The following is a 287497-nucleotide window of genomic DNA, read 5'->3' on the forward strand; positions in this document are numbered from 1 at the left end:
TGTATCTTCAAAAAAGATAAATTAGCAACAACAATTGTGATGCATTGTTCATATACTGACTCATCGAGCCTTTCCATCCACTCATTATGCAGTAATTTATCCATACAGTTTTAGTTTCAATCCAGTTCATTCAGTCCAGCCCCCGAACCTACACAGATCTTCTATTTTCCCATAAACTCAATCATCCATTTAACAGACAACTGCCTCCTGATTAAAGAGCAGGCTCATAGAAACAGAAACTAAGTGGGAAAGAAAATGGTCGCAGACGTTGCATCAAATCGTATCATCACGCCAAATTACCCACGAGTCTCTGCTCATTTTTCTCCCGTTGTGTCCAATCTGTCCGTCTGGCTCCAATGCTCCGCTGGGCAGTGCTGATAGGCCTGACAGGTTTCTGGATCCTCCTCGGATAACTGGGCCAAAAAAAGAGAGAGAAAATGGATCTGGAGGGGACAGGAAGGCGCTGACACACTAAAAACTCTTAAATCCCTGTTTGGATTTGTGGCAGTTTACAAACAGGGACGAGTAACACTAAGTATAGCTGGAAGGAGGAAAGAGAAAGTGTGAAGAAGTCCGCTGGATAAACTAAATCTAAACACTCTAACTAGGTCATATGGATGGATGTCCTGAGTTTGGTTTATTAAATGTTTTTTCAGGCCCCTCAACAGAATGTGACACCATAACTCACACTGATAACATCTGCACTGTAGGAGTACAAAACACACACTGGATTCCATGGTAAAGTGTAAAAACCTGCTAAGATAATCACTAATCTTCTTTATTGAGTGGTTTTGGTACCTAAACCAAGTAAATATCTGGCAAAACAAACTTCAAGCGCTCGTCTGTTTGACGCTGCTATTCTTTAAAAGCTTTCCTTCAGGTTGTTTTGTATGGATGTTCTAAAGGGAACAAACAAAAAGCTGACATGAACATTTTGGTTTATGGTTTGTTTCCATTTATATATTTTTATTTTAGCTCCGAAATGGTGGATTAAGCAAAGCTGATTGTTTTTAAAAGATCTTTTTGTCATAACCGTCTGCAGAACATCACTGATGACCTTTGTGGCAGTAGGAAAAAAGACATGGTCATTTTGGACACGAGGATGTGCTGCTTTCTGACGGGGAAACTTTGGACTTTCCAACCAAACAATCTGAAACAGGCCTCAGGTTGTGTCTTTTAGATGATTTGGTGTAAGGCCAGCTTTTTTCTCTCATTTTCTTCTTCTTACTTCTCCTTTCTCAGTCCTCCTCTTCCATCTTGTATTCCCCTCCTGTCTTTCCCTGCCTAAGGCCATATGTGCTACGCAGTTGTTCCAGCCATCAGTTTGTTTCATAAACCTCCACTTCTTCACTCTGCTTTCCTCCCCTCCCTGCTTGCGGCCATGCAGCTGAGAATTAAGAAGCGTGATGACCTCCCACCTCAACTCACTGATCATCACAAGGCAAACATGCACCGAAACACAGAAAGACAACCACAAGGGACAAAGGTTTGGATCTGTCTGAACGAATGTTCCGTCGCATGAGTGAGCTATGTGCAGTTGATTTGGGGTTATCAAATTGTATGCTGGTTATGTCCATCAATGCTTTTACATGTTGAAACATCAGAGTCTGTGTAGATGGTGGATCCGAAGGAGGCAGCCTCTGAAAAAGGACATTGTGTTACTGAAAGGTCTTGAAAGCTTGAGTCTGATTACATTTATCAGCAATGTCAGTAAGTACTGGAAGGATTTAATTCTTCCACTGTTACCTTCTTCAACGACATGTGTTGCTGCCATCAGAATCAAAATGTCACTTTTTGTCTGTCTGCTTTGTTCTACTGTGAATAAAATACGAGTTTCCATGATTTACAGATCTTTGACTTCTATTTTTTATTTACACTTTACACACCAACCCAACATTCTGGAAGTGAGGTTGTGCCTTCAGCACATGTTGCTGAGAGTCTTCAGTGCAATAAAGAGTATAAACTCAACGCAGAAGTGCCTTTATGTGTTTTCCTTTCAAAAGCCATCCAGTAAAACTAAACAACCGATGACTTTGTGGGCTATACAGCATATTTTAATTCACAGCATGAAATATTCATTCCAATTAGTAAATTTTGGTCACTCTAAATGTAAGAAGTAGGATTACATAAGGTTTGCCCATTGGCTAACAACTTGTGGTTGACAATTAATTTCCAGATGAGTTGTATCCATTCCTTGGTTTTGAGAAAAGCCTCAGCTTGAAACTTTATATCAGGACTTCAAAGCTGTTTGGTGTCACAGTCTGTCTTTTACACTGAGCTTTTTAAACAGGGACAATTTCATAGTTAAGCCCAAACCATTTACTGCCTACACCAAACCAATTAGGTTTTATCTATACTAGAAACAGATGAAATTAATAAGAGGATAAAAATCAGTTGCTGTGACAATGTGCTGAGCAGTGATTCGCTGGCAGTGCCAGTCCTTCCGACCTCGAGCTGTGGACTGTTTTTAAAAGTGGGTCACGTTGTGTACCTGACATGTATCAGGAGCTATAAAAACAGGTGTAGGGTCATAAAACTGTGGTTCAACTTCACTAAAACTGAAAAAATGTGATCAAAGCAGGAGAAAAAGTTATTTAAATGTATTCATGATGACAATAAACAGGCTGTTTGATCGTTCACAGTCGATGTTAATTGTTAATTTCAGTTTGTAGAATGCCATTTACCTCATCAGTTCTTCTTTCTATATAAAATGAGTTAGCATGCCTTTGGCTCTTCCTCCCTCAGGAGTGTGATAAGCAGCGTCTCTTCCCGACAGTCAGTTTGAATTTACTGATTAGCCTTCAGCTAACCTGTGGACGACAGGATCCACCGGCTCATGTCCGTCTGGATTAGGGTCCTCTGTTAATTCACCTTGTTGCTCCTGGCAAAATACCAAGTCTGGAGAAAAGACAGACAGAAGGAAACAAGAGGGAAAAAAACAGCATCTGCAGAAAGAACAACTTCCAGGAATGAAGAAAAGCAAAATGTCTAAAAACAGAAGTACTTTCTCTCTATGGTCATTTTCTTCTTCCTTGGTGTGTTCGGTTTCGTCTCCTCGCAGTCGTTCATCATCCTCAGGTACATTTCAGGCTGACGGGGAGGTTAACGTCTGGCGTGTTGAGTGCTCAGCTTGAGTCGCTACATTCACACAGCAGTTGCAGCTATCTTTAGGTAATTTTAGCGTGACACTCCAAACTGCAGCGTAAACAGTTTTTAAGCATAACATGAGGAGTCAGAATAAAACTTACTGACCCAAAGAAATGCTGTGATGTATATGAATTAGCAAACATTTACTTCTCTTTGAAACACGGCTACTAGCAATGCTTTTTAGCAGTTAGTTTCTTATAATGGACATTTTACTTTACAACATGTAACCCAATGAAACTTTAACATTTGGAGGGAACAAACAAAATCAAACAGTCTCAGCAGTTTGTAAAATACCCGCAACATTTAATGTTTTCAACTAACTATATTTTTACTTTTCTCGTTTTTTTCCCTGTTTCTGGGTCCAGGCTGCTCCTGCAATGGATGAGGCACATAGTCTATTGACCCCCCAAGACCCAAGCAGCCACAGGAAACAAACACTGATTATTACATGGCGTTTATTTATGAAGTACTGAGGGAAAACAACAGAACAGGAGCATCAACACTTCAGCGTCAGCCGAGGCCAAAATGATAAACAGCACAAAGCTAAGCTATGATGCCCGCACTTATAACCCCATGGAGAGAAAAAAGAAGCAAAACAAAGACAGAGTCTGACCTCCTTGTCCTATCCAAAAACAGGAGAAAACGATGGGTTAAAAGTAACAACAGCTCACCCCTACCCACTCCACTTTCTCAACTATTAGAAAGAACCTCAGCTGGCAGCGTCTAGTTTACGAAAATTAAAACAGCCATTTTTAAAATCGGGCAATGGGGGAAATGGCTACAAAAAAACAACCCTGTGTTACCAGAGTCTAAGGAAATGCCACAGTCCAAGCAGCAGGTATACTCTTGCTTTGACGTCCTTCTTTGTAGTAGTGTTCATGGCCCATATTAATTATGTTGCGGGACAAGCAGACCCTTTGCTATAATGAGAGCATGAAAACAAGGTTGTAACTGAAAATCAGTCAATTTACCCGACCCAACCAACCCCTTCAAAATATGAAACTGGTGGTGTACTGGGGGGTTCCATTTCTGACTCGTCAGGCTTCAAAAACAGAAAGTTCAGATTTACTGAAGTCTTGAAGTTTTTCAATGAGAAAAAAATTCCATAAACTTTTCCAGCTCATGTGTCTTGCCTCGTGGCGCAATGGTAGCGCATCTGATTTCAGCTCAGAAGGTTGTGTGTTCAACTCATGCCAAGGTCAAAATGAGTGCCTTCAACTTCCAAGTCGAAGCTGAAGGCACTGTTCTGTTACTACACATTGTTGAGTTGACAATTGAAGAAGGTTTTTTTTGTTCAAGAACAACTTTATCTATTTCCAAAACTCCCTAAACTTTTTTTGGCTACCAACTGGACCTTGTGACAAAATTGTGTGATCTGTTTTCTCATCACATCTGGGTCAATGAATTTCTGGGGTTGTTTGTTTAGGAAACATGTTGGACAGAACTATGGAGCCAGCAGAGTGGTAAAATAAATGCTGCACATTCCTCTCCAGAGCCACCTCCTCCAACCTCCACCTTTTGCTGGGGGACACTGAGGTGTTCTCACACCAGCTGAGAGGCATAGCCTCTCCACTGGGTCCTTGGTCTCCCAGTTTGACATACCCAAAACACTTAGCTTCATGTTGACCAGTGAGGAGGTCTTGGTATCCGCTGGCTTATTTTTGGCTGGCCTTGTGGTGTCTTTTGGTAGTCCTAGTTCTGTTGACCGGTCAAATTAGTCCTTTTACAGGCCTGCATTTAACAACTTGTGTAGAGAGGAAAAGAAGGTGTGCAAGTGGGACCTTGTGGTGCAATGGAAGCGCATCTGATTCCAGCTGAGAGGGTTGCATGTTCACCTCATGTCGAGGTCACCCGAAAGCTTCCTCAGTTTCAGCATTCAAGGTGAATCTGGGGGTGCATTCCTATAAATTAATACACAGAAACTATGTCTTTCAGAAAACATGCCAAAGATTTAAAATGTATTCATGTTGGTTGAATTAATGACTGGAAATGCTAATTTTCTCTGTTCAAGAAGAAGCACTCCTTTATCTATTTCAAAGAGGTTCAAATGTCTTTTTCTTTAAATGAAAACAACCAAGAAGAATGTTTGAATATTTACATGAATAAGTTCACAATGTGTGTGTGTGTGTGTGTGTGTGTGTGTGTGTGTGTGTGTTTGGCAGGTAGCACACTAGTTATCAGGTCTGTCCAGCTGCTTCATGCTCTCTAAGCACTTTACCAGTCGACACAACACTCCCAGGAAAAATAAAAGACATCACTCACGCTCACATCCGTCTTCAGTTTTGCTGTGTACCAGAAGCATTCACGTTTCTGTCCTTTCTGCTTTTACTCTCGGTTGTAGAGGTTCGACTTTCTGTAAAAAACATCAAAGTCACTGTTAGCCAGGCTTTATTTAAAGTAGAACAGTCTGTAAAGCTGCCTCTCACCATGTAACACTGACATATACCCCCATGACCCAGACGTGTGGACGGATGGACAGACAGATGGCAAAGTTAACCATGCAAGTTTGATCAAAGCTGAGATTCAAGGATCTTCTTATAGTCTGTGACTTTTCACATTTTGAATATTGTTTCCTTAAAAATGTCATTAAAACTCATTCTTATTTCATCACTATAACATTTAAGAAAACAATCTTTTTTCCCCTGATTTACCTTCATGAGCTGCAGCACATAATTTCCTCTGGATTCAATGAAGTGGTCTGATTATTATTCTGATTTCAGTGCCTCTCCTCCCCACAGATCTGAGCCTACATACGTCAAGTCAGCGCCTTCCCTGTCTGTAGATGCTAGATGGAGGAAACCTTGAACGGAGAGCACAAAGCAAAGGGGGTACAGCCTTTCACAGGACCTGGTTATGCAACAGGTTATCCTCCCTTCATGCCTTAAATCGTAACGATTGTGCTGTGACATCCCTCATAATTACAGAAAAATTTACTGCTGCAATACAAGCATCTGAAAATGTCTAAAAAAAGGAATTCTATCTATTATTTGACCTTTTCTATCAACCTCATAAAAAACAAATGCCTGGAGCATGTGTGTTCTTGTGTATTTAGAATTTCTCAGGCTCCAGTCGTGCGATGAAGTGACGTATTATCATCCAGTGACTTATCATTTACTTTGGAGGGCAAAAGGCAGATGACAAGCCGAGTATGTGGAGACAGCGTGCTGTTAGAAAACAAAAAAAGGACAAATATTTCACTCATCAGCAACTCTCTGTTCCACGTTCAGCTGGGACTGCTCTCAGCCATCAACACATTTTTTGTGAGGACGTGCAGTGACTTCGTTCTAACCTGCAACCAAATTTAAAAGGAAAAAAACTTTGAAAGCTCGTGTTAAAGTATTTGAGTCTAAAACTCAAACTGGTGCTCACAAAGATAGAAATACTCACTGCCACACATGCTTCCATCTTTCCAGCCTGTATTAATCCTGGAAGCTTCCCCTTACCGTGACCCAGAAATTTACCGATGTACCTTATGGGAACTTAATTTTTGTCCCCCGAAGGAAGATGAGTCCCCAAGTTGGGAGTGTGGGGAAGATATTTGTCCTCCCAATATGAGTAATACAAGTACACACATGCACAGGCACACAAACTGAGTCCTGAAGGAGATTTAGCTGTGACTCCAGATGATTCAGACAGATTTAGGGAATTGGAGAAAACAGATGGTGTGTGTGTGTGTGTGTGTGTGTGTGTGTGTGTGTGTGTGTGTGTGTGTGTGTGTGTGTGACTGGTTCCAGATTGGCTAAACTGGAGGACAGGAGGAAAAAGAAAAATGTATATTTCGGAAGCTAAAGTCTGAAAAAACATTCCACTGGTTGAGTAAAACTGAAGTGGGCGGGGCCACACTCTGTGCATCTCTGCCGCCTCCTTATCACAACAGCGTTGGGACATCGACAGCACCCTCCGAAGCTGTCAGCGCAGAAGAACAAACATCTGCAGTTCTTCTGATGTCCACTTGATGTCGGTCTGCACGGACTCCAGTATCAAAGCAGAAATAAACACGTTTACAGTCAGAACTTCAGAACAACAACGTCAGCCATCCGGATACTGGTGTGAGAGGTGTACCCCGTGTTGACCATCCTAGAAGTCCAGGCTCCAGTGTTGGTAATTAGCGTGTATCTGTGTGCGAGTCTTTGAGGTTCCCACAGTCCATGATGCTAATCCAGCTTCTACACTTCTGATGTCTCACAGAGGGAAAGAAATCAGAAACATCTGAGGTGAGAACCACGGATGGTTTAAAGAAATGCATTAAGGTTGGGTCAGATAAACTTCTCCCAATATGAGAAGTCTTTCATGGCTTCAGCTAACGTCCCCCTCTGTGGTGACCAGCTGAGGTCGTCTCTGTGTTGGCCGGAAACAGGAAACACGCTGCGTCTCATGACCCTACGAGGTGTTGTCACTTCACAGCACAACATATGTGGAAGATCAGCAACCTCGGACTCAGCCAGGTGGTGAAAAGGATCTTATTACTCTGTGTTTGTGTGAGTGTTGACTTCCACGCGGAGAATCTTTCCACTTTCCAACATGCTGTACTCCCCTGCCTCGCTCTCTCCCTCCCTCTCTGCAGTCCCCCGTGTGTGTTGTTGGTGTGTTTTTGTTCCCAGAGCACATTCGCTTTCTGCATCATTCAACAGCCCTCCAACCATCTACCACACACGCACAGAGACACGGACACAAACGCCAATGCGGATGCATTTCTTTCTTTTTCATTTTAATTTCAGTTCACGCACACACAGACACGCAGTTTGAATATTTAAACCAAGAGGATCTACTCCGTCTCACTGAGTCAGTCGGATGATGTCATTTTTGTTTTGTTAGCGTAACAACCGTTTTAAATCATGCAAACTCTTGTTGCTCTGTTTTTGGTCTCCACCGACGCCTGAGGGAAATATTTCAGGGATTTTCTCCAAAAGCAGTTGCTGAAAAAGAGTCTTTGACAGTGAACCACAACCCATGGGCTGTCTCTCTGGACTCGATACATTTATTGGACTTTACTCATTAAAAAACATCTGAACCTGATTTCAATTGAAGTTAAATGAAAGTGTTGTTCTTTCTCTCACGGTGAGCCTCAGGCTTTGTCATCATTGTCAGATCTCATGCTGAGTATCAACCGTGGTTTCACATGTTTCAGTTGCATTCATTACCTGCTTTATTTTGGTATATTGTGCATTTCCTGTTCTTCTTCCTGCATCTGTACTTTATTGATTTTTGCCTCTGAGTTTCAGTGTGGTACTGTCATAGGATGCCGCTGTGTAATTTTCCACAGACAGCTATAAGTGGTATTCTTCCAAAGGGGAAGCACCGAGGAGCCACAACAGCTCACAGTCCACATAAAGGGGGTCACTGGCTCTCTGTTGGAGCTCCAGACCTCCTCCCACATTAACATAAGCTGTGTGGCAGGAGCTTCATCGTGGCTGTCCACAGCACATTCAGTAGGTGTAGCACATAGATGGTGCTTCATGGTACTTGTGTACTGTGTGCATGTGATTTTCCCTCGGCCGTCTGTCAGGCTGTTGCATGTCCTAATCTTGCTGTTTGTCTAAATTGATTTCAGTGAAAGGTGTTGCATCAGGACAGCAGTGCTGCAGGAGCACGTCACTGTTTTGTTTTCCTTCCATTCTCTGGTTCAGGCTGTGAGTGAGCTCTGCAGTGACATCCTGAGGCATCTCAGGGAGAACCACCTGAACCGTGCCGCCTTCCATCATGTTTTCATGAACATGAGACAGAATTTTTAACAGCAAAGTGATAAAAACTTACTGGGAAAGCACTGCACGTGTTGTGCTTTATGAAATAGTGATGGATTTGTGGTGTTTGTCGGGTAGGTCACAGGTAAACAACCAACTCTGCAATTCTACCAAGTCAGCTGTTTTTACACTGCTCCTGCTCCTTCTGTGGCCTTTAAGTGCTCATATCTGCTTTTCCTTATTTTCTGTCATATCTTTGCTCTTACAGCAGAGGACGCTCGTCCTAAACATTGATTGATTGATTGATTGATTGATTGATTGATTGATTGATTGATTGATTGATTGATAGAACTGAGGCCTGGGATAAGGTACAGAAGGATTATTTTGAGCAGTAAATCGTACAACTCCACTCTGTTAGAGTCTGAGGATATAAAGGAGCAGAATGGCTTCACATTTTGCTTTTGCTTTAGATTTTGACTTTGTTAACTACTAGAAGACTAGAGGAAATATTAGTTACATTAATGGAAACAAAAACACACTCCCTATATTTATTTATTTATTTTTCTTTCCTTTTTCTTTTTCCTTATGTATTTTTTATTTATTTTGTTTGTTGTTTCCTGTTTTGCTTCTTCTTCTTTCATTCTTATTGTATGGATATTTTAGTTGTTTAAATATGGAAAAAAAAAAGAAAAAAATATATGTACTGACAGATAGCTGAAGTTGATGGTATTGTATAGTGATTCTAAAATGTCAATAAAAAAAAATAAAAAAGAATGGCTTCACTTTAACACGTCTGTGGTCCTGTGGGTGTTTTAAGAGCTCTTTACAAGCTATAGTTCCCTTCATGCTCATGAAAGATGTCAACTCTTTATGTTCTATAGGTGAAAGTCCTGCACTAAACAAAAGCAGACAAACCCAGTGAGTGCATGCAGTTAGTTAAATGCATCTTTATTTATTTCATCTATCACCTAAGTTACCTGCAGTTTGCAGCTTGGCCTTCTGCAGGTTGTGGTGTTTCTGCACCGTTCACGTTATCAGGCCGAGACGTCATCTCACCTTAAGGCTCCAAAACCTGCACAGGTCCTGACGAGACAGAGGTAGCTTGGGTGCACCTGAAACTGCAAAGTGTTTACAGAGTTTTGTTTTAATTTATGCAACCAACAAAAGAGTATGACAGGACAGAAGAAGGAAGTTTAAAGGTAAGAGGAGGTAAGGAACAACAGACGAGGGAAAGCGAGAGGATATCACGGAAGAAGAAGAAGCAACAAGGGGAAAATTTGTAGAAAAAGGACAAGGAGGGTTTTGTTGGGGTTTGCATGGAGGAATTAAGCCTCAGTGCTTATGTAAGACGCCTCCACAAGACAGAAGGACTTACATAACAGGAGAGGAAACAGGAGGATCACAGTGAAACTGTCTTGTAAAGGCTAGAAAACACTGCTAACTGTCCACCTGTGGCTGAAGAGCAGCTTGTAGTCCTGACAGTTCAGGGGCTGACCTGCTGGTAAGCATCATTTAAGGGGGTCTCCTGGGAACTACTGGCCCTCCAAAACTTTATATTCTGCCTACACTCGGATATTCTGAACCAATAATTCAGACATTTTTTGTTTTACAGTTTCAGTTTTTTAAAATGAGTGAATAACTGTGAGTCATTAGAGGCGCCACAGAACCATCAGGTACTTTGCAGCATCCAACATTCTGACTTTTCTCATCAAACAACACTTCAAGTCAGTAACTTCCTGACAACCACCACAACTGGCTTCTTCACAAGGACGTTTCTGTTGATGTTTAACAGAGCGACAGGGTGCCTTAACTGACCAAGCATGCACATATTTTCTGCATTTGATTGGTTCAGAATATCCGAGTGTAGGCAGAATATAACGTTTTGGAGGGCCAGTAGTTCCCAGGAGACCTCCTTAAACGATGCTTACCAGCAGGTCAGCGTCTGAACTGTCAGGGCTACAAGCTGCTCTTCAGCCACAGGTGGACAGTTGGCAGTGTTTTGGTTTCATTCATTCATCAATTTTGAGGACAATCTCATGAGCACCCATTTTTTCACCTCCATTTGAACTGAAGCAAATATCTGTACAACAGTATTAACAGGAAGTGGAGTGGCCCCCAAAGACACAGACAAGCTCTGGCTTCTGGTCCTCTAGTTCTGACTTTGGAATAAATTCTATAAAACGTCTTCTTTCCTTCACCTGTAAAAAGGAGGAGTAAAGTACCATAAACCATCAGAATGCACATTTCTGAATTCTACACTTGCACACGAACGAGTCTTTTACAGATTAACTGAAAGACTGGTCTGAAACCAGAGCGTCAGTTCAAAGGTTGCTGCCAGGAAAATGACAAATGTGACTTTGAACCCATTAGTTTATCATTGTGTGTAAGTGGTTTAGATTCAGAGGAGTAACAGGTCTTATGAACTGTGGACAGATGGATGGATGGACACCTCACCATGACATAACCTCATCAGACCTTAGGTCAAATGAGGTAAAAAGGAAAAAACATCCATAATAAGAGGTCATTTATCTGCACTTGTGGAGCTGGATCGTTTTCACTGTATGTCTACAAAACAATCCCATCTGCGGTTGTGGTCACTGGTAGTGGCGTCTTAGATCGTAGATCTTAGTGGATGCTGGATTTTGTATTCACAAAATACTCATACAGTAACTTCTCATTGTCAGTTGTTGCCATCTTGGGTACATAGCAGAAAGAGAGAAACCACCCAAATTTCCACCAGCAGGAGTGGGACACGTTAAATAATAAATAAATACATTTTTATTTCTATAGCACCTTTCAAGACAGAATCACAAAATGCTGCACATAAGATTACAAGTCATAAAAAGATTTAAAAAGAGAAAATAAAACAGGCAAAAAATTAACCAAAAGCAGTTTTAAAAATGTGAGTTTTGAGTTGTTTTTTTAAAAACAGCTGCTGAGTCCACAGTTCTTAATGGGGAGAGAGTTCCACAGTCTCGGGGCCACAGTGGCTAAAGCTCTGTCACCCTCAGTCCTCCTCTTAGTATTTTTTATAGCAAGTAAGCCCTGATGAGATAACCTCAAAGACCTGCTGGGGACATCGGGCTGTAGCAGATCAAAGATGTAGGCTGGTGCCAGTCCGTGCACAGCTCTGTAGGTCAAGACTAGGATCTTAAAATCAACTCTAAATTTAACAGGAAGCCAGTGTAACTGAGATAACAACGGTGTCACATGTGAGTACTTGGAGGATTTCGTCAAAAGCCTAGCTGCAGCGTTTTGCACAACCTGCAGACGATCCAGAGAACCTTTGCTTAGACACATAAACAGCGAATTACAATAATCCAAGCGTGACGAAATAAATGCATGTATAGCAATCTCCAGTTCAGGGCGAGATAAAATCGGGCTTAGCTTAGCCACATTTCTTAAATGATAAAAACAAGACCGAACCAGAGATTTCACATGCCCATCCAATGTGAAACTCGAGTCAAAGGTGACACCTAAGTTACCATTATAGCTAAAGCTAACCAGCTAAGAAAATGATGTGACAAAATGGGGTTGTTAGCAATCAGCTGGTGAAGGATTGCAAACATAATTTCAGCTAAAATGCGCCCCATAAAGTTTGAAACAACGCTACCTCATCACCTGGTCGAGCTGATGACTCACACACTGAAGACTGGAGTCCTTGTTGCAGCAGCCTGGGGGTTAGTGAGCTGCAGACCATTTCCTCCGTTATTAATGAAACTGTACTAACAGGGAGATTAAAAATGAGAAAATCAAGACTTCACTTAAACCTGGATTATTTTCCTGCCTCCACACTGTTGAAACTAGCAACACACAGTATAAAAGATGGATGTAGTCACTGTGACCTTATCCATTGGTGAATGAAGCCTACTTTTCCTTTGATAAAGAGGATTATGCAGAGCCAACCTTTGTCCCTGGTTAATTCTCCTTTCAGACTTTAAGAATGACTCCAAATTTACAAAATGAACATCATCTTTTTTTTTTTAGTGGGAGTTCAAATGAGTGTCTGACTTCATAAACTAATCAGGAAGTGACGTGCGGAGGTGAGTGAAGAAGGTTGTTTCCTAATGGATGGCCATGAGTGAGACTGCAGGTTTAAAGCAATTCTTCAGAAGTTGCTTCCATCTTTTATACTGTCTGAGAGCTGAAGTGCAACAGCTTCTTTAACTGGGAGCCACAGATAAAAAAAGAATGTGTTTCTTCTTTTCTGTTTCGCCTCCAGCTCAGTTTCAGTGACGGCTGCAGTCAATGAACTAAGATTTCAGTGGAAAAACATCAGCCAACATGCCGTGACTACAGTAACTGGCAGCCCGAGGCCACTAAAGTGCAGATTTAATGAGTCGGACTGTCACAGGAAAACATTGCGTTCAGCTGTCTTTGTGCAGCTTGCAGGAATACTGTTGAGACGGACGCTCACTCCTGACCAGTGTTGGGTAAGTTACTTTAAAACAGTAACTTAGTTACATTACTAGTTACTTCTCTCAAAAGTAACTCAGTTACTTCAAGTTACTCGTTACTTTCAAAGTAACTAGTTACTAGGGAAAGTAACTTTGGTTTTACTCAGAATTCTCTTGTTAATGTGTTGCTTCCATAACTTTGCCAGTCTTCTAGCTTGCTTACTTGCCACAAGTGCACTGTGCCACCTACCAATAGAAAGGAAAAGATAAGGTGCATATTTCCACGAGAGAAATCCCACGCCTGGACCGTCATTGACTGCTGCCATGATTCTAGCCTACGTCACAGCGTCATGTGCGCCTTTTACATCCAACACAAAAACTGCAGTCGTGGTGCTTTCAATTGTACTCAGAACTCGGAAATTCTGCCTTCTGAATAGGAAGATGTAGGTAACACCAGACTGCAGATGAGCTGCATACAGGGCTGGACTGGGACAGAAAATTGTCCCGGGCATTTTGACCATTATAGGAAAAATCATAAAGCCTTTGAATGAAAATAAACGCTGTTGTGACAGTGATGTGCACTGTTCTGATGCATCAATCTATCAATCGTTTGTTGTAAGATTCAGATAATTATTTTTTAAAAGCGAGACATTTTAAATGAGAATAAGAAAGAAAAGTATTTCTTTGTGCCCCCCTCTCCCTGTTAATGCCCTACCTGCCCCCCTGGCCACACTTTGCTAGACCCGCCCCTGCACAGTTACCAGCTGTCAGCTACCTAAAAAAGGATCCTGGGGTTATTTGTCTCTCAGAAACAGTTCATAACTTCCCTTCAACTCATTCCTGTCACCTAAAAGGTAAACCTGTTTCTCCATCACCTGTTCAGCTCTGATGGTTCAGTAAGGACATCTCCTGGTTTCATCTTCATGTTTCCCTCTCACCAGATAACCAAACCAACATCATGACCAGCAGCTTTACAGCTGTGGCTCCAGCAAACATCAGCTGATACTAGAAATTAATATTAAATAAATTTTAACAGCTGATCAAGCTTAAAAGTGCTGCTGTTGTTTAGCGCGACATCCGCTGGTTTCCTCTTTCGGCGCAAAGTGAGCGATAAACAAACAAGAGAGCCGATCAGCTGATCATTGATCAGGTTCATGATTGAAGTAGAAACGGGAGAGAGAGGGGGGAGAATGAAAGAAGAAGAGGCAGCTGTGCAGCGTAAACACAGAATAACTCCAGCTTTGTGCCTTTTCCATTGTAGCTGAATTACGGGACAAACTGTTCCTTTTCACCTCAATAAGAAACGTGTAATATTTTCTCTGAATACCAGACGGGACGGTTGGCAACTCTAATAACTTATGAACAAAATAAAGTTCAACATCATTAACTTCATAGCACCACCCAGCTGTATAGAAACTCCATCATGCTAGCTAGCATGCAGTACGGAAAAAGTCAGCATAACGAAAACAAACTCCAACTAAACTTGGTTTATATCTGACCCAGAGAGACTGCAGGTCATAACTTCTTACCTGAAGTTCAGTTCACACTTGGACCGGCGGCCGCCTCGGGTCTCTTTTCCTTCTGCGTCCCTTTTCCTTCATCCACCTGCTGCCTCCACCACTTGCTAATGTTACTGAATCTTTGGAAGCTCCGCGATAGCCACCACACGAAGTAACGAGTAACGACCCTATCTAAATCCCAGTAACGACTAACGCGTTCCTGATTTTGGCATAATAACTAGTTACCGTGCTCGTTACCACAATAATAACGTAGTTACTGTAACGCGTTACTTAATAACGCGTTAGTCCCAACACTGCTCCTGACCTCCTTACAGCCTGCCTGCCACGCTGGTGATCGAGGAAATGAAGCTGTCACTGCTCTTACACTCCTTTCATGTCGGTATAGATAGCAGAAAGCCTTTTGCTCAGCGGGCCAGTGTGAGCCGGTCTCCTATGATTTAACTGCCGAGGTCGACTAAAGCCAATCTGCTATGACTGAAGTCTGCAGTGCTGCGCTGTGCTTGTGAAGTCTGGTGCTTTACTTGAATTTTTCCATTTTATGCCACAATATACAATCCACATAACACAAACAGAGACAGTCCCTGTTAATACTGTCGCCCTCATCCTTACACAACCCTCACCTCAGCATCCAGTAAATACAACATTAAACACAAGAGGACATTCAAAGTAGAGAAATTCTTTCATACTCACTATGAAAAGGGGGGGGATTCCTCTCAGCATATATCCTTAGGAAGTCCAGCCCTAACTATATGCTTTAGCAAAAAGGAAAGTTTTAAGCCTAATCTTGAAAGTAGAGATAGTGTCTGTCTCCTGAATCCAAACTGGAAGCTGGTTCCACAGAAGAGGGGCCTGAAAACTGAAGGCTCTAACCCTAACCCTTGTCTGTGATGAAGCCTTTGTTATCTAATGACAAAGTTTTGTGTGGATGATGCATCCTTTGGTATTATAGTTTAATAAAATAAAAATTAAAAAAACAAATAAATTTTTAATAAATTCAAAATAGGCCAAATGGTAGTGTGCCCGGGGCAACGTTTCGACCCCGCAGGGTCTTCTTCAGGCCAGGGCACACGCGGTACAAACAGAAAAAGTGGCTGCTGTTAATAATCTGGAGATGTTGCTCCTTTGGCTGTCAGGGCAAGAATGTGGGCGTTAAGGCGTCTGGGAAGAAGTCTCAAAATTGGATTATAGATAACAGACAGGTGGTGTCATAAGCCCCACCCTCTGTTCAAGGACAGTTGTCCACAGTGGACCTTAGATTACTGAGAACCTTCACAGACAGTGAAATGTGAAAAACTGCAGTTCCTCTTTTGGCCACTTGAGTCGGCTGCAAAACTGAGTGAGTCCACATAGAATTTCATGTTAAAACATCCAACTTTACAGCAGAAATAAACATGTTAGAGCCTGACACAGGAAAAAACACAGTCTGGATAGACGATTTCTCTTTTAAAGCTCTGCTTGTTTGTTTTGTTTTTATGAATTTCTCATTAAGTCGTCAATTTAAGAGCGTAGTCGCTTGATAGCTATTGCAGGACAGGGAGCTCAGACGAAGCGTTGCAGGAGAAGACCTTTAAAAAAAGCGTTGTGAGCATGTCAGTGCAGGCTAAAGAAACCACAGCAAAATGTGGAACAGCTGACTGCACAGAGTAAGCCTCCGTCATAACTGACAGTCCTGCCTCACTGAAACCGGGTCAGGGCTAAATGAATCCTGGATATCTGTGAACTCCAGTTTTCATCTGCTCTCGAGGTTTTGTGAAGCAGCTGTCAGGTGGATAGGTAATAAAGTGCTCGGTGTGTGTGAGTGTGTGTGTTCACAATGAGAGGTGTGAATTATTCCCGTGGATATGACCCCCATCACCAGCATGAGGGCACACAGGATGAGTGCAGTTACATGTGTGTGTGCTATACTCCAAAGTGTCACACAGACAAATCTGAGCTCCCCAAGCAGCGACACGCTCCATCCCCAGAGTGCCTCATCTGCACCGACATATGGATGTGCACACTCCTCACCTCTGCAGCTGCTCTCCCACACATTTCCCACTCGTCTTCACCGCAGCTCATGATCTGCTCAGAGACTCTGTGGGCTCACAGCAGAGCTCAGTCATAATCCAACAGGACCAAAGTGTGCTGCTCCAGCCCGTCCGCTTCTTTAAAAACCTTTATCCATGCGGGGACGGAGGCTGCCGGCTTCACTCGGCTTCACCATCACAGACTCAAGACTCGAGACTTCTCCCATCAGTGTCCGTTTTTCACCTGAACTTAGAGACCAAACCCTGAGAATTATCTCCAGATGTGAACAAACACCAACATGTGATCCCCGCATTCACCCTTTAACAAATAACAGCACATGAAGGCATCATGATGTGTTACTTTCAGATTACATGTTACCTGCTGCAAAACAGGGGCAAAGATTTTTGTCTTTCTCCATCAGGAGAACCGGGACGTGTCCTGGTGGCTGCTGTGCATCCATAATCACACATGGTTAAATAACACACAGCAAAATAAATCTCTTATCTGCTGTTTGAGAAGCAAGACTCTGATTTTGAACCTGTTTTAAAATGCTTCTGTTTTAACAATCTGTTAAAGAAATGCCTCCATGTTCAGGACACGAGGATCACTGACTCAGTGTTTTAATGGATGTCATATCCAGTGAGCCCTACAGTCAACAGATTTGGGAGTTTTTGGACCGGTTTGTTGGTCCAAAAGTCCCAGTGTGGGAATATCAGTGGGAAATTCAGTGTCCATCCTCCAGGATACTTTGAGAGTCAATGATAAGAAGCACTGAAGCTGCCCAGCACCCGGCTGAGACACTGCGTGGAGGTTTTTCTCTTTAATTTGTCACCCAGGGGTCACTCAAAATAAAAGAAAACTTTCAGCTTAAAAATGAGACTTTTGTGAGCTTTTAATCCAGTGAGGTTTCAGTGGATTTGTTCAGGATTCAGAAAAATGTGTTTTTTCTCTGTGATGTCATCACAATAGAAAAAAAAATCAATGTGGGCAGAAGAATAAAACACTGAGCACGTGCAGCAGGCCAGGAGAAAACCCAGACTCTGAATCCTCCTTAAAGTGGATCCTTACTGCTTCTCCTCACGCCAGTATATATGTGTGTGTGTGTATCCTTTCTGTTTGATGTCACACAGAGGAAGCTCCTAATATGGTTATCTCAGGCACAGAAGCCCCACCCACTGGATCTTCAAGCGTTTCTTTTCAACAGTTCATGAAAAAGAAGTTGGTTTAACGGAGAAGCTAAACCACTTACTTAACAGAGGACGAATGAAATCAAGGCCCAGACTGACAGAAAGGATTATTCTGAACTGTGAATCAAGCAAAGCTACTCTGCTGGTGCCAGAAAGGAACACAACAGCTTCTCATCAAAGCGAGATGAATGGCTGTTGAGCTGGGCTGCTCTGTGGACGTTTGGGCTACAAGATGGCGTCTCCTTTACCGAAAAATAAAAGCTGCAGACGGTTTCTGTTTGACGTGCACTCGGCTGAAATTCCAGTGAGAAAAAAAACCTCTCCAACATAATCAAAATGTAAAACTTCATTTTCTGTGCAGTTAATCTAAGTGCATCGTTTTATATCAGTTGTCCTGTTGCAAATTTATAAACCTGGCCTTTGGCTCCATCTAGTGGACACTGAACAGAAACACTGCAGCTTCATCTCCTCTCCTTTGTTTATTAAATGTCCTGAAGGCTTTCAGAGGAACTGATGAGTGACACCTGTTTAATTTGAGACCAAAAGCATAAATGGGCCATGACAGAGTGCATGATGGGAAGCCCTGAAAAAGCCTGACTAAATATGGTGTAATGATCAACTTAAAAATTAATGTACCCATCATGTGAGGATATACTAATGAAAGTTTACAAGTCAATTAGTCTCATTGGGTTATTTTTACACTTTGAATTGAATCACTTAAAATGCAAATTGACTCCATCAGTTCAAATCTGCAGGGTTGGTTATATAATCCACTGGAAGCCTGTAATTATTGTGACAGCACACTGCAAGCTGCATTAGTTTAGTTGAAGCACATTTGTGATTTATTACAAGTCCACACATGTTTGTGCAGGTTTCAACATTTTTAACAGGTGTTTTTAACACATTTACAATATTTAGTAAGGAATAAAAGATTTAACATCCTGGGCAGGAGCTGCAAGCTACAATCCTGCAGAACTTCAAGAGCACTCGATGTCCCATTAATGTGCATGTTGTGATCACTTTTATTTACCTGGGCCATGCATGTCACGTTTAATGTAAAAACTAAGTTTAAAAAAGTATCCACCAACTTTTTAATGGCTGACCAGACTAACAAACCGATATTTTGCACACAGACAATTTCAAAAGCTAGAAAACACTGAATCTTTGAATAAATTTGGTTTGCCAATAAAAGTTAGAAATGATGACTTCTGATTTTCCTTCACATATAAAATAAACAAAATATGAACTGGAACATCTGTACCCCCTGCCAAAACATCTGGTCATGACTCGAAAGCTCAAAACTCATTTTCTTTTTTTCATGTAAATCAAGAAAATGAGCGACGTGAACATTAAACCACAGCAGTGAGCGCGGCTTTATGTAAACTTTTACAATAACAGGATATTTCACCGACTTTTGATCTTTACTATTGAAATAAAGTCAAGAGACAAATAATAATGAACACTGACCAAATTTTAAGGTGGAATGTTTTCTTTCACATTTTATTAAATGACGGAGGTGACATCACGAATCAGTCAAAACAATTAAATACCAATGCCAGCCGTGACCATTCATTCTGTCCTCTTTAACTCACGTCACTGATGGTTGAATTTCGACCGGTTTACATTAACATGGATAGTCTACTTCCTCGTTTGGAGAAAAAAAAAGTGGCACCGCTTTTTTCTGTTACACTCCAGTCGTAACGCACCTAATGGTAAGCAAAAGAACTCTACAGCAAAAGAACTCTACTCTACTCTAAAGCAGCACTGAACCAGTCGAGGAGGCCCAGCAGTAACACGTCGTTCACATTTTAGAACCTTTATCGTCTAAGACTGCAAAGACCCCACATCCTGAGACACAGCTGGATCTGCTGGGCACTAACATTAAACTCTGATTTCAAGAAATCAAGTTAGAGAATCTTTATTTTTCCTGCCCCTGTAAACACCTGCAGCACATCCTAAAAATGTATTTGGCCTTCCTGACTGAATTCAAACATGATCAAGTTTCAGTTTTTTAAATGCAAGTATTTCTTCTTCAAGTTAAAAGATATTTGCTACAAGTAATCCCAAGATGTCAACAGTTAAAAAAAGAAAAATGTGATTGCGAGAGCTGTTTTTTGCCACTTTATAGACCAAAACAAAACTCGATCAAGCAGTCTCATCCTCTTTATGCCCACCAGGGTTAAGGTCAAGTTGGATTTTAGGCACATGCTGAACAGAAACAGAAAGAGGATCCCCATTTCTATATGAATGGGTAAAGGTGAATTTAACTGATTTAACCTGGTAGATATAAAGCAGTTCAGTCGCAACTCTATCCTGAAAACTGACATTTGAAATACAAACAGCAGCTAGAACTTTATTCTATCTCGACTTCCATATCAACAGGCTTCAGTTTTCGGACAAACACAAGGTCATCATTGTCATTATTAAGGTCCGGCTCGCCAAAGTCATCCTTCGGCTCCTCTTTAAAGACCACCTGGGAAGACTCAGGGAACTTGGGGGCCTCGAAAGGGAGCTCAAAAACTTTGGTCAGGTAATCCCCTTTTCTGCATTTTTTGCCAGTCATGGCTAGGACCTGTGAGGCGATGGACCAGGCGAACTCGACCTTCCGGTGGCTCTGAGAGCTCAGGTCGAAGTTGTACTCCAGAATCTCATACAGAGCAGGAACGTATCGGTTGTAATTTTGTTGCACATATTGGTGCAACTCAAACAAAACTCCTCTTGTCAGAACCTTCAAATCAAGTTTCGTTTTGGTTTCTGATTTGGAGCTGAGGTCGAGGTCCAGTCCAATCTCCTTGCAGTTCTGGTAGTCAAAGCGTTTGACAAATCCACCAAAGCCATCCAATTCCCCTTCTAGATCTGGGTCCCCATCTTCGGTTGGTGAGTGTGGAATCTCTTGCAAGTTGCCATTCAGCGGGACAATCATATTTAACCACCTGTTGATTTTCGGTGACATGTTTTGCTTTTTCATCAAGCTTTTCTGTGTTGTGTACCATCTCTGGATCTTCTGCGCGGCCTCAGTCTCACCACTTTGCAGATGAAGATCAAAATTGTGCTCAAGGATGTCATTAACAGTATTGCGGGCCTCACCACACAGCTCCTTTACAAAGCTGAAGATCTCAAGCACAGCGCCTGTTGTCAGGATGGTCAAATCAAGCTTCTGGTCTGACGGGCGTTCTACGGTTGACCAAAGATTTAGACCCAACTTTTTACAAAAAGGGTGTTCTTCTTTTTCAGCTTCTTCCCTCTTTGCTGAATCTGATGAATCTAACCCTTTCTGCCCTTGACTCTGGAGTTCCTGTTGAGTCTGAAAACTGCTGGTCACATCAACCATGTGGTATATCTCAGGGAGTTTGAAAGGCTTGCAGAGAAAATCCATATTCTGACTCTTTGGGTGGTTCACAAGATTTTTATGTTTTGCCATCATGTAAACTAAGAAATTGCGCTCATGTTGCTCATCTTGGAGCGTAAGAGTAAAGTTGTTTAAGAGAATTTCAAATAAAAAACTGCGTACACTCCTCGACAAAGCAGTTCCTAACTTGAAAACCTCCCACATTACCCAGTTGGTCAACAGTTGTAGATCTAAGCTCCGTTTTGGTGAGCAAAAGTTGAAGTCTAATCCGATCTCTCTGCAGTGGGCGAACATATCATTGACTCGGCTTGACATCAGGATCTGTTGTGTGCGAGCGGCGCGCCTCAGCCACAGCCTCTGCTTTGGGGTTTCTGCACATCTTCCCTCAGAGAACAGACACCAGTACGATTCTTGACTTGCATCCTTTGTCTGTGTGGGTGACAAAGAAGATTTGTGGCCATAACTCAGAGGCTGCATCGGTGAGATGAAGACTTCTTCCTCTTCTGGCTTTACATCCTGCAGCACATTCATTTCTACCTCTTTTCCTGACAAACAACTTTCAGGTTCCACATTTTCTGGCTCAGCTTCTGTTTCTGACTGCAATTCAGTCTCAAACTCAACAGGACACATGTATGACAAATCATCCTCCCTCATCTCCTCCATTTTGCTAGCCTGCTGCTTCCGTGTTTGTCTTTTATTGGTGGCCAGCATTTGTGCTTCCAGTTCTTGGTTATCTGCATCAGGTGTTTTTCGTTTTTTACCTTTATATTCCAATTTATTCTTCTCAGCCGGGATCTTAAAAAGTTCCTTTCTGAAAGTGTCTTTGTCCTCAGCTGTCAGACAGGTGTATTTTCTCTCTATCACCCTGTTTAGACACATTCGGAACTGAGGTTTATCAAAAGCATAACCAAAGTTGTGCTTGACCAGTTCATAAACTAGGTAAGTGTGTTTTCCACACAGCACTCGGGAAAAATCAAGCATCTCTATCATCACACCGTTGGTGAGCAGACTTGGGTCCAGTTTCTGTTTGGGGGCGTGACTTGGTCGAATAGCTAGGGTCACACCAAGTTGTGCACAGAAAGGGTTAGCGCCCAGTGTTTTTCTTAAACGGATTCCTCCTTGTTTTTTTACAGTGTATTTATTGCTAGCATCTCTGGTAGTTTCAGCTTCGTGGTTGTCTGAAGACTGACAGTTCTTGCTGGAGACAGTGAGCACTGAACTATCAGCAATTTTGTTCCATTTAGGACAGTATCGTCCTGACACGTCTTCTTTGGACCCGGCTAAAACACTTGGATTTGGCAACTGAAATGTTTCTTTCCATCTATTTGGCTTCATCTTTATTTGCTCCTTCAGGTGTTTAATTTTGTTGTGGACACGAACTGCATAGATGTAGCACAGACTGTCATTGTTTATGTCAAAGCCAAGGTCGAAGTTGAACTCCAGCATTTCGAACAGGAAATACTTCTCAGACCTGTTCACTGTTTTGGCAAACTGACAAATTTCCAGCATAACACTATTCGTCAGCAGGCTCTGATCCAACTTCTCCTTCCTTTCAAGTGCCGCATTGAACTCCAGACCAATATCAACCAATTCTGGGAAGGGGACTGCTCCTTTTTGATACCTAATGCCATGGGCAATGCGGCGCTCCCAGATGTAGCTCTCCTCAATGCCATCCATATTGACATTTAAAGCCCAAAGTCATTAGAAACTGCTAGATTATGTCAAAAATCCTGGTCCTTGCTCAGGCACCTGGCTAGATTCCTAGACAGCTTTCTTGTAGAGAAAACAAGATATTATCTGAAGGCATCATCTTCCCTGCCACATCTTCTCAGTCTGTAAGTAAAGACAAAACAGTTTCAATTATTTAGGCTTAGAAAAATCTTAAAGCAACAGGATCTGATTTCATCAAAATCCATGTGATGTATGCATTAAAAAATATTGAGCACTTGTAAAACAGAGTTAAACCGTGCTTAATAAAAACAGAGTAACACAGACTTAAAATCTAAAAATACGTTTTTGGAGCTTCATTTAGCTGCTTCCGGCGCCCCCGTGTGTGGCAGCCTGCTACAGCAGCTCTGCTCATTCTGAGTTTCTTTCTTTCTCATCTTTTTTTTCTCGTAATTTTTATAACTAACATATTAGCAATTAGACTCTGCAATCATGTTCTACCATTTAGACTTCCGCAGGCACAAACATCCTCCACTGCAACCACTGAACATCCAAGGTATGGACATTGAGGCTGTGGACAGCTACAGGTACCTTGGTGTTCATCTGAACAATAAACTGGACTGGACTCATAATTCAGACGCCCTCTACAGGAAAGGGCAGAGCGGGCTGTACCTGCTGTGGAGACTCTGGTCTTTTGGAGTGAAGGTCCCACTCCTGAAGACCTTCTATGACTCTGTGGTGGCCTCAGCTATTTTTTATGGTGTGGTCTGCTGGGGATAGGAAGAGACTGAACAGGCTGATCAGAAGGGCCAGCTCTGTTCTAGGATGCCCTCTGGACCCAGTGGAGGTGGTGAGTGACAGGAGAACGGTGGCTAAGCTGTCATCCCTGATGGACAACATCTCCCACCCCATGCAGCAGACTGTGACAGCACTGAGCAGCTCCTTCGGTGGCTGCGGCACCCACGGTGTCCCCACTGCTGTCAGACTCCACAACAAAGACTTTTACAGCTGATCAAACACACAAACCCACACACGTGCAATAACACTAAGTGCAATACTCTTTTTCTAAAAACTTGTATGTTTACTCAGTTGTATATATCATTTGTATTCTATTTTTATCCTATTGTTAGGATTGAAACGAATCTTATTGGATTATTTTATTCTATTGTATTCTACTGTATAGTATATATAGTATAAAAAAGACATAAGAAAAGCTATACTTTTATCTATTCTCTATTCTTTTATCACTCTTATGTTCAGATATCCCATATGTGCATAACCTTCACTGCTGATAAGGAGTATTTTTTATATTTTCATATTACTATGTTTTATGTATTACGTGTATTTGTTTTATATCAGTTGAGACTTTGTGTGCATTGTCTATTATACAGGCAATGTGTGGACTGTACATTGAGCTAATTGTACTGTGCACACACTGTTTAAGGCCTGCGTAGCACAGATTGCCGCACTCTTTTCTTCCCGCTTTTGAAAGTGGAAAATATTCATTTTGTACACATCAGCACAAATCAGTAAAAAGAAAGACTGTCTGACAACGCAAGTCAATAGATTTAAGGTCATGAGGATTTTACATATTGACAGAGAGCACTGCAGTATCAGCAGATACCAGACACCAAAATACTGTGTGAATGTGTCACTAATGCAGCTTCAAGAAAAAGGTTGTGCGAGATAATGCACAGTGCAGAAATGATTAAAGCTCAACCTGCAATAACATTTTACTTCAGCTGGTGAATATTTTACTGTAAGTAAAAATATTACTTTAGCTTACTGTTTTGTATTTTAAAGTATTTTAATGGAAAAAAAGAATCGATGTAAAAGATGTGTTCAGGAACTCAGTTTTATCTTTTAAACAGTAAAACACACATGAGTTGTGTTCACTTCAAATCCACAGTACACTGAGAAACTAATTTATTTTAAACTAGTGGCATGCAGTACTGCAAGATTTGGTAATGAGCCGATAGCAAGAAACTACAGGGTCAGTATCAATTATACTAATACTTGTTTTAATAATTAAGGGTGATTCATCATCAAATTGCCAGATCTGAATAAATTTTCATGACCATTAAGTGTTTTTGGGGGATTTTTCCTTTGGATTATGAATTAGTTAAAACCCAGGACATAAATTATAAAATGTTTAAGTCTGCAGCACATCTACTTTCACAGGTAACACAAAAGGGTAATTATATTCAATCAAACCTGAGCCATATTATATTTGGTGAATTTTCATTTGCACTAAATGTTTTTCTTCAGTGCTTCAGTTAGATGACTGCTCTGTGCTGCAGCGGTACTTAAACAGACAGTCAGGTTGCCTCTTTGATGAAACCGCAGAAACTAAAGTATCAGTCGCATTAGGCTCATATCGATCAATATCAATACAATGATAGGTTTCAATATCATCGATATTTGGATCGATCCGCCCACTAATATTTTAAGCGTTCAAAGTCCAGCACATGGACTCATGGCTCATCTTTCTTAGCTTCTCCTATTTATTCTCTGAAGTAGTTATCATTACTATGGGTGTAACATAATTGTGGCCATAAGCGTGCTGTGAAGGTGCTGTTTGCACATTTAAGAAAATGTGCAAATAAGACAAGTTTGTTATCCTTTTGTTGTTCTGTCACGACTGTGAGTGTGGCTCATATTTTTAAGAAGCAAATAAAGATTTCATACAAGCAAAACCCCTCAGTTTTTATTGACATCTAATAACAACAGTAACATGCATTAACAGTAGTCTTAAGTATACTTACTTTTACCTCTTAAAAAAACATTGAAATGATTGTTACAATGGCATTAATGCTCATTAAGAAAAAAGGGTCAAAGTGCATCATGGTTCAATTGTTTGCAGATTTTCTTGCATATGCATCATTTTAAGAAATTGCTAAAATATGACAATTTTCGTATGAATATGGGATTTTCCTAGTCTAATTTTTTAAATGAACGAACAGATTTAATCTTGAATTCTTCATTGAATTGTTTTCTCCAATATTTATCCTCCCTGGCGTCAAATTAAACTTTTACTCCGCCTGGAATGGCTGCATTACTCTTTGCAGCAATAGGCTGCAGTTCTGCACCAAACCAGCGGGTTTCAGGTATTTGAAAATCTTAGATTCTTCGCTTATTCTTGCGCATGTCGTGGGGACAGGGGTGAAAGGTTAGCTTCACAGATTTATGTTAAAAGCGAACTCCCTGAGTTTCCTGTTGAGTTTATGGAGCTGCAGAAACACCAACATCGGCATCCGCGCTAACGTTAGCTTAGGACTGCAAAGCTAACTGTGGGTTGTCTCGGCGGGTGGACGGAAGCTCCGAGGGCAGAAATACAAGCACTTACCTACAGCTGAAGCAGAAAACGAACACATCGGTGGTTGGTGGGAGTTAGAAAGTCTGTGGCTGCATAGTTTTTTTTAAAGCACGTACTGCAACACGGCGCTAAACAACAGCTGCAGCGACACATGCGTGCTTCCTGAGTACGGGTCGCGTTCAGGGACACATGTCGGACAATTCAGTTTTCACACAGTCAGTTTATATTTGTTTCACTTGTTACCCACAACTAGGGTTGCCAACTCCCTGAAAAATAAATAAGGGACACCTCGTGGCCAGGGCCGGGCGACCCAGTTGTCTTCACCCTTCCCAGTGTGGTGAATTTTGTAGCTCTTTTTTTGTGTGTGAAATTATTTTTTAACCATTTGACTTGAATTTGATTTAAGCAGATGCATATTCTTTGTGATATGAACACATGGGAAACAAATGATCATTTAGCCATTTATTTTTAGCTCAAAATGACAACATTAACACAGTAAAACAGGTCTCTTTCTTAAACAGAAGCCTGTCATGCTTAACTTTTGAGAATATAAGTAAATCTTTCTTTAAAAGAACTCTGTCCTGCTTAACTTAAAATAATAGAAAACAATAGAAAGAAAAACATTCTTGTAACAGTGCACATTTAGTGCATTTAGTACAATTGGCTTCAGCTGAGGTATTATTTCAGCTTTTCTAATGCTAATCAGCTGCTCCTGTTTGTAAACCCGCTTGTTCCCATGATTACGCATCATAACTCATCATCATTATTCATCTATGTATTACTTTTATGTATTAGTGATCTATTTGTTGTAATCATCTATCCTTGCAGTTGTTTATTACACAAAATAAATTATATTATCACACTTCTGGCCACATAGCGCTGATATTCACCGCACATGCCCATATTAACCTTAACCAGAGGGTTTAAACAACAAACCAGTGTTTACATACCATATCTGCTTCTGCCGTGGCCTGGTGGACAAGAAATTGGTTAAGGGTTCCCCGAGCTTTCACGCCCCTCATGTTCTTCTTGTGCCACCACTAGAAGCATGCCTATGGAAAAAGTGCGCCGGCACACAGTGCAGTGCGCTTTAAAGGTGTTATCGTGCACTTTCCCAGCCAGGTGTTTTCCTTTTCCCATTCCTCCCTGTACTTTTGCAGCCTTTTTTCCTTTTCTTTCTCTGAGGGGAACAAACATTGCTGCTCTAACGCTGGGCTCACACTGTGCGATTTTTGAGACGATTTTTGAGTCGTGCGACCGATTTGGTGATCGGACCGATTTTGGCCTTCATCGTGCGTCGTGTATACGTGGGGTAACGAGAAGCGATTAACACCTCACGACCAGCTCCCGATCATCAATCGCTCGTGAGGGTGTCACCACAGGCGCTCACACTGCTCATGCGCAAACACGTAAACATCGGTGAAAAAGACGGCGCAGCACGGCTGTGCAGCGTGTGATCTGGACACAAGCGATGGAGGCACAACTTGTAGAACTTTGGAAAGCTCATCCGAGCCTTTTCGATGTGGCATCACAAAATTATCACGACCACAACAACCGTGAAAATAGTTGGATTTACACTGCTGCTCAATCACAGCTGCCTGATCATGTTTTTCATTAGCAATTTAGCAAAGTTGATGGTGGTGGTGTGTCTGTGTGAGTGAAAGACAGAGAGCGAGCGACAGATTTTCTGTTATAACCTTCATGTTATGGAGGCACAGTGTGAGCACTCAGGTCGCATCAGAGCATCGGGCAGTATAGTGTGAGACTCTGCATCGTGACCTGCAAACTTCTAATCCCTGCGAGTCAATCGTGCAGTTTGAGCAAGAGCTGAATAACGTGACTGAAAAAAATCGCACAGTGTATGTCCAGCTTTAGGTGTACTGTCGTCCGAGACTTGCACCGCAGTGTCGGCGTTTGTTCCCCTGTTGGCCATGCTTGTTGTTGTGGTCATCTGTTGTCTTCCGGTATTTTCTCCGCAAGCGACCTTTCCTCGACCAATGAGATGAGCGGTAATCTGAATTGTCATACTCGAATTGTCATAAGTGTGCTGTCAGCTCATTGGTCACAAAGCAGGAGAGGGGCTGGGAATTATGTTTTCAAACAAAGCGTTAATTCCATTAACATTTATAGACTACTTTTGATTCTCACTGTATTACGGGACAAAGTGCGTCCCTTATTAGCTCAATACGGGACGTGTACTTTTGTTTCTAAATACGGGACGATTCCGTTTTTTAAGGGACGGTTGGCAACCCTACCCACAACGCACCAAGACCACACGACTGCATGGCATATGGTTTGGTTACTTAAAGAAGACAAATTCATGAAAAAATAAAGTGAAATAAGATAAATAAATAATGTTTCCGCCCGGTTTCGAACCGGGGACCTTTCGCGTGTTAGGCGAACGTGATAACCACTACACTACGGAAACCGTGTGGCGGCTAAAGACACCTGAGCATAGTTTTTAAAAGCTTGTATGCGGTCTACCGGTTGCACGAGTGTTTACTTGTCATCTGCAGCCCCCAACCTTTTTTGCGGCATGGACCGGTTTAACCCTCTGATGCATAGTGGTCACTGGAGTGGACAGCTACTAAAACGTACATATCTCTTTAATGCATTGGTTTCTATGGTGGAACTGCATATTAGCCTCTAGAGTGCTCTCTGCTGCCATGCTCCATTGAGGTCAATTCAGTGTTCAGTTAGTGCAACTGCAAGTAAATTTCCTCTGAATCAAAGATGGCAGACAAACTGTCACCCCTGCCGACCACTGCTGGCATATCCTGTCAATCCTTCTATGCTAAAAGAGCCCAACAGGTAAAAAAAATATGATGATATGCAGTAACATCTAGGGAAGGATATTATCTGTTTGGAATAAGAAATTGTTATGTCTAATATGTAGAAAACTACGATTAACCATGTGTCCACTGTAGTGGACATCATGCATTACCCACTATATTTTTTTAACATAAGTCATAAATTGTCTCACTGTTTTTTGGGACTGTTTTGGTTATAAGTAAGCATATAATTGTTACATTTATAAGCTACTCATTTAAAATGTATATTTCTGTGCAGATCAGCTGTAGTTTGAGTTACTATAATAATTATTTTATCATATTTTGTAGACTTCAAATGCAGCAAAGAATAAGGCAGCGTACAGAATAGTCCAGGAAATTCCATCCAGCTCCAGTGATGATGATTTCATTGATGAGTGCAGTGATGATGAGTTCAGTGATAAGTCCAGTGATGATGAGTTCAGTGATAAGTCCAGTGATGATGAGAGTGGCTGCCAGAGCAGAACAGAGACATAGGAACTACGGACAGCCTAGGTGTGATGAACACAGAAGTGTTTGGAGATGCAGAGACTAAGATGTCAGTTTGTGTTTTCTTCCAGCATGCTACTAAGGGCTTGGTAATACTGTCCTGCATCGTTATAGAACTGTGTAGACTCAAAAATGTTTCTCTTGTTGGAGATAGTTTGCCATATTCAGGTGTAGGATTCACAGCTAGGACTGTTGATTGGTTTTGTTATTTACATCTAAACATTGGGGCCTTATGAGTTGAAAGTTCCAAAAAAATTGCTGAGATGTTTTTCAAAGGATACAAGCAAACAAGTGTTTGTATATTTACAATAGAACACAAGGTAATTAATTTTTATAGTAAATTCACAGTATTTCATGCTAAGTGCTCAGGCGCATGTAGTCCACTGGAGTGGACAAGTTTATAACTTTATAAAAAAACATATTTTGGGGGAAAAAAGAGTTGAACATTTTTTTTCATGTCCTGAGAAGAATAAAAGCACTTAAGAAAAAAATCTTGACCAAGGCTTTCATAATTCATGCATCAGAGGGTTAATGTCCGACAATATTTTCACCGACCATTAAGGTGTCACGGATAAATACAACAAAATAAAATGATATGACCAAGACAGTGTTAGTTTATAATAATAAACGCGAATTCACTGTGTAATTGTGTAACTTTATCACCTGGAACACGCTCTCACAGTCTGTTTCTAAAACCTAAAGAGAATTATGGATTTGATCAACTGGTCTCTGGATGCTATTGACACCCTTTTCTCAATGAGAAGTCTGGGCTCGGGAGAGCCCGAGTGTCCTGGAGGGACTTTCCCTGCCGGATACACGATGGACGGGTGGCAGAAATGGAGGATCGTGTGCCTGGCGGGACTGTCGATTGAGGACGCTGAAGATATCTACCTATTCGGAACCATGATAACAGGGTGCTCACACACACAAACTACACCCTTTTTGGCTCCTACCTCAAAGCACACTGTGTGCTGTTGATCTTACGTGCTGCACAATAATGTTTAATATTTAGTATTTACTGTTATATTCCCATAGATCATCGTGATGTTGTTTATTATGTTGCTCTCGTTTTCTTCTGCTTGTTTTCTTTTTTCATTCTCAACAGGTAAAATTAAAGAAGTATCTACTGTTATCTATTGTTAGCTAGTTTAGTGTGATGGTGTTGTTTTTATTATGTTGCTCTTTGTTGTTTGTTTTCTCTTTTGGTTTCTTATCTCTATACAGGTGATCCAGGTGTTTTGTTTGCTTTTCTTTTTTTTTCTTACCCCCTTTCTCACCATCTCTTCTCCCCTCTATTTTTCTTTCTCTCCCTCTCTTTCTTTCATTCTTTCTCCCTGTCCTATCCCCCAGGCATGTCTGTCCCATCTTTAAAAAACGAAAATAAAATAAATACATAATTATAATAAAGGTCAATCAAATGGACCAATATGGCAAGGCCATGATGATCCACTTGGTAAAGTAAATCCACTTGGCATCTTTCTTGGCCTTCAGACAACAATGGCTAAAGATCCAAACGGGACAGGCAAAAAAAAAGGAATACTTTGAGGACCTCCCTATTTCCACTGACACGTCTTCCATAGAGGAAGGCTTTTTTTTCAATGTCTAGCTAGCCAAGCGGTGCAAGGCTTTCACTTGGGTAGTATCTCATCTCTGAGATCAACAGAAGGGTTGGTGATAAAGACATTATACAGATCCGTTGTGGTGAAGAAAGAACTGAGTGAATAAGCAAAGGTCTCAATTAACTGATCGATCTACATCCCCACCCTCACCTATGATCACGAGCTGTGGATAGTGATCAAACACATATAAAGAAATCAACAGTTCAATGATGCTTTTATTTTGAAAGTAAAGAATAGAAAGAAATAACCCCGAGTAAGTTTACAGTCAGTTATGTGTGTCTGGATTCATCCATCCATCCATCCATCCGCTTGCGCTTATCCTTTTCAGGGTCGCGGGGGGCGCTGGAGCCTATCCCAGCTGTCATAGGGCAAAAGGCAGGGTACACCCTGGACAGGTCGCCAGTCTAACACACAGGGACAGACAACCATTCACACTCACACCTAGTGGCAATTTGGATTATCCAATTAACCTATCCCCACAAGCAGCATGTCTTTGGATGGTGGGAGGAAGCCGGAGTACCCGGAGAGAACCCACGCAAACACGGGGAGAACATGCAAACTCCACACAGAAAGACCCCGGCCTGATGTTAGAATTGAACTCAGGACCTTCTTGCTGTGCGGCAACAGTGCTAACCACCGTGCCACCGTGCTGCTGTGTCTGGCTTCAGATGAAAAATAAGGAAGCATTCCTCCACAGCACTGACACACATTTTATATCAAACTAAATCAGCTGTTTACAGTTTTATCATGATAGTCAGATTAGGTTTAACATCTGTTAAGAGTTTAAGAAAAACACCTGCATGATTATCAAAGAAGAGAAAAAGAGGAACTGTTGGAACTTAACAGGAAAGACTCCAGTTAAAAGCAAACATGTGGGCCAGCAGTCACCAAAATAACAGACTGACCAACACAGGACAGTGGAGCCAATAAAAAATGATGCAGTTTACCAACTTATAGAAAATAGTCAGGACCTAATGGAGGAGCAGCACTTTATGAAGAGCCGACTCAAAGAAAGGACAAAGAGAAGAGAATCACTAAGCATTTAACTGGATGTATTTGAATCAAAGATAACAAGAAGAAGTAAATTATCTGAGTCAGTAGAAACAAATAAACACAAAACTAGAACACAACCAGAAAGAGAGAGAGAGCAAGAAACTGATTATGGCAAATGATTTACTTCCTGTTTATCTAATGGCTAAGCTCCGCCCACATAGGTTAGTCCAAACAGGAAGTGTTGGAGCTGTCACACCTCTCACATGGTGAAAATCAGATGACCACTGAAGGTGATATGATGACTTTGACTGTCAAATATCGTTGAACCAGCCCTGACACGTACAGTCACCTGATCTCCAACCTCTAGAAGCAGTGAGGCTCCATTAGAGGCGCTTGACCACCCAGATGATTGTTCTTCATATGCAAGAAAAATGATCTCTTCATTCCTGAATAGATAAGCAGCTGTCTCTCTCCTGTCACGTCCTAGTACGTGCCAGTCAAAGCGGTAGGCTCCTCTCACTGGTGCAGTGAAAATACCTGTGGGACATTTGTTTTTGTTAAATGGAAAATCAGCTGTTAGAACATCTGGAACATCAGTCTGACATCAACATAGCTGAGAAGTGACATTCAGTGTTATTACCTGTGTTTTTGTTGTAGGCATTTCCAATGTTTGTGACAACATGTTTGAAGACCAGAGTAGTGTGGCCATTGAAGGGTCCAGTATTTCCTTCACCTTGATCCAGCAGAGAGGCTGAGAACGCCACCTGTTTGACTGAGAGAGAGAGAAAATTCATTTTAAACTTCCAGTTTTAGAGTTAGACTCTTCCCAAAAAAGTGACCATGAAAAAAACTTTACAGCTGAAAGCGTTTCACTGTCACAGAAGAAATCAAACTCTGTCAAACTGAAATTTGATTGAATCTATTTTTGAGGATCCCAAACTCGTCCTTTAGATCAGACAGGAAGGTATTTTGTAGCTTCTGCCAAGACAACAAACTGTGTTATTCAGTGTTTTAGTTGCATCTTGGTTTGTGCTTCAGACAAACATGAACTCAGTTTAATGTCATTCAGTAAATTAGATGCAGTAATGAACTTAATGTGTGTTCTGAAGCTTAAAGAGTGCTTTCACTTTGATGACCTGCACAGAGTGGGGATACACCTGTAAACAACACCTCTGTTAATCACAGATAACAATCACAAAAACCCTCTACTCGCTCTCCCACATTATTAGAACTACAAACATGGCTGCAGTTTTTATTTATTGCAATATCTGAGAGTCAATATTTTATGGTTTGGACTGGCTGTAGTTTCAAATACTAATTTGTGGTGGGGCTTGGACTGTGGTGCCGTGCGAACGTGGAGTTTTAGGCTTAAAATTAGAAACTGGTTGAAGGACGTACAGGCAGACAAACAAAAATCATCCATTCAAAACATTCTGACATCCTGTTGCCGGTTTTACGCTCATCAGTATTTGACTACTCAATCACTTGGAGTAAATCAGCACTACTGACTCTAAATTGTAATTCATATATTGTAATTTTAAATTGCTATTGGGAAGAGTTGTCACCATTAAAATTATGATTCTGCTTAAAATAAACTACACCGATACCTAATAAACCCTCTCTTAAAATCATCACTGGTAGGTCTAAAAACATGACGGTGGTCTACAACTACCAAATTTGTATCACTACTTCTGATCCAATAGATTAAAAATTGATTAAACCAAGCTTATTAGACAGCTCTTGGCTGGACCTGGAACAAATTTCTAATCTGCCTTTCATATACTCCAGTATCATGACTTAGTTATCTTAATTAATTCCCATCAGGATGGGAATTCTTAAAATTAAGAATTCCAAGTCTTCACTTATCCCATGTAAATGAACACCCATTAGGAACAATCCAGGTCATAAAAAGAAGATGTGAAATTTTCGAGTCATGAGTAACGTGTCATAGTCTAGAACATCTTATGCGAAACTGAAACTTGAATTAAAATATGGAATCAGCAAAAGTAATTTTCTTGAATATCAGCAACTGAAAGCCTTCATGTGAAAAATGTTAAATGTGTCTGAAAATGTGTCAAATATAGAGATATTTCAGCATTTCTATATTTCAGATTTCAACACAGTACCATGTTGCTGCTGCTGCTGCTTCATCTGGTTGACCTCAGTCCTCTGGTTCTGCAGTTCAGTCTTCAACTTTCCTGCTTGTTCTGAGAAAAATGTGAAATTGTCCTTCAGCACAAACTAAAGACATTTAAACACAGTGACACCACTTTATGGACAGATTATAAATTGATGAGCCAAATGTGAGTCAATTATCTGCACCTAACATTTCTACAGAGCAGAGCCCACACCTCCAGCAGAGCTTCAACAGCATCCCGAGGGAGAATGGCAACATTGAGTCAGAATGGACCATGTTCTGCGCCATCATTGCTAAAGCCGTGGCCCTGAGCTGTGGTTGCAAGGTGGTTGGTCCCTGTCGTGGTGGCAACCCCCGAACCAAATGGTGGACACCGAGGGTGAGGGGATAGCCACCAGGCAGAAGGAAGAGTCCTATCGGGCTTGGTGAGCCTGTAGGACTTTGGAGGCAGCCGATAAGATACCCACAGGCCAAGCGGAACATGGCTTGGGCAGTGGCCAACGCAAAAACTCGAGTGCTGGAGGAGTTTGGAGAGGCCATGGAAAAAGACTTTTTGATTGCCTCGAAGAGATTCTGGCAAACCATTAGGAGAATCATGAGGGGAAAGCCGTGCTCTACCTGCACTGTGTATAAGGCCAGCCCGTTCTCACTCCCAAAGCGTAACATTTTACGCTAGGTGACAAATCGTCACCATATTACGTTTTCGGCTACCCACCACGTTCCTAAATGATGACCTCGGAAAAAAGAGGAAATGTGAGAACAGTCTGGACTGAATCTACACATGTTCGCTCTTTTTCTTCAAATCGCTTAGAAGCACGCTATGGTCAGGGCTAGGGATAAGGTTAGGTTTAGGGCTGGAATACAGGGCTGGAACGTCTATTACTGGATTCATTGCACTGGATTCCAGCCATAACCCGCTGCGTACCATAAGAACGCCGAAGGTCTCCTTTCGCGTTCCCCAGGAACGCCGCGGGACGTGACAAAACGTCGACATGTTACGCCTCGGGAGTGAGAACACTCTGATAAGGCAGGTGGAGCACTGCTCACTTCGATTGAAAATATTGTTGGGCAGTGGAAGAAATACTTAAAGGACCTCCTTAATCACACTGGCATGTCTTTTGAGGAGGAAATATAGTCTGGGGATGAGAGGAACTATTCGTCTATCTCCGGAAGTGAGGTCACTGAGGCAGTTAAACAACTCCTTGGTGGCAGAGCCCCTGGGGTGGATGAGGTCTGCCCTAAGTTCCTGAAGGCTCTGGATGTTGTAGGGCTGTCTTGGTTGACACGCCTCTACAATGATGTGTGGAGATCAGGGGCAGTACTTCTGGATTGGCAGATTGGGCGTGTGGTTCCCATCTTTAAGAAGGGGACTGGAGGGTGGGATTCAACTATAGGGGGATCACTAAGTCCATGCCAGGGTGCTGGAAAGGAGAGACTGTCTGTTAGCTGAATCTCAGATACAGGAGGAACAATGCAGTTTTTGACCTGGTCATGGAACACTGGACCAGCTCTTTATCCTTTCAAGGATACCTGAGGATGCATGGGAGTTTGCCCAACCAGTCTACATGTATTTTGTGGACTTGGAGAAGGCGTTTGACCTTGTCCCTCGGGGTGTCCTTTGGGAGGTGCTTCCGGAATATGGGGTTATCTGGCTATTGCTACAGGCCATTTGATCCTTGTAAGACCATTGCTTGGTCCACTTAGCTGGCAATAAGTCGGACTTGTTCCCAGTGGGTGATGGATGCCGTCAGGGCTGTCCTTTGTCACCGATTCTGTTTATAACTTTTTTGTAAAGAATTTCTAGGCATAGCCAAGTGGCAGAAGGCTCCATTCGGGTGGTCTCAGAATCTCATCTCTGCTTTTCACAGTTAATGTGGTGCTGTTGGCTTCATCAGGTGATTGCCTCCAGCTCTTACTGGAATGGTTTGCAGCCGAGTGTGAAGCGGTGGGAATGAAAATCAGCACCTCCAAATCTGAGGTCATGGTCCTCAGCCTGAAAATGGTGGAGTGCCCATTCCAGGTGTGGCGCAAGTCCTGCCCCAAGTGGAGGAGGATCTCGCCCCTTTAAGTATCTTGGGGTCTTGTTCACGAGTGACAGGAGAAAGGATGGGAGATCGACAGACAGATTGTTGCTGCACCTGCAGTGATGCATGCGCTGTACCGGTCCGCCGTGGTGAACACAGAGCTTAGCTCTGGCTTGGCTTAAAAGATAGGGTGAGGAGTTCGGGCCAGCTGAGAGATAGTAACTCTCAGCTGGCCTGTGAACGCCTTGGTGTACGGATAAGCTGGAGGAGGTGGGTAGAGATATGGTGGGCTGAGCTTCTGGTCTTAGGCTGCTACCCCTGCAACCCGGCCCCGAATAAATGGAAGAAAATGGATGGATGGAAGGATGGATGGATGGCTTTCATACAGTACCTTCTGACAGCTGCTTCAGCTGGTTGATCTCAGTTTTCTGACTCTCCAGCTTTGCTTCTAGTTCTGAGAAAATACCATAGAAATAAAAAGAAAAATCTCACTGACAGCACACAGTAATTCACAGGTTTTTATCTATAAGTAGGAGAGTAACTGTGGCTCTCATTCTGTTCATGCTACACTGAGCAGTGGCCTCCTCCACGTCCCCACATCCTCCACCTCCACCTCATCTTTATCCACAGTCTGTGAACTCTGGCTGTCCCCTCTGTGTTTTCTGAATGTATGTAAAAGATGGCCACTAAAGCTTACCCCAGATCACTGGAAGAGTGATTTGGGTTACATTCTGCCATGTCCCGTGTGTCATTTTCCTGTCTACTCTCTACTGTTCCTCCCCCGATAATGACTAAAAATGCCTGAGGAAAAAAAACAAGATTTGAAGGCTAATCTTTTGGTCATATGTATATCCAGAACTCACATATACTTTTGGAGATATTCTCAGCTGCAACATTAAAAAAAATACCACCTTGTTGGAATATTGATGTTACACAGCTATGTCTTCATCCATGAAGAGTTTAAACAATCTGGATGTCTAACAAGTAAAAAGAGCAACTTATATCTGCAGGTAGAGATATAACACAGACTTTAAATGATGGTTAGAATTGTTGTGTCAGCAGAAACTGGTGTTTAAGTAAATGTTGAATTATTTGGTTTGGAAGAGTTTGCCATGAAAAGGAGCTGTGAGCTGTTTCATTATAAACACATTACAGTCAGTTCCTGATGTTGAGATGAAAAAAATGTTTTTTTCCTGGTATGAAATAATAGGATATTTTGAAATAAACATTTTTATAGGATTTTCTGTATGAAAAGACATAATAAAATAAATCATACTCAATGATGGTTTCGACACAGTACCTTTTGACTGCAGCTTCAGCTGGTCAATCTCAGTCTGTTGCTCTATAGCTCCTTGGGTTGAAAGAACTGCAAAATAAATTTGTTTCCCTGTACCATGAGTTTCTATGAAGACTACTTTAATATTTCTACAACAAAATATTCAGTCTCATAAGAAAACACATAACCACGAATGTTGGTCATTCCTGTTTCTGATCTTCTGGATGTTTCTGAAGTCACATTGATGTATGAAACTGTACCTTGATTCTCTCTCTGTAGGACAGTGATCCGCTCATTCTGCACAGCCAATGAGGCGGTCAGCTCTCTCAGCGCAGCGTGGATGTCCTGTGGACAGGACTGTTGGCCTGCAGTCTCAGTCTGATCTGCTGAAACAGAGCAGACCAGAAGCAAAAGTGGGAGAAACATGATGATCTTCATTCTGTTAACAGAAACCTGCTGTATAACTGTCATCTGTTAATCTGAGAGTTTTATAACGAGGGGAAAAGAGGCGTGAATGAGGAGGTTTCTGCCCCACATGTCCCCTCATCCTCCACCTCACACACTGCAGAGCCACAAGACCACGCCTCCTACAGGTGCTGTTGGTGAATGATTGAAGAAGCAGACTGCATGAATAAACAATCAGGGTCATGTAAACAGAGCAGGAATGAAGAGATATCGTCCCAAAAGTTTGATTCTGTTCATCAGTTCCCAACACTCCTTCATAAACAAACACCATCCAAGCATTTTCTGTAATCCTAAAACTGGACTTTGTATGTAAATAAATGTAACATTTTTTTCATTGAATGTTGGCTTGATCATGTCAGCTGTGACTTCACAGAGCAAAAGAGAGGAAACCTTTGTTTGTCAAGCTTGTTGAACAAAGTACAATTCGATAATGCTCAAAACCTCCAACACACTGATATCAGCTTCTCTATGATTACTGGAAATCAACAGATATATTTAATTTTCTTTGTAAATAACTGCTCATTGCAAAGCCTCTGTCCAGTAAGTGGGCGTCACAAACTGTGGGCAAGGAAAACCCACAAAATAAACTCTTGCTTTTTCCCAACAGACCTATCGACTTGTCACAGTAGTGAAAGTACAGGTGGAACTAATGTCACTTCAAAACCAACCACACAAGTGCCAGTGTGTTAGAATATCTCCACCAGACCCAATTCAATTTCATAATTTTATTCAATTTTAATCATATGACCCCCTATGAGCAGCACTTTGGCGACAGTGGGAAGGAAAAACTCCCTTTTAACAGGAAGAAACCTCCAGCAGAACCAGGCTCAGGGAGGGGCGGGGCCATCTGCTGCGACCGGTTGGAGTGAGAGAAGGAAGACAGGATAAAGACATGCTGTGGAAGAGAGACAGAGGTTAATAACAGATATGATTCAATGCAGAGAGGTCTGTTAACACATAGTGAGTGCATCATGGGAATCCCCCGGCAGCCTACGTCTATTGCAGCATAACTAAGGGAGGATTCAGGGTCACCTGGTCCAGCCCTAACTATATGCTTTAGCAAAAAGGAAAGTTTGAAGCCTAATCTTAAAAGTAGAGATTGTGTCTGTCTCCTGAATCCAAACTGGAAGCTGGTTCCACAGAAGAGGGGCCTGAAAACTGAAGGCTCTGCCTCCCATTCTACTTTTAAATACTCTAGGAACAACAAGTAGGCCTGCAGAGCGAGAGCGGAGCGCTCTAATAGGGTGATATGGTACTACAAGGTCATTAAGATAAGATGGGGCCTGATTATTTAAGACCTTGTATGTGAGGAGCAGGATTTTGAATCCTGGATTTCACAGGGAGACGATGAAGGGAAGCCAATACAAGAGAAATCTTTCTCTTTCTAGTCCCTGTCAGTACTCCTGCTGCAGCATTTTGGATTAACTGAAGGCTTTTCAGGGAGTTTTTAGGACTTCCTTTTTTTTTTCTTTTTTTTTTTTTCCTGTCCCATTTGGTTCTTTAGCCGTCAGAATTTTTGTCTGAAGACCAACAAGGATACCCAATGGATTTACTTTGCCAAATGGATCATCATGGCATTGCCGTATTGGTCCATTTGATCGATCTTTGTTTTTATTATTTATTATATTTTATTTTCAGATGTTACAGACGGGACAGACATGAGTGAGGGATAGGAAAGGGAGAGAGAAAGAGGAAGGAAAGGAAAAACAGAAGGGGAGAGGGACAGTGAGAAAGGGGGGAGAAAAAAAATCTCCTTGATCACCTGTTGAGAGGAGAAGAATAGAAAACAAGCAAAAAAAAAACAAAAAAACAAAGCAACATACTAAACACAACACCATCGCATTAATCTAGCTAAGTGTAAACAGCAGTAAATACTAAATATTCAATGTTGTTGTGCAGCACGCAGGACAGATGTGCTTCGAGGTAGTAGCCAAGAAAGGTGTAATTTAAGTCTACGAGCAGTGAACACCCATGTGCACACCTGTGTGGATCAGCGCGCTTGCATTCAAATGGTTTCCACATGTAATGGTCTGCAAGAGGATGTAGCGAGCCCCCAGGGCAGGCCATTTTAGGACTTCCTGATAATAATGAATTACAGTCGTCCAGCAATAGGAATAATAGGAAGTAATAGGAAGACACTAATGGTGTCCACCATTTGGTTTGGGGGTTACCACACCGACAGGCACCAACCACCTTGCGGCTGCAGCTCAGTGCAGCAGCATTGCCAATGGAGGTGCTGAACATGTTCCACAGTCTCCCTCGGAATGCAGTTAAAGCCCTGCTGGAGGTGTGTGATGAAGATCTCACAGACTGGGACCTCTGCTAGGCATTCCCAGCACACCCTTACTGTACGTTTAGGTGTGTTACACACTGGCCTGGGGGGCTGGAGTGCAACACAAGAAAAATAATAAAAAGAAGTAAATCACACAGCCACAGCTTTACAATGACTACTCGTTTTATTAACTTGACAGGTAGCGAGCGTCAAGGTGGGCATGGCCAAAACAACAAACAAAACACACTGGAAATGAATCAGAACTAACTTACCTACAGGGAGTGCAGAATTATTGGGCAAGTTGTATTTTTGAGGAATAATGTTATTATTGAACAACAACCATGTTCTCAATGAACCCAAAAAACTCATTAATATCAAAGCTGAATGTTTTTGGAAGTAGTTTTTAGTTTGTTTTTAGTTTGAGCTATTTTAGGGGGATATCTGTGTGTGCAGGTGACTATTACTGTGCATAATTATTAGGCAACTTGACAAAAAACAAATATATACCCATTTCAATTATTTATTTTTACCAGTGAAACCAATATAACATCTCCACATTCACAAATATACATTTCTGACATTCAAAAACAAAACAAAAACAAATCAGCGACCAATATAGCCACCTTTCTTTGCAAGACACTCAAAAGCCTGCCATCCATGGATTCTGTCAGTGTTTTGATCTGTTCACCATCAACATTGCGTGCAGCAGCAACCACAGCCTCCCAGACACTGTTCAGAGAGGTGTACTGTTTTCCCTCCTTGTAAATCTCACATTTGATGATGGACCACAGGTTCTCAATGGGGTTCAGATCAGGTGAATGTAACCCGATCATTGTTTGAGTATGGGATTTCTGATTATTTGTAGTCACTGAACGCACCACTGTGCCGTGCGCTTAGCCACTCTCTAGTCCAGCTACAGAGTTTTTTCCTTCCGTTCGTCCGATGAGGCGCATGCTGCTCTCGTGCCCTCTGCGAGCTGGAAATTCGGGTACAGTAGACATTTGAGTTGCTGTAAATAGTTTTAAAAACCTTTTATATGTGAAGCTAATGATTTAATATCTTGTTAGAAAAAGGAGTCTTGTAGCGGTTACGAACGTGAAGCTGAGCTGAATCCGACAGCCATTCGCCATTACACGAACCCCTCTGGTGAGTTAGTTTGCAGCTCATGTTCGTATGAAATGTTTTGTGTAGTGATGGCCAAATGAAGCTTTCCGAAGCACTGAAGCTTGTATTGAAAAACGGTTCATTACTCGAAGCTTTTCAACACAGTCCTCTCCGGTGACATCTGGTGGTGAAAATTTTGGAGAGCAGCTTGAATCTGCAAAATAAAACGGACTGCTCAATCATCACTGCTCACTCAAGAGTGGAGTTCTCTCTGATATTGGGCCACCGTTCCGTTGCTTTGAACATGTAATTGGTTTTGTTTACTCGATTGGGGGGCTGAAAAAATGTAATGCGTATTTGCGTAATACATTTTGATCAATAAACTTTCCCTATTTAAACATGCACTATGGTGTGGCCTTTCTTTGCTCATAACTCCTTGATGTTGGTAAATACAATAAGTGAGCAATATATATAATATACATATGAGAATGCACAGCACATTATGGAGTATGCCCCTGCTGTGAAGTCCTGCCTCCATCTACTTGTCATTTAATCACTGGACAGCTGGACAGGTTCATACAAAATATTAGATGAGGCCAATTGTCCTATACATATTTTTGACCTAGGGGTGGGATTGATTGTGAACTGGAAAGGGAAAATGCTTAGGGAGCTGAGTACGGCTGCATCGTCACTGATTTGTAGAATCATTGTGATTCGATACAGGATCCGATTCAATTTGATTGGAATCTGGAAAGTTTTGCCTCAGTCAGAAATATTACAGTTCTGATCATTTAACAGTATATATTAGAGCTGGGCGATAGAACGATAACGATATGTATCGCGATATAACTTTTACTCGATAGAGAAATTAAGCTATCGCGATAGACCTCGCCGCTCTTGTCCTCTTAAAAAAAAAAAAAAAAAAAAAAGGTCAGCCAATCCAAATAAAGTAGCGCAGAGCCGAACCAATCACAGCCGCAGCGTCACGTCACGTGACTTGTTACGTACAGCACAAGTGCCAAGCCGCACATGTGTATTTGTTTGGGAAGCAGCCAGCGGGTAATGGAGGAAATGAGTGTGCCGACTAGAAAAATCAACCGAGCGTGACCGAAGAGAAAACAGATGATGGTTCCAACGCCGGAGAGATTGTCGAACGGAAGAGCCATAGAAGTTCCGTAGTGTGAAGGTATTTCTGCTATTTCAAGTCTGACAAAAAACAGAGTAGCGTGCACTGTAAATGAAAGCAAGTCTGGAAATACAATAAACTGGTGCATGCGTCACATTGTGCGCCACGTTATTGTTTCGGTGAAATGAATTTCTACAATACTGTTAATTCTACTCTCTGCAGTGTTTGTAAATGACCCAGATTATTTGTTTATTTGATATTTTTCAAACAGTTAAATCCCTGAACGAATTATACTTTATAATATAGATTAAACTCTTATTTTGAAATTCGTAACGGGCAACTTCCGGGAAGGAAGATCGTACCGCAACTGCTTGCCGCAGAAAGGATTAAATGAGAAGGTTATCGTTTTCCATCCATCTTAAAATTAGCATCTAGCTGGAAGGCGAACAGGTATGTTTGTGTGTTGTACTTGTTGTTTACATTTGTAAATGTATTACTTGATTGTTAATAAGTTTATGAGCGATCTAGCAGGCTGATGCTAGCACCTCCTGTGCCTTTTCTGTGAATTGATTAGCATAACAGAAACGTGGTTATATCAAGTGAATGTTTGTTTTATGTTATGATTACAGCTCTTACGATGTGTCTATGGCAATTTGTGAATAAATGGGTTGGAATACCCCACCATGGTCCATCCGTAATGATCATTGAGTGCATCGTCTGAATAAAGTCCGGCTGGAATGCTACAGTAAGAGCTGATCCCCCGCATCATCCTGCTGCCATCCTGCACCACGGAACCACGAGGACGAGTCACGGAGCTGTGTTGCTATTCGTCTGGGATTGACAAGACATTTCACGGAGCAACTCAGTGCCATTCTATGGGTCTTCTAGACAGAGACTTTATAATCATCATGCAGCTGGCTTAATGGTTTGATGTGACGGTCAGAAAAGGTATGGAACATTTCATTCTAATCGACAAGGAAAGGACATTCATTCTCATCAGTGGTGGTTAAAGGGAGAGAGAAGGTCGTCAACTACTGTGGACATCTGCTGCATTAAGACACGACGGACATGAAGTAATAACAAGTGAAGTAATTTTGTTTATTGGTATTTACCACCACTACTGTATATTTATCATTCTTTCTACTGACTCAAAAGGGGGTGAAAGAGGGGCATTTAGTTCAATTTGTAACTGTACAATAGTAATGGTGTATTGATCTGTGTTTAGCATAAGAGGTTTACTTTACCACATCAGTTTGCAACAGCTAGCAGGTTGCATTCATTATTTTATACATTTCTTCTCAATGTTGTGTTGGTTATCCACTTCTATTTCAACTTGGTTTAAAGTGCAAAGATTCTCCTCCCTTCTGTTAATGCAGCCTGTAAGTTATAGTAACCACAAGCAGCTCATTAACTAAAGCCTGCAAATTAGATAAGTAAATAACATAAACACGAAGGAAATGGAGACTCCCTCCTCACAAACAGAACTAGAGCATCAGATAGTCGACCTGCAGAATAAAATCAAAGGGCTTAAAGCGTCTCTTGAAGACACATCAGAAACTACGGAAATAGAAATTTTGGAGAAGGAAATTCAACGCAGAGAAGAAACGTTGAACAACTTACAAGGTGAGCTTAAGGAAGGCCTCCGACGTTCCACTCGAACAAAAATCCCAACTCCAAAGGCGCTCGAAATGCAACAGGAGGAAGCAAGAAAAAGGGAAAGAAAGTTCATCTCAACGTACGAAAGATGGAAGATTCGAGCCCGAGAGTCAAGAGAGCAGCTCAAGTCAGACATTAGTAAAGGCGAGCTGGCATCTTTGATGGATTCTTTGGAGAAAGAGAAAGAAACTGTGTTAAACGCTTACCTTGAAATACGAAGTCACATTACACCTTCTCCAGAATTAAGACGTCACGTTGACAGTTGTGAGGCAGTTACAGCCGAAATTATGAAAGTTACCTACGAGAGAATGTCAGATCTCGATGGTGATTATGATGCAGAACAAGTACATTGCCGTCTCAGGGAGCTGCTTAAGAACAGCTACGCACGCTCCATCTATGGATCCACTGCATCTAGAGTGACAAAGTCAATCCGTAGTCACAAAAGCACTACTCTGACACTCAAACAGGCGGATGCAGCAGCAGAGCTAGCTGCTAAGGAAGTCGAATTTGAAGGGTTGCTGGAAGAAGAGAGACAAATGGAGAAGATAGAGGAACAGCACAGAAAAATGGAAGTAGAAAAACGCAGACTTGAACGCCTTCAAGCAGAAAAGAATTTGAGGGCTGCTCGGGCCAAACTGCAAGTCTACAGGCAGGTAGCCTCGCAGGAAGGCAGTCTCCATTCCTCTAATAGTTCAGTGGGAAATCATCATGTTCCCCCTGCTATCAACCCTCCAACTCCCACCGTCACAGCATCGCCACCCGACCTAAACGTGTCATCCCTTGCCCAAGCCCTACAAGACAGTATGGCTCTAAATAGACTTCCAGTTCCAGAGCCGTCTGTATTTAGTGGGGACCCCATTCAGTTCATTGAGTGGAAAACTTCATTCATGTCACTTATTGACAAAAAGGCCATCTCCCCAGCAGACAAACTTTATTACTTGAGGAAGTATGTAGGCGGCCCAGCTCGTAAAACATTAGAAGGAACTTTCTATAGGAATGACAGCGACGCTTATAAGGATGCGTGGAACAAACTGGATAACAGATATGGCCAAACCTTTATTATACAGAAAGCCTTCAGAGATAAGCTCACAGATTGGCCAAAGATCCAACCAAGAGATGCAGAAGGATTAAGAGACTTCTCAGATTTCTTAAACGCTTGCCAAGATGCAATGACACATGTGAAGAGCCTCGAAATACTGAACGACTGTGAAGAGAATAAGAAGCTAATCCTTAAACTACCAGAGTGGATAGCATCTCACTGGAACAGGAAGGTTACTGAAGCCTTAAAGGGCAATAAGGAATTCCCCAGTTTTAAGGACTTCGCCGCATTTATGGCGACAGAGGCAGAGATTGCTTGTAATCCAATCACCTCAGCTTATGCCCTCCGCAGCTCTGAGTCGAGCACTGCAAAACAAGGCAGCAGAGACCCTAAGAGGAACAAGGCAAGCGTTCTAAACACACAGACTGAGGCTGACACCGAGAGGCTCAAGCCAGTTAAAGGAAAGGAAAGGTCTCCTTGTGCCTTCTGTCAAAATAATCAACACAGACTACATGGATGTCCCAAGTTTATTGCTAAAACTCTGGAGGAGCGTCAAGATTTTGTCAGAGAACATAAGCTCTGCTATGGCTGCACCAAACCTGGACATAGTGCAAAAGACTGTCGACATCGACACTCATGCAACACGTGCAAGGGTAAACATCCCACTTGTTTACACGATGACAACTATTTAAAGAAGGAAAGAGTTCTGCCACAGGAAACCACTATCCTGAGCAATGCCGGCCAAACGGAGGCTGCTGCAACTTCAATGTCAGTGATTACCGGACAGCCAACTAACACATCAATGATTGTGCCTGTGTGGGTGTCAAAAAAGGATACAGGAACTGAGAAACTGGTTTACGCCTTGCTGGACACGCAAAGCGACACGACGTTTGTTGACCAGGAACTGAGTGATGTATTAAAGGCAGATTCCTGTCCAGTTAAGCTGAAGTTAACTACTATGATTGGACGCGACGTGATCGTAAAGAGCCAAAGAGTCTCAGGGCTTTGTGTTCGGGGTTATCGCTCTTCCCTCCTCATCGACCTTCCTCCTGCTTATACCAAGGATTGCATACCAGTAAACAGAGCCCATATCCCAACATGCGAGACAGCTAAAAGGTGGAATCATCTCTCCAAGGTCATAGAAGAGATTCCACCTCTACAGGACTGTGAGGTTGGTTTATTGATAGGCTATAACTGCGCACGAGCAATGGCACCAAGAGACGTCATAACGGGAGGAGACGATGAGCCTTATGCAATTCGTACCGACTTAGGATGGAGCATAGTTGGTGGTACGTCGACATGCCCCGACACCTCAAGTACGGCGGGACAGTGCTTCCGAGTTGCAGTCAGGGAGCTCCCACCAGTCACTCCGGCAGATGCCATTCGCATTCTAGAGTCTGACTTTAAGGATGCTAAGGAAGACGGCAAACCAGTGTCTCAGGAGGACATCCTGTTCCTGGACAAACTCAAGAACCACATCGAAAAGAACAGTCTAGGTCACTACGAGATGCCGTTGCCCTTTAAGGAGAGACCTACCTTACCTGACAACAAACAGCTTGCAGTCATACGTCTGAGCCATCTAAAGAGGAAGCTGTTAAAGGATGAAGGGTACAAAGAACAGTATATCAAGTTCATGGAGGAGGTCATAGAAAGGGGTGATGCAGAGGAAGTCCACGATGATGGGAAAGAGGGCGAAAAATGGTACATACCTCATCACGGTGTATTCCACGACAAGAAGCCAGGCAAACTGCGCGTGGTGTTCGACTGCTCTGCCAAGTACCAGGGAACCAGTTTGAATGATCATCTGCTCACTGGACCTGACCTGATGAACAATCTCAACGGTGTACTTCTTCGCTTCCGGTTGCACTCCATTGCATTGATGTGCGACATAGAGAAAATGTTTCACCAATTTCATGTGAAGAAGTCAGACCAGGATTACCTGCGCTTCCTTTGGTGGAAGAAAGGAGATCTCGGTGCACAGCCCCAAGAATACCGTATGAGGGTGCATATCTTTGGCGCAGCCTCATCCCCTGGCTGTGCGAACTACGGATTGAAGCATTTGGCTACAGAAAATAAGGACCGATACCCATTAGGCTCTCAGTTCATTCTGAGAAATTTCTATGTCGACGATGGAGTCACAAGTACAGACAGCTCAGAGAAGGCTATCAAGTTAGCAGAAGAAGCCAGAAAACTTTGTGCCCTGGGTGGTCTTAGGCTCCACAAGTTTGTGTCCAATGACAAAGCTGTCCTGGTAAGCATACCAGCAACTGAACGTGCATCAGACATTAAAGACCTCAACCTTGCCTTTGATAACTTACCTTCAGAGAGAGCGTTGGGTATCCAATGGCACGTCGAATCAGACTGCCTGAAGATCAGCACCAACCTTAAGGAACAGCCTGCAACACGTCGAGGCATATTGTCCATTGTTGCATCCCTGTACGATCCCTTGGGTCTCATAGCCCCCTTTTTGCTCATTGGAAAGGAAGTGCTGCAGCAGATGTGCTGCCATGGAACAGGTTGGGACGACCCTCTAACCAACGAACTTCGTCCACGGTGGGAGAAATGGAAAAACGACCTCAACAACTTGGAGAGGATAAATATACCCCGAAGTTATGCCCCGGCAGATTTCGGAAGGGTTATTAAACGTGAGTTACATCACTTCTCCGACGCAAGCACTACTGGCTATGGACAGTGTTCATATCTGAGGCTTAGCAATGAAGAAGGAGACATCCACTGTGCTTTAGTCATGGCCAAATCTCGTGTCGCCCCAACAAAGGTCACCACGATCCCAAGATTAGAGTTGACGGCTGCAGTCATCTCTGTGAAAACCAGCAATGTTTTGAAGGAAGAACTTGGATATGCGGACATTGAAGAGCATTTTTGGACCGATTCCAAGGTTGTACTAGGGTACATCAATAATGAGGCTCGACGTTTTCATACATTCGTAGCCAACCGTATCCAGAAGATACATCTCTACACGAATCAAAGGCAATGGAGATACGTCCCTACTGACCAGAATCCTGCGGATCGTGCTTCTAGAGGTTGTTTTGTCCATGAGCTAATATCATCGGACTGGTTTACCGGCCCTGCATTTCTATGGGAAAAGGGAGTTGACCTCTCAGAAGAGGTGGCTCCGGAACTGTCAGTCGGAGATCCAGAAGTTAAGGAAACACGGACTCTAAACACGGAAACTGTAGAACAAGATTCTCTTACTTATCGGCTGGCAAAGTTCTCATCCTGGACTCGTGCCATCTGTGCAGTGGCTCGCATTCTTCGAAGGATCAACAAGGATAAGTCAATCGGCCTCTCTACAGTGCAGGAAAGAGAAGAAGCCGAGCGCCTCATCATCAAAGATCTGCAGAGACAAACATATTCGGAGGAAGTGCGGCTACTGAAGAAAGGTTGTCAGCTGCCACCTCATAACAAGCTACATCACCTCAACCCCTTCTTGGACAACAATGGTGTGATTAAGGTGGGAGGTCGACTCCGTGATTCAAACCTTCCTCTCTCAGTTAAACACCCTACCATCATTCCAAAGGAACATCATGTTACAAGGATGATCATAGCATACTGTCATGAAGAAGTCAAACATCAAGGCAAGGGGATGACTCTCAGTGCAATTAGGACAAGAGGTTACTGGATACCAGGAATTGGCAGGACGGTTGCATCCTATCTTCGCCGATGTGTAGTTTGTCGGAAGCTTCGGAGACGGACTGAAGAACAGAAAATGGCCGATCTCCCTCCAGAGCGAGTAAATCCATCTCCACCCTTTACCTACTGTGGAATGGATTGCTTTGGACCCTTCTATAGCAAGCAAGGACGTAGTGTGCGAAAACGATATGGTCTCCTTTTCACCTGCTTCTCCTCCAGAGCCATCCATATTGAAATGCTGGAGGATCTATCTACAGACTCATTCATAATTGGACTGCGCTGCTTCATTGCTATACGTGGAGCCGTACGCCAGATCAAATCTGACCAAGGCAGTAACTTCCTAGGAGCCAAGAATGAACTGCAGGAAGCCCTCACGGAATTAGATGGTGATAAACTGACGAACTTCCTTTCTAAGAAGCAGTGTGACTTCATCCTAAATGCTCCTGGATCAAGTCATGTTGGTGGATTGTGGGAGCGTCAAATTAGAACAGTCAGGAGTGTTCTCAACGCGACCCTTGGACTCTCACCTGGAAACCTACCTGATGCTTCCCTCCGAGCATTCTTCTATGAAGCAATGACGATAGTTAATAGTCGTCCTCTCACTATTGAAAACCTACATGATCCCAACAGTCTTGAGCCACTGACACCAAACCACTTACTTACCCTGAAGTCTACCATGGTCCTTCCTCCCCCCGGCAAGTTCATAAGGGAAGATATGTATGCGAGAAAGAGATGGCGCCATGTACAATATTTGGCCGAGCAGTTCTGGAGCCGTTGGCAGAAAGAGTACTTAGCCAACATTGCCTTTAGACAACGCTGGCACACCCCAAAGAGAAACCTGCAGATTGGGGATATAGTCATAATGAAGGATGAAGACTTGCCCAGAAATGAATGGAGGTTGGGAAGAGTCGTAGAGACTACAATGGACAGAGATGGACTGGTTAGGAGAGTGAAGCTCTGTCTAGGTGACAGGAAACTTGGCAAAAATGGTGAACGTCTTACTAAGCGGTCAGTGCTCGAACGGCCAGTTCAAAAACTAGTCTTATTGTTGGAAGGTGACTAGTCCATTCCTTGCATACTATGCTTCTGTTGTTTGGTCATTATTTGTATTATGAAATCATTGTGTTCTTTCTTCCTATGTTTATGGAGTTATGTTTTTGAACACTAATGATTTGGTGGGAGTGTAAATGACCCAGATTATTTGTTTATTTGATATTTTTCAAACAGTTAAATCCCTGAACGAATTATACTTTATAATATAGATTAAACTCTTATTTTGAAATTCGTAACGGGCAACTTCCGGGAAGGAAGATCGTACCGCAACTGCTTGCCGCAGAAAGGATTAAATGAGAAGGTTATCGTTTTCCATCCATCTTAAAATTAGCATCTAGCTGGAAGGCGAACAGGTATGTTTGTGTGTTGTACTTGTTGTTTACATTTCGGACAATTTGTAAATGTATTACTTGATTGTTAATAAGTTTATGAGCGATCTAGCAGGCTGATGCTAGCACCTCCTGTGCCTTTTCTGTGAATTGATTAGCATAACAGAAACGTGGTTATATCAAGTGAATGTTTGTTTTATGTTATGGTTACAGCTCTTACGATGTGTCTATGGCAATTTGTGAATAAATGGGTTGGAATACCCCACCCCGTCTGAATAAAGTCCGGCTGGAATGCTACAGTGTTTAAATGCTTACATATACACACAGTTACTGTCCGTCCACACATACGACTCGATTCTGCTTCTATGCCCCAGCTTTGTTTACTTTTTCCCACCGAGGCTTCTAGACTTCTGATTGGCCAACATTTCTGCACGGTTAGGAATCTAGCGCCACCTGCTGCTTTGGCATGTTCATAGCAGCGTTTTCCTTCATTTCTGCCTTTATGTGTGGACGGGATTATTTTTTAAAACGAAAACGGAAAATCTCCGTTTTCAAAAACACCCGTGTACGTGTGGACGTAGCCTCAGTCTCTGACTGGAAGCGCTAATTCGTCATTCGGCTTTTGTCAGACTAAAGTAACTGTTAAAACTGTTTGAAAAGCTCAGCTATACAACAAGGAGAGATTGAGAATTTCCTTTTAGTTCTCAGTTTATTTGATATTGACAAAAGTCAGTCAGTTTTGTCTGTTCTTCTGTAAAACAAACTAAGATTTATTTTTAGAATTAATATTTTGTTTCTAAGTGGAATTGACAATTTAGTCTGTTTCGTTTGTTCTATTTTGAAACTTAAACGCTTTAGCGGCTGCCTTTTGTGTAGTTTGCAATATTTGCCTTTATTTATCTGAAAAAGTCTCATGTTCCTTAAGTACATCTACCCTGTTGAACTTATTATGGGAAATAAATATTTAAATAAAAACAAGCTGCTGATTATTTCACATTTTACTTGTGAGCAACGGCACATTTAAATCTTACAAATATAGTTATTTGGCTGATATCGTGATAGATATCGTTATCGTCTGAAATGAAAAAAACATATCGTGATATGAAAAAATCTCATATCGCCCAGCTCTAGTATATATCCATAATTTCGTATCTATTAAAATAAAGCTGACACATGTGAGATTTAATTAGAGATGTAAACAGAGAGTTATGAAACCTGCAGCTGCAGAAGCCAGCAAAAAAAAAAGAGGCAAACACAGCGCGGACCGGACGACACATCAAAATCTGACTCTGACGCGTCGGGTCCGCGCTCTGTGTTCACGTTTGTATGCAGAATCCGTAAACCTGCTCCCAGTTACTGTTTTAGCTGTATGGTGTTTGACGACATGTTGTGAGGTTTAACCTGAGATGCTGGCGTTTCAGGCATAATAACGTTAATTTACAAATCGGCACAGGATTGTAATGAATCAATATCACTTTATTCAATTTAGCATGGATTGTAATCAGAAAAGCGATAGTCAAAACCCACCCCTAATCAAGAACTTGCAAAGTAAAAACATGATCTATGTCAGGTCATTGAGCAAAATCAACTCAAAATATTTCCACACGCCAGAACGTCCTCTCTTCCTCGCTGGCTCCATATCTGTCAGTGGAATGATCACCTCTTCGCTATCTGTCACCATCAACACACTCCACGTATCCCGTGGATGATTCACTTCCTTATATCCGTTTGAATCAGGTACCGAAGCAGTTACGTGCGTAATGAAGCTTCGGACGTCACTGGTCACGTGACTTTTGCCAAACGAAGCAAGCCTCGACACAGTGCTTCTGAACCAGTGTGTTGTTTTTTTCGACACACGCTCCGGAGCATCAGCTTCAAGCGGGCCATCACTAGTTTTGTGCCTTATTATGCTGCAGCGAGGTATCAAATCTACCACTGTCATGTTTGTTAAGAAAGAGGCTAAATATTGTATAACATGTGTTATTGGCTGACTGTTAGCAAGCTAGCCATTAAGTGAGCCTGGCTAATGTCCTAAAATGGCGGCTGACACGAGGTCAGTTACAGAGTTATTATATTATGCCTAAGAGAACAGCATTAATAAGCATTGTTAACAGCATTTATGTTCTGTTATGTTTTTATTTTGACAAACCTGTATTATTATGATGGTAAGACTGTTAATAAGCCATTAGTGATATGGACACTGAGTCAGTGGTACTGAGACTTATGAACATTTTAGTTAATTCTTCTGCACACTTGTGTGTAGGCTGGTTTGTTTGCCCTTTTGGTGCCCTGGATCCTACTGGATGAACTGCCTTGTGGAAGTCCTCATCTGATGACTCTGCTGAACCGTCCTGGCAAATAGATGGTCGTTGCTGCGGGTGGATGCTTCTGCTTGCTGGATGCTATTATTGGATGCTACACCGTTCCAACAGAGCGGTAGGAACAATTCAAAGGGCCCCAACGATGCACTTTACTTTTCCCTGAGCTCAGGTGATTTTCTTTTGGCCAAAGGACCTTGAAGGGATACATATTTGAGTTTATTTATGTATTTATTTTATTTTATTTTTCTTGGGACACTGAGTGGAAAGACACTGCAAAAAAAGGGTTTATTATTTAAAATTGTGTCTAATAAATGTGTTTATGTTAAGTAATTGTGGTGTCCATTGTGTGCTGGAAGCCTTATTGTTCCTGTGGTGGAGCAGCTACTACCAATCTCCTTTACGAAACTAGCCTCTGATGGGATACAGATATTTGGGATACATTTGATTTCTTGTAACCTATTTCTAGAGAAACTGTGATTCTGGGTTAAACATCGGGGTGAAATTGATGACACCGACACCTAGTGAACTGCCCAAGGTCAACAGTCCTGATTTCCACGCATTAAAGGTTTGGCGTAAGTACAGATTGCGTTACATGAACAAGGTGGCCATGTCATTAGTTTTTCTTCTTTTATACCCTTTCTTGCCAGCCACGCTGTGGAGTACTTGGACGCGTGTGATGGAGCATTGTCCTGCATGAAAATCATGTTTTTCTTGAAGGATGCAGACTTCTTCCTGTACCACTGCTTGAAGAAGGTGTCTTCCAGAAACTGGCAGTAGGACTGGGAGTTGAGCTTGACTCCATCCTCAACCCGAAAAGGCCCCACAAGCTCATCTTTGATGATACCAGCCCAAACCAGTACTCCACCTCCACCTTGCTGGCGTCTGAGTCAGACTGGAGCTCTCTGCCCTTTACCAATCCAGCCACGGGCCCATCCATCTGGCCCATCAAGACTCACTCTCATTTCAAGGTTCAAGGTTCTTTATTTGTCACATGCATAGTTATACAAGTATAACACACAGTGAAATGTAGCCTGACATGCTCCTCGACATGTGCAAAAATTTGGGGGGGGTGTAGAGGAAGAACAATATATATATATATATATATATACATATATACACACACACACACACACACACACACACACACATATACATACACACTGGGTGAATGTGCAGTAGTAGCAGTAAGCAGGTGAATTCTGTACATTAATATGAATAGACATCTGACTATTTTACAGGATAGACAATATAAACATATTTAAAATTAAAGGAATTTGGAATGTACATTGTGCCTTGGTTTAGAGTGTCTGGAAGAGTCCTGACTGAGTCCTGTCTCAGTCAATTATAGATGATGTGAGCGGGCGGGTGTGTGTGTTTAGGGCACGGATGGCTTGGGGATAGAAGCTCCTCTTGAGTCTCTCTGTCCTTGCCCGGATGATGAGGAACCTTCTACCAGATTGTAGAAGTTGGAACAGGTCCTTCAGTATCTGTGCTGCTCTAGTCCGGCATCTCCTGGTGTAGGTGTCCTGAAGCGGGGGGAGAGCAATCCTGCAGCAGCGTTCTGCTGTACGGATCACTCTCTGGAGAGCTTTTTGGTCCTTCACACAGCTGTTCCCGAACCACGATGTCATGTTCTGTGTGAGGATGCTCTCCACAGCGCCTGTATAGAAAATCCTGAGGATCTTTGGAGAGACCCTGAACTTCCTCAGTTGTCGTAGGTGATACAGGCGCTGCCTAGCCTTTTTGGTCTGGACCTGAATGTGGGCAGCCCATGTCAGGTCTGAGGAGATGTGGACACCAAGATACTTGAAGGACTGCACCTTCTCCACTGGAGCTCCATTGATGATAATGGGCTTGTAGTCTCTGTGCTGACTCCTTCTGAAGTCCACCACCAGCTCCTTGGTCTTGCAGACGTTCAGCTGGAGGTGGTTGTCCTGGCACCACGATGCCAGATTCTTCACTTCATCCATGTAGGCCGCCTCATCGTTGTTGGAGATGGCACCCAACACCACTGTGTCGTCAGCAAACTTCACAGTGGTGTTGGGTGCCATCTCCAACAATGATTTCATCAGTCCATAAAACCTTAGAAAAACCAGTCTTGAGATATTTCTTGGCCCAGTCTTGACGTTTCAGCTTGTGTGTCTTGTTCAGTGGTGGTCGTCTTTCAGCCTTTCTTACCTTGGCCATGTCTCTGAGTATTGCACACCTTGTGCTTTTGGGCACTCCAGTGATGTTGCAGCTCTGAAATATGGCCAAACTGGTGGCAAGTGGCATCTTGGCAGCTGGACGCTTGACTTTTCTCAGTTCATGGGCAGTTATTTTGCACCTTGGTTTTTCCACACGCTTCTTGTGACGCTGTTGACTATTTTGAATGAAACGCTTGATTGTTCGATGATCACGCTTCAGAAGCTTTGCAATTTTGAGACTGCTGCATCCCTCTGCAAGATATCTCACTATTTTTGACTTTTCTGAGCCTGTCAAGTCCTTCTTTTGACCCATTTTGCCAAAGGAAAGGACGTTGCCTAATAATTATGCACACCTGATATAGGGTGTTGATGTCATTAGACCACACCCCTTCTCATTACAGAGATGCACATCACCTAATATGCTTAATTTGTAGTAGGCTTTCGAGCCTATACAGCTTGGAGTAAGACAACATGCATGAAGAGGATGATGTGGACAAAATACTCATTTGCCTAATAATTCTGCACTCCCTGTATAGTGAGTCAACCCCAAAAGAAAATACAAACCTCTAACCTGTCTCCCTACCAGAAACAGGAGAAAAAGGTTGTAAAAGAAATGTCTTCCCACCACTACAGCTACCATGTCCAGATACGACTCTCTAAACTGTTTTTACTGCAGCCTAGCTCTGTCACACGCCATGAAGGGCCCCAAACGCGCAGCTCACTGGAAACAGGAAGTAGTAAGAGAGGCTGCCGGTACTGATGTGACGTTCTGTATCGAGGCTTCGAAGCTTGTGTTGAGTAATTGAGGGGGCGTTTCCGCGATGCGTGTATCGAGGCTTGCTTCATTTATGGGAGGAGCTGAAAATGATGACGTCCGAAGCCTCGCTGCCCGGCTGTACCACGTGACTGGTTCATGAAGTGGTTCGAACTTTGCCGCGAGCCATGACAGATATAAACCCTCAGACTTCATTCAAAAATGTGGGTGTTTGATGGAGAGTTGCGGTTAGTGAGAGTTTGGAGACAGTTTGGAGGTTTATGAGAGTGAGGAAAGTCAGGAGAGAATGGGGCCAGCTAAGAAGAGGAGGATGTCCTCCCCTGTGTGGGAACATTGTGATTTTATTCCTCCCAACAAAGTATGTAAATTTCTACAGAAGATGTATTTTCATAATACTGATGGTGCAATACAATTTATGTTAAGCTGTCTTTACTTTTGTACAAGGTGAAGTGTTTGCTATGTGCCAGGGAGCTGGGATATAACAACAACACCTCATCCATGCTCAGGCACTACAGAGCTTTGCATGAGAATAAGGGGAACACCGATTATGGAGCAAGACCAGGTGAGCCATCAAATGTCGTGATAATATAGCATGCAGTAATGTTACTAAATGATATAACAATATTATACAACTGTAATAAGTTACGTGTGTGATATTTATATTTGTGCTTTGTCTTTATTGTCTTTCCTCAGGAGAACAATCTCCAATAGATGAAGAGGCCATTTAGCATTGTGGAGGACAAAGAATTTAAAAGATTTGTTAAATCATTAAATCCTAGCTATGTTCTCCCCACTAAAAAGGTCACAAAAGCAGTGAAATGTAGTTTTTACAGAATAAAATGTGAACAGGCAGGAGTGTAGCTGTCCATACCTTAACGTTACAAAAGCACAACTACTGTCCACACCCCAACCACACCTCACAGTAAATGATCATTTCCATTTTAAGCATTTCCAAATAATCATTTTCCATACTGCCACTATAAATATACACAGTATACTGCATCACTACAATATACATGTTTTACACACTCCTTTTGTTGTTGACATTTACAGGCTGTGTGCAAAAGGCCACACTCTTCAAATTCATGCCAGCTAATATTTTTACATCCAGTAGGTGTCCTACTAGAGCAAATGAAGCTTCAAGAAGCTTTGCGCTGGGGTGAACCAATTGGATGAAAAGCTTCAGTGCTTCATGAAGCTTCATCTGCCCATCACTAGCTGCCGGCCCAGTCAGGTCCCAATTTGTAGCTGGCCTCATTCCCTCTTCCACCAATGGTCAGCCTCCAACTGGAAACTTATATAACACAGACATCACCGAGTACAAACAATGCCCCCGCATGGTGCGGCGAGTAACAGCACCACATGGCAACAATGACCTGGGTCATAACAAGGTGTGCCAGGTATGTCCAGCATCCTGCCGTCCACCTCAATCAACTCACCACCAGGTGATGATCAGTTGACTGGTCAGCCCTCTCTTTACCCGAGTTTCCAAAACATATGGCCTCAGGTCTGGTGATACAATTACAAAATCAATCATCGACCTGTGGCCTAGAGCGTCCTGGTGCCACGTGCACTTATGGACATTCTTATGTTCGAACATGGTGTTCTTTATGGCCAAACTGTGGTTTTCACAGAAGTCCACAAAAAAAAACCACCCCTCGGGTTCAGATCCGGGAGGCCGTTCCTCCCAATCACGCCGCTCCAGGTCTCGCTGTCATTGCCCACGTCAGCATTGAAGTCTCCCAGTAGGAAAACAAAGTCCCCAGGAGGAGCACCCTCCAGTACCCCACCCAGGGAAGGCTGCGTACTCTGAACCTCCACTCGGCACATAAGCATGGACGACGGTTAGGACCCATTCCCTGACCTGAAGGCGAAGGGAACAAACCCTCTCATCCACTGGGAGAAACCCCAATATACCAGTAGCAAGCCGAGGCGATACCAAGATGCCCACCGCCTCTCACCAGGGGCAACTCCAGACTGAGACAGAGTCCAGCCCCCTCTCCAGGAGGCTGGAGAGGTGTTGGCTAGACATAACAGCCCAAGCCACTATGTCTAGCCGGTACCGCTCAACCTCATGCACTAACTCAGGCTCCTTCCCCATCAGAGAGGTGACATTCCATGACCCAATTGCTAGTCTTGGTAGCCAGGGATTGGTCGGCCAGGACCTCCGCTCCTGGCTGCTGCCCAGCTCACATTGCACCTGATCCCTACATGGGCCCATGTCCATTTTTTCGGGCTGTGCGTGGCCGGGCCCCATGGACTAAGGCCCGGCCACCAGATGCTCGCCCTCGGGCACGGTCCCCGGGCCTGGCTCCAAGGCGGGGCCTCGGTAACCCTATCCCAGGGTTGGGTGAACTGTTCCCTCGATGGTCTTGTCATAGGGGTTTTCTTAATCCCTCTTTGTCTGGTCCCTCACCCAGGACCAATTTGCCATGGGAAACCCTAACAGGGGACAAAAGTCCCCAGACAACATACCCCTGGGATCCCTGGGACACACAAACCCCTCCACCTTGATAAGGCAGCGATGTGCGGAGGAGATAAACAATTATACAGAAATCAGCGTTGGTATCCTGATGTTTGACCTGCTTCTTATAGTTTACTGCAGGAAACTTCTACAGGTGCGTTCACAGATAAAGTTCATATCAGTACCTGGGACAGGTATCTGCTCAGGACATGTTAGTGCAGATCCAGCACATTCCCTCAGCTTCAGTGAACTATTAATGTTCCATTGAATGAATTCTTTTTAAATATAAATAATTATATTTAAAAAAATCATTCCAAACACAAATAAAGACATTCAGGTTATTGTCTTGCTGGACATCGTGGTTGGGTATAGACAGCAAGATTAAGGAGAAAACAAAAGAGACAAAATTGACAACATTTGCTATAAAAGTGCTTTTTTTGTACAGACATTACAAACTTTCCTGTCTGTAAATAAAAACCATTCATGGTTGAGTGATTATTTGCATAGCTGCACAATTTGTGCCAACTGTGCAGTAGTCATAGGACATAAGCATTGATGTCAGATTATCAACATCTCAATTTATGTCATGGTACTGAGTCCATAGGCTCAGTGATTTTGTGTTTGTTGTATTATTATTATTATTATTATTATTATTATCCGTTGTTTCTCCACATCTCTCTGTCTCTACCCAGCATTCTTTGTGTCATCCACTGTGTACTCTCCCTTCTGTCCTCCTCCTGTGTTCAGGTTTGCCATACTACAGTTTAGTTTATCCTGAGTTCTGTTTTTTCCATCCCCACTTTGTGTTCTGTCATTCATAATAAACCACCCTCGCATCTCAGTAAGTGCTGCATTCGAGTCCTCTTTTCCACACATCACAAGGCTGCTGCCCCAGCTGTGACAATTTAAGCTATCTTGTTACTTCATACACTAGTGGGTAGGGATGGGTGTCGAAAACCAGTTCTTGTTGAGAACCAGTTCCCACTGTTTCAATTCCTTGGAATTGTTTGCCATTTTTGCAAATGTGTTTTTAATTCCGCTCCGGACTCGTGAATCTCAACCCAGCAGCAGCGGTAACGTTTGCACGTCCTCTCCCGTTAATGCGGCAGGTAAATAATCAACTAACAGTGCATATTATGTTAGCGCGATCTGCCTTATTATAGAACCTGACATTACTGTGCATGTAGGTGACCATGATGAGACAGACAGAGTCTGGCTGGCTCAGATGCTGGCAGTTCTCGCTGCAGTCTACCGGCAGCGTCTCCTTTCAGGCCAGGATAGACGAATGTCACCGAGCAGTGACTCAGTTTGTGGTCAAAGGCTTGCAGCCGTTTGCCACAGCAGATGATTTTCAGTAAGTGAATGTGTTTAATTGTAGGCAGGGACATTACTGGCTATTCTTGTGTAATTGCTACAGAATAATTTATGGTATACTTTGTTATTGCTACAGAAGAATATTTATTTTATTATTTTACATTTACAATTTTTTTTCCTGGGAACGCAGTGACACCTCATTGAAGAGCCGTAGGCTGGATCTCTTAAGATCTCACTGTTGGGTTTGTAAGGCCATGTTACTCCTAAATTTCTATCTTGTTCAAAGAGAAGATATAAAACAAAGTTCTAAGCTAATCGACCTTAGTGTTCTCCTTTTTTAAAAAGAATCGATAAAGAATCGAATCGTTAAACAGAATCGAAAATGGAATCAGAATCGTGAAAATCTTATCAATACCCATCCCTACTAGTGGGCATTGCTCATGTTATTGAGATATCAAGACAGACTGTCTCACTGATAAGATTACCATTGCCATTATAACATTAAAACAATATATGCATTTTTTTGAAAGCAGTTGCAGTCATTTAGCTATTTATAGGTTATTATACCACATTATAGTATTTGCAGTGTAACAGCAGTCAAAAACCTACCAAGTTTATTTAACAGTGAAACACGTCAATGGAAGACGCAATTTTTTTAAGGAGCAGATTCGTTAATGATTTACCGTGCTACTGTACAACAGCAGATAAACTTTCACCATCTTTAACCAATCGCTGGATGATTTGTAAATGAAATCGCAACGTGCCTATTACCTTTAAGATACACCTGAAAATTTATTCTGTTGGTTTACTCTTATTTCAAACAACGTTTCTTTGTAGATCTGTGTAGAGCTGACTCAGATGGACTGGATTTCCTGCTTTAGCAATCCCATCAAACAAAAGCTGGAATGTTTTCTTCAGCCTAGATTTAAGTTTGCTATTACAAACTGTGCAGAAGTAGAAGTAGAAAAAATAGTGTTTTAAAAACAAGCACAGGGTAACTGTATTTGTACTCTTGCTTAAAAGAAAGAGTGTTTTATGTATGCTAGTCCATCTCTTGAGATATTAGTAAATGTTCAATTTATGCAGCAGCTTAAATCTTCAGATAAATAGTCTTACTGAAATCGATAGATATTAAATATATTGTAATATGTGTATCTAGCACAGACGTGATCACTGCTGTAGTACATCATTCTCTCTCTCAGTTGGAGAACAAAGACTCCTGCGTCAGGATGCTCTTTGCTGGCTATAGTTCATTGTCATTCCCCACAAACTCACCTATAAACCATCAGGTTTATAGCTAGGATTCAACCAACAACACAGCACAATAACTGGCAATTAAAGTAGTGAACAACATTGTGCTACTCTTTTTCATGACTTGAGGAAGGTTTTTGTCACAGCTGATCATGACATTTTGGTAAACAGACTAAACATATTGTTATTTCTATAAATGCTGTAACCTAACGTCAGCTTGAACACAGTGTCCATGTTGCTGGGTCGTCTCCTCTTTTCTCACAGTATTAAATGCAAAGAAATCCAACTTCATGTTATTCTCAAATGGCAAAGAGTTGTTATCAACGTTTCTTAAGATTAAAACCATTTAAGGGACTGAAATTGAAAACGTCACATCTAATAGGTATCTAGGTATCGTTGTAGATCAGAATTTTTTGTCATTTGAAACTCATACTGAAAACTTTTTACACAGTCACGTGAGTAAATTCTTTCAAAGTGAACCCAAAACACTGACTAATCAGTAAATAGGGAAAAAGAGCCTTTGTGTAAAATTGTCAAACATTGGCAAAATGATTTAGATAAGCTCTGCCAGCTATAAACAAAACTTTAACGAGAACAGGACGGGCTCCCTATGAGCCATAAATGACAGAGTAAGCACTGAGACTGATCAGGGTCTGGTGGAGATATTCTAACACACTGACACTTGTGTGGTTGCTTTTGAAGTGACAATAGTTCCACCTGTACTTTCACTACTGTGACAAGTCAATAGGTCTGTTGGGAAAAAGCAAGAGTTTATTTTGTGGGTTTTCCTTGCCCACAGTTTGTGACGCCCACTTACTGGACAGAGGCTTTGCAATGAGCAGTTATTTACAAAGAAAATTAAATATATCTGTTGATTTCCAGTAATCATAGAGAAGCTGATATCAGTGTGTTGGAGGTTTTGAGCATTATCGAATTGTACTTTGTTCAACAAGCTTGACAAACAAAGGTTTCCTCTCTTTTGCTCTGTGAAGTCACAGCTGACATGATCAAGCCAACATTCAATGAAAAAAATGTTACATTTATTTACATACAAAGTCCAGTTTTAGGATTACAGAAAATGCTTGGATGGTGTTTGTTTATGAAGGAGTGTTGGGAACTGATGAACAGAATCAAACTTTTGGGACGATATCTCTTCATTCCTGCTCTGTTTACATGACCCTGATTGTTTATTCATGCAGTTTGCTTCTTCAATCATTCACCAACAGCACCTGTAGGAGGCGTGGTCTTGTGGCTCTGCAGTGTGTGAGGTGGAGGATGAGGGGACATGTGGGGCAGAAACCTCCTCATTCACGCCTCTTTTCCCCTCGTTATAAAACTCTCAGATTAACAGATGACAGTTATACAGCAGGTTTCTGTTAACAGAATGAAGATCATCATGTTTCTCCCACTTTTGCTTCTGGTCTGCTCTGTTTCAGCAGATCAGACTGAGACTGCAGTCCAACAGTCCTGTCCACAGGACTTCCATGCTGAGCTGAGAGAGCTGACCACCTCACTGGCTTTGCAGACAGAGCGGATCACTGTCCTACAGAGAGAGCAAGGTACCAGTGTGACTCCAGAAATATCCAGAACATCAGAAACAGGAATGACCAACATTCATGGTCATGTGTTTTCTTGTGAAACTGAATATTTTGGTATAGAAATTTTAAAGTAGTCTTCATAGAAACTCATGGTACAGGGAAACAAATTCATTTTGCACTTATTTCAGAAAAAGCAGTAAAGCTGAAGCGACAGAAGACTGAGATCAACCAGTTGAAGCGACAGTCAAAAGGTACTGTGTGCAAACCATCATTGACCTGGTCCATATGATACATTTATTTTATTTTGTCTTTTCATACATTTGATTTTAAAGAAAAAATTTTAAAAAAGAAAACTCCCATAAAAAAATGTTTATTTCAAAATATCCTATTATTTCATACCAGGAAAAAGACATTTTTTTCATCTCAACATCAGGAACTGACTGTAATGTGTTTATAATGAAACAGCTCACAGCTCCTCTTCATGGCAAACTCTTCCAAACCAAATAATTCAACATTTACTTAAACACCAGTTTCTGCTGACACAACAATTCTAACCATCATTTAAAGTCTGTGTTATATCTCTACCTGCAGATATAAGTTGCTCTTTTTACTTGTTAGACATCCAGATTGTTTAAACTCTTCATGGATGAAGACATAGCTGTGTAACATCAATATTCCAACAAGATGGTATTTTTTTTAATGTTGCAGCTGAGAATATCTCCAAAAGTATATGTGAGTTCTGGATATACATATGACCAAAAGATTAGCCTTCAAATCTTGTTTTTTTTCCTCAGGCATTTTTAGTCATTATCGGGGGAGGAACAGTAGAGAGTAGACAGGAAAATGACACACGGGACATGGCAGAATGTAACCCAAATCACTCTTCCAGTGATCTGGGGTAAGCTTTAGTGGCCATCTTTTACATACATTCAGAAAACACAGAGGGGACAGCCAGAGTTCACAGACTGTGGATAAAGATGAGGTGGAGGTGGAGGATGTGGGGACGTGGAGGAGGCCACTGCTCAGTGTAGCATGAACAGAATGAGAGCCACAGTTACTCTCCTACTTATAGATAAAAACCTGTGAATTACTGTGTGCTGTCAGTGAGATTTTTCTTTTTATTTCTATGGTATTTTCTCAGAACTAGAAGCAAAGCTGGAGAGTCAGAAAACTGAGATCAACCAGCTGAAGCAGCTGTCAGAAGGTACTGTATGAAAGCCATCCATCCATCCTTCCATCCATCCATTTTCTTCCATTTATTCGGGGCCGGGTTGCAGGGGTAGCAGCCTAAGACCAGAAGCTCAGCCCACCATATCTCTACCCACCTCCTCCAGCTTATCCGTACACCAAGGCGTTCACAGGCCAGCTGAGAGTTACTATCTCTCAGCTGGCCCGAACTCCTCACCCTATCTTTTAAGCCAAGCCAGAGCTAAGCTCTGTGTTCACCACGGCGGACCGGTACAGCGCATGCATCACTGCAGGTGCAGCAACAATCTGTCTGTCGATCTCCCATCCTTTCTCCTGTCACTCGTGAACAAGACCCCAAGATACTTAAAGGGGCGAGATCCTCCTCCACTTGGGGCAGGACTTGCGCCACACCTGGAATGGGCACTCCACCATTTTCAGGCTGAGGACCATGACCTCAGATTTGGAGGTGCTGATTTTCATTCCCACCGCTTCACACTCGGCTGCAAACCATTCCAGTAAGAGCTGGAGGCAATCACCTGATGAAGCCAACAGCACCACATTAACTGTGAAAAGCAGAGATGAGATTCTGAGACCACCCGAATGGAGCCTTCTGCCACTTGGCTATGCCTAGAAATTCTTTACAAAAAAGTTATAAACAGAATCGGTGACAAAGGACAGCCCTGACGGCATCCATCACCCACTGGGAACAAGTCCGACTTATTGCCAGCTAAGTGGACCAAGCAATGGTCTTACAAGGATCAAATGGCCTGTAGCAATAGCCAGATAACCCCATATTCCGGAAGCACCTCCCAAAGGACACCCCGAGGGACAAGGTCAAACGCCTTCTCCAAGTCCACAAAATACATGTAGACTGGTTGGACAAACTCCCATGCATCCTCAGGTATCCTTGAAAGGATAAAGAGCTGGTCCAGTGTTCCATGACCAGGTCAAAAACTGCATTGTTCCTCCTGTATCTGAGATTCAGCTAACAGACAGTCTCTCCTTTCCAGCACCCTGGCATGGACTTAGTGATCCCCCTATAGTTGAATCCCACCCTCCAGTCCCCTTCTTAAAGATGGGAACCACACGCCCAATCTGCCAATCCAGAAGTACTGCCCCTGATCTCCACACATCATTGTAGAGGCGTGTCAACCAAGACAGCCCTACAACATCCAGAGCCTTCAGGAACTTAGGGCAGACCTCATCCACCCCAGGGGCTCTGCCACCAAGGAGTTGTTTAACTGCCTCAGTGACCTCACTTCCGGAGATAGACGAATAGTTCCTCTCATCCCCAGACTATATTTCCTCCTCAAAAGACATGCCAGTGTGATTAAGGAGGTCCTTTAAGTATTTCTTCCACTGCCCAACAATATTTTCAATCGAAGTGAGCAGTGCTCCACCTGCCTTATCAGAGTGTTCTCACTCCCGAGGCGTAACATGTCGACGTTTTGTCACGTCCCGCGGCGTTCCTGGGGAACGCGAAAGGAGACCTTCGGCGTTCTTATGGTACGCAGCGGGTTATGGCTGGAATCCAGTGCAATGACGCTCCCGCGGTAGTAGACGTTCCAGCCCTGTATTCCAGCCCTGAACCTAACCTTATCCCTAGCCCTGACCATAACCTTATTCCTGGCCTCAACCAGGACTCTAATGATGTTAAATAGCGTGTTTCTAAGCGATTTGAAGAAAAAGAGCGAACATGTGTAGATTCAGTCCAGACGGTTCTCACATTTCCTCTTTTTTCCGAGGTCATCATTTAGGAACGTGGTGGGTAGCCGAAAACGTAATATGGTGACGATTTGTCACCTAGCGTAAAATGTTACGCTTTGGGAGTGAGAACGGGCTGGCCTTATACACAGTGCAGGTAGAGCACGGCTTTCCCCTCATGATTCTCCTAATGGTTTGCCAGAATCTCTTCGAGGCAATCAAAAAGTCTTTTTCCATGGCCTCTCCAAACTCCTCCAGCACTCGAGTTTTTGCGTTGGCCACTGCCCAAGCCATGTTCCGCTTGGCCTGTGGGTATCTATCGGCTGCCTCCAAAGTCCTACAGGCTCACCAAGCCCGATAGGACTCTTCCTTCTGCCTGGTGGCTATCCCCTCACCCTCGGTGTCCACCATTTGGTTCGGGGGTTGCCACCACGACAGGCACCAACCACCTTGCAACCACAGCTCAGGGCCACGGCTTTAGCAATGATGGCGCAGAACATGGTCCATTCTGACTCAATGTTGCCATTCTCCCTCGGGATGCTGTTGAAGCTCTGCTGGAGGTGTGGGCTCTGCTCTGTAGAAATGTTAGGTGCAGATAATTGACTCACATTTGGCTCATCAATTTATAATCTGTCCATAAAGTGGTGTCACTGTGTTTAAATGTCTTTAGTTTGTGCTCAAGGACAATTTCACATTTTTCTCAGAACAAGCAGGAAAGTTGAAGACTGAACTGCAGAACCAGAGGACTGAGGTCAACCAGATGAAGCAGCAGCAACATGGTACTGTGTTGAAATCTGAAATATAGAAATGCTGAAATATCTCTATATTTGACACATTTTCAGACACATTTAACATTTTTCACATGAAGGCTTTCAGTTGCTGATATTCAAGAAAATTACTTTTGCTGATTCCATATTTTAATTCAAGTTTCAGTTTCGCATTAGATGTTCTAGACTATGACACGTTACTCATGACTCGAAAATTTCACATCTTCTTTTTATGACCTGGATTGTTCCTAATGGGTGTTCATTTACATGGGATAAGTGAAGACTTGGAATTCTTAATTTTAAGAATTCCCATCCTGATGGGAATTAATTAAGATAACTAAGTCATGATACTGGAGTATATGAAAGGCAGATTAGAAATTTGTTCCAGGTCCAGCCAAGAGCTGTCTAATAAGCTTGGTTTAATCAATTTTTAATCTATTGGATCAGAAGTAGTGATACAAATTTGGTAGTTGTAGACCACCGTCATGTTTTTAGACCTACCAGTGATGATTTTAAGAGAGGGTTTATTAGGTATCGGTGTAGTTTATTTTAAGCAGAATCATAATTTTAATGGTGACAACTCTTCCCAATAGCAATTTAAAATTACAATATATGAATTACAATTTAGAGTCAGTAGTGCTGATTTACTCCAAGTGATTGAGTAGTCAAATACTGATGAGCGTAAAACCGGCAACAGGATGTCAGAATGTTTTGAATGGATGATTTTTGTTTGTCTGCCTGTAAGTCCTTCAACCAGTTTCTAATTTTAAGCCTAAAACTCCACGTTCGCACGGCACCACAGTCCAAGCCCCACCACAAATTAGTATTTGAAACTACAGCCAGTCCAAACCATAAAATATTGACTCTCAGATATTGCAATAAATAAAAACTGCAGCCATGTTTGTAGTTCTAATAATGTGGGAGAGCGAGTAGAGGGTTTTTGTGATTGTTATCTGTGATTAACAGAGGTGTTGTTTACAGGTGTATCCCCACTCTGTGCAGGTCATCAAAGTGAAAGCACTCTTTAAGCTTCAGAACACACATTAAGTTCATTACTGCATCTAATTTACTGAATGACATTAAACTGAGTTCATGTTTGTCTGAAGCACAAACCAAGATGCAACTAAAACACTGAATAACACAGTTTGTTGTCTTGGCAGAAGCTACAAAATACCTTCCTGTCTGATCTAAAGGACGAGTTTGGGATCCTCAAAAATAGATTCAATCAAATTTCAGTTTGACAGAGTTTGATTTCTTCTGTGACAGTGAAACGCTTTCAGCTGTAAAGTTTTTTTCATGGTCACTTTTTTGGGAAGAGTCTAACTCTAAAACTGGAAGTTTAAAATGAATTTTCTCTCTCTCTCAGTCAAACAGGTGGCGTTCTCAGCCTCTCTGCTGGATCAAGGTGATGGAAATACTGGACCCTTCAATGGCCGCACTACTCTGGTCTTCAAACATGTTGTCACGAACATTGGAAATGCCTACAACCCATACACAGGTAATAACACTGAATGTCACTTCTCAGCTATGTTGATGTCAGGCTGATGTTCCAGATGTTCTAACAGCTGATTTTCCTTTTAACAAAAACAAATGTCCCACAGGTATTTTCACTGCACCAGTGAGAGGAGCCTACCACTTTGACTGGCACGTACTAGGACGTGACAGCAGAGAGACAGCTGCTTATCTATATAGGAATGAAGAGTTCATTTTTCTTGCATTTGAATTTCAATCATCTGGGTGGTCAAGCGCCTCTAATAGAGCCTCACTGCTTCTAGAGGTTGGAGATCAGGTGACTGTACGTCTCTGGGGTGGTTCAACGGTATATGACAGTGATAACCATCTAACCACCTTCAGTGGTCATCTGATTTTAACCATGTGAGAGGTGTGACAGCTCCAACACTTATTTTTTGGACTGTCCTGTGTGGGCGGAGTTTAGACATTTTTAGAAGTAAAACAGGAAGTAAATCACCTGCTGGAATCAGTTTCTTGCTCTCTCTCTCTCTTTCTGGTTGGGTTCTAGTTTTGTGTTTATTTGTTTCTACTGACTCAGATAATTTACTTCTTCTTGTTATCTTTGATTCAAATAAATCCAGTTAAATGCTCAATGATTCTCAGTCGCTTTGGTGCTTTTCTCGGATCAGAATGAAAATTCTCAAAACCATTAGTGCATCCTCCACAACATCTAGTCATTTGTCCCTGAGAATGAGAGGGGTGGAGGCCAACTCAACAAGTATGTTGTTGTGTGGGATAATGTCCATTGTCACCACTCACATCTGGTCAGACAGTGGTTTGGTGGAAGGTTTATGACCGGCATTCACATGCGCAAATGGCCCTGCTAGCAGCCATGGATGTAGCATGTGATGACATCACAGCAGAGTCATGCAGAGGGTGAATTCGCCACTGCAGGATATACTTTCCTCGCTGCATTGCAAGGGAAAATATGTCTTGTGATGTAGATGAAAATATGTGGCCAGACAGACAGGAACGTCTGGATGTGCCAGAATGATTTACATATGTTCAGTTACAATATGTACTGTTGTACTGTTCACATTTGTGCACAGCCCGACCAAAAGGGTGTTTCTTATGTTTATTCTAAATAAGTGACTGTAGAGAACTTTTCTTTTGCACAATATTGTAGAATTACAAACAGCCTTCACAGTAAAAGTACTTCCCTATCTACAGGAATGTCTAACTTTACTGTAGGTTTTACTGTAAATGGCTGTACAACAAGTGTATAGTGCTGTCGTGAGCATTTTCAGGTAGTGTGGCCGAGTTCTGACCTTTTTTGCGTTGGAAAACACTGAAAACATGACGAAGTCATTTGACTATCATGTTCATCAAGATGGTGTCAAAACTTCTCATTTCGATGACACTGGCAGTTTCATTGACATGAATACTTGCTTTTGAAGAATGGATTATCGATTTTGAGCAAGTGACCTATCCACTAGGTTTTGCAGTTTGCACCAATTGTTTTGAGAAATACACTAACTGCTGTGCAAATGTTAATAGTGATGTGAGAAAAGCACCAAAGCGACTGAGAAAAACTGTAAATGCTCAGTGATTCTCTTCTCTTTGTCCTTTCTTTGAGTCGGCTCTTCATAAAGTGCTGCTCCTCCATTAGGTCCTGACTATTTTCTATAAGTTGGTAAACTGCATCATTTTTTATTGGCTCCACTGTCCTGTGTTGGTCAGTCTGTTATTTTGGTGACTGCTGGCCCACATGTTTGCTTTTAACTGGAGTCTTTGCTGTTAAGTTGAGCAAAATCCAACAGTTCCTCTTTTTCTCTTCTTTGATAATCATGCAGGTGTTTTTCTTAAACTCTCAACAGATGTTCAACTTAATCTGACTATCATGATAAAAATGTAAACAGCTGATTTAGTTTGATATAAAATGTGTGTCAGTGCTGTGGAGGAATTTCTAAAAGCTGGAATGCTTCCTTATTTTTCATCTGTATCTGAATTTTTTATAAATTAGAAGAAATAAGATGTCATGTGGAAGAAATAAGAAATAAAATATGGAAGAAATAAAAACATTGTTGCTACTAAAGTTGCTCCTGTGAAAGTGTTAAAAACAACAGCAAGTCCTCCACCACAGCGACCTAAACGGGGGTCCCCCAAGTAGGAGTAGCAGGGCGTAGTGCATTTAGGGGAATAAACTCGCCATCCCTCTGCCATGTTTCGGTGAGAAACAGAAAATACTTCTTTTTCCCTCTGAAGAGCTCAGCAAGAAGTAATCCGGTGGGGTAGAAGACCACACAAATGGTCGGGGGAAAGTTTCCCTATAACTGTCCCAATCATCATAAAGACGTTCCATAGACTCTCCGATGCGGAGCAAGGAAGAACGCTCATAAATCACAGCAGCATAGCGCCATATATTAAAGGGCTGATATAATAGCATAAAATACAATACAACGCAGGCAGGTTGAAGTCAAACCGAGCAAAGGCGCCATCTTCCTGCCACAGTCGGGAATGGGAAAGAACAGAGGTGTTGGTGTTTGGACCTAATGGTCCCTGTGAGTCCTCTGTTGATTTGGGACCTCTGGAAGTTTATTTTAAACCTGCTATTACTGACCTTGGTTTTAAGTTGAACAGTGATTTAATTGGACAGCCAGATTAGAGCAGTGGTGACGTTCAGTTCTTGTCATTCAAGGCGACTGGCAAGAGCAAAATCTTTTCTTTCTAGGCACCACTTTGAAACAGTCATCAATTCTTTAATTTCTTCCTGTCTGGACTACTGTAACTCACTCTATGTGGAAGTCAGTCAGCTGTTGCTCTCACATCTGCAGCTGCACAACTGCTAACAGCAACTGGTAAAACAGAGTATATAAGCCTGTGCTGGCCTCACTGCACTGTTCACTTTTGAAACATGTCTTAAAACACATTTTTATTCTTTGGCTTTTGGCCTCAGTGAGACTTTGTTTCTCTTGTAATTAAATTAGTTATTACCTGACTAATTCATTATTTTACTTTTTTCTTTTATTTGTCTTTCATTTATATCTTATGTAATGTCATTATTTAGTTCTAATGATGAAGAAAAAATAGTTAAACTGAAATAGGCTGTTTTACAGCTGATCAAAACTTTAGGACCACACCTCCAAAAAAACTCGTAAAGTCCCCAAAACAGAAATCAAAGTTCCAAACATGAACTCAGTAATGAGTAGTTCCACCGTTATTGTTGATAGGGTTAGGGTTAGAAAAGACACCTTATTCTGCCGCCTGTTACAGAAACCCTGATTTGTAGATCCATCATTAAACACCTCATGTACATTCAAGTACAGTTGGACTTCCTCTCAATGCACATTACCATTTGACTGGTAATGTGCATTGAGTACTGCAGCAGTCAAGTAAGAGAGAGAAGCCTTTTTTCTTTTTCTCTTGTTCATCATTTGGAGAGTTGTCCTTTGTTTGTCTTTTTTTTTCACTTGGGGAAGAGTAGGGAGCGTTAAAGATTTTACATGTTGGTTTGGAACTGCTCATTGCTCACCAAACATTAAAGCTTTGGTGTAAGTACAGATATGTTACACATGCATTGCAGATAACCATGCTGTAAAAATGCACATCAATTTTAACAAATCTATGAATGAGAGCCAAAATCTTTTTTAAATAATACCTTGTAGCTGCTGCTTCAACTTTTCAGTCTCAGTCATCTTGCTCTCCAGCTCTCTCAGCTTTGCTTCATGGTCTAAAGAAAAGAAGAGAGTGACCGAGACTTGCTTTTGCAGCTAACAGACTTTGATACTATTGCAGTACAGATCTAAATCAGTCAGAACAAGATTAATATTTAAATAACAACAATAATGATAACATTTAAAACACACGTATTCAGTGAAGCCATTAAATGCCTGGGAGAGTGCTAAGATCACACCCTTGGTGACAGGAACAACATCTCCTGCAAGTTTAGGTACTGGATTTGTCAGCGCAGGCTGTGACCTACGAGATACCAATGACTGTTTGATGGAGTGAAGAAGAGAGTGAAAAATATTTGAAGCAGTGGCTTGGCATCCCTCCTAACAGAATCTAGATCAGATCAGGGCAACTTCAGCTTTACTCCCATCTGTCTTGGAGGAGTTCAAGGTGGTTGAGTGCTGAGTGACTACCATACTAAAAGATTTAGAGAATGAGATGGTCAGAAGTGCTAAGGGTAAAATTAACACCCTAACATATAGTGTATTATATTTAATACCTACACTTTTTCAGACTTCTACATCATCAGTGGGATATTTATTTTCAGTGAAAAAAATTAAAATAGTAATAATGATAATTAAAAACTAATAATAAAATAAACTACAAAAATACATTTTTCAGCAATGAATTGCTAAAACAACTCCAGATGGAGCAAATATGATACAAATTCAAATCCATATGTGTTAGGGTCCCTGGGTCGTTGACCCAGTGTTTTTGTGTTTTTGGTTCTTTGATTTTGTTATTTCATTATATTCTAGCTTTGCTTTATGGGTTTTAGGATTACTCTTAGTTTAGGTTCTCTGGGTGGGTTTGGTTAGAGTTTTAGTGTTCTGGTTTTCTGTCTGTGTTCCATGTTGCTGTCTCCCCTTTCTGCTGTATCCCCACATCCAGTCAGTGTCTCTTCCCTTTTGTTATAGTGCCTGCCCGTGAGTCTGTTATGTTTCCTGTTTTACTTTGAAAGTCCATGTCTGATGTTAATGTGTCTGGTTTTGCTTCCTCTTGTCTCGTTAGGCCTGATTTGCCCCAGCTGTGTTTCCCTCCTGTTACCCATTCCCTGATTGCTCCCTCTGTGTATTTAAGCCCTGTGTTTCTTAGTGTCTGTGTTGCGATCTACCGTTTACTTTGCTGTGTGTTTTGCCCATCCACCGGTGTTAGTTTATTTTGAGTTTTTTCTAGTTATGTGATGTTTGCGTTCAGCATTAAAGCTGTTTTGGTTTAAGTTCTGTCTCCGGAGTCTGCACCTTGGGTCCAATTCCTGCCTGCACACAGCTACACTTAACAATATGTACATATTAACTCAGTCATTCATTTATTCATTGTAAGAAGGTTCAATGAACAAACAGGAGGTTCATTTTTTTTTTAAGTTACTTTTTCTGGCAGTTATTTCATAATTCAGGCTTTTAAGGGTTCACAACAGGCCACAAAGGGGCAGCAGACACTGCAGTAAGGCTGGAAGAAAGCCTGTACTGGGCAGCAGGGGCTGGGAACTGCTCATTTTCACCAGTTGAACAGGGTAAGTGGGGAGGAGAGCACAGAAATGATACAGGCAGCAGTGGAGTTACAGGAGGAAGAGGTGCAGTGGGAAAGGGCTGTTTCAAAGCAACCCAGGGGAATGTGGACCCGATTTGATCTCCTAAAAAAAACAAGAGTATTATGGGCTGATTTCTGGCACCTTTTGTCACGGTCCTGGGTCTTATGGCCCAGTGTTTTGAGTTTTAGTTCATTTTGATGTTTATAGTATGTTTAAGCTCATGTCTCCTATGTTCATTTGCTTATTAGATTCCCCTTGTGTATCCAAGCCCGATAAGTCTCCCTTGTCCTTCATGTCTGCGTTTCTTATGTTGTCATGTTTGCATTTCTTTATGTTTCCCCATTTTATTTTGAAAGAGGTCCTGTGTTCCTGCATTTTGTTTTACTCTTCCCCTGTGGCGTTGTTATGTTCATGTTGATCTACTGTGCCTTTCTGTTCCATGTTTCAGGTCCCTATGTTCTGTCTCCCCGAGTCTGTTAAGTTCACATGTCTTGAGTTCCGTCAGTGTTTCCTGTTTTACTTTCAGTCTGTTCTATGTTAATGTTTCTAGTTTATCTTCCCTTGCCTCGTCCTGCTTAATTACTCTCAGCTGTGCTCTCCTCCTGTGGCTCATTCCCCTCGTTATCCCTCAGTGTATTTAAGCCCCATGTTTCTCTTTGTCAGTGTTGCGTCCTCCCTCATAGCTGTGTGATTTTTCCCTGTGGCTCCTTGTGCTTTAGTTTTCCCAGTTTAGTTTATTTTGTATTGTTTTTCGTGTCCCACTTCACGCCAGCAATAAAGCTGTGTTTTTTGAGTTTACCTTTTGACTCTGAGTTTGCGTTTGGGTCCTACTCTTGCCTGCACACAGCCGTATTGTGACACCTTTCCTCATAAGCTTTCTCTTGAGGTCAGTGAACAACACACTTCCCTTCTTCCACCTCTCCACCTCTGAGTTGATTGAGCTTGAGAGGTTCTGCAAAGGAGAATGCATGTAGCATCATACTCAAAAAGACCCGAGGCTGAACTGATTCAACAAATAACTGAGCAAAAGAATGTCATTGTGGGGTACTGTGTGCAGGATTTTGAGTTGAAAATGAGTTTAATTCATTTTTGAATAAGTCTGTAACCAGAGGTGGGAAGTAACAAAGTACAAATACTTCATTACTGTACTTCCTAAATACCTACATTTTCAGGTATCTACTTCATCTGAGTAGTTTTTTTCTGACTACTTTGTACTTTTCCTCCCCAGATTTTTGAAACACGTTTCTGTTCTTTCTACCCCCTAAATATTCAAAATGAAATTGTGACTTTTGCTTTAACCTATTTCAGGGGAGTTGCTATTTTGTCACCATGAACCTCAAAACATCAAACCAATTTGAATCTAAACAGGAACACAGAAAAGGCTTGTTTTTCCTCACAACACCAGAACACTGCAGGTGTCCATAAGTTGCAGTATTTCTATCACACAAACTGTTTGTGTGCAGTTTGTCTCACAGTGTGTTGCTGCTAAAGGTCCAGCTGCTGTATTTCACATGGAGAGAAAAGAAAGGAAGATTACATCAAGTGCAGCAGAGATTCATATGAATTTTAGCTGATGATGCCGAGATTCTGACTGCATTCCACCTTCAGACTAACTTTATATCGTCTAGAAAAAAAGACAGCACAAACAGCATAGTGTCAGTGTAGATTGATGGGGTTTTTTTGGTTTTGATCTACTGCTGAATATTTTTATAGAATCGTTTTTCTGTTTTAGCCTCAGCTATGTTGACATAAAGGCATCTGCTGTGATGCTTACACATTAGATAAAGTCTCGAAAGTGTCAGCTTTCTTTTTATAGTTATACAAATATGCAAATGTACAGATCTATGATCTGAATTATACTATTGACAGACTGAGGCTGACAGTTACACAATCATACCAAAACGCTGTCCTGATACTTTCCACTTTCCACTTTCTCTTTTGTATCACACATACTGAGACAATATTCGGGATGAATAACCAAGAAAACAATTTATTCAGTTTAGAGGTTTACACATCATTATAATCACAGAGCCCGCTTCACTTGAATTGTCCACTTGATGGCGCAGTAGAGCAAATGAATCATCACAATGCTTCGAACCATGAGTCGACCAATTGGGTGGAAAGCTTCAGTTCATCATGAGCAGGGGTGCTCACACTTTTTCCGCATGTGAGCTACTTATAAGATGACCAAGTCAAAATGATCTACCCACTACAAAAATCCAAAACATATACTTATTTATAAATATATTGAGGATTCTTTATATCTATAATGTATATACATGCATAACCGCAATATCCAATATTTCACAACACAATTAACAATGTAAATTTTTTTTGTCATTACCTGTCATTTTCCGTGAACAGTTCGAAAATGCCGCTCCACATTTCCCTTCTTTGGCATTGCGATGGTAGCCTGGCAGATGAAGCAAACGCACTTCGAAAATGACATCGTGGAAAAAAAAAAGTCCTCCTCCCATTCCGTATGAAAGTGATACGTTTTTGTCTTCTTACTTGGTCCAGCTCCCTCACTCATTTTTAACCCTTTCTTAGGTTTAAGAGAAGAAACCGAGAGCTAAAAATTGGAGTTAACTCGCTGACTAGCTTGTCAGTTTTACTACACTTCGCGCCGCTGTTTGCGCATGCGCAGCGACCTAAGCGTCAGAAAAAATCTGATGTCATCTGACTGGCTTCCCTGTATCAATCAAGTGACGGGATGGATGATAGGCTGGCATCTATTTTTTTTTAATGCCATGCGATCTACCAATACTACCTTTGCGATCGACGTATTGAGCACCCCTGATCATGAGGTTTCATCTCACCATCACTAACAAAAACTAAGAATACAAAACACAACTACGCAGACAAAACACAGCAAGATAAAGGTAGATCACGACAATGACAAACTGAAACAAAGGGCTTAAATACATAGAGGGAGCAATCAGGGAATGGACAACAGGAGGGAAGCACAGCTGGGGCAAATCAGAACTGACGAGACCAGGAAGCGTAAACTGAACACACTGAGATAAGACAGAGACCTTCGAAGTAAAACAGGAAACACATAACACAGACTGAACAAAGACACAGACTCACAGGCAGGCACTACAGAGGGAACAGAGACGTGGGACCAGGGCAGACACAGACACTGACTGGACATGGGGATATAGCGGACAGGAGAGACAGCAACTAAGGATTACACAGAGACAAACCATAAGACATGACTCTAACAAAAACCCAAAGACTAGAAATTATAAATAAGATAATAAACTCAAAAACCCTGGGTCAACGACCCAGGCATCCTAACAGTAATGATCTGCTAGAAGGTGTGGGGGGGCCACAGCCCCGTCCTCCAGGGCATGAAGCAGATATGGAGGAGATCAAAACTCAGTTTCTTTCTTTTTCTTTAATCTGAGTACAATTAAAAACAACAACAACAACAACAACAACAACAACAACAACAACAACAACAACAAAAAACAGTTAAACAGTTTGTATTCCCATCTACTGATATTATTTTATTATTATGTTAATAAAGCAGGTTGGTTCAGTTAGCTTTGCACAAAAATAGAAACTTCCTTCAAAGAGATTATTTTACTTTCTTAGCTTGAGTACATTTCAGAGCCTTCACTATTACTTGAGTAAATGAGTTAAATCAGTACTTCAACTTTTACTGGAGTATTCTTCTGTGATTACTTTTACACCAGGTGTAACAGGATACACAGCTTCCAAATGTTCAGCTTTGGTCATTCCACGTTTTCCATTCCAAGTATTTTCCCAAAATCTTGGGGATCATCAACATATTTTCTGGCAAAACTGAGACGAACCTTTATGTTCCTTTTACTCAGCAGTGGTTTTTGTCGTTGAACTCATGCAGGACATTTTTGCCCAGTCTCTTTGTTGTGGTGAACTCGAACACTGAACTTAACCTCTTGGATGAGTCGTCGCTGCATCCTTGGGGTAATTTCCCAACACTTAACCACTGTTCAAAGGTTTGTCATTTGTGGGTAAATGCTTCTATTTTACACTCAATATTCAAATTTTAGATATGTATAGTTTATTTTTTCATGGCATATTTATGGAATTGTGTTAAATTAGTGACTGTAATTTTACAGTCTTAGTGTGTGGAAAAAAGAACTTTGTTGAGCTTGAAGTATTCTTTTGATCATTAGAAAATGATCTAATGGGTTGGCTGGAAGACTGTTTACTTAGCCTGGCAGGGCGAAGGACACTGTCTCAGCTGAACTCTGGACACGCACACACACATACACACTGATATGCACACACTCATCCCCCTCCCTTTCCAAACGCCTTCGATGCTTGTTTCCTGCGGGGGAACACGGCCGGTCTGTGCCCAAGCTGGAATGGTAGCGCTGGGCAGGGCGGCTGCTGTGTTCGCTTCGGATTACTCCTCACCCCCCACCCAACCCTGTGGCTTATTATGTCTTTCGTAACGTTGTGCTGTGGACATTTATGTGCTTTTTGTGCAGAGGAGTTTTTTTGCTTCCTGTTCTCATGCTGTCCTACCACGGGAGCCCAGCATGAGAAGGGGTCTCTTTTTTTCCTCTTGTACTTTCCCATTGTAGTGTACATTTCAGTGCTTTTTCTGTAACGCTACCGATCTCCGACTTGTAACCCCATGTGATGTCTGTGTTGTGTGTATAAGGTCGGGGGGGGGGGGGGGTCCCATTTCAATGCAGGGCAACCTGCATGTGGCGAATAAAGCTTGGATTGATTGATTGTTTGATTGAAAAGAAAATATTCTCAGCCATCCCACAAATGTGCCGTTATGTGCAGAAACACTAATAATTACTTCTATTTACTTAGACTCTTTCAAGTTAACTTCAATAATATGTTCCTGTCGGTGTGCTTTTAGAGCCCAATCCCATGAATTAATGCTTCAATTTTGAATTTGAATTTATTTATTTAAAAGGGAAAGTGCAGTTTAACATAGTCCAAGTACAAAGCATGAAACTGATGTAATGCACATAAGTTTATAGCTGTTGCTATAAATTAATGTGATTAATGTATGAACAGGCTGTGTAGATAGGCTTTTAAGGTGGCAAATCTTAAACCCTAATTTAATAGTGCTGGGACCAGTATTTTTACATTGTACTATGCATGCTTCCCTTCGTGAATATTATTAGAAAAAGAAGGGTACATTTTCAGTGCTTGACAAAATTGTATTTGCTCCATTTTGCAACGTGAAGAATCAGCCAACATGAGTGAGCCAACTGATGAAAGAAAAAGAATCTAATTTTCTAAATTTCTTTTTTCAGGACTTAAAAAATTAAAAAGTACCTGCTGACTTTGTGGTTGGCATCAGTTTGTCAAACTCCAGAAGTATGAGGAAGTGTCCTACAGTGGCATCAGTTCCGGTCACCCTTTCACAAACAAATATCCTGCACTTGTTTTCTGTAGTCACAAAACTGAATTTAGGATTTCTGCCCAAAGCTAATAGTGACATTTCGACCCAAACAGCTGTATTTCTTGAGTGTCAGCTTCAGAGCTGCACAACATGTTGATTACCACAGCTCAAATGGAAGAAAGCAGTCCTACATAGTTGTTTCATATGCACACCGAAAGACATATACTGTTAAAAAATGACTCCAAGAAGGCCAAGGTAATGCCATTTAGAACAAGCAGAGAGCATATTCAAGATTTTGGGGGCTGAGTACAATAACTTCAAGTTATTGTATAATTTTTTATCTGAATTTAGAAGCAGGAAATTAGAGGTCACCCAAGTCTTTATATCTTTAAGACATTCCTGCAGTTTAACAAATTTGTATAACTAATTATATTAAAATTACAAAAACTTAAAACTCATTCTTTATTAAATGTGTTTCTTCTATAATTTGTGTGTTCTTTAATAGAAAGCAAGACACCCATGCTCATGCCCATGTTCGGATAACGTTAGGAGGAAGTGGTAGAGCGCAACACTGAGAAGAAGTGTAGAAAACAAGTCATTTCTAGCCCTCTTTAAAACTCTATTATCAGTTTAGTTAAAAAAACATATTTTTGTGTTTTGGTGAAATGAAATTAGTTGTATGAACGCTACCGTATGCTTATTACCACTTAATAAGCAGAAGTTGTATTCCTAATCATAACTGAAAAAGATCACAGGGTAGATTTATAGCCCCTGAGTGACAGATTAATTATTACTTGACTCACAACCATTTTCTCAGAACAATGTGGTTTTCATGCACATATGTATAGTACATATCCAACTGATATCTCTGTATAAAAACATTACAAAGACCAAAGCTAACCAAGTTCTGCTGGGAAAGAAAGAGAGCTCTACTTTCCCCTTTTACTGGTCTTCTATTCCACATCCTCATGTTTCTTGTATTGTGTCAAGCTTATCAGTTGGCATGATTGTTAGATAATGGTGATATCTTTAAAACACAACAGAGATGAACCAGGAAAACACCGGCTTAGCTGAAAGGAGCTGTTTGATCGGGTTACTTGTTGTTGCGCTGGAGGGAGTGGCTGAAAACTTCATCCTGATTTGCTCTGCTTCAGGTTGTGTTAATTTATTAATTCTTATGGCAGTTTCTGTGGCTGTGATAAGGTCCACTACGGGCAGCTGTAGCTGTCCTGTCTAAAAAGATCTTCATCTATTTTCCCTGACTGTCCTTGGGTTGATGACCCCCCTGTATTCCAGTTAATTTCCCTGCGACAGCCGACCCTTGTGAGTGTCGCTTGTGTTTTCTGTTTTACTTTGAGAGTCTCGTGTCCTGTGTCCAGTGTTTTGAGCTTTGCTTTCCCCTGTCTCATTATGTCAGATTAGTCCCAGCTGTGTTTCCACCTGTTCCCCATCATACCGTCACAATGCTGTGTTTTTCTCCTCTGTGTTTCTGCTCACTTCCTAGTTCTCAGTTCATGGTTTGTTTTCTAGTTTGAGTTTCTTGTTTCCAGTTTCTCCTTTAGGTTTGTATTTGTCGTGAGTTTTTCCAGCAATAAAGCTGCCGTTTTGAGTTTATTCTTCAGGCCTACATACGGGTCCTCATCCTGCTTGCCATACAACACAACCATGACAGTTATTGCAAAGATACACCAGCCTTAATGCAGAGGATAAGCCATTCAAGTACAGTTGGACTTCCTCATCAACCGCCCCAGGCGTAAACACCTCCAGACCATAGTTTCAAAGCTACAAAAATACAAGGCCACAGACCAAAATATGACTGGGTTTGACCTCACAAGTAATGTAATTAAACAGCACCTTTCAGCTGGTGTTTTATCCGTTCATCTCTTTTGCATTCCTCTTCCTCATTCTCTCAAGATTTCCTCAATCTCCAACAGTCTGAAAAGAGAAACAAAACGTGACCAGCTTCACAAAATTCAAACTCCAGAAGTATGAGGAAGTGTCCTACAGTGGCATCAGTTCCGGTCACCCTTTCACAAACAAATATCCTGCACTTGTTTTCTGTAGTCACAAAACTGAATTTAGGATTTCTGCCCAAAGCTAATAGTGACATTTCGACCCAAACAGCTGTATTTCTTGAGTGTCAGCTTCAGAGCTGCACAACATGTTGATTACCACAGCTCAAATGGAAGAAAGCAGTCCTACATAGTTGTTTCATATGCACACCGAAAGACATATACTGTTAAAAAATGACTCCAAGAAGGCCAAGGTAATGCCATTTAGAACAAGCAGAGAGCATATTCAAGATTTTGGGGGCTGAGTACAATAACTTCAAGTTATTGTATAATTTTTTATCTGAATTTAGAAGCAGGAAATTAGAGGTCACCCAAGTCTTTATATCTTTAAGACATTCCTGCAGTTTAACAAATTTGTATAACTAATTATATTAAAATTACAAAAACTTAAAACTCATTCTTTATTAAATGTGTTTCTTCTATAATTTGTGTGTTCTTTAATAGAAAGCAAGACACCCATGCTCATGCCCATGTTCGGATAACGTTAGGAGGAAATGGTAGAGCGCAACACTGAGAAGAAGTGTAGAAAACAAATCATTTCTAGCCCTCTTTAAAACTCTATTATCAGTTTAGTTAAAAAACATATTTTTGTGTTTTGGTGAAATGAAATTAGTTGTATGAACGCTACCGTATGCTTATTACCACTTAATAAGGCAAGGCAAGGCAAGTTTATTTGTATAGCACAATTCAACAACAAGGTGATTCAAAGTGCTTTACAGAGACATTAGAAACAAGAACAAATAAAAAGCATGATTTAAAATTGATTAAAACAAGCAAATAAACTAACTAACTAATTAACAAACAAACAAACAAACAAACAACAGTATATAAAATCAAAACAGATAAAATCAGAACAGTAGATAAAATCAGTAGTTAAATGTAAGTTTTGAAATTTAAGCTTAAAGTGTGGATTTGGTGCTTTATTCAAATGCAGCTGAGAACAGGTGAGTCTTCAACCTGGATTTAAATAAACTGAGTGTTTCAGCTGATCTGAGGCTTTCTGGGAGTTTGTTCCAGATATAAGGAGCATAAAAGCTGAATGCAGCTTCTCCGTGTCTGGTTCTGACTCTGGGAACTGATAAAAGACCGGATTCAGATGACCTGAGGGATCTGGATGGTCCATACTGGGTCAGGAGGTCATTGATGTATTTTGGTCCTAAACCATTCAGAGCTTTATAGGCCAGCATCAGAACTTTAAAGTCTATCCTCTGACGGACAGGCAGCCAGTGTAAAGACCTCAGAGCTGGACTGATGTGGTCCACTTTTTTGGTCTTAGTGAGGACTCGAGCAGCAGAGTTCTGAATGAGCTGTAGTTGTCTGACTGATTTTTTAGGTAGACCTGTAAAGATGCTGTTACAGTAATCAAGCCTACTAAAGATGAATGCATGGACTAGTTTTTCCAGGTCCTGTTGAGACATCAGATCTTTTATCCTTGAAATATTCTTGAGGTGATAGTAAGCTGACTTTGTTATTGTCTTAATGTGTTTTTCTAAGTTTAGGTCTGCATCCATCACTACACCCAAATTTCTCGCCTGGTTTGTGGTTTTTAGATGTATAGATTGAAGTTCTCTGGTGACCTGTAATCGTTTTTCTTTGGCGCCAAAGACTATTACCTCAGTTTTGTTTTTGTTTAGCTGGAGAAAATTGTGGCACAACCAGTCATTGATTTCCTCAATGCATTTACCAAGAGCCTGTACAGGGCCTCGGTCTCCTGGTGACATTGTGATATATATTTGTGTGTCATCTGCATAGCTGTGATAGTTTATTTTGTTGTTGTTTATAATCTGTGCCAGTGGGAGCATGTAGATGTTAAACAGAAGGGGTCCCAAGATGGAACCTTGGGGAACTCCACATGTGATACTTGTCTGCTCAGATGTGAAGTTACCTATTGATACAAAGTATTTCCTGTTTTCTACGTATGTTTTGAACCAGTTTAGTACAGTTCCTGAAAGACCTGTCCAGTTCTCCAGTCGTTTGAGTAATATGTTGTGGTCAACTGTATCAAATGCTGCACTGAGATCCAGTAAAACTAGGACTGACATTTTTCCACTGTCTGTGTTCAGACATATGTCATTAAACACTTTGGTCAGAGCGGTTTCAGTGCTGTGATTCTGTCTAAAACCTGACTGGAAGGCATCGTAGCAATTATTCTGTTTTAAGAAGTAACTGAGCTGTTGAGAAACTGCTTTTTCAATGATCTTACTTAAAAATGGGAGATTTGAGATCGGCCTGTAGTTGTTCATTTGTGTCTTGTCAAGATTGTCCTTTTTCAGTATAGGTTTGATTACAGCAGTTTTTAGTGATTCTGGAAACACACCTGATAATAAAGAAAAGTTGACGATCTGTAACAGGTCTGACTCTAAAGTCTTTGAGACCTTTTTGAAAAAACTTGTTGGCAGGACATCTAAACAGCAGGAGGAGGAGTTCAGTTGACCTAAGATGTCCTCCAGGTCTTTGCTGTTAATAGGTTGAAACTGTTTCATGGTGTTTAAACAGTTTTTTGGTGGACACAGTACATATCCTGGATCTGCTGTTGATGTACCAATTGCTTGTCTAATTTTTTGGATTTTTTCAGTGAAGAATTTGGCAAAGTCATTGCAGGCCATGGTCGAATGAAGTTCAGCTGCCACTGACACAGGAGGGTTTGTTAGCCTGTCAACTGTAGAAAATAAGACCCGAGCATTATGGCTGTTTTTAGTGATGATGTCAGAGAAGTAGGACCTCCTTGCATTCCTCAGTTGTAAATTATAATTGTGAAGTTTCTCTTTATAAATGTCATAATGAACCTGGAGGTTTGTTTTTCTCCATCTGCGCTCAGCTTTCCTACACTCTCTTTTTTCATTTTTCACCAGTGTGGAGTTTCTCCATGGAGACTTTTTCCTTCCAGAGATAACCTTCACCTTAATGGGAGCAATAGTGTCCATTACATTTAACATGTTAGCATTGAAGCTATTGACGAGCTCATTGACTGACCCTCTGGGCAGGTCAGGTGTTAATGGGAAGACCTGGTTAAAAATTGCACTACTGTGTTCAGTTATACACCGTTTTGTGATCACTGTTGTTGATATATTTGTGTGGGCTGAGATTTTACTTTCAAAGAAAACACAGTAATGATCAGACAGTAATAAGCAGAAGTTGTATTCCTAATCATAACTGAAAAAGATCACAGGGTAGATTTATAGCCCCTGAGTGTCAGATTAATTATTACTTGACTCACAACCATTTTCTCAGAACAATGTGGTTTTCATGCACATATGTATAGTACATATCCAACTGATATCTCTGTATAAAAACATTACAAAGACCAAAGCTAACCAAGTTCTGCTGGGAAAGAAAGAGAGCTCTACTTTCCCCTTTTACTGGTCTTCTATTCCACATCCTCATGTTTCTTGTATTGTGTCAAGCTTATCAGTTGGCATGATTGTTAGATAATGGTGATATCTTTAAAAACAACAGAGATGAACCAGGAAAACACCAGCTTAGCTGAAAGGAGCTGTTTGATCGGGTTACCTGTTGTTGCGCTGGAGGGAGTGGCTGAAAACTTCATCCTGATTTGCTCTGCTTCAGGTTGTGTTAATTTATTAATTCTTATGGCAGTTTCTGTGGCTGTGATAAGGTCCACTACGGGCAGCTGTAGCCGTCCTGTCTAAAAAGATCTTCATCTATTTTCCCTGACTGTCCTTGGGTTGATGACCCCCCTGTATTCCAGTTCATTTCCCTGCGACAGCCGACCCTTGTGAGTGTCGCTTGTGTTTTCTGTTTTACTTTGAGAGTCTCGTCTCCTGTGTCCAGTGTTTTGAGCTTTGCTTTCCCCTGTCTCATTATGTCAGATTAGTCCCAGCTGTGTTTCCACCTGTTCCCCATCATACCGTCACAATGCTGTGTTTTTCTCCTCTGTGTTTCTGCTCACTTCCTAGTTCTCAGTTCATGGTTTGTTTTCTAGTTTGAGTTTCTTGTTTCCAGTTTCTCCTTTAGGTTTGTATTTGTCGTGAGTTTTTCCAGCAATAAAGCTGCCGTTTTGAGTTTATTCTTCAGGCCTACATACGGGTCCTCATCCTGCTTGCCATACAACACAACCATGACAGTTATTGCAAAGATACACCAGCCTTAATGCAGAGGATAAGCCATTCAAGTACAGTTGGACTTCCTCATCAACCGCCCCAGGCGTAAACACCTCCAGACCATAGTTTCAAAGCTACAAAAATACAAGGCCACAGACCAAAATATGACTGGGTTTGACCTCACAAGTAATGTAATTAAACAGCACCTTTCAGCTGGTGTTTTATCCGTTCATCTCTTTTGCATTCCTCTTCCTCATTCTCTCAAGATTTCCTCAATCTCCAACAGTCTGAAAAGAGAAACAAAACGTGACCAGCTTCACAAAGTGTAACAAGATGAAAATGTGATATTCATGGTTCATTGATAAAGTCTTTACTTGTGTTGTAGTGAAAGTTTCAGATTTTGCTGTGTCTGTGGGAGGAAGTTTGGAGGAAGTAACCTCCCCATATACACACCTTTGTCTGACATGCTATAAAAAGCTCAGTCGGAGTAGCAGAGGACACAATATCACCATGGAGGTCATTGTGTTTTTCTCGCTGTTGCTTTCAGTCTGCACTCTTTCAGCAAATCTGGCTGAAGCAGATAAGTCTTCAAACCAACAACCCTGTCCACAGGACACCCAAGCTGTGCTGAGACAGCTGACCGCCTCAGTGGCTGTGCAGAAAGAGCAGATCACGGTCCTACAGAAAGAGACTCAAGGTACAGTATCATGTCAGGTAGTGAGAGAAGTAACAGCAAAAACAAATTGGCATATGATCCAGTGTTGTGTTAGAGAGATATCAATGTCACTCGTAAATATTCAGAATGACTGAAATGACAAACATTCATGGTTTTGTTTTCTTGTGAAAATAAATATTTTGTATAGAAATGAAATATAAAAGTAAGTATAGAAATATTGGCCAATCCTTAAAGAAATTGATGGTCCAGGGAAATAAATTTTATTTTGCACTTATTTCAGAACAGACCGCAAAGCTGAAGAGTGAAATTGACCAGCTGAAGCTGCAGTCTACAGGTATTGTGTGGAAATCATCATGGCTCTGATCATTTCTAACTGTTAAAAAAATCTGCAGCTGACACGTTTTTGATGCTAAAATATAAAGGTGGAGGATCAACATGTGTCACTGCTATAAATGTGTCCACCAGGTGGCGCTACTGTGCTAGAAAATCTGTAGTTCATCACAGAGGCAACTTGACCACCAACATTGTCTTTATTTGTGGTAAAGCAGGGAGAGAGCGAGGGCAAATGAGCTGCACTGCAGTCTTTCAGCATACGGGGCAGCTGTGGCTCAGGTGGTAGCAGCTCATCTACCAACTGGAAGGTTGGTGGATCGCTCTCTGGCTCCACATGCTGAAGCTTCTTTGGGCGAGATGCCTCTATCAGAGTGTGTTAGGCAAAGCTCTTAGACAAAGATCAAAAGTATGTGTATGAATACAAGCACATTGTGTGGTCAGCTGAGTAGAAAGGTGCTATGTAAGTATAATCAATACTGGTCACCTGCTCAACCAGCAGAGCTATAGTGGCATGATAACGCCATTGTTTACATACAGTCTAGGGTTCATGTCTCAGTGAAAGAGAGAGGGAAACACGAAGTGGAGAGTTGACAGACTGTGGATAAACATGACAGCGTGAAACTGCACAGATTTCAAATGAGAATCAGTGATGCAGTCAAACAAGTCTGCTTCTTCAACCATTCTCCACCCAGCACCTGTAGGAGGTGTGGTCCTGTGGCTCTGCAGTGTGTGGGGTGGAGGATGAGGGGACGTGGGGGAGACCACCGCTCGGTGTAGCATGAACAGAATGAGAGTCACAGTTACTTTCTTACTTACAGATAAAAACATGTGAATCACTGTGTGCTGTCAGTGAGATTGTTTGATCTCTTTGCTTTTTTCAGATCATGCAGCAAAGCTGAAGACTGAGATTGACGCGCTGAAGCAGGAGCTACAAGGTACTGTGTGGAAATCTTATCTGACTGTGCATTTACTGGCTGTGCAGATGTTTTACTTTTGGTGGATCAACATATGTCAGTGCTATCAATCTATTCATAAAGTGGTGTCACTGTGTTTGAACATTTTTATTTCATTCACAGAAATAACTTTAGTACACACAGTGTTTTTACACATCAAGTACAATTACTGGATCCACTTTTCTGAATTACATTATGAAAAAAGAATTTCTGAGGGACTCTAGGATAAAATTATCAAAAAAGAAATTGAATTCCTGGAGAAATTTACCAAGAAATACATATTGCCTCTGAGTCTTCATATAGTTTTTATATGTATGGACCTCTGTATTTTGGCAATTTTCACTTTTAGCATCTGCTACGGCTGGGGTGTTAAACTTTAAGCCCAGGGGCCAGAATTGACTTGCCGAACACTCCAATCTGACCCCCTGGTCAGCTTAGGAAAATATGAACAAGGCCATAAACTTTTGGACTTTTCACTGTTTCAGTGAGAGTTCTGTATTAGTTATTATCAGGTTTATGGCTTTTCCTACTCATAAAAACCTCTCCATGGTCATTTATACTACGCTGAAGACAAAAAGAACTAGACAAAGAATTAAATGGCAGAAACATCATGTTTTTTCTCTCCTAAAGAAATCTGTCATCACTGAAAAATGAGTTTGCTCTAAGGTTTAAAATACATTGGCACAGATGTAGGGTGAGAGCCACTCAGGGCTGACTGTATATTTGTCAGACCTTGATGAAGACTCAGACTTGATACACATTAGTCTATTTTAATGTTTTATTTTTATATGATCTTGTCAGAAACAGGTGACCCCACGAACTCCTGTTTTGTATTGAACTCGTGTTCACCCTGCTGATGAGCACCTGTTGGATAAGCGTTTAAAGCCATGCACAGTTTCCTTTTCCTGTTTTTTGAAAACTGAATGACATTAAACTGAGCTTATGTTTTTCTGAAGCACAAACCAAAATGCAACTAAAAGACTGAATAACACAGTTTGTTGTCTTGGCAGAAGCTACAAAATAACTTCCTGTCTGATCTAAAGGACGAGTTTAGGATCCTCAAAGTTAGATTTGATCAAATTTCATTTTCAAGTCACAGAGTTTGATTTCTTCTGTGACAGTGAAACGCTTCCAGCTGTCAAACATTTCTTTCATTGGAGATTAAAGTTTTTGTCATGGTCACTTTTTTGGGAAGAGTCTAACTCTACAACAGGAAGTTTAAATAATGACATTTCTCTCTCTCTCTCAGCCACACATGTGGCTTTCTCAGCAGCTGTGCTTCTTCCAGGCACTGGACCATACGTCGGACCCTTTAACACAGAGACCACTCTGGTCTTCAAACATGTTATCACGAACATTGGAAATGCCTACAACCCATCCACAGGTAATAACACTGAATGTCACTTCTCAGCTATGTTGATGTCAGGCTGATGTTCCAGATGTTCTAACAGCTGATTTTCCTTTTAACAAAAACAAATGTCCCACAGGTATTTTCACTGCACCAGTGAGAGGAGCCTACCACTTTGAGTTGCACATGTTTGGACATGGTGGTGTTGCTGTAGGTGCTTATTTGTACAAGAATCAAGGGCTCGTTGTTATTGCATATGAACACCAAACAGCAGCTGGAGAACTGAGTGGCTCTAATGGAGCCTCACTGCTTCTAGAGGTTGGAGATCAGGTGTTTGTGCGTCTCCTCGATGGTAGAAGGATATATGACAATCAAAATCATCACACCACCTTCAGTGGTCATCTGATCTTCACCATGTGAGAGGTGTGAAGCTCCAACACTTCCTGTTTGGCCTGTCCTGTGTGGGCGGAGCTTAGCCATTTTTAGAAGTAAAACAGGAAGTAAATCACCTGCTGGAATCAGTTTCTTGCTCTCTCTCTCTTTCTGGTTGGGTTCTAGTTTTGTGTTTATTTGTTTCTACTGACTCAGATAATTTACTTCTTCTTGTTATCTTTGATTCAAATAAATCCAGTTACATGCTCAGTGATTCTCTTCTCTTTGTCCTTTCTTCGAGTCGGCTCTTCACAAAGTGCTGCTCCTCCATTAGGTCCTGACTATTTTCTATAAGTTGGTAAACTGCATCGTTTTTTATTGGCTCCACTGTCCTGTGTTGGTCAGTCTGTTATTTTGGTGACTGCTGGCCCACATGTTTGCTTTTAACTGGAGTCTTTCCTGTTAAGTTGAGCAAAATCCAACAGTTCCTCTTTTTCTCTTCTTTGATAATCATGCAGGTGTTTTTCTTAAACTCTTAACAGATGTTAAACTTAATCTGACTATCATGATAAAAATGTAAACAGCTGATTTAGTTTGATATAAAAAGGTGTGTCAGTGCTGTGGAGGAATGTTTCCTTATTTTTCATCTGAATCCAAATGCAGACACAGATAACTGACTGTAAACTTACTCGGGTTCATTTCTTTCAATTCTTTACTTTCAAAATAAAAGCATCTTTGAACTAGCATTGTTGATTTCTTTTCATGTGTTTTATACATAGAGCAGCAATCAAATCTACACATGCTGGGAGTTACTATCACAGGTGGAAACGCAGAATGAGTCCTGTCCCTGAACAAAAACTAACACACACACATAAAGAGGAGGGAGAGAAAATGGTAGGCCAGCACAGAGAGGATTGGGGGACTATGACAAATCGTGACTTTAATAATAATAATAGGGAGAAGAACCCCAGGCTTAAACAACTTGAGTCATCAATAGCGTTTATCCAAGAGACCCATTTACTCAGAGAGGATGTGGTGAAAGTACGTAGGAGATGGCCAGGCAAAGTGCTAGCATCCTGTTGCCCTTCGCACGCGAGAGGGGTTATGGTGTTAATTCATAATTCAGTGCCTTTCCAAGTAAATAACACTATTTATGATAAAGCTGGCAGATTTTTGGTGGTTCAAGGAACTCCCTTGAAAGAGAATTTCAATTTAGTTAATGTTTATGGCCCTAATGATGATAACCCTTCATTTTTTGAGAATTTATTTCTATTGATAGCTACCCTTCCTGGTAGGATAATATTGGCAGGTGACTTAAATTGTACTCTGGACCCGAAGCTTGACCGCTCATCAGGGATGGACACTTCACACTCTCAAACAAGAAAGAAAATACAACAATATTTGAAAGATCTGAACCTCTGTGATCCATGGAGAATTCAAAACCCCAATAAAAGGGAATTCTCATGTTATTCAGCAGTATTTAAATCCCACTCCCGAATAGATTATTTTTTAATTTCCTCATCTTTGCTACCCAATATAACTAAGTGTATATATGACAGCAGTGTGTTGTCAGATCATGCCCCAACCTCACTATTTTATGAGGTAGAACAAGTGAATAGCCGCTCAAACAAGTGGCGCTTGCACCCTAAATGGATACATGATTCTGACTTTATGAAATTTGTAGGAGAACACATTGATCTCTCCTTCTCAATTAATACAATTCAAACAACTGCAGCCATTAGGTGGGAAGCTTTTAAGGCTGTTAGGCGACGGCTGTGTGAGGACAGGAATAGGACCCAAGGTGCAGACTCCGGAGACAGAACTTAAACCAAAACAGCTTTAATGCTGAACGCAAACATCACATAACTAGAAAAAACTCAAAATAAACTAACACCGGTGGATGGGCAAAACACACAGCAAAATAAACGGTAGATTGCGACACAGACACTAAGAAATACAGGGCTTAAATACACAGAGGGAGCAATCAGGGAATGAGTAACAGGAGGGAAACACAGCTGGGACAAATCAGAACTGACGAGACCAAAGAAGCGTAAATTGAACACACTGAGACAAGACAGAGACCTTCAAAGTAAAACAGGAAACACATAACACAGACTGAACAAAGACACAGACTCACATGCAGGCACTACAAAGGGAACAGAGACGTGGGACCAGGGCAGACACAGACACTGACTGGATGTGGGGATACAGCAGACAGGGAAGACAGCAACATGGAACACAGACAGAAAACCAGAACACTAAAACTCTAACCAACTCCACCCAGAGAACCTAAACTAAGAATGATCCTAAAACCCATAAAGCAAAGCTAGAATATAATTAAATAACAAAATCAAAGAACCAAAAACACAAAACACTGGGTCAACGACCCAGGGACCCTAACAAAGGCATATATTAGAGGACAAATGATAAGTTTCACCAGCTCTAAATTTAACAAATTCAAACAGACAATGAACGAATTAGACAATAAAATTAGAGAATTAGAGAGAGAAATTAACATAGATGATTCAACACAGAACAAACAGGAATTATTGACCCTTAAAGCTAAATACGAGGAACTGTCTAAGCTTAAAGCTGAAGATGGTTTAATAAGATTGAAACCGACGTTTTATGATCAGGGTGAAAAGCCGGGTAGACTACTAGCTTGGCAGATAAAGAAACTTGAATCTGACAGAGCCATTAATATAATTAGGAACAATCAAGGGGAATTATCTACAGATCCCACAGAAATTAAAACTCTATTATCAGTTTAGTTAAAAAACATATTTTTGTGTTTTGGTGAAATGAAATTAGTTGTATGAACGCTACCGTATGCTTATTACCACTTAATAAGCAGAAGTTGTATTCCTAATCATAACTGAAAAAGATCACAGGGTAGATTTATAGCCCCTGAGTGTCAGATTAATTATTACTTGACTCACAACCATTTTCTCAGAACAATGTGGTTTTCATGCACATATGTATAGTACATATCCAACTGATATCTCTGTATAAAAACATTACAAAGACCAAAGCTAACCAAGTTCTGCTGGGAAAGAAAGAGAGCTCTACTTTCCCCTTTTACCCGTCTTCTATTCCACATCCTCATGTTTCTTGTATTGTGTCAAGCTTATCAGTTGGCATGATTGTTAGATAATGGTGATATCTTTAAAAACAACAGAGATGAACCAGGAAAACACCGGCTTAGCTGAAAGGAGCTGTTTGATCGGGTTACTTGTTGTTGCGCTGGAGGGAGTGGCTGAAAACTTCATCCTGATTTGCTCTGCTTCAGGTTGTGTTAATTTATTAATTCTTATGGCAGTTTCTGTGGCTGTGATAAGGTCCACTACGGGCAGCTGTAGCTGTCCTGTCTAAAAAGATCTTCATCTATTTTCCCTGACTGTCCTTGGGTTGATGACCCCCCTGTATTCCAGTTCATTTCCCTGCGACAGCCGACCCTTGTGAGTGTCGCTTGTGTTTTCTGTTTTACTTTGAGAGTCTCGTGTCCTGTGTCCAGTGTTTTGAGCTTTGCTTTCCCCTGTCTCATTATGTCAGATTAGTCCCAGCTGTGTTTCCACCTGTTCCCCATCATACCGTCACAATGCTGTGTTTTTCTCCTCTGTGTTTCTGCTCACTTCCTAGTTCTCAGTTCATGGTTTGTTTTCTAGTTTGAGTTTCTTGTTTCCAGTTTCTCCTTTAGGTTTGTATTTGTCGTGAGTTTTTCCAGCAATAAAGCTGCCGTTTTGAGTTTATTCTTCAGGCCTACATACGGGTCCTCATCCTGCTTGCCATACAACACAACCATGACAGTTATTGCAAAGATACACCAGCCTTAATGCAGAGGATAAGCCATTCAAGTACAGTTGGACTTCCTCATCAACCGCCCCAGGCGTAAACACCTCCAGACCATAGTTTCAAAGCTACAAAAATACAAGGCCACAGACCAAAATATGACTGGGTTTGACCTCACAAGTAATGTAATTAAACAGCACCTTTCAGCTGGTGTTTTATCCGTTCATCTCTTTTGCATTCCTCTTCCTCATTCTCTCAAGATTTCCTCAATCTCCAACAGTCTGAAAAGAGAAACAAAACGTGACCAGCTTCACAAAATTCAAACTCCAGAAGTATGAGGAAGTGTCCTACAGTGGCATCAGTTCCGGTCACCCTTTCACAAACAAATATCCTGCACTTGTTTTCTGTAGTCACAAAACTGAATTTAGGATTTCTGCCCAAAGCTAATAGTGACATTTCGACCCAAACAGCTGTATTTCTTGAGTGTCAGCTTCAGAGCTGCACAACATGTTGATTACCACAGCTCAAATGGAAGAAAGCAGTCCTACATAGTTGTTTCATATGCACACCGAAAGACATATACTGTTAAAAAATGACTCCAAGAAGGCCAAGGTAATGCCATTTAGAACAAGCAGAGAGCATATTCAAGATTTTGGGGGCTGAGTACAATAACTTCAAGTTATTGTATAATTTTTTATCTGAATTTAGAAGCAGGAAATTAGAGGTCACCCAAGTCTTTATATCTTTAAGACATTCCTGCAGTTTAACAAATTTGTATAACTAATTATATTAAAATTACAAAAACTTAAAACTCATTCTTTATTAAATGTGTTTCTTCTATAATTTGTGTGTTCTTTAATAGAAAGCAAGACACCCATGCTCATGCCCATGTTCGGATAACGTTAGGAGGAAATGGTAGAGCGCAACACTGAGAAGAAGTGTAGAAAACAAGTCATTTCTAGCCCTCTTTAAAACTCTATTATCAGTTTAGTTAAAAAACATATTTTTGTGTTTTGGTGAAATGAAATTAGTTGTATGAACGCTACCGTATGCTTATTACCACTTAATAAGGCAAGGCAAGGCAAGTTTATTTGTATAGCACAATTCAACAACAAGGTGATTCAAAGTGCTTTACAGAGACATTAGAAACAAGAACAAATAAAAAGCATGATTTAAAATTGATTAAAACAAGCAAATAAACTAACTAACTAATTAACAAACAAACAAACAAACAAACAACAGTATATAAAATCAAAACAGATAAAATCAGAGCAGTAGATAAAATCAGTAGTTAAATGTAAGTTTTGAAATTTAAGGTTAAAGTGTGGATTTGGTGCTTTATTCAAATGCAGCTGAGAACAGGTGAGTCTTCAACCTGGATTTAAATAAACTGAGTGTTTCAGCTGATCTGAGGCTTTCTGGGAGTTTGTTCCAGATATAAGGAGCATAAAAGCTGAATGCAGCTTCTCCGTGTCTGGTTCTGACTCTGGGAACTGATAAAAGACCGGATCCAGATGACCTGAGGGATCTGGATGGTTCATACTGGGTCAGGAGGTCATTGATGTATTTTGGTCCTAAACCATTCAGAGCTTTATAGGCCAGCATCAGAACTTTAAAGTCTATCCTCTGACGGACAGGCAGCCAGTGTAAAGACCTCAGAGCTGGACTGATGTGGTCCACTTTTTTGGTCTTAGTGAGGACTCGAGCAGCAGAGTTCTGAATGAGCTGTAGTTGTCTGACTGATTTTTTAGGTAGACCTGTAAAGATGCTGTTACAGTAATCAAGCCTACTAAAGATGAATGCATGGACTAGTTTTTCCAGGTCCTGTTGAGACATCAGATCTTTTATCCTTGATATATTCTTGAGGTGATAGTAAGCTGACTTTGTTATTGTCTTAATGTGTTTTTCTAAGTTTAGGTCTGCATCCATCACTACACCCAAATTTCTCGCCTGGTTTGTGGTTTTTAGATGTATAGATTGAAGTTCTCTGGTGACCTGTAATCGTTTTTCTTTGGCGCCAAAGACTATTACCTCAGTTTTGTTTTTGTTTAGCTGGAGAAAATTGTGGCACAACCAGTCATTGATTTCCTCAATGCATTTACCAAGAGCCTGTACAGGGCCTCGGTCTCCTGGTGACATTGTGATATATATTTGTGTGTCATCTGCATAGCTGTGATAGTTTATTTTGTTGTTGTTTATAATCTGTGCCAGTGGGAGCATGTAGATGTTAAACAGAAGGGGTCCCAAGATGGAACCTTGGGGAACTCCACATGTGATACTTGTCTGCTCAGATGTGAAGTTACCTATTGATACAAAGTATTTCCTGTTTTCTACGTATGTTTTGAACCAGTTTAGTACAGTTCCTGAAAGACCTGTCCAGTTCTCCAGTCGTTTGAGTAATATGTTGTGGTCAACTGTATCAAATGCTGCACTGAGATCCAGTAAAACTAGGACTGACATTTTTCCACTGTCTGTATTCAGACATATGTCATTAAACACTTTGGTCAGAGCGGTTTCAGTGCTGTGATTCTGTCTAAAACCTGACTGGAAGGCATCGTAGCAATTATTCTGTTTTAAGAAGTAACTGAGCTGTTGAGAAACTGCTTTTTCAATGATCTTACTTAAAAACGGGAGATTTGAGATCGGCCTGTAGTTGTTCATTTGTGTCTTGTCAAGACTGTCCTTTTTCAGTATAGGTTTGATTACAGCAGTTTTTAGTGATTCTGGAAACACACCTGATAATAAAGAAAAGTTGACGATCTGTAACAGGTCTGACTCTAAAGTCTTTGAGACCTTTTTGAAAAAACTTGTTGGCAGGACATCTAAACAGCAGGAGGAGGAGTTCAGTTGACCTAAGATGTCCTCCAGGTCTTTGCTGTTAATAGGTTGAAACTGTTTCATGGTGTTTAAACAGTTTTTTGGTGGACACAGTACATATCCTGGATCTGCTGTTGATGTACCAATTGCTTGTCTAATTTTTTGGATTTTTTCAGTGAAGAATTTGGCAAAGTCATTGCAGGCCATGGTCGAATGAAGTTCAGCTGCCACTGACACAGGAGGGTTTGTTAGCCTGTCAACTGTAGAAAATAAGACCCGAGCATTATGGCTGTTTTTAGTGACGATGTCAGAGAAGTAGGACCTTCTTGCACTCCTCAGTTGTAAATTATAATTGTGAAGTTTCTCTTTATAAATGTCATAATGAACCTGGAGGTTTGTTTTTCTCCATCTGCGCTCAGCTTTCCTACACTCTCTTTTTTCATTTTTCACCAGTGTGGAGTTTCTCCATGGAGACTTTTTCCTTCCAGAGATAACCTTCACCTTAATGGGAGCAATAGTGTCCATTACATTTAACATGTTAGCATTGAAGCTATTGACGAGCTCATTGACTGACCCTCTGGGCAGGTCAGGTGTTAATGGGAAGACCTGGTTAAAAATTGCACTACTGTGTTCAGTTATACACCGTTTTGTGATCACTGTTGTTGATATATTTGTGTGGGCTGAGATTTTACTTTCAAAGAAAACACAGTAATGATCAGACAGTAATAAGCAGAAGTTGTATTCCTAATCATAACTGAAAAAGATCACAGGGTAGATTTATAGCCCCTGAGTGTCAGATTAATTATTACTTGACTCACAACCATTTTCTCAGAACAATGTGGTTTTCATGCACATATGTATAGTACATATCCAACTGATATCTCTGTATAAAAACATTACAAAGACCAAAGCTAACCAAGTTCTGCTGGGAAAGAAAGAGAGCTCTACTTTCCCCTTTTACCCGTCTTCTATTCCACATCCTCATGTTTCTTGTATTGTGTCAAGCTTATCAGTTGGCATGATTGTTAGATAATGGTGATATCTTTAAAACACAACAGAGATGAACCAGGAAAACACCGGCTTAGCTGAAAGGAGCTGTTTGATCGGGTTACTTGTTGTTGCGCTGGAGGGAGTGGCTGAAAACTTCATCCTGATTTGCTCTGCTTCAGGTTGTGTTAATTTATTAATTCTTATGGCAGTTTCTGTGGCTGTGATAAGGTCCACTACGGGCAGCTGTAGCTGTCCTGTCTAAAAAGATCTTCATCTATTTTCCCTGACTGTCCTTGGGTTGATGACCCCCCTGTATTCCAGTTCATTTCCCTGCGACAGCCGACCCTTGTGAGTGTCGCTTGTGTTTTCTGTTTTACTTTGAGAGTCTCGTCTCCTGTGTCCAGTGTTTTGAGCTTTGCTTTCCCCTGTCTCATTATGTCAGATTAGTCCCAGCTGTGTTTCCACCTGTTCCCCATCATACCGTCACAATGCTGTGTTTTTCTCCTCTGTGTTTCTGCTCACTTCCTAGTTCTCAGTTCATGGTTTGTTTTCTAGTTTGAGTTTCTTGTTTCCAGTTTCTCCTTTAGGTTTGTATTTGTCGTGAGTTTTTCCAGCAATAAAGCTGCCGTTTTGAGTTTATTCTTCAGGCCTACATACGGGTCCTCATCCTGCTTGCCATACAACACAACCATGACAGTTATTGCAAAGATACACCAGCCTTAATGCAGAGGATAAGCCATTCAAGTACAGTTGGACTTCCTCATCAACCGCCCCAGGCGTAAACACCTCCAGACCATAGTTTCAAAGCTACAAAAATACAAGGCCACAGACCAAAATATGACTGGGTTTGACCTCACAAGTAATGTAATTAAACAGCACCTTTCAGCTGGTGTTTTATCCGTTCATCTCTTTTGCATTCCTCTTCCTCATTCTCTCAAGATTTCCTCAATCTCCAACAGTCTGAAAAGAGAAACAAAACGTGACCAGCTTCACAAAGTGTAACAAGATGAAAATGTGATATTCATGGTTCATTGATAAAGTCTTTACTTGTGTTGTAGTGAAAGTTTCAGATTTTGCTGTGTCTGTGGGAGGAAGTTTGGAGGAAGTAACCTCCCCATATACACACCTTTGTCTGACATGCTATAAAAAGCTCAGTCGGAGTAGCAGAGGACACAATATCACCATGGAGGTCATTGTGTTTTTCTCGCTGTTGCTTTCAGTCTGCACTCTTTCAGCAAATCTGGCTGAAGCAGATAAGTCTTCAAACCAACAACCCTGTCCACAGGACACCCAAGCTGTGCTGAGACAGCTGACCGCCTCAGTGGCTGTGCAGAAAGAGCAGATCACGGTCCTACAGAAAGAGACTCAAGGTACAGTATCATGTCAGGTAGTGAGAGAAGTAACAGCAAAAACAAATTGGCATATGATCCAGTGTTGTGTTAGAGAGATATCAATGTCACTCGTAAATATTCAGAATGACTGAAATGACAAACATTCATGGTTTTGTTTTCTTGTGAAAATAAATATTTTGTATAGAAATGAAATATAAAAGTAAGTATAGAAATATTGGCCAATCCTTAAAGAAATTGATGGTCCAGGGAAATAAATTTTATTTTGCACTTATTTCAGAACAGACCGCAAAGCTGAAGAGTGAAATTGACCAGCTGAAGCTGCAGTCTACAGGTATTGTGTGGAAATCATCATGGCTCTGATCATTTCTAACTGTTAAAAAAATCTGCAGCTGACACGTTTTTGATGCTAAAATATAAAGGTGGAGGATCAACATGTGTCACTGCTATAAATGTGTCCACCAGGTGGCGCTACTGTGCTAGAAAATCTGTAGTTCATCACAGAGGCAACTTGACCACCAACATTGTCTTTATTTGTGGTAAAGCAGGGAGAGAGCGAGGGCAAATGAGCTGCACTGCAGTCTTTCAGCATACGGGGCAGCTGTGGCTCAGGTGGTAGCAGCTCATCTACCAACTGGAAGGTTGGTGGATCGCTCTCTGGCTCCACATGCTGAAGCTTCTTTGGGCGAGATGCCTCTATCAGAGTGTGTTAGGCAAAGCTCTTAGACAAAGATCAAAAGTATGTGTATGAATACAAGCACATTGTGTGGTCAGCTGAGTAGAAAGGTGCTATGTAAGTATAATCAATACTGGTCACCTGCTCAACCAGCAGAGCTATAGTGGCATGATAACGCCATTGTTTACATACAGTCTAGGGTTCATGTCTCAGTGAAAGAGAGAGGGAAACACGAAGTGGAGAGTTGACAGACTGTGGATAAACATGACAGCGTGAAACTGCACAGATTTCAAATGAGAATCAGTGATGCAGTCAAACAAGTCTGCTTCTTCAACCATTCTCCACCCAGCACCTGTAGGAGGTGTGGTCCTGTGGCTCTGCAGTGTGTGGGGTGGAGGATGAGGGGACGTGGGGGAGACCACCGCTCGGTGTAGCATGAACAGAATGAGAGTCACAGTTACTTTCTTACTTACAGATAAAAACATGTGAATCACTGTGTGCTGTCAGTGAGATTGTTTGATCTCTTTGCTTTTTTCAGATCATGCAGCAAAGCTGAAGACTGAGATTGACGCGCTGAAGCAGGAGCTACAAGGTACTGTGTGGAAATCTTATCTGACTGTGCATTTACTGGCTGTGCAGATGTTTTACTTTTGGTGGATCAACATATGTCAGTGCTATCAATCTATTCATAAAGTGGTGTCACTGTGTTTGAACATTTTTATTTCATTCACAGAAATAACTTTAGTACACACAGTGTTTTTACACATCAAGTACAATTACTGGATCCACTTTTCTGAATTACATTATGAAAAAAGAATTTCTGAGGGACTCTAGGATAAAATTATCAAAAAAGAAATTGAATTCCTGGAGAAATTTACCAAGAAATACATATTGCCTCTGAGTCTTCATATAGTTTTTATATGTATGGACCTCTGTATTTTGGCAATTTTCACTTTTAGCATCTGCTACGGCTGGGGTGTTAAACTTTAAGCCCAGGGGCCAGAATTGACTTGCCGAACACTCCAATCTGACCCCCTGGTCAGCTTAGGAAAATATGAACAAGGCCATAAACTTTTGGACTTTTCACTGTTTCAGTGAGAGTTCTGTATTAGTTATTATCAGGTTTATGGCTTTTCCTACTCATAAAAACCTCTCCATGGTCATTTATACTACGCTGAAGACAAAAAGAACTAGACAAAGAATTAAATGGCAGAAACATCATGTTTTTTCTCTCCTAAAGAAATCTGTCATCACTGAAAAATGAGTTTGCTCTAAGGTTTAAAATACATTGGCACAGATGTAGGGTGAGAGCCACTCAGGGCTGACTGTATATTTGTCAGACCTTGATGAAGACTCAGACTTGATACACATTAGTCTATTTTAATGTTTTATTTTTATATGATCTTGTCAGAAACAGGTGACCCCACGAACTCCTGTTTTGTATTGAACTCGTGTTCACCCTGCTGATGAGCACCTGTTGGATAAGCGTTTAAAGCCATGCACAGTTTCCTTTTCCTGTTTTTTGAAAACTGAATGACATTAAACTGAGCTTATGTTTTTCTGAAGCACAAACCAAAATGCAACTAAAAGACTGAATAACACAGTTTGTTGTCTTGGCAGAAGCTACAAAATAACTTCCTGTCTGATCTAAAGGACGAGTTTAGGATCCTCAAAGTTAGATTTGATCAAATTTCATTTTCAAGTCACAGAGTTTGATTTCTTCTGTGACAGTGAAACGCTTCCAGCTGTCAAACATTTCTTTCATTGGAGATTAAAGTTTTTGTCATGGTCACTTTTTTGGGAAGAGTCTAACTCTACAACAGGAAGTTTAAATAATGACATTTCTCTCTCTCTCTCAGCCACACATGTGGCTTTCTCAGCAGCTGTGCTTCTTCCAGGCACTGGACCATACGTCGGACCCTTTAACACAGAGACCACTCTGGTCTTCAAACATGTTATCACGAACATTGGAAATGCCTACAACCCATCCACAGGTAATAACACTGAATGTCACTTCTCAGCTATGTTGATGTCAGGCTGATGTTCCAGATGTTCTAACAGCTGATTTTCCTTTTAACAAAAACAAATGTCCCACAGGTATTTTCACTGCACCAGTGAGAGGAGCCTACCACTTTGAGTTGCACATGTTTGGACATGGTGGTGTTGCTGTAGGTGCTTATTTGTACAAGAATCAAGGGCTCGTTGTTATTGCATATGAACACCAAACAGCAGCTGGAGAACTGAGTGGCTCTAATGGAGCCTCACTGCTTCTAGAGGTTGGAGATCAGGTGTTTGTGCGTCTCCTCGATGGTAGAAGGATATATGACAATCAAAATCATCACACCACCTTCAGTGGTCATCTGATCTTCACCATGTGAGAGGTGTGAAGCTCCAACACTTCCTGTTTGGCCTGTCCTGTGTGGGCGGAGCTTAGCCATTTTTAGAAGTAAAACAGGAAGTAAATCACCTGCTGGAATCAGTTTCTTGCTCTCTCTCTCTTTCTGGTTGGGTTCTAGTTTTGTGTTTATTTGTTTCTACTGACTCAGATAATTTACTTCTTCTTGTTATCTTTGATTCAAATAAATCCAGTTACATGCTCAGTGATTCTCTTCTCTTTGTCCTTTCTTCGAGTCGGCTCTTCACAAAGTGCTGCTCCTCCATTAGGTCCTGACTATTTTCTATAAGTTGGTAAACTGCATCGTTTTTTATTGGCTCCACTGTCCTGTGTTGGTCAGTCTGTTATTTTGGTGACTGCTGGCCCACATGTTTGCTTTTAACTGGAGTCTTTCCTGTTAAGTTGAGCAAAATCCAACAGTTCCTCTTTTTTCTCTTCTTTGATAATCATGCAGGTGTTTTTCTTAAACTCTTAACAGATGTTAAACTTAATCTGACTATCATGATAAAACTGTAAACAGCTGATTTAGTTTGATATAAAATGTGTGTCAGTGCTGTGGAGGAATGTTTCCTTATTTTCCATCCGAATCCAAATGCAGACACAGATAACTGACTGTAAACTTACTCGGGTTCATTTCTTTAAATTCTTTACTTTCAAAATAAAAGCATCTTTGAACTAGCATTGTTGATTTCTTTTCATGTGTTTTATACATAGAGCAGCAATCAAATCTACACATGCTGGGAGTTACTATCACAGGTGGAAACGCAGAATGAGTCCTGTCCCTGAACAAAAACTAACACACACACATAAAGAGGAGGGAGAGAAAATGGTAGGCCAGCACAGAGAGGATTGGGGGACTATGACAAATCGTGACTTTAATAATAATAATAAGGAGAAGAACCAATAACATTATTGTATGTTTAATCGTTTTAACAACAAAGTTTTCTCAGTTCAATGTCTCTTTTACAGAGAAACAGAAATAAACATTGTTTCTCTTAACATTTTATAGGTTTTCTGATTAGTCAAGCAGGAAAACTTCAACAAGTACATTCTGGTTAAACTTTCCATATGGGATAGGTGGACAGTAAAATCTGGTTATATCATTGGAAAATTCCCCTTTTTTCCAACATTACAAGTTTATCTTAAAGCTGGGATTCCTTCTTGGCCAAAATATTTTTTAATATAATCAATAATAACTGTATTAGATTCTGGAGAATGATGTGAATTCTCTGTAGGATGGTTGTCTTTCTTTTCCCTTTGATTATCTATGAGTCTTTTTAGCTTCTTCTTGATGCCTTCTGTTGGTGATTTCTCAAAGCCTGTATGGCCTGAATGCAACATCAGGGTTTGTTACACTGGACTTTTTCACAAAGGTCATAACACATAACATTTGTGTGGTCTTTGGCGCTCTGTGGATGTCACTTCCTGCAACTTGGTGCTGTTCCCCTCAGTCCTAGAGGCCCTGTTGAGGAGATGTGGGTCAGTGCGAGTGCAGCAAAAGTGCTAAGAAGTGGTTCAAAGCTCATTTGTTTCACTCACAGAATTTTCTCTCGTTTTTTAGCGTTGACTGTCAAGCTTAGCAAAGTATCACTATCCAGAGTTGAGAACAGAAAGCAGTGTTGCAATCTTATGTGACTCTCTGCAGTTTCTCTCCTCTTGTCATCCTTCTAAAACTGCATGTCCACAGACACTGTAACTGCTCCCAGACTACCAAAAATAGGCAAGCAATGAATTACTTATGATTTCTGAGATTTCTTTTTAAAATCTGATTTAGTGCTCATTTCTGAAAAAAATAATTTTAAGCAAATTAAACATTCAAGTACTTGTTGAAAATGACAACCTGTAACGTGCGGTGGAGATGAAGCCAGCCGCAGAGGTGTGCAGGTGGAGAGCGAATGAGCAACAGCTTCTGACTTTCCACAACACTACACATGAGCGGGAGGAGGGAGGTATGCGGTCTTCACACACCCCCGTTCTCTGCTGACCATCGGGCGTGGGGGCTGGGAGGAGGTGTTGGCCGTCCGATTGAGATCTGGGATGCGGGGCCTCCCTGCTGCTGCGGAGCCTGGGGCAGTCTGCTTGCCTCCACCCCGGGATGAAGGGTAACATCTCCTCGGCCTAGGTGCCGTTTCCCCCTCTGGGGCGAGGGTACCTGGACCCGGGGTATAGAGTATGTTTGGGGAGTGTGATTGTGTGTACATGTCCATTTATGTCAGTCCTTACGTTGGGTGAGTGCTGAGTGTTTGTATATGTGAGCATGAGAGTGGGAATGCATGTTTGTGTCTGTGTGTGCCTGTTTGTCTGTGTCTATATATTTCAGGTCGGGTCTTAGACTCCACCTCTCTGGGAACTCCCAGGCCCTCCAAAGTGTGGAGGCCTATCTCCCCTCACCACACTCCCTGCCGGTGACTGATGCCCTCAGGGGTCGGTGCATTGGTGGTTCTTGGTGTCCGGGGCTGGGCGCTTAGGTTTGTACCAGCTCACTCCCGGTGGCTACCTGGCGGGGCCTGGTGCCTGTTGCTCAGTCAGGCCTCTTCTGGGGTGCGGGGGACCCTCGGGCCTCCGGCCTCTGGGCCTGCGGCTCAGTTCACTCTGGCACAGCTGGCTGCCGGCAGAGCCGGCGGGCACGCCAGTGCAGCCCCCTCTGGCTTCTGCTTGGTGGCTACTGGGTGACGCCTCATCTGGGGATCCTCAGCCCTTCCCAGGAGGGTGGCACGGATGCCCCTCCGGTGGTCCTCCTTGGGCTCTCCTGCTCTGGGAGCCTCTGGATGTCTGGGGCCTGGATCTCCTCCATGCCTGCTTCATGCCCTGGGGGACGGGGCTATGGCTCTCTACATCCTCTTGCAGACCATTACATGTGGAAACCTTCTGAATACAAGCGCGCTGATCCACACAGGTGTTCACTGTTCATAGACATAAACAGTGTTGGGTAAGTTACTTTAAATTAGTAACTTAGTTACATTACTAGTTACTTCTATCAAAAGTAACTCAGTTACTTCAAGTTACTCGTTACTTTCAGAGTAACTAGTTACTAGGGAAAGTAACTTTTACTCAGAATTCTCTTGTTAATGTGTTGCTTCCATAACTTTGCCTGTCTTCTAGCTTGCTTACTTGCCACAAGTGCACTGTGCCACCTACCAAACGAAAAAATAATGTGCGCATTTCCACGAGAGAAATCCCACGCCTGATTCTATCCTAGCCTGCTTTTTACATCCAACACAAAAACTGCAGTCGTGGTGCTTTCGATTGTACTCAGAACTCGGAAATTCTGCCTTCTGAATAGGAAGATGTAGGTAACACCAGACTGCAGATGAGCTGCATACAGGGCTGGACTCGGACAAAAAATCGTCCCGGGCATTTTGACTAGAGACTGGCCCGCCATTATAGGAAAAATCATAAAGCCTTTGAATGAAAATAAACACTGTTGTGACAGTGATGTTCACTGTTCTGATGGTATATATGCACCAATCTATCAATTGTTTTTTTGTAAGACTCAGATAATTATTTTTTTAAAAGCTAGACATTTTAAATGAGAATAAGAAAGAAAAGTATTTCTTTGTGCCCCCCTCTCCCTGTTAATGCCCTACATGGACCCCTGGCAACACTTTGCTAGACCCGCCCCTGCACAGTTACCAGCTGTCAGCTGCTTAGAAAAGGATCCTGGTGTTATTTGTCTCTCAGAAACAGTTCATAACTTCCCTTCAACTCATTCATGTCACCTAAAAGGTAAACCTGTTTCTCCATCACCTGTTCAGCTCTGATGATCCAGTAAGGACATCTCCTGGTTTCATCTTCATGTTTTCCTCTCACCACATATCCAAACCGACATCATGACCAGCAGGTTTACAGCTGTGGCTCCAGCAAACATCAGCTGATACTAGAAATTAATATTAAATAAATTCTAACAACAGCTGATCAAGCTTAAACGTGCTGCTGTTGTTTAGCACGACATCCGCTGGTTTCCTCTTTCTGGCGCAAAGTGGGCGATAAATAAACAAGAGAGAAAAGCCGATCAGCTGATCATTGATCAGTTTCATGATTGAAGTAGAAACAGGAGAGGGAGGGGAGAGAATGAGAGGAGAAGAGGCAGCTGTGCAGCGTAAACACAGAATAACTCCAGCTTTGTGTCTTTTTCATTGTAGCTGAAGTTCGGGACAAACTGTTCCTTTTCACCTCAATACGAAACGCGTAATATTTTCTCTGAATACGAGACGATTCCGTTTTTTACGGGACGGTTGGCAACTCTAATAATTAACCTTATGAACAAAATAAAGTTCAACATCAGTAACATAGCACCACCCAGCTGTATAGAAACTCCGTCATGCTAGCTAGCACGCAGTACGAAAAACTCAGCATAACGAAAATAAACTCCACCTAAACTTGGTTCATATCTGACCCAGAGAGACTGCAGGTCATAACTTCTTACCTGAAGTTCAGTTCACCTGATACTCAGACCAGCGGCTGCTTCGGGTCTCTCCTCTTGCCTCCCTTTTCCTTCGTCCACCTGCTGGCTTCCACCACTCGCTAATGTTATTGAATCTGTTTTGGCATAATAACTAGTTACCGTGCTCGTTACCACAATAATAACGTAGTTACTGTAACGCGTTACTTAATAACGCGTTAGTTCCAACACTGGACATAAACTACACCTTTCTTGGCTGCCACTTCAAAGCACATTGTGCGCTGTCGGTCCTGCGTGCTGCACAACAACATTCAATATCTAGTATTTACTGCTGTTTACACTTAGCTAGATTAATGCGAAGGTGTTGTGTTTAATATGCTGCTTTGGGTTTTTTTGCTTGTTTCCTCTTCTTTTTCTCTCAACAGGTGATCCAGGAGATTTTCTTTTCTGTGCCCTTTCTCACTGTCCTTCTTCCCTTCTGTTTTTCTTTTCCTTCATCTTTCTTTCTCCCTTTCCTATCCCCCAGTCATGTCTGTCCCATCCGTAACAACTGAAAATAAAATAAAATAAATAATAACAACAAAGGTCGATCAAATGGACCGATACGGCAAGGCCGTGATGATCCATTTGGTAAAGTAAATCCATTGGGTCTCCTTGTTGGTCTTCAGACAACAATTCTGACGGCTAAAGAACCAAATGGGACAGGCAAAAAACAAAACAAAAAAAAACCACCCAAGTAAGGTGCCTCTCATGGAAGTAGGGGCAAACAGTTTCAGCTCTTTCAAAGGGTGCAAAGCACATGTGGACTTGGGGTCTCTGTAACACAAAAGAGAGTCATACACAACATACTGCAACACGGTGGCACTGTCTGAGCTGTTCAGAGAGTCTGCTTCAATGTCTCTGAGGAGTGGACCTGTGACATGATCATCTAACTGCAGTTGTCTCAATTGTCAGCCAGAATGACGGGGGGCAGAGTACGAATGTCCAGGCTGCCCATGACAGCATGATCTGGTAAAAGATCTGTCAGCCTGTCACTGGTCAGAGGCAAAGGATTGCGTGACAGTGCACCAGGAACTTTGTTTTGTGCACTTTTGTGAAATCAAAGTCCTGCAGGGCCCATATCACAGCAAGGCACTCCTTCTCTGAAGTGCAGTAGGGGAGTCCAGCTTTGTGAAGGGAGCCACTAGCAAAAGCTCGCTTCACTGAGGTTGGCGTATCAAACGCTTTAACCACCCTTACTTTGTCTGGATCGGGTTTAACACCTGATGATGTGATGCGGTACCCAAGGAAGGTGAATTCATCGAGGCAGAATTGGCACTTTTTGAGCTTCAATGACAAGCCAGCAGCCTGGAGTCGGCCCAGCACCTCCTCAAGATCCACTAAGTGCTGTTCAAAGGTAGGTGAGGCGATAACAATGTCATCCAGGTAGACTGTGCATGTTTTGTAATTGAGGCCAGCAAGCACAGAGTTCATAAGTCTCTGAAAAGTTGCAGGTGCTTTGCAGAGCCCAAAGGGCAGCACCCAAAACTGGAAGAGACCGCAGTGAGAGATTATGGCAGTTTTAGGCTTGGAGTCCTCTGCTACAGCAACCTGCCAATAGCCTCGCACTAAGACCAATGTTGAGACAAACTTTCCCCTTGCCAGAAAGTCTAAAGACTCATCTACACGAGGCAGGTGATAAGAGTCTTTTCGGGTAACTTGGTTGAGCCCTCGAAAGTCCACACAAAACCTTGGTTCTGCGGCCGCTCTATTGACAATGACTACAGGAGCTGCCCAAGGACTTGTGGAAGGTTCAATGATGTTGTCCTTCAACATTTGTTGCACTTGTTCTTCAATCACACGTTTCGTAGTGGGTGACGTGCGATAGGGTGGGAGATTGACAGGTGTTGCATCGCCAGTCTCTATGGCGAGTTCAGTGAGAGCAGTACGGCCAAGACGACCATCAAACAAGGAGCTAAACTTGCTGAGCAGATTGAGTAAAGCATCCTTGTGGTTCTCCGAGAGACTTGCTTCAGACAGTTTGGCTGTAGTGAACCCTTGCTGAGAGCATTTGAAGCAGTAAGGTTCAGGGTTATAGTTTTCTCTGCCACACGAAGGAGGCTGTGGTCTATGTCGTCCAAGCACTGAGTGAAGCTCATGAGCACGCAGCACCAGGTCCATTACAGAAGTGCCATTAGCGCCATACAGGGCAACTCTGTATTTTTCAAGAGCATGTTTACTAATTAGGTCAATGTGAAATGCACTTCACACACGTACACACACGCACAGTGTTTGTCGCCAGATGCCACGTTTATTTATCGTTTTCATTTGTTATGACCGACCACAGTCTGACAGCTCCGGTCTCAGCTGATTTCCAGCCTCCCCTCCACTCCTCTCCCATCTCACTATAAAAGGGAAGGAAACCATCATCAGTCCAAACGCCATCAGCTGTTCTCACCTGCGTCTCCAGCACCGCCCCGTTGAGCTCACTGCACCACTCCTCCCCTGCAGCCGCGCCCGGGACCACACCTCCGCCACAGTCAATTCTATCTTTTTCAGGTGGAGGGCTTTTCAATTTCTCAAACTCACTCAGCATGTGGGCAACGAAGGTGGGGAGTGGTTCATCCTGAGTCTGAACACGATCCAAAACTCCTCTCAGGATGCATTCTTGGTTGTCAGAGGGCAGGAAAACTGTCTTAAACAGCTGACAGAATTGAGCCCATGATGTGATGTGGGAGCTCAATGCCTTGAACCATTTCCTGGGCTCTTTTGCAAGAAAATGTGGCAGTTCATTTAGCAACTGCCCATCGGTTAGGTTCAATGAGGCTTTGTACGCGCCAACTGCACCTAACCAATCCTCGGGTTGCACTTTATCGTCCCCAGCATACACAGGAGGCTCCAGTTTGGCGTGATGTAAAGCTGCTGCAATCACTCTGGAAGTGCTGCTGAGCTCGAGTGAGTGAGATGGGAGGAAAGGATTTATAGGTTGAAATAGGTTGCTGGGCAGGAATGGGTTGGTATTGTTGGTGGGTTCAGTCTTGTCCCTCGTAGGAACGTGAGGTGTCGATGTGGCCATTGGGAAAACAGGAGACTATGGGATTGCAGGAGGGGGAGAGTTCCCCGTTGTGAGTTGTCACTGCTTTAGTAAGCTCTGCTGTATGTTCAGTGAGTCACATAAACAGTCACTGAGCCTAGTGTTAAAGTGAATTTAGACCCAACACCTAGTCATCTCAGTTCTTAACTCCACCACTTGTTGGCTAAGACTAGGAGTTACATTTTCAACTATCTTGCACATTGGTAATGACGTAAGTTCCATGTCTGAGTCAGAATCGTCTGGGTAGTGTGCCATTGTGGTTTCAAAAAAAAGAAATTAAGCCACTCCAGCCCACAGTGCAATCTTTTATATAACTGTAAAAGAGTCAGTCAGGTCAGACTACAAAGACAAAACTGCAAAAATGTCTGTCAAGACTAAATTTGGAAAAACCACATCTGAAAATGTGGTCCAAATTTGGTCCTCTTCCCAATCCGACGCTGCTTCATCCAGAAGGGCTCCCGCGCTGTCATCGCTGTGGACCAGCTCTACGTGGATGGACAGCTTTACCACAACCCCGGCACAACGGCAGCACATTTAAATCAACAGAATAGAAAGAAGTTTGCTTTACTTTTATAAAACACTTTGTAATGTTTATCACAGTTTTGAGTTCTTTGGTAGTTGGATAAGTATAAAGATATTTGTTTCCATGCAACACCTTGTAGCTGCTGCACCTTCTTGTCAGGCTCAATCTCCTTTTTTTCCAGTTCTTTCAGTTTTGTCACATGGTCTGAAAAGTAGAGTGCAAGACTTTAAATAATTCCTGTGTTGTCTGACTTTGTTTTTGTTTGTCTATTTGTTTTACGTTACAACAATGACTTTCTGTAATGAGATATATTATTTTTTTAATGAGAACCAATAATGTTTGTTACTTATTTTATTTTTACTTATATTTAATCTGATTATTTCTGACCCGTGACTGTAGTAACACAACAGTGGATCATTTGAAAGGTTTCTTGACGATCTTACTTCTTTCACTGCCCGACGTAAAACCGTACTGTACCTTGATTCTCTTTTTCTAAGAACGCAATCTTCACCCTCTGTTCAGCCAATGCGGCGGTCAGCTCTCTCAGCACAGCGTGGATGTCCTGTGGATGGGGTTGCTGGAGTGCGATGTGCTGGTTAACAATATCTCTCTTTATCTGCCTCCATCTGATTTGTGAGCAGATCAGAAGCAGCCGTATGTATCATATCAAATATATGTCATATCAAAACAAGCCCACACCTGCAGTTGTTTCAGTTTTTCACAGGTGTTTCCTGTCAGCTAGTCAACCTCACTCAGGCGGACATCCATATCAGCCAACCAAACGACAAGTTCCTCCCTTTGTGCTTCAAATCCCTCCCACTCTGAGACAAGGAGCTGAAAGAGAGAGAAAAGAGTCAATTATAAAGAAGAGAGAAAAGTGAAACCCTCCTCAGAAGGTCTGACTCGCATACCTGCAGTTGACCTGTGATGGACTCCAGTTTGGCGTTCACGTCATCCCTCATCGATGCCAACAGCCGAGTCTGCAGGGTGCCCTGGAAGAGCCGAGTTAATGTTCGACTCCTCCTGGTCAGGCTCTCCAGCTGGATGAGCCGAGGTCTCCCCTCTCGCCGCTGCCTCTGAACACAGAAACACAAATTGCATCTGAAGCAGGAGGAGCAGATTTTTTTTCCTATTCTTTCCCAAATCCAGGCTAGATCACGTGGAGGTATTTGTAAAACTTTTTTGGCCAGCGGACGACTGTTGTCTTGCAGAAAGTCAAATCAAACATATGCGATACACAATCAATTCACAAGAACACATTATAAAAAATAAGTCCAGTTCTTGCCTGATTTCAAATGAATTCTGCATCAAAACAGGGTAAAACGAGTGCAGCAAATGTGAGCACAAAGCCTCACTTTGTACAAGCCTGCTATTACAGTTCTCCTCTATGCAGACGACTTTCCTGTTTTCAAGGCACAACTTGGATCTGCTGTACGAATCTTATGGATACACACTAAATGAAACAGTAGTGTGCACGACTCCAGATTCTGATCCCTCATCCTAATATGGTCCCAACATAGCAACAGCAATAATGCAAATGTTGAGGCTTCAAAATACAAAGTCCATAAACCAATAGCGGACATGGGTTTTATCATAAGGGTGATAAATATACAGATTTCAGTCTGTCTTAGAGATTTGATGTTCATTTACCTGCAGATGCCCTATATGTGACGCACGACCTGATATCGTCGTGTTCGTGTTGTTCCCAGATCATCATACTAAATGTTGTTCCAGGATCAACATTGCAAGTGACCAATCAGAATGTTGTGACGTCATACTTTTGCGACTTCGGAAAAAAACGCCGTAAAACAAAAAACTGTACTTAAGCTGCGAGAAACTGTCTCTGTCCGCCGATGAACGGACCCTGACCCTAACCCTGACCCTAACCCTTTAATAAACGGTAAGCAGAACTGATATTGTCCTTGCAACATTGGAATTTCATAAATGCAGGAATGGCTTGGCGCGCAAAAGAATAACATCAAAAGAATGTGATTGGTCACTTGCAATGTTGAACCTGGAACAACATTTTCATGATGGTCTGAAAATGTTAATCAACACGACGATATCAGATCATCCTATACGTGCCTGCTCTGTGGTTTTTCACAACGTTTTGCACATCACTATTTAATACAGGAAGTAGGTGAACTAAAACAAGTCATCTTTCTTTGTGAGAGGACCATATTAATGAAACAAACCTCAATGACATCATAGAGATCCCTAAAGATGCTCCTGCTGCTTCTCTTCCTCCTCATCCAAAGCTTCCTTCTCCTTGTCCTCGACTTCCATCCATCCATCCATCCATCCATCTTCATCCGCTTATCCGAGGTCGGGTCGCGGGGGTAGCAGCCTAAGCAAAGAGGTCCAGACCTCCCTCTCCCCAGCCACCTCCTCCAGCTTGTCCGGGGGAATACCAAGGCGTTCCCAGGCCAGCCGAGAGATATAATCTCTCCAGCGTGTCCTGGGTCTGCCCCGGGGCCTCCTCCCGGTGGGACATGCCTGGAACACCTCGCCCAGGAGGCGCCCAGGGGGCATCCTTGCCAGATGCCCGAACCACCTCAGCTGGCTCCTTTCGATGTGGAGCAGCAGCTGCTCTACTCTAAGCCCCTCCCGGATGGCCGAACTTCTCACCCTATCTCTAAGGGAGAGGCCAGCCACCCTTCGGAGGAAGCTCATTTCCGCCGCTTGTATCCGCGATCTCGTTCTTTCGGTCACTACCCACAGCTCGTGGCCATAGGTGAGGGTAGGGACGTAGATCGACCGGTAAATTGAGAGCTTCGCTTTTACACTCAGCTCCCTCTTCACCACGACTGACCGGTGCAGCGTCCGCATTACTGCAGCCGCAGCCCCAATCCGTCTGTCGATCTCCAGCTCCCTTCTCCCATCACTCGCGAACAAGACCCCGAGATACTTGAACTCCTCCACTTGGGGCAGGAACTCATCCCCGACCCGGAGTAGGCACTCCACCCTTTTCCGGCTGAGAACCATGGCCTCAGATTTGGAGGTGCTGATCCTCATTCCCGCTGCGTTACACTCGGCTGCGAACCGCTCCAGTGCAGTCCAATTGTAATTCAATCTAATTGTGTTTCTCCCCCTCCTCTTCCTCATTTTGTTGGAGCTGTGAACAGAATTAATGTGAATCTGGATTAATTTGTGCAAACAAGAAAAATCTACAGCTTTTTGGTCAGAGGTGCTCTTGTGATTTAAGCCGGGTAGAGTAGATTTATGTGTTGATGCTACCTGCTTCAGCTCTGGCTGCTGAGTGATATTTACACCCCGTCTGGATTACAAACTTTAACCATGTGCTGAACTTTGGCCCAGCGTTGATACCTCTTGTTAGTATAACGACCTCTTCTTGGCTTGTATGTATGATGTATGATGGTGGATAAATGAAATATACAAAGAACATTTAACTATATTACAAAAGAACATCTATCTTGGAAACATCAAATGACCGGAGCATAACTTGTCAACTAGTCCAAAAATAAGTTATGCAGGAACAGTCAAAGACACACCTTCTCATATCACATTTCTATTCATTCAAAACACTTATGCATAGCTGTATTTTATACAGCTCATACAGAATTCAAAGTACAGGTTCATGTGAGTATTTAATGTACGGCTCAGCTCTACTGAATTTCAGAGTTTCTAGAGCAGACACAGAGCTCACGCCACAACAGGCTTCAGGCGCCATTTTAGTGACTTTAACAATATATAAAATTTTAATATCGGTCTAGCTGACATTAGGTTATATACGCAGCATGCAATTGAACCACATATTTTAGAAGCCAAAGGTTCAAATTAGCTGGGAGCAGCTTCACTTAATTATAACAGTGGTTTTGTTAGGAAAACAGTTTCTGTATACCGGATACTAAATTGCGCTGACGTCAACAGCTAACGTATCTAGCTAATTGCTACTGTTAGCAAGCTACAATGACGAGTAACAAAAACAAAACAGTAACAAGGTTTTAATGAAAATGTTTTACCTTTTCCAACAGTCCCAGAATCCAGAGCTTCAAAGTCCAGCAGGTACTGAAGACTAGGGATGGGTATCGTTTTGGTTTTATCCGATACCGGTGCCAAACCGGTACTTTTGAAACGGTGCCGGTGCTTAAACGGTGCTTAAACCGGTGCTTAAAGAATGGAGAACACAAAATTGGTCCAAAAACCTCTCATGTTCAGCTGGTTTTTTGTAAAAAGATAACAATGTTAGCCTTTTCTGCAGCTATGGGGCATATATGGTATCACTCTTGGCTGGAAGCAGTGCTTAAACAATGAAAAAAACACAAACTTTGTCCTAAACCTCTCATGTTTAACTGTTTTCCACTTTTTCTTTGGTCATTTTAGCCTTTTTGGCCAGGGTGAAGGGAGTATCTGCCATCAAACAAGAAGACAGCCGCATGTAGCTATGATGATGTTTGCTAGTTCACCTTACATGCATTAATGTAATAACGTGGTTAGCCTACTCAACGTAAATTACACATGAACAACATTAAGCTACTCACGCAGAGAAGAACGGCTGCTGCTGCATCATCATCCTCATCATTTCTGCTACACTGGCATGGCTAGGGGCCAGGACTCTCCTCTTCGTGTTTTTGGGGGATGTTGCATAACAGGCAACCCACCGGCAGTAGATGTGCACAGTGTGAGGTCTCGCAGCAAGCTATCAAATGCGCTGCATTTCTCGGCTTTTAAAAAAAACGCTATGCGTCGCCAGGTGTTTCATCGGATTTGAGGTGTTACCTCCTTTGACAGTATCACAGTATCAGCTTAAAGCACTTGTTGCAGGCTGCTGAGTTTGCATCTTTTGCTGTGAAGTACAGCCAGACTTTTGACCGCTTCGCCTTGGGCATTTTTAATCTGTAGCTCTGCTCTAAAAGAACGTACGTACCTGGGCCCGCCTACTATCCTCGGAAACGTAAAATGATTGGCTAGAATTCAAAGTGTATGACGTTTCAGGGGAAAAAAGCACCGAAATAAAGCACCGAAATGTGCGCTGCTTTTCGGTCTGGTTACTACCGTTTATGTCAGAACCAGTGCCTGATACCGGTACCCATCCCTACTGAAGACTGTTATGCGCTTCGCTGTCACCAGCTGTGAGAAAGAGTTTTTTTTCCCGAAAGGTCAAGGCCCGCCACTCGCACAATCTGTCTGCGCATGCGCATCCCAACGACTGACCCCCTTGTCACTACCCGATCCGTACCGGAAACCCGATCGGTACCCCGCATGCGTGAAAGGTCGACTTCCGATCGAAGCATTTTACGATAGTTACGGGTCTGAGTATCTGTTAAGATGTTAAGAATAATAAGTATCTCTTAAAATGTTTCCAATAATGAAACATTTCAATATAATGTAGACAAAAACGAAAAATACCGCGCAAGTGCAGGGGTTTTCTTCTTCTTCTGTTTGTTTAATGGCAGGATACTGCCACCTGCTGACCAAACGAATGAACCCTATTGTAAACTGAATTAGCATAATTTCAAACGTGTGTTAACTTTGATTTAGTGATAGTCGAGTGTGTTTATACTTGTCTGTGTGGAGAGGATTGATTGGAATAATGATGATGATGTCCGCTATCACTTTTAATTGTCAGTAAACACAAACATCTGGCTCATGAATCTTTACGTGACATATTACAAAGTCTGTATTATTAACTCTGTAATTAGGCGCCATTCTTCTTTTACGGCACTGTTGTTCAATCGGGGAATGCTCTCTGTTGAGGAGAAAAGCGTGAATTTGTTTGTAAACGGATTATCCATTGTTTAAATGTCGCGGGCAGTCGAAAAGGAAGCAGAGCTGTTGAGAAATGGTTCTTTAGGCTTTGGCCCCCACCCCTGCCACCAGTATATTTTTAAGCAAGTATTTCTAACTTTTTTTTGAATATTCAGTTTCCTACCATCTGCTCTCAAAGGGTAATTGCCAGGTATCCCGCCCTCCCCCTTCGCACACATGCACACAAACAAAACACACAGTATAATTCACAGCCTCATTATAGTGAATAAATATTTATGCCATTTACACCATCAAACTTAGACAGCTAAGGATGAAGAACCTTTTGTTCTTTAAAGAACCATTTGTAATAGCTGAAGAACCATCCACAAAATAAAAAGGTTCGATGATGTATGATGGTTCTTTAAAGAACCATGAAGACATCTGAAGAACCATTTAAGAACCATAATTTTTCTGAGAGTAGATGCAAATCTGAATTATCTACAGTTTGTAGTCAGTAACTGTAACCCTCTGTGTGGCAGGCGAAGTCTTTGACGTAGATTCTTGTGGATCAAAAGCAATGATCCATCCTGTCAGAATAAAAGGTGATTCTGCTCACCTCTTCCTCCCACAATTATCATTTATAATATTGCTACATTTATGAAAATCGGAATTAAATACTTCTTTTTTTTCACACCCTCTCCATTAGATGTCCAAATGACAGCACAGCCTCCACTGCCTATTAGTGCCTCTCCATGAGCTGCACACACAGGCTCCATCAAAGCAGGAGGTCTGCTGCATGTCCTGGACCTTTCTCAGTAGACACAGCCCATGAGAGATGCCATTGATAGCCTGCTGATAAAGTACCATGGGCAGAAAGACCTCCTCATGCAGGTGGATGCTGAGTATGCTGCATGTATACAGTGTGCCTCCAGGGATCACAATAGCTTCTTACACACCACCAAACATCACGTCTCACACTATCTGAAGCACCTGGCCAAAAACACCAACTCATCCCTGAACACCAACAAACTCCAGGTAACTCAACAACTGTGGCATCGCCTTACAGAGGACAGTGAAACTGTGCATGTTTCCGTGGTGACCCTTGCACTTGCTCCAGTAAATCCACCCAGTGTTAAGCCTCAGGAGCCTGCTTTCACTGAGGAAGAAATACAGCAAACGGTGAAGAACGTAGTGGCCAAAGAGAAGCAACAAAAACTTCAGCAGCCACTGAAAAACAGGACAATGAGCTGTCTTGGTTGTGGTCAGCCAAAATCATGCTAACCTTTCTCCATCCACTTCTTTACTCAGTGTGGAGAGATGATGTACTTTTGCTGCTCCACAAAAGTTTATCAGACAAGGTCTCATCGATCCTTGAATGCCATTTGCTGAGTTTGCAGTAAAATACTTTTTTCCCGAGAAGTCAAAGCAGCAAAGTCGCATTCAATTCAATTCTATTCTATTTCTACAGCTTCAAATCATAACTGGAGACAGAAGCTGGAACATGTTTGGTCAGGTGTCCTCACACATGCTGTTGAGAGTGGTTATCTTCTCTAATCTTTTTGAGAGAGCTTTGCACATTATTTTAAGGTCAACATTAATGAGGGATATTGGACGATGTCTGGTGGGACATTCAGGGTCTTTGCCTGGTTGTAGCTGGAGTCTGACATTGGCAGAATTCACATTTGGTGGTAGTCTGCCATTCTCCTTGATTTCCTGCAACACTCTGTGGAATACTGATGCCAGAATAGTCTTTGCAAAATTCTGCTGGAAAGCCGTCTGGACCTGGAGCCTTATTATTGGGCATACTTATCAGAGCTCCCTGGAGTTCACCTGGTGTCAGTGCTACGTTGAGTTACGTTGTAAAGAAACTGATCCGTTTCATTTTTGGACAGGTTTATCTGTGGTGAATATAGTTTAAAGTTTTATAGAAATGCCTGTCATATACTGTGTTCCCAGATAAGCCTTTAAAAGCACATATAGTCATTTTTTTAATCTAATTTTTACCTGGTTTGCAAGAAATTGACCGGATTTGTTATAATTTCAAAATTTTGCAAGAAAAATTCTTTGTACTAAGAATTGAGTTTTTCTGAATAATTTCATTTAATTCTAGTCTTGTTTTACGTATTTTGTTCAGTATTTCCTGTTCCTGGCAGGACACGTAGGCTTCTTCTAAGGATTGGATGGTTTCTTCTTTTCATCTGATGTGAATGAAATGATTTTACCTCTCATCACAGCTTTTCCTGCTTCCCAGAGAACAGATGCTGATGTTGCAGGCAGTCTAAATATAAAGCGTACTCTTTTTAATCATATTTCATGACATCCTCATGTTTGAGCAATGATCTAAATCTCCAGGTTTTACTTGTCGCAATGACCTTCTTACTTATTAGAATTACAGACGCAGGAGCATGATCACTGACAGCTGTTTTTGTTTTTGTAAAGATCAAAAATGTTCCAGACTAATTCAGACACATGTCGATGCAATGGTTGTCTAGTTATCTCTTTTTTTAACTACACTTTTTTTTCTCACATCTGACATGACTCAAAGAAGACAATTGTTGTATTTGTTAGTTTTTAGTTTTGTTAGAATAAACATTAATGAAAACACAGATGTCACAGCAGTTCTTTAATCAGAGGATAAAAAGAATGAAGAAACACTAAATTTTAAAAAGAGAAGATAATTGAAAATAAACACATTTGTCACCATGTGCATTGTAGTCAAGATTCTGAATATGGAATATTTCAAATTTAAATTGTTGCTCTCCATTGCCATCTATTATTCCATACATCCATTCTCCTCTGCTTACACAGTTCAGGGTTGGTGGGGTGTCACCCTGGAAAGGTCGCCAGTGTGTCAGCTTTAATAAATTCAAGGCTTAGCATCACTGAGTATATTGATTCAATAAAATATCATCAAGCTCAACATCGGCTACACTGGAGCATATTTTAATGAATTTCAGTTTTATGTATATGCTGCCAATTCACAAAAACAATATCCTTCCTTTAAATCCAGAATCAAATTTAAAGTCCTGCTTCTCACATACAAGGTCTTAAATAATCAGGCTCCATCTTATCTTAATGACCTTGTAGTACCATATCACCCTGTTAGAGCACTTCGCTCTCGCTCTGCAGGCCTACTTGTTGTTCCTAGAGTATTTAAAAGTAGAATGGGAGGCAGAGACTTCAGTTTTCAGGCCCCTTTTCTGTGGAACCAGCTTCCAGTTTGGATTCGGGAGACAGACACTATCTCTACTTTCAAGATTAGGCTTCAAACTTTCCTTTTTGCTAAAGCATATAGTTAGGGCTGGACCAGGTGACCCTGAATCCTCCCTTAGTTGTGCTGCAAGCACCTTCTGGCAACTATTGTTGGGATTTAGTACAATATAAATGAAATTGAATTTAAAGTTTAATTCATTATTTAATTCAATTTATTTAAAAACTCTTTAGCTGTGTTTTAAAACCAAAAAACGAGGAACCAGTTCCCTTTTACATGGCAAAAAGCATATGACCACTGAAAGTGGAGTAGTGATGCTGATCGTCATATATTTTATACTGTGACCACAGACGCATAAAGACCTGATCTCCAGCCTCTAAAATCAACGTCACGCCATTAGAAGAACTTCCAAAAGTAGACTCTTTTTGATCCCATGCTGTAACTACATGCATCCCATTCCTTACTAACACAGTACATAAACCATGTGACGCATCTCCAGGTCCAGCTACGTGAAACTCAAAGTGGTAGGCTCCTCTCACTGGTGCAGCAAAAATACCTGTGGGACGTTTGATTTGGCAGGTTAGACAGAAAATGTTGGAACACCTGTAACCTCAGAACAACATGCACGGAGCAGGAAAGTGACTTTCAGTGTTATTACCGGTGTGTGGGCTGTAGGCATTTCCAACGTTTGTGAACACATTGTTGTAGATCAGAATAGTGTGTGAGTCAAAGGGTCCAATAGTTTGAGATTCTCCACTCTTTATAGAGGCAGAGAACGCCACCTGCCGGACTGGGAGAAAAAGAAATTCAATTCAATTTTATTTATATAGCGCCAAATCACAACAAAAGTCGCCTCAAGGCGCCCTCAAATGACCAAAGTTATTTTAAACTTATTGTTTTTGAGCCTCTTCAAAACAGAAATACCCACTTTTCAAGGGAAGATGTTTTACAATCAAACACAAACCAACAGTTAAAAACATGTGATTCTGCACCACCCAGTTTCTTAAATATTACATTCAACTAACGTCACATTTGACTGGTAATGTGCATTGAGTGCTGCAGCAGTCAAATCAAATCAAATCAAATTCAAATTTTATTTGTCACATACACAGTAAGATATGCAGTGAAATGCTTAGACAACTGCTCGTGACCTAAAGAAAAAAAAATATGAATAGGAAATAAATATGAAAATTAAAATGAAGGGTAAATTTAACTAGGAAATTTACCCTTCCAAAGTAAGAGAGAGAAGCCTTTTTTCTTTTTCTCTTGTTCATCGTTTGGAGAGTTGTCCTTTGTTTGTCTTTTTTTCAGTTGGGGCTAAGTAGGGAGCGTTAAAAATTTTGCATGCTGGTCTGGAATTGCTCACTGAACTTTGGACTGGATTCCAGAATACAGATATTTAGTGAACTGCGCAACGTACACTGTCCTGACTTCCAAACATTAAAGCTTTGGTGTAAGTACAGATGTGTTACACATGCTTTGCAGATAACCATGCTGTAAAAATGCACATCAATTTTAACAAATCTATGAACGAGAGCCAAAACCTTTTTTAAATAATACCTTGTAGCTGCTGCTTCAACTTTTCAGTCTCAGTCATCTTGCTCTCCAGCTCTCTCAGCTTTGCTTCATGGTCTGAAGAAAAGAAGAGAGTGACCAAGACTTGCTTTTAAATAACATTAAATGTTATTATTTAAATAAAATTTAAATAAAATAAAATGTTATTATTTAAATAAAATTTAAATAACAACAATGATAACATTTAAAACATATATATTGTCCTTTTTGTGAGTTTATTTCCTGTGCTTGTGTCATTGAGTTGCCATTAAATGCCTGGGAGAGTGCTATGATCACACCCTTGGTAACAGGAACAACATCTGCAAGTTTAGGTACTGTATTTATCAAAACGGGCTCTGACCTACGAGATACCAGTGACTGTGTTCGATGGAGTGAAGAAGAGAGTGAAAAACATTTGAAGCAGTGGCTTGGCATCCCTGCTAGCTTAACAGCAGCGAGAATCTAGATCAGATCAGGGCAGCTTCAGCTTTACTCCCATCTGTCTTGGAGGAGTTCAAGGCGGTTGAACACACGCGCACACAAACTGTGTCCCAAAACGTCGGCTGCATCCTTCGGAGGACCCGGCCTTCGCGGCCTCCTTTGAAGACCGAGAAGGCTGGAAATGCGAGGCTGTGAAATGGGTTTACTTCCTGGGCTTAAGCCCGGGTTGTTTTGTCAGAAGCCCGGGGTCTTTTGGAGTGTAATTTTTTCATAGTTAGATGCCTGGCTGACAACTGTATAAAACAAAAACTACACACAATATTCGAAGCACATAGTGCACACTGTGGGAATTTACAACTGTGCGTCATACCCTGATATTGGTATGATCCGAGCTCAGGCACTAAGCGACTGAGCGAGGGGGCGGGGCAGCTGCTGCCTGCGAGTGCGCTGTTGGAGAAGCACAGCCAGGCAGACAGAGGAGAGCTTAAGTTCCACCAGGTACCAAAGCAAATCATTCGTACAGTACAAATAATGTAAATATGACGGTGAATCACGAAAGATTGATATCAAACTGATCACTTGACCCATGTTACGTTACTCGCTCTTCAAGTGAATCAACAAACGGCGAAATGAAAAGTCGAACAACAACAAAGCTGTTTCTTTAGAGAGTCTCAGCTTACGTGTGTTTATTTCATATTTTCAGTTGTTACCCTCCACGGCTAAACAAATCAGTAATGCACTGATATACAAGAATGGACATAAGGAGCTTCTTTCAAAGAAAAAACTCAGGTAGATGTTATTTTATATATTATGCTTTGTATGTTGTTCAGTATATTTCTATGCAAAACAAGAGGAACTTCAATACACAGCAGTATATTCACAGCTGAAACCAGATATTTACACTTTATGGAAAAACACAAGAACATTTTTTTTACTGTACAACATCAATTTAGAGTAAACTTGTTTTGTTTTGGATAAATAAATATTGAAATATCTTTTGAATGAGTTAAATGTCAGAATAAAGAGAGACAGAGAGAGAGAGAGGAACAGAGATGAACAAGAGCAGGTGAGACACACCTGTTAGTCACATGGTTGTTTGCCAAAAGTATCAGCGTATCATAGGTCCTCATGTATCTCGTACCTCGTGTTTCTTTTTAGGTTTGTTATTTTTCAAATTCTATATTTATTAAGTTATGCAGCTTGTTTGCACAACAAGGCTAAATAATTATATAAACTTTTCTCAATCTAAATATTGTACTTTGGTATTATTAAAAAACAAGTGTAGTGCAGGTCTATGATGGTTTTTAGTGCTGCTATCATCTAGTTCTGATTCTGGTTCTGTCTTGGTTAAGTCCTCAGTAGTCCTGATTTTGAACTGTTGTAGTCCTGTTTTAATTCTGGATCAGTTCTGGGTCTGGTTGAATCGGGGTTTAGTCCTCGTGTCTTGATACAGCCCGACTTTGTTCTGCCTCGCTGCTTAATTGAAAAACGAGTTTAAGGTGTCCAGCACATGTGATATATATTTTTCCCTCTATGAAGTCATTCTTTTTTGAACAAAACTCAAAACAGAGCCAATTAATCTTTCAGTCATTTCTAACCCCCCTCCCCCAAACCATCCCACATGCATACTATCCTTTAGGGCTAAGCCCCGGGTGTATAAAATGTCGGGCTCCTCTGGTCTGTGCCTTTACTGTTTCCCTCTGAATGACACGACACTTAGCCATGTGCCATAGACTGTAGGTAAAAGATGGACATGCACATACTTGTTCATTCTGATTGGGGATATTGGCAGCTGAAAAACATTTAGAAATCACTCAGTCACGTCAAATCGGTACTGAATCAGTACTCAACATACTGAGTAATGGCAAAATGATGCCACCTTGTGGGCAGATTTATATCACACTGTTTAATCTTCACCCAGAAAGTGTCAAATTGCAAATTTTGAAGCCAACATTATAACTTTATCACACCAACACAGTGAGGGTCCAGCTTTTCAGATCCAATTAAAAATCAAATCACTCAAAAAGATCCTCTGGAAAAGAGTAGAATTCTTAGAGTTTCTTAAACAGGGTCATATAAACAGCATTAATCAGTACAATATAGCGAGACAACATAGCAAAAGTAAACAAGCAACGCGAAGCAAACCCTGGGGTGTAGAGCCTTAAAGCACAAACAGCAAAGACACACTAAAGGACAGACAGTAAAAAAGCAGCATGGGGTATATCTGACCCTCCTTTATATCGGATCAGTGACCCCTCCTCCTGCTGGGTGACTTTCCATCCTTTGTTCTTTGTTGGTCTTTGTTGTTTACCTGATAAGTTTTTTTCTCAATTCTACAAATGTCAATATTATCTCAATTATTGATGTAATATGTTTGTCAATACTATTCCCCAATCAGTTGTTAATTCTACTTGCACCTTGCTCTTTTCTTTTAATCTTACACTTACGAGCACCAGTCAGGTATGCTTGCTAGAAGTAGGCGACTGTCTATGCTAAGAAAGGGGTTTTCTCACCTTCTGGCAGCTGAGAAAACAGAATCCCAGGTGCATCCACCGCAGGCCAGGTTTGTTTACTGTATAGGCTATGAAAGGGCTGGACACAATGTGGGGCGGTACAGATGAACGTCCCAGTGCATGCTCTAGCAGTGCCAAGCTGAATTAACCCTATGTTTGGACTAGTCACCGTTGGCCTTAACACAATCAAAGGTTTGACCTAAAGATGTGGGTCTTATGATTTGAACATGTAGGTTAGATGCACATGATTCCATTAAAAAATATTATAATGTTCTAAATTTAACACTTATGTATTAAAGATAAGATAAGATAAGATAAGATAAGATAACCTCTATTAGTCCCACACGTGGGAAATTTGTTTTGTCACAGCAGGAAGTGGACAGTGCAAAAGTTATGAGGCAAAAATTAGAATACAATAAGAATAAATACAGTACACAGCTGTACAGAATAGAATAAAATAAAATACTATATACAGTAGAATAAAATAAAATAAATATACAATAATATAAAAATAGAATACAAATACAAATACTATATACAACTGAGTAAAAATACAACGATGACAGAAAGGATTATTGCACTTAGTATTATTGCATATGTATGGATGTGTGTGTTTGATCAGTTAAAGTTAAACACTCCAATTATTCCTGTGATAAAAAAAATATTCTGTTTCATAAGAAAACACATAACCATGAATGTTGGTCATTCCTGTTTCTGACCTTCTGGATATTTCTGAAGTCACATTGATGTATGAAACTGTACCTTGATTCTCTCTCTGTAGGACAGTGATCCGCTCTGTCTGCACAGCCAATGAGGCGGTCAGCTCTCTCAGCGCAGCGTGGATGTCCTGTGGACAGGACTGTTGCTCTGCAGTCTCAGTCTGATCTGCTGACACAGAGCAGACCAGAAGCAAAAGTGGGAGAAACATGATGATCTTCATTCTGTCAACAGAAACCTGCTGTATAACTGTCATCTGTTAATCTGAGAGTTTTATAACGAGGGGAAAAGAGGCGTGAATGAGGAGGTTTCTGCCGCACATGTCCCCTCATCCTCCACCTCACACACTGCAGGACCACGCCTCCTACAGGTGCTGTTGGTGAATGATTGAAGAAGCAGACTGCATGAATAAACAAACAGGGTCATGTAAACAGAGCAGATGAACAGATAGCTAAATATCTCTGTTAGCATCCATAGTGAGCTCTGGTGTTTAACATCATAGTGATTATTCTGTTGAAAAAAGAGGTTTAAAGAAATATTTTGTGGAAGACTGAAAAACAGACTCCTTACATGTTTAGACCAACTCACCTCCACTCACCTGTTTACATGCCTATGAATAGCTTTACACCATAGTAAGATTTAAATAGGTTTAAACATCTTGAGCATTCAAGTTTTTGTTGTTTTGAATGACTGGTTTTAATTCCTATTAAAGTGAACCTGATTGTCTTTGCGCACTTTCATCTGTACTTCGACCCAGATAAATATCTCACTCTAACATAAAGTTTATTAATATCAAATTTCTGTGGCAATGAATTGAATAGAAACAAAAAAAGTTCACAGGAAAAAGTCCCTGTGACTGTTCCTTTAAGGGCTCCAGACTCATCGCAGGTCTAATTAATGGACTATTTTAACAACACAGTTATCAGGCTGTCACTGCTTCCTGTTAACAGTGTAAACTTTGACTTTTTAACATGTTTGAAATTAAAATGATGAACAGTTTATCTTGATGTGCTGATCAGCCTGTTCTGCAGCTCTGAGGCTGCAAAAACCCAGACCTTCCCTCTCTTTGCCTAAAGCTATCCAAAGCATTTGAGCCATTTCTGATATTTTGTGAACTTTGTCATTTATTGTATTATTTAATTTCGTTCAATCTGTTACTGTCCTGGAGCAAACATAACCCACATACTTTCCTCAGGGATTAATAAAGGATTCTGACCCAGATACATCCAAAGTCCAGTTTTGTGAGTACAGAAAACACATGATATTTGCTTGTGATGGAGCAACGGGAACTGATGACACTGTATGGGGGGGGGGGGTTGACTGACCTCTGGGACTCTCACCACCTCTGTCTGCCTCCAGGCTTCTGGGGGTCATCATTGCGGCTTCACAACCTCATTGTCATTGTGCATTTGTGACAAAGACACAGGCATTCTTACACTCTCCATCTCTCTCACGCACACATTAACACACACACACCATAGGAAGACTGTTGATGTTGTAATTTCTAATTTTTTGTGTTACAGCAGCTGTATGCTTGTTTTTGTACTCTTTGTACTTTCCCTCTTACACGTGCAGCAGCAGGAGATACATTGTGCATTTGAAGTTTTCCTCATTCCTCCTATTTCTATCCCCCCACCCTTCCTTTTTTGTCTTACCTGTCTTGGCTTATACATCGTTATACTTATACCACATATAATGTTATACGGTGGTTGCAAAAGTATTCGGCCCCCTTGAACTTTTCCACATTTTGTCACATTACAGCCACAAACATGAATCAATGTTATTGGACTTCCACGTGAAAGACCAACACAAAGTGGTGCACACGTGAGAAGTGGAACGAAAATCATACATGATTCAAACATTTGATACAAATATCACAGTTCTGTAGACTGTCAACAGCTTGTGTCATTTAAAGTTACAGGAAATTGTGCGTTCTGCAAACACGCATTTCCCATCACTCCTGTTTGTGCAACAGTGATGGGAATTCATTCAACTTTATTTCATCACATGTCTGGAGCGCTGACAGACTGATGGATTTTTCTCTTTCACAACCACAAATTAGTCAATTCTTATTAAGAAGAACAAAAAGTCAAAGATTCTTAGAAAAACTGAAATTAATGAATTTTTTTAAATTTAGGTTTTATCACGTCAAACTCCATGCTGCTGCAGAGTACTTTGTGCTAGAGGAAGGAGATCAGCTGACTATTGTTTTATCTGCTGAGCTGCACTGTTACAAAAAACATCCTAAAACAACGGTAATGTTCCGGCAGCTGGGCGCCAAAATACGACCGTGAAATAACAGAAAATAACTGTCCCATAAAAATACGGTTATTTCCAGTAATGAAATTAGAGTTTGTTGCGCTAATTTGACATGGGATTCTGCCTTTTCCAAGTGCTTTTAGACATTAAATTAGGAACATTTTTACGCGATCAAACAATGAAATTACCTATAAACAAGGTCACTGAATGTGGAAATATGAATCATAATACGTAAATGTACAGAAATATACAGTTAACCGTTGGTTTGAACAGTAATTGATTGCATGCCCTGGGACAGACTGACAGAGGCGAGGCTGCCACATCTGCCCCTTTGGCCATCACTAGTAGGCGGTAGGTGAAGAGTCCTGACCACGGACACAACGACGAAGAGCGTCCGAGCCGGGGCGCGAACCGGCAATCTTCTGATCACAAGGCGAGCTGCCAACTCTTGAGCCACGAACGACCTAACAAGCAATGATAATAATACTTATGTGATGAAACACAAGCTTATAGGGATCATTTTATATACTTTTCCATAGCATTACATTTGAATTCGATCTTTCAAATAACGGACAGATATTTGTGAGATCATGATACATTTGTGAATGTATTTTAACAATCTAAATATGCATATGCACAGACAGATACATTTAATAATCATGACAATTATGTTGTATTACATTACAGTGATTTAACGTTAATTTACATTCAAAATGTGAAGTCAAAGTCTATTTACGTAACTTTAATGATATTCTACAAGAACAGAACATTACTGTAAAATACCTTCATATTAGGGTTTTTTCCTATGGTCGCAGCGTTACCCGCGACCTTGTTGTTAGTTCACATTCATTGGCCGATGCTCAGCGTCATGTTATTTATATTAATTGCAATTCCTACCTCTACATTTCTTTTTCAAAATATATAATTAGCACAGCGTGTCCGTGCAATGTTTTACACTGTGTCATGCAGAGAAATCTTAACAAAGAAGCTCACAGAGAGAGATTGAGCTTGTTATTTAACCCCAAGCTGGTGGGGGGAGCTCCTTATTAAAACACTTGCCGTGCTACTATGTGCCTCAAGGTTCAACAACAGCACAACAGAAGTCACTCATGGTACAGCACTCTCTCTACAAAACAACAACTGTCAGTGACGCTGCACCACGGCGTAAACACAACATTCAAGATAACAGTTAAAAGTAACGTAACCATAAACAATAAAACAAGAACATCTAAACAGCAGCACGTGTCCCAAGGCATGATGGGAGACATTTCTGAATGTATTTTTACGATCTAAATATGCATATGTACAACAAAATATATTTAACAAACAAGTAAATTGTGTTTTATTACATTTACAGTGATGTTATGTTATTTTACATTTGACGTGTCAGATCACAGTCTACTTATGTAAATGTAATGATATTCTAGAAAACCAGTACACATCTGTAAACTACACAGTAAAATACTTTGACATTACTATTTTTTGGAACAGTGTGGGTATATTCTCCCAGAAGAACAGTTTCAAATAAATATAAATTCAGCGCAGCAGCTTCATATAAGCAGCTTCTATATACACAATACTACTATATACACCTTTAAACTCAAGAGTTTAAAGGTGTATATAGAAGGGTTAGTGTACCTTTGCTCTAACCCAGGGCAAAGGGGATTTGATTCAGTTTCATCGGTTTCATACCAGGTCAGTTATGTAAGTCCCAGTATGTGTGGTATTCAGGGATAGCGTTACAAGTAACGGCGTTACTAACGGCCGTTACTTGTAGTTGCACGGAAGTAGCTGTAAGTAATCTAGACGCTACGGCTTTAAGCAGCTGCGCTCCCACGGACGGTGATCACGATCACTTTCTGGCACAACACCTGGAGCTCATGGGGCGAAACAATCGCATGAGTGCTGCTGTTTGACTGAGGAAGAATAAAGTAGTCGTGATAAGACAATCACATGACCACTTAAAGACAAAGCAACAAGGTGACATATACCAGTTTATAAACTGTGTTGATCGGCCGTAAAACCAGAGTCATGATAAACAATATATACGCTGCGTTTTTTCCTCAATAGTTTCGTCACGTTTACTGTCTAAGGACAGCGCAGCGAGCACGCTCTGCTTATGAGCAAACAAAAAACATAACCGTACGCTCTCTCTCTCTCTCATGAGATGTGAGAGATTTGTGACGTTTAGCGTGTTTGCAGTGTGTAGTTAATGTGTTGTCTTGTGTAGTTAGTGTGTAGTGTTGTGGATAGTTTTGTGTTGTGTGTCAGAACATTGAGGCGACTGCTGTCTCCAGGTAGAAACAGGAGTGATACACCTGCTGCTGTCAGACCTGCAGGTATCAGGCTGTGATGTTTCCTTTATAGTGGACAGAAATATTTGGAGTGGCACAAATAATTTGTGGCATCTTATTGAAGAACAGCTGATTGTTCTGTAAATGGTTATTTTAAAAAGGGTTGAAGGTGTAAATGGATGCAAACAACTTTGTTGTTTGCAAAACTTGTGCATATGGTTTTAAAATTGACAATTTATATTTGCATTTAAAGTTATGAAATATGATCATTAAACATGTTTGTGGTTGTTACAGTAAAAAATATCACTTTTTCTGAGCTCACTCTCCCTCTTCACCGATCAAATCTCGCTGTGGTAGCAGCTTTAAACTATGTGAGTGAAGTTGGCCCCCCACCTTCTTCAAATCCAACTGCCAGAGTGGTACAGCAACAACAACTTGTCCCTGAATGTGGAGAAGACCAACAGCGACTCTACTTCCTCTGCAAACTGAGAAGCACAAGAGATTCAACCCCCATTATGAGCACCTTTTACAGAGGCACAGTTGAGAGTATCCTCACCAGCTGCATCACTGTGTGGTATGACTCCTGCACTGGGTTCTGCAGGAAAAAATGACAACGGGTAGTGAGAGCAGCCGAGAGCATTGTGGGGACCTCTCTTGCCTCCCTCCCCAGGAGATCTACTGCACCTGCCTATCTGGAAGGTCCTCTCCATTACAGGTGACTCCACTCATCCCTTCAACAGCGTCTTCAGTTTGCTGCCATCAGGAAGGATACTGAAGAGCCTCCGGGCCAGAACCAGCAGACTGAGAGACACCTTCGTCCATTGGGCTGTCAGGATGCTGACCATCTCTGAATCGAGAAGGGGGGCCCAAGGGTACATCTTTCGCCATCCTACAATGCTGTGATTGTAGCCATTCCCCACTTTCTGTGAATGGTACTCAGGGCCATTGATCAGTAGGCTTTGATTAGTTGTCATTGATCAATGGTCATAAGAATTTGCATACTAACAATCATGGAACTAACCCCCCGGCACATTGTTCATTCAGTGGCGCTAGTTTCCTTCACTATGCAAATGTACTGTTTATAAGGTTGGAGAAACCTGCAGTCAGCTGAGACTGAAGAAGTCACTTGGATGAGTGACGAAACGTTTCTCCAACTGAAAATGTCCAGATGAACAGAATCAACCTTTTGGGATTTACTTACCTGGATGATTAAGCACGCATCAAGACGTTATTTTATTAAACATTTTAAAATGATAGCAGCACAAACAAAAAAATTTGCAGCACAAACGTAGCACAAACGTTTGACATCAATTTTGTTTGATTTGGGTAATGTGGGGGGGCTGGTTGACCTCTGATGACCTCTAGAAATTTTTATTAATATCTTTAAAATGATAGCAGCACAAACAAAAATTTCTGCAGCACAAACCAGCACAAACGTTTGATACCACTTTTGTTGGATTTGAAGAAGGTGGGGGGGCCAACTTCACTCACATCTTTAAACTCGGTCTGACCCAGGCTGATAGAGGGGGCACAGTCTGGATTGCATTCCAGCATTGTGTAGGCTGTTTTTCTATAAAACACATCAAAAAAATTGGCAAACATTAGCCTGCAAAGCCACAGTGAATAAAGCAGCATAGCGCAACGAATTCAATTCAAATCAATAGAAGACTTATTTTTAACCTACATCAACAATTATGTTATGATAAATTACGTAATAACTACAACAGCAGACTGACCTTTGTGGAAATGCTTGGAGCAGACTATGATGTTAGCTGGAGTGTTCTGGGATGTTATATTTGATCTTTGAATGGCTGCAATCCAGGCCAACCGTCGCCTCTTTGTTACTTCGGAAACATGGCTCGAACAATTTCTCTTCAACGACGTAATCCGATAACAACCGATCTCTTTACCCGTCGGCTTCCCGTGGCTGTCATGCGACCGGCTACTGCAGTTAATAATACAACAGCTTCTTGACATTTTTGTGTTTCTTTTTATCGCTGTGTGACTGTTTTCATGTGAAAGCCTGCGTGCGCTAGTACCACTTGCCTCTCGTTCCCAGAATCCTTTGCTGTTTTGCCCCTGAATGACGTCACATTTTCAATCTCTATAACATAGCTCACATTAACAGTGCAGTGGATCCTGCTTGTGCCGTGATATTCAGGACTGCAAACCGAGCAGCATCACTGACTTTCAGCTTGTTGTGTTTGTGGATATATGACTGACGTTAATTATCCATAAAACATCACATTCTCTGTAAGATTAAAGTCAACTATTGAACGGCGTATATTTTAAAGTAAAAGCTTTAAAACCAAGTTAGTACAAACATCGCTAATGTCACATAACTTTGCCGACATGTGGCCAACAGTAATGCTTTAATGTTCTTCGTTATTAAACATTCGCACATAAATAAGTGACATAATATTCAGTACTTTCAAAAGTTTACTCTTTGGCCGCCCTGCTTCAGGCATCCGTCGTTTTTTTCCCAACAAAAACATCCACACCCACCGCCGCGCTATGAATTGTGAGATATATGGGACCACGAAGTGTACACCAGACCCAGCCTTCAAATTTGGGGAAAGGAGCTCTTACATGGCTATGATGTTCCACAGTTCCAGTTTGAGTGGTTCATTCGTATAGTATTCTGTTGCAGCTGCTAGAGAACGGCATCTTCACTTTTGTAAAAAATGAGCTGAAGAAGAGTCCAGGTGAGCCAGAATGCTCAGAGGGTCTGAGTGAGGATGGTTTGCAGGGTGAGGACGAAGAGCAGAGGAGCAACAGACAGTCATTTCTGAAGATCGCAGTGCAGTTCCTGAGGAGAATGAAGCAGGAGGAGCTGGGTGACCATCTGCAGTACAGTAAGACTATTTCTTGAAACACTTTCTAATGTCTCAAGATATGGACCAACATAAATAAAACACTCTTTCTTTTAAGAAAGACCACAAACACAGTCACCCTGTGTGTATTATTAAAACACTTGATACTCTTTGCTTTTATATATTTTTTCTTTTTGGAAACTTCTGCAGCAGTTTGTAATAGCAAACTTAAATCTAGGCTGAAGAAGACATTCCAGCATTTGTTTGAGGGGATTGCTAAAGCAGGAAATCCAGCCCGTCTGAATCAGATGTACACAGATCTCAACATCACACAGGGAGAGACATCAAAGGTCAATGATGAACAAGAGGTCAGACACATTGAAACAGCATCCAGGAAACCAGACAGACCAGAAACAACAATCATACAAGAAGACATCTCTAAAGGCTCACCTGGAAGAGATAAACCAGTCAGAATAGGGATGGCATTGGGAAAACAGTGCTAACACAGAGATCAGGGGGTTCACTGACACCCAGAAGGAGGACTACATCAGGAAGAGATTCAGAGATGACGAGCAGGCCAGCAGAGCTTTTCTCCCACATTAGGATGTCACGAAGCCTCCACATCATGTGCCACATCTCACTGTTCTGCAGCAGTTCTGGGGGATGTATTAAATACTATAGAGAGGGGACAGCTGCCAAAGGCACTGACTGAAATATACATTTACTTCCTCATGGCTCAGGCCAAAGTGATGAAGGTAAAGCATGACAGAGAAGCTGAGGCAGATTCACATTGGAGTCCAGAGAGCAGGAAAACTGGCTTTTGGGCAGCTGCAGAAAGGCAACTTGATCTCCTATGAATCAGATATTCATAGAGGTGTGCTATAAGTACCAGTCCATTTACAAAGGTCTGTTTATTTATGTTGCTTGATGTGTTTGCAGGCTGATTACCGAGGAAGGATGTGCTTCTCTGGCATCAGCTCTGAATTTTAACCCTTCCCATCTGCTGGAGCTGGACCTTAGCTTGGTCCAGTAGACTCAGGAGTGGAACTGCTCTAGGCTGGACTGAAGGATCCACACTGGAGACTGGACAGACTCAGGTACAGGTATATATTTCTGTTTTATTTTAATAATCTATTGGTTCTGTTTCTGCTTTGGCTCTCGGAGGAGGCGGATGCATCTTTCACCCCCTCCTTCCCTGCTTGCTGCATGTCCTTCTCTAGTCTCATCTAACTGTAACCCTGAGAGAGCCTCTCATTCTCACTCTTGTTATCTAAAACCTAAAGAAGAAGAACTGGATTTGATCAACTGGTCCCTTAATGCAATTGAAACTCTCTTCTCGACGAGAAGCCTGGGTTTGGGAGAGGCCGAGTGTCTTGGAGGGACATTCCCTGCTGGATACACGATGGACGGGTGGCAGAAGTGGCACCTCGCGTGCCTAGCGGGACTGTCTATGAAGGACATTGAAGACATCTACCTATTTGGAACCATGATAATGGGCCTCTTGCTGATCGGAGCTGGCTTGGCCCTGGCTTATCGGAAAGTGAAGAAAGTGGTGAATGCTGTTTAAAACCCCACAAGGCCTGTCGTTAATATCGAAAATGTGGGAAGAGCTGCGAGTACTCAGACTGTTCTTACTGAACGCAATATGGGAAAGATCTTGGAGGAACTCACGGCTTTGAAACGGGAGATACACCTGGAGACCAGTGATGGACACGCCAGCTGGAAGCTTGAAGGCCGAGGCTGATAACACTTGAAGGTTGGCGCCGACGAGAACAACAACAATTCTTCCCAGACATACGAGAACGAGAAAGAACTGTCTCTCCTGCCCGTTTCCTCAAGGCCACCTGCGTAGGCTGCGGACTGTTGTTCTCTGCCTAACAGGCTAAATGTCAGGGCTCGGTGTGCGGGCAGGTGGAGATGTGGATCCAAGTGCAGGACTCTCAGACGGAAATATAACTGAAAACCACAGCTTTATTGCTGGCACCAACAAAACAGAAACCAAAACATGACAACACTAACTGGAACACACAGGCAGGATCTGAGGGTACGACACAACAGCAAGCATGGGAAAACACAGGGCTTAAATACACAGGGTAGTAATGAGGGAATGGGCCACAGAAGGGAGACACAGCTGGGGGAGATCAGGGCTAACGAGACGGGGGAGCTAAGCTGCACACACTAACATAAGACAAAGACTTTCACAATAAGACAGGAAACAAGAATTACTAAACCAGATGCAGACATGACACTGAGAGACGGACTAGACACTGAACAGAAACTGCAACACACATGAGAACCCAAAACCTAAGAACTGATCCCTCACCAAGAATAACAGAAACAGATCCATAATGATAATAAACAAAGCACCAGAACATCAGAATACAATCCATAATGCAAAAATAAACCAAAACATAATAAACTCAAAATACCGGGTCCAACGGACCCAGAACCGTGACACTAAAGGACACTTTCTCAGGCTAAACAGGACACAGATCCTGACACATGCATCTGTTGAGGAAATCTGTTGAGAAATTCATGTCAGCGATCACAGATGTTTTTTAATATATTTTTTATATGATGTTCTTACACTCCTTGAAATTTGTTAAATTTAAGCAGACTTGTCCTTTACTTTATGTGGAATATTAGAGTAGACATCTATGAAACTTGGACCAGACGTGGAATGTGTTGAAAGTTAGACGTCAACTACTAAGGATGATTTTTAAAAAATTTTTGAATATGATGCAACCAGGCTGTCCCAGTGCAATGTGTGCGCGTGCGCAGTCACACATGCAGACTTGCCGTGCACACTCACACACCGCATTGAGACAGCCTGGTTGCTGTTATTCAAAAGAGTTAGTGGTTTATATAATTGCAAAGTGTAATTCATTGCAGTTAACTTTTATTTGTTTAATCGCTTACACAAGTTTTGAGGTGTGGAATAAACTGCAATGGAGTTTGAAAACAAAAAATGTGTGTGCGTGGTTGAAGGATGTGTTGGGGGAAGGTCTTTTAAAACAAAGGGGGGGCTATCAAAAAGTTTGCACTTCATGCACCCTGTGTGTGTTTATAGTGTTTTATATTTAATATTCACACTCGGGAGAACAGCTCAGAGATCAGGATCTTGCCCTGGACATGTGACTACAGTCCTTGTGTTTCTGTTTGTTACTTTAAAGTGATCCCTCGGGTATTAAGCAGTTTTCCTTGTTAATAACTGTTTGTCATCAGTGATTTGGAGCTTCATTTTTCTCACTGAATGCATGCTTGCAGTTAAAATTGTATTCTTATCACCTTGTTGCCCTTCTTTGATATTTTTTAATTAGATTATCTACAAAATAGTTAAATAAGGAGGGATCATGTGGAAAAACTGCCCATGATTTATTAAAATACAGAAATAAATTAAACCATCTAGCAATTAACTCAGATGACCCATTATAGAAGAAACAATCCCAGCCATCGAAGCAGTTAGGAGAGGACCCTGCAGAGTCTCGATGAAGATGGAGGCTTGGAGCTCATCACCCTGGTCATTCCACACACCAGAGTGGGGAGGTGGGTTGCATGGCTGAGTGTCTGAAAGACAGAAGACCAGTGAGATGTAAAGCATGCAGTAAAGGCTGATTATCTTGGAGAAGGCAGAAAATGATTGGACCATAGAAATGATCTCAGCACTTGTTTGAGTAGTTTTTTACTAGCAGCTAAACATTTAATTTGGGTATCCAAATTTAAATGATGGTGTGAATTTTAAAAATAGCACCAATAAATAAATAAAAATGCATATTAAGAGTTTACAGGAGTTAGTGGGTATTATAGAATATAATAAACATTAAGCTGCCTTTGAAAACGTTGAGTATGCTTATATGCACTGAGTTTTTGTGAAAACAATGTTGATACATTTCGGTTTGGCAGCCCGCGAGAGCCACAAAGTGTGGAAACAGGGCCATAATTTTCCATTAGGTCGTTCAGCATCAGGCGTTTCCGTAGTGTAGTGGTTATCACGTTCGCCTAACACGCGAAAGGTCCCCGGTTCGAAACCGGGCGGAAACACTTATTGCTAGAAGACGCGTTTTTTATAAAACACTGTATTATGTGATGTGTGAAAAGGCTATATTTATAAAATGACGACAAAATGATGATATCTCAATAAAATAATATATTTATTTAATATGTAGTGACAGGTTATGTATAATACAATTATGTATTATGTCATCTTGACATGTCGAGATGACATTAAACTTTTTAAATATGCATGAAAAAAAAAACAGAGGTGTCGGTCTACGTGAGTCCACGTCTGTGGATTTGTTACCCTTGGAAGTGTGTTTTTTTAAACCTGTTGTTACTGACCTCGATTTTAAGTTGGACAGACAAATTAGAGCAGTGGTGAAGTTCGGTTTTTATCATTTAAGGTGACTGGCAAGAGCGAAGTTGGTTCTTTCTAGGCAGCACCTCGAAACAGGGATCTATGCTTTAATTTCTTCCCATCTGCTGTAACTGTACACTGCTATGGTTATATGCTCTCGTAAAAGAGAGCAACCCTGTCCTGGCCTCCCTGCACTGGCTGTCTGTGCCTTTTAGAGTTAATTTTAAAATTCTTATGTTTGTTTTTAAATGTTTTAACAATCTTGCTCCGCCTTACCTCTCTGAGCTTCGTCGTGCCTACACACCCTGTCGGTCTCTTAGGTCAGCTGACCATCTTCTTCTGGAAGTAATGAGATCCAGGAGGAAGCTCAGAGGCCATGGGGCCTTTACTATCGTCGCTCCTAAATTATGGAATAACTTGTCCTTCCACGTTAGAGAGGCCTCTTCACTTATTTAAAACGCATCTTAAAACCTATTTTTATTCTTTGGCTATTGGCCTCACTGAGACTTAGTTTATCTTGTAATTAAATTAATTATTAACTAACAAATTAAATATGTTACTTTTATTTATTTTTTTCTTTTATTTATATCATATGTAATTTTATTATTTAGTTCCAATGTACAGCACTTTGTGTCAGCTGTGGTTGTTTTACAGTGCTTCATAAATAAAGATGATGATGATGATGAAAGGTCATAGGAAGACCAATGTGAAACTGTATAACCTTATTTATTAAATACTACCTCGCTGCTTATGTACTAAACCTTTCAACGTTGTTAGTACCGGTGTAATATATTTGTGGCCACACGCGTGTTTGTGGGGGCGCTGTTTCTTGCTGTGTGATCAAAATTAAAGTAATTCGTGGACATCACACTGATGTGTTTTTCTTGTGAAACATGTCGGTACATCCTATTTAGTTTTTTATAACCTACATATGTATGATATTTTTGAATATGAGGAAAAAATCTAGAATAAAAAAGAAAAACAATAAAAAAAGATGTTTCCGCCCGGTTTCGAACCGGGGACCTTTCGCGTGTGAGGCGAACGTGATAACCACTACACTACGGAAACTGCTAGTGTAAGCTGGCGACGTAGCCAAAAATATGTATTACCAAGAAAGAAACAACGTTAACTGCAGTCATTTCTATAGTAGTAAAATTAAACGATCTAAAGTCCAAAGTGCGAGACCTTCTTCGTGTTTTCCAAAGACGACAAACGGGCTGTGAGAGTATTTGCCGGACTCAAAGGAGCTTGCAAAGAAAAGCGTCTGGAATTCTTTAAGCTACTTGAAGACGTTTCACCTCTCATCCGAGAAGCTTCTTCAGTTCTAAGGTCAAATGGTGGAGAGTCCCAGATATAAACCTAGTGGGAGTTTCCCCCCACAGAGGGACCAAAGGACCCCCTGATGATCCTCTAATCGCCTGAGCCAAGGTGTGAAACTGGGTGTGGGTCCCAATCAGCCAGAGTTTCGGGTGTGTTCATTGTGAAACCTGGCCCCACCTTATCATGCGAATTCCTGAGGTCAGATGGCCCAGGATGTGAGTGGGCGTTAAGGCGTCTGGGGAGGGAACTGAAAACTGGATTATAGATGGGACACAGCTGGTGTCGTAAACCCCCGCCTCTGTTCAAAGATGGTCGCTCACAGTGGACATAAGATAAGATAAGATAAGATAAGATAAGATAAGATAAGATAGAACTTTATTAATCCCTCGGGTGGGTTCCTCTGGGAAATTCGGTTTCCAAAAGCACAGCACCGACAGAAGTTACAGTTACAGAATATTATATATATATATATACACACACACACACACACACACACACATATATAAATACAGAGACAAATATAAATAAAATATACGAAGGGGATAAATAGAACAAATAGGAATAAAAATAAAAATACAAGTGAATTGCACATTTCAAGTATTGAGGTCTATTGCACCGTTGACTATTTACAAAAGTATTGCACAAAAGGTATTGTACAGTGAGGTGAAGAGGCACTACAGCTTAGTTGTTCCCCCCTCCTTTGTCCTCCTGTTTCCCCTCCCTCTCCCCTCCAGAGAGGAGTTAAACAGTCTGATGGCGTGTGGGACAAAGGAGATAGACATAGATGCTTCTTTAACTCCTCTTTCAAACCATCTGTCCTCTCCGTCCAAAATGTGAACATTGGCATCCTCGAAAGAGTGTCCTTTATCCTTTAGATGCAGATGGACTGCTGAGTCCATCTGCATCATTTGACCTTAGAACTGAAGAAGCTTCTCGGATGAGAGGTGAAACGTCTTCAAGCAACTTAAAGAAGTCCAGACGCTTTTCTTTGCAAGCTCCTTTGACTACGATGACCTGGATGACTGAGAACCTTCACAGACATATTTGCCGGGCTGTGTTGAATATAGATTCTTATACACCGTTTTATATTTATTCTTTATTCTCAGAGTATTAAACCACACCGAGGGGAGAAACAAAAATGAACACATTAATTTAATGTTTATATAAAGGTAATAATCAGATTCTCCCACAGTGTATTCTGGTCTTCCTCTGTGAAATCTCCCGCTCGGCTGCCAGCACACTTATCAATAACTGATTGATCAGATGCTGCCAAAACCACCTCTTTCACCTTGGTTCAACTTTGTGTGACCCCCAGTGTTAGGGTAGGCGAAGCCACAGAAACATACCGTGTGTAGCTGATTCAGCCTCAGATGTTGGTCCTGCCTGATCTGAGCGACAGCAATGTGACTGAGGATGTGTCACATGGAGCAGCGACATCAGCCTTTTCCAAATATGACCCCCATTACTGATGAAACAGCCTGAAAATGATCTCATTCATCTAAATTTATCTCACCGTCACTTATTACCTTCTCACTGTAAACAGAAAAGCGTGGGCAAAGCAGACCCACGTGCCTCTCAGTACGTGACTTCACCCATGTGTGTTTGTTTGTGTTTCTTTCGGATTTGTGGTAGTTCCTCCTGTCCTGTTGCAAGAGCTCTGGCATGTCACAAGTTCATCTGAAAGCCCCCCTGAAAGCCCACACAATCAGCTGCTGGAGTTTGTGTTTCCCTTTCTGGAAGGTTGTGAAAAACAAACGAGGGAAACTTTCAGCATTTCTTCAAAAAAGGTTGGAGCGTGACTCCTTCAGCTTTTACAATAATTCATCCAGCGTTAGTAAATCTGAAAGCACTTGTACTCTGTTTTAGTTTTGTAAGCATAACAAACACAGGCGTTATTCTTAATTATTATCATAAAAATTATATTACAGTTGAGAAGTGAAAGCAGCAGAATTTCCTTCTTTCTGATTGTTGAAATGTTCACAAAGAGGAAGTAAGCCTTGCCGTGGCACACACACAGTATAAAAGCTTCGCGTCTGTTGTCTTTCAGCTCAGTTGGACTCCGCTGGTGTGTTGCTTCTCAGCATGGAGAACATCTACGTCAGGCACTTGGAGCTGCTGGGCTACGAGAAGCGCTTCTTCCCGAGTCAGCACTACGTAAGGCTGCAAACATCTTATTCTGCTGCCCTAAAAAGTCCTAAAAAAAACCGAGTGTAGAATCTTTTTTAACATCACCAACAGCACCGAGTTCAATTCTGAGGGTCGAGAGTCTTTAAACATCTGATGAACTGTGAAAGTAGCTCCTCTGTTTGTGCATTTAAATGTGTGCAGGTGTACATGCTGATGGTGAAATGGAGCGACCTCTCAGAGAAGCTCATCTACAGGACGTATCCTGAAATCCACACTTTCCACGTAAGTCCATCTGCACCACGAAATAAAGGCTCTGCTCAGTAACGTTTGGACAAAATAAAGTTCAGTCGTCAGAGCTCAAAAATATTTTGTTTTCATCACAGAAATCTTTGAAGGACATGTTTCCCATCGAGTCCGGTCAAATAGAAAAGAGAGACAGAATCATCCCCTCATTGCCAGGTAAGAAAGAGGAAGCTCTCCTACTGTAGGTAAGTTATTTATATGTAACACTGCAGAGGTCAAAATCAACACCTCAGCAGGTAATCATATGAAACCACGGAGTAGTATTAAAAGAATAATTTCCAGTCGTATCTTTTCTGTGTAAAACCCCTCCGCTTTCAGGAAGCACCTGTGATTATCAGCCTCTTGCGGCCGGGCTCACTTCTGCTTTTCCCCCAAACGCAACACAGCTGAAATCAGCCGGTGTCTAAATGCAGCTCTTGAGCAGCAGTTACAGTGAAATCAGGAGAAAAAATACGTTACGAAAAAGAAGAAGTGGGAGAACTGTGATTAATTCTCCCAAGAATATATGGCAACACGAGTCAGAGCAGCGCGTTGCACTGGTGACACAACACACAGGTTACTTTGACTGGTCACAGCGTGCAAAGACAGCAGCTGTGAGACGTGCAGACTTTTAGAGACATTTTAGGGCATTTCCCGTCTGATTTTTGGACGTTTGGATCCTTTCATTTTAAACAGAAACATGCGAGTCCTCGTTTTCACTGTCATTTTCTGTTCCTCTTCAAAGAAAACAGAACTGCCACCTTACACACCCCTCTTAGGAAACTTTCATTACAAAACAGCTGTTGCGACGTGAAGGACAAGACACAACTGCATCTGTATAAATATATTTAAATATATCTTGTAAATATATTATGTTTGAGATGCAAAAGTAGGGGAGTCTTTTTTTTACAGTGCAAATGTTTCGTTTGCTTCCAAACAGCCAAACCTTCTTGTAGTTTAAAGCCATTCTCCAGGTTTTCTGAAGATCTTTCAACATTTTGAACATTGGCTGCTTTCTTACTCAGTTTCAGTCAAGTTCATTAAAGCATAAAACTGCACCTTACTCAAATAAACCACTGATGTGTGTCCACAAAACGGACAGTTTGGCAAAGAACCAATTTTAAATAGGTTCTTTAGGGACCAGCAGTCTGTCTCCAAACACATCGTCTGTTCCCGTTTCTTTAGTCGAATGTATGAAAAATTCAAGAAGATAACACAGGTCAATAGTGTAATATTACGGAGCCCCGCAGGGGACATGGGAGGAAAATCTCGCAAAAGTCCGAGATCTCCGAGTAATCAATTATTACTTAAACCAACGGTTAACTGTATATTTCTGCACATTTACGTATTATGATTCATATTTCCACATTCAGTGACCTTGTTTATAGGTAATTTCATTGTTTGATCGCGTAAAAATGTTCCTAATTTCATGTCTAAAAGCACTTGGAAAAGGCAGAATCCCAGGTCAAATTAGCGCAACAAACTCTATTTTCATTACTGGAAATAACCGTATTTTTATGGGACAGTTATTTTCTGTTATTTTACGGTCGTATTTTTGGCGCCCCAGCTGCTGGAACATTACCGTTGTTTTAAGATGTTTTTTTTTCCTATTTATAGATGGTTTCATGGTTTAATCACATTAACATGTTCCTGATTTAATGTTTAGCGGCACTTGAAAAAGGCGAGATCCCAGGTCAAATTAGCGCAACTAATTCTATTTTCATTACTGGAAATAACCGTATTTTTATGGGACAGTTATTTTCTGTTATTTCACGGTCGTATTTTGGCGCCCCAGCTGCTGGAATATTACCGTTGTTTTACAATGTTTTTTTTAACAGTGTATAATATAGTATTTTTGCACTAAGAAGGCGATTCCTAAAGATAGCTGACAACTTGGCACATCTCGTAGCATCCATCCAACCACTCGTGTTTTTCCACCCATCTAATTCAGACAGATGGGTGGAAAAACCCATCTGTCTGCTTAATGCGGCATTAAGCAGCATGGGGGGTGACATTTTATAGTTCAGTAGCCCTGCACGGATGGATGGATGACATCTCTGCTACAGAAAGCATTGACTGAGGCCAAGGCTGGATGTCTCTTTGCAGCCACAGGCTCTGCATCTTTTACACTGACTGTAGATCATCCAAACAGGAAGCTCTTCCTCAGTTATTGCAGGTGCAGAAAATTGAGTGTCATCAGTTTAGCAGTGAAAAGTTGGTAGCATTTACTGAGCATAAAAGAGGACCTAACATGGATCTTTGAACAACAGTTTCCTGTTGTTATAGAAAACATTACCCCAAAGACACAGACTGTGTTTCTGTCCTCAGCTCCTCGGTGGTTATGGGAAAGCGAGAAGTCAAGAGAAACCACGAAGAGCACCCTGGCTGAGTACTGCCAAAAGGTCATCAGCCTGCCGCCTCACATCTCCCGCTGCAAACTCCTCTCCAGCTTCTTCAAGGTCCGACCAGAGGATGAAAACCCGCCTGCCCCAAACACGTCAGTACATCACGCACGTCTCTGTTCACGTTACGGCAGTTAAACATAGAACGATGTATAAATGACCCTTTCCTCCTCAGACTGAAAAGAGCCGAGACCTTTTTGGTGTCCAGAGACCAGGCTCGAGACGTGGCGTCCGGTAAGACTCACTCACACTCACAGCCTTCTATTATTCACGTGTTACATTCTGTAATTCATTCAGGACCACTATGGTCAGAAGCAGCAGTTATATTTGGTGTGATGGCAGCCATGTCCTTCTAAAAGGTGAAGGAAAGCACAAGACAGAGCAGACAAAAGATGTGACACTGATTAGATCAGAGACCCTGAAAGGGAGGAGCTGAGGAAAAGGTGGGCTGCAAAGAAACTTGGAGAGACCAACGTGTCTATTTCCTGATCCCACCTCAAGATTGTCCTTCATAACTCTGTTTCTAAACAGACTGTGAGCTCTTTGATCAAATGTTTTAATAAAAACAAAAGCTGGGTGTGATTTGTTTTGGCCACACGGTTACTGGGCACATGTTCAGAAACTGGAAGACATCATCATCCAGATGTTGCAGGTCTTTTTAATGAGACTAAAACAGATTCTTGTGTTTGACTTCTCAGAGATTTCCGCCCCCATCATCTTGGACACCTACAGAGTGATTGCGGACTTCGAAAAGTCGACCAAGTATGAGATCGCTCTGCACACCGGTGACCTGGTGGAAATCGTGGAGAAAAATGAGAACGGTGATAAAACAACTGAATCTTTTAGAGTTTATTTGTTATTCTGAATTTTAGAGCCTTCGTCTTTTCCCTGAAATTTTTATTTGCCAGTGATTGTTTTGTTTTGTTTTTTCTATAAACCACATCAGGTGAAAATTAAGACTTGCTATTTGGTTTGCTAGCCCCACCTCTCGAGTGACTAGTGATTTTTACCACACATCTGGTTTTTATATACATTTTAGTTCTGGCCTGCCAAAACTTTGCATGTTTCTTCTGATTCTTCTTTAAAAGGAAGCCTACCAAAGGGCACTTCTTATGAGCAGCACGTCCATCATTTCCTGGTCGTGCTGTCTCTGCAGTAAACGACCATATAAAGAAGTCAGTGCGATGAGTTGATATTAGAGGAAAGCTTTTGACTCACTGGGATTACGCATACATTAGTTACCCACATTCTTTCTTAATTTCAGTAAAAAGAAAAACAACAATAATCAAACATGTCTGCAGGTAAAAAAGACAAAACGTAAAACAGCATAGTACAGAGTTTATAATAAAGGTACAGATTTTAAATCCCTATGTTAGGGAAAATGAAAAGATACAAATACTCTGAATGGTTTTTGTTGTTGTTGATTTACTATTCAGTGATGATAAATTCTAGAGAAACAGGAAGTTGGTGTTACGGCACAGTTAGTCAAGTTTTATGGTGACACTGCCTGAAAAAGAGGAGCTGGGGGGGAGGAGAGGTTGCAAAGTAGCTTGCAGATGCAGAAGGAAAACAAAAGTTTTGCTCTGATTGCGCCTCGAATTGGTTTAAGTAGAGTTTTATGTGATCTGTCTTGATGCATGCTGAATCATCCAGGTAAGTAAATCCCAAAAGGTTGATTCTGTTTATCTGGACGTAACGTTTTCAGTGGGAGAAATGTTTCGTCGCTCATCCAAGAAGTCACTTGGATGAGCAACGAAACATCCTCAGGAAACTTAAGGAAGTCCAAGCTCCTCAGCATGACCCGGATGACTGAAAACCTACACAGACATCTAAATACCACCTTTACCACTCTGACTTTTACTTCAGCTCTTGTTTCCTACTTCTAAATTATGCCACTTTGGTCCAGAATCTGCAGTATTTCCAGTCACAGTATCACACACCGTATATATAAAAGAAGGTCTGAAAGGTGAAGCCAGTGCAGAAGCGTCTTGAATGTGCATTCTTCCTCATGGCCACCGGGGGGTTTATTTTTTATTTATTTATTTATTTTTTGGCCTGTCCCGTTTGGCTCTTTTGCCATCAGAATTGTTGTCTAAAGGCAAAGAAAGATGCCCAACGGATTTACTTTACCAAACTGACCATCCCAGCCTTGCCGTAATGGTCCATTTGATTCACCTTTTATTGTTTATTTTATTTTCACTTACTGAATACGGGACAGACTTGACTGGGGGAAAGAAGGGGAGAAAGAAAGAGGGAAAGAGAAACAGCTGAGAAGAGGGACGGGGGAGAAGGGCAAAAGACAAAAACCAACAGAATGAGCAGAAAAAAAAATGCATCTATCAATCACCTGGATCACCTGCTGAGAAAGAAAAAAAGAAAACAAGCAGAAGAGAACAAGAGTAACAGAATAAACAACATCACAATGATATATGGGAATATGACAGTAAATACTAAATGTTAAACATTATTGTGCAGCACATAAGATCAACAGAACACAGTGTGCTTTGAGGTAGGAGCCAAAAAGGGTGTAGTTTGTGGGTGTGATCACCCGTGTGTACACCTGTGAGCATGGACGCGCTTGTTTTTTGTTTTTTAAAAGGTTCCTTCATGTAATAATCTGCTAGAGGGTGTGGGGGGGCCACAGCCCCGTCCTCCAGGGCATGAAGCAGGTGTGGAGGAGATCAAAACTCCAGACATCCAGAGGCCCCCAGAACACAAGAGACCAAGGAAGACCAACAGAGGGGCAGCTGCGCCACTGTCCCAGTAAGAGCTGAGGAGAGTCCCAGATGAGGGCTCACTCAGCAGCCGCGGAGCAGAAGCCAGGGGGAGTTGCAGTGACGCGCCCGTGAGCTCCGCCGGCAGCCAGCCGTGCCTGAGTGACCGAGCCCCAGGCCGAGAGGCCGGGGGCACCCCACCTCCGAAGTGGCCCGAGCGAGCCCCAGGCTCCAGGCCCCGATAAGCGGCCGCCAAGGAGTGAGCCGGTGTGTACCTGGACGCCCATCCCCGGACACAAAGAACCACCAACGCACCGATGTCTGAGGGGGTCCGCCACTGGCAGGGGAAGTGGTGGTGGGTGGAGATAGGCCTCCAAACCTTGGAGGGCCTGAGATGTCCCCAGAGAGGTGGCGTCTGACACCCAACCTGACATATAGACACAGACATACAGGCACACACAGATACAAACATCCATTCCCACCCTCATGCTCTCATATGCACTTACTCCACACTCAACCAACGTGGAGACAGACATAAAGAGACGCTGTACACACGATCACACTCCCCAATCGTACTCTACGAACCGGGTCTAGGTGCCCTCGCCCCTGGAGGGGGGAACTGCACCCAGACCCAGGTGGTGTTACCCTTTTCCCTGCGGTGGGGGGAGGCAGACCGCCCCGACTCCGCAGCAGCAGGAAGGCTCCACACTCCAGACCGCAGTCGGACGGCCAACTCCTCCTCCTAGTCCTAGCCCCCCTGCTCCAGCAGGTCGCAGGTCGCAGAGAATTAAGCCAATAAAAAAAAAACCCATCTTCTCACTTTAACGCTGACCTCAGTAAACACTTAGCTGAATAATTTATGTTGGTCTCGAATTTCAAGCCTTACTGAGTGACGCTTGATGTTCCTGCTGTGATCAGGTTGGTGGTTCTGCCAGTATGAGTCAAAGCGAGGCTGGATTCCCGCGTCATACCTGGAGCCTCTGGATGGACCGGACGAGGCCGAGGACGTTGAACCCAACTACGAAGGCAAGAAGCTCTGGTTTTAATCCACCGTGGGTTGTGGCACTCTTTCTTTTAGGCACACGTTCATATAAAATGCTGTGTGTCACTGCAGGAGACGAGCACATCACCATCCACGCCTACAAGGCGGAGCAGGACGACGAGATTTCTTTGGAGGTCGGTGAAACTGTCGAGGTCATCCACAAGCTGCTGGACGGGTGGTGGGTCGTAAGGTACGACGAGTCCTTCACTTCAGAGCCCCTTCAGTACATTTAACAGACGCTTGATCTCACAGACTCTGCATTCATAAAAAACACAGATTCAGAGAGTTTTTGTACTTCGACACCGGTCTCAGTTTTTAACATGGAACCACTCTGCTTGTTTCCAGCTCCAGCTCCTGGAGCTTGTCCTCCTAAAAAGACAGCCTACAGCCATAGCTGTGTACCTGAGATGAACATATGAGGGATATCCCCTTTCTGTATGACACCATACAGACTGCACAGACAGTTTATAAAAAATATATTTTTATACACTCAGCTCAACTCAGAAAGCAGGTTGCCTAATGTGTATTTCTCAGACATGCTGCACTGTAGGGTTATAAAGTTAAAGAAAAGCTGTTGTTTGAGACTAATTCCACATTTGTAAAGTTCATTGAACCTTTTTTTCCTCTTAAACGGCTGTTTTGTACAGGAAAGGAGACGAGACTGGATATTTCCCCTCTTTGTTCCTGTCGAAGGCCGGAAAGAGAGAGAGATTCAACCCCGGTGGGCAGAAGCCACCACCTCGCAGGTCTGTGCCTCATCTTAAAATACATAATGAGCTGGTTTCTGTTGCCAGGTCTGCAGTGCCTCCTCCATTCTCATACTGGCATTTTACTGTGTAACATCAGATTAAAGGGAAGTGAGTTGTGAAAAAACCCTCAGGATGTGATTTCATTTCTCCTTGTTGCTTTGTGGTCCGCTTATGTGCTCATAGAATTAGAAATTCCAGAAAATGCTCTGCAGGAGTTATTTTTGGGTGTCTGGGTCATTTTTCTGCTTTTTAATCTGCCACAGCTGACAGGAAATCAGCAGCTATGTAATAAAAACAGATAATATTACCAATTTTGTGTAATTACAATTTGCAGGTTATGTGACCTTCAGTTACCCCCAGATGCCCATTATGAGTTGGGTTAAAACACTGAGGACTGAGGGATTCAGGTTAAATATTTGATCTCAGCGATGGATACAGGTTGGATAAATGCTAAAATACAGGATACATTAATCCAGGGGATGTTGAACCTTTTGAGTCAAAGGACCAGTTACAGGGGAAGAAATCTTCCAAGAGCCTCAGATTTAATACTAAACTTTTGCAAACTGTTTTCCACCCAAGAAGAAACAAAGTCTATCACCTCACCTTTTTTGCAGCTTGCAGCTGTTCCAAACACTTAACAAACCCACCACCTGTCCTTTATCTCCCTCAGATCGACCATCAGAAATGCCAAGAGCATTCATAACAAGTCTCGCCAGCGGCTCAGCCAGGAAACCTACCGCCGGAACAGCCGCCGCTACTTCCAGCAGAAAGGCAGCCGGCTCAGCGAACCACAGAGGAACTCCAAGAATGCAGCAAAGTCCCCGCTGAAGGAGAGGAAGAACCAGGGTAATGACCACGTGTCCACCACTGTCTTAAAAAGTCTTAAAATCTCTGAAGTAAATAAAACATACATTTAGCAGTATTCACATGTTTGAACATCTACTCTTTTAAAGTCTTTGAAAAAATGCTAAAAGGTTTTTTTTGTTTGTTGTTTTTGTTAAATTAATTGTTTTTCAGTTCGTTCATTTTAGAGGTGTCAAAGCAAATATGCTACTGCAAACAGAAAGCTTTTGAGGCATGGCTGAAACTGATACAGGGGGATGTATGTGGGAAACCGTACGCGATCTGCTCCACATGATGGAAATCGAACTAAAAATGTTCACACACACTGGAAATCTCCACATATTTGTAATTTTCTCTAACAGGACATCAGTCTGTGCTCCTTTGCATCACTTGCAGGTAATTTGATGTATAAAAACACATCAGAGCCAAACTGAGAGGATTTTTGACTTCCTCGTAATCCCATTTTGCAACAAAATGGTTGGTTTGTTACAACCGAGTTAGATGCGCAACAGAGAGCGCTAACTAGACAGTCCTCAGCCAATAAGAATGAAGGGAATTAAATGGGTAAAACTTCATAAAAACCATGTACAGATCTCAGCCACAGAGAGACCTTTTACCAACACCAAGCCCAGACATACGATTGCATGAGGAAGGTCAAAAGGCATAAAAATCTTTGACAGGTTGAATATGGATTCAAACTTGCTTCATAATACTGGAACATTTTAGTCCCAGGAGGAGGCCAACGATCCACTGAGATGTCCAGCTATCTTTATTAGAACCATCAGAGTAAACCTTAGAGCGTTTTGGTTCCTTCAAAGGCCTGTTTGGGGATTGGAAGCTTGTTTTAGGGTTTAAAGGTAGACTTGAATTCAGGGCGAAGGTTGAGTACATGTTTGTGGTGGTTAAACATCGTGTTAAGAGTCTTGGAAATACATTAATGAACAGTTCTTGTGATACAAATTCGGAATTAGGACGATATTTGACAGGAGCAGAGGTGGAAAGTAATGAAGTACAAATACATATGTTACTGTACTTAAGTAGACTTTTCAGGTATCTGCACTTTACTTGAGTAGTTTGTCTTCCGACTACTTCTTACTTTTCTTCCCTACATTTTTGAAACAGGCTTGTTTGCTTTAACACATTTGAGACGAGTTATATTATGAAACATGCTGCGAAACAAAGTGACGTACTTCAGCTGTTACTGGAGTATTTTTTAACACTAGTATCTGTACTTCTACTTAACTACAGAATGTCTCTGATAAAGTTGTGCCACCTCTGGACAGGAGTCTCAACCAGACCATTAAAACCAAACAACTGGTGACACTTCTGTTTCAGTTAGTGTGAACTTGGTCTTTAATGTTATTCCTCGAACCCCGGGCTGACCTGCTCGTGTTGCTGTTTCTGACTCACAGATAACATTCCCGAGATGTCCGGCACCAGCTCGGAGAGCGAGCTAAAGAAGGAGGCGCCGGTCATCCCTCCCCGACCCAGCCCAGAGCTCATCTTGGAGCGCTGCACCGACAACACCTGCAAGAAAGTCAGCATCCACAAGTCACCGTCCAGCTCCTCAAGCTAGCACAAAAAAGATTTGACGGAGCAATCCTTAGAGAGCCGTTTTGTTAACTAGTTTTAGAAGACCTTCATGTTTTGAGTTTTTAGATATATTACAAGGTGTGGATAAAAGGGCTGGAAATGTACTATGATTTTCTAACTGCCATCAAACACATGGAAAGACCAAAAAGCAGCCACGTGTCAGTAAGTTATTCATTGGTTTGTGAACACGTCTTTAATTCAGCCTTTCAAACATTTCCTCACTTCTTAGGACGAAACGTGTTTTTCTGGAATTGTTTTCAGTGGGGTAATAATCCATATTTTCTAGCAGATGGACGGTCAGAGTAAATGACAAGTGTAAAGTTACGTGGTTTGACTTTAGGCAGCAGTACATTTTGTTTCAGAGCTTTATCTTTTAAAGACTCCATGTTTTATATCTTTGGACTACCAGAGCAGCTTTGTATGATTCGAGTCCAAAATAATGCCTGTTTGTCTTACACTGGGCTTGAGCGCAGCTCCTAAGTTACTCCTCTGTCTAACATAAGCTGTTTTAGCTCCTCCTCTTTTAAGCCAGCTTTCTTCTGATTGGCTGCCCCTCACAAACAGGTCTGAATAGCAGGTTGTCTGCTGTAGATGTTAATCTCAAAGATAACACCATTAAATTTTATTATGATTATAAGCAGTATTGAAACTCTGACCCACCTGCACCATTAACATGTAAATTTGGAACTTTGGTGATAAAAGAATAACCGTGTCTTTGGCACATTTTTATTAGTTATCTGGGGGTAAAAATGCTTTGTTTTGTTGTAATTTGTAAGCTTATTTTTAATTTATGCCAAATATCAGCACAAAAAAATGGTTTCGGAATAAGTAAATACCTGCATTTGTGGAGCATCACCTCACCTTTTTATTTGCTTGTTGTCCTATTTAAAGTGTACATGTTACGCGACTCTGACTGTCATACCTCTATTTTTTTTGTAAATTGCTTTATAAAGTATAAAAAACAGTTCGAGGTGTTCACTGGGTAATTTACTTTTATTAGAAAATAAAGGCCATTGCACAGCACATGTGCTTTATGTACATGAAACACTTTATGTAATTTTTGGTGATTCAGTCATCTGTGGTTGCAAATTTTAAAGCCATCCTGATATCTTCTCCCACCAACGATGTGGAGATCCAACTTTTTTAGATCCAGTTAAAATCAAGGTACTCAAACAGATGCTCTGGAAAAATTCCAGAATTCTTGGAACAGAGTTTAATACACCGAATCATATGAACAGCAAGAAAATACATACAAGGTATAGCAAGATAACACATAGCAGAAAGCAAGCAAAGCAAACCCCCGAGGTGTACAGCCTTAAGCACAGACAGCAGAGCAACACAGAGACGGACGCCTCTGGTCCTCTAATATATGGGGACCAGTATCCCCGCCCCCTGCTGCAGCGTAACTTTCCCACCCGTCCTCCAGCCAAACACAGCTGCAGGCTCAGGTAGCAGCCAAGGTCCTGGCCAGAGGCCAGTCAGGACTGGCTACGCTTTTGGCTTTGGCTTTTCACAATAGGTCATGACACGGTAAAATATCGCACATAAATCCTAATTATTAAATCTTACACAGAAAGTGGCATAATCTTATAATATACAATCTTATAACTACATAGGTTACATGCTTAACACTGTGATTCTCATACATTAAAACACTTCAGTTCAAAGTGTGTGTGTGTGTGTGTGTGTGTGTGTGTGTGTGTGTGTGTGTGTGTGAGTAATTATATTGTATGATATTTTATTGTGATGTGCTCAGGATCTCTGTTACAATGTTACTGTTTTGGTTGTGTTGCATGAAAGACATTGAGTGTGTATTGAGAGAGGTTAGTTACCGGATCTGGAGAGTGAGTTATTCAGGAGAAATTCTCTCCTTACATTAACTGCCCTGTTACTGTACCACCTTAATAAACCATGTCCTTAAGACTCTACGTGGAAGTTAAAATATATGTTCAGTGCAGATAAGGTAAGGTAAGGTTTATTTATCAAGTGCTTTTCGTAGACAGGCAGTCACAAAGTGCTGTACACAAAGGTTAAAATAAAGAAAACATTAAGTAATAAAGTAGACAATATAAACAATGCAAATTCAAAACAATTCAACAATTCTATCTATATATAGTGTATATAGTTATATAGGTATAACTATATACATGTCACACAAGTCCACCACACATACTGCCATCATTACGTATTCGCATAATTAGTGACTGTTTCACTTTGAGTTTGTTCGATAAAACCAAAATAATTAACAATTTTGATGTAAAATTATGAAGGGAAAAGAAATTTAAAAAACAGGATGACACCGACGTGATTTGAACACGCAACCTTCTGATCTGGAGTCAGACGCGCTACCGTTGCGCCACGAGGTCTTGTGTGCAAGCAGTGGGTATATGGTCATATGAATAAGCACCATTCATGCTAAAGTCTTTTTTTAAAATTTATATCACAGTAAAAGACATGTGCTACCGTCATTTGTAGCATCACGAAACAAAAGCGACATAAAGCCGCCGTCATGTGTCGCGTCGCTGTCGTTCTGCAAGGTAAAGCTAGCGAAAGCCGCTAGCGAAGGGCTAACGGCTAAGCGACGCTTAAAAAGCAGGGCTCTAAAGTAGTTAAAAGTGAAGGGGGTTGTTAGCTTTGTGTCGCCGTCAGTGTACCGATATAACAGACAATGAACAGTTCTTCTGCTCGTTGATTAATATTAGCTACTGCACATAACCATCTCATATAACGTATATGTACTGTACTATGAATCGACCTGGTGACACTTGCCTGATATCTGTCCCTGGTGGTCTAGTGGTTAGGATTCGGCGCTCTCACCGCCGCGGCCCGGGTTCGATTCCCGGTCAGGGAACATCAGTTTTATAATATTGCTTTAATTACATGAATTTACAAACTTTTTTTAAATGAAAAGTGATTCTTTAGTTATTTATGTCAGTATGCACAGCACAAGATTCACTAAAGCAAAGATACTCTCAGGCTGTTGTATCTTTGGTGCATCTTAATGTTCCCTGCAGAGAGATTGCGTGTTCTGGCGTGCTGCATAAGGGCACGACAAGTCATTCAGAATTAATAAAGCGAGAAGAGGAAGTCAGGTGATTAAAACTTCCCTTCAAAATAAAAACGCAGTTTCACATTAGAAACGTCTTTCACCTGTCAGAGGAGCAGGGTCAGCAGGACACCATATGCATTGGATGGGTAACCAATTATGTCACTCTGGTATTCACAAAAATCAACGAATCAATAACTAAAATTGTATAACAGCAGCAATAAAAGTGTAAAAATATCTATCTTAGATTGCAGAAGCAAATTGTCTGCACAGGCTAGGGTGACCAACCGTCCTCTTCTTTTGCACTTGTTGACTTGTAAAAGCATATAAAGACATTTTTTATTTCATAATTCATTAACCACACAGAGAAGGCATCGTCTAAATATGTTAACGTTTTCTTGAAGCAAACAGTATTTTTAAAGTTTTTAACGACTGGTCCAAGTGTCCTTTATGGAAATCAAAATATGGTCACTCGGGCTCATCAGTGTCCTCCTCAGTGATTATTGGTGATATTTTTGTTATCAGTTGTATATCAGCAGAATTCAGCTTAAAGGGGGACAGTGATTTATTGGGGAGCCTGGACCCTTGAGGTCCAGCTATAACCCCAGCACTGTGGGAGAGTAACGTTATGACCTACAAAACTAATGTTTAAGTATGCATGTGACACCAGTGACTGAAGAAGATGTTTCATTTATACAGCAGCCATCCCAAGGCAAGATCAAAGTACAGTTAAAGTAAAGACCCCACAGCACCAGACAGAGAAAACCACAATGATCAGATGATCCCTTAAAGCAGCACTTGGCAAGCACGGGGAAGAAGAGCTTCCCTGTGCCATAACTGCCATAACTGCAGAACCAGCTTCAGATATTGTCATTCATCACTTACATGTTTCAGATCATCAAAAAAATGCAATAAAATTACTTTTAACAAGGCTTGGCTGGATTTTTCCTCTTAATAAAGAAAAACATAAATCAAATTTGTTTTTACTTGGATTAGCTTTGTGTTAAATATATTAAAATGTATTTAATGATCTTAAAAAGTGTGACAAAAAGAAAAGTAAGGTATTGTCATGTACATCCTCTCTCACTTCTCTAAATCTGTTAAACTGGTAAATCTCTTCTTCAAACTGTCTCACAGTTAATTTTAAGATTATGTTTCTTTCCGCAATTTTATGTATGTTCTACTAAACGTGCAATATTATTTTATTTATTTATTTCTAAATTATTTCTGTGAAAGTCTAAAAAGGTGCTATGTAACTTCCATACTAATTTACTTAAATGTATTATTTATGTTTGAAAATCTCACCGGAAATGCGCCGGTCGTGTCAGCGCTAGCTTGTTGCTCGATGCAGCAGCAGGAGCAGCCTGCATGGTGACCGTCACAGAGAAAGACAGTAGAAAAGAGAGGGGCTAAAACGAGAGAGGAGGACTCACCGCTCCCGGCCTCCGCTCATGCATGCGGACAGCGGCCTCGGACCGGACGGACGGACAGCAGGACCGCGAATCACCGGAAACATGGCGGCGGGAACAACAAGCTGCTCGGAGCCTTAGCGTCCACAAATCAGAGGCAGGAGGCGAGCGGAGGAGCATCACCTATGCAGGTCACCTCAGACATCTCTCTCTGTTGATGTGTCTGTGCCGAGCCAATGCCCGGCATGTGCTACTGTATTTACTTTATTCTTGTCAGTCATTAATAATCTTGTGCTCTGTATCTACTGTGCAGCATCATCATTGAACCTCTTATTTTTCACACGTTTTTAAATGTCCTCCTTTCTTCCATTACTCTGATCTTGCTGTCCAACAGCAGCATCATGTGTCTGTCTGTCCTGGTGCCATCGTGAGTGAAGCAGACAGTAAAAGTGCTCCTGAGGCCTTTTAGTCCACAGTGCATTAATGCAGCAGTGATAACAGAACAAAGCAACGTGCCAGAGGTGTGGACTCGAGTCATTAATTTTATGACTTTAGACTTGACTTGAAAAAATGTTCTAAGACTTGTGACTTGACTTGGACTTTTACACCAATGACTTGGGACTTGAATTGGACTTGAACCGGTTTACTTGAAAAGACTTGATATTTTACCCCAAATATAAAATTTAACATGCATATTATATAGAGATTGAAAATGTGACGTCATTCACGGGTAGAACCGCAAAGGATTCTGGGAACTCGTGGCAAGCGGTACTAGCGCACGCAGGCTTTCAATTAAAATCAGTCACACAGCGATAAAAAGAAACACAAAAATGTCAAGAAGCTGTTGTATTATTAACTGCAATAGCCGGTCGCATGACAGCCACGGGAAGCCGACGGGTAAAGAGATCGGTTGTTATCGGATTACGTCGTTGAGGAGAAATTGTTCGAGCCATGTTTCCGAAGTAACAAAGAGGCGACTGGATTGCAGCCATTCAAAGATCAAATATAACGTCCCAGAACCCTCCAGCTCACAGGTTAGTCTGCTCCAAGCATTTACACGAAGGTCAGTGTTTTTTAGTAGTTAATACGTCATTTTCATAACATAACTGGTGATATAGGTTACAAGCAAGTCTGGCGCTGAACAGAAATTGTCGCGCTATGCTCCTTTATTTATTGTGCATAAATAGTGAATTGTCCTGACACAATATTGCGTTTCGCTTCTGTTATTATGGTACATTGACAAAAACATATACTTTTATTCACAGGATAAAACAGGTTTTTGTATCACTAATTGCCCAGTGCGATTACAGCATACAGTATTATTGTCACTGCTACATTTCTGTGATGCTACCAGAAATTATTTCCACTACTAATTAATTACCGTTGAGCTCAAAGGTCCTATTAATAAACGGTTAACGAATGTGTATTTATGACGACGATTTGTGAGACTGGTAAACTTATGATATGTACGATGGTCTTTCGTTCTACACGGTGCATTTCAAGGTCCTGTATCCATCCGGCGGTAAACTGTACCTGGGCTTGTTGCAGTGACCTGAAGTTACTAAACTTCATGAGTGTATGCACTCACTCCAAGAACCGTATAATTATAAATATGCATATAAATATGCTACGATGAGATAGCTGACTTCATCTAACTAGCAAATGTTGTCCAGGCTACGTTGGTGATACAGTTTTTTTTTAATGTGTATGATATTTTTGTCATGCGATTTTAAAGCCGGTCCTACAACCGCATCCAAGAATAACATGCAGCTTATCTCAGAACTGTCGGTGAAAATTATTCTTGGAGCTAGGTTTAATTGAGCTGCATTTTAAAGAGGTGCAATTTCACAATTTGTGTATATTTTCTAAGTTCACTATTTTGTCATGTGTTGAGAAAAACACAGATTTTAAAATTACATGGTCTAATATTTACATTTAGCATAACTGCAACATTATTTTTTCGTTTTTGTTTTTTTTAAAGACTCGAAAGGACTTGAAATTCAAAGTTTCAGACTTGTGACTTGACTCGGACTTTTACACCAGTGACTTGAGACTCGACTCTGACTTGCCTGACATTACTTGAGACTTGACTTGAGACTTGAGGATAAAGACTTGAGACTTACTTGAGACTTGCAAAACAATGACTTGGTCCCACCTCTGCAACGTGCTGCACATTTATCAGGAAGCTATCATAAAAACACAGTCTGACACGTTTATTATGAGTCTTTACTAAACTAGACTGCAGCTTAACATTTTATTTTTTGTTCTAACACGTTTGCTCCAGTTTCCTTCATTAAGAGTTTATTTTAGATAAACTGTGAAAGAAAGAGTGGACTGGATGTGTATGAACCCTGTGTTTACTGTATATATTCCTTTCCACAGAAGCAATGAGGTGAGCGCTGAAAGCAGCATCCTGTTTCAAACCATCAATACGATCAACGCACTAAGACGAGCCATGGCCTACAAGGTAATGTGCTCACTTCGCCCTCTCAGGTCATCTGCAGTGTTTGCTCTGAATCCTCCGAGCGATATAAATCCGTCCTCTCTGAGCCTGTGTTTGAAATCTCAGCCTCTCTGCGCTCAGAAACGTGTGCTTTGTGATGAAGCTGACTCACAGAGTCAGCAGTAGTACCAGCAGCAGATGCTGTGGGTGTCGAGTTTCATTCACACAGCTTCAGCTGCGCTGAGTATCAGTACAAACATCACAGGGGTGGCACAGCAGCTGTTATAGTAAACAGGACGCAGCGCAGCAGCGAGGTGTTTCTTCACAAAGCAAAACCGTTTCTGCGTCTGCAGGATCGATCCATCGACCGTCAAACTGCACAAAAGTTCAGTAACCTTCAAACTATGACTGTAGAAGTACATGAAGATGTTAAGACCTTGATCTATGCCCTTCAAGTTTCATTGGAAGTCTGTCGTACTAATGAAGCTCAAATATGCAACATTAATTAAAAAAGGCCAGATTTCACCGTGCACCCTGTTTCCAACCAGCCGGGAACGTGTGAGGATTTTGCTCATTTAGAGTCAAACCAGTGAGTGCTGCGTTAAACTGCTGCGCCTGTGTTCAGTGAGGATTTCAGGAGATGTGATCTGAGGCGTAAATGTCCCACTGCAGCCGACCAATCAGCTGCTGTGCGCTGTGACGCCGCTGCCAACCTCCCTCAGCGGACGGATTAAAACACGCACCCGCCGGCCTTTTTAATCACGGGTAGTTTATGTGTTCATATCTCCTTGCATGACACACACACACGATTCTGCTCTCTGTGTGAGGAGCAGCTTGATTTTGTGATCTCGTGAAGAGAGAAGAGGCCATTTTGTGTCAGTCTTCACTTCCTGGCGTCTTTAAAGAGCCGTTTCAGCTGCAGAGTGAGTATCTTCTCAAAGATGCGTGTGTGTGGGGGGGATTTGTCTTAACATCTTTAATCAGATGCCCTATCACAACATCTGTTTGCAGTCAGCAGCACTAAACTGATGCTGCCTCCGTTCACTGGATCATGTTGGAGGCTGGATAAGCTGGTGACCTGCAGATGGACGAAGCCGCTCGGATGCAAAACGCCTCAGATGCTAAAAACTTTTTATTTAATAAAACCTAAAATGAGCAAATAAGGAAAATCATCAGATTATTATCACCAAATTATTTCACAATAAGAGCGTTTGTGGGAAAGCACCCACTGCTGTGGCGCTGACACCTCCAGCTTGATTTCTAAGTGCGAGTGAATGAAGGCTGTTTCTCGCCGAGCGGCTCGCACTGAAGACACGCTTCATAATTTGAAGTGAACGTGTTGAAACAAAGTGTGAGCACAGACAGATGCTACGTCCACACTAACTCGGATAGATTTAAAACGGTGTTTTCGTCTGAAAGCGCTCGGCGTCCACACGGCTGAAAACGCTGACGTTCCAGTCCTGCACATGAAACGCAAAAGCGAGTGAGAATCAAAGAGTTTGATCTGTAGCACGTACAGACTGATAATAACCTTTAATAGGGCTGTCAGAGCTGAGAGCAAACACAGCAACTGCTGCCCTCCGCTGTCGTAGTTTAATTGGTCACATGACTGCATCATATGACTAACACGCGTCATCGTTTTCGAAAGTCTCCGTTTTCGCTGTCCACACTGCGACGTGAAAGCACCGTCTTCAAATGAAAGCGTTTTCCATCTCAGTGTGGACGGACAGAGAGGGCTGACGCAGAGACAGGCAACCATATTCACACCTGATTCAGTTACCAATGAACTGTCACGTGTTAGCGCTGCCACCGGCTGCCGACCTGTCCAGATTTCATTTATTTATTCATAAAGCACGTTTAAAACAACAGGGAGCTGACCAAAGTGCTGCACAGAGTAACAGTTAAACAACGACAGGTAAGAAAATGAAAAGAAAATTAGGATAAAAGAATTGGTAACTCTCACACAGTTTCAAAAGCCAGAGTAAAAAACTATGTTTTAAGATGCGATTTAAAAAGAGTGACAGTTGGGGCCTTTCTAATGTGGAGAGGTAGATCGTTCCACATTTTCGGTGCCACAACCGCAAATGCCCGATCTCCTCTATGAACCATCCTAGACTTACGTAAGGTAAGGAGCAGGTGATCGCTTGATCGAAGGGCTCTAGATGGCGTATACAGCTGCAATAGGTCAGACAAATAGTCCGGTGCCTGGCCAATTAGCACTTTATTAGTCAAAAGTAAGATTTTGAATTTAATTCTAAAACGCACTGAAAGCCAATGAAGGGAATCAAGCACCGGAGTAATATGTTGGTGTTTCTTCACACGAGTCAAGAGGCGAGCTGCAGCAAGTTGGAGCCGGGCTGAGCTGGACTGACTGACACCCACATACAGTGAACTGCAGTGATCCAGCTGAGTTAAAACAAATGCATGAATTGCTTGTTCCAAGTTAATAAAAGATAAAAAAGATCTCACTTTGGATAGGAGCCTTAATTTAAAAAAGGACCGCTGGACAGCTGAATTAATTTGTTTCTCGAATGTAAGTTTGCTATCCAAGAACACCCCCAGGTTTTTTACATGTGTTTTAACAGCACATGTTAGGTTGCATAAGTCCAGATCTGGGGCATTGAAATTACAGCTTGGTCCAAAAATAATTACCTCAGTTTTATCCTCATTGAAGGTAAGAAAATCTGAGGACATCCAGGTTTTAACTTCGTCGAGACATTTGATTCCATGGGCGTGGAGGTGTTTCTATTAAACCGAAGATAAATCTGGGTGTCGTCGGCATATGAGTGAAAGCAGATGTTATGCTTCCTAAAGATTAGGCCTAGGGGCAGCATGTAGATTGAAAAAAGCATTGGGCCTAATGTGGAACTCTGCGGGACACCACAAGTAAAAGGAGCTGGGGAAGAAATAAAATCATCAAGGCTCAGGGGAAAAGTCCTGTCGGAGAGGTACGACCTAAACCATTCCAAGCGGATACCTTTGATACCACATTGCTCCAGATCAGAATGCTGTGGTCAGCAGGATCAAAGGCTGCAGTTAAGTCTAGGAGCTGGAGCACAGCTAGGTCTCCTGAGTCAGTGATTAATAAAATATCATTAAGTATTTTTAGGAGGGCAGTTCCTGTGCTGTGGTGGGTTTTGAAGCCCGGCTGGAACTTCTCAAAGATATTATGACTATTTAGAAAGGTTTGTAGCTGCACTGGCTGCACTACAGCGTGCTTGTATCCAGCTGGTACCACTCCAGGGCTGAGACTATTAAAAATAGTTAAAATGTCGGGACCGACTACCTTAATAATCTTTTTTAGAAAATGGGTCGGGACTCCATCTGAAGGGCAGGATGATGTCTTTATGCTATTGCAAAGATCTTCCACCTGGTTAAGACATACAGCCTCAAACTGGTCAAAAGCAGTTGAGGAGGTATATGTTAATGAGACATTATACAGAGATGGGGTAGATGTAGATCGAAGCCTTTCTATCTTATTAATAAAAAAACTGCAAGAACCTATCGCAAGTTTCAGTGGAGCTATCTATATGGAGAGCGGGGGAGGTATTGAAGACCGAATCAATAACTGAGAAAAGAGAGAGGCCCCCCCCCCCGCGACCCTGAAAAGGACAAGCGGAGGAGAATCCGGTTGTTCAGTGATGACGCGACGAATCCTACTTCCGGGCCTAAAGTAGTCTGTGTTTAATATGGCTTTTGTGTTGTTAACATGTTTAATGTTATGTATTTTCTTCTATTTAATCTCAAAAAGCTCCTAAAACAGTCAGTGATCACTGTTGACCTCCCTCGGCTTTTATTACCGCTAATCATTTATTTAAGCTCAGTTTTTAAAACCTTAGGATGTAACTACAGCCCAGCCCATGCAGCAGTATATGAATGACTAACCTCGTATTGTGGATGGATTATCTCAGTTGTTCTCCTGGCTGAAGTTTGGTCCTTTTACAGCATCCTGCCATGCGATTACATTTGTTCCTGACCACCGAGAACACTCACATTAACTTTTATCGAGTGGAAAAAAGGTTAGCTTGTTTATATTATGCTAACATAGCTGTGTCGCTAGCGGTCACGTAGCACATCATTATATACCAGCTAGCCCAACTTCAGTAACCCTACAAACGTCACTGCTGTTTAGTTTTCTGTCTTCATTTATGTTGGAAGTGATAACAGAGCTGTATGTTTTAATTTGTTTCCAAAACCCCGCAGTCAGGACATGCTATATTGTATTTAGATAGAAGCTAGCGAGCTAACTTCCTGCTAACTTCTAACTCCGTTACCGGTAAATGTCATAAATTCCGTTTTCATGGATGCCTGGATGTTAAACTCAATTGTTACACCTGGTAGAGCAGAACGCTGATCATTTTATTAAAGATGAAAGACTTTAGACAGTTTTTAACTCTCAGTAATGCCACAGTGATCGTTTGATATATGGACCTGCAGCGGAGTTTAGACCCAGACACGGCTAGTGACGTCAGACTGAACAACCGGATAGATGGATAGAAATTTAAGCTGAGGTTATCGTGGGTGATGATGTACGACACAGCCTAGGACTGGTTGATATGACCCAAAATTCATATCTCGATATTCTTTAGCTGGATGGCGATATACGATATATATCTCGATATTTTTTTAAAGCCATAAAATAAGAACAAACAGAGAGTTTAGTCACACTGTGTCCCAGATGTCACACAGGCACTTTAATTAACATACAGCGTAGATGTACATGAAAAATTACTCAAAAATAAATGATCAGCATTTATTAAACAATAATGATCCGTAAATAAAAGAAAACAATGTTGTTTTTGTGCATAACAAAGAGCTCACAACTGTGCAGTCAAACTGTAAACTAACAGACGCTGAGCATAATAACAAAGGTTTCACAGCTGCTCTGTTCCCAACTTCTACTGCGTGACTGACAGCCTGGAGTTTGAAATCCTCTTCGTAACCACGGCGCTTACAGGTGCCATTTATGGTCCTTATAAACACACAATACGGTAATATTACGTTGAAGCACAGTACGTATCACTCCGCGAGGCTCCTCGGTAGCCGTAATGCTCCGACAATCCATCAAGCGGTGCGGCTTCGTAGCTGACCAAAGTCGTACTAAAACATTTATTGACAGATTGCTGAGCGCCGTGCACATAAAATCGGTTCGCGGACATCAAGCACAACCAGAATTCATCCATAAGGTGCGCTGTCAACTTTTGAGAAAATGAAAGGATTCTAGGCTGTGCAGATGGCGTTAGCGCGGTTAGCTCGTTAACACGTTGACGCCGTCCAGCCCCACGCACGGGGCAATGCGCAGTAACTCGTTAACGGAGATTTGCCGTCTCCATCTTGTCGCTGCCTGCAGGTGAAGCGATGGGGGAGGAGGGGGAGTTGTGTTCAGTGAAGGATAGAGGCGAGGTCCAGTAACGTTGCGTAAAGACAAAAGTGGACAAAGAGAGGCAAACCTGCGGCTCCACAAGTATAATTATAACGTAACATAGATATAAAGATATAAAGGATATTGTCACAGCTCATATCTCGCATAAAAATATATCGATATTTTTAAAAAACACAGCCCTGCTTGCCCCAAGACGCCTCCTGCTGGTCATTGGCAGAAGGTTTGCCTGCGTGTGCGTCCTCAACTCTGCTGCTCCACCCACAAATTCATCCTCCTCACTAGTGAGGCGCCGTGTCAGAGGACGTAAGTCAGCTTTTCAATAGTCTAAGATTTGTTACTGAGAAGCACCGTTGCACAAATAATCAGCCAAAGGCAGGTTTTCTTACCTTTTGTCCTGAGTATAGCAACTATTGTGGCTATTTCCTTTTTTTTTGGATGCTATATTTCTTATTTCTTTTTCTAATATTTTCTCTAACAAACAGAAAGCAGCCTTTCAAACGGAACAAGTTTACTGCACACAGCTGTAGTCCCTCGGGCATCGCCTGCCCCTGAGACATCAGAACAGGAAGAAGTTGTCAACACGAAAATAAAATTAAATTTAATAACAATCTCATAATGATGATAATACTGATTTAAAGCATTAACCCGACACTGTCAGAGCACTTTGTGTGCTTTTATTCCTGCATGCTAAGATCAGTGGAACTGATGTAACGCACATCTGATTGGTTATTGTTACGTGTGGTCTGAACAGGATGTTGTGATCAGCATTTAGTGCTGCTGAGTCTCAGTCTGCTTGCCGGCGTTATTAGAGGCGCTGAAGAGCTCGTGATTAGACGTGTTGGAACGTCTTTTCAAAAAAGTAAGATGGTTTTTATCTCTTTACTAAAAATCATCATTTCAGGAGATGTTGTTGGTAGACTTGTACTAATTTTATGTGTGTGTGTGTGTGTGTGTGTGTGTGTGTGTGTGTGTGTGAGACCTAATGATTTATCGATAGAGCTGTGCGATATGACCAAAATCTCATATCCCGATATAAGAATTCTATCGTCCGATAACGATATAAATCACTAAAATGTAACATTTTCTGTAAACTCTGTGAATCTCTGGCAGCTCGACTTGTGTGAAGTGTTTCCAGCTGTGCGTCGTGTAGCTGAGTCGAGTGTTTTAACCGATGCATGAAACGATACATTTTTAGACATAAGTTGTAACGGCCGCCGTTTCCTTTGTGAGTATTTATTACACGGCGTGCTGCGGGGAAAAGCCTGTTCTAACGTTTGAGTCTAAGGTTTATTTTTTAGCACCTGGCGGCTCTTTTTTTACTTCTCATCTGTAAATAATCTGCATCTTTCACATGATTCAGTTTATTTTGAAAAGTCTCAACAGGATCTTGAGCTTTATTGTGAAAGGTTTATGTGGAAAATAAACAAGCGGACACGCGATGGTTTTACCGTCCTTGTTGCTAACGACAACGCATAAAAACAGGCGCTTGTCCGTCCGTAGTGTGGTTATATTAAATATACGAGAAAGAGAGAACTTTAAGAAACTAATAAAGCCACGACAGTGACCATCAAAATAATGAAAACATGTTGCCGTAAACAGCTTATTTTGCGACACCATGAAACAAACGATAGCGTAAAATGAAACGATCGACGTTTTTATATCGTCATCTGATATATATCGTTATATCGAACAGCCCCATTTATCGATTTATTTATTAATGATCAAAAAACAACTACACTACACACTAACTACACACAGCAAACACCTTCAGTGTTGCTCACATCTCTAAACTCGCTCTCGCTGTCTTGACCACAGCTTTCTCCTCTTCCTGAGAAACAAACTGTGACGTGTCGCCGTGTAGTTTGTTTGATTGGTTGAAACGGTGCAGGCGGCCTGCTCTGCTGTAAACGAATGACGTATCAGTGGCGGGACTATGACGCAGGATTTGGGATTATTCACTAACTCTGGAATTAATCCTGGATTTTCTGTGCTGCCTGTCGGGTTTATTTTATTAGAGGAGACGCCATAAACTCAAAGTACAAATGTCTTTCAGATTTATTATTCAGTTAAGTGTTCGATAGGGCTGCCACAATTAGTCGACTAGTCACGATTACGTCGACTATCAAAATCGTCGATGACTGATTTAATAGTCGACGCGTCGTTTGAAGCTTTGTAAGATCCCAAAAGACGCAGGAATAAGTAGCAGGATTTAAGAGTGTAATAACGGACTGAAACAGAAGATGGCAGCACTGCATGTACAAGGATGCCAGCTGCCGTTAAACCCCGAAGAAGAAGAAGAAGCAGCTGTGTCCCAGAATTCATAGCGCGGCCCAGCTCAGTTTCCAACAATGGCGGCAGCTGGTTAGTTTTAATGTTACTCTTATTATTCTTTCCGGGTCACAAAATAAACGTTTAACATATTTTCAGGCGAGATGCTGCTGGTGCAATCCCATATGGAAAAGATATTTATAAATCTTATAAAGTTTGTATCTGTCTTGTGTGAAACTTGTATGAAAAGCATATAAGAGTGAAAACAGATATAAGATCCCTTGAAAAATTATATAATGAAACTTGTATGTTTTGGATACTTACTAAAACAACATATGAAAGTAATGAGAAAGTGGCCACTTTCATGAGTAAATCATAGAAGTTTTTACTATTTCTTTTCCATATGGGATAAGCTGTATGTCCAATGGATGATGATCTGATTAGTCGACTAATCGCAAAAATAATCGGTGACTAGTTGACTATCCAAATAATCGTTTGTGGCAGCCCTACTTACAACAACAAGTGTACCCTCAGGAAGATTGCAACAGCAGTCACTGGTGATGTTTAGCAACAGTTTGGCAGCATGGATGAGACGGTCATGTTGATAAAATATGCAAAACCAGAGATATGAATGATTGAGCTCAACAGAAATATGGAAAAGTCAGACCTACTAAAAAGGCTGATTAACAGAAGGACTTTCATTCCCTGCAGCAAAGCTCATCTGTAATGAAATACACAAATTATCATTTATCATATCATATATCATTTATTAGTCAACTATAAGTTAAACATTGCTGGTATGGTTCAGTGACTGAATCACTTCTGTTGCAACAAATCAACAGAAACAAAGACAGGGCTAAAATGTCACAGTTGCAGGAACCTGAACGAATTATTTCAAATGAAAAAACAAACTTTTTTGTTCAGTTTAGTTTTAGTCCTACTGACCAATCAGTTATCAGAAAAACAGCCCCTCGACTCCTGAACATCGCTCAGACATCAGAGTGTGGAGAGAGCGAGGCTCTGAAGTCGCTAAAGCTGCGCGGAGCGTCGGCGTGTTACTTCAGACAGCGTGACAGCGGTCAGAAGAGTGAAGTCTGATTATTGGCGTCATGTGACAGAATGTCAGTCTCAGACGTGCAGCGTTTACACTTCTGGACTGTCAGTGTGGTCGTTTTGCTCCACGCCTGCACAAATCAACCACATCGAGGTGAAAGATGGACACAGCTCGATGTTAGCAGACTTTAGTAAACCAGCTCCTCTCTGGTCTTACTGAGCGAAGGCCATGAAGAGGTCACACCCCAAACACGTCCTGTAAAAAAACAAAAACAACAGAGCTTGTTCGTGACTTTCAGCGTGACTCGAGGCGTGCTCGCAAAAGTCTGTGACGAGTCTGACACTGTTGTAAAGACTCACCTTTCAGCACACTCTCTTCACCAGATGCTCCTTTTTTCTTTTCCTGACCTTTGCCTGTGTGTGGTGGTTGCCCTGAGCAACTTCATACTGAGTTATGATTTTTAAACATCACCACAACTTTCGGTGTCCATCACTTCCAAAGTGTAGCATTTGGAAATCTGATGGTTCCTCTTTGATGCATGCATCATTTGTAAGCTGCTTCCTCGTGTTTGTCTCTGTGGTGTGAGTGTGAGTGGGCACAATAGTCTCCTTTTACGAGGCTAAATCGCCGTGGTAACTGACACCGAACACATCACCTGGTCAGGAGCTGGTGATGTGCAGAGCGAAGAACCAAGAGTCAGCTGTGGATTGCAGTGTGACTGAAGCATGCATGGAATCATTTGGTGATTTAGAAGATGTGTAAATGTTTTTATAGTCTGATCTGCTGCTGGAAACCTGATCAATCAAGTTAATTTCACTTTGATCGGCGACAAGCTGAAGTGATTTCCACGTCTTCTTTTTCAGGCTGTGGCACAGTTAGAAGACTTAACTTCAGGACTTTGTTTCTTTCCACCATCCTTTTTGTATTTTTGGTATCTGGATTGTTTTGAGGACCTTCTGTGTGAACCAGCTTTTTATTAGCACCTCGTGCTTTGGTTGATTTTTATGTTCATCCAGTTTGTTTCTTCTCCCGACCTTTATTGGGTTTTTTAGCCAAATGTTTTGTTCCACATTTTTTATTTGTAGCTCTGTTTTTGTGTGTTGCGTTCTTCTGTCAGTTTAAACTCGTGAGATTCTTCCCAGACGCCTTAACGCCCACTCACATCCTGGGCCATCTGACTTCAGGAAATCACATGATAGGGTGGGGCCAGGTTTCACAATGAGCTCACCTGAAACCCTGGCTGATTGTGACCCACACCCGTTTTCACACCTCGGCTCATGTGGTTAGGTAGAGGATCATCAGGAAACTCCCACTGGGTTTAAATCTGGGACTCTCCACCAGTTGACCCTAGAGCTGAAGAAGCTTCTGGGATGAGAGGTGGAACATCTTCAAGCAACTTAAAGAAGTCCAGACGCTTTTCTTTCCAAGCTCCTTAGACTGCGATGACCTGGATGACTGAGAACCTTCAGACATATTTGTGAACACTAAAAATTAGTTTTATTGTCTCAAGTGACAGAAAAGCATCAGCTACAGTCAGCTGTGAAGATTAGCAGAGATTAACTGAACAGTCACGAAACAATAAATTGATATTGTCTTAATTTCATGTGTGAAATTTCTTAAACAACACTGACGGAGCCGTTACAGGAAGCTGAGCTCTGTGCGTTCTCATCAGCTGCTGTAATGAAAGCTCGCTGAATTCTCCCGATACTGAACATGAAATGTGCCGCACCCTCACCCCGTCGTTTATAAGCTGACCCACTGCTTCAAAGTAAAACATTCATTCTGTCTTTGCAGATACCCGGGGCAGCGATGGACAGAGTCAGCCTGCTGTGGCGTCTGAGGCGGCGGGCTCTGCATGACCTTCTTCTGCATCTCCATGGCTCTACTCTACGCCATCTGTGCTGAAAACAGCGTGCCCGTCACCGACGCCATCTTTGGCGTCCGGGCACGAACCCGCGCGCAGCCTCATGCGCACAATGTCATCAAGGTGCGAAAAGTTTAACCACAACCGGAAACATTTCATTGAATAGTTTCTATTCAACCCACAGCAAAACTACATCAAGGAAAACAAAGTTTTAAATTCAGGTGAAAAATGAAATTTGGCAAGAAAACAAACAAACACGCACTGTGCAAAAGTCTTGAGCCACCCCTTGTTTCTAGATATTTTGCTTCCAAGCAGCCAGATGTTTTAAAGTGTTGTTCCTACACATAAGAACAACTTTTATTAGCAGACTGTCACAAAAACACATCATTTGTTCTCATTTCTTTGGTTAAATATCGAAAAGTCTCAAAGGCAATACTGTGTTCGCACCGACAAGATGATTCCCAAACTCAGTGAGTGGAGGCCAGAAGAAGACGCAGCAGACCTAAAAACAACTACAGCTGAACAGTATCTGAAAGTCATGTCCTTAGAAGACCTGACACAGAACCACAGAGAAGCATCTGGCACGTCAGTCGGCGCTCTGCTGTTCCCTGAACCAATCAGAAATAGCCTCAAGGCCAAAACCAGGGTTTAGTGGTCCAGCTTTCGTTCTCTCCATCGTCATATTTAAGGTGTTGCAGCTGCGCTCCAGCGAGAGGAAGCTACAGGCTCGATGCTTGAGCTGGTGTCAAGCACCACCTGAAAGTCTGCACCACTTCCTGAGGGGGAAGAAACGAACAGACTTGAGTTATTTTTGGTGAATCACAATAATGTTGATGCTGCTGATTCCCACAGGTGCTGCGAGGTGGAGCCAAGCCCATGTACACGGACCCTCAGAAGCTCCCGGGCGTCATCCCAGGCGACCCTCGCCGTCCGATCCCCATCCTGTCCTCGTCCAACCACAGCCACGAAGCCAGGGATTCGTCGTCGAAGCGGAAACAGCGGGAGCCCCCGGGGTTTTTCAGCCGGCTGCTGCCGCGCCCCTTCACGCGAGCGCTGGAGACCCTGTTCGGGGGCCGGCGGAAGGGCGAGCTGAGCGGCAGAGGCAGCGACGCCGAGTTCTTCGGGCCTAATGGGCTTTTGGGAGAGGTGTGGGACGACGAGATGTCCAGCAGCATGCTGGGGACCAGGATGAAGAAGGTGGTGCAGAACTACCAGGTGAGTCGTGGACCAGTGACGCAGCGTCTACAAGTTACATGCAGGCTAAGTCCAGATTTATATGGACTGACGCGCTCCTCCCTCCATGTTTCTGGTGTTTCTGTCAGGCGATGAACAAATACGGAGTCGAGCTGTCGGGCCCCGGCGGCGTCTCTGGCACGCCGAAGCTGAGCGGTCCCGAGCTTCTCTGCCAACTGAAGGACAAAGTAGAGGTCGCGACTTTGACCCCTGACCTCCAGCCCTTCTCCTTGCTGCCCTGGGCCACCCAGCTGCCTCCGCAGCAGCTGACCTCTGACCTCGGACCCTACAAGAGCTGTGCTGTGGTGTCATCGGCGGGTTCACTGCGCTACTCTGGGCTGGGCAAAGAGATCGGTGAGACATTTAACCCTTTAACCCTTTAAGACCTACCATAGAACCAAGTCCACCAGAGCTTATATTATATTTTTACCTGCTGTGGAGCCATTTTTGGGTGGCGTGCCCGCTCCGATCGGCTGTAAAGGGTTAAAGCCGGTCGGAGCGGGCACGCTCTGTTTTGCGTAACTATTTTTAAATCCCGGTAGCTCTGCAACCACATAAGCTAGCACAATAATTTTTTTTGCATATGAAACCAGAGGAGTTGTACTTACATCTGATGCCATCAGCTTGTCCTCGGTCACAGTTTCCTTCCACATATAGCTTTGCAAAAACTGCATAAAAACATAACAAGAACATAATATTCCAGAAACACGCTTTGCCGATCCGGTCAGCTGTTCATAACACTTCCTATGTCCATCAGCGCGAACTATCGCATGTCCGCCATGACCTGCCCGAAACCGGAAGTGACGTCATTTTTGCGGAAATGTAGTTTTTTACCATCAGGGCCTCATGAGCCTATACTGGTGTTTTTAAAAGTTATGTTTGACTTTATGACTTTCTGTGTGGTTTCTGGGATGCTGAGGACTCATATTGCACTGCTGGAAATAGTTTATTTTGATGCATATGCTGCTTTTTTTGCAAATTTGCAGTATAATATTTATTTTCGTTTTTCCTGCAGTGTTTAAAAATTGGTGTATTTCAAAAATAAAACTATGAAGACACTCAAAATTAATTTCCTGTGGTGGGAAACTATTTTGTGCAACTTTTTTGTATTTACAGTTTTGAGGGATAAACCTCTTAAATTTCTCTAACTAGAAATATATGTTAAGAAAGCAAAAACAATTTAAAATTTTTTTGTAGTTTATTGCACTTTTTTGCAATTTATGTAATTACTATGTACTTAATGAATACATATTATTAAAATCTGGGCTATAATGGTTGTATTGATGTATATCAACTTGAAATGCTCCCATAAATTCCAGTGCGCATGCGCCAACCAGCGTGCAGCCTGTTACAGTCGCTCCTGCTTTTCTCTTAGTTTAGCTCTTTTTTCTTACGTATTCTTTTTTTTTTCTGACTTGTATTTTCCTCCGCTTTCTATCTCTTACTCAATCATGTGGATTGAGAGAGTTTTTGTTCTTCTGGTGGCCGTGGAACTGTTACTTTTATCATGGAACGGGATCGCGGCACATCTCCTACACGCACGGACTGTTTACTCCAGAGATCAGCTGATCGCCCTGATGCCGGCCGGCTCGCTGGCCAGGCCCGCAGAAGTACCAGCTGAAATTTGGAGGAAAACACATCGGGGATGCAGAGGTCAAGGACAGAAGAGAAGAAAAAAGATGACGGTGAGACAGCGGAGGCTTGAAGCGAGGAGGAGGTTTAAACCGTGTCTGCCGTCTATCGTGATGGGAAATGTGCGATCGTTGGCAAGTAAAATCGACGAGCTCTCAGCACTGGTACGGAGTCAGAGGGAATACCGAGAGTGTAGCCTGATGTGTTTCACCGAATCATGGCTGCACCAGGTCATTCCCGATGAGAATGCTTCCGTGGAAGGCTTCCACACTGTTCGGGCGGACAGGGACAGCATCGCTAGCGGTAAGCGTAAAGGAGGTGGGCTTGCTGTTTTAGTTAACAACCGGTGGTGTAACCCTGCCAACATAACAGTCAAAGAAAGGATTTGTTGCCCGGACACTGAACTGTGTGCTGTTGGACTCAGGCCGTATTATTTACCCAGGGAATTCTCTCACGTCATCTTGGTGGCAGTGGCGTGTCTAGAAAATGTTTGTTGGGGGGGCCAGGTAGGGGCACAGATTTGGAGAAGGGTGGCAGATGTAATTGGCAGATAATGTTAAAAACAATTCTATTAACCATAATTCAATAATCCTATAAACCTAATAACCGAATGCGCTTTTAACTCTTATTAGAATGAGATTTTAACCACTACTGTGCAAAGTTTTTAGATACTGCGTTGCTAAAGGACAAGAGATACAATCAGTGTTTTGTCAGTGTTTACTCAGCATTCAAGGACAGCAATATTTGCATAGTATTTTTACTGACATATAGTACACATATGTTTTGGGCAAAAACATTTTTGAATATTAAAATACGAACATCTGTAACAAACAATTGACAAATTAGCCAATGCAAAACTTTATCTGCCTGTTAAAAAAAGAAAATAATCTTCTCACAAACTGGTGTTTGATTGTGAAACAGGAAAAAAGTGGGGAAACAACTGAAAAGACTAACATTTGAATAAAACCTAAAGGCAAGTAAATACTTTCTATGCTGCCTTATGGTAAACTTTGGTAATATTGATAAAGAACAACACTGGCTGATGATGAAATACAGTCAGCTGGCATGGTGACACTGCCAGTATTAACCTGCAGGGCTGGACTGGGACAGAAAATCGGGCATTTTGACTACAGACCGGCCCACCAGGTATTAAAGCCATAAAGACTTTGACTGAAAACAAATGCTGTTGTGACAGTGATGTACAGTCTTGTTGGTATATGTATGATTTCTATACATTTTACGTCAGATAAAAACTTTGGTTGTAAGATTTAGATAATTATTTAATAAAAGCGAGATATTTTAAATGAGAATAAGAAAGAAAAGTATTTCTTTGTGCCCACCTTTCCCTGTTAATGCCCTACCTGCCCCCTGGCAACACTTTGCTAGACCTGCCCCTGCACAGTTACCAGCTGTCAGCTGCTTAGAAAAGGATCCTGGTGTTATTTGTCTCTCAGAAACAGTTCATAACTTCCCTTCAACTCATTCATGTCACCTAAAAGTTAAACCTGTTTCTCCATCACAGCTCTGATGGTTCAGTAAGGACATCTCCTGGTTTCATCTTCATGTTTCCCTCTCACCAGATAACCAAACCGACATCATGACCAGCAGCTTTACAGCTGTGGCTCCAGCAAACATCAGCTGATACTAGAAATTAATATTAAATAAATTCTAACAACAGCTGATCAAGCTTAAACGTGCTGCTGTTGTTTAGCGCGACATCTGCTGGTTTCCTCTTTCTGGCACAAAGTGGGCGATAAATAAACAAGAGAGACGATCAGCTGATCATCGATCAGTTTCATGATTGAAGTAGCAACAGGAGAGGGAGGGGGGAGAATGAGAGAAGAAGAGGCAGCTGTGCAGCGTAAAGACAGAATAAATCCAGCTTTGTGTCTTTTTCCATCCTAGCTGAAGTTCGGGACAAACTGCGTCTCTTCTCAGCTCAATACGAAACCCGTAATATTTTCTCTGAATGAGGGACCATTACATTTTTTAAGGAGCCGTTGGCAACTCTACTAACTAACCTTATGAATAAAATAAAGTTCATGATCAGTAACATCATAGCACCCACCCACCTAGAAACTCCATCAAGCTGGCTAGAACGCAGTATGAGTTATTGCAACTGACAGTAAAAAGTCAGCACAACGAAAATAAACTCCACCTAAACTTGGTTTATATCTGACCCAGATAGACTGCAGCTCATAACTTCTTACCTGAAGTTCAGTTCACCTGACACTCGGACTGGCGGCTGTCTCGGGGCTCTCCTCCTGCCTCCCCTTCCCTCATCCACCTGCTGGCCTCTGTGGAAGCCCCACCATAGCCACCACCAAACAACTGAGTCATTTTTACACATCGACCTGCATCTGGCCAATCCACCACCTCTCATTGTTCATGCCATTACAAAAAAAAAAAAAAAAAAAAGTCACCGGGCACATGCCCGGTATGCCCGATGGCCAGTCCAGCTATGTTAACCTGCAACCAAATCTGCAGCTCCATACAGCAATGTTACGACTTAGATTACATCTTATAACTCATAACTCTTATGTTAGCTGCCCTCAGTAGCATACTGTCTGAAATATTCGACGGCTGCAATAATTCTTTAAGTGTTATTTTTTTCCTTGGTATTCTAATTTCACCGAAGTTTACTAAACTCAACAAACTTAATATTACTTACCGGGACATTTATTCTGTCCTCATTTTCTTTCACCGAAAAATTGTTTCCTGTAGTGCCGTCTTTCTGCTTGGCTCTCCTACCTTTGCTAACGTGATGCACATAGCGCAGAAGCCGATGCTGCATTCACTTACACTCGGATATCTGAGCTTCACCGTGAAAACATAATCGGACATTTGATATTTGATTGAATTTTATTGTTTTGCCTTTGGGGTGGCACCTGGGGTGGCCAGTCTGGTTGGGGGGGTGGCCTGTGCCCCCCCAGGCCACCCCGCTGGACACGCCATTGCTTGGTGGCTGTCTATGTTCCCCCCTCTGCTAACCCCACAGCTGCATGTGACACTATCCACTCTGCCATAGCTCGGCTACAGACTCAGCACCCGAGTGCCTTTATTGTGATCTCGGGTGACTTCAACCATGTATCACTGGACAATACACTAACAACATTCAAACAATATGTGGACTGTCCCACCAGGGGAGAGAAAACTTTAGACTTACTGTATGCTAACGTCAAGGATGCATACAGCTCCTCCTCCCTCCCCCCACTTGGTAGGTCAGATCATAACCTGATTCACCTCATCCCCCGCTATGTGCCAATTGTGAGGAGGGAACCTGTGACCACCAGGACTGTTAGGAGGTGGTCAGAGGAGGCAATAGCGGAACTACAGGGCTGTTTCGAGGTGACCGACTGGGAAACACTCTGTGAGCCTCACGCCGAGGACATCAATGGGCTTACTGAGTGTATCACAGGCTACATAACTTTCTGCACCGACTCCATTGTTCCAGCTCAGACTGTTCATTGTTACCCAAATAACAAGCCGTGGGTGACTAAGGACATCAAAGCCCTCCTCAACAACAAGAAGAGGGCTTTCAGAGGGGGCAACAAAGAGGAGGTGAGGAAGATCCAGGTGTTACTAAAGGACAAGATCAGAGAGGCTAAGGACAATTACAGGAGGAAGCTGGAGTGGAAACTCCAGCAGAACAGCATGAGAGAGGTGTGGAGGGGCATGAAGACCATCACTGGATTCAGGCCAACCAACAGCAGGGGAGCTGAGGGAGGTGAGAATAGAGCCGACGAGTTGAATCTGTTTTTCAATAGATTCGACACCACAGTGTCTGCTCCCACCCCCACAACCTCACCTGTAGTCAGCCTGGAATCCAGAGCCACACCACTGTGCCAGCCTCTCTCTTCACATGTTGCCTCCTGTGAGATTCCTGACACCCCTCCCCCACCCATCACCTTCACTCAATACCAGGTTGAGATGCAAATGAGGAGACTTCACTCAGGCAAGTCTGCTGGACCAGACGGAGTGAGTCCCCTTGTCCTCAAGGCCTGTGCCCCCCAGCTGTGTGGAGTCTTTCATAAACTGTTTATGCTGAGTCTGAGTCTGCAGAGGGTCCCGGTGATGTGGAAGACATCATGCCTCGTCCCTGTACCAAAGACGCCACGTCCCAGTGGCCCCCAGGATTACAGGCCCGTGGCACTGACCTCCCACATCATGAAGACCCTGGAAAGGCTCATCCTGGACCAGCTGCGACCCATAGTAAGACCACATCTGGATCCCCTTCAGTTCGCTTATCAGCCTCGTCTCGGAACAGAGGACGCCATCATCTACCTGCTCAATCGTGTCTACACCCATCTGGACCAGCCGGCGAGCACTGTGAGGGTCATGTTTTTTGACTTTTCCAGTGCTTTCAACACCATCAGGCCGACCCTCCTGGGTGATAAGTTAGCAGCGATGCAGGTGGATGCTTCTCTGGTGTCCTGGATTGTTGATTACCTGACAGGAAGACCACAATATGTACGTCTCCCACAGTGTGTGTCTGACAAGGTGATTAGCAACACAGGGGCACCACAGGGGACTGTCCTCTCCCCCTTCCTCTTCACCCTCTACACCACAGACTTCAGCCACTGCACAGAGACCTGCCATCTTCAGAAGTTTTCTGATGACTCTGCGGTGGTTGGATGCATCAGCAGGGATGATGAGACAGAGTACCGGGCTGTGGTCGACTCCTTTGTCACGTGGTGTGAGCAGAATCATCTGCAGCTCAACGTGGCAAAGACCAAGGAACTGATCGTGGACTTCAGGAAGACCAGGAAACACTTGACCCCTGTTTCAATCCAGGGGGTCAGTGTTGACATTGTGGAGGACTATAAATACCTTGGAGTACACATTGACAATAAACTGGACTGGGCTAAAAACACCACAGCACTTTACAGGAAGGGCCAGAGTTGTCTCTATTTTTTGAGGCGACTGAGGTCCTTCAACATCTGCCAGAAAATGCTGAGGATTTTCTATGAGTCTGTTGTGGCCAGTGCGATCCTCTATGCTGTTGCATGCTGGGGGAGCAGGCTGAGGGTCGCAGATGCCAACAGACTTAATAAACTGATCCGTAAGGCCAGCAATGTTGTGGGGATGGAGCTGGACTCCCTCAAGGTGGTGTCGGAGAGGCGGATGCTGTCCAAGATAAAGACAATGTTGGATAACACCTCCCACCCACTCCATGACATGTTGGTCAGTCACAGGAGCTCGTTCAGTGAGAGACTGAGATTACCGAAAAGCACCACTGAACGACACAGGAAATCATTCCTGCCTGTGGCCATCTCCCTGTACAACGCATCCACTTAACACACTGTTTGCTGCTACAACTACACATGTTTCTTTTCCAAATATTTATTTATAAGTGACTTATGTATGTATGTATGTATGTATGTATATATATGTATATATTGTACTATTCTTAGTTAGCGTATTGTCTGTCTTGTCTTAATGTTGGTTTAAAATGGAGCACTGTAACAAAAAATAATTTCCCCCAGGGATCAATAAAGTATTCTGATTCTGATTCTGATTAAATGGCTCCACAGCATGTAAAAATATAAAATAATCTCTGGCGGACTTGGTTCTATGGTAGGTCTTAAAGGGTTAAATGTGGATTTGATGCTTTTGACTCCCAAAGTCTGGGATTTAAAAAGGACACGTCCCTCACATCTGGACAGTCCAGAGGATGAGACGATATTTCTCTGTCGAGAACCTCAGAGCTGCTCTTCTCCTCCCAGCATCAGCAGTGAGCAGCACGCGAAACATAAACAGCACGGTTCAAAGTGAGGTTTGGTGTAAGTGCTGAGCCCTGCTGCTCTCACACAGGATCGTTTTCGCTGTGTGAAAGTTGCAAAGCAAAGTTGCTCTCTGCAGCACATTGTCCCTGAACCACAGAGGAAGGATGTGTTTGAGCTGTTTTCTGCAGAAGTCTGGTAACTCCAGAGTTTCTCACCCAGCATGTCTGCAAACACAGTTTGCTTGGTGCTCTGACTGAAGTGTGAGCTGCGTGCAGCGCCTGTATAACCAACTGCCGTGCTGGTGGGTGGAGGTTTGGTGGTCAGGATCATTTCTCTGTTGCTGGAGGATGATGTGCTGGCTGTTGGCATTAGCCATAAAAGGGTGGAGTGTCCCCTCTAAAGGCCCCTCGAGGTCCCAGGGCAGTCTGGGAACATCTTGCTGTTGCCTCAGAGGAGGCAGGAAGAGGAATGTCTGCTGCCCACACGGCCCGGACAAGCTGCAGGAAACGGGTGAATGGACAGACTGTCCAACTGAGACTAAGCTCCACCACTGTGGGACAGAACAAGTCAGCTGCTCTTTTCTTTTTCTGCTGTTTGTGTCTGAAAACGTGGAGGAGGCACAAAGTTAGTGTGAAAATAGGCTGAAAACACATTTAGGTGACCTCAGACTGCTTTAGATTCACCCAGTGTTCCTGCTGAAGTCAGCTCTTTATGTAATAACTGACTTTATCATCATCTTTTAAATTATAGATCTGTTGAATTAAGAGTGTGTGTGTGTGTGTGTGTGTGTGTGTGTGTGTGTGTGTGTGTGTGTGTGTGTGTGTGTGTGTTTTCTTGGTTGATGAACAGAAAACGCGTCACTTCAGCGAATCACAAACTTTCACTTCTTCTTAACCGAATTAGTTTTCTCGTTTTTCAGACTCACATGAAGCTGTGCTGCGCTTCAACGCTGCGCCCACCACCGGGTACGAGAAGGACGTCGGGTCCAAAACCACCATCCGCCTCATCAACTCACAGGTGGGCACAGACACAGGTGGTGACAGCTGAGCTGAGAGGAAGTGCTTCACTGCAAACGAGACAGACGTGGTGATAATAAGACGAGAATCCAAAGATCGTCTGCGCGTTGATTTTTAATCTGCGGCCAGTTTTATACGATAATTTTCTCTCTCACACTTATTAACTTGTGTTCTTCTGATTGGTTGCCCCTCATAAGCAAAATATTTCAACAGTAGATCTGATTGAGATCCCCCTCTGTGACATCACAGAGATCCAAGAGGAGAAAAACTGTGTGAAACGAAGCGTTTAGGCTGATTTTGGCCTCATTGTTAGAAACCTGGGTGTCTAATATCAACACAACAATGTGACAGAAATAATGTTAATTGTTTTTATTTTTTAATAACTTTTCCATACAACACGTGCAGCTTTGTTATTTAAATCACTTTGTTTAGTGTGTGAGAGCGTTCGGCTCTCCGCCACAGTTTGGAGTAAAGTCGAGTTTGTAACGACGCTGCAGGCGATGGTCGCGCTGAAGAGGTCGAGTTTGCAGATGGGCTGTGGGCGTTTCAGTGCAGAGCAGCTGCCTGTGGCTGTTTTTAGATGCTTTTATGTGAGAACACCTCGCTGTGAGGATCTGCAGAATGCTTCTGAATACGGCAAAGTCAAAACTCGACTGAGTGGATTTGGATTAATCAGTAGAACCAGAGAATTTAGCTGCTCGGTTTTCACAGCTTTTCATTTTTAAAGAGTTTTAAAAGTCATGTTTTATTTATCAAAGCTTGAGAGACGCGACTCGCTAAGCGACGTGTGTCAGTGTGCTTTTTCTCTGAATCTTTACAGGTGATGGCGTCTGATGACCACCGCTTCCTGTCCAGTTCTCTGTACAGCTCAGGTGTTCTGGTGGCCTGGGACCCCGCCCCCTTCTCTGCAGATCTCACAAAGGTGATGCGTTTGGATTTAAGCTAGAAGCTCTGTCACAACCAGCGTGCGTTTAATAACTTTTGTTAAATTGTTCAAATTAAGTGTAGAATTTTTGTCAAATAAGAGACACATTTATTCAAGTTTTCCTCCTACGGCTCCGTCGGGTGCACATATTCATGCACACGCTTGTATTAATCAGTTTGTGGTTTCTTTGGACATTTGTGGATTTTAGACTAACATGGACGAGCACAGGTAAGCATGATGGTGTGTCTGACTGCAAGAATTCTGTTTGGAAAATGTCACGTTTGTGCAAAAACAGTGAAACATACAACATAACTTTGCTGTGCACACAGTCGATACCTGCATCTGTATTTGAGTCTAATAGGCCACGCCCCTAATAAATAAAATGTAAAGCTTTATGACGGGAAGATTCGCTCCAGGGCAAAGCCAAACATTTTAACACGAGTCTGTGGGGACTGGCTCACTGCTGGGACCTCTAGTGGACACTTGAGGGACTGCAGGTTGTGGCTCTTGCGCACTGGCTTCTTTTCAGAATCAGAATCGTCTTTATTGGCCAAGTATATGTGCCGACACATACAAGGCATTTGGTTCCGGTAGATGGAGGCTCTCAAGCACAGCAATGTAAATCACACACACACACGTGTCTATATACACACATTACACAAAGCTGTGTAAACCAACTATAAATAACCAATCTAAACTTATATACATAGAATACAGAAATGAGGTGGAATGAATACTACAGAATGTACATAAGGTGCAGTTGCAGTCTGGCAGTGGGAGCAGTGTGACAGGTCAGCTGTTTAGGAGGGAGGTGGCGAGGGGAAAGAAACTGTTCCTGTGTCGGGTGGTCCTGGTCTGCAGGCTTTTCTCAGGAGCTTAAAGGTTGACATGATGAAGTGTTCCCCTCGTGGATGCACAGAGCGTGGAGCCGGTCTGACTCTGCGCTGCAGGGAAACTGAACGAGTCGTCAGTAAATCCAGTTACCAGCAGGAACAACTGCTGGTTCTCCAGCTTCAGAAGCCGTTTCTCTGATGCATAATTCATGTGTTTATCCTGAGAGGACACGTCTACCACTACACAGGATTTCTTCTGCTCTTTGTTTTTATTCCTGGACTCCACTCGAGTAACCTGGCACGATTAAAACCCAGTGGACAAAAGACGTCATTTATCTTGTGCTGCTCCTTTATGCAGCCCAGCTGGTCTGCTCTGAATGCATCTTGTCTGTTGTCCCTTTAAATGGAGACTCTTTCGTTACTGGAAGCTGCATAAAGGACAACTCTGACATTTAGGCCTCAGTCCAGCAGTGGGACTGAAAGATTTGCACATGAAGGACACTCCAAACAGCGGGGGGGCCCTGGCCCTTCTTTTCCTCTCCGAAGCCGCCGCCCCCTACATTATCTCTGCAGCCTTTATGTGGTAGAAAAGTCATGATCCCGGTGAGATTCTCAGGGTCTGAGCTTTTAAGTTTCTGGTTTATTTGAGCTGCTGTTTTCAGTATTTTTGTGATGTTTGTATTTATGCAGTTTATCAGTTCCTCTCACGTCTTTGTTCCCCTGTTTTCAGTTATGGTTGCTCACTTTCTGTTCTAAAACATCCCTCGGTCACTAACTAGTTAACGTCCTGTTTCTGCAGCCTGCACAGAGCGTCTCCCTGATAACTCAGTCAAAGGGAAGCATCAGTAAAACAAAGACTGAAGCAGCAGGATTGGTGCTGATACTGAATGTATTTTGAGGTGTCAGTTAAAACTCATACCTGTATGCCCCTCCTCCCCCGCAGTGGTTCAACAGGACTGATTACCCCATCTTCGCCCAGTACCAGAGGTACAGGAGGCTCCACCCTCTGCAGCCCTTCTACATCCTGCATCCTCGCTTTGAGTGGCAGATCTGGCAGCGAATACAGGACAACATGGCCGAGCCCATCCAGAAGAACCCGCCCTCCTCCGGCATGCTCGGTATGGTTTTCTCTCACTTCCTGTTTATGCTACAAACTGCCCTCATAACACACGTGGGGCAGAAATCTGAAACAAAACATTTACTGAATACTCGTTAAAATATAAACTCAGAGGTCACTAATGTTCAAGTCCTGTGTGCGGTTAGATATCAGATGTTTGTGTCTGCGACCTGATTGGCTGCATTGATCGTGTGTTGTTTGTTTTCTGTAAATGTCTCCTGGTCCAATCACGATCTTCTGAAAGAACGTTTGTGTGACAGCTGCTTATTGGTCCAGGCCGATCCGCTGATCGATGAGGCATCATCCGCCTCACTCCTTTGATCTCTCTGCACCGCCCGTCTCAGCCTTCAGCTTCACCTCAGAGTCTGCGCACCAGGCGAACTCTGCAGGAGCGATAATGAGGCGCCCAGCGATGTGACATCGCCGGCGTGCGCTGTGGGCGGAGAACAGCGAGCATAATAACACAGAACGAAGAAAGACTGAAATCTACTTCAGGAAACTTTGCCCTCTTCATGACGCTGTCGTTAGAGCGTCATGTGACGAACCGACACACGTTTGTTTTTTCCTGGCTTCTTTTTTTGGTACTTTTAATTTATAGAAACGACTCCGCAGGCTGCAGCAAAAACATTTCCTTTGGTTTTAGGGGTGAAACGTCCCTTTAAGGTTGAACGCATATATATACAAACTCCTCTGTGTCTTCTGTCAGTTGACTTCCTGTTTTATTTTGAAAGTCTGTTCCTCGTGGTGTTTTGAGTGAGTTCAGCTGTACCTGCCGGGAGTCTTTTTACTCCTCGTCCTTCCCCTCAGTCTCAGTTTGGTTTCTTTGTAGCCGAGGACGACTCTTGATTTTCATATTTCTCTCCTCCAACGTCTTCCGTTCATGTCACGAGTTTCACAAATGCAGGATCTGATTTGTAACTGGAGCTCCGCCTCCTTTGGTGTCTGATATTAGAGCCTCAGTTCATTATAAACATCTCTCCTCCAGGATCACCAGACAGGAAGTAGATCTGTTACACAGAGGTGATTATACAGTGGGGCAAAAAAGTATTTAGTCAGCCACCGATTGTGCAAGTTCCCCCACTTAAAATGATGACAGAGGTCAGTAATTTGCACCAGAGGTACACTTCAACTGTGAGAGACAGAATGTGAAAAAAAAATCCATGAATCCACATGGTAGGATTTGTAAAGAATTTATTCGTAAATCAGGGTGGAAAATAAGTATTTGGTCACCTCAAACAAGGAAAATCTCTGGCTCTCACAGACCTGTAACGTCTTCTGTAAGAAGCTTTTCTGTCCCCCACTCGTTACCTGTATGAATGGCACCTGTTTGAACTCATCATCTGTATAAAAGACACCTGTCCACAGCCTCAAACAGTCAGACTCCAAACTCCGCCATGGCCAAGACCAAAGAGCTTTCGAAGGACACCAGGAAAAGTATTGTAGACCTGCACCAGACTGGGAAGAGTGAATCTACAATAGGCAAGCAGCTTGGTGTGAAAAAATCAACTGTGGGAGCAATCATCAGAAAATGGAAGACATACAAGACCACTGATAATCTCCCTCCATCTGGGGCTCCACGCAAGATCTCATCCCGTGGGGTCAAAATGATCATGAGAACGGTGAGCAAAGATCCCAGAACCACACGGGGGGACCTGGTGAATGACCTGCAGAGAGCTGGGACCAAAGTAACAAAGGTCACCATCAGTAACACACTACAACGGCAGGGAATCAAATCCCGCAGTGCCAGACGTGTTCCGCTGCTGAAGCCAGTGCATGTCCAGGCCCGTCTGAAGTTTGCCAGAGAGCACATGGATGATACAGCAGAGGATTGGGAGAATGTCATGTGGTCAGATGAAACCAAAGTAGAACTTTTTGGTATAAACTCAACTCGTCGTGTTTGGAGGAAGAAGAATACTGAGTTGCATCCCAAGAACACCATACCTACTGTGAAGCATGGGGGTGGAAACATCATGCTATGGGGCTGTTTTTCTGCCAAGGGGACAGGACGACTGATCCGTGTTAAGGACAGAATGAATGGGGCCATGTATCGAGAGATTTTGAGCCAAAACCTCCTTCCATCAGTGAGAACTTTGAAGATGAAACGAGGCTGGGTCTTCCAACATGACAATGATCCAAAACACACCGCTCGGGCAACAAAGGAGTGGCTCCGTAAGAAGCATTTGAAAGTCCTGGAGTGGCCTAGCCAGTCTCCAGACCTCAACCCCATAGAAAATCTGTGGCGGGAGTTGAAAGTCCGTGTTGCTCGGCGACAGCCCCAAAACATCACTGCTCTCGAGAAGATCTGCATGGAGGAATGGGCCAAAATACCAGCTACTGTGTGTGCAAACCTGGTAAAGACCTATAGTAAACGTTTGACCTCTGTTATTGCCAACAAAGGTTATGTTACAAAGTATTGAGTTGTATTTTTGTTATTGACCAAATACTTATTTTCCACCCTGATTTACCAATAAATTCTTTACAAATCCTACCATGTGGATTCATGGATTTTTTTTTTTCACATTCTGTCTCTCACAGTTGAAGTGTACCTCTGGTGCAAATTACTGACCTCTGTCATCATTTTAGGTGGGGGAACTTGCACAATCGGTGGCTGACTAAATACTTTTTTGCCCCACTGTATGTAATGAGAAGGTTGTTTCTGCAGCATGTGTGCGGGCCGTGGAGGACGTGAACATGTTGGCGGACCTACAGTGCGTAGGCAGCTGTGCTGTTCGTTACACAACTGAGGACAAAGCTGTGGGCTGGATGAAGAACACATGAAGGCTTCATGTTTGTAGATGTTGCTCCAAAGTGAGGATCAGTCCTAACCAGCGCTGGGCCACATGGGCAGAAATGATATCTTCATATATTTAGTCTGAAAGACGTCTTTGTTTCCAGGATTTCAAAAGAAATCATTTTCACTCAGTTGGGAATATTCTGTGTCAGGTTTCATGTCCTCCTGTGACCTTCTGTGGTTCTGGTTATTCGATTTTATTTGATTTATATAAGCACAACAGAGGAAGCACCAAACTGTCTGAAAAGCTCTGCAAAGTGTCCTCATGCCCTCTGCTTCCTGTCCAGGCACCGTCCTGATGATGTCGCTGTGCGAGGTGGTGCACGTGTACGAGTTCCTGCCGTCCCGGAGGAAGACGGAGCTCTGCCATTACTACCAGCGTTTCTACGACGCCGCCTGCACGCTGGGCGCCTACCACCCGCTGCTGTACGAGAAGAACCTGGTTAAGCGCATGAACCAGGGCTCCGACCGCGACATCTACACCAACGGACGCGTCACGCTGCCCGGCTTCAGGAAGCTGAACTGCAGCCAGACTGCTGGAGGAGACCGCTGACTGCATCAACGCACAAATCTGAGTCCTGCATGAAGATGAGCCGACGCATGCAAACCTCATCCTCACTACCGAACCACAAAGAGCGCTCTATAAATATTTCATGCTGTTAACACACACTGGAGTCCGACCAGCTCATACATGTGCTGCTGTACACACATCCCTGTGAGGTCATTGACGTGTGATCACTGGATGCTTCTTAGTTGCCCAAATTTTGATGCTCATGTTGACCTTAGAGGATAATTCTGGTGGTTTTCAAGCAATCTCAGTGATTGCCTTTAACTCAGGGGTGGGGAACTCCAGGCCTCAGGGGCCGGCGTCCTGCGGGTTTTAGATCTCACCCTGGGCCAACACACCTGAATCACATGATTAGTTCATTGATAGGCCTCTGGAGAACTTCAAGACATGATGAGGTCATTTAACCACTTAGATCAGCTGTGTTGGATCAAGAACACATAACCTGCAGGACACCGGCCCTCGAGGCCTGGAGTTTCCCACCACTGCTATAACTGCGAGGTGGAGAGCGTACGAGTGAGTGACAGACCACCAAAAATGTCCTCTGATCAAAAAGTGCATATTAATATTTTCCAGGACAGATTCCCTGACATCCAGCCTGTTTTGAGGGGTCCAAAATCATTTCTTCCTGAAGTTAAAAAGCAGATAAAATCCAAAATTTAGCAAACTGGGTCATAAATATCAGTCGTGCGCAGGTCCAGCGACACCGTCTCTGCTTGTGTGTTTGTGTTCTGGTTTCTTGTTCAGGCAGCAGGAGGCCGCTGTGCCTCTGTGTGATTACATACATGATGCTTACACACCTCACTGAACCCGTTTATTGAAGAAGATACTGCCTGCAGATGAGTTTACTTCTAACTTAACCCAAAAGGTCACTTCGTAGGTTTTTTACACACTTTGTGAGTCCTGCCATTTCCAGTAATCTTTTTGTAATCCTCACGTAGTGTAAATATTATGAGAGTATTATAGGAGGAGGGTCTTTACTGTGATATCAGCATTTGATTTTTCTCCAACGTAAAAGCCCCACTCGGTTTATATGGACATGCTAACTGATATTTTATTTGCAGTATTTGTTTCTTCAGTCCGTGACACACTGAGCTCGTGGCAAAAACATGACACAAAATCCAAACTTATACAGGGTGGGCCGTTTCTATGGATACAGCGTAATAACATGGGAATGGTTGGTGATATTAAAGTCCTGTTTGTGGCACATTAGTATATGTGAGGGGGCAAACTCCTCAAGATGGACGGTGGCCATTTAGAAGTCGGCCATCTTGGATACAACGTTTGTTTTTTCAATAGGAAGAGGGCCATGTGACACATCACACTTATTGGTAATGTCACAAGAACAACAATGGTGTGCTTGGTTTCAACGTAACTTTATTCTTTCATGAGTTATTTACAAGTTTCTGACCACTTATAAAATGTGTTCAATGTGCTGCCCATTGTGTTGGATTGTCAATGCAACCCTCTTCTCCCACTCTTCACACACTGATAGCAACACCAAAAGTTGTATCCAAGATGGCCGACTTCTAAATGGCCACCATGGTCACCGCCCATCTTGAGGAGTTTGCCCCTCACATATACTAATGTGCCACAAACAGGACTTTAGTATCACCAACCATTCCCATGTTATTACGCTGTATCCATATCCCTGTAGTTTAACAGTGTCTGTAACGTGTTGGGGAAAAAATGCACTGTGAACAAAATGAAGTGGACATGTAGCCACGATGAGCTGGTCCTGATGCTTCTAAACAAGAAAGGGAAACTTCTCAGAAGAAGACAACAGCAGGGGGGATGTGCTGGCCTGATCCAGGACTTTATCACGACCGTGGATATTTCAGGATGTTTGAGCTCTTGTTGGCAGAGTGTGGACCTCATCTCAGGGTGCAGAGAAATCATTTAACAGAGCTGATGGTCCCAGAGCAGCATGTAGCTGTGCGTCTGATGTACAACAGTTTTATTTTACTATTTGTGTATTCAGTAACAGTGCACGCTTTGAGCTACAAACGCTTGATGCAGAAGCAGAGTTCTGATTGGTCTGATCAGCTGATTTGAATCGTAAAAATTGAGCATGGCTCGAAAAAATTAATCCACTGAAATCATTGGCTCTGTGTTTTCGAAGAGCAGGTGAGTCTGGCAGTTTCCACCAAAACAGTTAGTTAGTGTGGCTGAGCCTAAACGTACACCGCTGCTTACACTGGTGTAAAACTGTGTTTCACATAAAGTACACGTATTGTTGCTGTTTGCAGACAAACACCCTCCAATTGAACAACCAGCAAACTAGCAACAAACTGAAAAACTGACATTTATGTCTTCCATAAAAAACGGTTCTTGCTAATGGTACTACCGCAAATCAGAATTGATTCAGAATTATGTGAGGCTTTAGGTTTTTTAGCTAATCTTGAAAATATAAAGTGCAGGTATAGCTAAGGTAGAAGATTACAAATATTACTTTCATATAGTTTACACACAAGCAGTTTCTACCTTATTAACAAGCAGCTAACACTACTAGCATAAAAGACAAGGGGTTGGTAGCGCTGTGTCTTTCTAGAATTATCAAAAATGTTAATTAGTTTATATATAAGGTGAGCATTCTCACTTCAGGACATTTAAGGGCTTTTCATTTAATTTGCAGTTCAATATAACATTTTAAAAAGTCACTAAATGTCCAAAACGTCTTCGAGTCTTTAAGCTAATTTAAGCAATTTTAATGCAATATTGAGTATTTTATTTAACAAATTGCATTATAAGAGTTTTATGATCCATATAATGCTCCTTGTGTCATTTGCACTAATTATTGCCTGCTGGTTTGTATTTATGCTGGATTTTGTGCAGAAAATGTTTGGCTTAAATGATTTTAACTTAAGTATGTAAACCGAGTTTTTCTCACTAGCTTTAAGGCTACTGGAGAGTCTGCTGAGTGGTCATTTAGCTTAGTTATCTTACCTATGAACTGATGGCAATTTCTTCTTTACTTTTCTTTACTGTAACATCTGTATGAATGCTCCATTCTCAGTGTTATCACAGTAAAGATCAGCCTCAGATTTTGACTTAATCTCTTAATACAGATGAATGTTTAAAACCAGTTTTCCCTAAACTAGTGTTGTAACAACGAGAAAATATCAACAAAATAAATCTCTGAAAAAATAGAGAAAATATCCGCATGGCACTAACGCAGCTCCTTATTTTCAATGCTAACTACAGTTCACTGTACAACGTGTTATTCGCTAGCTTCATATTTTCGTTCTTTGATTCTCGCTACAGTAGCTATGCATGGTTCACAATCTTTATGCAGACCCCCTCCCCCCAACAGCCTACTCTTGTCTGATTGGTCAGGTGGGGTGCAGGTATTCAAACAAATAAATATATATCACATAAAATACAGAAAAGCTAATAGATCCCCTTGAAATATACGACTAGCTGGGCTAGTTAGCATTTATCAGGATGAGGTTAACCGATGGTGATTTTTCCTCTGTTATAATCAGATGTAGCTCAAATTTTATGTAGTATTTCATATACTACGATGTTATATTGTATATGTGAATACATGAAACATGCAAAAGTGGGGAAATCAGCTGTAGCAAACTTAATCGCACCAGCTAGCTTTAATTAGCCACGATGCAGACACATTTTTAGATGCTGTTATTTTATTTTTTCACATAAAACACACTTCTCTGCTGTAACAAGTACAAGTTTAGTAACGTGTAATAAGTGCTTTTTAACTATGATACATGCTAACACAGCTAATTTAATCCTGAAGCAGAACGACTCGGAGCTCGAGCAAAGTCGTCAAGAACAAAAATGACTCTGCTGTTGTGTTCTGGTCACTTCCGTTTCATGCTTACCAAGACTTCATTGTTTAGTCATGAGTCACACACTTGAATAATTGATGTCATTGCATTTCAGAGCAAAGCTATGAGAACATTTCCTCCCTATGCAGTCTTGTCTCTGTGTACATTCATGTGAAGCCTTTTGATATTCTGTTATTTCAGCTTACAGATGCACTTTTTCCTCTGCTTTGCCTTCATCCTCTTCTGTTTCTGGGAGGATTGGTTAAATGTTGTGAACTTAGATTTAATTTCTTTATTTTTTTCTTTGCCGTCTTGTAACTTAATATCAGACTAAAAATGTGCAGAGTTCTAGAAGCATGCAGCTGATCTGTCTTTGAGATGATTTGATTTGTTTGATCCTTTTCTGTGATATTTTCTAATGCTCAGCTCTACCTTCTGTTCCTGTTTGAAATATTTTTTTTAATTAATTGTAAAAAAATAAATATGATAAACTGTAAATTCCAAATGTATTTATTAATTGTTCCTAAAAGATGCACAAGTCTAATTGTTGGCTGACATTTTGTAGACTTGTGAGTGAAATCTGGCTTTGACTCCAGTTCCACAGAGATTTGTACTCGAGCTGCTTTCCACAGTCCAAAGAAGTGAAGGTGAGTGTGATGGGTCTCTCTGTTAGCTCTGCATGTTCAGGTTTACCCCACCTTGAGAGCACATTCTCACTGGTAGAGTTCAGTACGTAATCTACGTTCAGTATAATAATTAATAAGTGCAGTTATTTTCATATCAAAGAAAAAAGTGAACATGTAGATGTTGGGTGCCAGCTCACAAAAGTATATCAAATTTAACCTCGGGTCAGTGGCCCCAGGGCAGCTGTGGCTACAATGTAGCTGCCATCACCAGTGTGTGTGAATGTGTGAATGACTGAATGTAGTGTAAAGTGCTTTGGGGTCCATAGGGACTAGTAAAGCGCTATACAAATGCAGGCCATTCACCATTTTAACACTTACAGCGGCCTTTTTTTATGTTTGTTTTGCTTTGGTTAATTATAATGTTATAACAACACCGATGTGCTTCAAGTCTTTCAATGTAATACCCCCTCTAGCCACAGTGTGTCGCTGTCTGGTGGCAAATGTGGTTTGTTTATGAAGTGCAATGAATCCAAATGATCAAACAGTGACAGTGTTGCATATGGTCTGGTGTTGTGGTTAATCTCAGTATTGCAGTAGTATGTCATTTTAATGCCTTAGAAATTCAGTAAGAATTTACTTTTCTAATATAAGCCTCTTTCATAAAAGATAATTGTTTTACTGACAAATGAACAGGAGCAGCATGTCAGACAGGAGTTGGGCTTTTTTTAAAAGTTCAATTGGGTTTTAATGAAAAGAACCAGTTATGAAAAAGCAGAAAATATATGATTCTGTTTTTCTAACACTTTCCCAGCTTAGAGTGGATACCTGAAACTATCACATAGGATTCAGGTACACACAGGGTGACACAGACACACCAATTAAATTTAACATGCATGGAAGAAGCCGGAGCAAAACACATTTTGAACTAGGGCTCTTGTATGGGCAGAACTTTGTGCCATCCGAAACTGAATTTGAATAAGTTGAATTTGAATTTGAATTGCTCAGATTGAATCTGAATTGTAACTTGAATAAATGCTTTTTAAAACTGAATTTGAATTAGCCTAATTTGAAATTCAATGTATCGGTTTGTAAATGTTCGTCACTAAATTGAAATTGAATTTTATATTTTGAAAATGAATTCATTTGCTTTGAAACTGTATTTTATCCTTTAAAAATGTAGCTCTCAAATAATTTGTTTCACTTTTCACCATTCAGTTTCAGTCTACTCTGCGCGCCTTAGCATATGCTACCCCGGTGGAGTCAACCAAATGGATGAATCAAGCGGCGATTTACATTTCTCAAGATGTCTTAGGCATTTACCGAATATACAGTGGGATGCAAAAGTTTGGGCAACCTTGTTAATAGTCATAATTTTCCTGTATAAATCGTTGGTTGTGACAATAAAAAATGTCAGTTAAATATATCATGTAGGAGACACACAGTGATGTTTGAGGAGTGAAATGAAGTTTATTGGATTCACAGAAAGTGAAATAATTGTTTAAACAAAATCAGGCAGGTGCATAAATTTGGGCTCCACAAAAAAAGAAATGAAATCAATATTTAGCAGATCCAACTTTTGCAGAAATTCCAGCCTCTAAACGCTTCCAGTAGGTTCCAATGGGAACCTACTGGTTGAAGGTATTTTGGACCATTCCTCTTTACAAAACATCTCTAGGTCATTCAGGTTTGATGGCTTCCGAGCACGGACAGCTCTCTCACACCACAGATCTTCAGTAATATTCAGGTCTGGACTGAGATGAACGTTGCAGAACGTTGTACTTGTTCCTCTGCATGAAAGCCTTAGTGGATTTTGAGCAGTGTTTCGGGTTGTTGTCTTGTTGAAAGATCCAGCCCTGACGCAGCTTCCGCTTTGTCACTGATTCCTGGACATTGGTCTCCAGAATCTGCAGATACTGAGTGGAATCCATGTGTCCCTCAACTTTGATAAGATTCCCAGTCCCTGCACTGGCCACACAGCCCACAGCATGATGGAACCACCACCACATTTTACTGTAGGTAGCAGGTGTGTTTCTTGGAATGCTGTGTTCTTTTTCCTCCATGCACAGTAACACACGCCGTTCACACAAGCAGTATATTTCTTTGGTTTTGATGTTAGTGTACTGTCTCTGTCCTGCTGAGAATCTGTATTTCTCATGCAGATCAGGAAATCCCAATCGATCACGTCAGCCTCTGAATGTTCTCTCCATCCAATATTTCCAAAGAAACACTAGAAGCTTCCACAAGATTTTAAGCCAAAGCTCAGAACATAATCAGCTCATGACCAGTTATGTGTTCAGCAGACATTACCGTAGTAATTTAGCCAGTTTCAGCTCGGCGTAGCTCGCTAAACCACTAATCTCACTTCATAGGTCACCCCTCAGGTGTCACTTTACCTGTGATAGTAACTCCCAGCATGTGTAGGTTTGATCTCTGCTCCATGTATGAAACACACATAAAGAAATCCACAGCGTGAGTTCAAAGATGCTTTTATTTTGAAAGTAAAGAATTGAAAGAAATGAACCCGAGTAAGTTTACAGTCAGTTATCTGTGTCTGCATTTGGATTCAGATGAAAAATAAGGAAACATTTCAGCTTCTAGAAATTCCTCCACAGCACTGACACACCTTTTTATATCAAACTAAATCAGCTGTTTACATTTTTATCATGATAGTCAGATTAGGTTTAACATCTGTTAAGAGTTTAAGAAAAACACCTGCATGATTATCAAAGAAGAGAAAAAGAGGAACTGTTGGATTTTGCTCAACTTAACAGGAAAGACTCCAGTTAAAAGCAAACATGTGGGCCAGCAGTCACCAAAATAACAGACTGACCAACACAGGACAGTGGAGCCAATAAAAAACGATGCAGTTTACCAACTTATAGAAAATAGTCAGGACCTAATGGAGGAGCAGCACTTTATGAAGAGCCGACTCAAAGAAAGGACAAAGAGAAGAGAATCACTGAGCATTTAACTGGATTTATTTGAATCAAAGATAACAAGAAGAAGTAAATTATCTGAGTCAGTAGAAACAAATAAACACAAAACTAGAACCCAACCAGAAAGAGAGAGAGAGCAAGAAACTGATTCCAGCAGGTGATTTACTTCCTGTTTTACTTCTAAAAATGGCTAAGCTCCGCCCACACAGGACAGGCCAAACAGGAAGTGTTGGAGCTGTCACACCTCTCACATGGTGAAGATCAGATGACCACTGAACGTGTTATGATGACTTTGACTGTCAAATATCCTTGCACTAGCCAATAGACGTACAAACACCTGATCTCCAACCTCTAGAAGCAGCGAGACTCCATTAGAGGCGCTCACTGTACCAGATGTTGGATTTTCATATGTAATAGAAATTTGCTCCCCATTCCTCAACAAGAAAGCACCTGCAACAATGTTTCCATGACCAACTATGGTCAAGTCAAAGTGGTAGGCTCCTCTCACTGGTGCAGTGAAAATACCTGTGGGACATTTGTTTTTGTTAAATGGAAAATCAGCTGTTAGAACATCTGGAACATCAGCCTGACATCAACATAGCTGAGAAGTGACATTCAGTGTTATTACCTGTGTTTTTGTTGTAAGCATTTCCAATGTTCGTGATAACATGTTTGAAGATCAGAGTAGTGTGGTCATCAAAGGGTCCAGTATCTCCTTCACCTTGATCCAGCAGAGAGGCTGAGAAAGCCACCTGTTTGACTGAGAGAGAGAGAAAATTCATTTTAAACTTCCTGTTTTAGAGTTAGACTCTTCCCATAAAAGTGACCATGACAAAAACTTTAATCTCCAATGAAAGAAATGTTTGACAGCTGAAAGCGTTTCACTGCCACAGAAGAAATCAAACTCTGGATAATCCACATACTGTGTCAGCAGGTGATTAGTTTGAAGCTTCGCCCTCAGATATCATGTGGAAGAAATAAAAAATATTGTTGGTACTAAAGATTTTCAAACACAGTAGCACCACCTTGTGAACAGATTTATAGCACTGATATATGTTGATCCTCCAGAGTTTGTTGGCTTCTGTCTGAAGGTGGCGCTACAGCACAAATACAGCTTCAGATGTTCACAGAAATTGATTTGAGCAGCAGAGATGGATTACATCCTGTAAGCACGCTGTGTTACTGTGTTACTAAAACCGTGACTTTTTGCGAGAATGTCTGATGGCAGTGACGTAAGCGAGTGCGACGTTCGTGACAACAGCTGTCTGCAGATCAACAATGGATCACATATCGAGTGCGGGAGAGAGTATGAGCGTGCAGCGTTTAAAGCATGGAAGTACTGACCTTACTTTAAGTTTGATTCCATAAAAAGTGACAAAAACATTAGTGTCCATCGTGCGTGGGAAGAAAACTTCTTTTTACAGCGAAAAAATCCCCTAAACTTCCGAGCAAGCACCTATTTGAAAGACTGAGTGTAAACACACAAAACATTTTATTTTATGTGCTGGAATGTGCAGAAAATATGTTTAAATGGTAAACAGATTTCTTCCAGTCAGAGAATGTTGCATATACTTTAATGTTTGCTTGATGCATAAAGTTAAAAGATTAAAACTAATAAAACAAGTTTTAAAAAGATCTATCGCTTTATCACCTATTCAGGTTGTAAATCGTGTTTTTAAAAAGTAACTAAGTAATTAATTACTCTTGAAAATAAGTAATCAGTAAAGTAACGGGATTACTTTTTGGGGAAGTAATCAGTAATTAGTTACTGATTACTTTTTTCAAGTAACTTGACCAACACTGTTGAGCAGCGTTGTGTCTTTAACTGTAACACATTCCAGTCACCTTGTGATGTTGAGCTGATCAGAGCAGGTTTTAGTTTCAGTGTCTAACATTACAACATTCAAACATAAATACTAATCTGGTCAATTTAATATCAGATTTAAGATATAACATTAATTCTAAAATGTAAGAATGTATCAATTATAGAAATCTTGCAACATTTCTCTTTCAGATTCCCACACAGTACCTTGTAACTGCTGCTTCAGCTGGTCGATCTCAGTCTTCTGACTCTCCACCTTTGTTGCTAGTTCTGATAAAATATAATAGAAATAAAAAGAAAAATCTTACTGACAGCACACAGTTATTCACAGGTTTTTATTTGTAAGTAAGAAAGTAACTAAGTAAGAAAGTTGTGGTGATCCTTGGGTGGAGAATGGTTGAAGAAGCAGACTTGTTTGACTGGATCTCTGAACAAACTGATTCTCAACTCTGTGCTGTTAAACTCTGTCATCTTTATCCACACTAGGGGAGATTCTAGGTTCTACCTTGCAAGGGATCAATAACAATTTAAAATTTATAATTTACAGTTTTTTTACACACAACCTGTCAAAAGGGGAGGGGCCGGCTGCTTCCATAGAGCACATTTCATTCATAACATTGTAAATCCAAGACCATCATGTATTCATGATTTGTGCGAAATCCCAGAAATAAACCTTAGACAAAGCGAATCTGTGAACTAAGGTGTAGGTCTGTTAGGTTTTGTTGTGGTGATCCTCGGGTTGGGGGATGGGTGTTCATACTGGAGTGCAAAATGAAAACCAGAGGAAGATGGACAAGAAAAGTTCAAAGCCGTCAGGTGCTCAGTTTAGAAAAAAGAGAAAAGAGGAGGAGGAGAAACGAGCAAAAGACACAGTGAAGCAGATGTGTCATTGGATAATGGCAGGCAGTGATGGGAATAACGGCGTTACTTTTTTCAGTAACGAGTAATCTAATTACTATTCCTATTGTTACAACGCTGTTACCGTTACTAAGAAGAAAATGCTGTGTGTTACTATTTTTCAACAAACAGACGGTTGAAGCTGTGTTCAGCTTACAGCATCTTATATCAGTTGCACGGAAGTAGCTGTAAGTAATCTGGACGCTACGGCTTTCAGCAGCTGCGCTCCCGCGGTAATCATGATCACTGTCTGGCACAACACCTGGAGCTCAGGGGGCAAAACAATCACATGAGTGCTGCTGTTTGACTGAGGAAGAATAAAGTAGTCGTGGTAAGACAATCACATGACCACTTAAAGACAAAGCAACAAGGTGACATATACCAGTTTATAAACTGTGTGGCCACGTAAAACCAGAGTCATGATAAACAAGATATACGCAGCATTTTTTCCTCAATAGTTTCATGTTTACTGTCTAAGGACAGCGCAACGAGCACGCTCTGCTTATGAGCAAGAAATAAAAAAACAAAACATAAAACAGCCCGTTTGTGTTGGTGGAAAAATGCACCATGTCGACCAATCAAAAAATGATTTGGCAACATGACGTTTGGTTGTTTAGGAAGAGGCGGAAGATTTAGGAGTGACGGCGAGAGAGAGCGAGTTTTGAGATGTGAGAGATTTGTGACGTTTAGCGTGTTTGCAGTGTGTAGTTAATGTGTTGTGGATAGTTTTGTGTTGTGTGTCAGAACAATGATGCGACTGCTGTCTCCAGGTAGAAACAGCAGTGACACACCTGCTGCTGTCAGACCTGCAGGTATCAGGCTGTGATGTTTCCTTTATAGTGGACAGAAATGTTTGCAGTGGCACAAATAATTTGTGGCATCTTATTGAAGAACAGCTGATTGTTCTGTAAATGGTTATTTAAAAAATCAAGGTAAAAGATAAATGATACAAATAACTTTGCTGTTTGCAAAACTTGTGCATATGATTTTAAAATTGACAATTTATATTTGCATTTAAAGTTATGAAATATGATCATTAAACATGTTTGTGGTTGTTACAGTAAAACATAACTTTTTCTACTCGGATTTTGTGTTTTTTGTCTGATTTTAGATCAATTGTGTTTATACAGTAGTCAAAATGAAAACATAACTGTAAATTCAGACACGCGAGGTTGTGCTGAAAAGAATGAGACCAAACAAGGCAAATAAATCTTTTTAAAGGTGAAATGTGGAGGAAAAATCAAAAGTAGTTAAAAATGGCCAATTATACCCTGGACCCCAGAGGGTTAAACGTTTTTTTTAAACATAATTAATTACTTTTAGAATCTTGTAACTCAGTTACTAACTCAGTTACTTTTTTGAAGAAGTAACTAGTAACTATAATTTATTACTTTTTCAAAGTAACTTGCCCAACACTGATGGCAGGTCATGTATTATGAAACACTCAGAATCAGAATACTTTATTAATGCCTAAGGAAATGATTTGGGTTACATATTCTCCAAGAAGAAATTCTAAAATAGTAACAGTAACAGACTAAACTCCAGACAATACATAATGTTAGCATAAAAGTAGCACTAATATATACAGATCACTCAGTTATAAATATCAAGGATTAACAGACGTGATTATAAATAAATACCAAGAAAACTGACAAGGATATCACAGCGTAGAAAGAAGCACGTGTAAAACAGGAGTAACTATTGCAAAGACCCCACACACACCCGACATGTTCACTCTTCTGCCCTCGGAGGCTCAGAAGTATGAAATCCAGAACATCCCGACTCAACAACTCCTCCTTCACTGCTATCCGACTCTTGAACAGCTGAAATATTTTGAACAGTAATAGTAATTTTTGCACATCAGGTCATCTCACATATCAAACCAGCATATTAAGCTCATAGCTCTTTTGCACATAAATCTATTTAACGCATCAATTTTTTTTGGTCTCCACTTATTTATTCCTGCTATTTGTATTTTATCTGTTTGTACATATTAACCGGCATCTGTGTGTGGACAGCAGAGAAAAAATTTCATTGCGCAAAGAAATGATTTGCTTTGTACACATGACAATAAACACTTTCAATCCTTAAATCTTTGAATCAGTTAGTGAGCTTCCACCTCCAGGGGGCGCTACATCACAAACACGGACTTTAAATGATGATTAGAAAGTTTGCATCAACACAGAAACTGGTGTTTAAGTAAATGTTGAAGTATTTGGTTTGAAGAGTTTGCCATGAAGACGAGCCGTGAGCTGTTTCATTATAAACACATTCCAGTCAGTTCCTGATGCTGAGATGAAAAGAGATGTTTTTGGTTCTGCTATAAAATCTTAAGATGTTTTAAAGTTTTATACTTTTACAATCAAACATGTAAAAAAAACATTTTAATATCACACATCATTCAGAGGATATATTTACAGCTCCATGATGGTTTCACTACAATCTCTTTGGACTGCAGCTTCAGCTGATCAGTCTCAGTTTTCTGTCTCTTTAAGCTTCTTTACCGGCTCTTTAAAGCATTTTGTTTCATTGCATCATTAATCTCTGAAGACTGCTCCAATATTCCTGTGATAAAAATATTGAGTCTCATAAGAAAACACATAACCATGAATGTTGGTCATTCCTGTTTCTGACCTTCTGGATATTTCTGAAGTCACATTGATGTATGAAACTGTACCTTGATTCTCTCTCTGTAGGACAGTGATCCGCTCATTCTGCACAGCCAATGAGGCGGTCAGCTCTCTCAGCACAGCGTGGATGTCCTGTGGACAGGACTGTTGGACTGCAGTCTCAGTCTGATCTGCTGAAACAGAGCAGACCAGAAGCAAAAGTGGGAGAAACATGATGATCTTCATTCTGTCGACAGAAACCTGCTGTATAACTGTCATCTGTTAATCTGAGAGTTTTATAACGAGGGGAAAAGAGGCGTGAATGAGGAGGTTTCTGCCCCACATGTCCCCTCATCCTCCACCTCACACACTGCAGAGCCGCAGGACCAGAATCAGACTTTGACTGCAGGACTGAACATGTAAACAGAGCAGGGATGTAGAGATGTTCTCCTTTGAACTCTCTGCAGTTAACTGTGTGCACAGAGTTCATGCATATATAAGATAAGCTGGGACTTATCAGCTAACACCAGCGTTAGCGTCCATGACCCACTCTGATGTTTAACAGCATTTTGAGTTTCCTGGTGCAAAAACCAGGCTTAAAAATATTTACTGGAAGGCTGAAAGGTTGATGCCGTAGATCTTTTAGAAGAACTCACTGACTCAAGGCCTTTTCCACACAGGAAGCAGATATTTATTTTAAAACAGTCATAAAAAGATGGAACTATTTTTGAATGCTGGTTTGATCGTGTCAGCTCCACAAACAGAGCAAACGTTTGTTTGTCGAGCTTGTTGAAAGAACCAAAGTACAATTCAACAATACGAAGAACTGCAACACACTGACCTCAGCACCTCTGTGGTTACAGGAAATCAGCTGCATGACTTTCTGACACACAGACACACAGAGAGAGGGGGGGGGGGGGGGGGGGGGGGGGGTTTGTGACTCGCAGCTTCACTGTTGCAGCTATTTAAGAATATCTGGAAAGCTCAGTTACTAATGACATCTCCTGATCCTTTGGCCTTCACTATGACTGAAATGTTATTCTCTGTCACAAACACAAATCACTCAATAAAAAAAATCAGAAAAACTGAAATCTTTTTTTTTATGTTGGCTTGAACATTTTAGCTGTGAATTCATAAAGAGAGCAAACATTTGTTTGTCAAGCTCATTAATGTGATAAAAGTCGAGTTTGAAAACACTTCAAGAATAAAAGCCAGAGTACGAGCTAACTTCCTCCCCTCACCCCCAACCAGTTAGAATCAGAAATCAGAAAGGGTTTATTGCCAAATGTTGAGCAGGTTTACAACATTAGGAAATTGCTGCGGTGCTTCAGTGCAAACATACTGTCATAAATTACGTTTAAATAGACATGAAAATAAAAATAAGAATAAGAATTAAAAGTGCTAAGTAGATAGATATATACATGAGTGCAGGTGGTGATCAGTGCAAACATGGAATGATGCAGTGACACAGCGTAGGGTCATGTGTTAGTGGTGGGAACAGTCGTACGTTTATTGTTCATGTGTCCGACAGCAGAGGGGAAGAAACTGTTCTTATGGCGAGAGGTTCTGGTGCAAATGGACCGGAGCCTCCTGCCTGAGGGGAGCAGGTCAAACAGACTGTGTCCAGGGTGAGAAGGGTCAGCTGAGATCCGGGCTGCACGCCGCAGTGTCCTGGAGGTGTACAGGTCCTGCAGAGATGGGAGTCTGCAGCCAATCACCTTCTCAGCAGAGCGCACAACACGCTGCAGTCTCTGTTTGTCCCTGATAGTGGCTCCAGCGTACCACACGGTGATGGAGGAGGTGAGGATGGACTCGATGATTGCGGTGTAGAACTGCATCATCGTCCGTGTTGGCAGGTTGAATTTCTTCAGCTGCCTCAGGAAGTACATCCTCTGCTGGGCTTTCTTAATGACGGAGGTGATGGTGGGCTCCCACTTCAGGTCCTGGGTGATGGTGGTACCCAGGAAGCGGAATGAGTCCACAGAGGTGATGGGGGTGTCAGTCAGGATGATGGGGGGGAGTGGGGCTGTGTGCTTCCTGAAGTCCACAATAATCTCCACTGTCTTCTGGGCATTCAGCACCAGGTTGTTGTGGCTGCACCAGGACACCAGACGTTCAACCTCCCTCCTGTAGGCAGACTCGTCCCCGTCAGAGATGAGCCCAATGACGGTGGTGTCATCTGCGAACTTGATTAGCTTGACAGACTGGTGGGTGGAGGTGCAGCAGTTGGTGTACAGGGAGAAGAGCAGAGGAGAAAGAACACAGCCCTGAGGGGAGCCGGTGCTGATGGTCCGGGAGTCCGAGACATTCAGATACTGCAGATAGATGCTCCTCACCAGTGTTGGGTAAGTTACTTTAAAAAAGTAATTAATTACTAATTACTTAATCAATATTGTATTTAAAATACTTATGTAATTACTGTGTCTGAAAAGTAACTTAATTACTAAATAAGTAATTTAACTAAATACTTAAAATCCCAATAAAACATTGAGTGGACAAACAATAGAAATTAAACTCTTTAAATAATAAATCTTTTTTTTTAAAGACAGGGACTCTACAGCAGCGGTAGCATCTCTTCCACAGTGTCGCCTGCAGTTATTTTTAAGCTCACCTTTTTAAGCACCTTCTGTGCTGCTGAAGTAAAATCAGGTTTTGCTGCTCAGCAGGAGTTGCTGCGGTGTTATCCATGGATGATGAACAAGGATCACTCAGAAGTGTTCGTCTGTGCTCTGTGTCAGGCGCTTCGGCAGATTACTCCTGCTATTAACAGCCGCCGATAGTTTTTACATATTACTGTAATGTTCTTGTCTGCTTGTTTCAGAAAAGTGAAGAGACGGGAATATGTCAATGTCATAAAACTCGCTTCAGCGAGTCCGGCAGCTTCTGCTTTAGAATACGACTGTGCAGCAAACTGACGAGCAGCTGCACTACAGCGATGTTAAAGCGGCAGAGTTTACCTCTACGTTTAGAAGACAAATGATTGAAATTTAATAATGATATGCACATTGTAAGTCACTGTAATTAAAATACCTAAAAATGAACAGTAATCAGTTACTTTACTTTTTCAGTGGAAAAGTAATTTAATTACAGTAACGCGTTACACCCAACACTGCTCCTCACAGAGGTCTCTTATTATTAGAAGGAGTTTTTCCTTTGTCATATGACCTGGGATAGAAAGAGATTAATGACATTATCTGTTACAATGAATGTTCATGTGAAAATGTGCAAAAACAAATCTAACTGAAGTAGAATTATATAAAACTGAATGAAACATGAAGTTAATTATTTCCATATGTGATGTGAAAGTGATTTTTTTATGTTAGAATAACAAAGATAACGTGATAAAGATTTTAAAGTTTAAACTTTGTATTAAATCGAGTAAAGCAGACAGAGAAAGATAAGCGTGGGTGGACATCAGATGATGTGATGTCCAGTAGGATGGGGGAGGAAAGGGTGAGCAGGTATAAAAGTGAGGTGAAGAGGAGATGGAAAGAGTCCAGCCTGTGAACTGGTTTTGTCATTTTGGCTTTTCGCCTGTTGCCGTGTTAGATGGTTCATTCAGAAGGATTTTGACTGACATCATACGTCCACTGGATGCTGCTGTCTTTGTAGCAGTCCCTCGGACCAAGGAAGAAAGAGAGAGAGCCTCGACGGGTGCAGTAATTTTTACTTTGAGATTCATTCAGAATCTAACAGTGCTGAGGTGCACCAATGCACCGTGAAAACTAAACAGAAACACAAAATACATTTTCTTAGACGCTTATTACAAATATGAACTCAAATAATGCAGAAAATACAACAAAATATCAGTTAAGCAAACAAATACAACTTAAAACATGTACCTCGCTCCGCATTCCAAGGGCTGCAAATTGTTAATTTTGCTAGAGTCCGGTATCACGCTGCTTCACGCTTCATTGAGAGCTGCCTACTGGGACATGTGCGCCACAAAACCGGTCTGAGCTGGAAGTGCAGCTTGCCGCTAACTAAGCAACAGAGCCCTCTACTGGACACTACGCGTAGCTGTTCAGGCTTAGATCAATAAACAAAACTGGACATTTACACTCCCACCAAATCATGTATAACAAACAACATTCTTTACATGATTTCCAGCTTTAACATATGGACATTACTACAAGAACGAACACAATTTCAAATACATCATCAATAAACTTTCGCAAAATACGCCTGATGTGAAAGTATTGATTGAAACATCAATTAGTTATTTTCTAATAGAACTACAAGCTTTTGAACAGGTCGCTCAACTACGTGAGGTTTGTGTGCTGTTCTCTGCTTCTTTATTAAGCCTCGATCGCCAACTTGAAGCTTGACTCTGCGGACCAAACCGTCATCTTCTTCTGGTGCTTCAACCACTCGAGCCAGTTGCCACTGATTTCTGGGAAGCATGTCTTCTTTGATAATGACTATGTCATTGACTTTAAGATTTCGACGTGGTAGGTGCCATTTCTGTCTCATAGATATGTTCAGAAGGTACTCTCTTTTCCATCTACTCCAAAACTGCTCAGTGAGATACTGGACTCTGCGCCAACGTTTCCTTGCATATAAGTCCTCTTTCACAAACTTTCCTGGTGGAGGCAGTGCAACCTTTGATTTCATCAATATGAGGTGATTTGGAGTTAGAGGTTCAGGAGATTTAGGATCATTGATTCCATCAACGCTCAGTGGTCGACCATTAACTATAAACATCGCCTCATAGAATAGAGTTCTTAGAGAGCTGTCATCCAGCCTGCCTTGGCATTGAGCAATGGTGGCATTGAGAACATTGCGGATGGTTCGAATCTGTCGTTCCCACACACCTCCGGCATGGCTAGCAGATGGGGCATTGAAGACGAACTCACACTGTTTATTGGCAAGGAATGCTTCTAAGGCATCCATGTCACATTGTTTAAGAGACTCTCTTAGCTCATTTTTGGCTCCAATAAAGTTTGTACCCTGGTCACTGTACAACTTACAAACAGCTCCTCTTAAGCTGATGAAACATCTCAGAGCGTTGATGAAAGAGTCAGTAGAAAGATCCTCAAGCATCTCAATGTGGACTGCACGTGAGGAAAGACATGTAAAGAGGAGTCCGTATCTTTTATGCTCTTTGCGACCTTGTTTTGTGACAAATGGTCCGAAACAGTCCATTCCACAATACATGAAAGGATCTGAGATTTCAACTCGTTCCTTTGGAAGTTCAGACATGCGTTGTTCTTCTGGTGAACGTCTTAGTTTTCGACATTGAACACATTTACTTATTAGTTTTGCAACTTCCTTGCTCCCACCAATCACCCAAAATCCGTTCGATCTGATTTCCATGAGAGTTTGGCTTCTACCTTGATGACAAATCTGTGCATGAAAATGAGCAATGATCAACTTTGTAATGTGATGGTCTTTCGGGAGGATGATGGGGTGCTTAAGTCCCTGACAGAGTGTTGACTTCTTCAGTCTTCCTCCAACACGGAGAAGTCCTTGATCTAGTACTGGATCTACTCTAAACAGGGGACTTGAACTCGGAAGGTTATCTCCCACCTTCAACACTTCCATCTCTTGAGAAAAGGCCTGCTGCTGAAGGAGCTTTATTACTGTGTCAGCAGCTGTTTTCCGTTCATCTACTGTTACAAAGTTTCCATACTGGGCTTTGCCGGATCTCAATCTTTTTATCCTTGCAACCACTTTAAGGAGCATTGACCAGCTTGAAAACCTTGACAAACGGCTGAGGATATTGTCTTGTTCATTTGTTTGAGTTGTGAGAGCTTTGACTGCTTTGACTTCTGGATCCCCTACTAACAACACAGCTGAGGGGCTGGGTGCATATGAAATGTCATGTTCCTTCAGAAACTTTGGACCAGACAACCAACATGTTGACATGATCTCTGATGCACTGAGCCCTCTACAGGCGTAATCTGCAGGATTCTGAGCTGTGTCAATGTAGTGCCACTGTCTGGGATCTGTAGTTTGCCTAATTAACTGAACACGGTTGGCAACGAAGACGTGGAACCGTCGTGCCTCATTGTTAATATAGGCTAAGACTACTTGGGAGTCAGTCCAAAAGAACTCTTCATTAATGCACATCTGAAGCTCTGCTTTTAGCATGCTGCTCATTCTGGCTGATGTGACTGCGGCTGAGAGTTCTAATCGTGGGATACTTGTCACCTTGGTAGGTGCGACTCTTGCCTTAGCCATAACAAGACTACAGTGGACCTTCTCGTTGCTGAGGTACCTAATATAGGAGCATGCACCATATCCTAAATCACTAGCATCACAAAAGTGGTGCAGTTCCACCTTTACAATGTCTGTTAGTTCTGGTGGGTGGTAACATCTAGGCACTGCAACCGATTTTAGTCTTTCCAACCCATCTTTCCAGTCCTCCCACCGTGAACGTAAGTTGTCAGGAAGGGGGTCATCCCATTCAATGCCTCTGCGACACAGTTCCTGTAGGATACCTTTGCCTCTTAAGGTGAAGGGAGCTACGAACCCTAGTGGGTCGTACAGGGATGAGATCACTGACAGTATGCTCCGGCGAGTAGGAGGTTGGTCCTTAGTGTTTATTTTGAAACTGAAAGTGTCATTTTTGATTGACCACTGGATGCCGAGCACATGGCCTTCAGCTGTTGTGTCAGGTTTGAAATCGAGCGGTTCTGTGGTGTCTGCTCTGTCTGAGGGTTCCAGCTGGGAAAGCGCATCACTTTGGTTTGAGTTGAACTTGTGCAGATGTAGACCGCCAAGTCTACAAAGTGCTTGTGTTTCGGTGATGAGTTCTTGTGCCTCTTTAACTGATGGGACACTAGTTAGACCATCGTCTACATAAAAGTTCTGTTCAACAAACTCTGAGGCCTTAGGATAGTCTGCTCTGTACTGTTGTGCCAAATATTTCAGGCCGAAATTAGCACATCCAGGGGATGAACTGGCACCGAATAGATGTACAGCCATTCTGTATTCTCTGGGTTCTTTGTCTAATTGTCCATCCTGCCACCACAGAAATCTCAGATAGTTGCGCATGTCTGGACAAACAGAGAACTGGTGGAACATTCTCTCGATATCACAGATTATGGCTACATTTTCCTTTCTGAAACGACAGAGTACCCCCACCAATGAGTTGATCATATCTGGACCTGTGAGAAGAGTGTCGTTTAATGAGACACCGAGAAATTTTGCTGAACAGTCAAAGACAACTCTTAGCTTGGCTGGTTTTTTCGGGTGATATACCCCATGGTGTGGGATGTACCATGCAGTCTTGCCTTCAGACAAAGGAGGTGCTAATTCTGCATCACCACTGCTGATAATGTCTCTCATAAAGGAACAGTAATGTTCATGATACTGTTTATCAGCCTTTAGCCTTTTCTTCAGGTGTTGCAGTCGGACTGTGGCTAACTTCTTATTGTTGGGAAGCGCTGGTGGATCATTGCCCTTGAAGGGGAGCGGCATCTCATAGTGCCCATCTGGTCTTTGTTTTATTGTATCACTGAGGATTTGTATGAAGCGAACATCATCCTGTGATACATACTTATCCTCATAGTTTCTCTCATTAAAGTCAGTCTCTAGGACTTTGAGTACTTCTGTGGCTGATGGTATGGGCATTTCTTTGACTGTGATCCTGTGCACATAACTCTGGTTACCTTCTCTGTCTAGGTGAGGATTACCAGAACCAATAATACTCCATCCTAGTAGGGTTCTTTGTGCGAAAGGTTCGTTTATTTTGCCTGTGACGATCTCTAGGGGGGCTAGTGCTGATGGGCAGTCATAACCAATCAATAGACCTACTTCACAGTTCTGTAATGGCTGTAACTTGTTAGCTAAGCCTTCAAGGTGTGGCCACTGAAGTGCCGTTTCCTTGGTAGGGATATGAGACTTGTCAACTGGGATAAAGTCACGAGAGTAGACGTGTTCTATTCGGACACGAGTCTCAGAATCAAACCCACGCACCTGTAAGTTGTTGGCAAGTTTACTTGCAACGACTGTGTCGACGGAAGTCATGGTGCTAAGCTTTAACTGCACTGGTTGGGCGTCTACATTTAGTTCTAAGGCCAAATCCTCTAAAATAAAGGATGAGTCACTCTGGGTATCAAGCAGGGCATATGTAAGTATTTCTTTCTCAGGCTCAGATGCAACTGACACAAATACTGGTACTATGCTGGATGTGGAAGATGGTTTCCTTGTTAGTACATGAGTCATAACATTATGCACTTCCTTGTTTGCACCTTCATCTGGGGATTTAGAATCCTCAGTTTTCCTTTCTTTAGGTTCATTCACTCTTTCTGTGTGTAGACAGGTGGGGTGACACCGACCACACTTACTACAGGAGTGACGTCCTCTGCATTCTTTGGTTACATGACCCCTTCTCAAACACCCGAAGCAGAGACGATTTTCTTGAATGAAAACTTTCTTGTCATCACTAGTTTTCGCTGCAAAAGCAGGACACTTAGCTATGCCGTGCGATTCTTCTTTGCAAAACAAACATGGGGGTTTAGGTCTAGAAATAGATACTGGGATTGGTGGAGACTTTGGTTGGATGGTAGTACTGAGTGCCTTCGCTCTTTTAACGTGCCGCTCTTCTGATGCCCTTTCGTTTATTAGGAATGGTGAGGCAACAGGATTGCAAACTACTTTAGCTTCATTTTGTATGAACTTTGTAAAGCGAGCGAAGTTGGGGTAGTCTTGGCTTTTGTCTAGCTCCTCCACCACAATGCGGCTCCATCTCTGCACTATCCACTCAGGCAGTTTTCTTAGAAGCTTGTGATTTTCCTCACAATCATTAAGGATCTCTAGGCCTTTGACTTGAGGGATAGCCTCTGCACAGCTTTGGAGAAAATCTGCAAACTCCCTCAGTGCTTTAGGATCATTGGCAGCTATTCTAGGCCATTTTGTGAGTTTAGCCCTAAAGGCTCTTTGAATAACAAATGGGCTGCCATACCTTTCCTCTAAAACGCTCCAAATGCCTGCGTATGCCTGCTCACTGTTGCGGAAAAAATATCCCTCTACTGCCTTTCGTGCTTCACCTGCAAGATAGCTCTTTAGATACAACATTTTCTCACACACAGGTAAAGGTTTGTCACCAATTAGTGCCATAAAGGATACCTTCCAATCCATAAACTTTAGGGGGTCGCCACTAAAGATGGTGGGCTCAGGTACAGGAAGCCTGTTTAGGGTAAGAGAGCTGGCGAGGGCTTGAACTAAGCTAAGTTCTTCACGTTCTGGAGTAGTATTGTGAGGTCTAAATGTTGGTGCTTGTGGATTTAAAGAGAGCCGTGGTGCGATGTTGGGGAGATTTGCGGAATTTTCTAAGTTGTAGCAGGACACTTGATCATGGCTTTCAATGTCATTTTGAGCGCTAAGGGCTCTTACTCGTGCAGCTGCTACTTTCACTTCGCTGTCTGCCTTTAACTGTTGAAGTTTAGTCTTTTCCTCCTCCAACTTTGCCTTTGTTTCCACTTCCTTTATTTTCCACTCATTTTCCATTTGGCTGATCTTGGTTTCCTGTGCCAATATTTCTTGTGTGGCCTTTGCTTGTTCCACTTTGGCTGCAAGTTCAGCTTCTGCTTCCACCTCACGACTGCCAGTAGAATCTGCCTTTGAGCGTGCAACTGAACCCTCTGGGAACGACGTTTCAGTTTTTGTATCACCAAACACAGAACCATAGTCCCTTTTGTTTAACATCACTCGTACTCTTTCCTTTTCAAGGCGATCGTTAAAGAGCTGATCGATATTTTCCTGTCGTTTAGCAACAACTTCACAAATGTCAGTTGTAAGCACTGCACAAGCATCCATTCGCTTAACAATGTCTGGCGTCATGGATTGGCTGCGGCGAATGGGTTCATAATGCTGTTGTACTACAGCGTGCTTGTCTCTTATGTCATGACTGGCATTGTTTAGCTCTTCAGGTGAGCAGAAAGTTTTCAGCTTTGTTCTGATTTCTTTAGCTGCCTTCTTCCAAGTGTCATAAGCTTTGTTAAATGCCTTCTCATTTTTCTTTGCCTCATATTCCTGCATTTCTTTACCCTTTTCAGTTAAATGCCTTTCACGATTGCTGGATCTTACTCCTTGTTGCTCTGAGTCGTCGGCTTCTTCAGCAGGGTTCAACATTTTGTTACTGCAATGTGTATGTTGCTCTATGCGATAACGTCTGGACTTAAACTTACGTGAGTGTTACTTTTGGAAACAATGCTCACATCAGACGTTTACATCACATAAATAAACAGATTAGCACCCACATATTAGACAAAATGTAACTGTAAATACCGCTGATATATGTTACTTTCAAGAAGAATAAACCCATACAATTTAAAGATTGTAATTACTCAGTGCAATGCAGTATACCTTTAAGGCTGTAACCACAAAAATATTTAAGGCAAGTAACTCTGAATTAGTGTGCAGACATTTTAACTTTGTTATCAGCAAAGTCCTTAATGGGCATAATACCTGCACCTTCGTAAAGTAACCATCAGAGTTCAAAGGGGAGGTAGGCGACGAAGCAAAGATGATCTTGACTGGTGTAGAAATATCTCACAGCTGACACACGGACCCACCTCGTGGCACGGACTGCACTCATCTGGCATGGGAGCTAGCAAGTAGCCTTCACTCAGCGATCGAGTTTTCACTGTAGCAGTCCCTCGGACCAAGGAAGAAAGAGAGAGAGCCTCGACGGGTGCAGTAATTTTTACTTTGAGATTCATTCAGAATCTAACAGTGCTGAGGTGCACCAATGCACCGTGAAAACTAAACAGAAACACAAAATACATTTTCTTAGACGCTTATTACAAATATGAACTCAAATAATGCAGAAAATACAACAAAATATCAGTTAAGCAAACAAATACAACTTAAAACATGTACCTCGCTCCGCATTCCAAGGGCTGCAAATTGTTAATTTTGCTAGAGTCCGGTATCACGCTGCTTCACGCTTCATTGAGAGCTGCCTACTGGGACATGTGCGCCACAAAACCGGTCTGAGCTGGAAGTGCAGCTTGCCGCTAACTAAACAACAGAGCCCTCTACTGGACACTACGCGTAGCTGTTCAGGCTTAGATCAATAAACAAAACTGGACATTTACAGTCTTGTTGGGTGATGATCATCAACACAGGACTCGGGGATAACAGCATCTTTACACCTGGCTGTGCTCATCCTTCCTCCAACCTCTCCTCACCAAAGATAAGAGCAAACTCAGCTCACAGTAGGTTAGTTAGAAAGTAGAGTTCAGGTGATTTGATTATTGTTCTTTGATTTTTACTATTTAATTTTGCTTTGCTCTGCTAAATTGCTTTAAACAAATTTCCTGCAATTCCTGCAAAGTCTTTATTTATTCATCTTTATTAGTGCAAATAGCTCTCACAGCTTACCCTATCCGCAGTAATAAAATAATGTTTAATTGGAGCCTGCTGTCCAGGCTACTAAAACCATCCCAGAAATAACAAATGCCACAGTCAACAGGAAAGCTACTGTTAACATGTTGGACTGATAGGATTCGACCTGCAGGGTTACTCAGGTTTCTTCTTATCGGGGTTTGCAGGGAAGACACCTGGATGATTTCAAAGCACTGGACTGGGCGAGTCCAGAAATCTACATTATCTACTGCGTAAAACTCATAGAACAAAGTCAACTTCCTGTACAGGAGTTTCTGTCGCCCTTGATAGAGCTCAACGCCTTCCCACAGAGACCAAGTGTTTGCTTATTGGGTGGTTATATGTAGGACTGGGCGATATATCGAGTTTTTAAATATATCGATATATTTTTATATGAGATATGACAATATTGTTTATATCGATATAGTCTATGTTACATCATAATTTTACTTGTGGAGACGCTAGTTTGCCTCTCTCTTGTCCACTTTTGTCTTTTGTCAAAAAATGTTTTAGTACGACTTTGGTCAGCTACGAAGCCGCACCGCTTGATGGATTCTTGGAGCATTACGGCTACCGCAGTCTGGAGCCTCGCGGAGTGATACGTACTGTGCTTTAACATAATATTACCGTATTGTGTGTGTATAAGGACCATAAATGGCACCTGTAAGAGTCGTGGTTACGAAGAGGATTTCAAACTCCAGGCTGTCAGTCACGCAGTAGAACCTGGGAACAGAGCAGCTGTGAAACCTTTGTTATTATGCTCAACGTCTGTTAGCTTACAGTTTGACTGCACAGTTGTGAGCTCTTTGTTATGCACAAAAACAACATTGTTTTCTTTTATTTACGGATCATTATTATTTAATAAATGCTGATAATTTATTTTTGAGTAATTTTTCATGTGCATCTGCGCTGTATGTGAATAAAAGTGCCTGTGTGACATCTGGGACACAGCTGTGACTAAACTCTCTGTTTGTTCTTACTTTATGGCTTTAGAAAAATATCGAGATATATATCGTATATCGCCATCCAGCTAAAGAATATCGAGATATGAATTTTGGGTCATATCAACCAGTCCTAGTTATATGTTTGTTAAGGGTTTCTCTGTATTGTTGTAGGATCTTTACCTTACAGTATAAAGCACATTGAGACCCCTTAATTAAGCACAAGTTTGTTTGAAGTCTTGAACAAATGAAACAGGAATCCAGAAAAGGTGACAGAAGGTGACACCGAGGAGGGCGGGACAGACAGCAAGTAAAGACAAGACTCATTAATAAACAAAGTAAAGCAGGAAGTAACCAACAAACAACGAAGTAAAACCTGAGGAAACGAAAACATGTAACTAAGAAGATAATGAGGGAAGAGATAAGGGAGGGGAAATAAACTGAAAACATAATGTGGAGGAAATAAAACCAACAGAATGCCAAGACTATCATATTTCAGAGTTTATGAAACAACGTAATTCGCCATTAAAAGCGATTAATATAAATGAGTCATGATCTTTGTATTGCAGACATTCTGCTTTGTTGTGTTGAGAGTTGTGTCAGTCACAATTTTAAGTGAGTTTAAATGAAACCTGACAGATTAAATCTGGTGTCTTTCATAAACATGCACACAAACAATATCACAGACATTAATAACTATGTCAAAGAAACCAGCAAAGCTCTCCTCTGCAGCGCTCTGTGCTTCATACTCTATACTGTAGCATAGCAACTTTGCATTTAGGTCTTCTAACTAAAATAAGAAAATGGGAACATAAATAGTGCATCATTGCCAGACCTGCAGACACTCAGCCATGACACCAGTCAGTGAGAAGTGCCAGCTTGATGCCGGATTTCTATGAGCCTGGGCTACATAAACCAAACCATAATCGGGCATGTCATCACATAAACAGTGCCATCTACGCCAGGCCTGGCCCATATCTGGATGACATACCACCTACCATGGCAGAAGGCAGCCAGCAGTTCTGGCTTGACACCAGATCCAGGCCAGACCTTTCTTCTATGTGGGACAGGGATGGAAACTAACATCGCAGCAGAGGACTGGATACCAGCTTGTGCTGTACCTTAGATGGTGAATACAGATACTAATAACCCAGAATATTGACACAGTTCTACATTCTTGCCAAGAGTGTTTACAAACAAACACAAGGTGGCACTAAGTATGTGTCAAGTTTTTATAAACTTTGGAATAAGTGTCTGTATATTTTGTGAGTTTTGTCTTTGTTGTTTATTTTTAATGATATAATGACTCATTTTGTCTGAAATCAAATCAAATATGATATAACCACACCTGGACTGGCCACCGGGCCATTTTTCGTTTTTATGGGCCCATGGTTGTTTCTTTTTGTTTTTGTTTTTTGTTTCTTTGTAACGGTATAAACAATGAAAGGTGGTGGAGTGGCCATTCGGCCACGATCGATTCTGGGCTGGACCAATTGCAGCAGAGGAGGTTGAACTTCAGTATAAAGTTTGGTATTGAGGTGAAAAGGAAAGCGATTTGTCCCCTACTTCATCTAGATTGAGAAAAAGACTCATTCTCCCCCCTCCCTCTCCTGTTGCTACTTCAATCATGAAACTGATCAATGATCAGCTGATCGGCTCTCTTGTTTATTTATCGCCCACTTTGTGCCAGAAAGAGGAAACCAGCGGATGTCGCGCTAAACAACAGCAGCACGTTTAAGCTTGATCAGCTGTTGTTAGAATTTATTTAATATTAATTTCTAGTATCAGCTGATGTTTGCTGGAGCCACAGCTGTAAAGCTGCTGGTCATGATATGGTTTGGTTATCTGGTGAGAGGGAAACATGAAGATGAAACCAGGAGATGTCCTTACTGGATCATCAGAGCTGAACAGGTGATGGAGAAACAGGTTTACCTTTCAGGTGACATGAATGAGTTGAGGGGAAGTTATGAACTGTTTCTGAGAGACAAATAAAACCAGGATCCTTTTTTAGGTAGCTGACAGCTGGTAACTGTGCAGGTGCGGATCTAGCAAAGTGTTGCCAGGGGGCCAGGTAGGGCATTAACAGGGAGAGGGGGGCACAAAGAAATACTTTTCTTTCTTATTCTCATTTAAAATGTCTCGCTTTTAAAAAATAATTATCTGAGTCTTACAACAAATGATTGATAGATTGATGCATATATACCATCAGAACAGTATACATCACTGTCACAACAGCGTTTATTTGCATTCAAAAGCTTTATGATTTTTCCTATAATGGCGGCCGGTCTCTAGTCAAAATGCCCGGGACGATTTTCTGTCCCAGTCCAGCCCTGTATGCAGCTCATCTGCAGTCTGGTGTTACCTACATCTTCCTATTCAGAAGGCAGAATTTCCGAATTCTGAGTACAATCGAAAGCACCACGACTGCAGTTTTTGTGTTGGATGTAAAAGGCGCACATGACTCTGTGACGTAGGCTAGAATCATGGCAGCAGTCAATGACGGTCCAGGCGTGGGATTTCTCTCGTGGAAATATGCACATTATTTTTTCCTTTCTATTGGTAGGTGGCACAGTGCACTTGTGGCAAGTAAGCAAGCTAGAAGACTGGCAAAGTTATGGAAGCAACACATTAACAAGAGAATTCTGAGTAAAACCAAAGTTACTTTCCCTAGTAACTAGTTACTCTGAAAGTAACGAGTAACTTCAAGTAACTCAGTTACTTTTGATAGAAGTAACTAGTAATGTAACTAAGTTACTAATTTAAAGTAACTTACCCAACACTGGTATTTAAGTCCTCGGACTTCCTGTGTTCAGCGTCGCGTCGTCTGTTATCGCTCAGTCATAGGTTTTTGTTTTCACTGTGTTTGAGGCGTTACCTCCTTTGACAGTATCACAGTATCAGCTTAAAGCACTTGTTGCTGCTGAGTTTCCATCTTTTGCTGTGAAGTACAGCCAGACTTTTGACCGCTTCGCCTTGGGCATTTTTAATCTGTAGCTCTGCTCTAAAAGAACGTACGTACCTGGGCCCGCCTACTATCCTCGGAAACGTAAAATGATTGGCTAGAATTCAAAGTGTATGACGTTTCAGGGGAAAAAAGCACCGAAATAAAGCACCGAAATGTGCGCTGCTTTTCGGTCTGGTTACTACCGTTTATGTCAGAACCAGTGCCTGATACCGGTACCCATCCCTACTGAAGACTGTTATGCGCTTCGCTGTCACCAGCTGTGAGAAAGAGTTTTTTTTCCCGAAAGGTCAAGGCCCGCCACTCGCACAATCTGTCTGCGCATGCGCATCCCAACGACTGACCCCCTTGTCACTACCCGATCCGTACCGGAAACCCGATCGGTACCCCGCATGCGTGAAAGGTCGACTTCCGATCGAAGCATTTTACGATAGTTACGGGTCAGAGTATCTGTTAAGATATTAAGAATAATAAGTATCTCTTAAAATGTTTCCAATAATGAAACATTTCAATATAATGTAGACAAAAACGAAAAATACCGCACAAGTGCAGGGGTTTTCTTCTTCTTCTGTTTGTTTAATGGCAGGATACTGCCACCTGCTGACCAAGCGAATGAACCCTATTGTAAACTGAATTAGCATAATTTCAAACGTGTGTTAACTTTGATTTAGTGATAGTCGAGTGTGTTTATACTTGTCTGTGTGGAGAGGATTGATTGGAATAATGATGATGATGTCCGCTATCACTTTTAATTGTCAGTAAACACTTCATCTGGCTCATGAATCTTTACGTGACATATTACAAAGTCTGTATTATTAACTCTGTAATTAGGCGCCATTCTTCTTTTACGGCACTGTTGTTCAATCGGGGAACGCTCTCTGTTGAGGAGAAAAGCGTGAATTTGTTTGTAAACGGATTATCCATTGTTTAAATGTCGCGGGCAGTCGAAAAGGAAGCAGAGCTGTTGAGAAATGGTTCTTTAGGCTTTGGCCCCCACCCCTGCCACCAGTATATTTTTAAGCAAGTATTTCTAACTTTTTTTTGAATATTCAGTTTCCTACCATCTGCTCTCAAAGGGTAATTGCCAGGTATCCCGCCCTCCCCCTTCGCACACATGCACACAAACAAAACACACAGTATAATTCACAGCCTCATTATAGTGAATAAATATTTATGCCATTTACACCATCAAGCATCCTGACCAACTGTATAACAGTCTCGTACGGGAACTGCTCTGCCTCGGACCGGAAGGCGTTGCAGAGGGTCGTGAAAACTGCCCAGCACATCGCCGGAGCACCACTTCCTGCCATAAAAGACATCTACAGGAAGCGGTGTCTGAAAAGGGCTGGGAAAATCATCAGAGACCCCAGTCACCCATCACATGGACTCTTCACCCTCCTGCCCTCTGGGAGGCGCCACAGGAACCTCCGGACTAAGACCACCAGGTACCGGAACAGCTTCTTCCCCACAGCTGTCAGACTCCTGAACTCTGCCTCCTGACATCTGACCCACGTTAAACTCATGGACTGAACATACACACACCCACAATGGACAACTGTACCCTCAAACACAATAATAACATGGACTGAACCACCACTCACAACCACTAGCACTTTATATACCTCTGTAGAAACTATCTACACCCTCACTTATTTTAACTGCACTACTGTATAGCTCTGTGTAAATAATCATTCTGTACATTCGATAATCTTTAATCCTACAACTGTTTACAACTTGCATAGTTCCCATTTCTGTATAGCTGTATATCTCAGATTCTGTAAAGTTATTTATTTCATATTCTGTATAGTTTTTCATATTTATATCCTGTTCATAGCCTGTACATAGCTTGTACTCACTACAGCCTGTACATACTTATAGTTATAGAATATTCACAACATACTTCATACCGTGTACATTATAACATACCATAATAGACCCATTTCTGTAATATACTCACATATCTATATTATTGCTAATATATATTGTAATATATCTATATCACTAAAGCACTTCTGGATGGATGCAAACTGCATTTCGTTGCCCTGTACCTGTGACATGTGCAATGATAATAAAGTTGAATTCTATTCTATTCTATTCTAAACTTAGACAGCTAAGGATGAAGAACCTTTTGTTCTTTAAAGAACCATTTGTAATAGCTGAAGAACCATCCACAAAATAAAAAGGTTCGATGATGTATGATGGTTCTTTAAAGATCCATGAAGACATCTGAAGAACCATTTAAGAACCATAATTTTTCTGAGAGTAGATGCAAATCTGAATTATCTACAGTTTGTAGTCAGTAACTGTAACCCTCTGTGTGGCAGGCGAAGTCTTTGACGTAGATTCTTGTGGATCAAAAGCAATGATCCATCCTGTCAGAATAAAAGGTGATTCTGCTCACCTCTTCCTCCCACAATTATCATTTATAATATTGCTACATTTATGAAAATCGGAATTAAATACTTCTTTTTTTTCACACCCTCTCCATTAGATGTCCAAATGACAGCACAGCCTCCACTGCCTATTAGTGCCTCTCCATGAGCTGCACACACAGGCTCCATCAAAGCAGGAGGTCTGCTGCATGTCCTGGACCTTTCTCAGTAGACACAGCCCATGAGAGATGCCATTGATAGCCTGCTGATAAAGTACCATGGGCAGAAAGACCTCCTCATGCAGGTGGATGCTGAGTATGCTGCATGTATACAGTGTGCCTCCAGGGATCACAATAGCTTCTTACACACCACCAAACATCACGTCTCACACTATCTGAAGCACCTGGCCAAAAACACCAACTCATCCCTGAACACCAACAAACTCCAGGTAACTCAACAACTGTGGCATCGCCTTACAGAGGACAGTGAAACTGTGCATGTTTCCGTGGTGACCCTTGCACTTGCTCCAGTAAATCCACCCAGTGTTAAGCCTCAGGAGCCTGCTTTCACTGAGGAAGAAATACAGCAAACGGTGAAGAACGTAGTGGCCAAAGAGAAGCAACAAAAACTTCAGCAGCCACTGAAAAACAGGACAATGAGCTGTCTTGGTTGTGGTCAGCCAAAATCATGCTAACCTTTCTCCATCCACTTCTTTACTCAGTGTGGAGAGATGATGTACTTTTGCTGCTCCACAAAAGTTTATCAGACAAGGTCTCATCGATCCTTGAATGCCATTTGCTGAGTTTGCAGTAAAATACTTTTTTCCCGAGAAGTCAAAGCAGCAAAGTCGCATTCAATTCAATTCTATTCTATTTCTACAGCTTCAAATCATAACTGGAGACAGAAGCTGGAACATGTTTGGTCAGGTGTCCTCACACATGCTGTTGAGAGTGGTTATCTTCTCTAATCTTTTTGAGAGAGCTTTGCACATTATTTTAAGGTCAACATTAATGAGGGATATTGGACGATGGCTGGTGGGACATTCAGGGTCTTTGCCTGGTTGTAGCTGGAGTCTGACATTGGCAGAATTCACATTTGGTGGTAGTCTGCCATTCTCCTTGATTTCCTGCAACACTCTGTGGAATACTGATGCCAGAATAGTCTTTGCAAAATTCTGCTGGAAAGCCGTCTGGACCTGGAGCCTTATTATTGGGCATACTTATCAGAGCTCCCTGGAGTTCACCTGGTGTCAGTGCTACGTTGAGTTACGTTGTAAAGAAACTGATCCGTTTCATTTTTGGACGGGTTTATCTGTGGTGAATATAGTTTAAAGTTTTATAGAAATGCCTGTCATATACTGTGTTCCCAGATAAGCCTTTAAAAGCACATATAGTCATTTTTTTAATCTAATTTTTACCTGGTTTGCAAGAAATTGACCGGATTTGTTATAATTTCAAAATTTTGCAAGAAAAATTCTTTGTACTAAGAATTGAGTTTTTCTGAATAATTTCATTTAATTCTAGTCTTGTTTTACGTATTTTGTTCAGTATTTCCTGTTCCTGGCAGGACACGTAGGCTTCTTCTAAGGATTGGATGGTTTCTTCTTTTCATCTGATGTGAATGAAATGATTTTACCTCTCATCACAGCTTTTCCTGCTTCCCAGAGAACAGATGCTGATGTTGCAGGCAGTCTAAATATAAAGCGTACTCTTTTTAATCATATTTCATGACATCCTCATGTTTGAGCAATGATCTACAGTGGGGCAAAAAAGTATTTAGTCAGCCACCGATTGTGCAAGTTCCCCTACTTAAAATGATGACAGAGGTCAGTAATTTGCACCAGAGGTACACTTCAACTGTGAGAGACAGAATGTGAAAAAAAATCCATGAATTCACATGGTAGGATTTGTAAAGAATTTATTGGTAAATCAGGGTGGAAAATAAGTATTTGGTCAATAACAAAAATACAACTCAATACTTTGTAACATAACCTTTGTTGGCAATAACAGAGGTCAAACGTTTACTATAGGTCTTTACCAGGTTTGCACACACAGTAGCTGGTATTTTGGCCCATTCCTCCATGCAGATCTTCTCGAGAGCAGTGATGTTTTGGGGCTGTCGCCGAGCAACACGGACTTTCAACTCCCGCCACAGATTTTCTATGGGGTTGAGGTCTGGAGACTGGCTAGGCCACTCCAGGACTTTCAAATGCTTCTTACGGAGCCACTCCTTTGTTGCCCGGGCGGTGTGTTTTGGATCATTGTCATGTTGGAAGACCCAGCCTCGTTTCATCTTCAAAGTTCTCACTGATGGAAGGAGGTTTTGGCTCAAAATCTCACGATACATGGCCCCATTCATTCTGTCCTTAACACGGATCAGTCGTCCTGTCCCCTTGGCAGAAAAACAGCCCCATAGCATGATGTTTCCACCCCCATGCTTCACAGTAGGTATGGTGTTCTTGGGATGCAACTCAGTATTCTTCTTCCTCCAAACACGACGAGTTGAGTTTATACCAAAAAGTTCTACTTTGGTTTCATCTGACCACATGACATTCTCCCAATCCTCTGCTGTATCATCCATGTGCTCTCTGGCAAACTTCAGACGGGCCTGGACATGCACTGGCTTCAGCAGCGGAACACGTCTGGCACTGCGGGATTTGATTCCCTGCCGTTGTAGTGTGTTACTGATGGTGACCTTTGTTACTTTGGTCCCAGCTCTCTGCAGGTCATTCACCAGGTCCCCCCGTGTGGTTCTGGGATCTTTGCTCACCGTTCTCATGATCATTTTGACCCCACGGGATGAGATCTTGCGTGGAGCCCCAGATCGAGGGAGATTATCAGTGGTCTTGTATGTCTTCCATTTTCTGATGATTGCTCCCACAGTTGATTTTTTCACACCAAGCTGCTTGCCTATTGTAGATTCACTCTTCCCAGTCTGGTGCAGGTCTACAATACTTTTCCTGGTGTCCTTCGAAAGCTCTTTGGTCTTGGCCATGGCGGAGTTTGGAGTCTGACTGTTTGAGGCTGTGGACAGGTGTCTTTTATACAGATGATGAGTTCAAACAGGTGCCATTCATACAGGTAACGAGTGGGGGACAGAAAAGCTTCTTACAGAAGACGTTACAGGTCTGTGAGAGCCAGAGATTTTCCATGTTTGAGGTGACCAAATACTTATTTTCCACCCTGATTTACGAATAAATTCTTTACAAATCCTACCATGTGGATTCATGGATTTTTTTTTCACATTCTGTCTCTCACAGTTGAAGTGTACCTCTGGTGCAAATTACTGACCTCTGTCATCATTTTAAGTGGGGGAACTTGCACAATCGGTGGCTGACTAAATACTTTTTTGCCCCACTGTATTAAATCTCCAGGTTTTACTTGTCGCAATGACCTTCTTACTTATTAGAATTACAGACGCAGGAGCATGATCACTGACAGCTGTTTTTGTTTTTGTAAAGATCAAAAATGTTCCAGACTAATTCAGACACATGTCGATGCAATGGTTGTCTAGTTATCTCTTTTTTTAACTACACTTTTTTTTTCTCACATCTGACATGACTCAAAGAAGACAATTGTTGTATTTGTTAGTTTTTAGTTTTGTTAGAATAAACATTAATGAAAACACAGATGTCACAGCAGTTCTTTAATCAGAGGATAAAAAGAATGAAGAAACACTAAATTTTAAAAAGAGAAGATAATTGAAAATAAACACATTTGTCACCATGTGCATTGTAGTCAAGATTCTGAATATGGAATATTTCAAATTTAAATTGTTGCTCTCCATTGCCATCTATTATTCCATACATCCATTCTCCTCTGCTTACACAGTTCAGGGTTGGTGGGGTGTCACCCTGGAAAGGTCGCCAGTGTGTCAGCTTTAATAAATTCAAGGCTTAGCATCACTGAGTATATTGATTCAATAAAATATCATCAAGCTAAACATCGGCTACACTGGAGCATATTTTAATGAATTTCAGTTTTATGTATATGCTGCCAATTCACAAAAACAATATCCTTCCTTTAAATCCAGAATCAAATTTAAAGTCCTGCTCCTCACATACAAGGTCTTAAATAATCAGGCCCCATCTTATCTTAATGACCTTGTAGTACCATATCACCCTATTAGAGCACTTGGCTCTCGCTCTGCAGGCCTACTTGTTGTTCCTAGAGTATTTAAAAGTAGAATGGGAGGCAGAGCCTTCAGTTTTCAGGCCCCTCTTCTGTGGAACCAGCTTCCAGTTTGGATTCAGGAGACAGACACTATCTCTACTTTCAAGATTAGGCTTCAAACTTTCCTTTTTGCTAAAGCATATAGTTAGGGCTGGACCAGGTGACCCTGAATCCTCCCTTAGTTGTGCTGCAAGCACCTTCTGGCAACTATTGTTGGGATTTAGTACAATATAAATGAAATTGAATTTAAAGTTTAATTCATTATTTAATTCAATTTATTTAAAAACTCTTTAGCTGTGTTTTAAAACCAAAAAACGAGGAACCAGTTCCCTTTTACATGGCAAAAAGCATATGACCACTGAAAGTGGAGTAGTGATGCTGATCGTCATATATTTTATACTGTGACCACAGACGCATAAAGACCTGATCTCCAGCCTCTAAAATCAACGTCACGCCATTAGAAGAACTTCCAAAAGTAGACTCTTTTTGATCCCATGCTGTAACTACATGCATCCCATTCCTTACTAACACAGTACATAAACCATGTGACGCATCTCCAGGTCCAGCTACGTGAAACTCAAAGTGGTAGGCTCCTCTCACTGGTGCAGCAAAAATACCTGTGGGACGTTTGATTTGGCAGGTTAGACAGAAAATGTTGGAACACCTGTAACCTCAGAACAACATGCACGGAGCAGGAAAGTGACTTTCAGTGTTATTACCGGTGTGTGGGCTGTAGGCATTTCCAACGTTTGTGAACACATTGTTGTAGATCAGAATAGTGTGTGAGTCAAAGGGTCCAATAGTTTGACATTCTACACTCTTTATAGAGGCAGAGAACGCCACCTGCCGGACTGGGAGAAAAAGAAATTCAATTCAATTTTATTTATATAGCGCCAAATCACAACAAAAGTCGCCTCAAGGCGCCCTCAAATGACCAAAGTTATTTTAAACTTATTGTTTTTGAGCCTCTTCAAAACAGAAATACCCACTTTTCAAGGGAAGATGTTTTACAATCAAACACAAACCAACAGTTAAAAACATGTGATTCTGCACCACCCAGTTTCTTAAATATTACATTCAACTAACGTCACATTTGACTGGTAATGTGCATTGAGTGCTGCAGCAGTCAAATCAAATCAAATCAAATTCAAATTTTATTTGTCACATACACAGTAAGATATGCAGTGAAATGCTTAGACAACTGCTCGTGACCTAAAGAAAAAAAATATGAATAGGAAATAAATATGAAAATTAAAATGAAGGGTAAATTTAACTAGGAAATTTACCCTTCCAAAGTAAGAGAGAGAAGCCTTTTTTCTTTTTCTCTTGTTCATCGTTTGGAGAGTTGTCCTTTGTTTGTCTTTTTTTCAGTTGGGGCTAAGTAGGGAGCGTTAAAAATTTTGCATGCTGGTCTGGAATTGCTCACTGAACTTTGGACTGGATTCCAGAATACAGATATTTAGTGAACTGCGCAACGTACACTGTCCTGACTTCCAAACATTAAAGCTTTGGTGTAAGTACAGATGTGTTACACATGCTTTGCAGATAACCATGCTGTAAAAATGCACATCAATTTTAACAAATCTATGAACGAGAGCCAAAACCTTTTTTAAATAATACCTTGTAGCTGCTGCTTCAACTTTTCAGTCTCAGTCATCTTGCTCTCCAGCTCTCTCAGCTTTGCTTCATGGTCTGAAGAAAAGAAGAGAGTGACCAAGACTTGCTTTTAAATAACATTAAATGTTATTATTTAAATAAAATTTAAATAAAATAAAATGTTATTATTTAAATAAAATTTAAATAACAACAATGATAACATTTAAAACATATATATTGTCCTTTTTGTGAGTTTATTTCCTGTGCTTGTGTCATTGAGTTGCCATTAAATGCCTGGGAGAGTGCTATGATCACACCCTTGGTAACAGGAACAACATCTGCAAGTTTAGGTACTGTATTTATCAAAACGGGCTCTGACCTACGAGATACCAGTGACTGTGTTCGATGGAGTGAAGAAGAGAGTGAAAAACATTTGAAGCAGTGGCTTGGCATCCCTGCTAGCTTAACAGCAGCGAGAATCTAGATCAGATCAGGGCAGCTTCAGCTTTACTCCCATCTGTCTTGGAGGAGTTCAAGGCGGTTGAACACACGCGCACACAAACTGTGTCCCAAAACATCGGCTGCATCCTTCGGAGGACCCGGCCTTCGCGGCCTCCTTTGAAGACCGAGAAGGCTGGAAATGCGAGGCTGTGAAATGGGTTTACTTCCTGGGCTTAAGCCCGGGTTGTTTTGTCAGAAGCCCGGGGTCTTTTGGAGTGTAATTTTTTCATAGTTAGATGCCTGGCTGACAACTGTATAAAACAAAAACTACACACAATATTCGAAGCACATAGTGCACACTGTGGGAATTTACAACTGTGCGTCATACCCTGATATTGGTATGATCCGAGCTCAGGCACTAAGCGACTGAGCGAGGGGGCGGGGCAGCTGCTGCCTGCGAGTGCGCTGTTGGAGAAGCACAGCCAGGCAGACAGAGGAGAGCTTAAGTTCCACCAGGTACCAAAGCAAATCATTCGTACAGTACAAATAATGTAAATATGACGGTGAATCACGAAAGATTGATATCAAACTGATCACTTGACCCATGTTACGTTACTCGCTCTTCAAGTGAATCAACAAACGGCGAAATGAAAAGTCGAACAACAACAAAGCTGTTTCTTTAGAGAGTCTCAGCTTACGTGTGTTTATTTCATATTTTCAGTTGTTACCCTCCACGGCTAAACAAATCAGTAATGCACTGATATACAAGAATGGACATAAGGAGCTTCTTTCAAAGAAAAAACTCAGGTAGATGTTATTTTATATATTATGCTTTGTATGTTGTTCAGTATATTTCTATGCAAAACAAGAGGAACTTCAATACACAGCAGTATATTCACAGCTGAAACCAGATATTTACACTTTATGGAAAAACACAAGAACATTTTTTTTACTGTACAACATCAATTTAGAGTAAACTTGTTTTGTTTTGGATAAATAAATATTGAAATATCTTTTGAATGAGTTAAATGTCAGAATAAAGAGAGACAGAGAGAGAGAGAGGAACAGAGATGAACAAGAGCAGGTGAGACACACCTGTTAGTCACATGGTTGTTTGCCAAAAGTATCAGCGTATCATAGGTCCTCATGTATCTCGTACCTCGTGTTTCTTTTTAGGTTTGTTATTTTTCAAATTCTATATTTATTAAGTTATGCAGCTTGTTTGCACAACAAGGCTAAATAATTATATAAACTTTTCTCAATCTAAATATTGTACTTTGGTATTATTAAAAAACAAGTGTAGTGCAGGTCTATGATGGTTTTTAGTGCTGCTATCATCTAGTTCTGATTCTGGTTCTGTCTTGGTTAAGTCCTCAGTAGTCCTGATTTTGAACTGTTGTAGTCCTGTTTTAATTCTGGATCAGTTCTGGGTCTGGTTGAATCGGGGTTTAGTCCTCGTGTCTTGATACAGCCCGACTTTGTTCTGCCTCGCTGCTTAATTGAAAAACGAGTTTAAGGTGTCCAGCACATGTGATATATATTTTTCCCTCTATGAAGTCATTCTTTTTTGAACAAAACTCAAAACAGAGCCAATTAATCTTTCAGTCATTTCTAACCCCCCTCCCCCAAACCATCCCACATGCATACTATCCTTTAGGGCTAAGCCCCGGGTGTATAAAATGTCGGGCTCCTCTGGTCTGTGCCTTTACTGTTTCCCTCTGAATGACACGACACTTAGCCATGTGCCATAGACTGTAGGTAAAAGATGGACATGCACATACTTGTTCATTCTGATTGGGGATATTGGCAGCTGAAAAACATTTAGAAATCACTCAGTCACGTCAAATCGGTACTGAATCAGTACTCAACATACTGAGTAATGGCAAAATGATGCCACCTTGTGGGCAGATTTATATCACACTGTTTAATCTTCACCCAGAAAGTGTCAAATTGCAAATTTTGAAGCCAACATTATAACTTTATCACACCAACACAGTGAGGGTCCAGCTTTTCAGATCCAATTAAAAATCAAATCACTCAAAAAGATCCTCTGGAAAAGAGTAGAATTCTTAGAGTTTCTTAAACAGGGTCATATAAACAGCATTAATCAGTACAATATAGCGAGACAACATAGCAAAAGTAAACAAGCAACGCGAAGCAAACCCTGGGGTGTAGAGCCTTAAAGCACAAACAGCAAAGACACACTAAAGGACAGACAGTAAAAAAGCAGCATGGGGTATATCTGACCCTCCTTTATATCGGATCAGTGACCCCTCCTCCTGCTGGGTGACTTTCCATCCTTTGTTCTTTGTTGGTCTTTGTTGTTTACCTGATAAGTTTTTTTCTCAATTCTACAAATGTCAATATTATCTCAATTATTGATGTAATATGTTTGTCAATACTATTCCCCAATCAGTTGTTAATTCTACTTGCACCTTGCTCTTTTCTTTTAATCTTACACTTACGAGCACCAGTCAGGTATGCTTGCTAGAAGTAGGCGACTGTCTATGCTAAGAAAGGGGTTTTCTCACCTTCTGGCAGCTGAGAAAACAGAATCCCAGGTGCATCCACCGCAGGCCAGGTTTGTTTACTGTATAGGCTATGAAAGGGCTGGACACAATGTGGGGCGGTACAGATGAACGTCCCAGTGCATGCTCTAGCAGTGCCAAGCTGAATTAACCCTATGTTTGGACTAGTCACCGTTGGCCTTAACACAATCAAAGGTTTGACCTAAAGATGTGGGTCTTATGATTTGAACATGTAGGTTAGATGCACATGATTCCATTAAAAAATATTATAATGTTCTAAATTTAACACTTATGTATTAAAGATAAGATAAGATAAGATAAGATAAGATAACCTCTATTAGTCCCACACGTGGGAAATTTGTTTTGTCACAGCAGGAAGTGGACAGTGCAAAAGTTATGAGGCAAAAATTAGAATACAATAAGAATAAATACAGTACACAGCTGTACAGAATAGAATAAAATAAAATACTATATACAGTAGAATAAAATAAAATAAATATACAATAATATAAAAATAGAATACAAATACAAATACTATATACAACTGAGTAAAAATACAACGATGACAGAAAGGATTATTGCACTTAGTATTATTGCATATGTATGGATGTGTGTGTTTGATCAGTTAAAGTTAAACACTCCAATTATTCCTGTGATAAAAAAAATATTCTGTTTCATAAGAAAACACATAACCATGAATGTTGGTCATTCCTGTTTCTGACCTTCTGGATATTTCTGAAGTCACATTGATGTATGAAACTGTACCTTGATTCTCTCTCTGTAGGACAGTGATCCGCTCTGTCTGCACAGCCAATGAGGCGGTCAGCTCTCTCAGCGCAGCGTGGATGTCCTGTGGACAGGACTGTTGCTCTGCAGTCTCAGTCTGATCTGCTGACACAGAGCAGACCAGAAGCAAAAGTGGGAGAAACATGATGATCTTCATTCTGTCAACAGAAACCTGCTGTATAACTGTCATCTGTTAATCTGAGAGTTTTATAACGAGGGGAAAAGAGGCGTGAATGAGGAGGTTTCTGCCGCACATGTCCCCTCATCCTCCACCTCACACACTGCAGGACCACGCCTCCTACAGGTGCTGTTGGTGAATGATTGAAGAAGCAGACTGCATGAATAAACAAACAGGGTCATGTAAACAGAGCAGATGAACAGATAGCTAAATATCTCTGTTAGCATCCATAGTGAGCTCTGGTGTTTAACATCATAGTGATTATTCTGTTGAAAAAAGAGGTTTAAAGAAATATTTTGTGGAAGACTGAAAAACAGACTCCTTACATGTTTAGACCAACTCACCTCCACTCACCTGTTTACATGCCTATGAATAGCTTTACACCATAGTAAGATTTAAATAGGTTTAAACATCTTGAGCATTCAAGTTTTTGTTGTTTTGAATGACTGGTTTTAATTCCTATTAAAGTGAACCTGATTGTCTTTGCGCACTTTCATCTGTACTTCGACCCAGATAAATATCTCACTCTAACATAAAGTTTATTAATATCAAATTTCTGTGGCAATGAATTGAATAGAAACAAAAAAAGTTCACAGGAAAAAGTCCCTGTGACTGTTCCTTTAAGGGCTCCAGACTCATCGCAGGTCTAATTAATGGACTATTTTAACAACACAGTTATCAGGCTGTCACTGCTTCCTGTTAACAGTGTAAACTTTGACTTTTTAACATGTTTGAAATTAAAATGATGAACAGTTTATCTTGATGTGCTGATCAGCCTGTTCTGCAGCTCTGAGGCTGCAAAAACCCAGACCTTCCCTCTCTTTGCCTAAAGCTATCCAAAGCATTTGAGCCATTTCTGATATTTTGTGAACTTTGTCATTTATTGTATTATTTAATTTCGTTCAATCTGTTACTGTCCTGGAGCAAACATAACCCACATACTTTCCTCAGGGATTAATAAAGGATTCTGACCCAGATACATCCAAAGTCCAGTTTTGTGAGTACAGAAAACACATGATATTTGCTTGTGATGGAGCAACGGGAACTGATGACACTGTATGGGGGGGGGGGTTGACTGACCTCTGGGACTCTCACCACCTCTGTCTGCCTCCAGGCTTCTGGGGGTCATCATTGCGGCTTCACAACCTCATTGTCATTGTGCATTTGTGACAAAGACACAGGCATTCTTACACTCTCCATCTCTCTCACGCACACATTAACACACACACACCATAGGAAGACTGTTGATGTTGTAATTTCTAATTTTTTGTGTTACAGCAGCTGTATGCTTGTTTTTGTACTCTTTGTACTTTCCCTCTTACACGTGCAGCAGCAGGAGATACATTGTGCATTTGAAGTTTTCCTCATTCCTCCTATTTCTATCCCCCCACCCTTCCTTTTTTGTCTTACCTGTCTTGGCTTATACATCGTTATACTTATACCACATATAATGTTATACGGTGGTTGCAAAAGTATTCGGCCCCCTTGAACTTTTCCACATTTTGTCACATTACAGCCACAAACATGAATCAATGTTATTGGACTTCCACGTGAAAGACCAACACAAAGTGGTGCACACGTGAGAAGTGGAACGAAAATCATACATGATTCAAACATTTGATACAAATATCACAGTTCTGTAGACTGTCAACAGCTTGTGTCATTTAAAGTTACAGGAAATTGTGCGTTCTGCAAACACGCATTTCCCATCACTCCTGTTTGTGCAACAGTGATGGGAATTCATTCAACTTTATTTCATCACATGTCTGGAGCGCTGACAGACTGATGGATTTTTCTCTTTCACAACCACAAATTAGTCAATTCTTATTAAGAAGAACAAAAAGTCAAAGATTCTTAGAAAAACTGAAATTAATGAATTTTTTTAAATTTAGGTTTTATCACGTCAAACTCCATGCTGCTGCAGAGTACTTTGTGCTAGAGGAAGGAGATCAGCTGACTATTGTTTTATCTGCTGAGCTGCACTGTTACAAAAAACATCCTAAAACAACGGTAATGTTCCGGCAGCTGGGCGCCAAAATACGACCGTGAAATAACAGAAAATAACTGTCCCATAAAAATACGGTTATTTCCAGTAATGAAATTAGAGTTTGTTGCGCTAATTTGACATGGGATTCTGCCTTTTCCAAGTGCTTTTAGACATTAAATTAGGAACATTTTTACGCGATCAAACAATGAAATTACCTATAAACAAGGTCACTGAATGTGGAAATATGAATCATAATACGTAAATGTACAGAAATATACAGTTAACCGTTGGTTTGAACAGTAATTGATTGCATGCCCTGGGACAGACTGACAGAGGCGAGGCTGCCACATCTGCCCCTTTGGCCATCACTAGTAGGCGGTAGGTGAAGAGTCCTGACCACGGACACAACGACGAAGAGCGTCCGAGCCGGGGCGCGAACCGGCAATCTTCTGATCACAAGGCGAGCTGCCAACTCTTGAGCCACGAACGACCTAACAAGCAATGATAATAATACTTATGTGATGAAACACAAGCTTATAGGGATCATTTTATATACTTTTCCATAGCATTACATTTGAATTCGATCTTTCAAATAACGGACAGATATTTGTGAGATCATGATACATTTGTGAATGTATTTTAACAATCTAAATATGCATATGCACAGACAGATACATTTAATAATCATGACAATTATGTTGTATTACATTACAGTGATTTAACGTTAATTTACATTCAAAATGTGAAGTCAAAGTCTATTTACGTAACTTTAATGATATTCTACAAGAACAGAACATTACTGTAAAATACCTTCATATTAGGGTTTTTTCCTATGGTCGCAGCGTTACCCGCGACCTTGTTGTTAGTTCACATTCATTGGCCGATGCTCAGCGTCATGTTATTTATATTAATTGCAATTCCTACCTCTACATTTCTTTTTCAAAATATATAATTAGCACAGCGTGTCCGTGCAATGTTTTACACTGTGTCATGCAGAGAAATCTTAACAAAGAAGCTCACAGAGAGAGATTGAGCTTGTTATTTAACCCCAAGCTGGTAGGGGGAGCTCCTTATTAAAACACTTGCCGTGCTACTATGTGCCTCAAGGTTCAACAACAGCACAACAGAAGTCACTCATGGTACAGCACTCTCTCTACAAAACAACAACTGTCAGTGACGCTGCACCACGGCGTAAACACAACATTCAAGATAACAGTTAAAAGTAACGTAACCATAAACAATAAAACAAGAACATCTAAACAGCAGCACGTGTCCCAAGGCATGATGGGAGACATTTCTGAATGTATTTTTACGATCTAAATATGCATATGTACAACAAAATATATTTAACAAACAAGTAAATTGTGTTTTATTACATTTACAGTGATGTTATGTTATTTTACATTTGACGTGTCAGATCACAGTCTACTTATGTAAATGTAATGATATTCTAGAAAACCAGTACACATCTGTAAACTACACAGTAAAATACTTTGACATTACTATTTTTTGGAACAGTGTGGGTATATTCTCCCAGAAGAACAGTTTCAAATAAATATAAATTCAGCGCAGCAGCTTCATATAAGCAGCTTCTATATACACAATACTACTATATACACCTTTAAACTCAAGAGTTTAAAGGTGTATATAGAAGGGTTAGTGTACCTTTGCTCTAACCCAGGGCAAAGGGGATTTGATTCAGTTTCATCGGTTTCATACCAGGTCAGTTATGTAAGTCCCAGTATGTGTGGTATTCAGGGATAGCGTTACAAGTAACGGCGTTACTAACGGCCGTTACTTGTAGTTGCACGGAAGTAGCTGTAAGTAATCTAGACGCTACGGCTTTAAGCAGCTGCGCTCCCACGGACGGTGATCACGATCACTTTCTGGCACAACACCTGGAGCTCATGGGGCGAAACAATCGCATGAGTGCTGCTGTTTGACTGAGGAAGAATAAAGTAGTCGTGATAAGACAATCACATGACCACTTAAAGACAAAGCAACAAGGTGACATATACCAGTTTATAAACTGTGTTGATCGGCCGTAAAACCAGAGTCATGATAAACAATATATACGCTGCGTTTTTTCCTCAATAGTTTCGTCACGTTTACTGTCTAAGGACAGCGCAGCGAGCACGCTCTGCTTATGAGCAAACAAAAAACATAACCGTACGCTCTCTCTCTCTCTCATGAGATGTGAGAGATTTGTGACGTTTAGCGTGTTTGCAGTGTGTAGTTAATGTGTTGTCTTGTGTAGTTAGTGTGTAGTGTTGTGGATAGTTTTGTGTTGTGTGTCAGAACATTGAGGCGACTGCTGTCTCCAGGTAGAAACAGGAGTGATACACCTGCTGCTGTCAGACCTGCAGGTATCAGGCTGTGATGTTTCCTTTATAGTGGACAGAAATATTTGGAGTGGCACAAATAATTTGTGGCATCTTATTGAAGAACAGCTGATTGTTCTGTAAATGGTTATTTTAAAAAGGGTTGAAGGTGTAAATGGATGCAAACAACTTTGTTGTTTGCAAAACTTGTGCATATGGTTTTAAAATTGACAATTTATATTTGCATTTAAAGTTATGAAATATGATCATTAAACATGTTTGTGGTTGTTACAGTAAAAAATATCACTTTTTCTGAGCTCACTCTCCCTCTTCACCGATCAAATCTCGCTGTGGTAGCAGCTTTAAACTATGTGAGTGAAGTTGGCCCCCCACCTTCTTCAAATCCAACTGCCAGAGTGGTACAGCAACAACAACTTGTCCCTGAATGTGGAGAAGACCAACAGCGACTCTACTTCCTCTGCAAACTGAGAAGCACAAGAGATTCAACCCCCATTATGAGCACCTTTTACAGAGGCACAGTTGAGAGTATCCTCACCAGCTGCATCACTGTGTGGTATGACTCCTGCACTGGGTTCTGCAGGAAAAAATGACAACGGGTAGTGAGAGCAGCCGAGAGCATTGTGGGGACCTCTCTTGCCTCCCTCCCCAGGAGATCTACTGCACCTGCCTATCTGGAAGGTCCTCTCCATTACAGGTGACTCCACTCATCCCTTCAACAGCGTCTTCAGTTTGCTGCCATCAGGAAGGATACTGAAGAGCCTCCGGGCCAGAACCAGCAGACTGAGAGACACCTTCGTCCATTGGGCTGTCAGGATGCTGACCATCTCTGAATCGAGAAGGGGGGCCCAAGGGTACATCTTTCGCCATCCTACAATGCTGTGATTGTAGCCATTCCCCACTTTCTGTGAATGGTACTCAGGGCCATTGATCAGTAGGCTTTGATTAGTTGTCATTGATCAATGGTCATAAGAATTTGCATACTAACAATCATGGAACTAACCCCCCGGCACATTGTTCATTCAGTGGCGCTAGTTTCCTTCACTATGCAAATGTACTGTTTATAAGGTTGGAGAAACCTGCAGTCAGCTGAGACTGAAGAAGTCACTTGGATGAGTGACGAAACGTTTCTCCAACTGAAAATGTCCAGATGAACAGAATCAACCTTTTGGGATTTACTTACCTGGATGATTAAGCACGCATCAAGACGTTATTTTATTAAACATTTTAAAATGATAGCAGCACAAACAAAAAAATTTGCAGCACAAACGTAGCACAAACGTTTGACATCAATTTTGTTTGATTTGGGTAATGTGGGGGGGCTGGTTGACCTCTGATGACCTCTAGAAATTTTTATTAATATCTTTAAAATGATAGCAGCACAAACAAAAATTTCTGCAGCACAAACCAGCACAAACGTTTGATACCACTTTTGTTGGATTTGAAGAAGGTGGGGGGGCCAACTACACTCACATCTTTAAATTCGGTCTGACCCAGGCTGATAGAGGGGGCACAGTCTGGATTGCATTCCAGCATTGTGTAGGCTGTTTTTCTATAAAACACATCAAAAAAATTGGCAAACATTAGCCTGCAAAGCCACAGTGAATAAAGCAGCATAGCGCAACGAATTCAATTCAAATCAATAGAAGACTTATTTTTAACCTACATCAACAATTATGTTATGATAAATTACGTAATAACTACAACAGCAGACTGACCTTTGTGGAAATGCTTGGAGCAGACTATGATGTTAGCTGGAGTGTTCTGGGATGTTATATTTGATCTTTGAATGGCTGCAATCCAGGCCAACCGTCGCCTCTTTGTTACTTCGGAAACATGGCTCGAACAATTTCTCTTCAACGACGTAATCCGATAACAACCGATCTCTTTACCCGTCGGCTTCCCGTGGCTGTCATGCGACCGGCTACTGCAGTTAATAATACAACAGCTTCTTGACATTTTTGTGTTTCTTTTTATCGCTGTGTGACTGTTTTCATGTGAAAGCCTGCGTGCGCTAGTACCACTTGCCTCTCGTTCCCAGAATCCTTTGCTGTTTTGCCCCTGAATGACGTCACATTTTCAATCTCTATAACATAGCTCACATTAACAGTGCAGTGGATCCTGCTTGTGCCGTGATATTCAGGACTGCAAACCGAGCAGCATCACTGACTTTCAGCTTGTTGTGTTTGTGGATATATGACTGACGTTAATTATCCATAAAACATCACATTCTCTGTAAGATTAAAGTCAACTATTGAACGGCGTATATTTTAAAGTAAAAGCTTTAAAACCAAGTTAGTACAAACATCGCTAATGTCACATAACTTTGCCGACATGTGGCCAACAGTAATGCTTTAATGTTCTTCGTTATTAAACATTCGCACATAAATAAGTGACATAATATTCAGTACTTTCAAAAGTTTACTCTTTGGCCGCCCTGCTTCAGGCATCCGTCGTTTTTTTCCCAACAAAAACATCCACACCCACCGCCGCGCTATGAATTGTGAGATATATGGGACCACGAAGTGTACACCAGACCCAGCCTTCAAATTTGGGGAAAGGAGCTCTTACATGGCTATGATGTTCCACAGTTCCAGTTTGAGTGGTTCATTCGTATAGTATTCTGTTGCAGCTGCTAGAGAACGGCATCTTCACTTTTGTAAAAAATGAGCTGAAGAAGAGTCCAGGTGAGCCAGAATGCTCAGAGGGTCTGAGTGAGGATGGTTTGCAGGGTGAGGACGAAGAGCAGAGGAGCAACAGACAGTCATTTCTGAAGATCGCAGTGCAGTTCCTGAGGAGAATGAAGCAGGAGGAGCTGGGTGACCATCTGCAGTACAGTAAGAGTATTTCTTGAAACACTTTCTAATGTCTCAAGATATGGACCAACATAAATAAAACACTCTTTCTTTTAAGAAAGACCACAAACACAGTCACCCTGTGTGTATTATTAAAACACTTGATACTCTTTGCTTTTATATATTTTTTCTTTTTGGAAACTTCTGCAGCAGTTTGTAATAGCAAACTTAAATCTAGGCTGAAGAAGACATTCCAGCATTTGTTTGAGGGGATTGCTAAAGCAGGAAATCCAGCCCGTCTGAATCAGATGTACACAGATCTCAACATCACACAGGGAGAGACATCAAAGGTCAATGATGAACAAGAGGTCAGACACATTGAAACAGCATCCAGGAAACCAGACAGACCAGAAACAACAATCATACAAGAAGACATCTCTAAAGGCTCACCTGGAAGAGATAAACCAGTCAGAATAGGGATGGCATTGGGAAAACAGTGCTAACACAGAGATCAGGGGGTTCACTGACACCCAGAAGGAGGACTACATCAGGAAGAGATTCAGAGATGACGAGCAGGCCAGCAGAGCTTTTCTCCCACATTAGGATGTCACGAAGCCTCCACATCATGTGCCACATCTCACTGTTCTGCAGCAGTTCTGGGGGATGTATTAAATACTATAGAGAGGGGACAGCTGCCAAAGGCACTGACTGAAATATACATTTACTTCCTCATGGCTCAGGCCAAAGTGATGAAGGTAAAGCATGACAGAGAAGCTGAGGCAGATTCACATTGGAGTCCAGAGAGCAGGAAAACTGGCTTTTGGGCAGCTGCAGAAAGGCAACTTGATCTCCTATGAATCAGATATTCATAGAGGTGTGCTATAAGTACCAGTCCATTTACAAAGGTCTGTTTATTTATGTTGCTTGATGTGTTTGCAGGCTGATTACCGAGGAAGGATGTGCTTCTCTGGCATCAGCTCTGAATTTTAACCCTTCCCATCTGCTGGAGCTGGACCTTAGCTTGGTCCAGTAGACTCAGGAGTGGAACTGCTCTAGGCTGGACTGAAGGATCCACACTGGAGACTGGACAGACTCAGGTACAGGTATATATTTCTGTTTTATTTTAATAATCTATTGGTTCTGTTTCTGCTTTGGCTCTCGGAGGAGGCGGATGCATCTTTCACCCCCTCCTTCCCTGCTTGCTGCATGTCCTTCTCTAGTCTCATCTAACTGTAACCCTGAGAGAGCCTCTCATTCTCACTCTTGTTATCTAAAACCTAAAGAAGAAGAACTGGATTTGATCAACTGGTCCCTTAATGCAATTGAAACTCTCTTCTCGACGAGAAGCCTGGGTTTGGGAGAGGCCGAGTGTCTTGGAGGGACATTCCCTGCTGGATACACGATGGACGGGTGGCAGAAGTGGCACCTCGCGTGCCTAGCGGGACTGTCTATGAAGGACATTGAAGACATCTACCTATTTGGAACCATGATAATGGGCCTCTTGCTGATCGGAGCTGGCTTGGCCCTGGCTTATCGGAAAGTGAAGAAAGTGGTGAATGCTGTTTAAAACCCCACAAGGCCTGTCGTTAATATCGAAAATGTGGGAAGAGCTGCGAGTACTCAGACTGTTCTTACTGAACGCAATATGGGAAAGATCTTGGAGGAACTCACGGCTTTGAAACGGGAGATACACCTGGAGACCAGTGATGGACACGCCAGCTGGAAGCTTGAAGGCCGAGGCTGATAACACTTGAAGGTTGGCGCCGACGAGAACAACAACAATTCTTCCCAGACATACGAGAACGAGAAAGAACTGTCTCTCCTGCCCGTTTCCTCAAGGCCACCTGCGTAGGCTGCGGACTGTTGTTCTCTGCCTAACAGGCTAAATGTCAGGGCTCGGTGTGCGGGCAGGTGGAGATGTGGATCCAAGTGCAGGACTCTCAGACGGAAATATAACTGAAAACCACAGCTTTATTGCTGGCACCAACAAAACAGAAACCAAAACATGACAACACTAACTGGAACACACAGGCAGGATCTGAGGGTACGACACAACAGCAAGCATGGGAAAACACAGGGCTTAAATACACAGGGTAGTAATGAGGGAATGGGCCACAGAAGGGAGACACAGCTGGGGGAGATCAGGGCTAACGAGACGGGGGAGCTAAGCTGCACACACTAACATAAGACAAAGACTTTCACAATAAGACAGGAAACAAGAATTACTAAACCAGATGCAGACATGACACTGAGAGACGGACTAGACACTGAACAGAAACTGCAACACACATGAGAACCCAAAACCTAAGAACTGATCCCTCACCAAGAATAACAGAAACAGATCCATAATGATAATAAACAAAGCACCAGAACATCAGAATACAATCCATAATGCAAAAATAAACCAAAACATAATAAACTCAAAATACCGGGTCCAACGGACCCAGAACCGTGACACTAAAGGACACTTTCTCAGGCTAAACAGGACACAGATCCTGACACATGCATCTGTTGAGGAAATCTGTTGAGAAATTCATGTCAGCGATCACAGATGTTTTTTAATATATTTTTTATATGATGTTCTTACACTCCTTGAAATTTGTTAAATTTAAGCAGACTTGTCCTTTACTTTATGTGGAATATTAGAGTAGACATCTATGAAACTTGGACCAGACGTGGAATGTGTTGAAAGTTAGACGTCAACTACTAAGGATGATTTTTAAAAAATTTTTGAATATGATGCAACCAGGCTGTCCCAGTGCAATGTGTGCGCGTGCGCAGTCACACATGCAGACTTGCCGTGCACACTCACACACCGCATTGAGACAGCCTGGTTGCTGTTATTCAAAAGAGTTAGTGGTTTATATAATTGCAAAGTGTAATTCATTGCAGTTAACTTTTATTTGTTTAATCGCTTACACAAGTTTTGAGGTGTGGAATAAACTGCAATGGAGTTTGAAAACAAAAAATGTGTGTGCGTGGTTGAAGGATGTGTTGGGGGAAGGTCTTTTAAAACAAAGGGGGGGCTATCAAAAAGTTTGCACTTCATGCACTCTGTGTGTGTTTATAGTGTTTTATATTTAATATTCACACTCGGGAGAACAGCTCAGAGATCAGGATCTTGCCCTGGACATGTGACTACAGTCCTTGTGTTTCTGTTTGTTACTTTAAAGTGATCCCTCGGGTATTAAGCAGTTTTCCTTGTTAATAACTGTTTGTCATCAGTGATTTGGAGCTTCATTTTTCTCACTGAATGCATGCTTGCAGTTAAAATTGTATTCTTATCACCTTGTTGCCCTTCTTTGATATTTTTTAATTAGATTATCTACAAAATAGTTAAATAAGGAGGGATCATGTGGAAAAACTGCCCATGATTTATTAAAATACAGAAATAAATTAAACCATCTAGCAATTAACTCAGATGACCCATTATAGAAGAAACAATCCCAGCCATCGAAGCAGTTAGGAGAGGACCCTGCAGAGTCTCGATGAAGATGGAGGCTTGGAGCTCATCACCCTGGTCATTCCACACACCAGAGTGGGGAGGTGGGTTGCATGGCTGAGTGTCTGAAAGACAGAAGACCAGTGAGATGTAAAGCATGCAGTAAAGGCTGATTATCTTGGAGAAGGCAGAAAATGATTGGACCATAGAAATGATCTCAGCACTTGTTTGAGTAGTTTTTTACTAGCAGCTAAACATTTAATTTGGGTATCCAAATTTAAATGATGGTGTGAATTTTAAAAATAGCACCAATAAATAAATAAAAATGCATATTAAGAGTTTACAGGAGTTAGTGGGTATTATAGAATATAATAAACATTAAGCTGCCTTTGAAAACGTTGAGTATGCTTATATGCACTGAGTTTTTGTGAAAACAATGTTGATACATTTCGGTTTGGCAGCCCGCGAGAGCCACAAAGTGTGGAAACAGCGCCATAATTTTCCATTAGGTCGTTCAGCATCAGGCGTTTCCGTAGTGTAGTGGTTATCACGTTCGCCTAACACGCGAAAGGTCCCCGGTTCGAAACCGGGCGGAAACACTTATTGCTAGAAGACGCGTTTTTTATAAAACACTGTATTATGTGATGTGTGAAAAGGCTATATTTATAAAATGACGACAAAATGATGATATCTCAATAAAATAATATATTTATTTAATATGTAGTGACAGGTTATGTATAATACAATTATGTATTATGTCATCTTGACATGTCGAGATGACATTAAACTTTTTAAATATGCATGAAAAAAAAAACAGAGGTGTCGGTCTACGTGAGTCCACGTCTGTGGATTTGTTACCCTTGGAAGTGTGTTTTTTTAAACCTGTTGTTACTGACCTCGATTTTAAGTTGGACAGACAAATTAGAGCAGTGGTGAAGTTCGGTTTTTATCATTTAAGGTGACTGGCAAGAGCGAAGTTGGTTCTTTCTAGGCAGCACCTCGAAACAGGGATCTATGCTTTAATTTCTTCCCATCTGCTGTAACTGTACACTGCTATGGTTATATGCTCTCGTAAAAGAGAGCAACCCTGTCCTGGCCTCCCTGCACTGGCTGTCTGTGCCTTTTAGAGTTAATTTTAAAATTCTTATGTTTGTTTTTAAATGTTTTAACAATCTTGCTCCGCCTTACCTCTCTGAGCTTCGTCGTGCCTACACACCCTGTCGGTCTCTTAGGTCAGCTGACCATCTTCTTCTGGAAGTAATGAGATCCAGGAGGAAGCTCAGAGGCCATGGGGCCTTTACTATCGTCGCTCCTAAATTATGGAATAACTTGTCCTTCCACGTTAGAGAGGCCTCTTCACTTATTTAAAACGCATCTTAAAACCTATTTTTATTCTTTGGCTATTGGCCTCACTGAGACTTAGTTTATCTTGTAATTAAATTAATTATTAACTAACAAATTAAATATGTTACTTTTATTTATTTTTTTCTTTTATTTATATCATATGTAATTTTATTATTTAGTTCCAATGTACAGCACTTTGTGTCAGCTGTGGTTGTTTTACAGTGCTTCATAAATAAAGATGATGATGATGATGAAAGGTCATAGGAAGACCAATGTGAAACTGTATAACCTTATTTATTAAATACTACCTCGCTGCTTATGTACTAAACCTTTCAACGTTGTTAGTACCGGTGTAATATATTTGTGGCCACACGCGTGTTTGTGGGGGCGCTGTTTCTTGCTGTGTGATCAAAATTAAAGTAATTCGTGGACATCACACTGATGTGTTTTTCTTGTGAAACATGTCGGTACATCCTATTTAGTTTTTTATAACCTACATATGTATGATATTTTTGAATATGAGGAAAAAATCTAGAATAAAAAAGAAAAACAATAAAAAAAGATGTTTCCGCCCGGTTTCGAACCGGGGACCTTTCGCGTGTGAGGCGAACGTGATAACCACTACACTACGGAAACTGCTAGTGTAAGCTGGCGACGTAGCCAAAAATATGTATTACCAAGAAAGAAACAACGTTAACTGCAGTCATTTCTATAGTAGTAAAATTAAACGATCTAAAGTCCAAAGTGCGAGACCTTCTTCGTGTTTTCCAAAGACGACAAACGGGCTGTGAGAGTATTTGCCGGACTCAAAGGAGCTTGCAAAGAAAAGCGTCTGGAATTCTTTAAGCTACTTGAAGACGTTTCACCTCTCATCCGAGAAGCTTCTTCAGTTCTAAGGTCAAATGGTGGAGAGTCCCAGATATAAACCTAGTGGGAGTTTCCCCCCACAGAGGGACCAAAGGACCCCCTGATGATCCTCTAATCGCCTGAGCCAAGGTGTGAAACTGGGTGTGGGTCCCAATCAGCCAGAGTTTCGGGTGTGTTCATTGTGAAACCTGGCCCCACCTTATCATGCGAATTCCTGAGGTCAGATGGCCCAGGATGTGAGTGGGCGTTAAGGCGTCTGGGGAGGGAACTGAAAACTGGATTATAGATGGGACACAGCTGGTGTCGTAAACCCCCGCCTCTGTTCAAAGATGGTCGCTCACAGTGGACATAAGATAAGATAAGATAAGATAAGATAAGATAAGATAAGATAAGATAAGATAAGATAAGATAGAACTTTATTAATCCCTCGGGTGGGTTCCTCTGGGAAATTCGGTTTCCAAAAGCACAGCACCGACAGAAGTTACAGTTACAGAATATTATATATATATATATACACACACACACACACACACACACACATATATAAATACAGAGACAAATATAAATAAAATATACGAAGGGGATAAATAGAACAAATAGGAATAAAAATAAAAATACAAGTGAATTGCACATTTCAAGTATTGAGGTCTATTGCACCGTTGACTATTTACAAAAGTATTGCACAAAAGGTATTGTACAGTGAGGTGAAGAGGCACTACAGCTTAGTTGTTCCCCCCTCCTTTGTCCTCCTGTTTCCCCTCCCTCTCCCCTCCAGAGAGGAGTTAAACAGTCTGATGGCGTGTGGGACAAAGGAGATAGACATAGATGCTTCTTTAACTCCTCTTTCAAACCATCTGTCCTCTCCGTCCAAAATGTGAACATTGGCATCCTCGAAAGAGTGTCCTTTATCCTTTAGATGCAGATGGACTGCTGAGTCCATCTGCATCATTTGACCTTAGAACTGAAGAAGCTTCTCGGATGAGAGGTGAAACGTCTTCAAGCAACTTAAAGAAGTCCAGACGCTTTTCTTTGCAAGCTCCTTTGACTACGATGACCTGGATGACTGAGAACCTTCACAGACATATTTGCCGGGCTGTGTTGAATATAGATTCTTATACACCGTTTTATATTTATTCTTTATTCTCAGAGTATTAAACCACACCGAGGGGAGAAACAAAAATGAACACATTAATTTAATGTTTATATAAAGGTAATAATCAGATTCTCCCACAGTGTATTCTGGTCTTCCTCTGTGAAATCTCCCGCTCGGCTGCCAGCACACTTATCAATAACTGATTGATCAGATGCTGCCAAAACCACCTCTTTCACCTTGGTTCAACTTTGTGTGACCCCCAGTGTTAGGGTAGGCGAAGCCACAGAAACATACCGTGTGTAGCTGATTCAGCCTCAGATGTTGGTCCTGCCTGATCTGAGCGACAGCAATGTGACTGAGGATGTGTCACATGGAGCAGCGACATCAGCCTTTTCCAAATATGACCCCCATTACTGATGAAACAGCCTGAAAATGATCTCATTCATCTAAATTTATCTCACCGTCACTTATTACCTTCTCACTGTAAACAGAAAAGCGTGGGCAAAGCAGACCCACGTGCCTCTCAGTACGTGACTTCACCCATGTGTGTTTGTTTGTGTTTCTTTCGGATTTGTGGTAGTTCCTCCTGTCCTGTTGCAAGAGCTCTGGCATGTCACAAGTTCATCTGAAAGCCCCCCTGAAAGCCCACACAATCAGCTGCTGGAGTTTGTGTTTCCCTTTCTGGAAGGTTGTGAAAAACAAACGAGGGAAACTTTCAGCATTTCTTCAAAAAAGGTTGGAGCGTGACTCCTTCAGCTTTTACAATAATTCATCCAGCGTTAGTAAATCTGAAAGCACTTGTACTCTGTTTTAGTTTTGTAAGCATAACAAACACAGGCGTTATTCTTAATTATTATCATAAAAATTATATTACAGTTGAGAAGTGAAAGCAGCAGAATTTCCTTCTTTCTGATTGTTGAAATGTTCACAAAGAGGAAGTAAGCCTTGCCGTGGCACACACACAGTATAAAAGCTTCGCGTCTGTTGTCTTTCAGCTCAGTTGGACTCCGCTGGTGTGTTGCTTCTCAGCATGGAGAACATCTACGTCAGGCACTTGGAGCTGCTGGGCTACGAGAAGCGCTTCTTCCCGAGTCAGCACTACGTAAGGCTGCAAACATCTTATTCTGCTGCCCTAAAAAGTCCTAAAAAAAACCGAGTGTAGAATCTTTTTTAACATCACCAACAGCACTGAGTTCAATTCTGAGGGTCGAGAGTCTTTAAACGTCTGATGAACTGTGAAAGTAGCTCCTCTGTTTGTGCCTTTAAATGTGTGCAGGTGTACATGCTGATGGTGAAATGGAGCGACCTCTCAGAGAAGCTCATCTACAGGACGTATCCTGAAATCCACACTTTCCACGTAAGTCCATCTGCACCACGAAATAAAGGCTCTGCTCAGTAACGTTTGGACAAAATAAAGTTCAGTCGTCAGAGCTCAAAAATATTTTGTTTTCATCACAGAAATCTTTGAAGGACATGTTTCCCATCGAGTCCGGTCAAATAGAAAAGAGAGACAGAATCATCCCCTCATTGCCAGGTAAGAAAGAGGAAGCTCTCCTACTGTAGGTAAGTTATTTATATGTAACACTGCAGAGGTCAAAATCAACACCTCAGCAGGTAATCATATGAAACCACGGAGTAGTATTAAAAGAATAATTTCCAGTCGTATCTTTTCTGTGTAAAACCCCTCCGCTTTCAGGAAGCACCTGTGATTATCAGCCTCTTGCGGCCGGGCTCACTTCTGCTTTTCCCCCAAACGCAACACAGCTGAAATCAGCCGGTGTCTAAATGCAGCTCTTGAGCAGCAGTTACAGTGAAATCAGGAGAAAAAATACGTTACGAAAAAGAAGAAGTGGGAGAACTGTGATTAATTCTCCCAAGAATATATGGCAACACGAGTCAGAGCAGCGCGTTGCACTGGTGACACAACACACAGGTTACTTTGACTGGTCACAGCGTGCAAAGACAGCAGCTGTGAGACGTGCAGACTTTTAGAGACATTTTAGGGCATTTCCCGTCTGATTTTTGGACGTTTGGATCCTTTCATTTTAAACAGAAACATGCGAGTCCTCGTTTTCACTGTCATTTTCTGTTCCTCTTCAAAGAAAACAGAACTGCCACCTTACACACCCCTCTTAGGAAACTTTCATTACAAAACAGCTGTTGCGACGTGAAGGACAAGACAAAACTGCATCTGTATAAATATATTTAAATATATCTTGTAAATATATTATGTTTGAGATGCAAAAGTAGGGGAGTCTTTTTTTTACAGTGCAAATGTTTCGTTTGCTTCCAAACAGCCAAACCTTCTTGTAGTTTAAAGCCATTCTCCAGGTTTTCTGAAGATCTTTCAACATTTTGAACATTGGCTGCTTTCTTACTCAGTTTCAGTCAAGTTCATTAAAGCATAAAACTGCACCTTACTCAAATAAACCACTGATGTGTGTCCACAAAACGGACAGTTTGGCAAAGAACCAATTTTAAATAGGTTCTTTAGGGACCAGCAGTCTGTCTCTAAACACATCGTCTGTTCCCGTTTCTTTAGTCGAATGTATGAAAAATTCAAGAAGATAACACAGGTCAATAGTGTAATATTACGGAGCCCCGCAGGGGACATGGGAGGAAAATCTCGCAAAAGTCCGAGATCTCCGAGTAATCAATTATTACTTAAACCAACGGTTAACTGTATATTTCTGCACATTTACGTATTATGATTCATATTTCCACATTCAGTGACCTTGTTTATAGGTAATTTCATTGTTTGATCGCGTAAAAATGTTCCTAATTTCATGTCTAAAAGCACTTGGAAAAGGCAGAATCCCATGTCAAATTAGCGCAACTAATTCTATTTTCATTACTGGAAATAACCGTATTTTTATGGGACAGTTATTTTCTGTTATTTCACGGTCGTATTTTGGCGCCCCAGCTGCTGGAATATTACCGTTGTTTTACAATGTTTTTTTTAACAGTGTATAATATAGTATTTTTGCACTAAGAAGGCGATTCCTAAAGATAGCTGACAACTTGGCACATCTCGTAGCATCCATCCAACCACTCGTGTTTTTCCACCCATCTAATTCAGACAGATGGGTGGAAAAACCCATCTGTCTGCTTAATGCGGCATTAAGCAGCATGGGGGGTGACATTTTATAGTTCAGTAGCCCTGCACGGATGGATGGATGACATCTCTGCTACAGAAAGCATTGACTGAGGCCAAGGCTGGATGTCTCTTTGCAGCCACAGGCTCTGCATCTTTTACACTGACTGTAGATCATCCAAACAGGAAGCTCTTCCTCAGTTATTGCAGGTGCAGAAAATTGAGTGTCATCAGTTTAGCAGTGAAAAGTTGGTAGCATTTACTGAGCATAAAAGAGGACCTAACATGGATCTTTGAACAACAGTTTCCTGTTGTTATAGAAAACATTACCCCAAAGACACAGACTGTGTTTCTGTCCTCAGCTCCTCGGTGGTTATGGGAAAGCGAGAAGTCAAGAGAAACCACGAAGAGCACCCTGGCTGAGTACTGCCAAAAGGTCATCAGCCTGCCGCCTCACATCTCCCGCTGCAAACACCTCTCCAGCTTCTTCAAGGTCCGACCAGAGGATGAAAACCCGCCTGCCCCAAACACGTCAGTACATCACGCACGTCTCTGTTCACGTTACGGCAGTTAAACATAGAACGATGTATAAATGACCCTTTCCTCCTCAGACTGAAAAGAGCCGAGACCTTTTTGGTGTCCAGAGACCAGGCTCGAGACGTGGCGTCCGGTAAGACTCACTCACACTCACAGCCTTCTATTATTCACGTGTTACATTCTGTAATTCATTCAGGACCACTATGGTCAGAAGCAGCAGTTATATTTGGTGTGATGGCAGCCATGTCCTTCTAAAAGGTGAAGGAAAGCACAAGACAGAGCAGACAAAAGATGTGACACTGATTAGATCAGAGACCCTGAAAGGGAGGAGCTGAGGAAAAGGTGGGCTGCAAAGAAACTTGGAGAGACCAACGTGTCTATTTCCTGATCCCACCTCAAGATTGTCCTTCATAACTCTGTTTCTAAACAGACTGTGAGCTCTTTGATCAAATGTTTTAATAAAAACAAAAGTTGGGTGTGATTTGTTTTGGCCACACGGTTACTGGGCACATGTTCAGAAACTGGAAGACATCATCATCCAGATGTTGCAGGTCTTTTTAATGAGACTAAAACAGATTCTTGTGTTTGACTTCTCAGAGATTTCCGCCCCCATCATCTTGGACACCTACAGAGTGATTGCGGACTTCGAAAAGTCGACCAAGTATGAGATCGCTCTGCACACCGGTGACCTGGTGGAAATCGTAGAGAAAAATGAGAACGGTGATAAAACAACTGAATCTTTTAGAGTTTATTTGTTATTCTGAATTTTAGAGCCTTCGTCTTTTCCCTGAAATTTTTATTTGCCAGTGATTGTTTTGTTTTGTTTTTTCTATAAACCACATCAGGTGAAAATTAAGACTTGCTATTTGGTTTGCTAGCCCCACCTCTCGAGTGACTAGTGATTTTTACCACACATCTGGTTTTTATATACATTTTAGTTCTGGCCTGCCAAAACTTTGCATGTTTCTTCTGATTCTTCTTTAAAAGGAAGCCTACCAAAGGGCACTTCTTATGAGCAGCACGTCCATCATTTCCTGGTCGTGCTGTCTCTGCAGTAAACGACCATATAAAGAAGTCAGTGCGATGAGTTGATATTAGAGGAAAGCTTTTGACTCACTGGGATTACGCATACATTAGTTACCCACATTCTTTCTTAATTTCAGTAAAAAGAAAAACAACAATAATCAAACATGTCTGCAGGTAAAAAAGACAAAACGTAAAACAGCATAGTACAGAGTTTATAATAAAGGTACAGATTTTAAATCCCTATGTTAGGGAAAATGAAAAGATACAAATACTCTGAATGGTTTTTTGTTGTTGTTGATTTACTATTCAGTGATGATAAATTCTAGAGAAACAGGAAGTTGGTGTTACGGCACAGTTAGTCAAGTTTTATGGTGACACTGCCTGAAAAAGAGGAGCTGGGGGGAGGAGAGGTTGCAAAGTAGCTTGCAGATGCAGAAGGAAAACAAAAGTTTTGCTCTGATTGCGCCTCGAATTGGTTTAAGTAGAGTTTTATGTGATCTGTCTTGATGCATGCTGAATCATCCAGGTAAGTAAATCCCAAAAGGTTGATTCTGTTTATCTGGACGTAACGTTTTCAGTGGGAGAAATGTTTCGTCGCTCATCCAAGAAGTCACTTGGATGAGCAACGAAACATCCTCAGGAAACTTAAGGAAGTCCAAGCTCCTCAGCATGACCCGGATGACTGAAAACCTACACAGACATCTAAATACCACCTTTACCACTCTGACTTTTACTTCAGCTCTTGTTTCCTACTTCTAAATTATGCCACTTTGGTCCAGAATCTGCAGTATTTCCAGTCACAGTATCACACACCGTATATATAAAAGAAGGTCTGAAAGGTGAAGCCAGTGCAGAAGCGTCTTGAATGTGCATTCTTCCTCATTATTTTTTATTTATTTATTTATTTTTTGGCCTGTCCCGTTTGGCTCTTTTGCCATCAGAATTGTTGTCTAAAGGCAAAGAAAGATGCCCAACGGATTTACTTTACCAAATTGACCATCCCAGCCTTGCCGTAATGGTCCATTTGATTCACCTTTTATTGTTTATTTTATTTTCACTTACTGAATACGGGACAGACTTGACTGGGGGAAAGAAGGGGAGAAAGAAAGAGGGAAAGAGAAACAGCTGAGAAGAGGGACGGGGGAGAAGGGCAAAAGACAAAAACCAACAGAACGGGCAGAGAAAAAAAAAATGCATATATCAATCACCTGGATCACCTGCTGAGAAAGAAAAAAGAAAGCAAGCAGAAGAGAACAAGAGTAATAGAATAAACAACATCACAATGATATATGGGAATATGACAGTAAATACTAAATGTTAAACATTATTGTGCAGCACATAAGATCAACAGAACACAGTGTGCTTTGAGGTAGGAGCCAAAAAGGGTGTAGTTTGTGGGTGTGATCACCCGTGTGTACACCTGTGAGCATGGACGCGCTTGTTTTTTGTTTTTTTAAAAGGTTCCTTCATGTAATGATCTGCTAGAGGGTGTGGGGGGGGGGGGGGCACAGCCCCGTCCTCCAGGGCGTGAAGCAGGTATGGAGGAGATCAAAACTCCAGACATCCAGAGGCCCCCAGAACACAAGAGACCAAGGAAGACCAACAGAGGGGCAGCCGCGCCACTGTCCCAGAAAGAGCTGAGGAGAGTCCCAGATGAGGGCTCACTCAGCAGCCGCGGAGCAGAAGCCAGGGGGAGTTGCAGTGACGCGCCCGTGAGCTCCGCCGGCAGCCAGCTGCGCCTGAGTGACCGAGCCCCAGGCCGAGAGGCCGGGGGCACCCCACCTCCGAAGTGGCCCGAGCGAGCCCCAGGCTCCAGGCCCCGATAAGCGGCCGCCAAGGAGTGAGCCGGTGTGTACCTGGACGCCCATCCCCGGACACAAAGAACCACCAACACACCGATGTCTGAGGGGGTCCGCCACTGGCAGGGGAAGTGGTGGTAGGGGGAGATAGGCCTCCAAACCTTGGAGGGCCTGAGATGTCCCCAGAGAGGTGGCGCCTGACACCCAACCTGACATATAGACACAGAAATACAGGCACACACAGATACAAACATCCATTCCCACCCTCATGCTCTCATATGCACTCACTCCACACTCAACCAACGTGGAGACAGACATAAAGAGACGTTGTACACACGATCACACTCCCCAAGCGTACTCTACAAACCGGGTCTAGGTGCCCCCGCCCCTGGAGGGGGGAACTGCACCCAGACCCAGGTGGTGTTTCCCTTTTCCCTGCGGTGGGGGGAGGCAGACCGCCCCGACTCCGTAGCAGCAGGAAGGCTCCACACTCCAGACCGCAGTCGGACGGCCAACTCCTCCTCCTAGCCCCCCTGCTCCAGCAGGTCGCAGGTCGCAGAGAATTAAGCCAATAGAAAACAACCCATCTTCTCACTTTAACGCTGACCTCAGTAAACACTTAGCTGAATAATTTATGTTGGTCTCGAATTTCAAGCCTTACTGAGTGACGCTTGATGTTCCTGCTGTGATCAGGTTGGTGGTTCTGCCAGTATGAGTCAAAGCGAGGCTGGATTCCCGCGTCATACCTGGAGCCTCTGGATGGACCGGACGAGGCCGAGGACGTTGAACCCAACTACGAAGGCAAGAAGCTCTGGTTTTAATCCACCGTGGGTTGTGGCACTCTTTCTTTTAGGCACACGTTCATATAAAATGCTGTGTGTCACTGCAGGAGACGAGCACATCACCATCCACGCCTACAAGGCGGAGCAGGACGACGAGATTTCTTTGGAGGTCGGTGAAACTGTCGAGGTCATCCACAAGCTACTGGACGGGTGGTGGGTCGTAAGGTACGACGAGTCCTTCACTTCAGAGCCCCTTCAGTACATTTAACAGACGCTTGATCTCACAGACTCTGCATTCATAAAAAACACAGATTCAGAGAGTTTTTGTACTTCGACACCGGTCTCAGTTTTTAACATGGAACCACTCTGCTTGTTTCCAGCTCCAGCTCCTGGAGCTTGTCCTCCTAAAAAGACAGCCTACAGCCATAGCTGTGTACCTGAGATGAACATATGAGGGATATCCCCTTTCTGTATGACACCATACAGACTGCACAGACAGTTTATAAAAAATATATTTTTATACACTCAGCTCAACTCAGAAAGCAGGTTGCCTAATGTGTATTTCTCAGACATGCTGCACTGTAGGGTTATAAAGTTAAAGAAAAGCTGTTGTTTGAGACTAATTCCACATTTGTAAAGTTCATTGAACCTTTTTTTCCTCTTAAACGGCTGTTTTGTACAGGAAAGGAGACGAGACTGGATATTTCCCCTCTTTGTTCCTGTCGAAGGCCGGAAAGAGAGAGAGATTCAACCCCGGTGGGCAGAAGCCACCACCTCGCAGGTCTGTGCCTCATCTTAAAATACATAATGAGCTGGTTTCTGTTGCCAGGTCTGCAGTGCCTCCTCCATTCTCATACTGGCATTTTACTGTGTAACATCAGATTAAAGGGAAGTGAGTTGTGAAAAAACCCTCAGGATGTGATTTCATTTCTCCTTGTTGCTTTGTGGTCCGCTTATGTGCTCATAGAATTAGAAATTCCAGAAAATGCTCTGCAGGAGTTATTTTTGGGTGTCTGGGTCATTTTTCTGCTTTTTAATCTGCCACAGCTGACAGGAAATCAGCAGCTATGTAATAAAAACAGATAATATTACCAATTTTGTGTAATTACAATTTGCAGGTTATGTGACCTTCAGTTACCCCCAGATGCCCATTATGAGTTGGGTTAAAACACTGAGGACTGAGGGATTCAGGTTAAATATTTGATCTCAGCGATGGATACAGGTTGGATAAATGCTAAAATACAGGATACATTAATCCAGGGGATGTTGAACCTTTTGAGTCAAAGGACCAGTTACAGGGGAAGAAATCTTCCAAGAGCCTCAGATTTAATACTAAACTTTTGCAAACTGTTTTCCACCCAAGAAGAAACAAAGTCTATCACCTCACCTTTTTTGCAGCTTGCAGCTGTTCCAAACACTTAACAAACCCACCACCTGTCCTTTATCTCCCTCAGATCGACCATCAGAAATGCCAAGAGCATTCATAACAAGTCTCGCCAGCGGCTCAGCCAGGAAACCTACCGCCGGAACAGCCGCCGCTACTTCCAGCAGAAAGGCAGCCGGCTCAGCGAACCACAGAGGAATGCAGCAAAGTCCCCGCTGAAGGAGAGGAAGAACCAGGGTAATGACCACGTGTCCACCACTGTCTTAAAAAGTCTTAAAATCTCTGAAGTAAATAAAACATACATTTAGCAGTATTCACATGTTTGAACATCTACTCTTTTAAAGTCTTTGAAAAAATGCTAAAAGGTTTTTTTTGTTTGTTGTTTTTGTTAAATTAATTGTTTTTCAGTTCGTTCATTTTAGAGGTGTCAAAGCAAATATGCTACTGCAAACAGAAAGCTTTTGAGGCATGGCTGAAACTGATACAGGGGGATGTATGTGGGAAACCGTACGCGATCTGCTCCACATGATGGAAATCGAACTAAAAATGTTCACACACACTGGAAATCTCCACATATTTGTAATTTTCTCTAACAGGACATCAGTCTGTGCTCCTTTGCATCACTTGCAGGTAATTTGATGTATAAAAACACATCAGAGCCAAACTGAGAGGATTTTTGACTTCCTCGTAATCCCATTTTGCAACAAAATGGTTGGTTTGTTACAACCGAGTTAGATGCGCAACAGAGAGCGCTAACTAGACAGTCCTCAGCCAATAAGAATGAAGGGAATTAAATGGGTAAAACTTCATAAAAACCATGTACAGATCTCAGCCACAGAGAGACCTTTTACCAACACCAAGCCCAGACATACGATTGCATGAGGAAGGTCAAAAGGCATAAAAATCTTTGACAGGTTGAATATGGATTCAAACTTGCTTCATAATACTGGAACATTTTAGTCCCAGGAGGAGGCCAACGATCCACTGAGATGTCCAGCTATCTTTATTAGAACCATCAGAGTAAACCTTAGAGCGTTTTGGTTCCTTCAAAGGCCTGTTTGGGGATTGGAAGCTTGTTTTAGGGTTTAAAGGTAGACTTGAATTCAGGGCGAAGGTTGAGTACATGTTTGTGGTGGTTAAACATCGTGTTAAGAGTCTTGGAAATACATTAATGAACAGTTCTTGTGATACAAATTCGGAATTAGGACGATATTTGACAGGAGCAGAGGTGGAACGTAATGAAGTACAAATACATATGTTACTGTACTTAAGTAGACTTTTCAGGTATCTGCACTTTACTTGAGTAGTTTGTCTTCCGACTACTTCTTACTTTTCTTCCCTACATTTTTGAAACAGGCTTGTTTGCTTTAACACATTTGAGACGAGTTATATTATGAAACATGCTGCGAAACAAAGTGACGTACTTCAGCTGTTACTGGAGTATTTTTTAACACTAGTATCTGTACTTCTACTTAACTACAGAATGTCTCTGATAAAGTTGTGCCACCTCTGGACAGGAGTCTCAACCAGACCATTAAAACCAAACAACTGGTGACACTTCTGTTTCAGTTAGTGTGAACTTGGTCTTTAATGTTATTCCTCGAACCCCGGGCTGACCTGCTCGTGTTGCTGTTTCTGACTCACAGATAACATTCCCGAGATGTCCGGCACCAGCTCGGAGAGCGAGCTAAAGAAGGAGGCGCCGGTCATCCCTCCCCGACCCAGCCCAGAGCTCATCTTGGAGCGCTGCACCGACAACACCTGCAAGAAAGTCAGCATCCACAAGTCACCGTCCAGCTCCTCAAGCTAGCACAAAAAAGATTTGACGGAGCAATCCTTACAGAGCCGTTTTGTTAACAAGAGTCCTAGTTTTAGAAGACCTTCATGTTTTGAGTTTTTAGATATATTACAAGGTGTGGATAAAAGGGCTGGAAATGTACTATGATTTTCTAACTGCCATCAAACACATGGAAAGACCAAAAAGCAGCCACGTGTCAGTAAGTTATTCATTGGTTTGTGAACACGTCTTTAATTCAGCCTTTCAAACATTTCCTCACTTCTTAGGACGAAACGTGTTTTTCTGGAATTGTTTTCAGTGGCGTAATAATCCATATTTTCTAGCAGATGGACGGTCAGAGTAAATGACAAGTGTAAAGTTACGTGGTTTGACTTTAGGCAGCAGTACATTTTGTTTCAGAGCTTTATCTTTTAAAGACTCCATGTTTTATATCTTTGGACTACCAGAGCAGCTTTGTATGATTCGAGTCCAAAATAATGCCTGTTTGTCTTACACTGGGCTTGAGCGCAGCTCCTAAGTTACTCCTCTGTCTAACATAAGCTGTTTTAGCTCCTCCTCTTTTAAGCCAGCTTTCTTCTGATTGGCTGCCCCTCACAAACAGGTCTGAATAGCAGGTTGTCTGCTGTAGATGTTAATCTCAAAGATAACACCATTAAATTTTATTATGATTATAAGCAGTATTGAAACTCTGACCCACCTGCACCATTAACATGTAAATTTGGAACTTTGGTGATAAAAGAATAACCGTGTCTTTGGCACATTTTTATTAGTTATCTGGGGGTAAAAATGCTTTGTTTTGTTGTAATTTGTAAGCTTATTTTTAATTTATGCCAAATATCAGCACAAAAAAAATGGTTTCGGAATAAGTAAATACCTGCATTTGTGGAGCATCACCTCACCTTTTTATTTGCTTGTTGTCCTATTTAAAGTGTACATGTTACGCGACTCTGACTGTCATACCTCTATTTTTTTTGTAAATTGCTTTATAAAGTATAAAAAACAGTTCGAGGTGTTCACTGGGTAATTTACTTTTATTAGAAAATAAAGGCCATTGCACAGCACATGTGCTTTATGTACATGAAACACTTTATGTAATTTTTGGTGATTCAGTCATCTGTGGTTGCAAATTTTAAAGCCATCCTGATATCTTCTCCCACCAACGATGTGGAGATCCAACTTTTTTAGATCCAGTTAAAATCAAGGTACTCAAACAGATGCTCTGGAAAAATTCCAGAATTCTTGGAACAGAGTTTAATACACCGAATCATATGAACAGCAAGAAAATACATACAAGGTATAGCAAGATAACACATAGCAGAAAGCAAGCAAAGCAAACCCCCGAGGTGTACAGCCTTAAGCACAGACAGCAGAGCAACACAGAGACGGACGCCTCTGGTCCTCTAATATATGGGGACCAGTATCCCCGCCCCCTGCTGCAGCGTAACTTTCCCACCCGTCCTCCAGCCAAACACAGCTGCAGGCTCAGGTAGCAGCCAAGGTCCTGGCCAGAGGCCAGTCAGGACTGGCTACGCTTTTGGCTTTGGCTTTTCACAATAGGTCATGACACGGTAAAATATCGCACATAAATCCTAATTATTAAATCTTACACAGAAAGTGGCATAATCTTATAATATACAATCTTATAACTACATAGGTTACATGCTTAACACTGTGATTCTCATACATTAAAACACTTCAGTTCAAAGTGTGTGTGTGTGTGTGTGTGTGTGTGTGTGTGTGTGTGTGTGTGTGTGTGTGAGTAATTATATTGTATGATATTTTATTGTGATGTGCTCAGGATCTCTGTTACAATGTTACTGTTTTGGTTGTGTTGCATGAAAGACATTGAGTGTGTATTGAGAGAGGTTAGTTACCGGATCTGGAGAGTGAGTTATTCAGGAGAAATTCTCTCCTTACATTAACTGCCCTGTTACTGTACCACCTTAATAAACCATGTCCTTAAGACTCTACGTGGAAGTTAAAATATATGTTCAGTGCAGATAAGGTAAGGTAAGGTTTATTTATCAAGTGCTTTTCGTAGACAGGCAGTCACAAAGTGCTGTACACAAAGGTTAAAATAAAGAAAACATTAAGTAATAAAGTAGACAATATAAACAATGCAAATTCAAAACAATTCAACAATTCTATCTATATATAGTGTATATAGTTATATAGGTATAACTATATACATGTCACACAAGTCCACCACACATACTGCCATCATTACGTATTCGCATAATTAGTGACTGTTTCACTTTGAGTTTGTTCGATAAAACCAAAATAATTAACAATTTTGATGTAAAATTATGAAGGGAAAAGAAATTTAAAAAACACGATGACCCCGACGTGATTTGAACACGCAACCTTCTGATCTGGAGTCAGACGCGCTACCGTTGCGCCACGAGGTCTTGTGTGCAAGCAGTGGGTATATGGTCATATGAATAAGCACCATTCATGCTAAAGTCTTTTTTTAAAATTTATATCACAGTAAAAGACATGTGCTACCGTCATTTGTAGCATCACGAAACAAAAGCGACATAAAGCCGCCGTCATGTGTCGCGTCGCTGTCGTTCTGCAAGGTAAAGCTAGCGAAAGCCGCTAGCGAAGGGCTAACGGCTAAGCGACGCTTAAAAAGCAGGGCTCTAAAGTAGTTAAAAGTGAAGGGGGTTGTTAGCTTTGTGTCGCCGTCAGTGTACCGATATAACAGACAATGAACAGTTCTTCTGCTCGTTGATTAATATTAGCTACTGCACATAACCATCTCATATAACGTATATGTACTGTACTATGAATCGACCTGGTGACACTTGCCTGACATCTGTCCCTGGTGGTCTAGTGGTTAGGATTCGGCGCTCTCACCGCCGCGGCCCGGGTTCGATTCCCGGTCAGGGAACATTAGTTTTATAATATTGCTTTAATTACATGAATTTACAAACTTTTTTTTAAATGAAAAGTGATTCTTTAGTTATTTATGTCAGTATGCACAGCACAAGATTCACTAAAGCAAAGATACTCTCAGGCTGTTGTATCTTTGGTGCATCTTAATGTTCCCTGCAGAGAGATTGCGTGTTCTGGCGTGCTGCATAAGGGCACGACAAGTCATTCAGAATTAATAAAGCGAGAAGAGGAAGTCAGGTGATTAAAACTTCCCTTCAAAATAAAAACGCAGTTTCACATTAGAAACGTCTTTCACCTGTCAGAGGAGCAGGGTCAGCAGGACACCATATGCATTGGATGGGTAACCAATTATGTCACTCTGGTATTCACAAAAATCAACGAATCAATAACTAAAATTGTATAACAGCAGCAATAAAAGTGTAAAAATATCTATCTTAGATTGCAGAAGCAAATTGTCTGCACAGGCTAGGGTGACCAACCGTCCTCTTCTTTTGCACTTGTTGACTTGTAAAAGCATATAAAGACATTTTTTATTTCATAATTCATTAACCACACAGAGAAGGCATCGTCTAAATATGTTAACGTTTTCTTGAAGCAAACAGTATTTTTAAAGTTTTTAACGACTGGTCCAAGTGTCCTTTATGGAAATCAAAATATGGTCACCCGGGCTCATCAGTGTCCTCCTCAGTGATTATTGGTGATATTTTTGTTATCAGTTGTATATCAGCAGAATTCAGCTTAAAGGGGGACAGTGATTTATTGGGGAGCCTGGACCCTTGAGGTCCAGCTATAACCCCAGCACTGTGGGAGAGGAACGTTATGACCTACAAAACTAATGTTTAAGTATGCATGTGACACCAGTGACTGAAGAAGATGTTTCATTTATACAGCAGCCATCCCAAGGCAAGATCAAAGTACAGTTAAAGTAAAGACCCCACAGCACCAGACAGAGAAAACCACAATGATCAGATGATCCCTTAAAGCAGCACTTGGCAAGCACGGGGAAGAAGAGCTTCCCTGTGCCATAACTGCCATAACTGCAGAACCAGCTTCAGATATTGTCATTCATCACTTACATGTTTCAGATCATCAAAAAAATGCAATAAAATTACTTTTAACAAGGCTTGGCTGGATTTTTCCTCTTAATAAAGAAAAACATAAATCGAATTTGTTTTTACTTGGATTAGCTTTGTGTTAAATATATTAAAATGTATTTAATGATCTTAAAAAGTGTGACAAAAAGAAAAGCAAGGTATTGTCATGTACATCCTCTCTCACTTCTCTAAATCTGTTAAACTGGTAAATCTCTTCTTCAAGCTGTCTCACAGTTAATTTTAAGATTATGTTTCTTTCCGCAATTTTATGTATGTTCTACTAAACGTGCAATATTATTTTATTTATTTATTTCTAAATTATTTCTGTGAAAGTCTAAAAAGGTGCTATGTAACTTCCATACTAATTTACTTAAATGTATTATTTATGTTTGAAAATCTCACCGGAAATGCGCCGGTCGTGTCAGCGCTAGCTTGTTGCTCGATGCAGCAGCAGGAGCAGCCTGCATGGTGACCGTCACAGAGAAAGACAGTAGAAAAGAGAGGGGCTAAAACGAGAGAGGAGGACTCACCGCTCCCGGCCTCCGCTCATGCATGCGGACAGCGGCCTCGGACCGGACGGACGGACACCAGGACCGCGAATCACCGGAAACATGGCGGCGGGAACAACAAGCTGCTCGGAGCCTTAGCGTCCACAAATCAGAGGCAGGAGGCGAGCGGAGGAGCATCACCTATGCAGGTCACCTCAGACATCTCTCTCTGTTGATGTGTCTGTGCCGAGCCAATGCCCGGCATGTGCTACTGTATTTACTTTATTCTTGTCAGTCATTAATAATCTTGTGCTCTGTATCTACTCTGCAGCATCATCATTGAACCTCTTATTTTTCACACGTTTTTAAATGTCCTCCTTTCTTCCATCACTCTGATCTTGCTGTCCAACAGCAGCATCATGTGTCTGTCCTGGTGCCATCGTGAGTGAAGCAGACAGTAAAAGTGCTCCTGAGGCCTTTTAGTCCACAGTGCATTAATGCAGCAGTGATAACAGAACAAAGCAACGTGCTGCACATTTATCAGGAAGCTATCATAAAAACACAGTCTGACACGTTTATTATGAGTCTTTACTAAACTAGACTGCAGCTTAACATTTTATTTTTTGTTCTAACACGTTTGCTCCAGTTTCCTTCATTAAGAGTTTATTTTAGATAAACTGTGAAAGAAAGAGTGGACTGGATGTGTATGAACCCTGTGTTTACTGTATATATTCCTTTCCACAGAAGCAATGAGGTGAGCGCTGAAAGCAGCATCCTGTTTCAAACCATCAATACGATCAACGCACTAAGACGAGCCATGGCCTACAAGGTAATGTGCTCACTTCGCCCTCTCAGGTCATCTGCAGTGTTTGCTCTGAATCCTCCGAGCGATATAAATCCGTCCTCTCTGAGCCTGTGTTTGAAATCTCAGCCTCTCTGCGCTCAGAAACGTGTGCTTTGTGATGAAGCTGACTCACAGAGTCAGCAGTAGTACCAGCAGCAGATGCTGTGGGTGTCAAGTTTCATTCACACAGCTTCAGCTGCGCTGAGTATCAGTACAAACATCACAGGGGTGGCACAGCAGCTGTTATAGTAAACAGGAAGCAGCGCAGCAGCGAGGTGTTTCTTCACAAAGCAAAACCGTTTCTGCGTCTGCAGGATCGATCCATCGACCGTCAAACTGCACAAAAGTTCAGTAACCTTCAAACTATGACTGTAGAAGTACATGAAGATGTTAAGACCTTGATCTATGCCCTTCAAGTTTCATTGGAAGTCTGTCGTACTAATGAAGCTCAAATATGCAACATTAATTAAAAAAGGCCAGATTTCACCGTGCACCCTGTTTCCAACCAGCCGGGAACGTGTGAGGATTTTGCTCATTTAGAGTCAAACCAGTGAGTGCTGCGTTAAACTGCTGCGCCTGTGTTCAGTGAGGATTTCAGGAGATGTGATCTGAGGCGTAAATGTCCCACTGCAGCCGACCAATCAGCTGCTGTGCGCTGTGACGCCGCTGCCAACCTCCCTCAGCGGACGGATTAAAACACGCACCCGCCGGCCTTTTTAATCACGGGTAGTTTATGTGTTCATATCTCCTTGCATGACACACACACACGATTCTGCTCTCTGTGTGAGGAGCAGCTTGATTTTGTGATCTCGTGAAGAGAGAAGAGGCCATTTTGTGTCAGTCTTCACTTCCTGGCGTCTTTAAAGAGCCGTTTCAGCTCCAGAGTGAGTATCTTCTCAAAGATGCGTGTGTGTGGGGGGGATTTGTCTTAACATCTTTAATCAGATGCCCTATCACAACATCTGTTTGCAGTCAGCAGCACTAAACTGATGCTGCCTCCGTTCACGGGATCATGTTGGAGGCTGGATAAGCTGGTGACCTGCAGATGGACGAAGCCGCTCGGATGCAAAACGCCTCAGATGCTAAAAACTTTTTATTTAATAAAACCTAAAATGAGCAAATAAGGAAAATCATCAGATTATTATCACCAAATTATTTCACAATAAGAGCGTTTGTGGGAAAGCACCCACTGCTGTGGCGCTGACACCTCCAGCTTGATTTCTAAGTGCGAGTGAATGAAGGCTGTTTCTCGCCGAGCGGCTCGCACTGAAGACACGCTTCATAATTTGAAGTGAACGTGTTGAAACAAAGTGTGAGCACAGACAGATGCTACGTCCACACTAACTCGGATAGATTTAAAACGGTGTTTTCGTCTGAAAGCGCTCGGCGTCCACACGGCTGAAAATGCTTACGTTCCAGTCCTGCACATGAAACGCAAAAGCGAGTGAGAATCAAAGAGTTTGATCTGTAGCACGTACAGACTGATAATAACCTTTAATAGGGCTGTCAGAGCTGAGAGCAAACACAGCAACTGCTGCCCTCCGCTGTCGTAGTTTAATTGGTCATATGACTAACACGCGTCATCGTTTTCGAAAGTCTCCGTTTTCGCTGTCCACACTGCGACGTGAAAGCACCGTCTTCAAATGAAAGCGTTTTCCATCTCAGTGTGGACGGACAGAGAGGGCTGACGCAGAGACAGGCAACCATGTTCACACCTGATTCAGTTACCAATGAACTGTCACGTGTTAGCGCTGCCACCGGCTGCCGACCTGTCCAGATTTCATTTATTTATTCATAAAGCACGTTTAATAACAACAGGGAGCTGACCAAAGTGCTGCACAGAGTAACAGTTAAACAACGACAGGTAAGAAAATGAAAAGAAAATTAGGATAAAAGAATTGGTAACTCTCACACAGTTTCAAAAGCCAGAGTAAAAAACTATGTTTTAAGATGCGATTTAAAAAGAGTGACAGTTGGGGCCTTTCTAATGTGGAGAGGTAGATCGTTCCACATTTTCGGTGCCATAACCGCAAATGCCCGATCTCCTCTACGACCCATCCTAGACTTACGTAAGGTAAGGAGCAGGTGATCGCTTGATCGAAGGGCTCTAGACGGCGTATACAGCTGCAATAGGTCAGACAAATAGTCCGGTGCCTGGCCAATTAGCACTTTATTAGTCAAAAGTAAGATTTTGAATTTAATTCTAAAACGCACTGAAAGCCAATGAAGGGAATCAAGCACCGGAGTAATATGTTGGTGTTTCTTCACACGAGTCAAGAGGCGAGCTGCAGCAAGTTGGAGCCGGGCTGAGCTGGACTGACTGACACCCACATACAGTGAACTGCAGTGATCCAGCTGAGTTAAAACAAATGCATGAATTGCTTGTTCCAAGTTAATAAAAGATAAAAAAGATCTCACTTTGGATAGGAGCCTTAATTTAAAAAAGGACCGCTGGACAGCTGAATTAATTTGTTTCTCGAATGTAAGTTTGCTATCCAAGAACACCCCCAGGTTTTTTACATGTGTTTTAACAGCACATGTTAGGTTGCATAAGTCCAGATCTGGGTCATTGAAATTACAGCTCGGTCCAAAAATAATTACCTCAGTTTTATCCTCATTGAAGGTAAGAAAATCTGAGGACATCCAGGTTTTAACTTCATTGAGACATTTGATTCCATGGGCGTGGAGGTGTTTCTATTAAACCGAAGATAAATCTGGGTGTCGTCGGCATATGAGTGAAAGCAGATGTTATGCTTCCTAAAGATTAGGCCTAGGGGCAGCATGTAGATTGAAAAAAGCATTGGGCCTAATGTGGAACTCTGCGGGACACCACAAGTAAAAGGAGCTGGGGAAGAAATAAAATCATCAAGGCTCAGGGGAAAAGTCCTGTCGGAGAGGTACGACCTAAACCATTCCAAGCGGATACCTTTGATACCACATTGCTCCAGATCAGAATGCTGTGGTCAGCAGGATCAAAGGCTGCAGTTAAGTCTAGGAGCTGGAGCACAGCTAGGTCTCCTGAGTCAGTGATTAATAAAATATCATTAAGTATTTTTAGGAGGGCAGTTCCTGTGCTGTGGTGGGTTTTGAAGCCCGGCTGGAACTTCTCAAAGATATTATGACTATTTAGAAAGGTTTGTAGCTGCACTGGCTGCACTACAGCGTGCTTGTATCCAGCTGGTACCACTCCAGGGCTGAGACTATTAAAAATAGTTAAAATGTCGGGACCGACTACCTTAATAATCTTTTTTAGAAAATGGGTCGGGACTCCATCTGAAGGGCAGGATGATGTCTTTATGCTATTGCAAAGATCTTCCACCTGGTTAAGACATACAGCCTCAAACTGGTCAAAAGCAGTTGAGGAGGTATATGTTAATGAGACATTATACAGAGATGGGGTAGATGTAGATCGAAGCCTTTCTATCTTATTAATAAAAAAACTGCAAGAACCTATCGCAAGTTTCAGTGGAGCTATCTATATGGAGAGCGGGGGAGGTATTGAAGACCAAATCAATAACTGAGAAAAGAGAGAGGCCCCCCCCCCCCCCGCGACCCTGAAAAGGACAAGCGGAGGAGAATCCGGTTGTTCAGTGATGACGCGACGAATCCTACTTCCGGGTCTAAAGTAGTCTGCGTTTAATATGGCTTTTGTGTTGTTAACATGTTTAATGTTTTGTATTTTCTCTTATTTGATCTCAAAAAGCTCCTAAAACAGTCAGTGATCACTGTTGACCTCCCTCAGCTTTTATTACCACTAATCATTTATTTAAGCTCAGTTTTTAAAACCTTAGGATGTAACTACAGCCCAGCCCATGCAGCAGTATATGAATGACTAACCTCGTATTGTGGATGGATTATCTCAGTTGTTCTCCTGGCTGAAGTTTGGTCCTTTTACAGCATCCTGCCATGCGATTACATTTGTTCCTGACCACCGAGAACACTCACGTTAACTTTTATCGAGTGGAAAAAAGGTTAGCTTGTTTATATTATGCTAACATAGCTGTGTCGCTAGCGGTCACGTAGCACATCATTATATACCAGCTAGCCCAACTTCAGTAACCCTACAAACGTCCCTGCTGTTTAGTTTTCTGTCTTCATTTATGCTGGAAGTGATAACAGAGCTGTACGTTTTAATTTGTTTCCAAAACCCCGCAGTCAGGACATGCTATATTGTATTTAGATAGAAGCTAGCGAGCTAACTTCCTGCTAACTTCTAACTCCGTTAAATGTCATAAATTCCGTTTTCATGGATGCCTGGATGTTAAACTCAACTGTTACACCTGGTAGAGCAGAACGCTGATCATTTTATTAAAGATGAAAGACTTTAGACAGTTTTTAACTCTCAGTAATGCCATAGTGATCGTTTGATATATGGACCTGCAGCGGAGTTTAGACCCAGACACGGCTAGTGACGTCAGACTGAACAACCGGATAGATGGATAGAAATTTAAGCTGAGGTTATCGTGGGTGATGATGTACGACACAGCCTAGGACTGGTTGATATGACCCAAAATTCATATCTCGATATTCTTTAGCTGGATGGCGATATACGATATATATCTCGATATTTTTTTAAAGCCATAAAATAAGAACAAACAGAGAGTTTAGTCACACTGTGTCCCAGATGTCACACAGGCACTTTAATTAACATACAGCGTAGATGTACATGAAAAATTACTCAAAAATAAATGATCAGCATTTATTAAACAATAATGATCCGTAAATAAAAGAAAACAATGTTGTTTTTGTGCATAACAAAGAGCTCACAACTGTGCAGTCAAACTGTAAACTAACAGACGCTGAGCATAATAACAAAGGTTTCACAGCTGCTCTGTTCCCAACTTCTACTGCGTGACTGACAGCCTGGAGTTTGAAATCCTCTTCGTAACCACGGCGCTTACAGGTGCCATTTATGGTCCTTATAAACACACAATACGGTAATATTACGTTGAAGCACAGTACGTATCACTCCGCGAGGCTCCTCGGTAGCCGTAATGCTCCGACAATCCATCAAGCGGTGCGGCTTCGTAGCTTACCAAAGTCGTACTAAAACATTTATTGACAGATTGCTGAGCGCCGTGCACATAAAATCGGTTCGCGGTCATCAAGCACAACCAGAATTCATCCATAAGGTGCGCTGTCAACTTTTGAGAAAATGAAAGGATTCTAGGCTGTGCAGATGGCGTTAGCGCGGTTAGCTCGTTAACACGTTGACGCCGTCCAGCCCCACGCACGGGGCAATGCGCAGTAACTCGTTAACGGAGATTTGCCGTCTCCATCTTGTCGCTGCCTGCAGGTGAAGCGATGGGGGAGGAGGGGGAGTTGTGTTCAGTGAAGGATAGAGGCGAGGTCCAGTAACGTTGCGTAAAGACAAAAGTGGACAAAGAGAGGCAAACCTGCGGCTCCACAAGTATAATTATAACGTAACATAGATATAAAGATATAAAGGATATTGTCACAGCTCATATCTCGCATAAAAATATATCGATATTTTTAAAAAACACAGCCCTGCTTGCCCCAAGACGCCTCCTGCTGGTCATTGGCAGAAGGTTTGCCTGCGTGTGCGTCCTCAACTCTGCTGCTCCACCCACAAATTCATCCTCCTCACTAGTGAGGCGCCGTGTCAGAGGACGTAAGTCAGCTTTTCAATAGTCTAAGATTTGTTACTGAGAAGCACCGTTGCACAAATAATCAGCCAAAGGCAGGTTTTCTTACCTTTTGTCCTGAGTATAGCAACTATTGTGGCTATTTCCTTTTTTTTTGGATGCTATATTTCTTATTTCTTTTTCTAATATTTTCTCTAACAAACAGAAAGCAGCCTTTCAAACGGAACAAGTTTACTGCACACAGCTGTAGTCCCTCGGGCATCGCCTGCCCCTGAGACATCAGAACAGGAAGAAGTTGTCAACACGAAAATAAAATTAAATTTAATAACAATCTCATAATGATGATAATACTGATTTAAAGCATTAACCCGACACTGTCAGAGCACTTTGTGTGCTTTTATTCCTGCATGCTAAGATCAGTGGAACTGATGTAACGCACATCTGATTGGTTATTGTTACGTGTGGTCTGAACAGGATGTTGTGATCAGCATTTAGTGCTGCTGAGTCTCAGTCTGCTTGCCGGCGTTATTAGAGGCGCTGAAGAGCTCGTGATTAGACGTGTTGGAACGTCTTTTCAAAAAAGTAAGATGGTTTTTATCTCTTTACTAAAAATCATCATTTCAGGAGATGTTGTTGGTAGACTTGTACTAATTTTGTGTGTGTGTGTGTGTGTGTGTGTGTGTGTGTGTGTGTGTGTGTGTGTGTGTGTGTGTTAGACCTAATGATTTATCGATAGAGCTGTGCGATATGACCAAAATCTCATATCCCGATATAAGAATTCTATCGTCCGATAACGATATAAATCACTAAAATGTAACATTTTCTGTAAACTCTGTGAATCTCTGGCAGCTCGACTTGCGGGAAGTGTTTCCAGCTGGGCGTCATGTAGCTGGAGTCGAGTGTTTTAACCGATGCATGAAACGATACATTTTTAGACATAAGTTGTAACGGCCGCCGTTTCCTTTGTGAGTATTTATTACACGGCGTGCTGCGGGGAAAAGCCTGTTCTAACGTTTGAGTCTAAGGTTTATTTTTTAGCACCTGGCGGCTCTTTTTTTACTTCTCATCCGTAAATAATCTGCATCTTTCACATGATTCAGTTTATTTTGAAAAGTCTCAACAGGATCTTGAGCTTTATTGTGAAAGGTTTATGTGGAAAATAAACAAGCGGACACGCGATGGTTTTACCGTCCTTGTTGCTAACGACAACGCATACACACAGGCGCTTGTCCGTCCGTAGTGTGGTTATATTAAATATACGAGAAAGAGAGAACTTTAAGAAACTAATATAGCCACGACAGTGACCATCAAAATAATGAAAACATATTGCCGTAAACAGTTTATTTTGCGACACCATGAAACAAACGATAGCGTAAAATGAAACGATAGACGTTTTTATATCGTCATCTGATATATATCGTTATATCGAACAGCCCCATTTATCGATTTATTTATTAATGATCAAAAAACAACTACACTACACACTAACTACACACAGCAAACACCTTCAGTGTTGCTCACATCTCTAAACTCGCTCTCGCTGTCTTGACCACAGCTTTCTCCTCTTCCTGAGAAACAAACTGTGACGTGTCGCCGTGTAGTTTGTTTGATTGGTTGAAACGGTGCAGGCGGCCTGCTCTGCTGTAAACGAATGACGTATCAGTGGCGGGACTATGACGCAGGATTTGGGATTATTCACTAACTCTGGAATTAATCCTGGATTTTCTGTGCTGCCTGTCGGGTTTATTTTATTAGAGGAGACGCCATAAACTCAAAGTACAAATGTCTTTCAGATTTATTATTCAGTTAAGTGTTTGATAGGGCTGCCACAATTAGTCGACTAGTCACGATTACGTCGACTATCAAAATCGTCGATGACTGATTTAATAGTCGACGCGTCGTTTGAAGCTTTGTAAGATCCCAAAAGACGCAGGAATAAGTAGCAGGATTTAAGAGTGTAATAACGGACTGAAACAGAAGATGGCAGCACTGCATGTACAAGGATGCCAGCTGCCGTTAAACCCCGAAGAAGAAGAAGAAGCAGCTGTGTCCCAGAATTCATAGCGCGGCCCAGCTCAGTTTCCAACAATGGCGGCAGCTAGTTAGTTTTAATGTTACTCTTATTATTCTTTCTGGGTCACAAAATAAACGTTTAACATATTTTCAGGCGAGATGCTGCTGGTGCAATCCCATATGGAAAAGATATTTATAAATCTTATAAAGTTTGTATCTGTCTTGTGTGAAACTTGTATGAAAAGCATATAAGAGTGAAAACAGATATAAGATCCCTTGAAAAATTATATAATGAAACTTGTATGTTTTGGATACTTACTAAAACAACATATGAAAGTAATGAGAAAGTGGCCACTTTCATGAGTAAATCATAGAAGTTTTTACTATTTCTTTTCCATATGGGATAAGCTGTATGTCCAATGGATGATGATCTGATTAGTCGACTAATCGCAAAAATAATCGGTGACTAGTTGACTATCCAAATAATCGTTTGTGGCAGCCCTACTTACAACAACAAGTGTACCCTCAGGAAGATTGCAACAGCAGTCACTGGTGATGTTTAGCAACAGTTTGGCAGCATGGATGAGACGGTCATGTTGATAAAATATGCAAAACCAGAGATATGAATGATTGAGCTCAACAGAAATATGGAAAAGTCAGACCTACTAAAAAGGCTGATTAACAGAAGGACTTTCATTCCCTGCAGCAAAGCTCATCTGTAATGAAATACACAAATTATCATTTATCATATCATATATCATTTATTAGTCAACTATAAGTTAAACATTGCTGGTATGGTTCAGTGACTGAATCACTTCTGTTGCAACAAATCAACAGAAACAAAGACAGGGCTAAAATGTCACAGTTGCAGGAACCTGAACGAATTATTTCAAATGAAAAAACAAACTTTTTTGTTCAGTTTAGTTTTAGTTTTAGTCCTACTGACCAATCAGTTATCAGAAAAACAGCCCCTCGACTCCTGAACATCGCTCAGACATCAGAGTGTGGAGAGAGCGAGGCTCTGAAGTCGCTAAAGCTGCGCGGAGCGTCGGCGTGTTACTTCAGACAGCGTGACAGCGGTCAGAAGAGTGAAGTCTGATTATTGGCGTCATGTGACAGAATGTCAGTCTCAGACGTGCAGCGTTTACACTTCTGGACTGTCAGTGTGGTCGTTTTGCTCCACGCCTGCACAAATCAACCACATCGAGGTGAAAGATGGACACAGCTCGATGTTAGCAGACTTTAGTAAACCAGCTCCTCTCTGGTCTTACTGAGCGAAGGCCATGAAGAGGTCACACCCCAAACACGTCCTGTAAAAAAACAAAAACAACAGAGCTTGTTCGTGACTTTCAGCGTGACTCGAGGCGTGCTCGCAAAAGTCTGTGACGAGTCTGACACTGTTGTAAAGACTCACCTTTCAGCACACTCTCTTCACCAGATGCTCCTTTTTTCTTTTCCTGACCTTTGCCTGTGTGTGGTGGTTGCCCTGAGCAACTTCATACTGAGTTATGAATGTTAAACTTCACCACAACCTTCGGTGTCCATCACTTCCAAAGTGTAGCATTTTGAAAGCTGATGGTTCTTCTTTGATGCATGCATCATTTGTAAGCTGCTTCCTCGTGTTTGTCTCTGTGGTGTGAGTGGGCACAATAGTCTCCTTTTACGAGGCTAAATCGCCGTGGTAACTGACACCGAACACATCACCTGGTCAGGAGCTGGTGATGTGCAGAGCGAAGAACCAAGAGTCAACTGGATTGCAGTGTGACTGAAGCATGCATGGAATCATTTGGTGATTTAGAAGATGTGTAAATGTTTTTATAGTCTGATCTGCTGCTGGAAACCTGATCAATCAGATTAATTTCACTTTGATCGGCGACAAGCTGAAGTGATTTCCACGTCTTCTTTTTCAGGCTGTGGCACAGTTAGAAGACTTAACTTCAGGACTTTGTTTCTTTCCACCATCCTTTTTGTATTTTTGGTATCTGGATTGTTTTGAGGACCTTCTGTGTGAACCAGCTTTTTATTAGCACCTCGTGCTTTGGTTGATTTTTATGTTCATCCAGTTTGTTTCTTCTCCCGACCTTTATTAGGTTTTTTAGCCAAATGTTTTGTTCCACATTTTTATTTGTAGCTCTGTTTTTGTGTGTTGCGTTCTTCTGTCAGTTTAAACTCGTGAGATTCTTCCCAGACGCCTTAACGCCCACTCACATTCTGGGCCATCTGACTTCAGGAAATCACATGATAGGGTGGGGCCAGGTTTCACAATGAGCTTACCCGAAACTCTGGCTGATTGTGACCCACACCCGTTTTCACACCTCGGCTCATGTGGTTAGGTAGAGGATCATCAGGAAACTCCCACTGGGTTTAAATCTGGGACTCTCCACCATTTGACCCTAGAGCTGAAGAAGCTTCTGGGATGAGAGGTGAAACATCTTCAAGCAACTTAAAGAAGTCCAGACGCTTTTCTTTCCAAGCTCCTTAGACTACGATGACCTGGATGACTGAGAACCTTCAGACATATTTGTGAACACTAAAAATTAGTTTTATTGTCTCAAGTGACAGAAAAGCATCAGCTACAGTCAGCTGTGAAGATTAGCAGAGATTAACTGAACAGTCACGAAACAATAAATTGATATTGTCTTAATTTCATGTGTGAAATTTCTTAAACAACACTGACGGAGCCGTTACAGGAAGCTGAGCTCTGTGCGTTCTCATCAGCTGCTGTAATGAAAGCTCGCTGAATTCTCCCGATACTGAACATGAAATGTGCCGCACCCTCACCCCGTCATTTATAAGCTGACCCACTGTGTGTACAGCGTCTCTTTATGTCTGTCTCCATGTTGGTTGAGTGTGGAGTGAGTGCATATGAGAGCATGAGGGTGGGAATGGATGTTTGTATCTGTGTGTGCCTGTATGTCTGTGTCTATATGTCAGGTTGGGTATCAGACGCCACCTCTCTGGGGACACCTCAGGCCCTCCAAGGTTTGGAGGCCTATCTCCACCCACCACCACTTCCCCTGCCGGTGGCGGACTCCCTCAGGTGTCGGTGTGTTGGTGGTTCTTTGTATCTGGGGGTGGGCGTCCGGGTACACACCGGCTCACTCCTTGGCGGCCGCTTGTCGGGGCCTGGGGCCTGGGGCTCGCTTGGGCCCCTTTGGAGGTGGGGTGCCCCCGGCCTCTCGGCCTGGGGCTCGGTCACTCAGGCACAGCTGGGGGCCGGCGGAGCTCACGGGCGCGTCACTGCAACTCCCCCTGACTTCTGCTCCGCGGCTGCTGGGCGAGCCCTCATCTGGGACTCTCCTCAGCTCTTACTGGGACAGTGGCGCGGCTGCCCCTCTGTTGGTCTTCCATGGTCTCTTGTGTTCTGGGGGCCTCTGGATGTCTGGAGTTTTGATCTCCTCCATACCCGCTTCACACCCTGGAGGACGGGGCTGTGGCCCCCCCACACTCCCTAGCAGATCATTACATGGAGAAACCTTTGGAATGCAAGCATGCTGATCCACACAGGTATGCACACATGGGTATTCACAGACGCGGACTAAAGCTTTCTTGGCTGCTGCCTCAAAGCACACTGTGCGCTGTCTATCTTGCGTGCTGCACAATATCGTTTATTATTTAGTAAATATTGATATCTATGACTAGCTAGTTTATTGTGATGGTGCTTTGTTTTCTCTATTATTATGTTGCTCTTTGTTGTTTGCTGTCTCCTCTGTTTGTTTTTTTTGTTTGTTTGTTTTTTTCTCCATACAGGTGACCCAGGAGTTCTTTTTTTTTTTCTCTCTCTCTTCCCCCCCTTCTCACCGTCTCTTCTCCCCTTTGGTTTTCTTTCTTTCTCTCCCCCTCTCTCTCTCATTCATTCCCCCTGTCCTATTTATTAAAAAAAAAAAAAAAAAAAAGCTGACCCACTGCTTCAAAGTAAAACATTCATTCTGTCTTTGCAGATACCCGGGGCAGCGATGGACAGAGTCAGCCTGCTGTGGCGTCTGAGGCGGCGGGCTCGCCGCGGCGTGCTCTGCATGACCTTCTTCTGCATCTCCATGGCTCTGCTCTACGCCATCTGTGCTGAAAACAGCGTGCCCGTCACCGACGCCATCTTTGGCGTCCGGGCACGAACCCGCGCGCAGCCTCATGCGCACAATGTCATCAAGGTGCGAAAAGTTTAACCACAACCGGAAACATTTCATTGAATAGTTTCTATTCAACCCACAGCAAAACTACATCAAGGAAAACAAAGTTTTAAATTCAGGTGAAAAATGAAATTTGGCAAGAAAACAAACAAACACGCACTGTGCAAAAGTCTTGAGCCACCCCTTGTTTCTAGATATTTTGCTTCCAAGCAGCCAGATGTTTTAAAGTGTTGTTCCTACACATAAGAACAACTTTTATTAGCAGACTGTCACAAAAACACATCATTTGTTCTCATTTCTTTGGTTAAATATCAAAAAGTCTCAAAGGCAATACTGTGTTCGCACCGACAAGCTGATTCCCAAACTCAGTGAGTGGAGGCCAGAAGAAGACGCAGCAGACCTAAAAACAACTACAGCTGAACAGTATCTGAAAGTCATGTCCTTAGAAGACCTGACACAGAACCACAGAGAAGCATCTGGCACGTCAGTCGGCGCTCTGCTGTTCCCTGAACCAATCAGAAATAGCCTCAAGGCCAAAACCAGGGTTTAGTGGTCCAGCTTTCGTTCTCTCCATCGTCATATTTAAGGTGTTGCAGCTGCGCTCCAGCGAGAGGAAGCTACAGGCTCGATGCTTGAGCTGGTGTCAAGCACCACCTGAAAGTCTGCACCACTTCCTGAGGGGGAAGAAACGAACAGACTTGAGTTATTTTTGGTGAATCACAATAATGTTGATGCTGCTGATTCCCACAGGTGCTGCGAGGTGGAGCCAAGCCCATGTACACGGACCCTCAGAAGCTCCCGGGCGTCATCCCAGGCGACCCTCGCCGTCCGATCCCCATCCTGTCCTCGTCCAACCACAGCCACGAAGCCAGGGATTCGTCGTCGAAGCGGAAACAGCGGGAGCCCCCGGGGTTTTTCAGCCGGCTGCTGCCGCGCCCCTTCACGCGAGCGCTGGAGACCCTGTTCGGGGGCCGGCGGAAGGGCGAGCTGAGCGGCAGAGGCAGCGACGCCGAGTTCTTCGGGCCTAACGGGCTTTTGGGAGAGGTGTGGGACGACGAGATGTCCAGCAGCATGCTGGGGACCAGGATGAAGAAGGTGGTGCAGAACTACCAGGTGAGTCGTGGACCAGTGACGCAGCGTCTACAAGTTACATGCAGGCTAAGTCCAGATTTATATGGACTGACGCGCTCCTCCCTCCATGTTTCTGGTGTTTCTGTCAGGCGATGAACAAATACGGAGTCGAGCTGTCGGGCCCCGGCGGCGTCTCTGGCACGCCGAAGCTGAGCGGTCCCGAGCTTCTCTGCCAACTGAAGGACAAAGTAGAGGTCGCGACTTTGACCCCTGACCTCCAGCCCTTCTCCTTGCTGCCCTGGGCCACCCAGCTGCCTCCGCAGCAGCTGACCTCTGACCTCGGACCCTACAAGAGCTGTGCTGTGGTGTCATCGGCGGGTTCACTGCGCTACTCTGGGCTGGGCAAAGAGATCGGTGAGACATTTAACCCTTTAACCCTTTAAGACCTACCATAGAACCAAGTCCACCAGAGCTTATATTATATTTTTACCTGCTGTGGAGCCATTTTTGGGTGGCGTGCCCGCTCCGATCGGCTGTAAAGGGTTAAAGCCGGTCGGAGCGGGCACGCTTTGTTTTGCGTAACTATTTTTAAATCCCGGTAGCTCTGCAACCACGTGAGCTAGCACAATAATTTTTTTGCATATGAAACCGGAGGAGTTGTACTTACATCTGATGCCATCAGCTTGTCCTCGGTCACAGTTTCCTTCCACATATAGCTTTGCAAAAACTGCATAAAAACATAACAAGAACATAATATTCCAGAAACACGCTTTGCCGATCCGATCAGCTGTTCATAACACTTCCTATGTCCATCAGCGCGAACTATCGCATGTCCGCCATGACCTGCCCGAAACCGGAAGTGACGTCATTTTTGCGGAAATGTAGTTTTTTACCATCAGGGCCTCATGAGCCTATACTGGTGTTTTTAAAAGTTATCTTTGACTTTATGACTTTCTGTGTCATTTCTGGGATGCTGAGGACTCATATTGCACTGCTGGAAATAGTTTATTTTGATGCACATGCTGCTTTTTTTGCAAATTTGCAGTATAATATTTCGTTTTTCCTGCAGTGTATAAAAATTGGTGTATTTCAAAAATAAAACTATGAAGACACTCAAAATTAATTTCCTGTGGTGGGAAACTATTTTGTGCAACTTTTTTGTATTTACAGTTTTGAGGGATAAACCTCTTAAATTTCTCTAACTAGAAATATATGTTAAGAAAGCAAAAACAATTTAAAATTTTTTTGTAGTTTATTGCACTTTTTTGCAATTTATGTAATTACTATGCACTTAATGCAGACATATTATTAAAATCTGGGCTATAATGGTTGTATTGATGTATATCAACTTGAAATGCTCCCATAAATTCCAGTGCGCATGCGCCAACCAGCGTGCAGCCTGTTACAGTCGCTCCTGCTTTTCTCTTAGTTTAGCTCTTTTTTCTTACGTATTCTTTTTTTTTTCTGACTTGTATTTTCCTCCGCTTTCTATCTCTTACTCAATCATGTGGATTGAGAGAGTTTTTGTTCTTCTGGTGGCCGTGGAACTGTTACTTTTATCATGGAACGGGACCGCGGCACATCTCCTACACGCACGGACTGTTTACTCCAGAGATCAGCTGATCGCCCTGATGCCGGCCGGCTCGCTGGCCAGGCCCGCAGAAGTACCAGCTGAAATTTGGAGGAAAACACATCGGGGATGCAGAGGTCAAGGACAGAAGAGAAGAAAAAAGGTGACGGTGAGACAGCGGAGGCTCGAAGCGAGGAGGAGGTTTAAACCGTGTCTGCCGTCTATCGTGATGGGAAATGTGCGATCGTTGGCAAGTAAAATCGACGAGCTCTCAGCACTGGTACGGAGTCAGAGGGAATACCGAGAGTGTAGCCTGATGTGTTTCACCGAATCATGGCTGCACCAGGACATTCCCGATGAGAATGCTTCCGTGGAAGGCTTCCACACTGTTCGGGCGGACAGGGACAGCATCGCTAGCGGTAAGCGTAAAGGAGGTGGGCTTGCTGTTTTAGTTAACAACCGGTGGTGTAACCCTGCCAACATAACAATCAAAGAAAGGACTTGTTGCCCGGACACTGAACTGTGTGCTGTTGGACTCAGGCCGTATTATTTACCCAGGGAATTCTCTCACGTCATCTTGGTGGCTGTTTATGTTCCCCCCTCTGCTAACCCCACAGCTGCATGTGACACTATCCACTCTGCCATAGCTCGGCTACAGACTCAGCACCCGAGTGCCTTTATTGTGATCTCGGGTGACTTCAACCATGTATCACTGGACAATACACTACCAACATTCAAACAATATGTGGACTGTCCCACCAGGGGAGAGAAAACTTTAGACTTACTGTATGCTAACGTCAAGGATGCATACAGCTCCTCCTCCCTCCCCCCACTTGGTAGGTCAGATCATAACCTGATTCACCTCACCCCCCGCTATGTGCCAATTGTGAGGAGGGAACCTGTGACCACCAGGACTGTTAGGAGGTGGTCAGAGGAGGCAATAGCAGAACTACAGGGCTGTTTCGAGGTGACCGACTGGGAAACACTCTGTGAGCCTCACGCCGAGGACATCAATGGGCTTACTGAGTGTATCACAGACTACATAACTTTCTGCACCGACTCCATTGTTCCAGCTCAGACTGTTCATTGTTACCCAAATAACAAGCCGTGGGTGACTAAGGACATCAAAGCCCTCCTCAACAACAAGAAGAGGGCTTTCAGAGGGGGCAACAAAGAGGAGGTGAGGAAGATCCAGGTGTTACTAAAGGACAAGATCAGAGAGGCTAAGGACAATTACAGGAGGAAGCTGGAGTGGAAACTCCAGCAGAACAGCATGAGAGAGGTGTGGAGGGGCATGAAGACCATCACTGGATTCAGGCCAACCAACAGCAGGGGAGCTGAGGGAGGTGAGAATAGAGCCGACGAGTTGAATCTGTTTTTCAATAGATTCGACACCACAGTGTCTGCTCCCACCCCCACAACCTCACCTGCAGTCAGCCTGGAATCCAGAGCCACACCACTGTGCCAGCCTCTCTCTTCACATGTTGCCTCCTGTGAGATTCCTGACACCCCTCCCCCACCCATCACCTTCACTCAATACCAGGTTGAGATGCAAATGAGGAGACTTCACTCAGGCAAGTCTGCTGGACCAGACGGAGTGAGTCCCCTTGTCCTCAAGGCCTGTGCCCCCCAGCTGTGTGGAGTCTTTCATAAACTGTTTATGCTGAGTCTGAGTCTGCAGAGGGTCCCAGTGATGTGGAAGACATCATGCCTCGTCCCTGTACCAAAGACGCCTCGTCCCAGTGGCCCCCAGGATTACAGGCCCGTGGCACTGACCTCCCACATCATGAAAACCCTGGAAAAGCTCATCCTGGACCAGCTGCGACCCATAGTAAGACCACACCTGGATCCCCTTCAGTTCGCTTATCAGCCTCGTCTCGGAACAGAGGACGCCATCATCTACCTGCTCAATCGTGTCTACACCCATCTGGACCAGCCGGCGAGCACTGTGAGGGTCATGTTTTTTGACTTTTCCAGTGCTTTCAACACCATCAGGCCGACCCTCCTGGGTGATAAGTTAGCAGCGATGCAGGTGGATGCTTCTCTGGTGTCCTGGATTGTTGATTACCTGACAGGAAGACCACAATATGTACGTCTCCCACAGTGTGTGTCTGACAAGGTGATTAGCAACACAGGGGCACCACAGGGGACTGTCCTCTCCCCCTTCCTCTTCACCCTCTACACCACAGACTTCAGCCACTGCACAGAGACCTGCCATCTTCAGAAGTTTTCTGATGACTCTGCGGTGGTTGGATGCATCAGCAGGGATGATGAGACAGAGTACCGGGCTGTGGTCGACTCCTTTGTCACGTGGTGTGAGCAGAATCATCTGCAGCTCAACGTGGCAAAGACCAAGGAACTGATCGTGGACTTCAGGAAGACCAGGAAACACTTGACCCCTGTTTCAATCCAGGGGGTCAGTGTTGACATTGTGGAGGACTATAAATACCTTGGAGTACACATTGACAATAAACTGGACTGGGCTAAAAACACCACAGCACTTTACAGGAAGGGCCAGAGTCGTCTCTATTTTTTGAGGCGACTGAGGTCCTTCAACATCTGCCAGAAAATGCTGAGGATTTTCTATGAGTCTGTTGAGGCCAGTGCGATCCTCTATGCTGTTGCATGCTGGGGGAGCAGGCTGAGGGTCGCAGATGCCAACAGACTTAATAAACTGATCCGTAAGGCCAGCAATGTTGTGGGGATGGAGCTGGACACCCTCAAGGTGGTGTCGGAGAGGCGGATGCTGTCCAAGATAAAGACAATGTTGGATAACACCTCCCACCCACTCCATGACATGTTGGTCAGTCACAGGAGCTCGTTCAGTGAGAGACTGAGATTACCCATGATGCACCACTGAACGACACAGGAAATCTTTCCTGCCTGTGGCCATCTCCCTGTACAACGCATCCACTTAACACACTGTTTGCTGCTACAACTACACATGTTTCTTTTCCAAATATTTATTTATAAGTGACTTATGTATATATGTATGTATGTATATGTATATATTGTACTATTCTTAGTTAGCGTATTGTCTGTCTTGTCTTAATGTTGGTTTAAAATGTGTTTGAGCTGTTTTCTGCAGAAGTCTGGTAGCTCCAGAGTTTCTCACCCAGCATGTCTGCAAACACAGTTTGCTTGGTGCTCTGACTGAAGTGTGAGCTGCGTGCAGCGCCTGTATAACCAACTGCCGTGCTGGTGGGTGGAGGTTTGGTGGTCAGGATCATTTCTCTGTTGCTGGAGGATGATGTGCTGGCTGTTGGCATTAGCCATAAAAGGGTGGAGTGTCCCCTCTAAATGCCCCTCGAGGCCCCAGGGCAGTCTGGGAACATCTTGCTGTTGCCTCAGAGGAGGCAGGAAGAGGAATGTCTGCTGCCCACACGGCCCGGACAAGCTGCAGGAAACGGGTGAATGGACAGACTGTCCAACTGAGACTAAGCTCCACCACTGTGGGACAGAACAAGTCAGCTGCTCTTTTCTTTTTCTGCTGTTTGTGTCTGAAAACGTGGAGGAGGCACAAAGTTAGTGTGAAAATAGGCTGAAAACACATTTAAGTGACCTCAGACTGCTTTAGATTCACCCAGTGTTCCTGCTGAAGTCAGCTCTTTATGTAATAACTGACTTTATCATCATCTTTTAAATTATAGATCTGTTGAATTAAGAGTGTGTGTGTGTGTGTGTGTGTGTGTGTGTGTGTGTGTGTGTGTGTGTGTGTGTGTGTGTGTGTTTTCTTGGTTGATGAACAGAAAACGCGTCACTTCAGCGAATCACAAACTTTCACTTCTTCTTAACCGAATTAGTTTTCTCGTTTTTCAGACTCACATGAAGCTGTGCTGCGCTTCAACGCTGCGCCCACCACCGGGTACGAGAAGGACGTCGGGTCCAAAACCACCATCCGCCTCATCAACTCACAGGTGGGCACAGACACAGGTGGTGACAGCTGAGCTGAGAGGAAGTGCTTCACTGCAAACGAGACAGACGTGGTGATAATAAGACGAGAATCCAAAGATCGTCTGCGCGTTGATTTTTAATCTGCGGCCAGTTTTATACGATAATTTTCTCTCTCACACTTATTAACTTGTGTTCTTCTGATTGGTTGCCCCTCATAAGCAAAATATTTCAACAGTAGATCTGATTGAGATCCCCCTCTGTGACATCACAGAGATCCAAGAGGAGAAAAACTGTGTGAAACGAAGCGTTTAGGCTGATTTTGGCCTCATTGTTAGAAACCTGGGTGTCTAATATCAACACAACAATGTGACAGAAATAATGTTAATTGTTTTTATTTTTTAATAACTTTTCCATACAACACGTGCAGCTTTGTTATTTAAATCACTTTGTTTAGTGTGTGAGAGCGTTCGGCTCTCCGCCACAGTTTGGAGTAAAGTCGAGTTTGTAACGACGCTGCAGGCGATGGTCGCGCTGAAGAGGTCGAGTTTGCAGATGGGCTGTGGGCGTTTCAGTGCAGAGCAGCTGCCTGTGGCTGTTTTTAGATGCTTTTATGTGAGAACACCTCGCTGTGAGGATCTGCAGAATGCTTCTGAATACGGCAAAGTCAAAACTCGACTGAGTGGATTTGGATTAATCAGTAGAACCAGAGAATTTAGCTGCTCGGTTTTCACAGCTTTTCATTTTTAAAGAGTTTTAAAAGTCATGTTTTATTTATCAAAGCTTGAGAGACGCGGCTCGCTAAGCGACGTGTGTCAGTGTGCTTTTTCTCTGAATCTTTACAGGTGATGGCGTCTGATGACCACCGCTTCCTGTCCAGTTCTCTGTACAGCTCAGGTGTTCTGGTGGCCTGGGACCCCGCCCCCTTCTCTGCAGATCTCACAAAGGTGATGCGTTTGGATTTAAGCTAGAAGCTCTGTCACAACCAGCGTGCGTTTAATAACTTTTGTTAAATTGTTCAAATTAAGTGTAGAATTTTTGTCAAATAAGAGACACATTTATTCAAGTTTTCCTCCTACGGCTCCGTCGGGTGCACATATTCATGCACACGCTTGTATTAATCAGTTTGTGGTTTCTTTGGACATTTGTGGATTTTAGACTAACATGGACGAGCACAGGTAAACATGATGGTGTGTCTGACTGCAAGAATTCTGTTTGGAAAATGTCACGTTTGTGCAAAAACAGTGAAACATACAACATAACTTTGCTGTGCACACAGTCGATACCTGCATCTGTATTTGAGTCTAATAGGCCACGCCCCTAATAAATAAAATGTAAAGCTTTATGACGGGAAGATTCGCTCCAGGGCAAAGCCAAACATTTTAACACGAGTCTGTGGGGACTGGCTCACTGCTGGGACCTCTAGTGGACACTTGAGGGACTGCAGGTTGTGGCTCTTGCGCACTGGCTTCTTTTCAGAATCAGAATCGTCTTTATTGGCCAAGTATATGTGCCGACACATACAAGGCATTTGGTTCCGGTAGATGGAGGCTCTCAAGCACAGCAATGTAAATCACACACACACACGTGTCTATATACACACATTACACAAAGCTGTGTAAACCAACTATAAATAACCAATCTAAACTTATATACATAGAATACAGAAATGAGGTGGAATGAATACTACAGAATGTACATAAGGTGCAGTTGCAGTCTGGCAGTGGGAGCAGTGTGACAGGTCAGCTGTTTAGGAGGGAGATGGCGAGGGGAAAGAAACTGTTCCTGTGTCGGGTGGTCCTGGTCTGCAGGCTTTTCTCAGGAGCTTAAAGGTTGACATGATGAAGTGTTCCCCTCGTGGATGCACAGAGCGTGGAGCCGGTCTGACTCTGCGCTGCAGGGAAACTGAACGAGTCGTCAGTAAATCCAGTTACCAGCAGGAACAACTGCTGGTTCTCCAGCTTCAGAAGCCGTTTCTCTGATGCATAATTCATGTGTTTATCCTGAGAGGACACGTCTACCACTACACAGGATTTCTTCTGCTCTTTGTTTTTATTCCTGGACTCCACTCGAGTAACCTGGCACGATTAAAACCCAGTGGACAAAAGACGTCATTTGTCTTGTGCTGCTCCTTTATGCAGCCCAGCTGGTCTGCTCTGAATGCATCTTGTCTGTTGTCCCTTTAAATGGAGACTCTTTCGTTACTGGAAGCTGCATAAAGGACAACTCTGACATTTAGGCCTCAGTCCAGCAGTGGGACTGAAAGATTTGCACATGAAGGACACTCCAAACAGCGGGGGGGCCCTGGCCCTTCTTTTCCTCTCCGAAGCCGCCGCCCCCTACATTATCTCTGCAGCCTTTATGTGGTAGAAAAGTCATGATCCCAGTGAGATTCTCAGGGTCTGAGCTTTTAAGTTTCTGGTTTATTTGAGCTGCTGTTTTCAGTATTTTTGTGATGTTTGTATTTATGCAGTTTATCAGTTCCTCTCACGTCTTTGTTCCCCTGTTTTCAGTTATGGTTGCTCACTTTCTGTTCTAAAACATCCCTCGGTCACTAACTAGTTAACGTCCTGTTTCTGCAGCCTGCACAGAGCGTCTCCCTGATAACTCAGTCAAAGGGAAGCATCAGTAAAACAAAGACTGAAGCAGCAGGATTGGTGCTGATACTGAATGTATTTTGAGGTGTCAGTTAAAACTCATACCTGTATGCCCCTCCTCCCCCGCAGTGGTTCAACAGGACTGATTACCCCATCTTCGCCCAGTACCAGAGGTACAGGAGGCTCCACCCTCTGCAGCCCTTCTACATCCTGCATCCTCGCTTTGAGTGGCAGATCTGGCAGCGAATACAGGACAACATGGCCGAGCCCATCCAGAAGAACCCGCCCTCCTCCGGCATGCTCGGTATGGTTTTCTCTCACTTCCTGTTTATGCTACAAACTGCCCTCATAACACACGTGGGGCAGAAATCTGAAACAAAACATTTACTGAATACTCGTTAAAATATAAACTCAGAGGTCACTAATGTTCAAGTCCTGTGTGCGGTTAGATATCAGATGTTTGTGTCTGCGACCTGATTGGCTGCATTGATCGTGTGTTGTTTGTTTTCTGTAAATGTCTCCTGGTCCAATCACGATCTTCTGAAAGAACGTTTGTGTGACAGCTGCTTATTGGTCCAGGCCGATCCGCTGATCGATGAGGCATCATCCGCCTCACTCCTTTGATCTCTCTGCACTGCCCGTCTCAGCCTTCAGCTTCACCTCAGAGTCTGCGCACCAGGCGAACTCTGCAGGAGCGATAATGAGGCGCCCAGCGATGTGACATCGCCGGCGTGCGCTGTGGGCGGAGAACAGCGAGCATAATAACACAGAACGAAGAAAGACTGAAATCTACTTCAGGAAACTTTGCCCTCTTCATGACGCTGTCGTTAGAGCGTCATGTGACGAACCGACACACGTTTGTTTTTTCCTGGCTTCTTTTTTTGGTACTTTTAATTTATAGAAACGACTCCGCAGGCTGCAGCAAAAACATTTCCTTTGGTTTTAGGGGTGAAACGTCCCTTTAAGGTTGAACGCATATATATACAAACTCCTCTGTGTCTTCTGTCAGTTGACTTCCTGTTTTATTTTGAAAGTCTGTTCCTCGTGGTGTTTTGAGTGAGTTCAGCTGTACCTGCCGGGAGTCTTTTTACTCCTCGTCCTTCCCCTCAGTCTCAGTTTGGTTTCTTTGTAGCCGAGGACGACTCTTGATTTTCATATTTCTCTCCTCCAACGTCTTCCGTTCATGTCACGAGTTTCACAAATGCAGGATCTGATTTGTAACTGGAGCTCCGCCTCCTTTGGTGTCTGATATTAGAGCCTCAGTTCATTATAAACATCTCTCCTCCAGGATCACCAGACAGGAAGTAGATCTGTTACACAGAGGTGATTATACAGTGGGGCAAAAAAGTATTTAGTCAGCCACCGATTGTGCAAGTTCCCCCACCTAAAATGATGACAGAGGTCAGTAATTTGCACCAGAGGTACACTTCAACTGTGAGAGACAGAATGTGAAAAAAAAATCCATGAATCCACATGGTAGGATTTGTAAAGAATTTATTCGTAAATCAGGGTGGAAAATAAGTATTTGGTCACCTCAAACAAGGAAAATCTCTGGCTCTCACAGACCTGTAACGTCTTCTGTAAGAAGCTTTTCTGTCCCCCACTCGTTACCTGTATGAATGGCACCTGTTTGAACTCATCATCTGTATAAAAGACACCTGTCCACAGCCTCAAACAGTCAGACTCCAAACTCCGCCATGGCCAAGACCAAAGAGCTTCCGAAGGACACCAGGAAAAGTATTGTAGACCTGCACCAGACTGGGAAGAGTGAATCTACAATAGGCAAGCAGCTTGGTGTGAAAAAATCAACTGTGGGAGCAATCATCAGAAAATGGAAGACATACAAGACCACTGATAATCTCCCTTGATCTGGGGCTCCACGCAAGATCTCATCCCGTGGGGTCAAAATGATCATGAGAACGGTGAGCAAAGATCCCAGAACCACACGGGGGGACCTGGTGAATGACCTGCAGAGAGCTGGGACCAAAGTAACAAAGGTCACCATCAGTAACACACTACAACGGCAGGGAATCAAATCCCGCAGTGCCAGACGTGTTCCGCTGCTGAAGCCAGTGCATGTCCAGGCCCGTCTGAAGTTTGCCAGAGAGCACATGGATGATACAGCAGAGGATTGGGAGAATGTCATGTGGTCAGATGAAACCAAAGTAGAACTTTTTGGTATAAACTCAACTCGTCGTGTTTGGAGGAAGAAGAATACTGAGTTGCATCCCAAGAACACCATACCTACTGTGAAGCATGGGGGTGGAAACATCATGCTATGGGGCTGTTTTTCTGCCAAGGGGACAGGACGACTGATCCGTGTTAAGGACAGAATGAATGGGGCCATGTATCATGAGATTTTGAGCCAAAACCTCCTTCCATCAGTGAGAACTTTGAAGATGAAACGAGGCTGGGTCTTCCAACATGACAATGATCCAAAACACACCGCCCGGGCAACAAAGGAGTGGCTCCGTAAGAAGCATTTGAAAGTCCTGGAGTGGCCTAGCCAGTCTCCAGACCTCAACCCCATAGAAAATCTGTGGCGGGAGTTGAAAGTCCGTGTTGCTCGGCGACAGCCCCAAAACATCACTGCTCTCGAGAAGATCTGCATGGAGGAATGGGCCAAAATACCAGCTACTGTGTGTGCAAACCTGGTAAAGACCTATAGTAATCGTTTGACCTCTGTTATTGCCAACAAAGGTTATGTTACAAAGTATTGAGTTGTATTTTTGTTATTGACCAAATACTTATTTTCCACCCTGATTTACCAATAAATTCTTTACAAATCCTACCATGTGGATTCATGGATTTTTTTTTCACATTCTGTCTCTCACAGTTGAAGTGTACCTCTGGTGCAAATTACTGACCTCTGTCATCATTTTAGGTGGGGGAACTTGCACAATCGGTGGCTGACTAAATACTTTTTTGCCCCACTGTATGTAATGAGAAGGTTGGTTCTGCAGCATGTGTGCGGGCCGTGGAGGACGTGAACATGTTGGCGGACCTACAGTGCGTAGGCAGCTGTGCTGTTCGTTACACAACTGAGGACAAAGCTGTGGGCTGGATGAAGAACACATGAAGGCTTCATGTTTGTAGATGTTGCTCCAAAGTGAGGATCAGTCCTAACCAGCGCTGGGCCACATGGGCAGAAATGATATCTTCATATATTTAGTCTGAAAGACGTCTTTGTTTCCAGGATTTCAAAAGAAATCATTTTCACTCAGTTGGGAATATTCTGTGTCAGGTTTCATGTCCTCCTGTGACCTTCTGTGGTTCTGGTTATTCGATTTTATTTGATTTATATAAGCACAACAGAGGAAGCACCAAACTGTCTGAAAAGCTCTGCAAAGTGTCCTCATGCCCTCTGCTTCCTGTCCAGGCACCGTCCTGATGATGTCGCTGTGCGAGGTGGTGCACGTGTACGAGTTCCTGCCGTCCCGGAGGAAGACGGAGCTCTGCCATTACTACCAGCGTTTCTACGACGCCGCCTGCACGCTGGGCGCCTACCACCCGCTGCTGTACGAGAAGAACCTGGTTAAGCGCATGAACCAGGGCTCCGACCGCGACATCTACACCAACGGACGCGTCACGCTGCCCGGCTTCAGGAAGCTGAACTGCAGCCAGACTGCTGGAGGAGACCGCTGACTGCATCAACGCACAAATCTGAGTCCTGCATGAAGATGAGCCGACGCATGCAAACCTCATCCTCACTACCGAACCACAAAGAGCGCTCTATAAATATTTCATGCTGTTAACACACACACTGGAGTCCGACCAGCTCATACATGTGCTGCTGTACACACATCCCTGTGAGGTCATTGACGTGTGATCACTGGATGCTTCTTAGTTGCCCAAATTTTGATGCTCATGTTGACCTTAGAGGATAATTCTGGTGGTTTTCAAGCAATCTCAGTGATTGCCTTTAACTCAGGGGTGGGGAACTCCAGGCCTCAGGGGCCGGCGTCCTGCGGGTTTTAGATCTCACCCTGGGCCAACACACCTGAATCACATGATTAGTTCATTGATAGGCCTCTGGAGAACTTCAAGACATGATGAGGTCATTTAACCACTTAGATCAGCTGTGTTGGATCAAGAACACATAACCTGCAGGACACCGGCCCTCGAGGCCTGGAGTTTCCCACCACTGCTATAACTGCGAGGTGGAGAGCGTACGAGTGAGTGACAGACCACCAAAAATGTCCTCTGATCAAAAAGTGCATATTAATATTTTCCAGGACAGATTCCCTGACATCCAGCCTGTTTTGAGGGGTCCAAAATCATTTCTTCCTGAAGTTAAAAAGCAGATAAAATCCAAAATTTAGCAAACTGGGTCATAAATATCAGTCGTGCGCAGGTCCAGCGACACCGTCTCTGCTTGTGTGTTTGTGTTCTGGTGTTCTTGTTCAGGCAGCAGGAGGCCGCTGTGCCTCTGTGTGATTACATACATGATGCTTACACACCTCACTGAACCCGTTTATTGAAGAAGATACTGCCTGCAGATGAGTTTACTTCTAACTTAACCCAAAAGGTCACTTCGTAGGTTTTTTACACACTTTGTGAGTCCTGCCATTTCCAGTAATCTTTTTGTAATCCTCACGTAGTGTAAATATTATGAGAGTATTATAGGAGGAGGGTCTTTACTGTGATATCAGCATTTGATTTTTCTCCAACGTAAAAGCCCCACTCGGTTTATATGGACATGCTAACTGATATTTTATTTGCAGTATTTGTTTCTTCAGTCCGTGACACACTGAGCTCGTGGCAAAAACATGACACAAAATCCAAACTTATACAGGGTGGGCCGTTTCTATGGATACACCGTAATAACATGGGAATGGTTGGTGATATTAAAGTCCTGTTTGTGGCACATTAGTATATGTGAGGGGGCAAACTCCTCAAGATGGGCGGTGACCATGGTGGCCATTTAGAAGTCAGCCATCTTGGATACAACATTTGTTTTTTCAATAGGAAGAGGGCCATGTGACACATCACACTTATTGGTAATGTCACAAGAACAACAATGGTGTGCTTGATTTCAACGTAACTTTATTCTTTCATGAGTTATTTACAAGTTTCTGACCACTTATAAAATGTGTTCAATGTGCTGCCCATTGTGTTGGATTGTCAGTGCAACCCTCTTCTCCCAGTCTTCACACACTGATAGCAACACCAAAAGTTGTATCCAAGATGGCCGACTTCTAAATGGCCACCATGGTCACCGCCCATCTTGAGGAGTTTGCCCCCTCACATATACTAATGTGCCACAAACAGGACTTTAGTATCACCAACCATTCCCATGTTATTACGCTGTATCCATATCCCTGTAGTTTAACAGTGTCTGTAACGTGTTGGGGAAAAAATGCACTGTGAACAAAATGAAGTGGACATGTAGCCACGATGAGCTGGTCCTGATGCTTCTAAACAAGAAAGGGAAACTTCTCAGAAGAAGACAACAGCAGGGGGGATGTGCTGGCCTGATCCAGGACTTTATCACGACCGTGGATATTTCAGGATGTTTGAGCTCTTGTTGGCAGAGTGTGGACCTCATCTCAGGGTGCAGAGAAATCATTTAACAGAGCTGATGGTCCCAGAGCAGCATGTAGCTGTGCGTCTGATGTACAACAGTTTTATTTTACTATTTGTGTATTCAGTAACAGTGCACGCTTTGAGCTACAAACGCTTGATGCAGAAGCAGAGTTCTGATTGGTCTGATCAGCTGATTTGAATCGTAAAAATTGAGCATGGCTCGAAAAAATTAATCCACTGAAATCATTGGCTCTGTGTTTTCGAAGAGCAGGTGAGTCTGGCAGTTTCCACCAAAACAGTTAGTTAGTGTGGCTGAGCCTAAACGTACACCGCTGCTTACACTGGTGTAAAACTGTGTTTCACATAAAGTACACGTATTGTTGCTGTTTGCAGACAAACACCCTCCAATTGAACAACCAGCAAACTAGCAACAAACTGAAAAACTGACATTTATGTCTTCCATAAAAAACGGTTCTTGCTGATGGTACTACCGCAAATCAGAATTGATTCAGAATTATGTGAGGCTTTAGGTTTTTTAGCTAATCTTGAAAATATAAAGTGCAGGTATAGCTAAGGTAGAAGATTACAAATATTACTTTCATATAGTTTACACACAAGCAGTTTCTACCTTATTAACAAGCAGCTAACACTACTAGCATAAAAGACAAGGGGTTGGTAGCGCTGTGTCTTTCTAGAATTATCAAAAATGTTAATTAGTTTATATATAAGGTGAGCATTCTCACTTCAGGACATTTAAGGGCATTTCATTTAATTTGCAGTTCAATATAACATTTTAAAAAGTCACTAAATGTCCAAAACGTCTTCGAGTCTTTAAGCTAATTTAAGCAATTTTAATGCAATATTGAGTATTTTATTTAACAAATTGCATTATAAGAGTTTTATGATCCATATAATGCTCCTTGTGTCATTTGCACTAATTATTGCCTGCTGGTTTGTATTTATGCTGGATTTTGTGCAGAAAATGTTTGGCTTAAATGATTTTAACTTAAGTATGTAAACCGAGTTTTTCTCACTAGCTTTAAGGCTACTGGAGAGTCTGCTGAGTGGTCATTTAGCTTAGTTATCTTACCTATGAACTGATGGCAATTTCTTCTTTACTTTTCTTTACTGTAACATCTGTATGAATGCTCCATTCTCAGTGTTATCACAGTAAAGATCAGCCTCAGATTTTGACTTAATCTCTTAATACAGATGAATGTTTAAAACCAGTTTTCCCTAAACTAGTGTTGTAACAACGAGAAAATATCAACAAAATAAATCTCTGAAAAAATAGAGAAAATATCCGCATGGCACTAACGCAGCTCCTTATTTTCAATGCTAACTACAGTTCACTGTACAACGTGTTATTCGCTAGCTTCATATTTTCGTTCTTTGATTCTCGCTACAGTAGCTATGCATGGTTCACAATCTTTATGCAGACCCCCTCCCCCCAACAGCCTACTCTTGTCTGATTGGTCAGGTGGGGTGCAGGTATTCAAACAAATAAATATATATCACATAAAATACAGAAAAGCTAATAGATCCCCTTGAAATATACGACTAGCTGGGCTAGTTAGCATTTATCAGGATGAGGTTAACCGATGGTGATTTTTCCTCTGTTATAATCAGATGTAGCTCAAATTTTATGTAGTATTTCATATACTACGATGTTATATTGTATATGTGAATACATGAAACATGCAAAAGTGGGGAAATCAGCTGTAGCAAACTTAATCGCACCAGCTAGCTTTAATTAGCCACGATGCAGACACATTTTTAGATGCTGTTATTTTATTTTTTCACATAAAACACACTTCTCTGCTGTAACAAGTACAAGTTTAGTAACGTGTAATAAGTGCTTTTTAACTATGATACATGCTAACACAGCTAATTTAATCCTGAAGCAGAACGACTCGGAGCTCGAGCAAAGTTGTCAAGAACAAAAATGACTCTGCTGTTGTGTTCTGGTCACTTCCGTTTCATGCTTACCAAGACTTCATTGTTTAGTCATGAGTCACACACTTGAATAATTGATGTCATTGCATTTCAGAGCAAAGCTATGAGAACATTTCCTCCCTATGCAGTCTTGTCTCTGTGTACATTCATGTGAAGCCTTTTGATATTCTGTTATTTCAGCTTACAGATGCACTTTTTCCTCTGCTTTGCCTTCATCCTCTTCTGTTTCTGGGAGGATTGGTTAAATGTTGTGTACTTAGATTTAATTTCTTTATTTTTTTCTTTGCCGTCTTGTAACTTAATATCAGACTAAAAATGTGCAGAGTTCTAGAAGCATGCAGCTGATCTGTCTTTGAGATGATTTGATTTGTTTGATCCTTTTCTGTGATATTTTCTAATGCTCAGCTCTACCTTCTGTTCCTGTTTGAAATATTTTTTTTAATTAATTGTAAAAAAATAAATATGATAAACTGTAAATTCCAAATGTATTTATTAATTGTTCCTAAAAGATGCACAAGTCTAATTGTTGGCTGACATTTTGTCGACTTGTGAGTGAAATCTGGCTTTGACTCCAGTTCCACAGAGATTTGTACTCGAGCTGCTTTCCACAGTCCAAAGAAGTGCAGGTGAGTGTGATGGGTCAACTGTCTCTCTGTTAGCTCTGCATGTTCAGGTTTACCCCACCTTGAGAGCACATTCTCACTGGTAGAGTTCAGTACGTAATCTACGTTCAGTATAATAATTAATAAGTGCAGTTATTTTCATATCAAAGAAAAAAGTGAACATGTAGATGTTGGGTGCCAGCTCACAAAAGTATATCAAATTTAACCTCGGGTCAGTGGCCCCAGGGCAGCTGTGGCTACAATGTAGCTGCCATCACCAGTGTGTGTGAATGTGTGAATGACTGAATGTAGTGTAAAGTGCTTTGGGGTCCATAGGGACTTAAAGTAAAGCGCTATACAAATGCAGGCCATTCACCATTTTAACACTTACAGCGGCCTTTTTTTATGTTTGTTTTGCTTTGGTTAATTATAATGTTATAACAACACCGATGTGCTTCAAGTCTTTCAATGTAATACCCCCTCTAGCCACAGTGTGTCGCTGTCTGGTGGCAAATGTGGTTTGTTTATGAAGTGCAATGAATCCAAATGATCAAACAGTGACAGTGTTGCATATGGTCTGGTGTTGTGGTTAATCTCAGTATTGCAGTAGTATGTCATTTTAATGCCTTAGAAATTCAGTAAGAATTTACTTTTCTAATATAAGCCTCTTTCATAAAAGATAATTGTTTTACTGACAAATGAACAGGAGCAGCATGTCAGACAGGAGTTGGGCTTTTTTTAAAAGTTCAATTGGGTTTTAATGAAAAGAACCAGTTATGAAAAAGCAGAAAATATATGATTCTGTTTTTCTAACACTTTCCCAGCTTAGAGTGGATACCTGAAACTATCACATAGGATTCAGGTACACACAGGGTGACACAGACACACCAATTAAATTTAACATGCATGGAAGAAGCCGGAGCAAAACCCATTTTGAACTAGGGCTCTTGTATGGGCAGAACTTTGTGCCATCCGAAACTGAATTTGAATAAGTTAAATTTGAATTTGAATTGCTCAGATTGAATCTGAATTGTAACTTGAATAAATGCTTTTTAAAACTGAATTTGAATTAGCCTAATTTGAAATTCAATGTATCGGTTTGTAAATGTTCGTCACTAAATTGAAATTGAATTTTATATTTTGAAAATGAATTCATTTGCTTTGAAACTGTATTTTATCCTTTAAAAATGTAGCTCTCAAATAATTTGTTTCACTTTTCACCATTCAGTTTCAGTCTACTCTGCGCGCCTTAGCATATGCTACCCCGGTGGAGTCAACCAAATGGATGAATCAAGCGGCGATTTACATTTCTCAAGATGTCTTAGGCATTTACCGAATATACAGTGGGATGCAAAAGTTTGGGCAACCTTGTTAATAGTCATAATTTTCCTGTATAAATCGTTGGTTGTGACAATAGAAAATGTCAGTTAAATATATCATGTAGGAGACACACAGTGATGTTTGAGGAGTGAAATGAAGTTTATTGGATTCACAGAAAGTGAAATAATTGTTTAAACAAAATCAGGCAGGTGCATAAATTTGGGCTCCACAAAAAAAGAAATGAAATCAATATTTAGCAGATCCAACTTTTGCAGAAATTCCAGCCTCTAAACGCTTCCAGTAGGTTCCAATGGGAACCTACTGGTTGAAGGTATTTTGGACCATTCCTCTTTACAAAACATCTCTAGGTCATTCAGGTTTGATGGCTTCCGAGCACGGACAGCTCTCTCACACCACAGATCTTCAGTAATATTCAGGTCTGGACTGAGATGAACGTTGCAGAACGTTGTACTTGTTCCTCTGCATGAAAGCCTTAGTGGATTTTGAGCAGTGTTTCGGGTTGTTGTCTTGTTGAAAGATCCAGCCCTGACGCAGCTTCTGCTTTGTCACTGATTCCTGGACATTGGTCTCCAGAATCTGCAGATACTGAGTGGAATCCATGTGTCCCTCAACTTTGATAAGATTCCCAGTCCCTGCACTGGCCACACAGCCCACAGCATGATGGAACCACCACCACATTTTACTGTAGGTAGCAGGTGTGTTTCTTGGAATGCTGTGTTCTTTTTCCTCCATGCACAGTAACACACGCCGTTCACACAAGCAGTATATTTCTTTGGTTTTGATGTTAGTGTACTGTCTCTGTCCTGCTGAGAATCTGTATTTCTCATGCAGACCAGGAAATCCCAATCGATCACGTCAGCCTCTGAATGTTCTCTCCATCCAATATTTCCAAAGAAACACTAGAAGCTTCCACAAGATTTTAAGCCAAAGCTCAGAACATAATCAGCTCATGACCAGTTATGTGTTCAGCAGACATTACCGTAGTAATTTAGCCAGTTTCAGCTCGGCGTAGCTCGCTAAACCACTAATCTCACTTCATAGGTCACCCCTCAGGTGTCACTTTACCTGTGATAGTAACTCCCAGCATGTGTAGGTTTGATCTCTGCTCCATGTATGAAACACACATAAAGAAATCCACAGCGTGAGTTCAAAGATGCTTTTATTTTGAAAGTAAAGAATTGAAAGAAATGAACCCGAGTAAGTTTACAGTCAGTTATCTGTCTGCATTTGGATTCAGATGAAAAATAAGGAAACATTCCTCCACAGCACTGACACACATTTTATATCAAACTAAATCAGCTGTTTACATTTTTATCATGATAGTCAGATTAAGTTTAACATCTGTTAAGAGTTTAAGAAAAACACCTGCATGATTATCAAAGAAGAGAAAAAGAGGAACTGTTGGATTTTGCTCAACTTAACAGGAAAGACTCCAGTTAAAAGCAAACATGTGGGCCAGCAGTCACCAAAATAACAGACTGACCAACACAGGACAGTGGAGCCAATAAAAAATGATGCAGTTTACCAACTTATAGAAAATAGTCAGGACCTAATGGAGGAGCAGCACTTTGTGAAGAGCTGACTCAAAGAAAGGACAAAGAGAAGAGAATCACTGAGCATTTAACTGGATGTATTTGAATCAAAGATAACAAGAAGAAGTAAATTATCTGAGTCAGTAGAAACAAATAAACACAAAACTAGAACCCAACCAGAAAGAGAGAGAGAGCAAGAAACTGATTCCAGCAGGTGATTTACTTCCTGTTTTACTTCTAAAAATGGCTAAGCTCCGCCCACACAGGACAGGCCAAACAGGAAGTGTTGGAGCTGTCACACCTCTCACATGGTGAAGATCAGATGACCACTGAACGTGTTATGATGACTTTGACTGTCAAATATCCTTGCACTAGCCAATAGACGTACAAACACCTGATCTCCAACCTCTAGAAGCAGCGAGACTCCATTAGAGGCGCTCACTGTACCAGATGTTGGATTTTCATATGTAATAGAAATTTGCTCCCCATTCCTCAACAAGAAAGCACCTGCAACAATGTTTCCATGACCAACTATGGTCAAGTCAAAGTGGTAGGCTCCTCTCACTGGTGCAGTGAAAATACCTGTGGGACATTTGTTTTTGTTAAATGGAAAATCAGCTGTTAGAACATCTGGAACATCAGCCTGACATCAACATAGCTGAGAAGTGACATTCAGTGTTATTACCTGTGTTTTTGTTGTAAGCATTTCCAATGTTCGTGATAACATGTTTGAAGATCAGAGTAGTGTGGTCATTAAAGGGTCCAGTATCTCCTTCACCTTGATCCAGCAGAGAGGCTGAGAAAGCCACCTGTTTGACTGAGAGAGAGAGAAAATTCATTTTAAACTTCCTGTTTTAGAGTTAGACTCTTCCCATAAAAGTGACCATGACAAAAACTTTAATCTCCAATGAAAGAAATGTTTGACAGCTGAAAGCGTTTCACTGCCACAGAAGAAATCAAACTCTGGATAATCCACATACTGTGTCAGCAGGTGATTAGTTTGAAGCTTCGCCCTCAGATATCATGTGGAAGAAATAAAAAATATTGTTGGTACTAAAGATTTTCAAACACAGTAGCACCACCTTGTGAACAGATTTATAGCACTGATATATGTTGATCCTCCAGAGTTTGTTGGCTTCTGTCTGAAGGTGGCGCTACAGCACAAATACAGCTTCAGATGTTCACAGAAATTGATTTGAGCAGCAGAGATGGATTACATCCTGTAAGCACGCTGCGTTACTGCGTTACTAAAACCGTGACTTTTTGCGAGAATGTCTCATGGCAGTGACGTAAGCGAGTGCGACGTTCGTGACAACAGCTGTCTGCAGATCAACAATGGATCACATATCGAGTGCGGGAGAGAGTATGAGCGTGCAGCGTTTAAAGCGTGGAAGTACTGACCTTACTTTAAGTTTGATTCCATAAAAAGTGACAAAAACATTAGTGTCCATCGTGCGTGGGAAGAAAACTTCTTTTTACAGCGAAAAAATCCCCTAAACTTCCGAGCAAGCACCTATTTGAAAGACTGAGTGTAAACACACAAAACGTTTTATTTTATGTGCTGGAATGTGCAGAAAATATGTTTAAATGGTAAACAGATTTCTTCCAGTCAGAGAATGTTGCATATACTTTAACGTTTGCTTGATGCATAAAGTTAAAAGATTAAAACTAATAAAACAAGTTTTAAAAAGATCTATCGCTTTATCACCTATTCAGGTTGTAAATCGTGTTTTTAAAAAGTAACTAAGTAATTAATTACTCTTGAAAATAAGTAATCAGTAAAGTAACGGGATTACTTTTTGGGGAAGTAATCAGTAATTAGTTACTGATTACTTTTTTCAAGTAACTTGACCAACACTGTTGAGCAGCGTTGTGTCTTTAACTGTAACACATTCCAGTCACCTTGTGATGTTGAGCTGATCAGAGCAGGTTTTAGTTTCAGTGTCTAACATTACAACATTCAAACATAAATACTAATCTGGTCAATTTAATATCAGATTTAAGATATAACATTAATTCTAAAATGTAAGAATGTATCAATTATAGAAATCTTGCAACATTTCTCTTTCAGATTCCCACACAGTACCTTGTAACTGCTGCTTCAGCTGGTCGATCTCAGTCTTCTGACTCTCCACCTTTGTTGCTAGTTCTGATAAAATATAATAGAAATAAAAAGAAAAATCTTACTGACAGCACACAGTTATTCACAGGTTTTTATTTGTAAGTAAGAAAGTAACTAAGTAAGAAAGTTGTGGTGATCCTTGGGTGGAGAATGGTTGAAGAAGCAGACTTGTTTGACTGGATCTCTGAACAAACTGATTCTCAACTCTGTGCTGTTAAACTCTGTCATCTTTATCCACACTAGGGGAGATTCTAGGTTCTACCTTGCAAGGGATCAATAACAATTTAAAATTTATAATTTACAGTTTTTTTACACACAACCTGTCAAAAGGGGAGGAGCCGGCTGCTTCCATAGAGCACATTTCATTCATAACGTTGTAAATCCAAGACCATCATGTATTCATGATTTGTGCGAAATCCCAGAAATAAACCTTAGACAAAGCGAATCTGTGAACTAAGGTGTAGGTCTGTTAGGTTTTGTTGTGGTGATCCTCGGGTTGGGGGATGGGTGTTCATACTGGAGTGCAAAATGAAAACCAGTGGAAGATGGACAAGAAAAGGTCAAAGCCGTCAGGTGCTCAGTTTAGAAAAAAGAGAAAAGAGGAGGAGAAACGAGCAAAAGACACAGTGAAGCAGATGTGTCATTGGATAATGGCAGGCAGTGATGGGAATAACGGCGTTACTTTTTTCAGTAACGAGTAATCTAATTACTATTCCTATTGTTACAACGCTGTTACCGTTACTAAGAAGAAAATGCTGTGTGTTACTATTTTTCAACAAACAGACGGTTGAAGCTGTGTTCAGCTTACAGCATCTTATATCAGTTGCACGGAAGTAGCTGTAAGTAATCTGGACGCTACGGCTTTAAGCAGCTGCGCTCCCGCGGTAATCATGATCACTGTCTGGCACAACACCTGGATCTCAGGGGGCAAAACAATCACATGAGTGCTGCTGTTTGACTGAGGAAGAATAAAGTAGTCGTGGTAAGACAATCACATGACCACTTAAAGACAAAGCAACAAGGTGACATATACCAGTTTATAAACTGTGTGGCCACGTAAAACCAGAGTCATGATAAACAAGATATACGCTGCGTTTTTTCCTCAATAGTTTCATGTTTACTGTCTAAGGACAGCGCAGCGAGCACGCTCTGCTTATGAGCAAGAAATAAAAAAACAAAACATAAAACAGCCCGTTTGTGTTGGTGGAAAAATGTAACATGTCGACCAATCAAAAAATGATTTGGCAACATCACGTTTGGTTGTTTAGGAAGAGGCGGAAGATTTAGGAGTGACGGCGAGAGAGAGCGAGACAGCAGAAAAAGAGAGAGAGCGAGTTTTGAGATGTGAGAGATTTGTGACGTTTAGCGTGTTTGCAGTGTGTAGTTAATGTGTTGTGGATAGTTTTGTGTTGTGTGTCAGAACAATGATGCGACTGCTGTCTCCAGGTAGAAACAGCAGTGACACACCTGCTGCTGTCAGACCTGCAGGTATCAGGCTGTGATGTTCTGCTTTATAGTGGACAGAAATGTTTGGAGTGGCACAAATAATTTGTGGCATCTTATTGAAGAACAGCTGATTGTTCTGTAAATGGTTATTTAAAAAATCAAGGTAAAAGATAAATGATACAAATAACTTTGCTGTTTGCAAAACTTGTGCATATGATTTTAAAATTGACAATTTATATTTGCATTTAAAGTTATGAAATATGATCATTAAACATGTTTGTGGTTGTTACAGTAAAACATAACTTTTTCTACTCGGATTTTGTGTTTTTTGTCTGATTTTAGATCAATTGTGTTTATACAGTAGTCAAAATGAAAACATAACTGTAAATTCAGACACGCGAGGTTGTGCTGAAAAGAATGAGACCAAACAAGGCAAATAAATCTTTTTAAAGGTGAAATGTGGAGGGAAAATCAAAAGTAGTTAAAAATGGCCAATTATACCCTGGACCCCAGAGGGTTAAACGTTTTTTTTAAACACAATTAATTACTTTTAGAATCTTGTAACTCAGTTACTAACTCAGTTACTTTTTTGAAGAAGTAACTAGTAACTATAATTTATTACTTTTTCAAAGTAACTTGCCCAACACTGATGGCAGGTCATGTATTATGAAACACTCAGAATCAGAATACTTTATTAATGCCTAAGGAAATGATTTGGGTTACATATTCTCCAAGAAGAAATTCTAAAATAGTAACAGTAACAGACTAAACTCCAGACAATACATAATGTTAGCATAAAAGTAGCACTAATATATACAGATCACTCAATTATAAATATCAAGGATTAACAGACGTGATTATAAATAAATACCAAGAAAACTGACAAGGATATCACAGCGTAGAAAGAAGCACGTGTAAAAAGGGAGTAACTATTGCAAAGACCCCACACACACCCGACATGTTCACTCTTCTGCCCTCAGAGGCTCAGAACTATGAAATCCAGAACATCCCGACTCAACAACTCCTCCTTCACTGCTATCCGACTCTTGAACAGCTGAAATATTTTGAACAGTAATAGTAATTTTTGCACATCAGGTCATCTCACATATCAAACCAGCATATTAAGCTCATAGCTCTTTTGCACATAAATCTATTTAACGCATCAATTTTTTTTTGGTCTCCACTTATTTATTCCTGCTATTTGTATTTTATCTGTTTGTACATATTAACCGGCATCTGTGTGTGGACAGCAGAGAAAAAATTTCATTGCGCAAAGAAATGATTTGCTTTGTACACATGACAATAAACACTTTCAATCCTTAAATCTTGAATCTTTGAATCAGTTAGTGAGCTTCCACCTCCAGGGGGCGCTACATCACAAACACGGACTTTAAATGATGATTAGAACGTTTGCATCAACACAGAAACTGGTGTTTAAGTAAATGTTGAAGTATTTGGTTTGAAGAGTTTGCCATGAAGAGGAGCCGTGAGCTGTTTCATTATAAACACATTCCAGTCAGTTCCTGATGCTGAGATGAAAAGAGATGTTTTTGGTTCTGCTATAAAATCTTAAGATGTTTTAAAGTTTTATACTTTTACAATCAAACATGTAAAAAAAACATTTTAATATCACACATCATTCGGAGGATATATTTACAGCTCCATGATGGTTTCACTACAATCTCTTTGGACTGCAGCTTCAGCTGATCAGTCTCAGTTTTCTGTCTCTTTAAGCTTCTTTACCGGCTCTTTAAAGCATTTTGTTTCATTGCATCATTAATCTCTGAAGACTGCTCCAATATTCCTGTGATAAAAATATTGAGTCTCATAAGAAAACACATAACCATGAATGTTGGTCATTCCTGTTTCTGACCTTCTGGATATTTCTGAAGTCACATTGATGTATGAAACTGTACCTTGATTCTCTCTCTGTAGGACAGTGATCCGCTCATTCTGCACAGCCAATGAGGCGGTCAGCTCTCTCAGCACAGCGTGGATGTCCTGTGGACAGGACTGTTGGACTGCAGTCTCAGTCTGATCTGCTGAAACAGAGCAGACCAGAAGCAAAAGTGGGAGAAACATGATGATCTTCATTCTGTCGACAGAAACCTGCTGTATAACTGTCATCTGTTAATCTGAGAGTTTTATAACGAGGGGAAAAGAGGCGTGAATGAGGAGGTTTCTGCCCCACATGTCCCCTCATCCTCCACCTCACACACTGCAGAGCCGCAGGACCAGAATCAGACTTTGACTGCAGGACTGAACATGTAAACAGAGCAGGGATGTAGAGATGTTCTCCTTTGAACTCTCTGCAGTTAACTGTGTACACAGAGTTCATGCATATATACATGCGGAGCTGGGACTTATCAGCTAACACCAGCGTTAGCGTCCATGACCCACTCTGATGTTTAACAGCATTCTGAGTTTCCTGGTGCAAAAACCAGGCTTAAAAATATTTACTGGAAGGCTGAAAGGTTGATGCCGTAGATCTTTTAGAAGAACT

At 42.0% G+C, this 287497-nt stretch overlaps 15 protein-coding genes and 3 long non-coding RNA genes across 27 annotated transcripts; 10 read left to right on the forward strand and 8 right to left on the reverse strand.

Annotated features, from left to right (window-relative positions):
- Positions 1-19410: 19410 nt before the first annotated feature.
- LOC309715203 (uncharacterized protein) lies at positions 19411-75418 on the reverse strand. 2 transcript variants are annotated; one of them, XM_082548114.1, is made up of 3 exons: positions 74901-75418; positions 70952-71023; positions 19411-23121 (listed from the first exon to the last, which is right to left on the reverse strand). In XM_082548114.1, exon 3 carries the CDS (start codon positions 22963-22965, stop codon positions 20293-20295), a length of 2673 nt encoding a protein of 890 aa, XP_082404240.1. In that variant the 5' UTR covers positions 22966-23121; positions 70952-71023; positions 74901-75418; the 3' UTR covers positions 19411-20292. The 2 variants fall into 2 exon arrangements, with proteins under 2 accessions (XP_082404240.1, XP_082404239.1); XM_082548113.1 differs by lacking the exons at positions 70952-71023; positions 74901-75418 and adding an exon at positions 26303-26509.
- LOC309715138 (uncharacterized protein) lies at positions 46094-50574 on the forward strand. Its single transcript, XM_082547984.1, has 2 exons — positions 46094-50357; positions 50547-50574. The coding sequence occupies exon 1, from the start codon at positions 46103-46105 to the stop codon at positions 50012-50014; it is 3912 nt and encodes a 1303-aa protein (XP_082404110.1). The 5' UTR covers positions 46094-46102; the 3' UTR covers positions 50015-50357; positions 50547-50574.
- Positions 62890-70268, forward strand: LOC309715299. 2 transcript variants are annotated; one of them, XR_014279178.1, is made up of 4 exons: positions 62890-63386; positions 65779-65853; positions 67208-67339; positions 67443-70268. It is a non-coding gene; the product is annotated as an uncharacterized lncRNA (long non-coding RNA). The 2 variants fall into 2 exon arrangements; XR_014279177.1 differs by having other exon boundaries at positions 67208-70268.
- Positions 75419-79792: 4374 nt separating the features above from the next.
- On the reverse strand, positions 79793-84568 carry LOC309715055. The gene is made up of 3 exons (XR_014279138.1): positions 84505-84568; positions 84258-84338; positions 79793-79853 (listed from the first exon to the last, which is right to left on the reverse strand). It is a non-coding gene; the product is annotated as an uncharacterized lncRNA (long non-coding RNA).
- On the forward strand, positions 84534-88327 carry LOC309715049 (complement C1q-like protein 2). The gene is made up of 5 exons (XM_082547849.1): positions 84534-84748; positions 85008-85061; positions 85942-85995; positions 87263-87397; positions 87501-88327. Exons 1-5 carry the CDS (start codon positions 84562-84564, stop codon positions 87779-87781), a joined length of 711 nt encoding a protein of 236 aa, XP_082403975.1. The 5' UTR covers positions 84534-84561; the 3' UTR covers positions 87782-88327.
- Positions 88328-91742: 3415 nt separating this feature from the next.
- On the reverse strand, positions 91743-110030 carry LOC309715053 (uncharacterized protein). 7 transcript variants are annotated; one of them, XR_014279134.1, is made up of 6 exons: positions 109943-110030; positions 108659-108823; positions 108495-108581; positions 108225-108373; positions 106666-107951; positions 104890-104965 (listed from the first exon to the last, which is right to left on the reverse strand). XR_014279134.1 is itself a non-coding variant. In XM_082547854.1 (4 exons), the coding sequence occupies exons 1-3, from the start codon at positions 109997-109999 to the stop codon at positions 108486-108488; spliced, it is 318 nt and encodes a 105-aa protein (XP_082403980.1). In that variant the 5' UTR covers positions 110000-110030; the 3' UTR covers positions 95758-96289; positions 108447-108485. The 7 variants fall into 7 exon arrangements, 2 of the variants coding, with proteins under 2 accessions (XP_082403980.1, XP_082403979.1); XR_014279135.1 differs by having other exon boundaries at positions 108447-108581; XR_014279131.1 differs by lacking the exons at positions 104890-104965; positions 106666-107951; positions 108225-108373 and adding exons at positions 91743-91803; positions 96209-96289 and having other exon boundaries at positions 108447-108581.
- On the forward strand, positions 96485-100427 carry LOC309715048 (complement C1q-like protein 2). Its single transcript, XM_082547848.1, has 5 exons — positions 96485-96699; positions 96959-97012; positions 97893-97946; positions 99214-99348; positions 99452-100427. The coding sequence occupies exons 1-5, from the start codon at positions 96513-96515 to the stop codon at positions 99730-99732; spliced, it is 711 nt and encodes a 236-aa protein (XP_082403974.1). The 5' UTR covers positions 96485-96512; the 3' UTR covers positions 99733-100427.
- A 6036-nt stretch (positions 110031-116066) lies between the features above and the next one.
- Positions 116067-122134, reverse strand: LOC309716054 (complement C1q-like protein 2). Its single transcript, XM_082549628.1, has 4 exons — positions 121938-122134; positions 118228-118299; positions 117326-117457; positions 116067-117223 (listed from the first exon to the last, which is right to left on the reverse strand). The coding sequence occupies exons 1-4, from the start codon at positions 122113-122115 to the stop codon at positions 116940-116942; spliced, it is 666 nt and encodes a 221-aa protein (XP_082405754.1). The 5' UTR covers positions 122116-122134; the 3' UTR covers positions 116067-116939.
- Positions 122135-129074: 6940 nt separating this feature from the next.
- Positions 129075-129833, forward strand: LOC309716419 (uncharacterized protein). Its single transcript, XM_082550215.1, has 2 exons — positions 129075-129300; positions 129469-129833. The coding sequence occupies exons 1-2, from the start codon at positions 129264-129266 to the stop codon at positions 129759-129761; spliced, it is 330 nt and encodes a 109-aa protein (XP_082406341.1). The 5' UTR covers positions 129075-129263; the 3' UTR covers positions 129762-129833.
- Positions 129834-136979: 7146 nt separating this feature from the next.
- On the forward strand, positions 136980-147651 carry LOC309715046 (neutrophil cytosol factor 1-like). Its single transcript, XM_082547846.1, has 11 exons — positions 136980-137086; positions 137261-137341; positions 137443-137518; positions 139670-139838; positions 139919-139977; positions 140442-140564; positions 143376-143483; positions 143572-143689; positions 144147-144245; positions 144919-145094; positions 146504-147651. The coding sequence occupies exons 1-11, from the start codon at positions 137015-137017 to the stop codon at positions 146665-146667; spliced, it is 1245 nt and encodes a 414-aa protein (XP_082403972.1). The 5' UTR covers positions 136980-137014; the 3' UTR covers positions 146668-147651.
- A 3398-nt stretch (positions 147652-151049) lies between these two features.
- Positions 151050-183940, forward strand: LOC309715045 (beta-galactoside alpha-2,6-sialyltransferase 1-like). The gene is given in 10 exon segments (XM_082547845.1): positions 151050-151330; positions 153522-153606; positions 164082-164134; positions 164136-164274; positions 165004-165366; positions 165474-165738; positions 173662-173759; positions 174579-174680; positions 176460-176634; positions 179712-183940. Coding segments are annotated over 9 exon segments (1473 nt in total). The 5' UTR covers positions 151050-151330; positions 153522-153594; the 3' UTR covers positions 179978-183940.
- LOC309715054 lies at positions 162220-169751 on the reverse strand. 2 transcript variants are annotated; one of them, XR_014279136.1, is made up of 4 exons: positions 169688-169751; positions 169227-169392; positions 165993-166052; positions 162220-162542 (listed from the first exon to the last, which is right to left on the reverse strand). It is a non-coding gene; the product is annotated as an uncharacterized lncRNA (long non-coding RNA). The 2 variants fall into 2 exon arrangements; XR_014279137.1 differs by lacking the exon at positions 162220-162542 and adding an exon at positions 165658-165722.
- A 3107-nt stretch (positions 183941-187047) lies between the features above and the next one.
- On the reverse strand, positions 187048-193014 carry LOC309715050 (complement C1q-like protein 4). Its single transcript, XM_082547850.1, has 4 exons — positions 192739-193014; positions 189372-189434; positions 187971-188102; positions 187048-187867 (listed from the first exon to the last, which is right to left on the reverse strand). Exons 1-4 carry the CDS (start codon positions 192947-192949, stop codon positions 187590-187592), a joined length of 684 nt encoding a protein of 227 aa, XP_082403976.1. The 5' UTR covers positions 192950-193014; the 3' UTR covers positions 187048-187589.
- A 20900-nt stretch (positions 193015-213914) lies between these two features.
- On the reverse strand, positions 213915-219981 carry LOC309715052 (complement C1q-like protein 2). Its single transcript, XM_082547852.1, has 4 exons — positions 219785-219981; positions 216075-216146; positions 215174-215305; positions 213915-215071 (listed from the first exon to the last, which is right to left on the reverse strand). Exons 1-4 carry the CDS (start codon positions 219960-219962, stop codon positions 214788-214790), a joined length of 666 nt encoding a protein of 221 aa, XP_082403978.1. The 5' UTR covers positions 219963-219981; the 3' UTR covers positions 213915-214787.
- A 6939-nt stretch (positions 219982-226920) lies between these two features.
- LOC309716203 (uncharacterized protein) lies at positions 226921-227679 on the forward strand. Its single transcript, XM_082549881.1, has 2 exons — positions 226921-227146; positions 227315-227679. Exons 1-2 carry the CDS (start codon positions 227110-227112, stop codon positions 227605-227607), a joined length of 330 nt encoding a protein of 109 aa, XP_082406007.1. The 5' UTR covers positions 226921-227109; the 3' UTR covers positions 227608-227679.
- Positions 227680-234845: 7166 nt separating this feature from the next.
- On the forward strand, positions 234846-245275 carry LOC309715047 (neutrophil cytosol factor 1-like). Its single transcript, XM_082547847.1, has 11 exons — positions 234846-234952; positions 235127-235207; positions 235309-235384; positions 237307-237475; positions 237556-237614; positions 238079-238201; positions 241000-241107; positions 241196-241313; positions 241771-241869; positions 242543-242709; positions 244119-245275. The coding sequence occupies exons 1-11, from the start codon at positions 234881-234883 to the stop codon at positions 244280-244282; spliced, it is 1236 nt and encodes a 411-aa protein (XP_082403973.1). The 5' UTR covers positions 234846-234880; the 3' UTR covers positions 244283-245275.
- Positions 245276-248676: 3401 nt separating this feature from the next.
- Positions 248677-278090, forward strand: LOC309715044 (beta-galactoside alpha-2,6-sialyltransferase 1-like). The gene is made up of 9 exons (XM_082547844.1): positions 248677-248959; positions 249495-249579; positions 261155-261361; positions 262091-262453; positions 262561-262825; positions 267801-267898; positions 268718-268819; positions 270599-270773; positions 273849-278090. Exons 2-9 carry the CDS (start codon positions 249568-249570, stop codon positions 274112-274114), a joined length of 1488 nt encoding a protein of 495 aa, XP_082403970.1. The 5' UTR covers positions 248677-248959; positions 249495-249567; the 3' UTR covers positions 274115-278090.
- Positions 278091-281096: 3006 nt separating this feature from the next.
- On the reverse strand, positions 281097-287186 carry LOC309715051 (complement C1q tumor necrosis factor-related protein 3-like). The gene is made up of 4 exons (XM_082547851.1): positions 286911-287186; positions 283513-283575; positions 282112-282243; positions 281097-282008 (listed from the first exon to the last, which is right to left on the reverse strand). The coding sequence occupies exons 1-4, from the start codon at positions 287119-287121 to the stop codon at positions 281731-281733; spliced, it is 684 nt and encodes a 227-aa protein (XP_082403977.1). The 5' UTR covers positions 287122-287186; the 3' UTR covers positions 281097-281730.
- Positions 287187-287497: the final 311 nt, after the last annotated feature.

This window comes from Aulonocara stuartgranti (assembly GCF_965226115.1).
Source record: "Aulonocara stuartgranti genome assembly, chromosome: 10".
Lineage (NCBI taxonomy): Eukaryota > Metazoa > Chordata > Actinopteri > Cichliformes > Cichlidae > Aulonocara > Aulonocara stuartgranti.

Coding starts and splice junctions, on each gene's coding strand:
- LOC309715050 (XM_082547850.1), bottom strand. CDS start 192,949: ATGACAGTTATACAGCAGGTTTCTGTCGACAGAATGAAGATCATCATG. Junction 189,435..192,738: donor CCTACAGAGAGAGAATCAAG/GTACAGTTTCAT, acceptor ATATTTTATCAG/AACTAGCAACAAAGGTGGAG. Junction 187,868..187,970: donor TGCTTACAACAAAAACACAG/GTAATAACACTG, acceptor AATGTCCCACAG/GTATTTTCACTGCACCAGTG.
- LOC309716203 (XM_082549881.1), top strand. CDS start 227,110: ATGAAGCAGGAGGAGCTGGGTGACCATCTGCAGTACA. Junction 227,147..227,314: donor GGGTGACCATCTGCAGTACA/GTAAGAGTATTT, acceptor AAACTTCTGCAG/CAGTTTGTAATAGCAAACTT.
- LOC309715044 (XM_082547844.1), top strand. Junction 262,454..262,560: donor AGGTGGTGCAGAACTACCAG/GTGAGTCGTGGA, acceptor TGTTTCTGTCAG/GCGATGAACAAATACGGAGT. Junction 267,899..268,717: donor TCCGCCTCATCAACTCACAG/GTGGGCACAGAC, acceptor GAATCTTTACAG/GTGATGGCGTCTGATGACCA.
- LOC309715048 (XM_082547848.1), top strand. CDS start 96,513: ATGGAGGTCATTGTGTTTTTCTCGCTGTTGCTTTCAGTCTGCACTCTT. Junction 97,013..97,892: donor GCTGAAGCTGCAGTCTACAG/GTATTGTGTGGA, acceptor TGCTTTTTTCAG/ATCATGCAGCAAAGCTGAAG. Junction 99,349..99,451: donor TGCCTACAACCCATCCACAG/GTAATAACACTG, acceptor AATGTCCCACAG/GTATTTTCACTGCACCAGTG.
- LOC309715053 (XM_082547853.1), bottom strand. CDS start 109,999: ATGAGGAGGAAGAGAAGCAGCAGGAGCATCTTTAGGGATCTCTATGAT. Junction 108,824..109,942: donor ATCTCTATGATGTCATTGAG/GTTTGTTTCATT, acceptor TTCTGTGTTCAG/AGGCAGCGGCGAGAGGGGAG. Junction 108,374..108,494: donor TGGATGTCCGCCTGAGTGAG/GTTGACTAGCTG, acceptor CTCACAAATCAG/ATGGAGGCAGATAAAGAGAG.
- LOC309715203 (XM_082548114.1), bottom strand. CDS start 22,965: ATGGATGGCATTGAGGAGAGCTACATCTGGGAGCGCCGCATTGCCCAT.
- LOC309715049 (XM_082547849.1), top strand. CDS start 84,562: ATGGAGGTCATTGTGTTTTTCTCGCTGTTGCTTTCAGTCTGCACTCTT. Junction 85,062..85,941: donor GCTGAAGCTGCAGTCTACAG/GTATTGTGTGGA, acceptor TGCTTTTTTCAG/ATCATGCAGCAAAGCTGAAG. Junction 87,398..87,500: donor TGCCTACAACCCATCCACAG/GTAATAACACTG, acceptor AATGTCCCACAG/GTATTTTCACTGCACCAGTG.
- LOC309716054 (XM_082549628.1), bottom strand. CDS start 122,115: ATGAAGATCATCATGTTTCTCCCACTTTTGCTTCTGGTCTGCTCTGTG. Junction 118,300..121,937: donor CCTACAGAGAGAGAATCAAG/GTACAGTTTCAT, acceptor TCTTTTCTTCAG/ACCATGAAGCAAAGCTGAGA. Junction 117,224..117,325: donor TGCCTACAGCCCACACACCG/GTAATAACACTG, acceptor AACGTCCCACAG/GTATTTTTGCTGCACCAGTG.
- LOC309716419 (XM_082550215.1), top strand. CDS start 129,264: ATGAAGCAGGAGGAGCTGGGTGACCATCTGCAGTACA. Junction 129,301..129,468: donor GGGTGACCATCTGCAGTACA/GTAAGACTATTT, acceptor AAACTTCTGCAG/CAGTTTGTAATAGCAAACTT.
- LOC309715046 (XM_082547846.1), top strand. CDS start 137,015: ATGGAGAACATCTACGTCAGGCACTTGGAGCTGCTGGGCTACGAGAAG. Junction 143,484..143,571: donor CGTTGAACCCAACTACGAAG/GCAAGAAGCTCT, acceptor GTGTCACTGCAG/GAGACGAGCACATCACCATC. Junction 144,246..144,918: donor CAGAAGCCACCACCTCGCAG/GTCTGTGCCTCA, acceptor TATCTCCCTCAG/ATCGACCATCAGAAATGCCA.
- LOC309715138 (XM_082547984.1), top strand. CDS start 46,103: ATGATTGTGCCTGTGTGGGTGTCAAAAAAGGATACAGGAACTGAGAAA.
- LOC309715051 (XM_082547851.1), bottom strand. CDS start 287,121: ATGACAGTTATACAGCAGGTTTCTGTCGACAGAATGAAGATCATCATG. Junction 283,576..286,910: donor CCTACAGAGAGAGAATCAAG/GTACAGTTTCAT, acceptor ATATTTTATCAG/AACTAGCAACAAAGGTGGAG. Junction 282,244..283,512: donor GCTGAAGCAGCAGTTACAAG/GTACTGTGTGGG, acceptor TCTCTCTCTCAG/TCAAACAGGTGGCTTTCTCA.
- LOC309715047 (XM_082547847.1), top strand. CDS start 234,881: ATGGAGAACATCTACGTCAGGCACTTGGAGCTGCTGGGCTACGAGAAG. Junction 234,953..235,126: donor TCTTCCCGAGTCAGCACTAC/GTAAGGCTGCAA, acceptor AAATGTGTGCAG/GTGTACATGCTGATGGTGAA. Junction 242,710..244,118: donor GAAGGAGAGGAAGAACCAGG/GTAATGACCACG, acceptor TCTGACTCACAG/ATAACATTCCCGAGATGTCC.
- LOC309715052 (XM_082547852.1), bottom strand. CDS start 219,962: ATGAAGATCATCATGTTTCTCCCACTTTTGCTTCTGGTCTGCTCTGTG. Junction 215,306..216,074: donor GTTGAAGCAGCAGCTACAAG/GTATTATTTAAA, acceptor TTTTTCTCCCAG/TCCGGCAGGTGGCGTTCTCT. Junction 215,072..215,173: donor TGCCTACAGCCCACACACCG/GTAATAACACTG, acceptor AACGTCCCACAG/GTATTTTTGCTGCACCAGTG.